This window comes from Dendropsophus ebraccatus, chromosome 4 (genome assembly GCF_027789765.1).
Source record: "Dendropsophus ebraccatus isolate aDenEbr1 chromosome 4, aDenEbr1.pat, whole genome shotgun sequence".
NCBI classification, from domain to species: Eukaryota; Metazoa; Chordata; class Amphibia; order Anura; family Hylidae; genus Dendropsophus; species Dendropsophus ebraccatus.
In genome coordinates, this window is record NC_091457.1 from 127933043 (window position 1) to 128221400 (window position 288358).

Here is a 288358-nt window from a genome sequence, read left to right on the forward strand (position 1 = left end):
CCTATTTTATGTTAATCTACAGAAGATATATATGTATACACACACACAGAAAGAGAGAGAGAGACACACACACACACATTTACCCTTTAAGGCACCAAGTATAAAATCGTATACTGTACATTAGGCTTTCACTACAAAGCAGAAAGGTGTACTGCTTCAAAGTTCAATGCCAAACCTTCTACTCCGATTCCTCTGCTCCAGCTGAACCTGTTTACCTATAGACTATAGACAACCCGTGCTGTGTTGCTGCTGCCTAGTAACTGTGCAGCAGATCAGACAGTTCCTAATGTGTTATTATAGGGAGAATACAATACACCAATCATTCAATGGATAAAGACACAATAAAATAAGCTCAGATGTAACATACAGTGTCATGTAACACTTGGCCATTTATTGTCTGAGTGCTCATTTCCAGCAGTAAAAAGATCAGGACGATAAAAAAAAAATCCAAGCCAGAAATAGGCCGGGTTCAGATGGCCACAAAATGGTCCCATTTCAATGTATTTTGACATGAGTCAAGTAAGTGTATTTATGGAGGATCCTGCTATTGTATTGGTACAAAATGGACCCATATTACGGCCACCTGAACGCGAATGTAGAATTAAAAGAACTTTTTGGTAGGAATGTCACAGCATCCGGTCACTGCTGGATGGTACAGAAAGGATTCCGTTCCTGCTGTAGAATGTGTCCTTCACAATCCGGGATCTTCCATGGATCGGACTTCTGAATTCTGTCACCACATCCCCTATAATGGAAATATTAGATGGTCAGCATTACGCTGAATTTCACTTATCAGCTGCTGCAAACTGGTGAATATAGTCCGTTCATTTATTATTAAGGGAACCTGTCACACTAACAAGGCACTCCAGTCTGCAGACAGCATGTTAGGCTGGGTTCACACTGCATTTTTGCAATCCGTTTTTTTCATCCGTTTTTTGTGGGCATCCGTTTTGATCCGTTTTTTTTTTTCATTGACTTTCATTGTAAAAAAACGGATCAAAACGGATCTTTTTTTTTTGACGGACACAAAAGTAGTGTCAGCTACGTTTTTCTGTCTGTCAAAAAAAAAAAAACAGATCTGTTTTGATCCGTTTTTTTTTTTACAATGGAAGTCAATATAAAAACGGATCAAAACAGATGCACACAAATGCATCCGTTTTTTTCATCTGTTTTGTTGCAAAAAATGGATGAAAAAAACCGATTGCAAAAACGCAGTGTGAACCTAGCCTTATAGAGCGGGAGGAGCTGAGCAGATTAATTGAATATAGTTTAATGGAAAACATTCCAAATAACAACTTAGCCAAGAATGAAAAGGAATTTTACATGAATAAGTAGTCACATGGGCGTTGCTTATCAATAACACACAACACAAACAGCTGTCAGTCACTGAAAGGACCACCCACTTGACTACTTGGCCCATCATTATCACAGGTTTACATAAATAAACAACAAATTATGCTAAAACTTTCACCCCAAAACTGAATATCAGTCTGCTCATCTCCTCCTGCTCTAAAATATGAGTTATGCATATTGGGCTGTTTTAAAATGGTGGCATGCAATAGAACAGTAGCTTTACACTATGTGGTCAATGCATGGAAAGTACTTAAATTGTAGAAAAAAAAGAAAGAAAACACTATACTTACCCTCGTTGCTTCCCCCACTGCAGTGGTCTTAGTGGTGCCCCACCTCAGACACTGATTAGTGGAGCAGGAAGGTACCAGCACCAGAGATACAATGGTGGCAGGGGAGCAAGGAGTGTAAGTATAACTAACACACACGGGATATAATATAAGTCTGGATGTAGCTATGGGGCTTCTGACAAGTCATGGGCCCTGGTGTTGGGTGCCAGAAATAATGCCAATAAGTCAGACATAGAGCCAGTTATGTGAACTATAGAAACATTTTGCACTTACGTGCATTTTAGAAACAGGTTTTACATGGAAGTGGACCTTGAATTGATATATGTAACATGTACAATTTTATACACGTCTTCTTACCAAGCCTCCAGCCATAATCCCAGGAGGACAATACGGGGTGTGGGTACTTCTCCTCTGGACCCCAGTGTTTCCTCACTTTTAGATACATGGACCTTCCTTTGCCTTCCTTGGAGAAACCATCATACAGCAGATGGGAGGTGTGAGATGTGACTGGCCTCATTTCAGACAAGTTCACTATATCGAGCTGGTTATGGTCATTTTCCTCAGTCCTGCTCACTAAGGGTGGAGGGGTCTTAATCAGAGGAGGAAGACTGGTCACAGCCTTAGGGACAAACATCTCTCTCTTCTTCCTGGTGGTCTTCACATGGTCAGGCTTTGGGTGGTCTTCATTATATTTTATCTTCCAGGCCATACGAGTTAATGTCTCCTTCTCAATAAGCTCCTTCCAACAGTTTTGGTTCCTGGTTGTCAGCAGGTCTCTCATGTTGAGAGTGGTATATTATGTAATCAGGTTCTTACTGGGGGCTGTGGAGCAGATCCAAAAAGAGGAGGATACCAGTAGCCAGGCTGGGGAAATGTGATCAGTAGCTGAGTCAGAGTATACTGACATCTCCAGGGAGACAGCCATGCGGAGGGACTGGGAGGGGTTGTGTGGACAAGCACTCGGCAACTCAAAAAACAAGACACGAATAAATAAAGCAGCACAAGAATACTCAAGAGGCACTCCAAATACTAATGAAAGGACAACTCCTCAAGTGTCTCAGCAAACATGGAGTAGATTAAAACTTAGATTTTCTGTAAATGTTTCTAATATTTTTGCTGTCTTTTTATCCAACTAGCAGCAGAAAATAGAAAACATGCAAGAATGCTTAGGTTCAAGCAAAATTAAAACAAATACTGTCAACCTGGACTAAGTGATATGGAGACCCATACATCCAAGTACATACAGCAGTGTGTGTGTGTATATTATTAACCAAGTGAGCAAGTTTTCTGTGGATCAGTTTCACTGGGAATCCGCTAAGGCCTCATTTACACATTCTGTAGTTTTCCAGGACCGTATATTATGTCCACAATCCACAGAAAATGTGTCCGTAGTGCAGTCGTTACATCTATATAAATTACGGATCAACAAAAATTACAGATGCTCCCATAGACTTCACTGGGTAAATCTGCAACGCAATTACAATCCAAACGAGGACATGTCGGCTCTATTCATAAGAGAGCCGGCCGGATACGGAGATCGCTGGGGGGGGGGGGGGGGGGGGTCTGGGATCTGACTCTCCACGATCTCCTACTTTTCAGGAAATTTTACCCGGAATACCCCTTTAAAAAAAATTGGAAATTGGAACAGCGCTCCATAGCACAGATCAGGGGGATATGTGGTAGGTGAGAGAAAAGATTAAAAAACTCTCACTTGGTGGTATTGTGCAAGGGGAGGCACAACACTCAACAACCGCATGTAAAGGATCGCTGCCGCTCCCAGGTAAACCATACAAAATGGATAGAAATAAAACAACCTCCCTCCAACGAGGGTATGTTCGGGCGCAGATCCCAAGGAGATGCAAAATTCATGTATTAAATTTATTGGTAATAAAAAGTGTTGCCATTAATGTTTTTATTACTAATAAATTTTAATACATGAATTTTGCATCTCCTTAGGATCTGCGCCCAATGGCGGATTATAATGTGGGCGGTTTGGGCGGAGGCCCGGGGCCCGAGGCTCCTGGGGGCCCATGCCACGCCACCCACATTATAATGCCGCTGCGGCCCAGCCCCCCCTCACCACTGCAGGCTCAAGAGTCCTGCTCTTACTGTCCCCCGGCTGTTGCGCAGCTGCCGGAGGTGTCCTGTCCTATCCCCCGGCAGCGCACACATCAGAGAGCTCCCCGTGCGCTTGTGGCTGTGACTTCCGGCGCACGGGAAGCTCTGTGATGTGCGCGCTGACGGGGGATAGGACAGGACACCTCCGGCAGCTGCACATCAGCCGGGGACAGACGGAGCCTGCAGGACAGGAGAGGATCGACGGGGGAACGGGTTGTAAGGTGAGGTTTTTTTTTTGTTTTTTTTTAAATCTGCCTGCACAGAGGGGGGGAAAAGAGGGGGACCATCTATAAGAGGGGGGGGGGGAAAGAGGGGGACCATCTATAAGGGGGGGAAAGAGGGGGACCATTTGTAAGAGGGGGAAGAAAGAGGGGGGACCATCTATAAGAGGGGGGGAAAGAGGGGGACCATCTATAAGGGGGGGGAAAGAGGGGGACCATCTGTAAGAGGGGGAAGAAAGAGGGGGGACCATCTATAAGAGGGGGGGAAAGAGGGGGAACATCTATAAGAGGGGGGGAAAGAGGGGGACCATCTATAAGAGGGGGGGAAAGAGGGGGACCACCTATAAGAGGGGGGGAAGAGGGGGGACCATCTATAAGAGGGGGGGAAGAGGGGGACTATCAATAAGGATATAAGGGGGGGGAGAGGGGTACCATCTATAAGGGGGGAAGAGGGGTACCATCTATAAGGGGGGAGAAGAGGGGTACCATCTATAAGGGGGGGAAGAGGGGTACCATCTTTAAGGGGGGAAGAGGGTGACCATCTATAAGGGGGGAAGAAGGGGACCATCTCCTATAGGATTAGCACCCTCCCCTCCTGACATCCTCTGTGCTGCTGGGACGCTGCAACCTAACCCTATAAGATCAGCCCCCTCCTCTCCTGACATCCTCTGTGCTGCTCGGACCTCTCCTATAGATCAGCCCCCTCCTCTCCTGACATCCTCTGTGCTGCTGTGACCCTCCCCTATTAGATCAGCGCCCTCCTCTCCTGACATCCTCTGTGCTGCTGGGACCTCTCCTATAGGATTAGCACCCTCCTTTCCTGACATCCTCTGTGCTGCTGGGACCTCCCCTATAAGATCAGCCCCCTCCTCTCCTGACCTCCTCTGTGCTGCTGTGACCTCCCCTATAAGATCAGCACCCTCCACTCCTGACATCCTCTGTGCTGCTGTGAGCCTGCGACCTCCCCTATAAGATCAGCTCCCTCCTCTCCTGAAACCAGGTGGCAGTATGTTTATTGGGGGCAGTAGAGGTGGGGTGGACAATGCTTACTGGGAGCAGCAAGGGACCAAACATTATGTTTATTGGGGCCAGCAGGGAGGGGAGGCAGGCAGTGTTTATCGGGGACAGCGTGGGGGGGCAGTAGCGGAGTATAATGTGGGTGGATTGACCCGGGGGGGGGGGGGGCCCAGGTTGGGTGGATAGCCCGGGGCCCAGGGTACATTTAATCCGCCACTGTCTGCGCCCGAACATACCCTGGTTGGAGGGACATCTGTGCTTGTCACAGCTGCTTCCTCGTTCCTGGGATGTCCTATAGGAACTGTGTTACTTAGCCAATCACTGGCCAAGATGGAGAACCAATGAGTCACTGGCTGAGCGGGGCAGTTCCTGTGGAAGTGAAATCAGAAGAACAAGGAAAAAAAAGACTCGGAACTCTTCAAAACGACAGCTTCAGAGCATTGGGAACGTGTTGATCAGTACTACTTTTATTTTTACACTGCCCTCAGTCATATATAATTTTTTTTAATTCTATTTCATTTGAAAACACAAAGTTTTTTTTGGCTTGAAGAAGAGTCAAAGTGATCAGGATTTTTGCAATTTTGCAGACAGAAGGTCTAAAAAACACATAGAACCACTTTGAAGCCTAAGTGGTTAATTTCAGAGTCACAATAATGTCACCCCTATCCACTCCATACCACTTTACAGGCAATGCCATTTGCAGACTGGGCATATCTTGGTTTAGTGACTCCTATAGCCCTTGGCCCATCCACCTTAAAGCTGCAAGACCATAAATGATGCTTGTATACAGATACATTTATATTAATTCAATGGTTAAACATGAACATGCAGCCAAGAATGCATTTTGCATTAGATACTAAACAATTTATTCCAGTTTATTGGTTTCTTTGTTTGGGGTTTACAAAGTAGTGAGATTCACAGTGAGGCACAACGCACAGTAAAAAGCATCAGATATGTAGTTCAGCTTGATAGTGTTTTAAAAACATACAGAATGTTTCTAGAAAAGTTTATTACAAGGAGATACTTTGCTATAAAGATATTTTACATAGAAAACAAAATACATTTGTTAAAAAATAACTTTTCTATTATTGAAAACCTCCCAGGAAAAGTTTACAATCTGATGCTCTGTTTTATGGCTACATTAATAAAGATGTTAGGGAACCGCAATGGGCACCAACAGAAGGCTTGCACCTGGGTTAACCTTATTTTTCTATTTATACAAGTTAATGTAGCCAATATATAAAATCATATACAGGATAGTGTTGGATCTTAGTTTAGTGATCAGGTTAACTCAGTTTTCTGTACTTTTTCACCCACCATAATAGTTTATAGTATAGCCTAAAACATTAATTATCATCCAGACAAAGGCAATTATCACCATATATGTCATTCCAAGTGACCATATCAGATATACAATTAATAAGGTTAATTTAGTTTCCCCAAATATCTTCATATACAGAAAGCCATGTAGAAGAAATTACTTTGCTTGATATAATTAGTCATAGGTATGATCAATAATATTAGAAAACTAAAATCAAGCACCGGGGGTAATGACACTCATCTAATACTTATATCTGTGGAAGGGTTTGAGGAGGCGAAAAATTTTCCATCAAAAAATTTTAATCCATTGAATAAGGTCTTTCATGGGGCTGTACATTTATTCTGTCAGGTCCGTATAATTCTTAAATATTATAGTTTTTTTTTCAAGGATTAAATGTGCATGCAAGTGTAGCTAAATGCATCTCACTCCAAATCTGACCCAATCAGATGACCTTTAGGCCTCATGCACAGGTGTGAGCATATGTTAACACATGGAATCCCTAGACCCAGAAAGTCCAAGGCACTCTGTGTGCCACCATACTGTGTCCCCCTACAGCACTTTTTTTTTCTCCCTTAGAAGCAATACAACATCCAATGGGGATAGCCACGTGTGAAACTAAAGGTTCAGTATGGCTTCCTCTACGGGTACAGTATTACGGTTCAGTATGAGCTTGACATTGTGTGGAGCCATATTATGGATACATGCATGTGCCTTAGTAATAGTTGGGTCAATTTTAACTATTAAAAAAAAATTGATTTTAGTCCAAGAAAAAAAACAACATATCTATACATTCCCCAAATATGTAAACAATATAATTTAGTGTTACTGAGAAATGTCATTCGATCCAGTAATAATGTGAGATTTGGTCTTTTTTTTTAATAACTTTTTACCGCCCAATGGCTGAACAATGAGAAAAAGGTGCTAATATAAAAAGTACCTGACCTCTCACTACTTAATTAAACTCTATGGACGTTAGACTGAGGACTACAGGTTGGGATGATCAGTAGTTCCATTACATATCTAATAGTGAGGAAATCATTCCAGTTTTATTGATCCTTAAGACAGTGTCATTGGTCCCCTTCTTAAATGATTTAATCATATCTACCAGGAAAAAAAGTTATTCTGCTTGCCATTCACAGAGTTAAACAATATCAACAAGTATAAATAAGCCCTTCCAGCAGTAGAGATTTGCTATTAAATTACCAAATGGACACCTAAAACACATACAAATTTTCAATTCCCTAGTATAAAAAAGTCACATAAAAAATTAAAAGTTTTTTTTTCCATTCACACTCTGTCAGCTCCATGTGATCAAATAATGAAGATCTCTTGTTTTTGCCGAATCCAGATTTGGAAGGTTCTATACATTTTATGGGACGGTGACGTGGAAGGGGCTGCCAGGGATGTGCTCCTCTCCCCATTTTACCACTAGGGTATAATCTCCTTTTTCTTTGACGTGGTAAGTGACATTATATTGCTTATTTCCAAGATGTTTTACAGAGACTTCTTCACATGGTATTGTGGGCCCGTGCACACCAACTAATAACATGTTAGAACCTGGGGAAAGAAACAGGTAGGGATAAGTGAAAATGACAATAAATGTGGGTGATTTATGTATAGAGCAGGGATCAGGAAGCTAAAGCTTTGGCTCTCCAGCCATGATGGGAATTGTAGTTTTACAACAGCTGGAGGGCTGCAAATTACCAACAAGGAAAATCAGGCATTAGGCCAATTTTACATGAGTGTAATACAGATGCAGGTCCGGCCTGACCTCATGTCTGGTATCCTGTACTGACAGCTATCAGTTCAGGCCATGACTTACATCCATAATACCGATGCAATAGTGCCCACTTTACATGTTCGGGTGAAACCGGCCTTACAGAGTCCTTTCAAATTAATGGGTTGTCATATAATGACGGACGAGACTGGAATCCGCTCTTAGGACCCTATTACACCAAACAATTATTAGCCATACATGGCAGATTACCGCTCTGTCTGATAATCATTTGATGTAATAGCGCCTGTTTAAAGACCTTCAACAGTGCTGCTTGTCACTCCGTGTAATAGGAGTGGTGGCAACAGACCACCGCTGACTTCAATGGACAGCCCGAACAATCAAATGATCATTCAGGCAGCCCCTCCCACAGCTCCCTGAGTATGTAATAGACATCAAGCGGAGAACATGGAGTAAGCGTGCGCGAACATGACAGGTCAGCCCTTGCTTCTTCCTCTTAATCATGCCGTGTAATACGACCCCTAGGTTCTCTGTTCAGGAGCCTCATCTCTTGGCCAGATTCAGAATGTGTAGCGGTTGTGCCAGGTTTCTACAGCTCAGCTCTCATTCACTTCCATAGTGGTTGAGCTGTAGTAACCTGGCACATCGATTTTTCAATGTACAGCTCCTTTCCTAATGATAGGCCATTATTATGTGGAATCGGACAACCCCTTTGCTATGTCTATAAGCTTACCTGCTTTACTGCAGTCTACGGTGAAGCTGCTCTTCTGCCCTAAGTATGCTTTTGATAGGCCGGCTCCTTTGGATGTGACTTTACTGGCGTCTGAAGCAAACCTGGGTAGCGCACTATACACTGTCTCCGTTGAGGCACGAGTCACCGACTGCACTATTATAGAAGATGTTTCGCTGATACCTCCAGCACTGACTAGTCGCTGACCTAGGGGATTCCAAATGCAACACACACATGTAATGATGAACAAACAACTGAAGATACCATACATAAAGCTTAAAGACACAAGTCAAACCGAAAAGCTATCAACGCTGTTGTTAAACCACATAGCACAATGTACAGTACAAGTCACAGCTCTGGTTAGACGGTTATATTGGAAACTTATATTCAAACGTCACTTTAACATATAACACACGTTAGCACTATAGAACAGAGATCCTTGTACTGATTACCTTCCTGAAGTGAAACACTTTGCACCTCCTTCTCCTCCTGCCATAAAGGAGGTAAAACACCTAAATAACAAAAGTATTCATAGCGCCATTACAGAATGTGACGTGTTTAATGAAACAACTTAATATTGCCCAAAAACGGTTTTATCCGCATTTGAGGGAAACTAGAAGTAGTGAGTCAGAGATCGGTGGGGTCTGGGTGCTCAGACCCCCACTAATTGCTAGATCCAGTGGGGAAAACATGTCCTCTCTCCACTCTTTCCTTGTGATAGGAGACTGACTTCTGTAGATGACTATGTGGCAGTCTCCTGAAGCTAGATATGAACATATTTTATTCATATGTTTTTATACTATTCCTAATGCATCATGTTTTTAAATGAATCATGAAAATAAAAAGAGATAAAATTTCGATTTGTGAACTATGCCCATTGCGCTTTCTTGTGTGTATATATATATATATATATATATATATATATATATATATATATATATATATATATTTATTTTTATTTATTTTTTTTTTTTTACTTACACACACACACACACACTCCTACATCACACATGTCAACACAGACCCAGGAGGACACAACAGTATACACACCTGTGACTTTAGCTTTGAATGGACTGCCAAGGATGTGATTGGGGCCTCCATACTTCACACCAATGTTGTAATTTCCTGGAGCCATTGGCGTATAGAGCACCCTGTAACCCTCTGGACACTCTTTACATTCCATTGTCACCTTTGAAGGACCCTCAATGGTGACTGACAGCGCCCCAGGTCCTGCTTTAGATGTGTTGATTGTGAATTCTGATTGTTTACCTAGCAAGAAAAGATACACAAGAAAAGTAACAATCTGTTTGGTAGGGAAAGACGGTGCCACCAAATATACAATGGCTGTGGCCTTCAGAGATATACAAAGATACTAGGCAATTACATAAGAAGCGATTGCTAACTGAGCAGTCGTTCTCACCAGTGGCTATTACAAGGGAGGTGTAGTGGCCACACTTTTTAACATGTTGGGACTGACAGGTTGTGAGCCATTTGGTATTAGCAGAGCTACGCTCATGGAGGGGGGTACTAAACAGGGGACCCCCTAATGTTCACATGCCCCATAATCCAATTCCAGTATTGAGACAAAAGATTATCGCTAATTAAAATTTGTACACAAAGCCAAAAATTTGAGACCAGCACACAGGCACAATGGTTCATTGTTAAATGGAATAAGGAATATCGGCTATGTAGTAATGAGCTTGCAGTGTAAAAGGACAGAAACACACACATATGAATGCATGGCAGGGCTTATCAGAGCGGCACAGGCTGACAGCATGGGGGGACGGCATCATTTCCGGACCATCAAACTGTCAACATATCTCTCCTTAGCCTAAAAGCTGTGCTGTCTGCTCAGAGCTGATATGCTTACATGATGAGCGCCGAGACAGGACAGTGACCAGAAAGAACAATTCAACGAGAAGTGCACTTACAGTGTATGAGCTGAAGATGTCACTAAACATTTATCAACACCCCAGCAGGTATAATAAAGTAGTAGGTGCCATGAATGAGTGCTTACCAAGTATGCTGTACTTAGGAGGTATACAGTGTAATTCAAAATTGTACCCATTTTACTACTCTCAGCCAATCAAGTTTGATCTTTAGATTTGTGAATAGGGACTAGGGCACTTAAACGGGTATTTTGGTATGCAAAAGTTGACTTGTGAAGTAAAAATTCTTAATAAAGAGTAATATAAGTTTTTCACAAAATCCCTCACCACTTAGAAGCCTACTGTTTGTTGTTTATAGCTGGTGGCCTTGGGTCATGATGACCCATCAATCTGCTGGCCACACATGCTCATTTGCAGCAATAGGAGATATAGGAGAATAAGCTGTTTGTCTATGAAACAGCAGAGGATGCAAACTAGCAACTCATGTGAGAGGCTTAATGGTAAAGGAACACAATATCAAGCGCAAAAGAGGCTGGAGACTCAATCTTTAGCCAGGTGAATACAAGTGTAGTGTCCCAGCACAGGTTCTAGCACTAAGAACTAAGTTCTAAGCACCTGGGCAAAGTAACCCCTAAAGTTCTCACTGTAGGATGAAGGAAAAATGTATTGTGTGTTTTTCCCCACTAGGTGTCACTACTGTATTTCTTGTATGTCTAATGATCTGCACAGCTGAAGGAAGCATTGGGATAACTTATGTCACATGTTTGTTCTCATCCTATCTTTCTCCTTTCGTAGCTCCTCTTCCTCTCATACACACAGCCCCACCAATTGCCAGTAGGTTTAGTTTGCCCCTACAAAAGGGAGGTTAGTTTCTGGTGGGACAGGAGTTCTTGAGTTCTCTAGACAGGAGTGTTGGAGAGAGAGCAAGACAGTGTGAGTACTGTATTCTATGCTGTTCACCAGCGCTAGCATGCAGTACTAGACCGCCTCAGGAGGAAGGACGTCCTCTGAGTATCACCTTGTCCACGCCAGAGATACTCTCTCCACGAAACAGGGCGGCATACCTGACTTCGGTACTGACCCCAGTAGGACAAAGTTGCAGTTCAAGCCTACGTATCCTTCTGTAAAGTATGCCTATTCCGGGAAGTCCTAGGAACTCTGCTCAACCCAGTGCAGGGACCTGGGACCTTGTACTACCCTAGCAGGACGGGTATTCCGATACTATAGGGCATAAGGCGGTCAGATCAAAGATATCTATATACGAGTATCTTTTTCTTCTGTTTTTCATTACGCTATCCCTGCAGAGTACACAGCTACATTGGACAGGGCCCTCAAGATGCTCCACTACTTCACTTTCCTCTTGTCTGCAAACTACTACTACTACCTCTTGTCTGCACCTACAGTTACCAAAGTATTATTGTAGTGCACTAAAGTTTTTAAGTAAACGGACGTTATTCTGGTTAAGTTATTGGACTCTGGTTTATACTACCTGCACACCAGTTATCTGATCATCAGTTGGGTAATGTGAAACCTCAGGAAAAATGCCTGTAACAAGTGCCGAAGTGACCCAACACCCACAGAGCTGCCACAGCACCGTACAAGCTACCCTGGCATATGGCAACCCACCTCCCGCACAAGGAGAGAACAGCTTGGAGTAAAATGTCCGCAATGCATGATGGGGGCCATAGTCCACTTATTTAGTGTAGAAATAGAGATTATTATACTGGATAAAGAGAAATAAGCTGCTTTTACACACCCTTTGAAATCCACCCCATCCTTTTTTTTCTCCAGCTAATGTTTGCCATAAGGGCACAGTTGGGAGGCTACCATACCTATGGCTGACTTTTATTTTCTCTTTGCTCTACGGATGTTATCACAATTAAGCTAGTTACATACCTGTAACACCTTTCTCCAATCCAGCACCATAAGCTGTCACAAGAGCAGAGTCACCCTCCTGTCCTGGTTCTCCCACTCGCACCTTGAAGGGGCTACCAGGCACATGGCTTCCATTAAACTTAACATCGATGGTGTGTATGCCATTTTCTCGGGGAATAAAACGAACTGCATACTTATCTGCAAAAAAAACATAAGTTCAGTTATAAGAATAATAAGAATTAGAGTAGAGCGAAAACAAATGCTTGAAGGCTCGACTTTGGTAACAAACTTCATTGATGTGTGTGTTGGGGGGGGGGGGGGGTGTGCTGGTTACCCTAGGCCATTATGTTTCGATAACAGACACCAAACCATTATCTGTCCATCAGTTATATCTCCTGCACAAACAATTCCATTTACATTTTTTGTTCTAATTTTTGTACAATTTGGCCCTTCAAGGGATGTAATGGAAAAATTAAATAGGTTTGTGCAAGACACCCTAGAACTTTGGAGTTCTAATGTGTCTTGCACAAACCTATTACTTTTTATTGTTATGATTTTCGTTCATTTCGTGTAAACATCCCTTCAAAGAATGAAACATACAAAGATTAAAACAAAAAATATTCTGTGGGAGCTATAACTGATGGCCGAATGATCGCCATTTATTGAGGTTACCCAAGCATGCTCCCTCAACACTCAGAGACCAAATAATTTCAGTTGGTTACTAAACAGGACCATACAGTATACAACAATGGAGGCTGCCTATGAAAATGTAAAATGTTTAAAGGGGTAGATTACCATTACTTCAAGGAAAAAGTGGAGGAGCAGTCAAGGTAAGTGATGCCCTAATTTCCCGTTTGCCATCAATGAGAACTGGAACATAACTGGTTAGTTGGGGTAATGCTCTGCCTGTTCCTTTGCACCAGTCGTAAAGCTATTCCCTGATGTATGTTCTTTTTTCAAAATGAACTGTAGGTAAGAGCTTGCAACGTGGGAAATTAGCATGGGTCAAGGTGAAGGTGGAGAGGAAGTTACTTGGTGCACTCGAACCGTATATTTATAAGATCAAAATTCATATATCATGTGAATTGTGTAAATGTTTTACCCATCTATCCTTACCTGGTTCCAGCTCGGAAACATGGCATTCCTCCACTGCTCCCGAAGGACTGTGCACTTTGGCATCAATCTTTCCCTTTGCACCATTCAGTCTGATGGCGAATGACACCGGCTGATTGACCTTCAGGCCAGACTCCTAAAAATCCCAATTTATATTAGAGATCTAAGAAAACAGATGAACTCCCTAGTGTGAGACATATATAATAGAGAGCCTGGTCAATGACTAGGCCAATGCATAGGAGGGTTGTTCAATGCCAGCAGTGCAAGAAAACAATGAAGGCTTCTATTGAGTGACTGCAAACAACGATTGTGGAAACTCAGAGGAATTCACAAAGAATAAAAAATAACCATAATGCACCTTTAAATAAAACAATGAAAAATTCTTATGTAAGCGGCTAAGCTTAGCGTGTATCCAAGATAGAAAACACGTTGCCAGGGAAATATCTTTCAGCTCAGTAATTTTATATATGTGGTTTGTGTTTTATGAGGCTTTGATTTTATGTCTTCAGTAATAGTTTTCAATATACAGTTAGATGTTATGTCTCAATGAGATTTACAGTGTTTAGAAATGTGGCTAAAGTGGCTTTAATCAGAGTCATGTTTCTCAGATTGATAACCTATCCATCTTAAAGGGATTGTCCACCTTTGGGGGGCTTGTCAGCAAACTAAATTTAGTCAGAGAAATGATTGATAGCAGATATCAGCTGTTGGTTCTGTACTCTGTGTAGCATGATTGGTTACGATCTGAACACTAGACCCCAATGACCATTCTATACAGCAAGAAAAAGGTTTAGCTACGCATTTCTCTCCCCAGCTTGCCGCAACGTCTATCTTACTACAGGTGACAGACTCCTGCTATAGTCAGCCATGGAGTGACGCGCTTAACCACATGCTTCTTTCGGCTCTATTGATTGTTAGTGGTCTTAACGCCCTGACCCTAAGGGTATGTTCACACTGAGCAATAGGCAAAGAATTTCCTACAAAATCTGTGCTTAATTTAACATGTCTTCCATTTGAAAATCTGTCTGTAAAATATGTACAGTGCAATATCCCATTGTGTTTAATGGGATATCAGCTCTCATATCATTACAGATTAAAACATTTGGCGTGTCTAGAATATGCCAAAAGTAGATTTTTTTTCTTTATTTAAGTGGCAGTGACCTTTTAAAGAGGATGTTCCATCAAGTACACTCTTTAAAATCACACATGAATCGAACGGGGCCGGCATGGGGAAAACGGTGTCGCGGTCCTTTTTTTTTGAGCCGTGGCCCGGTTCCTGCATACGGCCAGGGGCGGATTTACTTTACCATAGGCCCCGGGCTGTTCACCAAGCCTGGGCCCCCCCACCCCACTGTAACTTTGGAAGCACTAGCCTGGCGTTCATAGTACAGGACAGATAATGTCATGATGTCCTGATTTGTACAAAATTGCCATAAAAAAAACTGATTTTTGCAAATCATGGCGGAAGTGTAGCCAGGAGACAATACACCATTGAAAGTATAAGTCTTTTTGGGTGGTCATGGGCCCCCCAGGAGCTTAGGGCCCCGAGCTGCCGCCCGAAACGCCCCTATTATGATCCACTACTGCATACGGCGCCACTCTATTCATGGTTACCGGGACGGGGGTGAAGCACTGGAGGTGGGCTGCCCCCAATGGGATGAAACCCCCACCCCTCCATGACTCAGCTCCATTATACATCAATCAAAGCTGCACATAGGAAATAATTTTTTTTCCCCTAAGAAACACTGCCCTCACATGCAACATGCCCATTTCCACAGCTTATTCCTTTCTAGGGGCTTATTCACGCTGAGTAAAATCAGGCAGAAATTCGCTAATTTCTGCCTTATTTACTCAGCGTGAATATGGCGTATGGGTATAATCTGCAATACCTGAGATCCAGCGATCACAAGAGCAGAACCGTCTCAACAAACCGTCAATTTCCAGCTAAATGCTAAAGAGGGGCTGAGCTCTGCAGCACTGCACAGGTACGCCTCTGTACAGGTGTGACAACATGGCCACATCCGGCCGCCCTCTTTAGCAAGTAACCGCATTAAGGAGATAATTCCTGTCAAAGGTCTTTAAATGAAACACAAGAAACACACCATAATGCCACCGTGACCTATTAATGACCTTGTGAGGGGCCTAGGGGTACCATTTAATAAATAAAGATTCCCACTCATTATAATAGTAGCCACACACACAAAAAAAGAAGTGATTTTATTTCTGCACAGTCCTCTTCTGAAGCTCTCATTGAAATCAACGGGAGCTTTGCAATAGGAGTGCCACATGCTACCTAGAGCTAATCGCCCAACACTAAAAAAAAAAAAACTCCACAAATATATACTTTCAATAATTTTAGAATAGAAAATTTTGCCTAGTTATGTTTATTACTGAAGTAGAAAAAGCGCCAGTCTCCTTTAAGGGCCGAGTCTGGTATTGCAGCTCAGCTCCATTGACAAGAATAGGGGTGATTTAGTTGGCAATTTTCCAGTATTATGTTCAATTTATATAGTTGGAGACTTTATATTTTCTGCGACACAAAGCTAAAAGGACTCAAAAATGTTTTCATTAGATGGGGGCTGCTTCTAAGGGAATGCAGTAGAAGGAACTTATTAAAAAGTGGGAGGGGGATTTGTAGTGGAAAAAAATAGCGACCATAACAACCGATCAAGACCTTTTGAAATATTAGGGTCAAAATCAGGTTTATGGGAAGGAGACTGCATCCCTTCCCATAATATGAGATATATAAGAAATACATATGTTAGTCACACACATCCTATCTGCTTGACTTGAGAACAAGGACTTAATGGGTCACCAGGTGGCAGACAGTAGAGATGCTTCCTTGTGCCTCACCTGAAGACTAGAGACAGTGAGCCGGCGGGCGTCATCCGAAGGAGCGATGATCGGAACCATGAATGGACTCTGTGGGATATGTTCATCATTAAACTTGATGATTACTTCGTAGTCACCTGAAATAAGGGAAACCGGCATGGTTACTTTTCATATTGATTATATAGCACATGTAGTATATAATGCATTACCATTTAAAGTGTCCCTATCAATAGAAAAACTTTTTTTTTTTTTACATGTCACAGAGACATTTGAAAAGTTTTGATAAGTCAGGATCTGAGTGTTCAGACTACAACTGATCTGGAGAACGAGCCTGTGCTCAGCACATTCTCTCCGGACTCTGTGCCACATGACCAAGACGGACGCACAAACTTAGTCTATGGATCTGTCCGACTCACCCACACACAGGGCGGGAAAAGGAGTATACAACAGCGTGGTCTTCTCCCAGCTTCTTCTCCTTACTGGTCTCTGTATTAACACTCAGATCATGACTGATCAAAATTTTTGACAAGTCAAATATTTTTTCTAATGACAGGTTCTCTTGAAAAAATAAATTTGCAGGCTGTACAAAATTTATAAGAATGAGGATAAATTCCTATACATGAAAACTCTAGATTGTCCAATCTTTCCCTTCCTTGACCACGTCTGTTGCGGGAGGAGTTGGATGGCCATACACCCTAAATAACTGCCCATTCTTGCTGATTTTTCTCTAATGTGACGGCCTTAAAGAGGTATTCCAGCCTAAAAAAAAACAAAAAAAAAAACAAGATTCTCCTTCTGGTCCCTTGGTGCTTCTGTCTCCTTCAGAGATAAACACTCTGGAAGGACTGGAAGGAGAACAGGAACTGCAGAAAATGTTTTTTTTTTCTGTTTTTTTCCTGCCCCAACTAACATGGTCTATTGTAACAACAGATACAATGGTTTCTATAGGCTGTTTTCTCCACTGAAGGTAATTCTGCTAAGGCAAACTCTGGTCACTAGGGGGCAGTAGTTACATTAGGGTGTCAGAATAGTTCACAGTTACCTATCTAAATGCATGCCAATCCAAATTATATGTATTTATTTGGTTTGTGCACAACAGTATTTGCTCACGAGAAACATACCAGGCTCATGAACAACATAAGAAACCCCACAGGATCCATCCCTTCGGTCCTCAAAGGAGATCTCTGCTTTGCTTGGCCCTTCGACAGCAATGGAAAGTCCTCCAGCACCTGCTTCCCGTGTCCAGATGTTGAATTCAGCTGGAGAGAAGCAAGACAGAAGTGTTAATGTAAATTCTTCATACTCCTCTCTTTTTTTTTTTTTCTTAGAACCATTAGAACTTGCTCCTACTTTGTAGCTGTATAAGATCCTGTCTAATGTGTTCATCTTATGACCCGAATGGAAAGGCTAAGATAATACAAATGATATTACTGGATTGGTTTCCTACCTGGATTCCCAGCCTCCCCTCTCTCCAGGCCAGGACCTCCAGCCTTGACTTTCTCGGCTCCTCCTTCTCCCAGTGGCCCCACAGTAAACTGGAAGGGGCTTCCGGGCACATGCTCCCCTCTATACTTGACGCTCACTGTATGCACTCCCATCTCTTCGGGAACAAATCGGACACAACAGGTACTGCGGCCAAGATCAAGTATTTCAGCCTCATCCGTCCTTCCTGAGGGGCTGGTAACTTCAGCAGACAGTTCTCGCATATCGATTTCTGAGGAGACAAAGCCAAGGTGACTTACTATAATGTCTCTAAGAATACCAGTGAAACGTCTCAAGCACTGGCCAAGCACAGAAAATGGATGTCATCAGCGGACCATAGCGGACAGGACTGGGGAAAAAAGAAAATATTCCGCGCACAGCCAACATGCCTCATGCTTCAGTGGCTTGTCTTTGAAAGGTCGAACAAGGATGGTGCACATTTTTTTTGCACATCTGTATTCCTGCAAATTATGTGACAGTCTTAAAGGAGTTGTTTGGGATCTAAGAAAAATATTTTAGCCAGAAATAGTATGACATTTATAAATTGCATTCACTTGAATGGTGCTTAGCTGCAATTCCTAACATAGGCAGACCATAGAAAAAAAATAAAGTTATTTCTGGTTGAAAAAAAAATCAATATAACAGACTCCACCTTGAAATTCACTAAAGTAAGCAAGACTATCAAGGGTAATAACAGACCAAGGACTAAACCTGGGATTCTTCCATATTTATTTGTTATTTTGGAATAAGATAAATGAATGAGGGGTTATCCAGGATTAGAAATAGAACAGCTACTTTCGTGCAAGAACAGTGCCACCCCAGTCCTCAGGTTGTGTGTGGTATTGCTATTCAGCTCCATTCACTTCAATAGAACTGAGCTATAAAACCTACACCCAAACTGAGGAAAGAGTGATGCTGTTGTTTTTATAATTCTGGCTAATCCCTTTATTAAATGCCACGAAATTGAAGCATTTAGGACACAAGCAATACCAGTTTATTGGGATAAAGCAATGTTCTAAAAATATATATATGATATTAATGATATTCTCCAAAAATGTCTGCATGCAGTTTGTCCAACAAGCCTTGTTAACAGCCATGCTGAGTATTACACACACCCTCCTCCTGCCCTAACGCCTTAGCTGCCCTGGTCAGTGGGGCAGAGGGAGTAGATTGAAGATTCTGCTTCTGTCCATAAGGTGGCGCAAAAGGCAGAGTTTTTGAAAGAGCCTCTCGTGACAAAGCCAATAGGAACCAAGTAGCTATAAAAGCACAGGACAGATTAGAAGAAAAATAAGTATACATAGAGCAAACTTTATACAGGGGGTCACATCAGAAGGGTAGAAGAAATCAAATACAGGTTTTAAAAAATGTTGTTTCAATTTCCTTATTATATATAATCAATCTATAAAATGGTATGCCGACAGATGTGCACCTACTGGCACAGGCTCGATTGACTATAAACAGCCACGCTTAGAATGGGGTGACCCAAACATTGTCAGTAGTTGAATATGGCTGCACCATTAAAGTCAATGTTGAGAAGTCCTGTGCCTACACCTTATGATCCCATTTAAAAAAAACAGCCAGACTTGTATATTGTCTCACAAGCTTGCACTTGTGGTACGGCACATTATATCGCTGAAAATATTTGGTGTATGTAACATGGGAACCTACAGATTATCTAATAATCTCACCTGGTATTTTTAAATTAAGCTCACAAATGCCCCCTACTGTAGCGACAGAAGGAGCCTTTCTCCGCCGTGTAATTCTCTCCTTCATTCTTCCTTCTCCAGTTACTTTGGCTGTGTAGGGACTTCCTGAAATCATATAAAACAAGCAATAGTTAAAAACAACACACAAAACTATCCTGTCAAATACAGATCCGAACTTTGATGTCTCTAGATGGATCACAGAGTATAATTAACAGTGAAACTACTCCTTTAAAGGGGTACTCTGGGAGTAGAACATTGATGGCCTTTCCTTTAAGGGTTTATTTGACTGAACTCCGTACAGCCACTACACATTGCACATGGACTCCTGACAGTCAGTATAATAAAGATGATGTGACAAGAGGTTGTGCCTGTTACTCCATCTTGTTTAACTCATGTGAAGAGGACGGGCTCGATACCGAGGTCTGAACATGTCAAATGTTTTTGGAAGTGACAGGTACACTTTTACACATCAATGTCCCATTATAAAGAGAGACCATCTTTATTAATATCCTCACAAACCCCTTCAGCAGTAGTACAACAACATGATACTAGGAAAGACTACGCCATCTTGGTTTATTATCCTCACAGATGAGACAACCTAGACTCCATGGTAAAGTCAATGGGGCAGTACTGGGTAGAATAACTTTACCATAGGCCTCGGGCTATTCGCCAAGCTTAGCCCCCCCCCCCCCATCCCGTGGTAACTATGGTAGCACTAAAGTGGTGCTCACAGTACAGGACAACCTATGTCATATGTACCCTGCAGCTGTTAAGCTGTATGAAAAAAAGATCAGGCAGCACTGTGCCCAATCTTTTCTAAAGTACTTCTATTTTGAATTAGGCACCTAAGTACCTTAACAGAGGCGCCATTGTCTCCTAACATTACTGAATGCTCTCCTGGCTGCAGTTTTGCTGGGATTTATCTAATTTATGGAAGAATTGCAACAGGGAGACAGTACAGCATGAAAAGTTATACATCTGTTTTTGACGGCCAAGGACCCCATCTCCCCCCTCCCCAGAACCCCATCTCCCCCCCCCCCCCACCCAAAACAGACCTATTATAGTCTGCCACTGACTGCATTGCTGACCATACACTTTGGTGAAAACTGACGGATGGGTCTTACCTGGGACATGTTCATCGGCAAATTTGATGGATATGATGTAAATTCCTGGCTCTGTTGGACAATAAGACACCTGGCAAGTACCATCATCCAAGTCTTCAGTCTGAATGTCAACTTTGCTAGGTCCTTCAATTGCTAAGGAGAGTCCACCATAACCTAAAGAAATACACATAGAAAATGTTTTTTTGTTCATGGTTATATTATATATATATAATATGTGTGTGTGTGTGTGTGTGTGTATGTATATTTTATATTACCAAAGGTAGAGGAAAATCACTGACCAGCTTCCCTCGTGTCCACCACAAAATCCGACATCTCATATGTACGTCCATCTGTCAACCCTGGTCCAAAAACTTTCACCTTGCTGGCATCTCCGATCTCAGACTGGTATACCATAATGGATATAGGACTGTTGGGCACATGACGCCCATTCTTCTTGATGCTGACCAAATGTTCTCCTACTTCCCGTGGGATGAAAGAAATACCTGAAAACCATAAAACCACAGGAAAGTTACTAATTTTCTGACAAACCTGAAAAACAATAAAAACTTTTCATTAGCTTTCCACAGTATACCACTGGAACACCTCGCTCCCTCTCTCATCCCTGTCCTTGCTGGAAACCGAGCCAACAAAAATTGCAGGCAAAAGATTCCCTTTAAACAGTATAAAACCAGCACCAGGGGTAGTGGAAACCAGGTTACTGATACTGACCATCAATGGATGCAAGATTGAGAAACACATGGAGTTTATAATCTCCAGTTAATAGGTCTACATAATACACAGAATAAATCTCATGTTAAACAACAGCAGAAGACTAATTAAAACCAAAATGGACTACATCACAAAAGAACATATAATCTAATAAAGTAATCCTTATAATAATGTTGTTCAGGGAAGAAACAGAGTGCTGCACCTCACACCTATGGCTGATACTAGTGCCGCTAGGCTAAATAAAAAACACATCAGAATTTTGTGTATGAATTGATTAATAATAATATTGCATGCATTTCGTGCTCACCAATGTGGTTATTGGGAAGTCTCTTCAGTAGACAAGGCTCATCGTGTCCAGATGGGGCCTTAATGCTGGCAGTCAGTAGGCTGAGATCGGTCTCATTGATGTCCAACAAGAAGTCAGCCGTGGACCCCAGCTTGACTTGGGAACGTCTCCTGCTGTCATCTAAAAGCAGAACAGATGACATCACATCCGATCACATTAGGCACATTACACAGGGCACGCATGTCCATTAATTGCAATACATGTTCTCAGCTTCCACTGCCCAGTCTCTGGGATTAATGGACAACAAGATGCCTTCTGGGTTCTGGGAATAATTTGCATATTACTAACATATTTTTTTCTTTGAAGATTGCTATAATTATAGAATTAGCATAAAGCAAAGTATAATATATGTTTCTGATAAAATTGAATTCAGAGGTAAACCATAAAAAAATAAAAACAACAGCTCAAGGGGTTGTATGAGTTAATATAGGGGGTTCCCTGACACTTTTTAAATGGTCCCCCATTTACCCAACGTAGGTCTCTATTTCAGATCTATAGATAAGGGCTTGCTGGATGAAATAGCACAGACCTCTGCTGTACTCCATTCAGCTGCATTCCATTATAAAATGTATACTGAATTGTATATTTTTATTTAATATGGGACCTTCTGTATGACAGATGCCACTAAGTGTCATCCATCATAGGTATATGTCAGAGGCACAGGCTCTTCTTAATGCAGTCTGAACAGACACTGCCACCCACTATGGGACTGACAGTAATAAAAATCTTTACCAGTGATTTTAGCAATAAATGGGCTTCCGGCAATGTGTATATCGTTGTATTTAACCAGGATGCTGTAATCTCCAGGTAGGGTGGGCAGGTAGGTGACGCTGCAAGTACCATCCTTGTTATCAATGCAGCTTATTTCAGCTTTTGAGGGGCCCTCAATTGCCAGGTCGAGACCACCTAATCCAGATTAGAAACAAGTAAATCAATCTAATCATCAAAAACAAACACAAGAGCATAGAACAACTAGGACAATAAGGCATATGAAATATGAGTAGATGAAATATGGATAGATTGTGCCATGGAAAGCTGTACCTTCTCCTGCATCCTCAGTGACTATGGTGAATGTGGCTGGCTTGTTTGCGACCCCATAACTGAGCCCTGGTCCGTACGCCGAGACGCTTCCAGTGTTGGGATAATTGACATAGAATTGTAAGGGGCTCTCTAAAATACAGCAATGAACAATAGAATAAGTAACATGAAAAGAACAAAAGCAATAAAATATGTGATAAACTTAATTCTGCAGTCATACATGAGTGAAATTTGACATTGTTACCACTAGATGGCAGCAATACTATTTTTCTGCAGAGAGTGAGCAGCCCTGCAGTAAGATGGGGGGTAAGAAGCCCCCCCCCCCATAGAGGTCTACCATAAATTATTGTTTTAAGTATGGCTGATCCTACCTAAAGCACAATACAAATTCTGTGAATATTGTTCCAAAACCTTATTAATATGTCTGACCTAAGCGCTCTGGCATGCTCAGCATACTATATACACTACAGCTTTCCAGCCTTGCTATACCTGGAATATGGGTTCCATTACATTTGATATGTAACTCGTGAAGCCCAGTCTCTGTAGGGACATAACGCACGGACACAGTTCCATCCTTATTGTCGACAATATCTGCAGGTGCAGTCTTCCCCGAGGGCATGATGACATCACCTAGAGAGCAGAATATGTTTAGTGGATGCCCTGTTCAGGGTTATATTTTATGTATGGCTATTAAAACACAATTACATGTATTATACTCACCTGTTATCTCTCCGGTTCTTACAGCAAATGGGATGACTAAATCGAAAGGCTTAAATCCCATGCCATTCATAGAGCCAACTGGGGCATAGGCAGACTCTGACACCTGGAATGAGAAGATGGTGTGAAGTCTAGAAACCTGTGCCTGGAAAAAGAGCTGGTGATCCTGCAAATGGACTTGAGTGATAGAAGAACTAATCAATGTATAGGTCAAAGGAGGTGTCCTTAGTGGATAACCCTCCTCTACATATTATGTCTCCCTATACAATATGGGAGATGCAGCTTATCTTCATGTATGGAGAAGAGCCAATGCACACTACAATGGTGAGGCCATGAGTTATAGTTCTAGGATTCTATACTGTAAGTGAATAAGGAGTCTCAGGATGAACACCTGAACACCTTAACACCTTCCTCCCAGGTAGAGTGGAAGTGTGGGACATCACACAGCCTCTTAGAATAGCTTTAGCTCTAGCAATATCCACACCGATTGTCAATTTGCAAAATCACCACCAGGTAAGAAACTGAAGATATGGATTGCAAAATAAAGATCAAAACTCCTGAAACAGGTAAAATCTGTAAAAGAAAATGATTTAGACAAATCTGAGCAAGCAGCGTGGAGAATGACATAACAGCGGTCACGTGGTGGCGTCATCAACTCGGGGGTTTAGTGATCAGGATTTTCAGGAACATAAAACGCAAAATAAATAAAAAACAATAAAAAAGGTGAAATGAAAAAGGGAAATGCATCGTGCAAGAAGGAAAAAAATAGTCTTCAAATCTTGGGGGTCAATAGTAATATAAAAGTGATTGGTGGTGATTGTTCTTTAGCTTGAAAGGCAAAACATGTCATGATGCAATAATAAAGAAACAAGGAAATGATCAACGTGGCCGAGAGTGGCTCAAGCAGTCCCAAGAAGCGGCAATGTCAATTTCTGTCATGGAACAAACATGGAAGGAGAGTGGATTGGTTATATGGATATGAATATATATATATACCAAGGGTTCATAGCCTGGGGGTAAGGCACTAACAGTCTGCTGCTGAGCCACTACTGGGACTTCATCTGTAGCCTGAGGTGGTGGAACAAAAAGGTCAAAACACACTTTATTACCAAACAAGTAAAACAGTCGGTTTGGTCAAGAAGGGGAACACCAACAAGAACAGGGTACAAGTATTCAGTGTGTACAAACACGAAGGCATCACTTGGTACATGAGGGTGGTACCTATCACGTTACAAATAGTATACTTCACTCACTTACCATAACAGTGAAGGGGCTGTTAGGGATGTCCACTCCACCAAAGCGGACATGGATAACGTAGGGCCCGGTTTTAGCAGTGGTGTAAAAGATGTCATAGGTTCCATCTTCGTTCTCAATGACATCTGCTTCCGATTCTAGACCATCTGGGTCAAGTATGCTACAAGTCACCTTTCCTTTTCCAGCAGTCGTGGCATCAACCACAAAGCCAACCTCTTCACCGGTCTTCACAGCAGGTTGGATTCCCGGCCCTGGTAATACAGGAAGCCATAGGTCAATACATTTTACAAACTTACTTGAGGATTTGAATGGGGACAAATGGAGATCTGCATTCACCAGCATCTAATGTATCTACTTCTATGAAGAGCGAAGAGATACTGCAGCACTAGTTTTGTTTGTATCCACGAGCATGCTAGAAGAATTGACACTTTTTGCATGACTGGATGAGTGCCGCAGCATCTCTTTGCTCTTCATAGAAATTGTACCAGTTGTTATATATCCACAGCTATCCACACACTATCCATTTAGCGTCCAGGTGTTCGGAGTGAACCACCTTTTAAATACCTGCTCGTACACAGGGCAGTGCCGAGGGGATTTTCCTTGCAAGGCTCTAATATAGCGGGTATAGACACTTATTCCTATACAAGTAAAGCCCTGTAAGTAGGTGGCCTACACCTAAACTACTGTATAGAGTGATGATTTTATTCTAGTTTGCTGCTTCTGGAAAAGATTAAAGGGGTTATCCAGCATTAGAAAACATAGCCACTTCCAAAGACAGCACCAGTCTTGCCTCCAGTTCAGGTGTGGGTTGCAAATAAAGGAGAACTCCAGCAAAAATCATAATTTTCTAAGAGGCAAGGGGAAAATGTATTAAACAATCGCTACTTACCCCCCCCCCCCCCCCCCGTGCATCTGCAATGTTGTGTCATAGGCTTTGAGATCCCTGTCGGAATCCCTGTGCGTCTGCAATGCTGCGTCATAGGCTCTGAGATCCCTGTCGGAATCCCTGTGCGTCTGCAATGCTGCGTCATAGGCTCTGTGACCGCTGCCGGAATTCATCCCCTGTCCCCCCCTGCGTTGTGATATTGGGGGGGGGGGTTCTTGGTATTGAGCAAGCAATCCATCGGCCAAGTTGCACCATCCCATCAGAAGGAGATCCATGACTCCGCAAGAGTCCCAGAGGGCTGCAGAGGCACGGGAAGGGGTACCTACAGCTTGTTTATTATGTCCCTCCCTGAAAATTTTGACTTCTGCTTTAAGCTCCATTCACTTCAATGGAACAGAGTTGCAAAATCACACACAAACAAGAGTCTCTGGAAGAAAGTGGCCGTGTTTTTCTAACGCTGGATAATGAGGAAAGGAGGCACAGTGGCAACTTGAATTTACACTGGCTTTCCTCAGAAAGACTAAAATCTTAAGAAAAAAGGGTTAGAACTTCTTAGATCTTGTACATTGGGATAACACAGACTTGTTTTTCCCACTCAGTCGGTGTCTGTTGTTTAACTAATTTCTCAGGAAATCTCATGTAGTGATGGGAAATGAAAACTTCAGAGACGCAATCCATCAGGTTGTGTTTTCTCAGCCTATTGAGTGACTGTATGTGACCAAACCTTAGAGGAATGCAGAACAAGGAGACTGCAAGGAAGGGAACAGGTACGGCTCAAATAACCACATATTAACAGGGATACAAGGGATTTTATATTATAAAAAAAAAAAGCAGCGAGTGGTGAAAACAGAAGAGAACTACAAGATAGAATTGCACTCCATCGGATTCAACAAAAGAGAAGAATTTCAAAGTAAAGGAAACCTGATTCACGGCACCCACTTAACATCTCTATTTCCAGGCCGGGCAATGGTTTCAGTTACAGGAGGGATTAGAAGCTTTTCATCCCCCCCCCCCAAAAAAAAAAAAAAAAAAACACTGAATATTGTCTATTTGCTCCATGTTTTCCTGTTTTTTTTTTTCCCCAGATAAACTGAATGTTTTTTTCCTGCAAAAATGTTATGTCACTGATGGCTAATGGGAGCCCTGCTCGCACCCATGCGCATTTCCGCCAGTCTCATAGACTCCATTCTATGGTCGGGCAAATTTGTCCATCTGCCAAAAGAATTGACATGTCAATTCTTTCAGTTATTGGCATAATCCGCCTGTGCATAGAATGGAGTCTATGGCACAGGCGGAGATGCGCGCAGCTGCGAGCAGGGGTGAGCGTCGGAATCCGCGGGAACTTCTCTGCATGGATTCCTCAGTGTGAACCTACCCTTAGATGGAAGGTCAGAGAGGAGAATGTTGCAGTAGTCCAAGTAGGAGAAAATGAGAGCTAAACCAGCAGTTTTGTCAAGACAGAGTTCAGAAAGAAAATGGATTTGAGGTGAAGACGGCAGGAGGTGGTCAGGGTCTAAGGTGGATTCAAAGGTGACCCCAAAGCTGCGGGCATGGGGGACAGAGAGCAGCCATTGATTGTGATGATTAGTTCCAATTTGTCCATGTTGAGCTTTAGAAAGCGGTAGGAGAAGGAAGATATAGCCGATAGACACTCTGGAACCCTGGATAATTGCAGACCTTGTAGTAGCAGGGGCTTCAAATGAATATGTGACTGAAGCTTAAACTTTTGCTGTTCGGCCCAGGGCACAGTCTCTTTGACAACCTCCATATGATACACTGTTAGAGCTGCTCTCTTAAAGCTGACAATGCAGTGGTGCAGGTGATTTGCTAATAACCTCATGTTATTGTATTTTTATATATTCAGGTTATACCAGTTTTACAGGTCCTGTATTGATGCATTTTTGGCAGTACAGGTTACACTAGTAGGAGAGCAGATGCTGTATTCAAAGTCAGGCCTATCTGCCACACTGCGGCCTACTGCAATAAGAAATTAGAATAGAACTTTTATGTCACTATAGGGATCATGTATGGAACTTCCTCATGCCTGGGATGTTTCCACGGCCACCAGAAGCTGCTACTGCACACGGCCTGTCTGTAATAGGAACATTTAAAGCAAATCTCTACCCCTTCCCCCAAAACCACTGGTCCCATTCTGTAGGTTAAGAGAATCCATAGCTGGTGGCAGGATCTGTTTACCTCCTGATGCCAGTATTGCAGGAATAAATAGCTTTTATTTAGGTGCACAGGGTCAAGGAGGTGGGGTGTAGAGAATCTCTCTCACCAGTATTGCAGCTTTTTCCAGCAACACCAGCATCAAAAGGCAAATGAACCTCAGCACCAGGCATGCATTCACTCAAACTATATACCGATAAGAGTTGTTGTGTCCGGGGGGGGGGCGGGGGGGAATCACAGTTTCGCTGTAAAAAAAAATCCCCCCCAGCCCCCTTAGGAGAACGTTTGGAGGTTTTCAGGACCCGGTTTCTAATGTCTATAAAGTGTATAGAGGCTAGCACAGAGACTAGTCTACATTCACAAGCAGGCATAGACTTTGCGGAGAGATATCAGGCAAAAAATTTTATTTTTTTTTCCCCATCTATCTATCATTCACTTTCAATCTGAACAATCCCTTTAAGGTGAGGGTTCTTTGTTAGGATTATACCTGCGGCTGTGCACTTGCTGGCATCTCCTGAGGGCATTGCTCTAACTCGGTATGGAGAAAAAGGTATGTCATCGCCTCCGTATTTTACAGCAACCTGATAGCGTCCGGTTTTATCAGGAACGTAGGATACAGCATATGTTCCATCCTTGTTGTCTTGAATTTGAGCCTTCTTTGGTTTACCTTCCTGGTCCTGACATTAAAAAAAGGATAAAAACTAAATAAATTAAAAAACACAAACCTTCCAAAGTCAAATACCATCAGCATTGTGAGCAGCTAAAGAAACACAATCCAAATCACAATATTCTTACACTAAAATAAACATCAATGAAAATTACAGCTCCCTTGGAAGCCAAAGAGCCATCATCTTCAGTTACAAGAGCGTGTTTTGAGGATTTGCCCAGAGCGTAGTCTTTGTCCATCTACATGGATTTCTCAGAATATCCCCTAGGCTGTAAGTTTTCCTTTAATTCCTAAACAAACAGCAATGTTTCTCATTACTCGTGATTTACACATAGTAACTAACAAGAGGGAATAGCATTAAATCCCCAACATCCTGCGATGGCCGACGCTCAGGACTAGCGGAAACGTCCAGCTATCCCCGCCACTTCTTTTATACCGAAAATAGGCTTTAAAATGTGGTGACAAAAAGGTGCGTTCATATTTATAGAAGGAAATTTAGAAGGTATGATTTTCCACATGCAGTCAAAATAGATATTGAATTCCTTTAACCCCCCATCAGAGACACAAGTATGAGGCTGAAACACAATCCAATATCCTGGATCTTTTTGTTTTAAATGAAAATCTATAAAGAAATCTATAAAGTGGCTTAAACCTTGTCTGTGCATGACCTCCTAATGTCTGCATAGATATAGAGAGCAAACATTACATTCATTCTAGTCATGTGTTAAAAAAAAAAAACAAAAAAAAAGTTCTCTGGGCATTCCCTAAATGTGAAGTGCCCATCTTGGGCTCTCTGCAGCCTTCACTGCATTTGCTGCACCAAGTACAGGATGTTCATGCACCACCATGATTGTAAACATATGTAGATTTCAATTGGCTTCTGCATCATGTATTGAGCACTGTCAGCAGTTTGGAGAAGTCATAAGACTCTCTTTTAGGGTGCCTTCACACATACCGGATCTGCAGCGGATTTCACGCTGCGAGTTTGCAGCGAAATACGCTGCGGGTCCTGGTATAATGAAGGCCTATGGGGTTACATACCCGCAGCGGAATATTAATTCTGCTGCAGATATGTGACCTGGCCCCTTTAACCCCCAGCCGCCCGCAGCCCCGGCCTGGAGCATACATTGCCGTGCACTGATTGACTGATGAGGAGCAAGCGGAGCCGGGAGCTTCACACAGCCGCGGCGCCAAGCAGGTAATGTATGCCCCGGACCGGGGGCAGCCCTGGAGCATACCATCACCTGCTCCAGGCTCCTGCTTGCTTCGGAGCCTCCCAGCGGTCAGCGGCGGAGCAGCGCGCTGATTGGCTGACCGCCGGGAGGCTCCAAAGCAAGCAGGAGCCTCTAACAGGTGATATTTGCTCGTCAGGGTAAATATTTTTGCAAATACATTCATACAGCAAACTTGTCTTTCCCAATATGCTGCTCTCTCTTCTATTGTATATAACTACTGCGACCACCGCCCTGCTCTAAAAGCAGTGGTGTGGCTTGTGGTATATACAGTATACATATAGTATAGTATTTATAGTATATAGCCGAGAGGTCTGTATTTTAAATGTTCTTCCCTTTTCTTGTGGCTTGCACTCCTCCCTTGTAAGACCCATGTGACCCAAATCAGCAGGAACCACCTGTGCACATATGGTAAGTACCTCCTCTTTCCCCTATTCTACCTGCTGGTGCATTGGTTGGTAGTAACACCTTGTTCACACTGGTGTTGATTGTCGGCCACCTTCTCCGCCAGCGGCGCCTGCAGGGTGTGTGCGGGGAGTGGGAGCACCATGGGGTTTGGTCCTGTGACAGTGGGGTTGCAGGGCCATTCTGTGACCCCCCTTCCCTGTTGGCGTTTGTTTTGCGGGGTTGGTAGTCGCTGACCGGCACATTGTTTTAGTGTAGGGACTCGTGCGCCAGAAGACCTGCACGCGGTACATGAGGCAATATGGTTTGTTCAAATTATATACTAACATTCTGGCGTTGCTTTTTAGATGTAGGCGAGAGGCCTTATTGTAAACCATGGGTGTGAGGTGCAGCAGCTCCTCTTTCTCTAGGTCTGAATATAGCATACATATTTAGATATATTATACAGTATATTTACACACTCTATTAATCTACATTACATTTACATATTTTTCAGTCCGGCCACTGCTTTTAGAGCAGAACTGTGGTCATTAACCCTAACAATGGGCTGTCAACAAGGGGATTAAAAAGCTGTATATCTAGGAGAAGGAGGCAAGTTTGTTAAAAGAATATATTTAATTTTATGAGCCCTATGAGTTTAAAGTGAATGCACCATCAGGTACATCGCTTTAAGTTTTTTACATGAATAGATCAGTGCTGACGTGGGGTTGCCAGGGTCCTTTTTTTAAAAAAAAAATTGTCGCTGGGTTACCACGCAGGGCGCCGGTCGGTTTCTGGGCACCACCCCTGCATGAAGCACTGGGGGCAGGCCCACTGGCACTGGAATCAATGGAGCTGCGTCACAGAGGGGAGGGCCGGGCCCAGTGCTTCATGCCAGGTCAGTGCCCAGGAATAGACCATTGCAGGAACTGGTTAAAAAAAAAAGGACCACAGCACCAGCATCCCTGCGTCAGTGCTGATCCATTCATATAAAAAACTTAAAGCGATGTACCTGATGGTTGTTCACTTTAACTTTATTAGTTGAGATGGGAATACTCATATAAAACAATACACTCATGTGCGTGGATCCTGCAGGCCATTATCTATGACGAGATTCCAAATACAATTGGGAAGAAAAGAAAAATGACAAGAATTTAATTCTTTAAATCTCCTGAGCATATTTTATTATTGGCTTTTTATTATTATTACTTTTTGTCTATGGGAAAATAGATATATGGCTTAAATCATATTTCTAAATGGGAAAAATGAACATCCCATTGGAATAATACAAGACGTTTGAAGACAATGAATAGATCTCAGTTTCTTTGAAAAGTGTGGGAACACCACAAATATATTCTGAGAACTAAAAAGCTATAAAAAGACTTACGGTTATCTGAACGGAGAGATCTCCTAATCCGGCATCCTTCGCATTCACCGCAAAGTCTACGGGGAGACTGGCAGGGACCCCCTGAGAGCTGAGGCCCGGGCCGTTGGCTGTCACTTTGCTGGGATCATATGTAGGAAGAACTTTGACTTTGAAGGGACTAAAAAAAAAATAAACAACAATTTATCAAGTTAGCTATGTCGCCCCTGTAAATCAGCAAAGCTTATTTCACAACAGCTGGAGTGCAAGAGAAAGGAAAAGAAACTGATTTAGAGGTCCCTATAGACTTCTGGTATTAAATTTTAAATGTGAAAAAAAAACCTTATTACCAGAATGGCTTTTTCCAATCTAATAATTACAGTATGTAAAGGGGTTCTCCATTACGGACATTTCCCATTTATTAGCTTGGCACCATGACAGTAAGCAGATGAAAATGTAAACATTTCAGGTGCCATATATTAAATCTAGTGTCCTCTTATGCGGCAAAGAGGTTTTTGGGTTTCCTATTGCAACAGAGCCAGGTATACCTGCAATCCCCCTTTTGTCCCTATTAAAGGGGTATCTGGTTTGGGCAGGTCCCCTAAGGTCAAGACCTAGCATAACATACATTCAACCAAACTTACCTTCGGGGAATCTCCTCATCTCCATACTGGACGGACACAGTGTATGGACCTTCAACACTAGGTGTGTAGGCCACAGTATGTGTCCCATCTCCATTATCTGTTATATCCACCGGCTCCACAACCCCTAAGGAGTAAGAGAAGGTATGAATATCTAGACATAACTCCACAGTCAGCCAGAGGTTTGCAGTAAGTCACTCTTGAAGTATCATACATTATATGTCAATGTTTAAGTTGCTACCAACTATACTGGTGACGCCAACAGGGAAATAATTTTGCTTTGTCACTTGCTAAAGAGATGACAGATCCTAATTTGGTCTTTTTGGACATAGGTTCTGTAGTTTACATTAAATATTGCTAAATGAACGGAGCTCATGTAGTGCTATGAACTAGAATATACTCAAAGAGGTAAAATTTGGCCCTGAAAAAGTGTCCATGGTGGCAAAGAAAGGGGGCCCATTGTTTGCCAACACATGCTTATTGCACACATGCCATATAAGCTGCAAACATATGTAGATTCCTGATATAGGTTAGTTTTACATTGTTCCCTATAATGAACTTTGGTCATTAAACCCATGGATGGGTCAAGACTCATGGATGTATTATGGGTGGAAAAACACACCCATAATACACTCACATGGAACTGGTCATGAACTGATCACTTTAGGATTTATAGATTTACCATATTTCCTCTAACAGCATTGGTGTCTAAGATGCTTTGAAAGGGGGGCAACACAAAGTTCTGTCAGAATACATCATTTATTGGCCCTATTTTTTTTTTAGATTATTCTAGTAGGGGTTCCCTGAAAATGGATATTTTTTAGTGGTTCCCCATAATAAGGTAGGCAAAAACTAAGCTCAACTCTTTTACCCATATTTATAGTAAACTATATATTTACCCTTCATGAGATTATTGTAATGTTCCAGGAGATTATGAAAAATAATAAATTTTTAAACCTTTTTAAGAAAAAAAAGAGTTTGTTTGTTTTTATACTTCTGTAGATGACTGATTGCTATGGACTACTGAGTGTTTAAATTTTAATATAAAGACAAAAAAGAATGATATAATATATAGGAATAATATAAAATAGAACTGATTGAAATGTATCTTTTCTAAAAAAAAAAAAAAAGGTATGGAAATGGGAACCACTGGGAAAAGACAGATGTAGCAGAGTGGAATTGGCCATTTTGCGCCAGCCATTGTATCATCCTCTTGTTTGTGGGTTGTACTTGGAAAGTCATTATGACAGCTGTGCAGCGTGGTGCCGACACAGAGATACAATCAGCTCTGCTACATCTGGGAATACAGAGAAGTCAGAACACAGTTCATGCAGAACTGCAGAGTCAGGCTTTGTCTTTACAATAGTCTATAAAGACAATATATATATTTATTTATTAATAATACCAGGACAGACATGGGGTTACACATAGTCTTTGTCTCCCAGGGAGTGCAGTCCTTGGTATTATTAGAAAGCATTTTCAGTATGTACAGAACATTTACAATGTATTAAGATCACCAAAAGATCCGTCATTGGAGAGAGTCCATGAAGCCCAGAGCCATATCATACATGATTCTGAATGACACAGCGAGTTATCCGAGAAACATGCCCCAACCATATGAAGAAAGCCAACACCAAGATTGGAGAAGGTTGCAGCATGCACACACATACTTTAAGGCCAGACACCATCTTTACTGTTAAAATGACACATGTAATGATAGTACTCGAATATATGTGCAGGGAACTTTGTATGAACACTACATTTCCAGTAGAGAGGCCAAAGAAAATAGCCACTGTATTTGTCAATGACAAATCCCTTAAAGGGAATCCGTCAGCTCCCAGGCAGTACCTAAGGTGTTTACAGTGTGCTGTAGCTGGCAGCCCCCAGTGAGCATAGTGCCTTTTTGGTAATTTTCCGTGCAGCGGATTATGTACAATCCTATGTCTCCTATTGTCACAGAGCTATTGTTCGTGCCACACTTGTCATGCATCCTCCTCCCTCTTCATGAATAATCAATGCTGCCCGGCCTCCTGCTCGCTCAGCTGTCAGATTGCAGATCAGTCCTCTGTAGGCAGGTTATCTCTGAAAGAATCTCTCCTCCCTAATGTGTTGGAGCTGTGGTCTAGGGGTAACTCACTTGTCTAGAGACCTGCCAGCAGTTCATTCTCTGGTTTGAATGCCCTGATGGAAATTAAATAGATGTCTTTTTTTTTTCCTTCTCATTATTGTATGATTTTTAAGGCTATGTTCACACAAAGTATTTTTGCTCAGTATTTTGCAACCAAAACCGGAAGTGGATTGAGAACAAAGAAAGGCTATGTTCTCACACTGTTGAAATTGAGCAGATGGCCGTCATTTAATGGCAAATATCAGACGTTGTTTAAAAAAAACAGTAATTATTTGCCATTAAATGACAGCCATCCACTCAATTTCAACAGTGTGTGAACATAGCCTTTCAGTGTTTACAATCCACTTCTGGTTTTGGTTGCAAAATACTGACCAAAATACTGAGCAAAAATACTGTGTGTGTGTGTGTGTGTGTGTGTGTGTGTGTGTGTGTGTGTGTGAAAATAGCCTTAAAAATGATACAATAATGAGGGTTAAAAAAAGACATCTATTTAATTTCTATCAGGGGATTCGAACCAGAGAATGAACTGCTGGCAGGTCTCCAGACAGGTGAGTTACCCCTAGACCACAGCTCCAACACATTAGGGAGGAGAAATTCTTTCAAACATAAGCTGCCTACAGAGGACTGATCTGCAATCTAACAGCTGAGCGAGCAGGAGGCCGGGCAGCATTGATTATTCATGAAGAGGGAGGAGGATGCATGACAAGTGTGGCACGAACAACTGCTCTGTGACAGTAGGAGACATAAGATCATACATAACATGCTGCACGGAAAATTACCAAAAAGGCACCATCCTTACTGGGGGCTGCCAGCTACAGCACACTGTCGGGAGCTGACGGATTCCCTTTAAACAAATCAGATACTAGTTGTTACACACGAGAGAATATATATGTTAGTAAAACCTTTTTCTAACATCCACCTAGTCACAGGCTTAAGGATTGCTTTACTACAAGGAATCAAATAATAAAACAAGAAGAAGAAGAAGAAAAAAAAAGCCTAATGTCTTCCAGTACTTATCAGCTGCTGTATGTCCTGGAGGAAATCCTGTTGTTCTTTCGAATCTGGTGCTCTCTGCTGCCTCCTCAGTCTGTGTCAGGAATTGCCCAGTGCAGGAGTAAAGGCTCAGAGCAAGGTCTTTCTGATCTACACAGTTCCTAACAAAGACAGAGGTGGCAGCAGAGAGCACTGTGTTGGATTGGAAGAAACTACAGGACTTCCTCATTGGGTAGATCACATTGCCCAGTTTGCGAGGTCTTTTTGGTGCATATAAAATAATACAATTGGCAAATCAATTTTCCTTCTTTGCTAAGGTCATGTTCCCACATTTCAATGAACATACGTGGTAAACCCACACGCCTGTGCAACCATCAATGTGGAAATCAGAGAGATATGGGGCGTAGTATGGCTCTATAGATATATGGAGGCTGTATTACAGATCCGCCCTTAGCTTGTACAGAGCTATTTTACAGATTGTATTGAGTATGACGGCAAGTTCTATTTGGACTGCAGAACTACTATATTTTAAATCTGTAAGATAACAAGAATAGAAATGGTCAATACATAGTAGAGCTATCATCTACTTATCCAGCCAAATGTAGGTATAGCGAATCATTGCCTTGTGTTTGTCTAGCTACAGAAGTGGCTGTTGTGTAACAGTGGCGGTCACTCATGAAACATGGTTAGGCCAGGACTGGAGGGCCCGCGGAATTGTAGAAACCCCAATTATAAAGTGACCCATAAATTGTGACATGGTAATAACATAAAAGCACATGGAGTGCCGAGTGGATTCACAATAGTACCACAGCATCAGTCTATATCCCCCAGTGATAGCAGAAGTTTCTATTCACTTCCCAGTCTTGTATTCTTGTTAAATCTGGTGCACAAGGACCCGATTGTTCCATGTTCAGTCCAGCAATCATTGCTATAGTACGTGTTAGCTGACACCATTCAAGAGGAGAGCCTGCTCCATCTCAGGTGTGTTCCCACGGGGTCTGTAACACAAGCTCCTACACAGAGTAGAAACTATTGATGTTCATCAGGCAGAATAGCCGACAGTCCAAAGACTTGCATACATCTAATTATAAAGAGGGGGGGAACTATATACCATTGACTTACTCTGTGTCTAGCGTAGTCCGCGCACAATACACTATATGGTGCCAAAAAATACTAAAGGAAATTGCATCAAATGTAAAGAGTGTAAAAAGTTGTTTAAGGCTCCCTTCACACGTCCGGAAAATCCACCCGGATTTCTTATCAGGAAATCCGGACAGATTTCCGGACCCATAGGATTACATTAGACACAGACACCCTTCCATAGAGAAGTCTATGGGAGCGCCGGAGCTCTGGGCGCTTTCCTGATGCTCATCAGGAAAGCGTCCACACCTCCGGATGGCCTGGGAGAGCGCCCCCCGCCTTAACCGTAAACCGTCACACCCCCCTTCCCGGTCGCCGTCCTCGTGGACCGATCAGCCGCCTGGACTCCACCCCAGTACCACCCCACCCCTCCCTGGTAATGCCACTGCACGCTGGGAATCCGCAACACCCCCCCCCCCCCGGTAATGCAGGTGCCCGCCGGGACTCCGCACAAGGCCATGCCAGGCCATGATGGGAGTTTTAGCTTTGCAACCTGTTGCTTTCCCTGTTACAGAACTACAACCCCTATTATGCCCTATTGGCAGTTCATAATGGGAGATGTAGTTCTGCAACAGATTAGAGGATGACACAGTATAGGAGGGGGGAGGCTGAGGCACAGTAGAACTACATCTCCCATCATGGTTTGTGTGGTAATATGCAAGAATACATCACATAATGGGAGTTGTAGTTCTGCAACAGATAAGAGGATGACATGTGGCATGAGGGGGACGCAGTGGCAGGTTACACGAGGGGGACGCAGTGGCAGGTTACACGAGGGGGACGCAGTGGCAGGTTACACGAGGGGGACGCAGTGGCAGGTTACACGAGGGGGACGCAGTGGCAGGTTACACGAGGGGGACGCAGTGGCAGGTTACACGAGGGGGACGCAGTGACAGGTTACACGAGGGGGACGCAGTGGCAGGTTACACGAGGGGGACGCAGTGGCAGGGTACACGAGGGGGACGCAGTGGCAGGGTACACGAGGGGGACGCAGTGGCAGGGTACACGAGGGGGACGCAGTGGCAGGGTACACGAGGGGGACGCAGTGGCAGGGTACACGAGGGGGACGCAGTGGCAGGGTACACGAGGGGGACGCAGTGGCAGGGTACACGAGGGGGACGCAGTGGCAGGGTACACGAGGGGGACGCAGTGGCAGGGTACACGAGGGGGACGCAGTGGCAGGGTACACGAGGGGGACGCAGTGGCAGGGTACACGAGGGGGACGCAGTGGCAGGGTACACGAGGGGGACGCAGTGGCAGGGTACACGAGGGGGACGCAGTGGCAGGGTACACGAGGGGGACGCAGTGGCAGGGTACACGAGGGGGGCGCAGTGGCAGGGTACACGAGGGGGACGCAGTGGCAGGGTACACGAGGGGGACGCAGTGGCAGGGTACACGAGGGGGGACGCAGTGGCAGGGTACACGAGGGGGGACGCAGTGGCAGGGTACACGAGGGGGGACGCAGTGGCAGGGTACACGAGGGGCGATGTGGGTACTTGTGATGTATGTTGGCATACTAGATCATATTGAAATCACTTTTTTTTTCTTCTCCATCAGGAAATCCTGATGGCTTTTCCTGATGGTTTCCTGATGGTTTACTGAGGGCAAAAACGGATTACTGTCAGGAAATCCTGATACTTTCCTGATGCCTTTTGAGGCCTCCTGATCAGGATTTCCTGACAGTAAAAACTGACACGGACGTGTGAAGGGGGCCTAAATTAGAAATGTCTATATTCATGTTTACCCCACTAATATCAATGGAATCCAACCTAAGGGTAAATTCACATGGCGGATCCGCCGGGAGTCTCACGCACGAAATCCGCAGCTAATCCGCAATACATGTATTAATAGTAATAAGAATAATACGTGTATTGCGGATTAGCTGCGGATTCCGTGCGTGAGACTCCTGGCGGATCCGCCTGTGTGAATTTATCCTTACTGTATAAAGGGCACATTACATTATCTTGTGACAATGGCATCTGTCAGTCAGTTCTTGAGGTGTTGGGGCCTAATGGCATCTGTCAGTCAGTTCTTGAAGTGTTGGGGCCTTCTTACATGAGGTGAATATCGGCCAAACAGGCCCTGTTTAATAGGGTTAGCGATTGGCCAATGAAAGAGCAAACACTCCTTCGTCAGTAGATCAGACCATTTAGATGTGCTGAAAAATCAGCGGCTGTTGGTAACACATATTCCCATAATTATTAGCCAATGGCTGATTGCCAGAAAGGGCAGCACAAACAATGCAGCCATTGTTTGATCACTCCTTGTGAAGGCTCTGTAAGCAAGTGCCAATCGATGCATATTTAATCAGTGCATTAGGACCAGCAGTGACAAGGACCAGTTATGTTTTCAGTTGCATCATCTGGGTTGCCATCAGTTCCTTATGCGTTGCTTACTTGGATAAAAAAATGGAACCAGGATGCACTATGGGAAGACAACACACTGATGGGGCCAGGCTGATGCCCTGTGGCATGTTCTCCTAGAAAAAAACTTAGGTTTTGGCATTAGCAGGTTAGGCTGGGTTCACACTACGTTTTTGCAAACCGTTTTTTTGCTAAAACGGATGAACAACGGATGGAAAAAATGGATGCAACTGTTGACTTCCCTTTTTTTTTTTTTTTTTTTTAAAACATCCGTTTTTTTTTTACAGAAAAAACGTGGTCGACCACGTTTTTGTGTCAGTAAAAAAAACGGATCCGCTTTGATCCGTTTTTTTTTTTGTTTGTTTTTTACAATGTAAGTTAATAGAAGAACAGATGCACACACTTGCATCCGTTTTTTCCATCTGTTTTTCATCTGTGTTTTTGCAAAAAACGGACTGCAAAAACGTAGTGTGAACCCAGCCTTAGTTTGACATGTACCACCTACCTAAACTATTCCCAAATGGCAGCGGCCTCTTTCACACTGAAATAATACACCCTGCCACATAGCCAGAATTGTTCAGGAACAGTTGGTGAAAAAACTGTTCAATGTGTTGACTTTGTTGTTAAAGTTTCCCAGATCTCATTCTGACTAAGTAACAAAGGGAGGTTGGTAGAAAAGTCTAATCCACTGAAGGCCAGCCATGCAAAGATACTACAAGGTAAGGTAATGTGAAGTCTAGGTCCTTGGTGGGTCAAAGCTGTTAGGGCAACATGAGGACCTAGACTATATTAGGCAGGAAGGTTTATATGGCCAACTGGTCGATAGATCTAAGGCAAAATTGCACAAAAACTTGCGACACTTTAACTAATGCATCCAATTCATACAGCTTAGTAACCCCCCCAAAGTACCCACCCATCTGGCGATTCCCTGAATGATTTGAAAGACCGTAAAACCTTGATCTCTCAGGAGGATTTAAATAGCGTGTAAATACTTATAAAATCATGGCACCCCAAGCTATTACATCATGATATTAGAAACAATATTTTGGGGATAGCAACAGGTCCACAAAAACGTCTGCCTCCACAATAGAATATTTTTATAATATCTAACAATCTTATATAGGCTCAGTATTATTAAACAGAAACAAGTTAAAAGGGAAACTATCAGCAAGTTAGAAGTACCTGACCTGCTAATATGTCCCTATTGCACACAGAGCACTGAGGATTTACTTTCATCCTCGGTGCGGTTTCTGCAATACTAAAAGTTTAATCCATATGCAAATAAGTCATTTTTGGTGCCCTGGGAGTGGGACTACTGCCCCCAGTGCATCAGTCTCTGCTACTAAGTATCAGCAGAGCAGACCAGCCGCCGGGGCGGATCAGTGCACTGGGGGTGGCAGCCACCAAAACAAAATATTTGCATAGGGATAAAACTCTAGTAAGAAACCTACCTTCATCCTCAGCTCCCTGTGCGCTATAGGGAGATTTATCCTTCTGATAATTTCCCTTTAAATAACCGATACATAGAATTGTGACCTGCACAATCTTGAGTGTTAACAGCCGGTAACAGACTAGGGAACCAACAGCTTAATTTATGATAAATCATAATCTCCACCAGTGAATATTGGAAGATTTAAAGTGACATAAACCCCAATCATTGTTCATCTAATAAGGAGGAACCAGAGACAGACCACAAATCAATACCGATCAATATTCCACCTGTTCCTGGAGCAGATGACAAAAGTCCAAACCTTTCTCGTTTGGTTCTCCTTTGAAGTCACCTTTAAAGAAATTTGAAATGCGTCTCAAGGGGCTCCGCCTCAATGAGTCTGTCTCATTAACTAGAAATAAATAGTTATCGCCACCTATTAGCAAAATGTTAGAATTCATGATGGGCACGAACATACAATGAGCCAGAGCCAAAAACAACAAATAACAGAAGTCTACTTTGGCTGAAACTTTCTAGACTAGACTGTTAAATAATGTCAGTAGATTGCTCGATATCAAACTTCTTATTGGATTGTAGTAACACTTATGTCCTTTAGAGGTGGTGATGCTATAGAGCTTCTAATTGTTGATTAGAAACCAAACTCTCCAGTAAATGCAATAACCATTCATATGCATTGGATCAATCTGTAATTTACTTAGTTCCTACATTTTCCAGGTATCAGCATATACTACTGAGGGTAAGGGCAGAAGGAATGTTGGTGTTGGGGTATTTGCTGAAAATAAAGTATATGACTTCTGAAGACTATAGCAATGTCTCAACATAGATTATTATTATTTTGCAGGGTACTTAAAGCATTCAATCTACAAGGGAGGCAGGATATTACAGAGCTGGTGAGCAGCAGGAGTTAGCAGGTGCACAGTATAGAGATGTCTGTGTCTAACGCAAGTGGTTTTAACAAAGAATATTTTGTAAAAATTATAAGGACTTTCAGCCCATTGGATATTACATTTAATGTTCAAAGACTAGTCTTCTAAAAATAAGAACGGTACACCGAAAAGGGTAAAATAAAAATTAAGATGCTAATAGATATCAAAATCCGCATGTCAAGATCTGCATAATAAAAAAAAAAGTAAAAAATAAAATAAAATAAAAAAATCAACATATCTTGCACTGTAGTGAGTTGTGAATTTTACCTCTACAAATCTAAGAATATTTTAAGAAGTGAGTTTGGCATCCCTTACCTCTTGGTCCAGTTACTGCAACACCTAGAGGAGCAATTCCAGCTTTGCTTGTATCCACCGTAAACTGCTGTGGAATTTTAGCCCGTACAGCATTTCCAAGTCCGATGCCGGATACTTTAACCTTGCTGGGGTCTACTACGTCTTTTACAGGGACCTTGAATGGGCTGCCTGCAAAATAAGGGAGATAGAGACTCAGATGGGAAGAACCAGATGACTACCACATTCCCTCTCACTTAGAAGACAACATAAAATGTCTGGGGTAATAATGTAGTCTAACGTCTAGATGGCCCTTAATGGGGATTAAATAGAGATTAGTAAGCAAGTCATCTGCACTGAAAGGCACTCAACCTACTGAATGAGCATTTGTTAGTTTTAACAAGTTCTAAGTTATTTAACCTCTCGGTCAGTCAACCATACAAAAAAGGTTAAATAGGCAGCAGCATTGGCCCATGTAGGTTCAAGTGCACTATTATAATACCTTAATAGGGATCCCTGCTCAACGCTCCATGCTCAAGATAGGTCACCGTTTTTAGGTCCAAAGGTCTGAGTCCACCCACCCCGCGTCAGACACCCGAAAGCGGCTGTGAACTGGGCACCGGAGCGCCGCGATGCGGGACCCGCCGCTGGAACTGGGGAGGTGAGCGGACGTCTTTTCCCTCAGCCACCTCATCCCCGGTCCCAGCGCAAAAGTGCCCCCACGCTGGAGTACCCCTTTAAAAGTATACGGCAAAAATCCAATGATTTTACTGCATATCAGAGTACAATGTGCGATGTTTCGACTAGTGTTGGTCTTTATCAAGCACATATGCTTGATAAAGATTAACAGTGCTCAAAACATCGCACGTTGTACTTGGATTTGCAATAAAATAGGATTTTGGCTGTATACTTGGATGCTGTTGGACTTCCTTGTACTCATATGTCATAGACACATGTCTATGACCTAGGGATCCCTTGATTGGTTGTGATTTGGGTGCCGAGACCCCCACTGGTCTCTAAAATATAGCTAGTGCCCAGCTAAATGCTTCTGTACCAATTAGACCCATAGACTTTTCAAAGAATCTGTCTCATATAACCAGGGCCGTATTAACAACTGCTGCTGCCCCAGGCACTAAGCGTGAAGATGCCCCATCTTGGGGAGTGGTTTATGGATTTTAACTGCTTAAAACCAACAATTTTCCATTGAATCAATGATTAGAGCAGTCTGCATATTGTCTGAAGGAATTCTCACCACAGAATTGGTAGATTGGTAGGTAATAGCTCCAGGCATCACATTTACCACTGCAACACCAGACCTGACCGATACCGCCATACTGTGACTGGATAACACCACCATACCAGACCTAAACAATACTGACGTACTGTGACCGGATAACACTGCCATACCAGACCTGAATAATTCCACCAAAGTTTTTTCCTTCCCCCTGCTCCCTGGTACTGCCCCCCAGAAAGATGCTGCCCTGGGCACCACACTACAGGTGCCTAATGGTAAATACGACCCTGCCTGTAACGAGTAAGAGATGGGGAGAGACATATGCTTAGCTGAGCTTCTTCCTGCTCCTTCTAGCAATCAGTAAGGGATCTGAGCACCAAGACCCCGACAAACTAAAAAGTTTGGGATGTCTCTAACACGTCAAAAAGCTTTTTTTTTTTAAATAACAGTGATGCGTCAACTTTTAGCAGGGGATTTCAGCACTATAACCTAAAAACAGACGTCTGACCCCCATAAAGTTATAGCATAAGAGAAGTCCTGAATGTTCATCCAAAAAGCAGCATGGTGCTAAATAGTGGACATCGGCTTTGGGTACTCACATACCTGCACATGAAGCTGAAACTAAGGGATAGGATTTAATACTCGTGGGAGTATTTGCTATTGGGATACCATGTAACTTCACCCTCTCCACACCACTAATGTATCCTTTCTGAACTACTATAAAACTGGTAAAAGACATTTAATTACACAGTAAGAGGAAAACCGCAGACAGCACATAAAGGAGTTAGCTCATGCTGTCACTGGTCCATTTATAAATGGAACAGGCTGGATAAGAAATTACTGCAATAAATATATGTATACAATAAAATGTGAGTGCAGCATAGACCACAGACAGTGCTGTTTATTAGGTTAATACAGCAATAGTCGTAATTTAGACATGGAAATAATCCTTCTCCTATTCATAAAAGAAAAAGCAAGCCAAATAAAGCAAAGGGCAGAACCTCCAAGTCACAGTACCTGGAATATGTTCTCCATCATATGTGATATTAACGTCGTATTCTCCTGGAGAGTAAGGAATATATTCTACACTGCAGCTTCCATCCTTATTGTCCTTACAAGACATTTTGGATTCGGAGGGACCCTCGACGGTTATTCCCAGACCGCCGATTCCAGCGCCTCTGTAACAAGACATTGAGAATTGATCAGAACATTAGGTTACCCTGAATACTTATTACTAGGTCCAGTATACAACACAAAGTTCATGTACAGTTTAATGGCCTATTGTTCCAATAGAACAACATTATGGTGATGTCCAGTACACTAGATGATTGAATTATTGGATATTATTTAGACATTTATGTAGTTGGGTTCACATTTAAAAATAGGACAACCACAGAAATATATAAGTAACCACATAAACAAGGGTAGTTAAATTTAAATTAACTAAAAGAGGATATTAGTACACAAAATCCTGTCTATTTGGACCTTAAAGGGAATGTCCAGGCTAAAGCAAAATGTATCATAAAGCTGGGGGCTGTATTAAAATAGTAAACATGCTATACTCACCTCATTCCCACACAGCTGCCGCACTGATGCTTTGGTTCTCAGTTGGCTACTACTTCCTCGGGGATGTGTGCTGTCTCAACCCCACAGGACCTTCAGGCTCAGCCAATCAGTGAACACAAAAGATTCCCACCTTAAGTGAATGACCAAGCAAGTTCTGTGGTGACAGGATAGCATACAAACCAGAAATAGAAGAGACCAGTGGAGGACCTTGAATGTTAATGTGGCAGCTTCAGGAAACGGGAGGAGATTATAGCATGTTAATATTGTTATACAACCTCCCACAAATGTTGCTTTTTGCCTGGACAAGCCCTTTAAAAATTCTATCCAAATCAGTACCTACATTAGAGTTTTGATCTGTGACTACAGTTAACCTATTGATCTCTCTCATAATACTGATGGCATAGCAAAAGCCAGGGAGGTAAGTATGTGTTTGTGTATGTTGTAAACCTCCCTCATTTGTTTAATCAAAACACATTGCATCGCACATGTCTATGTATGGACATTATTTTTACCTATAGATGTTAAAGGAAGCCTGTCCCCCGGCTGCCGGAGTGAAGTCCCTTATACTTACTCCTTCCTCGATGTGCCGGTCCCTGTCCCGCTGTCAAGAAATCCCTGTCGGAGGCCGTGTGAGCGCTCACCAGAGATGAGTCCGACGCCCATACAGAATGACTGCTCTAGTCATTCTCTATGGGCGTAGGACTCATCTCTGGTGAGCATACGCACGGCTTCCGATGGGGATTTCTCGGCAGCAGGAAGGGGTCCGGGACAAGGACTTCGAGAGGTGGATAAGTATAAGGGGCTCCAGTTGGAGTTTATGCTTCAAGGTTGCTACAACAGCCTTTTGTTTTGGACCTTAGTGCCAAGCTATTAACTCCACAGTCAGCTCAGCTCAAAGTGGGGTTGTCTTCTGCTGGATCTTTGGGTCTATGTTTTGCCAAAGCTTGGGCCCACCAGAGGACCGTGGGATACTGATGGACAACGCTAACCCTGAGAAAGTGTTTGCATAATGTAGTCATAAGCAATAGCTATTTATTACTAACAGGTTTTTGGGTAACATTATCAATGATTCCTCACCGTGTTATAACAGAAAAGGCATTTGGTTTGTTTGTCAGCGCCTCCTGGAGTCCCGGACCTTCGGCCTTAACACGTGAAGGGAAACAACCTTCCTTCACTCCAACTTTAAATGGACTTCTAGGTACAGGCTCATCATCATAGGTGACATTCACTGTATGGGCACCTAGAGAACAGATTATTATTATAGGTTAGCAAATCGGTAGCCATATTTAGTATTATAGAGCCCCACTGGACTAGAGGTAACAGCCTGTCCTCCAATCTATGACTCCACATCCTGATCCTAATCATTTTTCTGTTTTGGTTTCAGATTTCACAGACTTTTTACTTCAGCAACCGCAAAATAGAAATGGGATTAAAACATATTGCGGTCTGGGGTTAGTGCACCGGCAGTAAAACAAACACAAACCACTTTTTCTATTTGCTCAGTCCTCAGGCAGCTGGAGAGTAATCAGATATGGTGTCTGTATACTTTACATTTTTTCTTCATGATGTTCGCTGTCATCTCTGACTCCAGAGACTGTTTAGCTGTAAATCCATATATGAACTTTACAGAAAGTGATACACCCCCAATCTTTTCCTATTGACTGGACTGGCATTCGATTTGTTAGTGCCCTGTACAGTACCTTCTATGGATGAGGTAATGTATTGTGTCCAAATAGTGAAAATATATTAGGCCCAGATTTATTAAAGGGTGTAAAATAGACAAGGGTGTAAACTGCCCACAGCAACCAATCACAGCTCAGCTTCTATTTTACCAGAGCAGAAATCTTAGCTGGGATTGTCGGATCCTAAATAGAACCTGGATTCATCACGAAGGACAACTACTGCTCCAGTCTGTAGAGCTCCAGGCATCTTGGGCACAACACTACTACAAACGAAGGTGTTGGTGGCTGGCTGTCAATGACTTTGTGCCTTGAAATGGTTTGGTCAGAGACAGTGTATGTAATTAAGGGGCGCATCTGTGTCTGAATGGTAGACATGAAAATGGTGGTAGCTGCTTGTGCTTGCAGACGGATCAAACAATCCTCTCTACTGGTGATCTGTTTGGACTGTGTTTGCCTGCCCTGACGTGACCACTGCTCCGCAAATGGACATGCACATGTACAGGAATGTCCAGCAGTGGACAATCTCTCACCTGGAGGTACAATACCCTAAAGAAGCCTCTAAGAACCCATTTATAAATGCAGCACAGAAATTTACTTCCTGTGGCAAAACCCAGTATCTGAGTATTTCAGCAATTGGACATTTTCTATCTGGGTACAATATCGTTTTTTTGTCCATAATGTATGATTCTGCCAATGCTTAAACATAGCTATATACCACTAACTCACAAAGTTTTAGAAGTAAAACCTTGGCCACATTTACCTTTTTCAAAAGGCGTGTACTCAACCTCATAAGTCCCATCATCATTATCTTTAACTTGGCATTCAGTGGATGCTCCAGATGGGTTGGAGATCTTGGTTTTTATATGATTCCCTCCAGTTTTAGTCAGGGATCTGGCATCCACCGTGAAATTGCTTGTAGCTTCCCTAAATACTCCTGTGCAATGAGTAATATTAATACAGTAGGGTTAAATCTTAAAATTGTTCCAAAATTAAATGTTCCACCATAACGTTTATTGCATTGTCTTACCATCCGCTTCAACTCCGGGTCCAAACACTTTGATTTTACTTGTATCCACTGAAGGGTCAACCTTAACCCTTGCTGGAAACTTTGGCACTTGCACTCCTCCATACTTCATAGCCAATGTATACATGCCAGCAAACATTGGAACATAGGTGACAGCATGAGTTCCATCACTGTTATCCTGAATGTAGACCTCAGCTTTGGAGCCAGAATCAGACACTGCCTCCATAGTGAGTACTCCAGGACCTGCTTGTGAGCAGTCTACATGAATCAAGCTAGCCTCCCCTACTTTACCATGTTCCATTCCAGGACCAGTGGCGATGACTTTCGTAGGATCATAGGGCATTTCAATGTCAGCTTGGAATGGAGACCCTGGAATATGAGTCTCTTCAAAGAGAATGTTAACAAAGTACTCTCCAGGTGTAGTTGGTAGATAGGACACTGAGCAGGTGCCGTCACCATTGTCAGAACATTCAATTTTGGCTTCACAAGGTCCTTCTACAGTTAAGCCCAGACCTCCAGTGCCTGCTCCTTTAGTGTCAATGGTGAACTCGGCAGGTGTTCCAACAAGCCCTCCTTTCAAGCCTGGTCCATAAGCTTTAACCTAGGGAATTAAAACATTGGTACATAAGTATTTTTTTCAAACTAGTATATAATCTAGGTTTACTACAGATAAAAGGAAACTTTAAACAATAAATAAATAAATATAGGAAAAAAGACAAGTTAAGATAAAGACTCAACTTCACCTTTGTGGGATCAGGAGGTAAGGTGGCTTCCACATTGTAAGGACTTCCAGGTATTGGGTTCCCATCATAGTTTACCTCCACATTGTACACTCCTTCTTCCTTGGGGATATACTTTACGGAGCTGCATTCTTTGCCGGTAACAGGCTCCACCAAACAAGGAACGGATTTCCTGCTGGGGCTAGTAATTTTCACATCCACTTTTCCTTGACCACCAGCACCCTTTGTGTCCACTGTGAACTCCTGGTCTTTACCAACTTCCACTCCTTCAGGAAGAAAGCCATAGCACCTTTAACAGGATGTTACCCCAATATCTCAACATAACACTATACAGGAAGCAAGTACATATACAAGTACATTATACATGTTATATAAGAAATACTATTCTGTGCTACTTACTACTATCTAGTCCATTGATCTTTATCTTGCTCAAGTCTAAAGGAGCAGCAACCCCCACAGTGAATGGGCTTTTAGGAATAGGATCACCTCCATAATTCACATCTACTTTCATTTTGCCCTAGAAAACAAAGTTTTTTAAAATAATTTTGATTATCACAATTTTTTCTTTTATTTTATTTACAGCAAAAAATACAATTAGCATTAATTTCACAGCTGAACATAAAGTTTTAGACTTTTTTGCCAAACAGTATGGAACTGTGTGTTCTTATTGGTTTCACAATAATATATTTATAGTACCTCCATCACAAATTGTATAAAACTTCCCAAAAAGACCCCTTTCCATCTGTGACTGTGACTAATTACCCTCCCATTATGATGTTGGGGACCAAGAATGAGAGAGAGCCATACTAGGGACTAGAAAAGAGACAAGAGATATATTGAGAAACAAGAATGTGATGGGGTCCAACCTAGGGACCAGAAATGAAATGATGAGCCATGTTGGCCACTAAGAATGAGAGGGGGGTTCAGGAGTGACATAGGGAGTAGTGATGGAAACTAGTAATGAGATTGGGAGCAATGCTGAAGAGCATAAAGAGAAGGAGTACCATGCTCAGGATCAGTAAGTTGTCATTTAATAAAAGACATAATTTTTGATCCCTTACATCATGGTTTGTGCCCATTGTATGCTGACTTCAATAATCATTAACCAGCATTCTGTATACTTCATAGTACTATTAGAATATATAGACATTGTAAAGATCATCCAATGACTGGTAGCCCACCCTATCAATCACACTCCATATGACCTGCCTTTTATTCAACTAGATTAAATGATAGGGCCACCCACTATTCCCCAAGTGATATCTGATGATCCATCAGTGGTTTCAGCAGATCGACCAGTAATGATCAATGGGCTTATTTCCTCTGGAGAGTGGGTTGACCAGTTGGAGTAACCTCAATAAACTTCTGCTGAACACATACAGATGATTTGTATTTGGCAAATCCAAGCCAAAAAAAAAAGAGCAGTATAATTTTCATGGGACGATGAGAAATATTTTCTGATTTTATTTTCACCAAGTAGGCTCAATAAAAGTAATTTTCTTTGAAAGAGAGTTCACTGTAAGCTCAGTACCTTTCAGAAACTTTTACTAGCACGGCTAAGAACCAGCAAAAAAACTAATAATAATTGAATAAAACTTCCTTAATACTTCTAGTAGACTCTTAAGAACTGAATCTTGTTTCTGGTCTGAACAAACAAACATTTTAAGAACAGACATAACGTTTATTTTCAGAATCCCATCAGCCAGGCTCGTAGACAACAGCATCCCACAAACTGGATTTCTTAGAGTCCTCTTACAAATTGTTGGCACATACACAACACAGCGAGCTTGTTTTGTACGCTTTGGCGCACGTGCTACATGTTCTATGAATGTCCCCATGGCTGCCAAGAAGTTGGAATATATACACAGCTCAAACAACTCACTTGTAGCTTGCCAGATACATTTTCCAGTCATCGCTGTCCAGCTAAATGTGTTATATATAAAAGAAGGGAAAAATAGAAGAAAAAAAGGGGGAAAAGAAGCAGACACCTTTCTAATTGAGCCATGATTAAGGAGAGCATTGATTGCTAAGATTCCATCATTCCCTTTCAAGGGTTAACAAAAATAATTTACCTTGAACCTCTATATTAATTTAGATTTAGGGTCTTTAGATTTAGATTTAGTGTTTTTACTCCATAAAAGATACAAAGAAAACAAAAATTATTATAGCAATTAAAGCGGACTTATTGACATTAAAAAAGGGGTGTAAATAAGTGTAAAATAACCAAATTGCTAGCTAGGACTTATGAATCTGGGCAAATTTTTTTATTGTTTGCTTTTTTTCATTGTTTTCCAGTGCCAGGATATAAACCTTTTTGTTGTAATATAAATAAGACTCTAAGGCCCAGGGGTTGTTCCCTATGGCAAAAGCCCAGAGTTAACTTGCTAATCTCTTCTCATTCACTGCCAGTGTCCACTCACAACCTAGGGGATGTCACCCAAAGGGAGGTTGGCATGGATGCAGTAAATCAGAGGAGATAGGCTGGTTAACTTTGGGCTCTTGCTATGCTGGAGAACAGCCCCTGAGCAGTTGAGCCTCATTTGCATAACAGCCCTATGTAGCCATGTGCTTATTTACACCCCTAGTTTCTAGCTGACAGGCTTGCTTTATGTTGCATAAAATAACAAGTATTCCATAATTTGGTTCACCAGACAAGACAACCAATGAAGCCTACAACCCTAAGTACCAAACTGTTGGTGATTTCTAACATCCTCTTCAATTAGCCATTGCTAAACTTAGACTGCAATATGCAGGAATCTATAGATTTATACTTCCTCAAAAAAGTAAAAGTACAAAAAAAACACAGAGGTTTGCTCAATTTAGGGTTAGAAAGGGTTCCTCATTGTTTCCCCTCAGAAAATTGATCAAGAGCAAGTTCTAAGAATTCATTCTCCATAGAGGTCAGTGACTCTCGTACCATGTACTGTCCCATAAGATTCTCATTTGGATGAGCCAAACTATAATTGATACAGCCCAACTATTCTAGTTTGTTTATCCCTGCAGATAGTCATTTAATTAAAGAAATAAATCCCAAACAATAAAAAGATTAAAACGAGATTTTTTTACATAAATATTCAAAGTTCAAATGAGGAAAAGCAAAAGCTTATATGAGCTGAACCCAGCATAGGCTGGAGGCAGTAGTGGATTATAATAGGGGCGTTCCGGGCGGCAGCCCAGGGCCCTGAGCTCCTGGGGGGCCCATGACCACCCAAAAAGACTTATACTTTCAGTGGTGTACTGTCTCCTGGCTACACTTCCGCCATGATTTGCAAAAAATCACAGGTTTTTTATGGCAATTTTGCACAAATCAGGACATCATGACATTATCTATACTGTACTATGAACGCCAGGCTAGTGCCGCCATAGTTACAGTAGGGTGGGGGGGGGGCCCAGGACTGGTGAACAGCCCGGGCCTATGGTAAAGTTAATCCGCCCCTGGCTGGAGGGACAAATATGTGTTCCTAACAAACAACATTGTTAAAGCGAATGTACCATCAGGTACATTCGCTTTAAGAATTGCCCATAGAACGATGCTGGCGCAGGGAAGCCAGTGATGTGGTCCTTTTTTGAACCACGGCTTGGTTCCTGTGTACGGCGCCCTTCCATTCACGGGCACAAGGCCGGGGGTGAAGCACTGGAGGTGGGCTCTCTATGACGTGGCTCCATAAGAATCAATGCAGTGCTCCAGTGCTTCACCCCCAGCCTGTGAACAGAAGGGCACTGTACATGGTAACCAGGCCAGGGTTTAAAAAAAGAACCGCCAGCATTGTTCTATCCATAGGCAGTACCTAAAAGCGAGTGTACCTGATGGTACATTCACTTTAAAGGGCCATATGGACTTGGGGTGGGGGGTGCTTGAGATGCCCTGGACGTGGCATTTACTGGTATATCATCATCTAATTGTCAAGGCTTACAACCCAGGTAGATCAGCTGATTGACATACTGGTCTCCATTTTTAAGGAGGTTGGAGCAAGTTTTAGCATCCTTTACCACTTATACTATAACTGTATGTGCAGGTACTGTAGAGGAAAGCACAGGCAACATAGTGAGGTGTGGTTCGGGATTTATAATTTACATTAAACATATAATAAAAACACACACACACACACACACCTAGACACTACTCATTTGCCTTGCACTGCTTATTGTGTGGATACCTGTTGGACGGGGGTGTATCGGACAGTGTGGGAGTAGTCATAGTTATCAATAATCTCGAAATCCTTCACCGCTTCTCCTGCGGAGGGTCCATTGAACTTAACGTCAACAGGTGCTTTTCCGGCTCCTTTGGTAAAGACCGTGAAGTGTGTGGGCTTTCCATTTTCAACACCTTAAGGAATAAAGATATCTATTATATAACAGTCAAAAGACCCCTGTTTTCTTATCTCATATTAACAGCTGAACAAATAGATTACACTGGTACTTCATGGCCAAAATATTTTGCACCCTATATACATTTGGTGGCTGGTTCTCCCACCCTTACCTGCACTGCACTATATATGAAACCATTGTAACAATAAAGCACTATGCCCCTCTGCCTTTTGTCTCCATCTTCTCCTCAGTCTGTAAGCTCTTGTGAGCAGGGCCCTCACTCCTCATGTATGGATAATTATATGTATATCTCTGTCATTTCTATTTTTGGCTATGTATGTACCCCCAGAATTGTAAAGTGCTGCGGAATCTGTTGGCGCTATATAAATAAGATATATTATTATTACTACTACATACCAGATTTATTAAGCCCGGGACCTTCAGCCTTCACTTTGCTGGCATCATGTGAGGGGTCAACCTTAATTCTGAATGGGCTAGATGGAATTTCCTATGGGAAAAAGCAATAAAGTCTTGTTAACACATTCTCGTCCACTGACCAACAAAGACTATCATTCATTTTGTCCTAGCCAAATCAAGGGCAGCATGAAAAAGTAACAAAGGTAACTATTACAATGGTGTATGATTCACTTCAATGCTGCAACATTTCAAAGGATTTAGAATCGTCAAAGTGGCCAGGAATGGGGCTCTAAAGGCCCTATTCCACCGGACGACTAGCATTTGCATAAACGTTAACTATTAACTATCTCAAACGACCGCTATTACAAAAGACCTGAAAACGTTCACTCATTTCCATGGAACTATAATTGTTACTTATGATCGTATTTGCGACCGTTTTTCTTTGCTATTTCTTCGCTATTGCGTTCGTATCTACTGCGAACGACCGAACAATGTCTTAATCAATGTTAAGTTATATAGTTTATAGTTATATAGATTTGTAATTTACTTCTATTTAAAACTTAGCAAGTTCATAGAGAAAAGATGGGAGCACTCACCACTTCATGTGATCTTCTTTTTTATTTCATCTCTCTGCGTGCACAAAAATTACTGGGCATTCCGGGCTTCAGCATGGACGCCAGACACCCACCAGATCGGGTAACAGCTGTTTCACGCGCATGCGCGCTTCTACAGACCTGTACAGACCTGACAGCTTTGTAGAAGCGCGCATGCGTGTGAAACAGCTGTTACCCGATCCGGTGGGTGTCTGGCGTCCACGCTGAAGCCTGGAATGCCCAGTAATTTTTATGCACGCAAAGAGATGAAATAAAAAAGAAGATCACATGAAGTGGTGAGTGCCCTCATTTTTTCTCTATGAACTTTCTAAGTTTTAGATACATCTATTATTGTAGTGAGCACCAACCAGTGATCATTATCTAAATCTCTATTCATCTGTGGGATCCTAATAAGTGGAGCCTAAGTTCAGCAGTGCCGGTGACTATCTGTCTTTTCTAGTGTTTTACTTCTATTTAAAAATCACAAGTCTTCCAGTACTTATCAGCTAGTGTATGTCCTGCAGGAAGTGGTGTATTCCTTCTAATCTTACATGTTACTCTCTGCTGAGACCTCTGTCCATGACAGCAACTAAGCAGAACAGTAGAAAATCCCCATAGAAAACCTCGCCTGCTTTGTAAAGTTCCTGTCACAGACAGAGGTGGCAGCAGAGAGCACATTTTTTCCTCCAGAGTACCTCTAAGTTGTTCTTGTTTTGTTACAAAAAAAATAAAGGATCAGGATGGCTCTTGGGGTGATCGCTCCTACAATTGCCAGCCACTGCATTACTATATGTAATAAATAAACCATCATATTAATTTTCTTTTTCATTAGAATGATAGAGTGCCTCACTTTCTGTGATACGCCAAGATAAATGTAGCATTTCCTTTTAAGAAATCTTCAAACACACAACAGTATTTGCCTTGGCTTTAGAGAAACCTAAAGTCAATTTTCGGATCTAGATTACATAACATTTTTTGAAACAAATTTGTGGAAGATGATTATTATGTTCCACAGTGCCATAAAGCACTCACCTCTCCAGCAAAGAGCACTTTAATGGTGTACCGCCCAGCGCCAGGGGGAATATATTTAACAGTGAATGTGTCGTTTGCATTGGGGATGATATCGAAATCAATGTCCTCTTCTTCTTCACTGATCACACGGGCATCACATTTAATTCCAACACTTACGTCACCTGTAAAAACATGGAAATCCTCAGCCACATTCCTAATGTCAGTATGAGGTTCAGGCACATGAATAGTAAATTGTTAATTTAATTTTGTTTCGTTCCATGTTTAGAAGGGAAATAAATCAATATATATTTAATTACATGGAAGCTGCCATGGTAAACGTTCTTTGGCAGTAAAATTAAAACATGATAAGGGAAACAACAGTGACACCCATTGGTTAAGGGGGGAACGACCAATAGCACAGACATTTTACATGTAGGAAAGAAAAAAAAAATTAAATTTCATAATATATATATATATATATATATATATATATATATATATATATATATATATATATATATAAATATACACACACACATATATATATATATATTATTTCCCTCTCTAAAAGCTTGTGCGTTCAGTGGGTCATAAGTAAATGCATTACCTTCTCCAGCCTCTGTACAGTCCACTGTGAAATGTGTTGGTTCATTTGCCTTCAGACCAGTCTTCTCCACACCAGGGCCAAAAACTTTCACATTTTGTGGGTGACTCCCTTGTCCAATATTCACCTAATGAAACAGAGACTTTCTTCGGTGAGCACTTAAACAGAGGATTAAAGAGAAAGCCACCCCTAGTGATGAGCGAACATCACTATCCACCACCTATAATTCTGCCAGGTACACCTTAATGTACAATAGCATCTCTACTAGGAGGTCCTTGTGTTTATTGTCTAGTGTGTGTGCCATACCATATGAAGGACTGCAACAGGACTCCCTTGAATAGAGAGAATAATTATCTGCATCTCACCTGTACTGTAATGTACTGTTCCCCCGATGAGGTAACCACCCTATGACACTAAAACTGTCGGAAGTCACATGGAATGCAGGCACCATCAAACATAGTTTACCATTCTTTATAGCTGTATATTTGATGACTGCAAATACCCTTGAAATGAATGAAAGACAAAATCTGCATAAACTGGTTCCTCAGCTGTATTTGAGCTGTTATGTTTGTGCTCATACCGCAGGCCCTGCAATCCGCTCATACTGTCCTGGGAAACAGCCAGCAAGCCTTGTGCCCTTTAGCAACCCCGCAGGGGGATTTAAGTATTACATAGCAAGCATTTATTTAAATGAATAGCTTGCCTCTGCAATGTATGGACCCGAGCAGACCAGTCATTATACTAGTCTGGGAGTGGATGGGAGTACAAGAGACATGTTCTCTCCACCAAATGACCCATTGAAAGGGGTTAATTATCCTAGTAGGGCATTAATACTGAGTCCTCTGCTAAGGTATCACTCTCTCTTGGCCAGAGTAAGGGCCCTATTCCACCGGACGATTATTGTTTGCATAATCGTTAATGATTAACGATTTCAAATGACCGCTATTGCGAAAGACCTAAAAACGTTCACTCATTTTCATGGAACGATAATCGATAGTTTTTCTTCGCTATTTATTCGCTATTGCGTTCGTATCTATTGCGAACGACCGAACGATGTCTTATTTAATGCGAACGATTTGCAAACGTTCTGCGAGCGAGCAACGATAAAAATAGGTCCAGGTCTTATAAAGCGATCAACGATTTCTCGTTCGGTCGTTAATCGTTAACTGCATTTCAACCGAACGATTATCGTTTAGATTCGAGCGATTTAACGATAATCTGAACGATAATCTTCCGGTGGAATAGGGCCCTAAGGAGCAGTAACAAAGAGTGTCTGTCTCTCTGGAGGACCTGACCTGTCCCAAACAGGTAACCCATTAATTTGAATACACATTGCGTAATGCCTAATTTCCCCTGAGGTGGCACTGTAGGTAAACTTAACACATCTTAGTTTATAGCCCTTTATATTTCCATACATTGCTATAATGGAAACAATGGCAATAGCCCAGTAAATTTTAAAATGTGCCTGCTACTTTATTACAAAAAAAGTCCTATAAGTAGAATGCATGGGGAGAGAAGTGCATGGCTGAGCGCTTCTTTCATTTAGCAGTCATTTTTGGTCACTTGGCATGTCTCCTCGCTTATACTAGCGTTCGTTTACAGTCTGAACACCCAGGCGCCAATGATGACAGCTTTTTGACTGGTCTTTACAACAGGTCCAGTTGTTTTTTAAGTGACAGTACACATTTAACGCAGTAAGACGGAGCTCTCTGGAGGGTGGTATTGTAGGTCACCATGTCACAAGAACCTCCTCAACCAAGAGTTGGTGTTTTTTTAATTATTCTTTTTTTTTTTTTTTTTTCAAATATAGTTATGTTTTTACATGTTCTTTAAATGCATCAGTATAGTAATCCAGGGGAACAACAGTATGGGTAAGACATGATACTTTTTGTTACACTTCATGATGTATGATTTTGAGAGTTTGGGCTGACGGCAATATTGAGTACTATGCTTACAAGTCTCGGTTGGGTTTTGTTGTGCGCTATTACTGCGGTTATATACTTATAATATAGACCTACGGAGACTTCTTTTTCTAACAATTTATTAGCCTGTGCTCACCTGGTGTCATTTTGTAATCATGACGGTATTATTCTCTTAAGTAGTCCCAAGTCCCATGTCTGTTTTGTCCCCTGGACCATTGTACTGTTATCATCCTTCCCTCATTTTTTAGGTATATTACTCTTTGTCTAATTATGGTTTTATTAATAAAGAATTTTTTTTGAGTAAAGAAAAGCATGCTCAAGTTTGTTTTCGGTAGATTACGTGCAGTATCATAGTAACACTTCAAATCCACAATTAACCCACAAAAATCTTCAAAAAAAAAAATAAAGGAACACTTACCCTGAATGGGCTGCTGGGTACACTAACACCGCCCCATGTGACAGCAAGTGTGTGTTTAATAGGCTTAAGAGGATTGTACGAGCAGACATACGTCCCATCTGGTTTCGCCTTTGTGTTGATATCCACAGGGCTGCCTTCAACGTCCTGTGAAAAATAAATAATAAACCCCCCGTATAAGTGGAAATGAGTCAGAACATGTGTTTTTATGTGCTGCAGTCGGGCCCATGTATGCCTCATCTATGTGTTAATGCTCGCTAGCTCTACAGTTTTATAGTTTCATCACTTTATTTTTCTTAGAAAAAGGACAGGGTCAGCATATATTGTGCCGGTGTGTAATGTGCAGTCATTCCAGGAGACAGCTGCCAAGTGGAGTCATTTAGTTTGATGGAAAGAAGTTCACCCTGTCTGGGACTGTGGTCGCCAAGAGAAGCTCAGCGAGACTTCAAGCCGAGACCCCACAGTCAGTGGAGCACAGTGAGCCATTATACCCAGGAGGTCTCCACCAGAGGTCAATTCATCTGCCTGGAATTCCTATAGCTCCAGTCTGTATATGCAGACATTGTATATGCATTGTGTCTATGCTATTTTAGATTTACCTGTGCAATGATTTTAAGGGGGGCAGTCCCGGCATCTTTTGGATCAACATAAAATTCTGCCAGATTGTTAACAATGCATCCAGTTTTCTCTAGTCCAGGACCATATGCTTTAACCTGCAAAATAAAACAAAATTTATACAATTCAAAAATGTTTTCTCTTATTCATCCTCTTGTAAAGACTGAGACCTAAAGCTTTATAATAGAGAGTTACTAAGTTATCACCTTCTATTGAAGGATTTGCCTGATCTAGAAAGCCCATAATGGAACACTGTATGGGGTAATAAATGACCTATATAGAATAGTTGGTGCAGAATGCGGCTAACAAGACTAACTCTCTCAGTGTAAGTAACTAAAGAGAATGGTGTAACACTTCAGCTCCCCTGTGGTGGTACTAGTGAGGAACTGACCATTTAAAGAAGTACGGTGATTTATAAAATCAGGCAGCCAGCAGGGGCAGGGGGGAAATTGATTACAAGTACAAAGTAACCTCTTCCTCATGCCCATGGTAAGTGGCGGGACTGGCCTTGGGACCCCTTCCACAAGGCATTTTCACAACTTCTAAGTTGTGAAAAGGCCTGTCCCAGCTGATGGACGGGCCGCTCAGGCCAATGATTGACTGGAGTGGCGTCCCGCCCCAGTCACTGACTGGCTGAGCAACCAGTCCGTCCATAAGCTGGGTTGTGACATGTCAGCACTGGAGATCCCAGGGCCCGGCGTCTGGACCCACTGTTCACTGCAGGCATGGGGAGAGATAAGTTAGAGCTTTGACCCTTCCAGCTTTTATAAATCGCCGGACTTCTCCTTTAATGCCATGCTCCTGAACGGATTACATTAGCAAACCCAGAGTTAACAGCTCATTTTTGGGTACCATTGGTGAGGATACCATTTCTTTGTACACACGTTCTCTGCTCTGGCAGAAAAGCATTTTTCCTTCTGGAGAACCTGTCTAATATTACAAAATCTTCCCAATTATTTAAATAGGTAAAGTGTCAGTTTCTACTGTGATAGTGGTGGGCAAAAACAAAAAAAGACTGCCACTATTTTACTACGGCCAATGGCACAAATTGTTTGGTTGAAAAAAACCTTGTTTAGAATCGTTAGCTCTCGGGCAGAGTGAAAAGCAGTTACAAAAAGAGCATCTCTCACTCTGGAGGACCTGTCCTGTCCTGGGTTAAACAGGCAATCCACTTATTTGAGTAGCCATTATATGTAATGCTCAACTTCTCCTGTGGGGGTGCTATAGGGAAACTGAATACTTACTGCCTTGTGTTTTACCTATGATTTACAGTTGATTGTGGGGTTCCCAGAAGAGGGACACTGTATCAGCAGGTTGGACGAATCTAACCTGGTAATATCAACCTTTTGTATGCAGGGTAGCCATGGTCCGAACAGAGTTCGGTTCGGGTTCGTACGAACCCGGACCCTCGGTAATGATTCCCGCTGTCTGCCCGCTCCGTGGAGCGGGCGGATCCAGCGGGAGGACCGCCTGGAAAACTGGGATACAGCCATAGCCATAGGCTGTATCCCAGTTTTCCAGGCGTTCCTCCCGCTGTATCCGCCCGCTCCACGGAGCAGGCAGACAGCGGGAATCTGCTGCCGGGGGTTCGGGTTCATACGAACCCGAACCTCTGCAGGTTCGGACCATCCATAATGCAGGGCAATGAGGAAGAAGGTGAATCTCTTGCCTTCATCCTCAGAGCCCTGTGAACAAGAAGGAGTTATTAGCTGGTTAGAATCGTCTAACTTGCTGATAGTTTTCCTTTAAGGCCACCTCCATAGAAAACCATGTTTTGTTTTTTTATATCAAGTCTCAGGTGGTCTTCTCAAAGTGGTTTAATTGCATATAATAGGTACCATCTAAAATTACACCAGATTTCTTTCTCAAGGAATTCCCACTTTTAATATCTGAATGAAATCATTCCTAGATTGCAAGGTAGCCGGCAATTTAATGCTTTACTGGAAACCTGCACTTGGCAGAAGTATCCAGTTACAGACTGAGCAGTGAGTTCTAGTCGGGACCTTTCCAAAACATTTCCTGTCTCGGAGGTGAGATTAGCAGCGTGTTGCTCAGTTAGCTATACGTAGAAGATCTGCAATAAACAATGCAACGATTTTATTCCTTTCCCCCAAAGCCGTAGGTGACATCACACATGGAAAACTTGAACCTGTCTGTAACTTCATTAGGAATGTATAGACGCTGGCTTACAAGTGAGACGACTCAACAGATGTTATGTGAAGAAGGGCTATGCTCAAGTAGAAAGTAATGTGTGTGCATCAATAACGTGTCATACAGTTGTAACCAGTGACTGGCTGCGCAACAGTTCCAGTAAAAAATTACACGTAATGGGAACCAGGAAGCAGAGGTGAGCGCTGGGGACCGGGGAGCTGTCAGAATGGCAGTTAGGATGATTTTTTATTTTTATATTACCCTAACGATTCTTTTTTATTTTTATTTTACCCTAACACACTCGTATCCTTTATGGCTCTGGACCCCCGCCCCCAGTTTACTTCCCTATAATGCATTTACATATTCCAACAAAGCAGCTAGGAAACTGGAAGAGAGGAGTATGTTCCTTTAAAAGACAGTACATGTATTATATTAGAGGTTTCGATCTACAGTATAACCAATGAATGTGAATTTTATGCACTAGATTATTATTTAACAAAAAAATTCAAGCTAATAACAGTACAATGAAACAGCTTACCTTATCCGGGTTAAAATCTCCAGATGCGGGCTGGATGTAGGCCATGTATGGACTGTTCTTGATGTCTTCGTCATCACACATGATGTGAACAGCATATTCGCCGGGTTCTTTTGGCCAGTACTTGACATCGCAAGATCCATCACTCTGATCATCGCATTCTATCTTTGCCTGAGAAGGACCTTCAATAGCGAAGCCTGCAGCATAGCAAACAGAACCATCAAGATCGAAGATTTGCTAGCAGCAATTTCCCAAGAACAAACTTTACATGTATATGAATAGGACGGTGAGCTTCAAAAGGAAAACTTTTCATACCTTAAAGGGAACCTGTCATATTGAAAATACATATATTATAGAGCAGATTAATATGTAGTTTTGTGGGAAAAGTTTCAGCAACTGAATCTTCGCTCTTCTCGACCAAGTGGTCAAGTGAGCGGTCCTCCTCAATGATTGACCACCCTCTATATGCACACATAGCTGCCTGACTTATTACCTACAACATTAGTTAACAAGGTTATGAGAAAATAAACCAATTTCCATGAAAATAGTGAGAAAATAAGCATCAAGCCCTACACCAGGTGGTGAGGGACTGTGGTGAAGTTGGCAAACAAAAGAAAGGCAGGCGCCATACCAAGCTTTGTCGCCTTTACTCCACTGCCACAATGTATGCCACCTTTAAGAGAAAGCCAATAATAATCTAAGAAAACTGAATTTAAACATTTTCAGCCATGGCAGAAAGAGCCATCACATAGATAAAGATAGACATAAATAAGATTTCAGCTCTTTTGCAGCCCGCAGCAGGTTCTGCCATCAGTGTGATGTGTATGGGGGCCTCCCAAGACTCCAACGACACATGATGTTGATGGAGATAGAGGTTGGTGTGATGACACTACACTGCCTGACACCTTGGTTCCTGGTGAGATAAACTGCTTTCAGAGCTTTGGTTGAGGCTTACATCTCCCCTTCCTATAGAGAACAATGGAACGATCAGCAGTGCCCAAGGCTCATGTGTATGGAGAGGACGGGAGAGACAGTTGGCAAAATGATCAGTTGATCCACTGATATTGGAGGCACATTTTCACCTTAATAGGATGTTCTAGAACCTTTCAACTTTAGACCATTTCTGGGTGGTCACCAATGGGACACTGTGGTTAATCTGTGACCAGACCCTTTAGATTAGGTCAATCCCAGTGACAGTATTCAGACACATGTGGCCATGACAAATTCCAATGGATACCCCAACACGGAAAATGATCTTCCTAAGTATAAGGAGGTCTAATAAAATTATACTTTCTAATTTGTTCCATAGCATTCGCTGACCTTCAAGGCGCAGACCGTAGAACAGAAAAATGCTGTTTGGCAAGGCTGTATATATTTTTACAAAAAGACACGGAGCACAATTAGATTAAAAGGAGGCCTTTGTGACTTGTTATGGAATCCTTGATGGATTACATTGTCGTTACATTAAGTATCCTGAAGTACTCTGTCTTAAGCATAAATCTCGCAGTTTGGCTTTCATCAATTTAGCATACATGAAAAGCTATGGAATTTGCTGGCAGAACATACTAATAGCCAAGAGTTTCAGTTTTGTTTAAACATAAAATATAATATATAACGGTGTCTGTACATTTTCTACTTTGAATGACCGGTCCTGGGCTTTGTAAACAGTATCCGATCACTGAATGTCGAAATGAATACATAAACTGAAGTCCTGTGAATTCATAAACACTGAATAAAAGGAGTAACTTTAGTGGACAAGGGATAGGCCAAGTAGGCAGCTGCCTAGGGTGCACGCTTTTTGGAAACTACCAGCTACCATCTACCTTGGCCTCAGAATAAGACAAGCTGTTTTGATGGACAAGGCCAGGGGACCAGGTCCTAAAGGGAACCTGCCGTCACTTTCACACACAGCCCAAACCACGTGCTGCAGTGGTGGTCACTGGCAACTTTTAGGTGTCCAAAGTGGAAAACACCTTTAAATAGGGGGTTCATAGTTTCCAAGATCTCCAAGTTATGTAAAGTCATACCTGGCTATACTGTACATTCCATTAAAATATAAGCCATTGACTTGAAAGGTTTATTATATAACATGTGGTCAGGATGGGTCCATCAGAGCAGAGGTCACTGTTACACTATTAATATTCAGTCAAAGATGGAGGTTCAGACAACATCCTCCAACCTGCGGCCTTTGGTTGTCCAGGCATCATGGAAATTGTAGTTTTGCAACAACTAGAGAGCTACAGGTTGGAGAACATTGCTCTATGAGATCCATATGCCCTATATAGCCATATGTCCTATATGTCCATATAGCTTGATGGGATTATCTAGAATAAAAGCACTTCCACAGTGAACATCTATGAGAGCTAAAGATGTTTCATTAGAGTTAAAATTCATTTAAATTTATTTTCCATGCCTGGCAGCCCCTTAGAGGTGGGTGTATAAGGTTTACCGAATTACCATGCGCCAAGGCGTACGGAAACATTAGACCAGTCTTGAGTAGATCGAAATAAAAAGCAGACATTGGTTTTACTGGACGTGAATAAATTCAATGCACTATTGTGCCATATACGGAGCATAGGTATCAAATTAAATATTACACCACAGCTCTGACACTGGCAAAGGTTGAGGGGTTCTCACTTTGATCATAGGTCTAGGGGGATGGGAACAGTCATGTATCTGTGTTATACGGAGCTGGAATGAGACAGTGTGTCAGACTTTATAAAAATCAGATTATTAGTATTTTTCAGCCTGCCCGGAGGCATCTCTGGTAACACAACGCTACAATTTGTTCTCCATTAAATTTTCTTCTTGTATATAAAAGTATATTGGTTTCTAGAACTCGTCTGAAGACTTTATAAGACTTAACGTTAACCAAATTAAAATCCACCATTAAATGTCCTAAACAATACTGCACAGAATAATTGTATATGTTAGGATTTTACATAGAGAGTGACTGTCGGCTTGTGATTTTTTTATGTGTATATTTGGAACGTGCTCAAAAAGGAATTTGCTTCTGACATTTGTCAGAAATATGCTTTATTGTTTTCTTACACCACACACATTGCCAGATCACAGTGCACTGGAAAGTGCTGATCCAATATAATTCACTAGGAACAAGTAACCATGCTGGGTCATTGTGAGAGATGTGTATAACTGTGGCATCTGGGTCTGCAGTGGTAATAGTGGAAATCTTGTATGTGTTCTGTAGTCTTAGGACACCTTTCATAAAGGGGTACTCTGGAGAACAAAATGTTGTATACAAACCAAATCGGGCCCAGAAATTACTTCTATTTAGAAAATTCAAGCCTTCCAATACTTATCAGCTGCTGTATACCCCAGAGGAAGTCATCCAGATCTTTCCAACCTGACACAGAGCTCTATTCTGCCACCTCTGTCTGTGTCAGGAACTGATCAGAGAGGAAGCAAACCTCCACATAAAACTTCTGCTGCTCTGGACAGTTCCCGACATGGACAGAGGTGGCAGCAGGGAGCACCATGTTATACTGTAATGAACAACAGTACATGATTTCTTCTGGGGTGTATAGAGTAGCAGCCGAGAACTAAAAGAAGAATCTCCTTTTAAGGGTATGTTCACACAATGTTTTTTGAGGCCATATTTTTTGGACAGGCGGTCATTTTATGGTGAAAATACAGCCATACTGTACAAAATAATAACCATTGGTTATTTTCCACCTGTTATTACATTTGATGCGCACGGACAGTCGATATCCCATTGACTTCAAGGGGGTGCATTATGTTTTTTAAATTAAAGCATGAAAGGACATCTCTCGCTATGTACCAGTCTGTCATATTACCTTATTCCTGTTGTTTCTGGATTTTATGTTCCATTCTGTATGTCAACCCTTTATCATATGAACAATGCTCTGGAATCAAGGTCGCTAAAATAGGCTGGGTTCACACAGCGTTTTTGCAATCCATTTAACCTATCCATTTTTAATTGGTTACTTTTAACGGAAAGAAAAACGTTGTCCACAGTACTTTTGTGTTCGTTAAAAAAAAAAACCGTGAGTGGGAAAACTACCATATGCTCACTAGATAAAGGCAGACTGAGTATTATAAAGGATCGATTAAAATGGATGGATGTCTATAGATTTTAACTGCCCTGGGTAGTTCCCTGAAGCAGAGTGTAGCAGGACATGACCATAGGTCGCCCCCTACCTTTCCTAAGAAATTCCATATAGGCAAAGTATTGGGCGATGCTTGAGGCAAACCCTGTAAAGCAGCTGACAACAACTCAGTGACAATACAGGTTTAACTACAGGAACCAGCAAAGACAGCGCTCCATGGTGTAAAAGTATCAAAAGAAGAATACAAACAGAGGTAAAGGTGGACTCCCTCACCTGGTGGAGATGTGCAGATCGAGGCACAACTCTCACAACAGCGTATGCAGGACTATGCACCTGAGGAAGAGGACCGCCAGGCTTGGAAACGCATTGTGCTTTTACCCTTTTGTGTATTTTATTGTTTCGCTTATTAAATTTTATAATATCTGTCCCTTGTGGTGGATGACCTGCGCCTACTCACCAGTGTTTTGGATGAAGTGGATTGGAGGTGTGGTTGCTAAAACAGGTTTAATGGAAACTATTAGCAGGTTAGACGCATTAACCCACTAATATGTTCCTATAGCAGGGGCAGGGTCGGACTGGGCCACCGGGGAGCCGGGGGATCCCCCGGTGGGCCCCACCCCCTCCTCCCTCTTGCAGGGCCCTTCCCCTAAGCCAGAGAGGGGCCTCCCGTTTGGAAGCTGCCTAGTATCGGGAGCTCAATGGGCCCCCTGCTGGCTCCCACACTGCTGGGGTGAGTTCAGCACCGCATCAGGGCCCGTTCTTTCTGTAATCATGGGCCCTCCCCTCCCCCTGCTCACCTGACTCCCTTACATCAGCTCTGGGCCTCAGCGCTGACCTCTTCCTGCCTGTCACAAGATGCCGGAGCAGCAGCAGGGCCTCCTCCATCCCCCCTCCCCTCTGCAATCATGTGACTGTCTCCTGTTGCTGTGTGTGCAGTCGGTGCACAGGAGATGGGGAGAGGCTGCAGGCTGCCCGGCCTGGCAGGGAGAAGAGAAGATGGAGACAAGAAGACTGAAGCTTCCTGCCCTGCTGAACATGTAAGTGTGTGTGTATATACTTGTCTATCTGTCAGTATGTCTATTTGTGTATATATGTATACAGTATGTATGTCTGCAGTATGTCTATTTGTGTATATATGTATACAGTGTGTGTGTCTGCAGTATGTCTATTTGTGTATATATGTATACAGTGTGTGTGTCTGCAGTATGTCTATTTGTGTATATATGTATACAGTGTGTATGTCTGCAGTATGTCTATTTGTGTATATATGTATACTGTATATATGTCTATTTGTGTATATATGTATACAGTGTGTGTGTCTGCAGTATGTCTATTTGTGTATATATGTATACAGTATGTATGTCTGCAGTATGTCTATTTGTGTATATATGTATACCGTGTGTATGTCTGCAGTATGTCTATTTGTGTATATATGTATACAGTGTGTATGGCTGCAGTATGTCTATTTGTGTATATATGTATACTGTATGTATGTCTGCAGTATGTCTATTTGTGTATATATGTATACAGTGTGTATGTCTGCAGTATGTCTATTTGTGTATATATGTATACCGTGTGTATGTCTGCAGTATGTCTATTTGTGTATATATGTATACAGTGTGTATGTCTGCAGTATGTCTATTTGTGTATATATGTATACAGTGTGTATGTCTGCAGTATGTCTATTTGTGTATATATGTATACAGTGTGTATGTCTGCAGTATGTCTATTTGTGTATATATGTATACAGTGTGTATGGCTGCAGTATGTCTATTTGTGTATATATATATACTGTATGTATGTGATGAGAAGTTCACACTCTGGAGGTCCAGTTGTGCTGGAGATCCGTGAGGCTTGGGCTCTGATCAGCTGAGGATTCTCACATCACAGATGATAGGTGTTGTAGTTGATATAACAGTAAGACTTTAATCAATGGATGACGTGTTTCATCAAATGAGATCATCAGATCTATTGAGGATTCCCTTAGAAACACATTATCCATTGATTTGTCTTACTCCTACGTCTAATACAACACCTATCATCTGTGATGTGAGAATCCTGAATCAGCTGATCATCGCCCAAGCCTCACGGATCTCCTGCACAACTGGGACCTCCAGAGTGTGAACTTCTTCTCAACTATTGTACCGACTCAAAAATAAAGATATAAGCAGCAGACACAGACACAAGTGGGATAATGCCCCCCTCACCAAACTGCACCCCCTCTGGAGCAGCAGCAGTAGTATCAGTGATAGGTAGGATTATGCCCCCCCTCACCAAACTGCACCCCCTCCGGAGCAGTAGTATCAGTGATAGGTAGGATTATGCCCCCCCTCACCAGACTGCACCCCCTCCGGAGCAGCAGTATCAGTGATAGGTAGGATTATGCCCCCCCTCACCAGACTGCACCCCCTCCGGAGCAGCAGCAGTATCAGTACTAAAGTAGTAAAAATTCTTGTGATTTTATTCACACCCTCTAGCGCGATGTTTCGTTTTAGCTCTGAGTAAGGCAAAACATTACACAAGAGGGAGTGAATAAAGTCACAAGATTTTTGACTACTTTGGTGCTGTCTTCGCTGCTGAATTATTGTACCAAGTCTCCTGGTTCTGTTGAAAGGGCTGCAAGCGGCATCAAGGTGTATAAACCACCTCTAAAGTGACTGGCGGTATTGGGCTTGTAGCATGACCGCCCAAGGTGAGCAGCAAGTTTAGCCACTTACACACATTTGTTCTGCAGTAATACGCTATGTGCGCCGCATGGTGTTCTCTCTCTTCTACTAGTAGATGTATAAAATGGCAGATTACATTTTAAAGCCAGGTTTACATGCTGACCACTGATATGCCTTTCATGATGGTCCTTTAAAGTCTTATTCTAGCCCAACACCTTATGGTGAGGCTAGAATAAACAGTCATGGGTCTCCTCTGCTGGAGATTGTAATAGAGGAGCAGACTAGATGGTCATTTTTTCCTTCATCTTCTGAGGCTGTGTTCACACATGACATTTTTTATGTGTTTTTACAGCAATATTGTTGGAATTTCATTAAAGTTTCTACATAAGTGGTGCAGTTTTACCACAACTGCATAAATCAGTAACAACTGTATAAGTGACTGGCAGTGCACTAGTATCACTGGTCACATACACAGCTCTATGCAAAGTCGCTGTACTAACGTGAAAGGTTTGGCGCTGATTATGTCTTTATATATTGGGTGGGCCCCAAGAATCAATTTCCCTGGTGGGCCAAGGTACCCCAGTCCGACACTGAGCAGGGGCGTAACTACCACTGTAGCAGCCATAGCACTGAGTGCACTGATCCATCCCAGCTGGCCCGCCCACCTGGCTAACCTGCTCTGATGATATTCATTAGGAGGAGCAGGCCGGCCGGGTACTACCATCTAAAAATGCCTTATTAGCATAGGAGATAAACTGTGAATATCACAGAAAAGGCACCGAGGATGAAGGTAAGAAACGCACTAATTCCTCAGCACCCTGCGCCCTATAGGGACATGTATGCAGGTTAGATGCTGGATGCTAGTTTCCCTTTAATACATAACTTCATTCCATCTAAAAAGAAAAATAAAATTCATTTATTTATCTATCTTTTCACTTGAACCAAAAAGTTTGTTTTCAGGAATAAAAACATTTATGCTGAGAAATTTCACTGCTGCTGTTTCTGAAAGGAATGTGAAAAATACGAAGCTTTCACCATCCAAGCCAACAGAATTCCCCAGCACAATGAGCCATTCACATCGCAACTATGCAGGACACGTGGCGCCTTTTGTGCATTTGGAGTCGTCCCCGCGGCTGTCATTGTGGCTGAATAATGCCCCCCCCCTGTTTTCAGAGGCGAATGGAATAGGATATTGGTGAGTTGTTTGTGTATCAATAACCCAGGAAAGGGATTCCTTGTGTACATGACATCACAAATGTCTGGCCAGTGCTAGATTTCTCAAACAAACTGACTACTAGTGGATATTAGGATTTTATAATAGGAATAACTCTTTAAAAATGAATTTGAAATTTTTAAACTATTTGCTTGGGGTCCAACAACTAGGACCCCACCACGCATCAGAATGGAAATGTATTTCCTGAGGCTTGGCTCAACTTTTGCCCAAAATCCAACAAGGAATGTTTTGGGAAGAAGTGTTTATTTTCTGGATAGCCCTCCGGTCAGCGCCAGGGATTTCGGCACCCAGCACTCCACCAGTCCGCTGTTCTGCACAGCCAGAGAACCCAAATATAAGCACTGCATGGAACCACAGCCCTCTACTTCATACACTGTGTAGTGGTCATGCCATATTACTTCAGCTCAGATCCCGTTGAAGTGAATGCATACTGTATATGTGCGTGTGTGAACCATAGGAAGAACACAAATGTAATTACACTCACGGTAGCTTACAGCATTCATCACACATAGGACACCAGTGAACTTTTAACACTTACCTAAAGTGCCTACTTCCGTGCCAATAGACTCTACTACAAAATCTGCAGACTTTCCAACCACACCTCCGGAGAGCCCAGGACCCCATGCTCGCACTTTCTGAGGGCCAGCTTCAGGTCCCACCTGGACCTCAAATGGGCTATAGAGGAGGAAAAGGGGATTTAGTTATTGTATCTAGTGGCTATATAAAGTTTACAGGTTTATTAAGGAATGATACAGTATAGGTAACATAAAGCGCCACAAAAACAAACTAAAAATCACATAATGGAAAGTGATAGAAAAGAAGAAAAAAGTTCTGAAAATAAGTTTTCTTTTTCAATATAGCTGTGGCATATCAGCTATGCTTCGAGCCTAGTGAGGGTATTGCATTTTAACATAGGGTTTACCAAAACATATACATATAATATATTATTTTTTTTTATTAAAAAAAAAAAACACCATGGACAGTGGGGAGAAAAATCACTGCCACGTACTGTACCCCTTCCTATTATGCAATTTCTGAAGTACAAAAAGAGAAGTTTTAACACCTTGCACTGTACACACCTAATTTATTCATGAGATGCCTTCATCTCTGGCACATTTCCAAATGGTTTGGAGAACTCATGAGAATGAAGAAGTTGCGTAAGGGAAAACCTTTGTTGTGACCTTTGCATAGTGATCACATAATGCCCAGCACCAGCGCTCAGTTAATGATTTCCCCCTTGATAATAGGGTTACATTCTTGGCTCTGTGTGTACATGGTGAATATTCTAAAAATGTATTAACAAGTATAAAAAAAAATCTACTAAACCATCAAAGCAATGTAGCAAAGAAATCAATATATACGGAGTATGTTACACCGCATATATTCAAAGGTGGTCCCTGTTTTCCTAGTGGAATGAGACTGTTTAGTTAGCTGTTTAGTTCTCCTTATGACTATATGGGGATATTCTGATTTATTCCCTATTTGGGTGTGAATGCTCAAAGACCTGTATTCCCATTGCCGGTCATAGGTTGCCCTGCCCTTATATGATAAGTAGAGATAGGCCTCCACCTCACATAAATGCAAAACACTATCTTGCTTCTATCAGTTCCAAGATCTGATTTTCTACAGTCTCTTATAGCTCCACCCGCATAGATAAACAAGAGATGAATAGTTATCAATAGAAAGTATAGGTGCACCATAAAGATAGTGTCAGGGGTAGATAACTGCTTCCAAAACTCCAACTTCAATATCCCTTACTAAGACTGGAGGTTCCCAACATTTGGCATCCCGATGGTGGGCACAAAGGTCATCCCTCAACATAGAGGTTAGGGCATATACATGTTAATACTTATTAAGGAGCAGAATTTAATACCTAAGATCAAAGTATCATTTAGAGACCCCTCCCAAGATACAGATGGAGCTTATAAGCAGGATAACTATGAGAAGGGGGGAAAGTAAACTCTAGCCCAAACAACTTAAGAATTGCAGGTCGCTGTTTGTTTTTTTTTAAAGGTTGTGCAAAGTTAGGGCACAGATACTCCCCTTTGGCACGGGCTTCAAGTTAAAAAGTATTTTTTTAGGACAGTAACTGCATCACCTGCCGAACAGACCGCAGGGCAGATCTTGGATTAAAAGCAGCTATCCGAAGGTACTGTACAAGCGGTTTGGGGGTGGGGGGGGTCAGATTGTGGGTAAAGTCGCTTTAATGTAGATGCTATTATACATGACGTAACCATCCCTCCCCATTCTCTGTAACACAGACCTGTTACAGATACTGCATGCTTTAGCATATTCAGATAATGTCACTGTCAGAAAGACTAATGTATATGCGAGAAAAATATTTCCAGTCTTCAAAGAGACCTGACGATACAATATGCACATATCTTATGGTCTTAGGATCCATGTGAATTCTTACAAATGCAACACTTGCAAAATAGTTACGCATTTTGCTGTATAGGTTAACCCCCTGGGGCCTGAGAACAAAGTTTTCGCTATAAGCAATACATTTTTTTCCCATTTACGTAATTGTAGAAGGGCTTGTTTTTTTTTTCAGGAACTGCAATTTTTTTTTTCTTTGGGGGGGGGGGGGGGGTATAAATAGGTTGATATATAAGTAGATTGTTTATCTTTTCCAATTTATATTCCCTACTAGAAGGCTTAGTTATCTGATCACACAGATCAGGCTTTGAAGTACTTGGCAAGGCCTATTGTGCCTAGGACAATGCACCATACTAATCCATCAATACCTCTCAATTACACCCGTTCTTCCTCAGGCTGGAAGCTAGGAATCTATGTAACCTGCATGACACCGGCAGGGTCTGGAAGGGCAGCCATATACAGGTGGTTGGCAGTCAGCCCTATGGCAATGCAGGAGTAGTAATACATAAAAGACAAGGGAGGGAGGATACAAGGGTAACCCCTCAAACAATTCTGGAGTTTCAAAAAGTTTCCTGCCATCTCCTTCATTTCCTTTTAGACGCCGTGCACACAGAGCAAGAGTGGCGGAATTCCATGGCAACATTGTCCGTCCCAGAATGCCGCCAGCCTCTGTGTAATAATGACACTCTATACGAGGTTCCATGCTTCATCTCTGTGTGCACGGGGCCTAAGGCATTGGAAACTTCTAAACATGAAAAGACAGCACTATATTAAATATTTACTAGATATAAGCTTCTTACCTTTTAGGGATATGATGTCCACCCCAAGTGATGGTGACCACATGTTTCCCGGGGTGCAGAGGGTAGTACTCAAAGAAATGCACTCCATCCACCGCCTCTAACTCTTTCACAAGCTCATCCAGACCCTCTGCCAAAACACATCAACGCAATGTTATCTTTATCTGAAAACAGCTTTTAGCAGCGGCAGAGAAGACAAATGAGTCTTCTAAATAGATTTGGTGGAATTTTCAAGGCTTGGACAGGATGCCCGCAGTCTCCCACATTGTACATGTTAGTTATTAGACATGCTAGGGATATGTCTGGAATGTTTAGTATTTTTTAGTGTTGCCAACATCTGTACAGATCTGTGGTTCACTAACCAGGACAACACATCAGATCTATTCGATATACATTTCTAAGAACTGCCAGAGGGATAGAGCATCAAGAGCATCTTCTGCATCATGGATCCCCGGAGGTCTCATCTTTTGTTCCCTTGTCATATTGATTATATAAATGATATAAATATTGTCCTTGTATGATCCGAATAACATATCTTGGGATGATGGAAGAGGAGTATAGTCCAAGGAGTGTCCATCAAGTTATGGGGGTAAACAAGTTCTTTTATAAAGATCTAATCTGCTTTCCATATTTAAATGGAATTTTGTAAAAAAAAACAAAACTGAACTTTTCTGATAAATCCCAGGAAAAAAATGACAATAGTCAAAAAGTTTGTGTCCAAGCTGGATCATACATGTCAACATATAATATGAATAAAGTATCAGAAATTGGTATTATCCTACCAAGCACAATGGTGAATTTGCACTTTTAAAAAATTGGTTGAACCAGTTTCCTATTGATAATTCTGGTGGTTGTACTTGTACCATTTTATCCCAGACATATGTCACAGTTTAATAGGGTCAGCTCCACCTTTGGGATGGGTGCTCTATAAGAGGCAGTATAGGAAATTAAACTTAGGGATAGTATTCTATTATTCCTTTGATAAACAGTAAAGGGTGAATTTACCATTGCTTAACATATGTCTTTTGACAAAGTTTTTACAAAGTTTACACCCCTCACATCTGTTCTCAGAATAGGTCTATTGGTACTTATGTTCAGTGACATGGCAAAAGAGGAAGGTAGGTCTCAACTTCCTACTTGGCACTATCACAATGCAGTAAGTCGTGTCATCCACAGTCCATTGAGCACTGCTCGCCCCTATAGCGACAATCCAGCCCGCCTTCGGCTGGCACATTCTATTGGCCCACTCTATTCATTATCATTAGAAAGAGGCAGTCTGGCCAGGGCTGGATCGGCACTATGGGGGCGGGCAGTGCTCTTAACAGTCTCACCAGACCATTGGGGACACGACTAACTGCACTGGAACAGCGCATAGGAGGAAGGTAAGAGACATACCTTCCTTCTCTGTCTCTCCTGTGCAATAGAGACATATCAGCAGGTTAGATTTGTCAACTTTTAAAAAATGAAGGAAAAAAGGCACAAAATGGCACAAAGCCTCTCCAGTCTGGACCACACTTACAAATGGCACAAATGCGAAGATGCACCATTTTAATAGTAAAAATGGCTCAGCCATTCCAAATATTGTCTGCTCCAAATTTATGTAGGTGCCTGGGCCATTTTGATAAATTTGGTATAGGGGAACAGAGTGCTCTAAAGGCAAAAAGGCATAATATAGAATTTTGAATAATTTTGATAAATTCCCCCCTATGTATTTACCACAGCTATTGGACGGAAACATCATCTGCAGTTTCGTTCCCAGCTTATACAGTATCTGTGACAACTAAAATTAGCGCAATTCGAGCATGCTCAGGTTCGTCCGAATCCAGAAGTCTTAGCATTTGTTTTCTGATGGCTGAAGTACAGTATTTGGATGCAGCCCTAGGGAATCCTGGAAACCATGGATACAGTCATGTAAATGTTTTCCAGGACTCCCTAGGGCTGCATCCAACTTCAGCAGCCATCACTAATCAAATGCCGCTCTGGTTCAATTGAATCCGAGCATGCTCACAGTTCACTCAAGTGCAGAGTGACATATTAATAGAAATGAGAGATCCCCTTTAAAACAGTTTGGTTCAACCTATCGTTAAACAGTTGAGAACAATGTAAAAAGCTACTAAAAATAAAAAGCTAATCCAGTACATTCTGTAAAGGATCAGACACTCCTTGGAGGACAATGAAAAACTCCAACACTATTGTAGCAGTCTTCCAGCAGATAATATGTCATTTCCCGTCCTTGCTCCTAGACTGCATAGAAAATGGATTTGCTGTCAATTACCAAGAAACGGTATTTTATTTGGCAAGTGTGGAGTGGAGATTTCTGCATTAAACTCTTATAATAAAGCCACTTTTAGATGAAGCAAGTGTTTGCATACAGCTCAACAATACCAGACACTTACTTGGCCCTTTCACGGAGACATGGAGGTCACCACTTCCTGCAGTTCTGGTGTCAACCTTAAAATCAGCAGTTTCTCTAATCCTGACGCCTTTAGGCTGTAAGCCACGTCCGCTGGCTCGACAAGCGTTTGGGTTACAGGCTGTTGAAAAGAAAAGAGATAGCGACGTGTTCTCAGATACTCGTATGAAGATAATGTCTGTGTTTAACACTGTGGTTCAGGACTGATGGCGGAAAGACAGCTAGACGGACGAGATGCTGGAGCATGCCAGGCTTTCCAATGGAGCAAACAAAGCAATTCTTGGGTGCAACTAAAACATGCAAATCAGTGGCAAGGCTGTAAGTGTACTAGATTATTTGGGGGTATGTCAATCTAATGACTTGGGTGTATTTAAAGTGCAGGAGTTTATTTTAAATCTATATGGATAGAATTACAAAGTTTGGATGAATCCTTTACAATTATTAACTATACTATGGAAGTATAATGGCATTAAATAGGTAAGGGATAGGGGATAAGTGTCTGACTGCAAGGGGTCCAGACTTTTGAGAAAAAAAATGGAGTGACTAGCAAGGAGAGTTGGGGTCCTGAATGTATAGTTCCATTTTATGAAATAGGTTGCCTCACTACTAGTGGGGGGTGGACCTGTCAAACTGTTAGGGTCCAGCAACATTTTCCGAACACGAATGCTCGGCATTTGCCTCCTGGCAGCTGGAGAAGCTGCATGCCACCATGGGGCTGCCAGGAAAACATGAATACAGTCTATAACTGTATCCAGGTTTTCAAGGACTCCCTAGGACAGCATCCAAGTTCTGCAGCCGCAGGGAATCATATGCAGAGAGAACATTGCTGGACCCTAACAGTTTGATAGGTCTGCTCAACACTAATCACTACCTTTTCATATGACCTATCAGCCCACCTTATGTTCCTCTGTAATTCCATAATAATTTAAAGGAAACTGTCACACTGAACATGCAGTATGATCTGTAGGCAGCATGTTATATAGTTTTGTGGGAAGAGATCCAGGATAACCTGTAATTTGTTCATGTAAATCTATGATCACTGTGGGCTAAGTAGTCAAGTGGGCGGTCCTACTCAGTGATTGACAGTTACCTTTACATATATAGAGCTGTCAATCACTGAACAGTACTGCCCCCGTGACTACTTAGCCCAGAATGAGCAGAGATTTACAAGTGACTTGAAGGGAAAGCTACCTTGCAAGGTTGGTGTGATAGAGTGACTTTGCATATCGTTGCTTCCCCAAGTTATCCTGGAAGTTTTCCCAAAAAACAATATATATCAATCTACTCAAAAGTGCCTGCAGATTAGATCAGATTTTCCACATGACAGGCTTTCTATAATGTAATAATCTGAAAGTCAGAAGACGAAAAACTACTCACAAGTAGTGGGCATTAAATTCTCTTACTCGCCACTAGGGGCGCTATTTATTTTCGAACAGTGATGGCTTTGTTTCTCTGATACCTATAATAAAACTAACACTGGAAAAGTTTGGAGCCGCAATAGAAATCTACACTACACAATGCCAGAAAGAGAATCATTACGATTTCTCAATATCTCAAACTGATAGCAGAAAAATAAGACTGAGGGAGGGTTCATCACCTTCCTTGGCTTCCTTGCTATCCTCCCAACCCTTGGAAGTATGCCTAAATAAACTAGTCAACACAATGGCAGACAGGTTACTGAGTAACATGTTAATGAAAACCAGGCTTCATAGTGAGTGAGAAAACTGTATCCTAATAAAGGGGATGGGTGGCAGGCCTTCTTGGAAGTGCCACATCTGTGGTCTGTAAGACTATTTATTCAAGTCCAGTAATGTCTAGATCCTTGGGAAACAGAAAGCGTGCAGTCTGGGTGGTGGGAAGAGCTGAGCCTATGGCAGAACGGAGCACTAAAACCAACAATTCTAGTAAATGTTCATTAGTAAGTCAGATCACTGTGTTTAAGCTACATTGTTTTCCATTCACGGCTATAAACGGAGGATTATAGAATAATAATAGCAATTAGAAGTTTTTACAATACTACAGAACTAGCTGTAAAATGCATCCAGTGCTAGACACATCTTGTTAGCTTAGTGCAGGGTTCTCTAACCTGTGACTCTCAAACTACTGCCAGGGCATGCTGGGAGTTGTAGTTTTGCCACCCTGACTTAGGTAAGAAATATCTACAGCACATGGGTAAAATAGCATCCACTAGCTGTGCCAAAGTATGCCTAGAGATATGTATATATACAGTATGGGCTGAACATGTGTCTCTGCATAGATCTGTAATAATTCCTAACATGTACATTGACTGGCAATAACCAATTTAAAATGAATTATTAAGGTCAAATACTAAAAGGAAAACTGTCAGGTTGAAAATACCATCCAATCAGAAGTCAGCATGTTATAGAGCAGGAGGAGCTGGGTAGATGATATATTTATATGAGTGGGTAAAATGTTTGTTCAATCATTGCTAAATCTTGGATAAGTAGTCAAGTGGGCGGTCCAGCTCAGCTGTTTATCTTTGCAGAGAAAGAAATTGTCATTCATTGAGTAGGACCACCCACTTGACTACCTAGCCCAGAAGGAGAAAAGATTTACACAAAAAATACACATAAATAAATTTTCCTGGACCTTTTCCCATAAAACTATATACCAGTCTTCTCAGCTCTCCCTGCTCTATAGCATATTGCCTATAGATTAGACTATAATTTTAATAAAAAAAAGGTTCCCTTCAAACTATCTGTATAAACAGAACATGCCACAGGTTCACAGATGGAATTTTCTATAGGTTAAATCACTCACACACAAAACAAACAGGTTCATTAACTCTTTATAAAAAACATAAAATACGTACGATTGTTGTTAGAAGGCGTGATGATATGTGCAAAACAGAGGTAAGTACACGTGGGGTTAATCTAGTAATATTATCAGGAAGGAGGAAAAGCTGAGCAGATTGATATGTAGCTTTGTCTGAAATGATTGACAATGAAATCCCTGCTTTTTGTATGGTTACTCAATGATTGAAAACCTCCAGATATGAGAGTATATAAAAAAGTAGCCAACAACTTCTAATAAGGCCCGCCCCCTAGACTCCTAAGCCCAGAATCAGCAAAGATTTCAATGACTCAAGCCCCTATTACATGGACCAAAGGTGAGGTACAAGCAAGCGCCGACCTGTCAGATCAGCACTCGCTTGCTCTCATTCCCCGCTCACTGCCGTCGCTATTACACACACAGAAAGCAAGCGGGTCAGAGCAGGAGGGGGGGGGGGGGGTGTCGCTGGACAATTTTTAAATCATCCAGGGAGTGTAGATAGGGGATGCTCATATTACATGGGGATGGCCAGCAGACTGTTGTTGCCTTTTAAAATATTGTAAGATTTTTTTGAATGATAATGATCAGCCGACATTGTGCATGTCGACATATCATTGACTTTTAACAGGAGCTATAAAACCAAGCGAATATCGCCCGTAACAGCCGATAATCGCCCCAATACGGCAGATAATGGTTTGGTGTAATAGGCACCAAGTTATACCTGTTTCCCATAAAATGATATATCAGTTTTCTCTATTCCTCCTGTTATATAAACTAATGCTGGGAAGTCAGATTGCATGTTTAATGTGACTGTTTCTCTTTAAAGGGGTTATCCAGTATAAGAAAAACATGGCCACTTTCTTCCAGAGACAACACGATTCAGTTTCATGTTCAGGTGTGGTTTGAAATTAAGCTCCATTCACTCCAATGAAAGTTGCAAAAACCCACCCAAACTGGAGACAAGAGTGGTGCTGTCTCTGGATAATCCCTTTAAGGGACATGGTTTTAGGGCAGCAGGTCTCTGGTAGGGAAGAACCTAGACAAGCGCTTATCCAAAAATGGTTTGTTCATGAGACCAGATGACCTCACATTTTATTACAGGATTTACAAAAGCAAGTCCGTTGCCATGTTCTCAGCTGACGGTCCACCTCCTATCCCCAACCCTTTAATAGGTTGGACCACTTGAACATTATGAAAAAACTTGTTAGGTTACTCATGGGGTGAAATTGTCATACAGTAATTGTTAGGAATGGGGTTGACAAACAATTTTCCACACGGCAGGCATTGAGATCCTGCAAACTCTTACCAACCCTGGCCTCAACCCAACTACGAAGCTTAAGCAGTCACGTCCTTTATCCAGCAAGAGTAGAGAAGATCAGAATTGGGAAGCAGAGATCTGGAAGCGCAGCGGGAGGTAGGAGAAAGATGACAGCATAGCAAGTGAAAGAGTAGAAAATGTCTTAACAGAGCGAGAAGCCATTAATCAAAGCATTATATACGTGCCAGAATATTGCAAAATCTAAACAACCACGGAGATAATGCGGAAAATAGCAGAGAAGAAAGCATTCTCATACACAGAATAGACGTCAGATGCTCACGCTATCCACACCTTAAAGGGGGTGTCTGGTGATGAATATATTATATATATATATATATATATATATATATATATATATATATATATATATATATATATATATTTATATTTATATTTATTTTTAAGTGGGCCAGACTAACTTGAGGAGAAAAAAATAAGGTTTATTCTTCTGCCCGAAATTCTGGCGAAATTTTTTATTTAAGTATCGTATTGCCCTCCAAAAGTTATACAAATCACCAATATACACTTATTTTGGGAAATACACATAAAGTGCCTTTTTTCTCTGCACTTACTACTACATCAAGTCTTCACTTCCTGGATAACATGGTGATGTCACTTCCTGGATAACATGATGTCACGACCCGACTCCCAGAGCTGTGCAGGCAGTGGCTGCTGGAGAGGATGATGGCAGGGGGACACTGAGGGACACAAGGCACTGGAGGGACACTGAGCATCCCTCTGCCATCATCCTCTCCAGCAGCCACAGCCCGCACAGCTCTAGGAGTCGGGTCGTGACATCACCATTTTCTTCAGGAAGTGAAGCTATGATGCAGTAGTAAGTGCAGGTAAAAAAGCACTTTATAAGCATTTCCTGTAATAAGTGTATATTGGTCACTTGTATAACTATTGGGGGCAATACAATACTTTAATAAAAAAATTTGACAGATTTCTCCTTTAAGACACTCAATCCTAGGCCCTGATGCTCACTGCTCGTTGGTTTGCTTTCTTGAGGCGCGGGAAATCTCCATTCGATCTCCATTGGCTGAGTAGGTATATCCTGCACGTTAAGATGGGGACCAGTGAGTGGTAAGCGGCAGTAACAGGGCAGTATAGTAACTGCTTTTTATGGGGGTGTCACAGCAGTGCTTTTTATGGGGGTGTCACAGCAGTGTTGTACAGTGAAGTCAATGATAATGCCATATGCTATATATTATAAACTTCTCAACTCCCACTAGTACTGGTTGCAGGCACACAGAAATATGTTGTTTAAAACTATAAAATATAGACTGGTGTAAACTGCCCACAGCAACCAATCACAGCTCCTCATTCATTTTACCAGAGGTGAAAGCTGAGCTGTGATTGGTTGCTGTAGGCAGTTTACACCAGTTTATATTTTACACCCTTTGATAAATCAACCCCAAAGTACATAGGGGTAACTGGCAGTCTTAGGGCCCTATGACACAGAGCGATAAACGGCCCAATTTGGCCGATTATTGATCCTTGTAATAAAGACAACGATCAGTTGATGAAACAATCATCGGCTAATTGTTTCTTTAGGCCTAGACTTAAAATCATTGGCCGCCGACCGTGCATCACTATGCGTTTTGATGCGTGGCCAACGGCTGACGATTGCCCACACTCCCGGTCTTCTTCTGCGCATTGCTGGGATGCATACAGAGTGCAGGAGAAGACCAGGATAGTGGACAGGTAAAGTATTAACTATTTGAGCAAGGGCTAACGATGTCCGTGTAATAGGCCCAGTAAACAAGCGCTTGTTTACAATATTGATTGGGCCTTCATAACCCTGTTTAATAGCACCCTTAAAGTGGACCTATAAGCAGGAATATAGTGGTATAAATACGCACATGACTAGATATAGCTAATCACCACGGTTTTAGGGATACGTGTTTTTCTTTTTTAATAGTCCTCTCTATCAACAAAATAAAAGCCTTATGTTAATATGCAAATGACGCTCAAGTATCCAGGGGGAGTTCCCCAGTACAGCAATTCCCCAAGAGTCGCAGTGAGTCCAGCCCAAGTCCTCTTTATCCAGTGGCTGTCAATCAAACAGGGTAGGCAGATGACTACAGAGGAAGTGATAACGAAGACGTGGGCAGGACTTACCTCGGCTTTTGCCATGTTTGGATATGCCCCCCTGGGCACATCAGCTCATTTGCATATTAACAAAGTCTTATACCTTGCCTATGGAGCGGAGTATTGAAATAAAATTAATTCCCAGAATCATAATGACTGCGCCTATTTGGCCATGGGATTATTTATTCCCGCTGACACATCCGAAAGAATGTAATGCTGCAAGATGAACCAATTTCATAAAGAGGCGCTGCCCACGTAAGTCACTGGTAACCATGTGTGCCAGTCCTCCGATATAATTCACCCCAACTGCCCACGTAGGGACTGCGGTATAAACTGCCAAAAAAGTCACCAAATTACACAATTTCTAACTCTTGGGGTGGGTTCACACTGAGGAATTCTCGCGGATAAATTCCGCAATAATTCCTCAGTGTAAACCCACCCTTACACTAGAAAACTTACTCTGCTGTACTATAGTACCCTCCATGTACTATATTAGACATGGTTATGGCAATACTATGAGACAGTACCGAGTAAGGTTACCTGCAAACAGGTATTCTAAACTTTTGTACCTACCTTCACCAACATTAACCAAATACGGACATTTCGGAGTAATTTCCCCACCAAAATTGACATTAACACCGTGAGGTCCGGCTTTCATGGGCTTGTAGGTACAGCGGTATACACAATTTCCTTTATCTTCAAGTACAATGTCTACGGTATTGTTCTTGCCCTGGGGATCAATCACTTCAACACCAATGTCTCCAATGCCAGCACCTACAGCAAAGACAAATATTAGAAAATGACCAGAGAGGACCCCTCCAGGCTTGGCATATCTACATATATAACGTAATCATATAAAAAATCCACAGTGAATTTAAGTTATTTTATGCATTTGACTCATGAACGGTATCCAGTCCGGCAATAAACCTATTAATGGATCACACAGATCCCTGTCTAACATTCCGTTTGTTTGTCTTTCGCATTATATACATAAACTATTAATCTAAAGGTGACATCAGTCTGCGGGAAAACGTTGGTGTAGACACCGGAGGAAGCCTCAGCTTTCATCCACACAAGGCACGAGCGGTGTTTTTCTTGGCTCAGCAATGTTAGTCGCTGTGTTCAATGGAATAAGAGCATCCTTTGTGTTTTCTGTTCTAAAATTAGCAATAGAGGAGGAACTGGCTAATATTTCAGGCCGGGCTGCATTACCAGAGACGCATGGAAAGAATAATATTAATGAGGGCAATTATTCATAAAAGAACATAGTGACATACAGTAAGTCGTATTCACTTAATAGAGACAAGAGAACGTAGTGATATACTTTAGGCAACAGGAAAAATCCCTAATCCAGGATTAATGAGATGCAATCGGTGCAATAAAATCAAATATTCTGGTTTATTAAAAGGGTAGTCCGGAGGGGGGGGGAAACACATTGTTAGTGTCAGAAAAGGTATAAACTTACTGTTTAAAAAAACTAAAGGTACTTATCAGCTGCTGTATGTCCTGCAGGAAGTGGTGAATTCTTTCCAGTCTGACATGGTGCTCTCTGCCGCCATCTCTGTCTGTGCCAGGAACTGTCCACAGCTCAACAGGATTTCTATGGGGATTTACTACTGCTCTGCCTAATTCCTGTCATGGAAACAGGTGGCAGCAGAGAGCACTGTGTGAGACTGAAAAGAATACACCACTTCATGCAGGACAAACAGTAGTTGATAAGTCCTGGAAGGCTTTAGTCTTTTTAAGTAATTTAAAAACCTGTGTAACTCAACAGCACCAGTTAATTCAGTTAGATTTTTTTTTACAATTTATATAAAAAAAAACAACCTTTTGGATACCTATTGCCATCAACTAGGAACAGTCAACGTGTGGCTCCATTTAGGTCAACAGGTACATACCTCTAGTGGTGGCAACCAGCAGCCAAGATTCCACAAAGTATAGGTTTTTAAAGAATAGAGGACTAGGAAGAACTCAAAGGCCTTTTGGAAGCATCCATATAGCCAATGCCTAAAACATTTTCCACCACAAAGGTTGGCATTGTATACAATGATTGAGTGCTGGACTTGGGAGGTTGTTTAAATACTGAATGCCCAGACTGGAGTCTTTAATAGATTGGAATTCCTCATTTGTTTGTCTTCTTATCCTGTCTGTCAAACTAAATATTTTAAGAGTACTGGCAGGCTAACACTTCATAATCTGAACTGGCACCAATGCTAGGGATCTAATAATCACTACCAGCTTGGAGATTCGTAAGTCATAAGATACATGAAAAAAAAAAAGGAAATATTTGATGCAGATGCAAGATTGCTTTACAAATCCAGGATGCAAGTGCATTCTCCAGATAGTGACGGCATTTCCTACTTTAGGGAAAGTTAATTTGTAGTTTAACTCACTAGACTATAAATGTGTTGAGCTGCTGTGTTTTAGAGAATTTTCAAATCCTAATGTGCGTACAAGAAGGAGAAAAAGTGCCAGACCTTCCTCATAGGAAGAAAGGGTCTACTGTGACAACTGCCCCACCAAAGGGCACCAAAAGGACAGGGCAGTCATGTAGTAATGTGGGGGGGCAGAAAGGGGGTATGGATATGGATTAAGGGTTTCGGAGCCTATATACCACTTCATATAATAAATTATATGCCAAGTAATAGCATAAAAAAATTGGAAAGGTGAATCTATTGAATGACAGGTGCATATTAGTAATTGGTGAATACGGTTTTATATATCAATACAAATTAATTGCCTAATCTGAGGATAGGTCATCAATGTTAAACGCCTGCAAGATTTCTTTATTAGTGGAGATGGTTATAGGTCTTAAAGGGTACCTGGCCATTCACGCAAATAACTAATAAACCTTGTGTGACCACAGTCTAACACCCCTTACGTCAACCTTGTTCCTCATGGGCTACACCAGTGTTCCCAAACCTGTGGCCCTCCAGCTTTTGAAAATCTTCCCATCACCTCCTGACAGCCGACGGCCTACACCATTTGACCTTGCAGAGAAAGGGCTCTTATGTTATAGCATGATAAAAGGCATTAGATCAGAATTTGGTTCCTAAATTGTAAATAATTGAGTAAAAATGAAATACTCCTTTAAAAGAGAAGATTTTTTTTCTGGATTTGTCGCAACAATAAGAATTAGAAATAAAAATTAGAATAAAACACTAGTCCTCTTTGCAATAAACATTCAAACAATACAAAAAAAATAAAGAGAACAATACACACCTGCTGTATAAATGTCGAAATAGGTGGGTTTATTGGCAATGTTACCAGTTGCCTCCAAGCCTGGCCCTTTAGCTGTCACTTTACTGGCGTCTCCTTGAGCTTTCTCAACGTTCACTTCAAATGGACTCTTTGAAATATGCTGACCAGCAAAGAGCACAGTCACCTATAAAACACAACATAAAAAAACACAAGGAGTTTGGGCAACACTCACGATTCACACAACTGGGTTTAACTAGCTACAGATTCAAGTGTGGAGTGTTAAAAGATTGACACCATCGTAAAAAACTGGGGTGGGCTGAAGGCCTGCCTTGGCTTGTTAAACTTCACATTTCCCAAACTGGAGATCAATCTAAAACCGGAGTCTTCAAGCAACAGATCACAGATTACGTTACTTAAAAGACGTGACAACAGTTTATAATGCTAAAGAAATTAATGAATCTGACATCATCCTTTTACGACCAAGCTTTGATTTAATACGGACCAAAGTTTTTTTGGAATCAAACCCTTAACTAACTGAACTGGAACTAAAAATGTAAATCAGAATTGGCTCTGGGGAGCGATGAGGTCATGGCTGGACTGATTATGTCAACAGCTTGTTAATGACATCATCCTATAACGTCTCCTAAGTTATATATACAAGAATGGATCAGAATGCCGATCCCTGTGATGGATGATTTAGGAAATTACTTTTGTTGTGAAAAGTATGGCAATGTCGGACCGCGTTATATGGACTAATACATTGTTTAATGTTGTTGTATCCTCCGTTCATGAAAAGGAGAACATAACTAAACCTAGCTGGACAGAAAGATAATTTTATAAATATCTAATGTCCTTGCTTTTATGTGTCTTTACCTCATAAGAATGTGCTTTCCAAAAGCACCTTCGTTTTATGGATGATAGAGATGAGCGTAACTCGAACAGGCCTGAGTTCCATTTTTCGACATTTGAATACCGGTGGCTAAAGAAGTTGGATGCAGACATCAGCTATACCCATGTTTTCCCAGACTCCCTAGGGCTGCATTCAATTTCTTCAGCCACCTATTTTTAAATGCTGGACGATCGGATTCCAGCATGCTCGAGTTGTGTTCATCTCTAATGGATCATCATGTACCATTTCTGCATTTATCAAAACTAGTACAAATAGAATAACTTATAATTAGTTAAAAAAATACATGAACTATTTGTAAATAGGGGAAAAGTAGGAGAATGTAAGGGATCCGACCTCTGTACCCCCGCCTATCTACATATCAGCCCCCCCCCCCCTCCGCTTCTGTATTATGGATAGAGCCACGGGTACGGCATGTGAGCCGACGGAAAAAAGCAGAGTACAGCGCTCTTCTGGCGTACTCTGCTCTTTTTATCGCGCCATAGGAATGAATAGAGCTGCAGGTCACGTGCCGTACCTGCTGCTCTATTCAATCCAGGGGCCCAATACAGAGATCAGCAGGGGGGTACAGAGTTCAGAGATCCCACAATCCCCTACTTTTCCCCTATCTTTTGCATAGGGGAAAAGTTGATTTTCTTGGAATACCCTAAAAATAATAGTAATATATGAATAGTCAGTATCTTCTAATTCAAATCTTCTAATGCAGTTCTAATATCCTGACATTCTTGGTTGTTTTGTAAGAATATACTATTAAAGGGTTTTTCTATATTGGACAATCCCTTTCAGTTAATAGGCTTTTGATGATAAGCTGATCACACAATGCTCCCTATTAAGCTGCTAAGTCCCCCAATGGTCAGCTGTAAATGGTGGGGAATCTGAAAGTAAGTGGTCAATTTCCTGCAGCACAACCACAGGGGAAATAAAGTATTACATTGTTTCAATTGAAATCAATGGACTGTCCATGTAATGCTGGGTCCTCCACAGCCAGAAACATATTCTCTATTTCCCGTAATACTTTCAGAGTTCTCAAAATAAAAAAATGATTAGCACAAAATCCAAAGTAAGCAGACACTAAAATCCTACAGCTTGAGACAAGATGGGCCGTTCAAGTGCTTGAAGCTTACATGTATATGTAATAGGGATTTAATTGCTGACATTAGTACAGTATCACGTACATGCAGTGTTCCTTGGTTTGTGCCAGGATTTGTTGAGTCTGTGGCCAAGAAATGAAGCATGTTTTTCTTTAGGCATTTTTAATCTATTCATTGATTGTATAAACACTATTGAGTAGCGGAGGATGTAAGCCATATGAGTGCGGTATTATGCTCCAAATACAAAAGTGCCACTTATGCACTACACATAGGTGAGCAAACATTGCCAACCTCACTACAATACACTGCGCTGGCACCCCTAACATTTCCCAAAGTCTCCCTCTTTATGAGCTATATCAACAACCCTTATCCCCAAATAGAAAATGAAGTGTCTACAGAAACCAACATCACTTGGAAACCAATATGCATTTAAGGTTATTTGGGAAAGACATTGGGCAGGCTGGATCACCACCAATTTACCTTATGGACGCCTGTGACTTTAGGCACATATTCCACAGAGAAGGTCTTGTTCTTGTCATTGTTGGCTGTGACCTTGGCCTACAATAAAAAAAAAAAAAAAAAAAAAAGAGGAAGCACTCAAAAAGGATAAGTATGTGTAATTTCACCATTGACTACAGCACATCACCACAAGGGTTTTCGAATTGACACTTCTCATTGCTATAAACCCTTCATCTTGTTAAAGCGAACGTACCATCAGGTACATCACTTATTTATTTTTTTACATTACCCGGTTGGCGCCGGAGCGGGGATCCCGGTGGCGCTGTCCTTTTTTTCAAGATGCCGCCCACGCCCAGCTCTATGCACTGGAGGCTGGCCCAGTGTCCCTGCAGTGTGACAATATCCCCTCCCCTCTGTGACGCACCTCCATTGATTCTAATGGCGGTTTGTCACAGGGGGGGGGGGGGGATATTGTGTAAAGAGCCAGGCTGGTGCACGGGAAGAGACTGCGCGTGGGAACCAGGCTTTTGAAAAAAGGACAAACACCACTGAGATCTCTGCTCCGGCACTGACCGGGTAATGTTAAAAGAATAAAAATAAGTGATAACCCTGATGACTTTGCTTTATGTAATCATTACAATACTATATATTTATAGTATTTATATTTTATAATTATACAATTAATGATATATAATTTTTAGATACCAGCAAAAAGCACCCCCCTCCGATCACGAGAATAGATGGAAGGAAATCATCCCTGTGAGTACATGGCATGTGCATGACCAGCACTCTATCTATTCTCTATGGAGTACAGCTGCAGATGGGAGATAACTCTCGGAGACTGTAAATATACCTTTAACTTATCTGAGCTCTTATACTATATATTAGGACAGTTATAATTTCCTATATCAGACGACTGTACAACATCTGGTGTAAAGATGACATTTGTCATTTGCTGCCAATGTTCAGCCATTGTTACTTCGTAACAATGCCCTGGTACATAGTCAACCAACTTGGTATCAGGCCATCTTTCCTGCTCTGTGAGACATGGTCATGGGTTAAAATTAAAGTGGTAGATATCAATACTAGGTATAGTGGTATAGATCACCTAGCACTCATACCTCTTCTCTGATTCCTTCAGGGTCTTCAACATAGACCAAAACCTCCCCTTGCCCGGCACTGATTGTCTCAACTGTGAAGGGTGCTGGCCTTTTTACCATATTCCCGGTGGGTTCCACACCTGCAAAAAAAATTGCAAACCATAGACATAAATAGCATTAAAATAAAAATATGACCCAAGAACTGAGATCACATCAAAGAAATATAAAAGATCATATGACAAAGTTATGACGCTCTCTTAAAAGGGTATTCCAAAGGGGGGGACCTATGTTCTATTACCAAACACAGTTGGCTGTTCTGTTGATTGATAGAGAAGTCTGTTCTTACGATTGGTTCCTGGAAGTTTTCAGTTCCCAGAACAAACTGTTTCCCGCAAAGTACAATTCTAGGCCCAAAATGGCTTCAAGACAAGTCCATGCCTCTTATCACACATGGCACCTGTGCCCAGGTACATAAAGGTCTTCTGAAGGAGAGGAAGGAAATGATGACCCCACTCTTTACACACACTTATCTAAAGCCAAACCAGTTCTTGTAACAGAGTTGGTCACCTCCCAATGACTCTCTCTCTCTCACAAGACCTAGCTATTCATTACTTTACTTTAGGACCCCAACCATTTCTAGTTAATGCAAATGCAATTTGGGGTATCCCTCTGACAAAAAATTATTAAGTTCTCTTAGGGGTATTCCGGAGGAAGGGGGTTAGTCTGTAAATCAACAAGTGACAAAACTTTACACAGATTTGGAAATTACTTTCACTTATCAGCTGCTGTACGTCCTGCAGGAAGTGGTGTATTCTTTCCAGTCTGACACAGTGCTCTCTGCTGCCACCTCCGTCTGTTATAGGAACTGTCCAGAGTAGGAGAAGTTTTATTTGGAGATTTGCTACTGCTCTGGACAATTGCTGACATGGACAGCGGTGGCAGCAAAGAGCACCGTGTCAGAATGGAAAGAATACACAACTTCCTGCAGGACGCACAGCAGATAATAAGACTTGATTTTTTTATAGATGCAATTTACAAATATGTCTAACTTTCTTAGAACCGTTAATTCAAAAACTTTTTTTTTTCCTGAGTACCCCTTTAAGTTATTCATATATTTTTCCTGATTCTAGGAATGCTGGGTAATAATCAAACTGACCACCATTGATGCTCCAATACATGTCTGGCTGTGATATTACTATATAACACAGTGACAGCCCTATACAGAGGGGTTTGTTTACCTTAAGGATGATGAAAGTTGTTTTTTTTTTAATACTAAGAATCTTTTCTTTTCTGTTTTTGGTTTGTTTTCACTTCTAACCAAGTGTATTTTTCACATACCGGAGAGTGTGGGAGCCTCAGTGACATAGCTATAATCGTGCTGCACACTCACAATCCAAGACAACAGGGACACCTAATCCTCCGGGATATTTACAAACAGGCAGATCTATGGCACTTGGAAAACATGAAATCTTCCAGAACCATCCTATGTTTTATAATAAAGGTTTTAATGGCGCTGGGTGTGATAATGACACATCGCACTTCGTCTCCCCACCACACCTTTCCCTCTGGAGGATAACACTTTCCCCTCGAGATTAGTAAAATTCTGAACATATCTCAAAAATAAGAGGACAATTTCTGTGTTTATCCAGCACCACCATATTATTATAAGTGACATGACGGCACATATGTCTAGTCTGCACGGCTTGGATTCACCACGGACGTCTTACATCTTTAAGTCATACTCATATAAAGTCTTAACATAATGTTTGAAATCTAGGAGAGATCAGTCAGAAAGAATCCATTAAAATAGTATATTTTAATATAACCTGCTGTCATGCTTGATGTGTAGCCTAATCTGACAGCAACACGATTGCAGGATTTACTTGGATATCTTGTTTGGGGAGAAAATATTCAGAAGAACTGTTTGTTTTAGATCTCTTGTTATTCTAGGCTTAGGAGTCCAGTGGGTGGTCTTTCTCAGTAATTGACAGCCATCTCTGTATGTATACTTCTACATTAAAGACTGTTGATCAATAAATAGACCATCTTGATTTTTTTCCCTACAAAGCAACTGGTGTCAGAAAGTTATATAGATTTGTAATTTACTTCTATTTAAAAAATGTCAAGTCTTCTAATACTTATCAGCTGCTGTATGTCCTGCAGGAATTTATGTGTTCTTTCCAGTCTGACAGTCCTCTCAGCTGCCACCTCGGTCAATGTCAGGGACTGCCCAAAGCAGAAGCAAAACCTCAAAGAAAACCGCTCCCTGCTCTGGACAGTTCCTGTCTCCAGTTTACTAACATATATGCAAAAGAACAAAGCTTTACCTCGACCATAAGCTCTTGCTTTTTTAGGGTTCAATTTCGGCTTCAATGGAGCGCCAGGTTTGAGCTTTGCTTTTGGGAACTGTGACAGGTAGGTCATAACGGAGTGTTCATCGACATTGGGATGGATAATCTCTTCTGGGGCTATCACCTAGAAACAAGAACATAGGAATAAATAAAATATCACCACTTACTACTTTTCACTCTTCCAAATGCTATATAATAGCGCATATGGATAGATAGATAGATCCATCAATGGATGATCACTGGTGAGTAACAAATAGAAGCTCCTTGACCCTCCCCAGTTCTATAGCTGGAAGGATGAAACTTGATGGCTGGTGTATGATAACCACAACATATGCCACTCCCTAATATCTTCTTGTTGGATCCACAAATCTATGTTCTATTGCCAAACACAGTTGTTTGCTTGACAATTCTGTTCTTACGAGGGGTTCCTGGAAGTACAATTTTCAGTTCCTGGAAGAAACTGTCTCACACAAAGCACAATTGTATGCCCAACATGTCTTCAAGACAAGTTCATGTCTCTTATTACACAAGGCATCTGTGCCCAGGTACATAAGAGGTCTTTCAAGGAACAGAAAGGGCTAAAAAAGTGGAAAGGGCGCCATAGGGTGATAAGGTAAACAACAGATTGTAGGTCGAACAAGCTGATAATAAAACTGCTCACCTGATGGTGTTGTGCTAAGAACACAACACCTGTATGCACTATCAGTGAAGAGAGAGGTAGTAGCCGTAGCAGCCAGGCTCCAAGGGTAGATGCCGAGAACCCAAGCCATCTACCATTCTCAAGGAACAGAATGGAATGAAAGGATCCCTCCTCTAACTCTCTTTACATGGATATACTTATCTAAAGCCAAAAGGAGCAATTTGGGGTATCCCTCTCACCTTAAATGGTTTTCCAGCGCTACAAAAACATGGCCACTTTCTTCCAGAGACAGCCCCACTCTTGTCTCCAGCTTGGGGGGGGGTTGCCTCTGAAGAGTCATGTTGTCTCAGAAAGAAAGTGGCCATGTTTTTGTAGCACTGGATAACCCCTTTAAGCAGTCAAACTTGAGTCAAACTGCAGTTGCTGGCGATTTCCCTTAGTTGCTGTCTAATGCTACGTTTACACGGAGCGATAATTCACCCGATCGTACGATTAACGATCTCGCACATAGGTAAAATCAATGAACGACAGTTTACACGGAACGATCTGCGAATATTTTGGGAACGATCAACGACGATTTATTAACATGTTCAAAGATCAAAATGAATGATTTTTAGCTAATCGCTTGATCGTTCGCTGCGTTTACACGGAACAATTATCGCTCAATGCGATCGTTATCTCGAAAATTCGCCCGATAATCGTTCCGTGTAAACGTACAGATTATCTGCCAAAGATTTGAAGCCAAAGCCAGAAACAGACTATAAACCGAGATCAGGTCATAAAGGAAAGCCTGAGATTTCTCCTCTTTTCAAATCCATTCCTGGCTTTGGCTTGAAATCTTTGGCAGGTAATCTGTCAGATAATCTTTCTGTGTAAATGGACCCTAATGCTAAGTTTACACAGAGCGATAATTGGCCCGGTCGCACGATTAACGATTTCGAAGTAACGATTTTTTTTTATAACGATCAGCATTTAGACGGTATGATATTTTGTACGGAAAAATAGTTTTGCGATCGTTTTGCGATCGCGCGCCCGCAGCCCGGCCCGCCCGCAGCCCGCCCCCCCTCAACCGCAGCCCCCTGCGCCGCCCCGATCGTCACCCCCGCCGCCGCTCCAATCGCCCCCCCCGCCACCGCTCCGATTGCCCCCACCAGCCGCCGCTCCAATCGCCCCCCCCCCCCGCCACCGCTCCGCTCGCCCCCATGCTCTGATCGCCGCCGCTCCGATCGCCGCGGCCACAAGCATACATTACCTGCTGCGCAAAGCAGGTCTTCAGACATCCCCGGCTCCCCTCTTCCGCGCATTGATTGGCTGAAAAGATGAGCCGGGAATTTCAAACGGCTCCTCTTCAGCCAATTAGTGCTCCTCTACAGCACTGATTAGCTGAAGGAGAGCCGTTTGAAATTCCCGACTCCCCTCATCAGCCAATCAATGCAAGGCAGCTCTGATTGGCTGAAGGGGAGCCGTTTGAAATTCCCGACTCCCCTCATCAGCCAATCAATGCAAGGCAGCACTGATTAGCTGAAGGGGAGCCGTTTGAAATTCCCGACTCCCCTCATCAGCCAATCAATGCAAGGCAGCTCTGATTGGCTGAAGAGGGGAGTCGGGAATTTCAAACGGCTCCCCTTCAGTCAATCAGTGCTGCCGTGCATTGATTGGCTGAAGAGGGGAGCCAGTAATTTCAAACGGCTTCCCTTCAGCCAATCAGTGCTATCTTGCATTGATTGGCTGAAGAGGGAAGCCGGGAATTTCAAACGGCTCCCCTTCAGCCAATCAGTGCTGCCTTGCATAGATTGGCTGAAGAGGGGAGCCGGGAATTTCAAACGGCTCCCCTTCAGCTAATCAGTGCTGAAGAGGAGCACTGATTGGCTGAAGAGGAGCGGTTTGAAATTCCCGGCTCATCTCATCAGCCAATCAATGCGCTGAAGAGGGGAGCCGGGGATGTCGGAAGACCCGCTGCGCGGAGCAGGTAACTTATTCTTGTGGCCGCGGCGGTGGGGGCGATCGGAGCGGCGGCCGGGGGGGGCGATCGGAGAGGCTGGGAGGGGGGGCGATCGGAGCGGTTAATCGTGCGATCGGGCGAATTATCGCTCTGTGTAAACTTAGCATTAGTCTACTTGCTCATCTTGTTACTCTGCTTCAGAGATTTACTTTCCTATCTATATCTGCAGTAATACTAAATATGTGAATCCAACTTCACAGCTTGTAAAGATAAATCAGCGTTAGTAAAAACTTGCTGAATTGTGATTTACCAAGTGATGTCTAAAATAACAATGCAGGCGGATTTATTGCCAGGAAAATGCAGAGTTTATTCTTGTTAATGAACCTAATCTTTGTAGGCAGGATATAGCCATTACAGCTCAGGGATATCTACAAGGAACCAAAAGGAGCTCTGAATGGGAAATGTCAATCTCAAAGACTCATTAAAAGACTCCAGCATCTTCTGGGTCCTTAAACGTAATTTACTTGGATTAATAATAATTGTAGAGAAAAACATTATGAAACACGTCTGACATGTGACTTAGGGCATGACATTATCTTTAGTCTTTTCTTTCATACTCCAGCATAAATCTTGTAGGAAGTCTAACTTTGTGGTAGAATCCTGATCATCAGGTTTTCACATCTCAACGGGAAAAGGAGAACAAACAAAACGTAAGGTTAAGAAGTTAATAATAGGAAAATAGATTTTACACCTAATTAAAAAAAAAAAGGCCAATATTGTCCACATGCTATCTATTGCCACATCATCTGCCATGCCAGACATAGGCAATGGATAAAAGTGGCGCTGTTTCAAGCCGACCCATTTTCCTAATTTCTAATTCAGCTACATTTGGTTACCTGAGGAACTCCGAGCCAATCGTCTGCCTGCTGCATGGCCTCACGGGCGTTATCAACCGGCTTATTTGGGTCCCATGTCTCCCAGTCAGGACACAAACCTGAGAAAATATATTATGAATGATGTTAATCAATATACACATTAATTTCATCCAGGCACACACACACAAAAAAAAAAAACTAACAATGATTTCTAAACTGTTAGTTTAGGTCTGATCATTCCTATATAGTTTTTGTGAATATATCACTAGGTACATTGCTTTGTGTTTTTCCCATGAACAGACTGGCACCGGCGCAGGGGTGCGCCACAGTCCTTTTTCTCCGAACCACCACCCGGTCCCCACGCACGGTCTATTCCAGAGCACTGGCCCAGAATAAAGTTTTACGATCTCCCCTCTGTGACACGACTTCATTAGAATTAAGCAGAATGTACTGTACCTGGTGCACAGCTGTCCACAAGGGCACCGAGGGCCTTGCCATCTTGCCAGTTTTGATTGAAGTTTGTAATAGGCAAATAAGGGATCTTGTTCTGAATCCAGCCCAGAAGCCTCTGTTTTGGGGTCTGATTTTTGGTCTCCTCGTCACCCTCGTCTTCCCATACTGGCATAGAGATGGAATAGTGTAGAATAAGGGTCCAGATAAGACCAAGTATCAGCTTCAGGTTTCCATCCACGATGGCTTTACTGTCTGGAAAGAAAAGAGAGATGGTTGTGAGATAAGGGTTCTGACCACACACACACACACACACACACACACACATATACATTATATATACAGCTTCAAGGCCTCTAATGCAGGGGCGTAACTACCACAATAGCTGCCATAGCGACTGCTACGGGGTCTGCTGTTTCAAGGGGCCCAGTGGGCAACTCCAGCAATACACTGGGCCCCCTGAATTGTTAACTTTTGCAGCACCACGTGGCCGAGTAGTCCTTCAGGGTGCTGCATATAACCTTACAAGCACTTGAAGTTAAATGTTAAAGGTTATGGCTACACTTGACAGGTTTGTGGTAGTTGGTGGGGGTCACAATCAAAAGTTTGCTATAGGGCCCAGGCATTTCTAGTTACACCCCTGTTCTAATGTATTTCAATAAAAAAAAAATCCTACTGTTTTTGGATATTACTTTAACCAACACAGGAACACTAAATACCACACAATAGAATCCATCCATTTTAGGCCAGGATGCTGATTTATTAGAGATGGCAGAGTCTTTACATTAGCTTTGAATTCCATTTGCCCAGACTTAAGATTCAGATCACCGCCTCAGCTCTCCATCTTAATGCCCCTGCCAAGGCAAAGTGGCTTTTTGGCAAAAGTTCCGAGCCCCAGGGCAACTGTCCCGATAACTACCCCCAGCTGTGCCTCTGCAGTAATGGTGGGCAAGGAAGTCTTTAATATTCTGGACTCAAACCAGTTATCCCCATTTCACCAGTTGTGGCACAGAGCTGGATTCTGGGATTAAGTGCAGTCACAACAGAATTTCCTGGCTCGGGAAGATTTAGCATGAAGTAAATCCCTAATATAAGACATGTATACAAATATGAAATGTAAACCCCTCTGCAATTGTAAGTAATATAGAGGATTATATTACAAGATGACGGCAGTCATGAGACTATATACTAAAGTTATAGGGATTGCAATAAGTCTTGCTTCAATAACACGCAGAACACAACTGGACTAAGTATCAGTAACCCACAGCATGCTGGATACACGTGTCAAGTACAACTACTCCTCTCTGTGAAATCGATTTGACAAGGAGCATAAAAATAAGATTACAGCTAATCCTTAGCGATAGCTAACATTATACGTACATGGAGCTACAGAAACAACATGGAGAACAGGTTATATTACAAGATTTTCTATATCCAGTAAAACTCTCCTAGTCCAACTCTTCCATTAGTCTCAGAGTCTTATCTTAAAGAAGCTGCCAATTACAAAATGACCTCCAGTGTCCAATGGACGCTCCACGGGGTCCAAACTGTAAATCTTAGGACTCCAATACAACCGGGCAACATTTATTTACACAATGTGAGGAGACAATGACCTTAGAGGGGTACTCCAGAGGGGGAAAAAAAAACAGTTTTCAAATAAACTGGTGTCAGAAAGTTATACAGGTTTGGAATTTCCTTCTGTTTGAAAACCTGAAGCCTTCCTGCAGGACATACAGCAGCTGATAAGTACTGGAAGTGGTGTATTCTTTCCAGTCTGACACAGTGCTCTCTGCTGCCATCTCTGTCCATGACAGGAACTGTCCATAGCAGGAGAGGTTTTCTATAGGAATTTGCTACTGCCCTGGACAGTTCCTGTCACTGACAGAGGTGGCAGCAGAGAGCACTGTGTCAGACTGGAAAGAATACACCACTTCGTGCAGGACATACAGCAGCTGATAAGAACTGGAAGGATGAAGTTTTTTTGTTTTTTTTATAAATAGAAATTATTTACAAATCTGTATAACTTTTCAACAACAGTTAAATTTAAAAGTTTTTTTTTTAATCTGGACTATCCCTTTAACTATCCAGCTGAAAATGTTTAAGCTGTTCCTTACGCGAGTACATAAAGCCCAGTTATTAGTCCATGATGAGATCAATAATGAGATCTCCACTGGGTGATATTAGTTACAGAACCAATGTCGAAACTTCAATATCCTAAGAACAAGCCCTAAACAATGAGGCCTTTCATACAGTCCCCCAAACACAAGATCAGGAATAGTTTCTTTGTTGAGTGTAATAACCAATAAACGTTCCGTAATCAACTGCGGCCACATAAGCTCTACGCTCCTATAAAGAAGGTGTCAAGTCATGGCCAAACCCTGCTGCCAGGGCCCAGCCTCCGCCTGCACCGTACAACATGAATGACGGGGGCATGAGAATGCCAAGAGGAAAATCAGCAGACTCCAAACAGAACTAGACAGAGTGTTTCATTAGGAGTATATAACACATATCGCATGCGGATGGCAAATTTATGAGCCTGACATCATAAGCACTTATTATATAAATTACTGAACATACAATGGTGACAACAATGAGAACATTGAGAATCAGATTGACAATCTGCTTTCCCAATCATTAATCTCCTACCCAGTTTCCCCCAAACTAAAACATCACCTGAAAATAGGGTCTAGTAGAGGTTTTGCTGAATTACTAAATATAAGGCCTCCCCAAAAGTTTTTGTTTGGAAGCTTGCCCGCCGAACAGAACACAAGGGCATGTTTTTTTAGCCTACCACCGTGGTCCCCTACTTTCACAGTCCATTGCAGAGCAGCTGCATGCAGGACATCCCCCTTGTCCCCTACCGCCAGATGTAAAGCTGCAAACAGTCTGCTGTTATCCCATCACTTGCCTCCATGCAGTTTGTGGTCCCTGCTGTGCTGTATGAGTGTGCTGTGGTGAGCTCCCTCTGGTGGAAGGAAGCCGCCATACCGTACACCCTGTCTCTGCTGTGACATGCGAATTCTTATTCATGAAAAATTAGACATCCCCGGAAAATAAGACCTAGCGCATCTTTGGGAGCAATCGTCATTGACTTATTATTGTCTTATTTTGGGAGAAAACACAGTAGTTATGTTACAGTATGTCACAGATAAATCCAGTGGAGAGCTCTGGCATTCTTATTCATCATCGCCAAGCTTCCCCTATAAGAAACTGCTGGAAAAACCTGACATAAAAAGGAAAACTGGTGGACACTTTAATTAAAGGGGAAATGCTATTTAATAATTTCCGCAGGGACTTTGTATTTCTTGAACTATAAACAGAGTAAATAAATAGCAGAAAGGAAGCGTGGCTCCGCTGTTTACATAGGAGGGATAAGTGGTTGAAACAACTTCCTTTACCCAGGGGAACGAAAAGAGAAATCAAAGCCCTGTACTAGATGCAGATCAAGATGCTGCACTTTAAAGGTGATCATTTAGTGCAAGTTAATAAGCAATAATAAACATCTAGAAACTCTGACTGTGAAATCATGTTCAAGAACCAACACCCACATCAAGTTATATTCACACATGGTGGATTCTATCCTGTGGACAAGCCCCATTTAGATGTATGGGACAGATTCCTGGCTCAGACATTTCCACATTACATTTGTTGTGTGTCAGCATATACAACATGTCTGCACTGATATAACTTGTGGAAAATGACAGAGCCGAAAAGATTAGGAAGGCAAATGAGGACAAGGATGATGAGGAGGAGGAGGATGAAGATGATGATGATGATTACTCCATTCTCCGGGGTTTGCAAAATGAATCATATCATGTCATAATCCAGTAAGAATAGATGGGATAAGGTTTAAATTAAATTAAATGTGAAACAGGAGATCATGTAGACTTAGAGGACCTGTCATTTATGTGTAGAAGGCTGGTATAGAAAATGTTACTATTCTCCTTTCTATTCTCACATCAAGATTCTATGAGACTTACTGGGCTAGAGTTACATTGAGGTTATGTTCGGCCCACACAGTAATCTGCTAACTGATTGAGAGCTTTGGGGACCAGAACATTGAATTAGGAAATGGAGCCGCCCAGTGAGAATGGAGGGGGAAGGGGGGGGGGGGGGGGAAGGGGGCAGGATGGCAATTTACCCTCACCATGCTAATGACAGAAGTGTCGCTTTAACAACTCGCTGCTACCATTCTTCGTGTGTGACTAAGGTGCCACAGGAACATTTGGTTGTGACAGCAATTTGGTCGTTTGCCAAAGAGCCGCTTGTTGGTTGTAAAGTCGCTTTGTACTGTGCACATCATGCAATAAATTTGCGGTTTGGACACAAGTGGAGACTGCTGGACTTTCTTTGGATGTTAAGTGAATATTGCCTGGACTAGGGACTAAGGATGGTCCGAACCTGCCGAGGTTTGGGTTCGTATGAATCCAAATGCTCGGCATCAGATTCCCGCTGTCTGACGGCTCCGTGCAGAGGGTGGATAGAGCGGGAGGTCCACCTGAAAACTGGAATACAGCCTATGGCTATGGCTGTATCCCAATTTTCCAGGCGGTCCTCCCGCTGTATCCACCCTCTTCCCGGAACGGTCAGACAGCGGGAATCATTGCGGAGAGTTCGGGTTCGTACGAACCCAAACCTCGACCGGTTCGGACCATCCCTACTAGGGACTGCAGACATCCCATACTGCTCAAGTGGAGGTTTTCATAAGTGCTGTTGGATTCTTTTATTTTATAGTAAATTGGTGAGTTACTACAAACCGTGCACGACAACAATTTTTCCATATCTGTAAATTTCCATTTCTGTAAATAATTATCATAAAAAATAACTTATCACTTCAGGATTGTTGGAACAAAACCGTTCCATAGTGATTTTCCAGCAACTGTTGCACAACCAATTGTTCTGAAACCCAGGAGTAAAGATGTAAAGATATTACTATCCATTAGAACAATAGACATCACTAAATAAAGGGAAAAAAACAAAAGAAAAAAATAGATGGAAATCTAAACCCCCTATTACACGATGCGATCAGCAGGAGGAAGTGAGTGCCGACCTCTCAGATCAGCACTCACTTGCTCCTCGTTTCTCGCTCGCTGTCAGCCCTATTACACGTGTCAATAGGGAGCGGGTAAGTGCGGGGGGGGGGGGGGGGCGCGAGAAGCTGCGGAAGGGGCTCCCTAGATGAGCTCATAGGAGATAGTAGACAGCAGCAGATTGTTGCTATCCTAGTCATTTGTCTTTCAACGTGTTGAAAGACGTTGAAAGGCAACGATCACCTGATCATTGTCTTTTATTACACATTGGCCATAATGGCAGAAAATCAGCCAAATACGGTCGATAATCATTTTGTGTAATAGGGCCTTAAGGGTACTTCCCAAACTGTATTTTTTGCTACTGATTATAAACATCAGTAACCAAAGTTTGCCATTAACAGATCTGTTTTGGGTCACACCCTGGTACAAAAGAAAAAGAAAAAAAAAGGGAAAGATTTTGTGCGGCTTCAGTGCTTGAGATGACGGGTACCGGTCCATCGATCAATGAGTTCCTTCAACTCCATAACAAAAGCGACGTGTGGTTTCCTAACACCGGATTGTTTTCAGGTCTGATGTTGTGTTGTGCTGAGAAGTTTTCAGGTCGACAGGATTTATACATAAACAATTCATTTCTCTCCAGCAATCTTCTCCTCTCACCCCTGAACACAAGGTTAACAGTACAGGCTTTGTATGAGAGTGTTCAGGAGGGGGGACGCTAGTAGCCTGTGCTCCTGGCACACAGAGGTTAGAATGTTACGGCTCCAGCCAGCATGTGTGTGGTCTGCAGGCGGCTCGATCCGCCGACCCCGCCAATTATGTATTCTCTGGCGTTTGTTTTTTTTTGTTTTGTTTGTTTGTTTTTAACTTTATATATCCCGACTGCAAATACTATCGATTTGGGAAAACTGTGTCTATACGTAGAGACAGCACAGGATTATATTATATTATATTATATATATACACATATACACACAAATTAAAATAACATCATTTTAAGAACCAGTGATGTCATCCGTTCCCCACAAATTGATATAACATCACAGGCATAACCACAGGGGGAGCTGTGGTTGCAGTCACACCCAAGCCTTAGGTCCTGTATGGGCCTCCGCACCTTATAATGAGACCAGTAAAATAAATGACATGCGATAGTTGGCGGTCAGGTTACAGATTTTGGATAAGAGCCAAGGACCTTCACCTTTGTATAACATCTATAGGAATCCGGGAAAACATCTGCCTATACTACATGCGATGACTATAGAGCCAGCTACACTAACAATACAATAGCGTCTAGTTCTGTATACTGTTATAATAACTGGGTTAGTGTTTTACATAATGTATTACATGAAGGTAAAAAGGACTGCCATGTTATGTAATATAAAATGTCCCATCACAACACCAATACCCTACAGGCCCTCTACCAGCACCTACAAGGTTGGCATACAAGTTAACATCTCAGCCAATTGACCCTATATATGCATAACACTTCTTCCATGTAGTTCTAGCAATTGATGGGGTGGTGGGGGTCTGAACAGACAGACCGTAACATGAAAAATAAAAATCTAAAATTTTGAATTACTTTTTTTTTCTTTTTAAAGGATAGTAACGCTTGAAAGGGCAGAAGTACTAATAAGCCAAATAAACTGACTGTGCTATGGTACCAAAATAAGAATTTTTCAAGCCATATGTGCAAGTCCTAGAAAGAAACAAGTCAGATTAATAGAGTCTGTGCAGCCATTGGTGCTGCTGTAGGGGAATCCTGGATCATTGCTGGATGTTACTAACTAATGCAGAATGGAGTTCGGTATGAATAATGGAACATATCCCAGGGCTCCAAGTGTACAATCGAATGTAAGAAAAACAAAATTATAATAAACCATTTCCACCAGTGGCAAACTTGAACACATGGCAATAATAGGGCCTTATCAGTCCCCGACACCTGCAGTGTTTATTGCAGGAAGGAAATTGTACAACACCACCATTGCATCATGACAATAGTTAACCTGTAAGAGCAGCTGCTTTCTCGCTGTTATCTCTATCGAAAACCAGAAATTTCCATATAATAGAAGGACGATAAATAAACTCATTATCTCAAAGTCAAACAGAGTGTGATTGGAGCAACAGAGCACACACACGACTGCTGCTTTATTCAAAGAGGTCATCTGGGGTCACCGTACTGGGATACAGCCATAGGCTGTATCCCAGTTTTCCAGGCGGTCCTCCCGCTGGATCCGCCCGCTGCACGGAGCGGGCAGACAGCGGGAATCATTAACGAGAGTTTGGGTTCGTACGAACCCGAACCAAACTCTGTTTGGACCATTCCTACTGGTGAGGATCCCAGTGGTTGGACCCAGACCAGACAGACACTATTCAGTGAGTAGGTGATAACTTGCCATTAAAGGAAAACACGTTTACAATATCTGACTAAGGCAGTGGACAGACTCCAATAAAACATAAGAAAAAGGAAAAAAAATATACAAAAACCTGGCATAGCAATAACATAGGACGTTAAAAACAAATACAAAAACATCACAAACAAATCTGTATACACCCAGTCATCACACACACAAGCAAATGCATAACAACAACAAGCTAACAATCATTCTGGAGGGACTACCATGGAAAGGCCGCTCCCTTGCTACACCCAAGATATTTATCACATCTGACTTTATAGACAGACCTCGGGAGAGGATCGAGAAGCCAAATATGCAGACATCTTGTTAATGATTCTCAGAATCTATGCTGGTCTGAACGGGAAGGTCTTTCCTGCATTAATGAATGCCAGGGAGGGCAGGAAAACCTCAACAGGTGCAACACCTAAGATCCCCAAGAGGAAAGGCTACTGAATGGGTCAGACTGCTAAGGGTGTGTTCACACATTCAGGTTTTTGTTGGTAGTATTGAATACAAATCCAGGAACACATCGTAAATGGAGGACATGTAGAAAGGAATTAAAGGGGTTATCCAGCGCTACAAAAACATGCTCATTTTCCCCTTGTCTCCAGTTCAGGTGTGGTTTGCAATTAAGCTCCATTTACTTCAATGGAACTGTTTGAAACCACACCCAACCTGAAGACAAGAGAGGGGGGGGGGGAGTGGCCATGTTTTTGTAGCGCTGGATAACCCCTTTAAGCCTTTTCAGCTCAAGCCTTTTCTGGCTTTGTAGTCAATAATTGCAATTAAAAAACTGAACATGTGACTACACCCTTACTAAAAAGGGTAATAAAGATCTGAGACAATTGTTCTTCTCCAATAAATATTTTGTTTACCCAAGAAAACTGTGATATTTCTGTACTCAGGCTATATTTGCTATTCATTCAAACTGTTAGCACTCTGCTATAATAGCATTCAGTGCTATTGCCACTTTCAGTCCTTAAAGTAGTTGCTATGTTTGGTATCCTAGTAGTCTTCCCCTTAAAGGCTATGTTCACACTACGTGAACGGCCGGTCTTAGCCCGGATCATCCTGGCCGGTACTTAAGTACCGGCCGGGTGATCTTTTCAGCCGCAGAGATCTGATCCGGGCGCATCAGCGTGCACCCGTATCAGAGCTTCCCATAGCACACAGTGAAGCAAGCGGCCGGAGCCTCTTGCTCCACTGTGTGAACTGACAGGTCTTTCTGCGGCCGGAATTCCAGCCGCGGAAAACGGACATGTCAGTTTTTTCCGGAGCCCCATGGGATCCCGGCCGGAGCATGTACTTTGTGTGTACTCTCCGGCCGGGATCCCATTGAAAATAAGGCCGTAGTTTTACGTAGTGTGAACATAGCCAAAAGCAATGTCCCATCTGGTCAACCCCTTTCTAATGGAGGGACTGCTGGTGATCAGTCAATTGATGCAGGTCTCACAACTGTTACAATAATTACAGTTGAAGGCGGCCACTACAGGTGAACTGTGGTAAAACATGCTGTTCATCCAAACAAACTGATGACCATGTAACACACGACACTGGTTCCTAAAAAGGTGGGATGATGGGCAGAGCTAGTCTAAACAGAACAACCCCTTTAAAATTAGATTTGGAAAATTTAAACAGGTGTGGACTTAGGAATCTATTCTAATAATGACGATTTATTAAAAGCAGGCTATATTGTTAACTATGTAGAACAACAGTCGTTTTTATTGGATGACCATTTAACGAAAGAAAGATCGTTATTTTATAATGGCCATTATATATACAACAACATCTGTTGTCTTATTAAATGGCAGATAAGGGCCGTTTTTGAGGACCATCCAATTAAAAAAGGTCCGTCATTTTGATGATTTTGATTTTGTGTCATAAAAAAAAAAATAAAACAAATGGAATGATGATATTTCTATGAAAATTTTCTTCAAGTCTTGTAATATATATTACAGTATGACACATGCCAGGCGAACAAATTGTTCTTTACATGTGCCCTCATATCCATCACTGCTGCACTAATGGATCCGAGCTACAGAAATGTATGTGTATGTAATGTTATCTTTCCTTTAGGCGAAACAGATTCCTTGATCAATCGCACGTCTTCAACCAGATAAATATGTTACTGTATGAAGTCACACTGAGACCTCATATACATCATATCTTTGAACGTTTAGGATCTGTTAAATTACTTTTTATAGGTCCTTCTGGACATCACAAAATTCCACCGACTTGGGAATACCTGAAGCTTATATCATGCACCTATTAGGGAAACAGCCTGGACGTAATTGGAGGAAATTGCTGCTGGGATCTCAGCAAATCTAAAGGATTTTTCTACCCCAATGACTAGGGACTTAAAAGGGTTTTCTGTAAGTAAAAAAAAAAGTTATGGTTCCTATACTCAATACATTTTCAAGCAAATACAGTTTATGCAGGTACTCAGTTACACTTTTGAGTTCTGTAAAAAAAAAAAAAAAAAAACACATTCACAAGTATTCAGAATGTAGTCACTATTAGACTACATTCAGTCCTTTCAAATCAATAGATCTGGCCGGGGGTATGCAGTATGGGGGAGATTTATCAAACATGGTATAAAGTGAAACTGGCTCAGTTGCCCCTAGCAACCAATCAGATCCCACTTTTCATTCCTCACCGAAAAGTGGAATCTGATTGGTTGCTAGGGGCGACTGAGCCAGTTTCACTTGACACCAGTTTGATAAAATCTCCCCAACACTGCATACCCCTGGCCAGATCCATTGATTTCAAAGGACTGAACGTAGTCTAATAGTGACTACATTCTGTATACTTGTGAACGTATGCTTTTTCTTTTTTTTTACAGAACTCAAAAGTGTAACTGAGTACCTGAATAAACTGTATATACAGTCAGTTTTCAGACAGACTATGTTCACAAATATGTTCTTGGGTCCAATTTGGGGCCAGTAATTGCTTTAAAAAAAAATTAAAACTAGGAAAAAGACCAAAAAAACTAAAAGAACATAGCCTTACATCACAAGCACCCCGTTTGTTATACCAGTTTCCATAGTTCATTACAAAGTCACTGCAAGTTGCAATACCAAGCACAGCCTGTCGATAAGAGAGGTGCATTTCCCAGAAAGCAGGGGGGCAAAAAAAGGAAACATTTTTATTTTTATTTTTTTCAAATCTCAGGAAAAACTTAGGAAAGTAGACTTGGTGCAAGCATTTCCAGAAGCCGCACTCACTGGTCGCCCATGTCCCTTGGCTTAGTGAACGCATTCCTAGCCGGAGCACAATAACAACTTCAGATGGAAAATGTACAGGTCTGAGGTCAGATGCAATTACAGTCTCATTCTATAGCTTTTCTAATAAATAGCAGATGACTACAATAATGCAAAGCAAAAGCACTGGCACAACAGAGGAAAATGTAACAGATTACACCAAAATAGGCTACAAGAGATTGCAGGCCCTGATTCAGGCTCACGTTACTTAACATCCAAGAGAAGTGAAGTTCAATTTCCAGAACTCGCACCGCCTCAATAGCTTCACTATGTAACGGAAGGAAACACTGTACAACTACATGATGCCAAACCAGTTTTTCTGTGTATGACAAGGTCAAAAGGTTCCTCAGAAAGCGCAAGCCAACAAAACTAATACAGAACAAGATGTTTTCATACGGAAAAGATTCTGAGCCGCACAAATAATATGATGTGTAAAGAAAATTTGTTGCATGAATAATCCCAGCTTAATTTCTTAAATGAATTTAATGAGGATATTCCCTCTATAAATCTCACCTGAAACAACATTATTCTATCCGCACTCCCTACTATGGTGCTACAGGGAATATGATTCATCCTATAGGGCACTACATGTAGGATTATTACCGGGCAGGTTTATAATGCACAGTGCAGTAATAATCACTTTGTGGTGATAGACCACACATTTTTGGAACACGACAGAGTTATCTTATATCCTGTCGCCTTTTTATGACATTCATACAAAATTGACTTCCAAGAAGAAAAAGGGAGTCATAAAAAATGCATATAAAAATGTAAGACACTGCCGCCCAATGAGCTTTTCAATTCATGTTTGGCCGCTGCAGTTCTGTCATTGACCACTAGCTGCAGCCATGTTGTGTCTCACAAGGTGGTCAGGTTGAGGATGATAGTAGCTGAACATGCAGCTAAACCACATGATTAAAGAGGTTATCCAGTGTTAGAAAAACATGGCCACTTTCTTCCAGAGACAGCCCCAGTCTTCTCTCCAGTTTGGGTGTAGGTTTTGCAATGCTTTCCTTTGAAGTGAATGGAGCTTAATTGTTAAACACACCTGAACAGTGTCGGACTGGAGTGCCTTGGGCCCACCAGGGGAAATCATTCTTAGGGCCCACCCTTCAGCCACCATACTTATCTATGGTAACATTAATAAGGGTCCAGTTACACGGCGTGATTTGGGGCAGTATGGGGCTGCAAACGATTGCTAATCAGCAGGGCAGGAAAATACACAGAGACGTGCAGCCGACAGCAATGATTTTTACAGCCGCACAAAAGATCAAATCAGCCGACTATGGGGCATTTGCTTGTCAGCTGATCTCTGACACTTTTACATGGGGCTTCCTAGGAGCGCTTGTTACCGATAATTGGCCGGTGTAATTGGGCTATAAGACAATTTCCTTTGTATGATAACGCTGTATACTAAGATACAAAAGTCATACAGCTACCAATAACACCAGTATATAAAGAGCAAATATCCCCACACATATTACCGCCATACTATTACTGACCAGATCCTGTATACTGAGACTGATTTTACCAATAATACCATTATATAGGCGGGAAATATTATCACCATACATATTACCGCCACAATTACCGCCATACTGTTACTGACCAGATCCTGTATATTGAGAGTGATATTACTAATAATACCAGTATATCAGAGGGAAATATTATCACCATACATATTACCGCCATACTGTTACTGAACAAATCCTGTATACCAATAATACCAGTATACAAGGGGAAAATATTACCGCCACACCACAACCAATACCATCACTATATTGTTACTGGCCAAATCTAGTATACTAAGAACAATAAAAAACAGTACCGGATTACAAGCAACAAATACCACCACATACTGACAAATACCACCACATACTGACTAATACCACCACATACTGACTAATACCACCACATACTGACTAATACCACCACATACTGACTAATACCACCACATACTGACTAATACCACCACATACTGACTAACACCACCACATACTGACTAACACCACCACTGCTACTGAATAAGATTCACTGTACACAGATCACCATCACCTCATCCAGTCATATAGAGGTAGACACAGCTCTACACAGGTTCTATACACGATATACATTACAGTGCAAATATATCAGGTGACTCACAGGGGACGTCTTTTCTGATCGGAGTTCTTCCCTTTTCATCTTCTCCATCCGTCCTGGGCCATAATGAGAACTTCTATGAGCCACGAATCCACAGAATCTGCCAGACAGACATATTAGGCTCCTCACTATGTCACCATCCTCATCTCTCTACAAACTGCACATCTGTATTGGCCCCTGTACGCCCTCACTCATATATATATATATATATATATATATATATATATATATATATATATATATTCCTTACAGTATATGGTCCCCCCTCTGTTGTCCCCCTTATAAATGGCACCCCATATTGTCCATCCCCCATATAGGTACCCCCCTTATGCTGTCCATCCCCATATAAATAGCGCCCTCAAGTTGTCCTTCTTCAATATAGATATCCTCATGTCCATTCACCCCATATGGCCCCCTCATGTTGTCGATTCCTCAGTAATAGCCCCCTCATGTTGTCCATTGCCCCCTACAGCCCCCTCATGTTGTCCACCCCCCCATAGCCCCCTTGTTTTCCATCTCCCCATAGCCCCCTCATGTTGTCCATCCCCCCATAGCCCCCTCATGTTTTCCATCCGCCCCATAGCCCCCTCATGTTGTCCATCCCCCCCATGTCCATCCCCCCCATAGCCCCCTCATGTTGTCCATCCCCCCTATAGCCCCCTCATGTTGTCCACCCCCCCTATAGCCCCCTCATGGTGTCCATCTCCCCCCATAGCCCCCTCATGGTGTCCATCCCCCCCATAGCCCCCTCATGTTGTCCATCTCCCCCCTATACCCCCCTCATGTTGTCCATTTCCCCCCTATAGCCCCCTCATGGTTTCCATCTCCCCCCATAGCCCCCTCATGTTGTCCATCCCCCCCATAGCCCCCTCATGTTGTCCATTTCCCCCCTATAGCCCCCTCATGTTGTCCATCCCCCCTATAGCCCCCTCATGTTGTCCATCCCCCCCCTCATGTTGTCCATCTCTCCCCCCCCCCTGTTGTCCATCTCTCTCCCCCCCCCATGTTGTCCATCTCCCCCCCCCATGTTGTCCATCTCCCCCCCCTGTTGTCCATCTCCCCCCCCCCTCATGTTGTCCATCTCCCCCCCCCCTTCATGTTGTCCATCTCCCCCCCCCTCATGTTGTCCATCTCCCCCCCCCTCATGTTGTCCATCTCCCCCCCCTTCATGTTGTCCATCTCTCCCCCATGTTGTCCATCTCTCCCCCATGTTGTCCATCTCTCCCCCATGTTGTCCATCTCTCCCCCATGTTGTCCATCTCTCCCCCATGTTGTCCATCTCCCCCCCCATGTTGTCCATCTCCCCCCATGTTGTCCATCTCCCCCCATGTTGTCCATCTCCCCCCCCCCTCATGTTGTCCATCTCTCCCCCATGTTGTCCATCTCCCCCCCCTTATGTTGTCCATCTCCCCCCCCTTCATGTTGTCCATCTCCCCCCCTCATGTTGTCCATCTCTCCCCCCTCATGTTGTCCATCTCCCCCCCCCCCTCATGTTGTCCATCTCTCTCCCCCCTCATGTTGTCCATCTCCCCCCCCCCCCCTCATGTTGTCCATCTCTCCCCCCCCTCATGTTGTCCATCTCCCCCCCCCCCCCTCATGTTGTCCATCTCTCCCCCACCCCCCTCATGTTGTCCATCTCTCCCCTATGATAAAAAAAACAAAACCGAAACTCAACTCACCTGTCAACACGCTCCCCCGTCGTTGGTCTCTTCTCCTCTGTTCCCCGACAGACGAGCAGCTCCTGGTCCTGGACAGCGCCATCAACACTGAGCTCCGTGCGCGCCGCAGCGGCTGGGACTTCCGGTATGCGCTACGTGAACCGGAAGTCCTAGCAGCCGCACAGAGCTCAGTGGTGATGACGCTGCCGGGACCAGCAGCTGCTCATCTGTTGGGGCGGCGGCGGCAGCACCCTTGTGATCGCAAGCAGATGCTTGCGATCACAAGGAAGGGAAGGTGCCGGCCAGCTATCGGCGGCTGAGTGGGCCCCCCAGGAGCACGGGGGCCCCCGATGCGGGGGGACCGTGCTCCCTGACTGGGGGGCGGGGCCTACTCCTGCTTGGGGCCCACCGGGGGTTTCCCCGGTCCCCCGGTGGCCCAGTCCGCCCCTGCACCTGAACTGGAGACAAGAGTGGTGCTGTCTCTGGAAGAAAGTGGCCATGTTTTTCTAAAGCTGGATAACCCCTTTAAGCATTCATTGGCTGCTTCAGTATGATATATATGTCCTATGTAAAAAGGATATAACTGCAATATGGATTTACAAAACCAGTATTCAAAGTCCATGTCCTTCCGGATTAAAATAAATAAAAAGATAAAGAAATAAAAAAATTAGCTCCAACATAATTCCTCCTACTAGGGCAATTTCTAAGCAGGAAAATCCTTGGTTACAGATAGACATCAATAATTTCCCTCAACAAAACCCACAATTGAGATTTGTGGTTTTTGCACAGCTGCTTCATACATAGTAACACACTCAAACTGAGAATGTGAAGTGTTGTTCCATAGACATACGTTAGTTATGTGGCATATACATTTACCAGACATTTGACACTTTTCCAGCTTCATTACAGAACCCGTTGGTGAAGCACAATGCCATCATTAAGGATCTGATATAATAAATGGTTATTTCCCTGGAGACCGATGTCGCTTTGTGACGACACTACGGTACATTAGTTTTGATTTAAAAAAAACACTTGAAAGTCTGAAAATCATGTGCACGAAATTGCAGAAAACTAAAAATCTCTTCTAGGCTATGCTTCCAGGGGTCATGCCATCTAACTACAAACACGCTCCATACTACTAGTAAAGGAAAAGTGGTGACCGATCACCTGCCCGACAGCGAGCCATTACAGAGATGATGGCCGTATACATGGAATGTACCTAAGAATTCAAAAGCATTCCTATCAGAATGTTTGAACAGATTTAAATGGGTCATAAATAGTGTTGAGCGAACTTGCTGAACTGCTCAGGTTTGGCAATGTTCTACGACCACTCAGCATTTGACTCCCAGCACTTGGAGAAGTTGAGGTCTATGAATACAATTGCTAAGCGAGTTAGGGAATTTCCCAATGCCTAGGAAAACATACAATATAGGTGTGGTGTTAATACAGCAAGGTTCAAATGCAAAGTCTGTAATAAGACCGTTCATCTATCGGGCAACATTCTTTACAGAAGCGTCTTCATAGGTGGTAAACATGCGCCTGGGCCTACAAAAAGGTCCAAGGGCCCAGGTGTGACTGCTACCAATGCTACACCACCCACAGCGACTTTGGATTTCAATCTGTTGGAAAGGCTTCTTGATTTCAATGTGTTCTAAATTGAGATGAGCAAACCGGGTTCGGGTTAGAGTCCATCCGAACCCGAACGTTCGGCATTTGATTAGCTGGGGCTGCTGAACTTGTATAAAGCTCTAAGGTTGTCTGGAAAACATGGATACAGCCAATGACTATATCCATGTTTTCCACATAGCCTTAGGGCTTTATCCAAGTTCAGCAGCCACCGCTAATCAAATACCGAAAGTTCGGGTTCGGATCGACTCGAGCATGCTCCAGGTTCGCTCATCTCTAGTTCTAAACCATTAATAATTTGAGAGAACACCACATTCTAATCCAGAAGTGTAATTTAAAACTCCTGGACCCAAGAGCGTTAGTACAATACTTGTCACCCATATAAGACAGCAAGGGCTTTTGGGCCACCTCAGGCTCCTGAGCCCTGATGGGACTACAACCTCTGCACCCCTTATAGCAGGGATGGGGAACCTCTGGCCCTCCAGCTGTTGCAAAACTACAATTTCCATCATGCCTGGATAGCCAGAGCTTTAGCTTTTGCTGTCCAGGCATGATAGGAATTGTATTTTTGCAACAGCTGGAGGGCAAGAGGTTCCCCATCCCTGCTCTATAGATACCCCTGATCTACATTAGATGTCACTCCTTATTCTCTACTGAATCCCTTTGGTTTCTGAGGTCTCATCATAGATAGAACCAGGTCCATAGTAAATTATTTTTGTTACTTCATCTGAACCTTCAGAGTTTTTAGATTTTGGGATACATTTATAAGGACGCAAACTTAAATTTCCGACCCCGGGTGAGAAGTTTAAACATCAGCGTTCTATACAAAATGAATTAATATGTCCTATGAGAACGGTGTGGCGGTTCTTAAAGTCATTCTGAAATATTTCATGAAGCGTTGCAGCTTGCTTCACTTTTTGGGCCAGAGTCCACCGGCTCAGGAGTGAATTCAGTTATTGTTCAGTCATTGCTGCCAATTTTTTTAAAAAACAGAAAAAAAAAACCCTCTGGGGAGACCTTTCAACTTGCACAAATTGAAGGAATGTCAGAGAATAGGGGGTCGAAGGTACAAAAAAGCCAAAAATAGATCCAGTTCAATATACGTACTCCTTGCTCAAGAACATTAACACTTACTGTGCCAAAGAGGTCAGCCAAGGTATTTTACATAACTTGTAAGGAATTGGACTATCTACGCATGATAAATAAAATTACATGCAATGCAAACATAAAAAGTACACAATATTTCATGATGTCAACCAAACAGTGCTTTTCTGTGAGGACATTGGGCCATGGGGGAAGACACGAAAATTTCCTCTCCATACAACATTATCTCCAATTTGTTCGAAATATTTCCCAGAATAAACTCGGTAAATTGAAATCAGATGGAGCAGGTCCTAAGAGAAAGATGAAAATTAAATCTGCATCTGGAGATCTATTCAGTGTACAAATGATCTGTGCAAGATAAATGTGCCTTAAAGTCATCACAAAAGATGTATATTATACCGGGCTCAAAACGCAATGGGTGTTTAGCAGAAAAAAATAAAATTGCTGAAAAGAGAACGGATCAGATTTACTCTATTAGACAAACTTGGTGAATTTTATAAAAAAGTGTCGATAAAAAAGTTATTGAAACCATAAAGATGGAGAATCCAGATGATAATCACATTAAGAAAAAAATAAAATTTACTGGCAGAGGATCAGTATGTCTCATGGGTTGATGGGGCCAACAGCAATGTTCATCCCAATCTCTCTCATTCCTGAATATAATACCAGAGCTGCCTTAGAGTTTTATGCAAATAAAGTTTTGCAACTTTCCAATATATAGTCTAGAACTGAAGCTTTCCTCCATGCCATGAGCTGTGCACCCATATTGCCATGTAAACGGTGCAGTTTTTCATAGCTAAAGGTTTTTGCATCTGTTTTTAGATATTGTGGTGCTGGTTATTTTACTTACATACTTAACACTTTAATTTCTCACCATTTTCAATGTATTTGTTATATTAGTGATCTCTGAACAAGGATGTTCTTGTTTAGGTTCAGAGAAGGCAAACCACCGATTCCTGCCCTCATACGACCGTATCCACTCTACTGCAGGCAATGCTCTGCGAGTTAAAGACAACAGCAGATGCTGCACAATCATCATTTGTTATAATGTATCAGGCTGGAGTGGGCGATTTAGTGCACAGACCACTTTCCTAGACTGGATACAATAGTATGAACATATTAAAAGACAGCAGGGCTAGATGTGGATGCCTAGCCTCCTCAAAACGTAAGCAAACTGAGTATTGTGTCTGCAATCATAAGTATCAATGAAAAAAAAAAAAAAAAGTAAGAATAGTAATAAATAAATCACGTAAGTTATGGGTTTGAGTAGATTTAAAAGGGAACCTGTAGGTTAAAACACATCTAACTTGCTGTTATGTACCTATAACACACACAGGGCGCTGAGGATGAAGGCTGTTTTCTTACTTTGATCCTCAGTGCCATTTTCAATAAATTTGTGGTTAATTCCCTATGCAAATGAGGCAGTTTGGTGCACTGGGGGCAGGGCTACCACTCCCCGTGCCAGCATCCGCCACAAATATCAGGGCGGCACTTATTGTACATTACATTACACATCACTGCAGAGCGCTGGATGAATATTCATTAGGAAGGTAGCTGAGGTGTATTGAGGACTATAGCCCATTAGCCTAACCATTTCAATTACATTTGCATTGAAAATTTTGCATTAAAAAATTATTATAAATGCAGCAGAAGGGCAGAGAATATCAGAAGATGGATTGTTTAAATGTTCTCAAACAGAGAAGTGAGTGGTGTAAAGATTCATAGAAACTCAGACTTTTTAGGAAACCAAACATTGGAAAAAAAAATAAACTCTCTCTCTATTTTTTTAGATCAGTATGACTAGTCTGTAAAAGCTATAGGTACGTTTGAAACTCCGGTCTTAATAAATGCCCCCCGTTTTATTTTTTATATGCCAAGCCCACCCATTGGTCAGGTCTATTTGTATATGAAAAATATAAGGCATGTTAACAGACAGGAAAGCTAAAAGCTACAAGTCACACTTCAAAGTGTATCTAGATTCTGTCAGTTGAGGGTTGAGGAATCTTCCAAATTCCGGCTGTTCAACTGTCCATCAAATCAAGAGAATTTTTGGGATTTTTCTTGGAAACTGAGAAAATGGACTGGATCTGTCTACACAAAGGATTCAATGGCTGCTCATCAATCGCTCTGTGGAAAAGATTAGGATATTAGTATGAATGTACTGCTGGAAGAGGACAAAAGGGAAGAGAAAAATCCCATTACAGAAAACATTATCTCATCATTGGAGGACAATCATTCAAGAAGAGGAAAGAATATTTATTATATCAACAGTCCCTGTAATCACTTATAATGTGACAACATCATCCAATCAATGGAGACAAGTGAGGACTGGAAATCCTATCAACCTGCCAGCTACATTACTACTTCAAGGCGAAATGCCCAGACATCTATATTAAAATGGAGATTATAAAAATAATCTCTATTCCTGCCTCAAAAGATGATGAAGGTCCCGGCTGTCTGTAAAGAGATTTTGTCCTTTGACCACAAGAAAAACTTTTTGAGCCTGCCAGAAGGTAGTGGCTGCTAGGGTCCAATAAGTGTAGGCAGGTCCTTGGGGAGCCCATAATTGTATGATGGGGCCATCTTTATAATAGTAGTCTCTGATGATAGAGAGCACTTAAGTGGGTTATTATATAACTTTATCTAGATAGATATAGCCAAATCTGATAATTGTTGTTTGTTAACAGAATAATTTTTAGCTTATAAATGCTAATTTACATGCACTTAGGAAAGGGATCTGGTAACATCAAAAGGTTACTAGATCCCATATAATCCTACCACCTTCAATGGTCTTAAGCACCACATTATAGAATTACTAGTAAGTCGACTACAAGCCAATATCATTAGTAATGTAGTAATGGCCAGTGAGGTAAGGTATACTGAAGGTACAACGTTATAGGATTTATGGACAAATCTACCAACATTTAAGATTTGGGTCACGTCAGCATTGTGTCCTATTCAGTCAGCATTCTAGAATTTTTGATGACAAGAACAGTATAGCTGGTAGTTACTAGCGACTGATCTTGTGGCCATAACCAGCAGAATTAGGCTGCATTCCCACATTCCGTAATCCTCACGGATCACGGACGTGGAATGCATGTACCGGAGTCACCCCGCGCCCGGACAGCATCTGTAATTAGATGCTGGGAGCGGGGGAGAATGTATTCATAAGCGCCGCGCTGTAATGATGCAGCCGCTCAGTGCTGCATCTACAATACAGTCTCCCCCGCTCCCAGCTTCTAATTACAGATGCTGTCTGGGCGCGGGGGGACTCCGGTACATGCATTCCACGTCAGTGATCCGTCAGGATCACGGAACATGGGAATGCAGCCTTACAACAAAAACCTAACTGACCCATAACAAGTCAAGGGACCCTTTGGGGTTTATTGGTAACTGTGCAAAACAAATCCTTCGTAGATGGGGACATGGGGCTATTAATAGTGACCATTGTATTAATAGAGACTAAAGCCCGTATTACATGGAGCGATTCAGAGGAGCAAACGAGCGACGACCTATCAGATCAGCGCTCACTTGCTCCTCGTTCCCCGCTCGCTGGCGGTGCTATTACATGTGCCGGCAGCAAGAGGGTAAGAAATGGGGGAGCCACCCCGGTGATCACTGGATTGTCTGGGCAGGCCAGAGAAGATAGCGGCGGTCTTCTGCCACCGCTCCTTTTACATAGAGCAATGGCAGCATATCGCTGCTATCTAGATCGTTATGCTTTCAATAACGATGAGCCGACATTGTACATGTCAGCTGATCATTATCTTCTATTACACAAGACGATTACCGTCTGTAATGGGCGATATCAGCTGAATAACTGTATTCAATTGACTTATAATGGATTAATCAGGTTTATGTTCTTTTCCAGGAAACAATAACACAGCAAACCCAAATACAACGTAGTGGAAACCCAACCAAATATAAACTAGTGGTAACTTCAGCAAGAAGATTAAGTGATCCATACCTAACAACATTATTATAGAAACACAAGTGTATGGGGAAAATCCAACATGCTACAACTCCAAGTGCGGCTTCAGCTGTGAGGAGAATGTGGTCTGCACTCCTTCTGCAGTTTTAGGTTTGTCTAATAAGTGAACCGTGCACTTTATTATCCAGAAATGAAACACAGATGCCACCTCATCCCATCATTGTGCAGTCAGGCTTTACAGGAAACCATTCTACATTCACATCACAGGATGGATTTATTTCCACTTTATTTTTCTATAAAAAGGATCTGTGAAATATGAAGAGGTTTACAGCAGCCAAAGAACCATATGGCACATGTATGAAGCCTTGTTATTCAGACTTCTGGGGGTCCTGGTTTTCTCTTCAATCAAACACTTAAACCTGATTAATTCTATAACATTTTTTTTCACCCTGGTAAGTATTATAAAAAAAATAAAAATACTGAAAAAAATCTACATAGTTGACTGTTATGTTACAGTATATTTTATGTTTCTAGCTGACCCAAGTTAGATTGTTACTGTCACTTAAAGTGTCATTATAAAAAAAACTTTTGACATGTCATAGAGATATGACAAAGATTTTGGTCGGTCCAGGTCTAAGTGGACCGTTCTAGAGAATGAGCTGGGAGAAGATGTGCTGAGTGTTCAGACCTCTACAAATCAGAACAAAAAAAAAAAAAAAACACAACTTTTGACAGGTCGCACGTACCTAGCAAAAGTTTGTCAGTTGGGCACCTCAGTGCCCCCACCTATATCTAGATATAGTCAGGAGAAGTGCGCAGCTGTGCTCTTCACTCTCCAGGTCATTGTTCGATTGGTGGTTCGGGAGAGAAGCTGCAGTCACAGCTTTCTGGCTGCAGCTTAGAGAACACAGGAACATTAGGCCGTGCCAAACGTTCTATGAATGGGGAGGACGGGCACCACACGGGAGGAGAGATAGCTGACAGACACCTTTACATTTTATTGACAAACATTAATAAAACCCAATAGGATTTTTTAGTAAATTAGTCTATAATAGACCATAAAGGTAAGACATGGATTTCTGACGAATATCAGTGATTTTTTCCTATGGAAATTTGCCATTTGAGCACATCCTTTAAGTAAAATGGTCGCAATAGTAGTTGATGCTTTTCCAAAAGTTAGAAATCAAAGGAAAATGAAATTTTTTATATTTTTATTTTTAAAGGTCAACCGAGAACAGTTCTTTGCAAACCAGTTTTGGTTCAAGGATGAAACCCGAGGCTTCTGAGAAAGGACCAAAGTCCCAACCAGCATTAGTTTTTATAGGGGCTCACTTCTTTAAAATTAGAGATTGCATTACTTATTCAGCAAGGGTAACATGCATAATGTACTATGTCATAGAGTAAATTGTGTAGTTTGAAAGCAAATTCCATATGGAGCAGTTCTTTAAACTATAGCTTTGCAGGTCCTTAGATTTAAACCTCTCGAAGTACACAATATATTTATAATGTTTGTAGTATATAATCGAATTAAAAAAAATCTGGCAAAATCCCAATAAGTCTCAACAATTGCCAAAATTCTCACAGGCTTGTACCGGAGGGAGAAAGCATTTAATGGAGAAAGCGTGGAGAAAGACATGTCATGATGTCATTGGTATTTGTGTGTAGTTTGCTAAATGGGAAATTTGGATCATTTTTAAAACATGGTATTAAAATTTATTGAAGTCTCCAAGGAGGATACTGTAGCAATAATTTAGGACACATCCATTAAATTTATGAGGGGAGAGACATTACATTCTTCATAGTCACCCAATGCGTTTCGGGTAAGTGGTGAACTAAGGCTGCGAAGACAGATTACTCTACGTAATAGCCATGTTATGAGCAGATTGAATGGCTGGTTCTGTCGTATAAGGTGTAGGAGTCTCAACCTCAAAACTGAAGTTATAGTACTATGTGAGGAACAAACCTAGGTGGAACTAACCATTATATTGGTTAAATTAAAAAGTGACTGGCAGTGAGATATTAGAAAGGCATTTGTGTTGTACTTTAGAGACCACATCAAGCAAGATTATGCCATTTGACCCTGGCACTAGCTAGATAGAATTGGCATTATTCAACCTAAGAAACCTCTACTGATCATCACCACTTGGCCATATATATATATATATATATATATATATATATATATATATATATATATATAGCGAATCATAAACGAGAAGATCAAGTTGGATATCCAGCAAAGGATCTTTATTATGAAGTGTTTGCACAAGTATAGTTCTGTATAAACTTCCATAGAATGACTGAAGACACCTGTCTGTTCTATTTATCAGTAATCAGGCCGGGATTTGGGTTTATAATACAGCCACATATACACATGTAATACACACTCAGCCAAAGACAGAACAAATGGCAGCTACAATGAGCCTCTCTTATCTGGAGAGCCAAAGTACTACATTGACTAGTCAATGATTTAATAGGAACGGATACTTGATTCATAAGCTGAAGGAAATGTGTTCAAAGTAAACTACTCCTTTAGCCAAAAATCGTTGCCAGACCTAGGAAAATTATTCCCCAATATTCCCACCAAAATTCTTTTGAGAAAGTTCTCCCATAAGTTTACATTGGTAATAGTTTCACAATCTAGTGGAGGAAGAGGGGTTCAGGAAGAGGGGTTCCATTGAAGAGAAAAGGTCATCAGTTCTAGACAAATTGCTGTCAACTTTAGTAGCCGATTTGCTGACTGCAGAGTCCGGTTCACATCTGTGTTGGAGGCTTCATTCGGGGTCTCCATCATAGATTCCATTCAGAGCAAAATGAGCCAGCTGGTCGGTTACACACACAATGACCCCCATAAGACTACTGGGGTCCATCAGGTTTCCTGCTGGTGTACGTCATTTCACTGAATTTTACATAGCCAAAAAAAAAAACTGATGCCAAATTTTGTTGTTCTGTTCTATAAATGGAACCTGTTATGGAACCTGTTAACCAAATGGATTCTTCGATGTAGATGTGAACATGGCCTTCCATTTCTTATTTCAGTAGCCAGGCCATAACTTTCATAGGCATCAATAAAAACCAAAACAGACAATAAGGCTCCAACAGCAAATATCATATTGGTTACACTGCATTCTTATTATAGGCAAGTGCCCTTTATATCCTCTACAATACTCCTGTAACTGGCACCACAGACATGGCAGCTGTAATAACTCCCGATAGGTCTCCAGTTAAGTGTTTAATTGTTCTGTCCCAATGAGCGAGAACACACTGACCTGTGTAACAGAACAAAACCTCTACAATAAAAAAAAAAAAAAAAAAGGTAAAAGTAATAAAGTTGTGTCCCCGGCACTTAGGAGGACAATACACTATTAACCGGAGTTAGAATATCAAATGACAAATACAAGTGGAATGATGTACGCCCTTCCCGCGAGTATTGTTATAGCTTTCTAATCTATACAGTCATCCATCTGAACCCGACACAGGCACTGCAGGGATAGGACCGCTGATTGACAAGTCGCCAGTTACATCTTCCATAAAGTGTAATGATTCATCATTGCCGTGAAAAAACAAAAAACAAAAAAACTTTAACTCCTTGATTTCATTTTTCATTCAGATTTTAGAAGTTTTACGATACAGATTTTAACTAGTGAAGAGTGAACTTGTACAGTAATATCGGGTTAGCGTGAACCTTAACACTTGGTATTTGACTCCCCGTTGCTGGATAAGATGGATGCAGCCCTAGGCCTGTCGGGAAAACATGGATACAGTCATGGGCTATGTTCAAACAATGAATTTTTGATGAAAAGAACGGCTGATGTTCTCAATTAAAACAACATCCTTTCTTTTCATATTTAGTTGTGCTACATAGAAGTCAATGCAAATAATGGTCGTTCTTCACACAATGTATTGAATTACGGCTGTTTGCTACAGTCGTGGAAATAATGGACATGATTATTGTTTTTAATGCAATAACGGTTGTTGTTTTTAAACAGCCATTGTCCGTACCGTATGTGAAAATAACCATAGGCTGTATATATAGAAGACAGGGGCATATTTATAGGGAGGGCAGAGTTGTACCCGCCCCCTAGGATCCTGAGAGGGCCCAGAAAGACTGTTCTCTATGTGAGGAGAATGTATAGAAAGTGAATGGAATCTTTGCAAGTGAAACAACTTATTTTCAAATGCACAATGACCGCCATGCTGGTAGCAGACTATCCAGGTAGTCCCTAGTGGACTAACAAAGGAAAACTCTGCCACTTGAGGGTACATGCTGGAGTACTTTCCATGGAGCTCAGTTTCATTATTACAAATGTTAACTCTTTAATGGTGATAACTAAAAAAAAACAAAAAACTCCCATAGTGAAAAGGAGAGCAATTGCTAACACGTGAAACAGCATATATAAGAGATATAAAGTGTCCTGGGAACACACGGAAACCCAAACAGAGCAGAGGATCATAAAAAAGACGAGGAATCCCAGCTATACCCGACGCATGTTCCACACGTGGTGGCTTTTCCCAGGGTTACTATTGTGCTTTATGTAGTCATAAGCTTATCATGCTGGATTGCTCTCCTTCAGTCCGTACAAGGATGAGGATGTTGAAAGAACAACCATGCAGATAGCAACAATCTGCTGCAGTGTCAACGCGTGTAATAGCGCCAGCAGCGAGTGAGCGAGGAGCAAGGGAGCGGTAATCTGACAGAGTCACCCGTTTGCTCTTCTGAATCAGCCCATGTAATAGGGGCTTAAGAGGCAAATTGTTCAAAACATCCCACATTTTAGAATTTTTTTTATTATATCTATTCTTATAAGCCAAATAAATAATTTATATTTAATATTATTCATAGTAAACCTAGGAAGACAGCCAGTCAGCTATTACAAGACGTCGGCTTTTCTTGCTAGCAATAGGCATTCTCATAGGAAAATCCCAACATTGTGTTGCAAATGTTCTTCTGCCAACAATCCAAGCAGGCCAATGTCATGATTTAAAGAGAATATGTCAGCTGCAATTCATGTTCCAAACTGCTGTTACAGTATATAGCCACTAGGTCAAGGAGACACATGGTATCTTTAACACACCTGTCTGTGCTTCCAAAACATAGAAAAATTCTTTTATTCTCAGGTGCAAAGTGTCAAAGAGGTGATCCCAAGCTCTGGAAGTGCTAAAGGCTGTGTCTCCTTGTGGATGGTGCACCCTATATTCAGTGTATGTAGATCCATCTTGCATCTACCAACAAACTGCCATATTCGCTACAGTTCGTCCGCAGCTTCATTTATTCGGGTATACTGGCTTATGAAAGCAAACAATGGAGTCCAACAAATAGAAGTAAATGAGAGAGCTGCCTGTATACAAATTTTACAGATTATTGGATCATGAAAAATGAGCGGACACTTAACAGCTCAATGTAAATTGCACAGAAATCCCTAATTTCTATGAACAGAGGTTCAATGAGGGTTTGGAATATATGAGTAAGGATGATATTATACATGATGGAAGGAAAAAAAATCTGTTCTGTGTCTATGGAGCACGTGCAGCTCTACACATCCTGTTCTCATAAATGTATCCTTTCCAGCATAATCCACCTGTAAGCTTCACATCCATTCCAAGCTAAAACAACACTCGTCTGCTCTTCAGCAACTATTTCCTGACTTGTTGCACACTGCAGGAGCGTGATATTCAGCCCAGGACATAAACACAACTATTATCCAGGACAATGGGCCCAGCAAGCTTCCCCGGCGTACCTTGTATAATACCGAATTCCTGCCTAGTGAGATCACCTCCTTGCAAGGGGATCCCAGAGACACTTGAGTGTGTTACTGGACTGAGCACATCCATGTCCAGCATAATCCCTTTACAACCTTTATAAATCCTGACATTTCTACAAGTCAGCAAGTTTATTCAATAATAGCATAGAAATCTGTGACTAATGAGCAAACAAAAACAGGATGTTCAATGACACATACCCTGTGTATAAGGAGAATGCCTTAATAGAAATGGTCACTCCATGGGATAGATTCATGTGTAGAAAACTTAATTTACCAAAAATGATTCCTTATCCCCAAAACACACACACACACACACACACACACACACTTCCCTGCAAGCTGCTGTCCATTGCTTAGCTTAGATTGTGTTACGTACATGAGAAAGTTGGGACTGAATGCAATGCACACTGAGATTGGTGGCCTTCAGGGGGCCCATGCTATGTCGCAGAGAGTCCACACTTTGCCTGAAAAGTAAAATACAGGCTTTCCACTTATGTCTAACTCTCATAAATTTATGGACATCTCTAATATATTTATTAGTATTCGTGTGTACACAGTGCTACCTCCTGAATGTAATCCTCCTCCTTTTAGTTAATAGCAGCAGCGGTTTACTGCTTAGACCAGGTGTGCTTTTATGATGTAAACTTTTCCTTGCTGTGATCCTGCTGCCATTTGTTTCCTTTTTGCTCACATAGCACCCTGCAGACCACAGTGCATCAGTAACTTCCTACAAACCCTATGCCATCTATAGTACTATGCTGTGTAAATCACTCCTGAGTATAGTGCCAACCTATTCAGTGTACACGGTGCACTCCTTCTAGCAAGGAAGGGAGATGGAGGGATTGTTGAGTAGATGCTCCCCTATGATTGGACAGAGAAGCAAGGGAAAGGAAGTCCAGCTATGAGTACTGCTGGAAAACAGCCAACTCTGGTTTCGCTCCTTGAAATGAGAATGAGGTATAGAGGCTCCATGAAGGGGACACTTAGAAGCTCAACAGCAGTAAAAGTGCTAAACCTACCTTGTCCTCACTCTGAAAGGCTAATTTAAAAGAAAAACTATGCAGGTTTTTAAAAATCTTTTGAAAGTACTGATATGCTGTTGTTGGTGAGAAAATCATGAAAATAATACAGATTATCTTCTTTAGCCGCACAAACCATATTTCCAATCCAGAACACAGGAACAGGGCCTTACCTGGAAACGAACCATAACTGCTCAAAAGTGAATAGGAAAACCCTCTGTCACGGTAATAAGCGTGTCAGCAGTTGATCAGTGTGTGCTATTTATGGGTGCACTTCTGTCTGGAGAGGCATAAAGGAGGCATAAAGCGGTCGTATAGTTAAGATCCCAGCTTAAAAGTGGAGTCTGCACATTGCATCCACCTACTCACAGGAACGTCCACAGTCAGTTCCATTATTGCTATAATCTTGACAGCCACAAAGAAAACTGTAATGTGAGCCATGTAGGCATGTGTAACTATTAATGGCTTTTCAGGTTTATTCAGAACATATGATAAAATAATCATTCCCTGGAGCCAAACGCATTAATTCTCAGCAATCCAGGAAGGAGAGAAGAGTGATAGACTGTGAATGCGAGTCACATAATATGGGGGAGACTTGTATCTATGGGGGAAAAGATCAGGAGGCACAAGCCCCAATAGGTTTTCTGATACCCACCCCCCCACCTTAAAAAAAAATGATTGCTATATATCACAAACTGCCACGACTGCTTTTGTCACATGCGTACAGTGCTTAGCAGTACATTTTTTGATAGACATCAGCATAACAGTATATGCGGTATGTGGCGGTTTAAACCAGTTGGGGACATAGAGAGGAAGAGAGACCCAGAAAGTGTTATATAAAAGTGCTGAAATGCTTGGGACTTGTCCAATATTCACCTCTTCACCAGTTTTTTTTTTATTATTCAAATCAGCTGGTGCCAGAAAAGGCCAAAGATTTGTAATTTACATCTAATAAAAAATCTTGTCTTCCAGTACTTATCAGCTGCTGTATTTCCTGCAGGAAGTGGTGTATTCTTTCCAGTCTGGAGAGCAGGAGAGGTTTTCTATGGGGGTTTACTACTGCTCTGGACAGTTCCTGACATGGACAGAGGTGGCAGCAAAGAGCACTGTCAGACTTGAAATAATACACCATTTCCTGCAGGACATCCAGTACTTATCTGCTGGAGAATGTCCTGCAGGAAGTGATTTATTCTTTCAAGTCTTACAGTGCTCTCTGCTGCCACCTCTGTCCATGTCAGGAACTGTCCAGAGCAGTAGCAAATCCCCATACAAAACCTCTGCTGATCTCCAGACTGGAAAGAAAACACCACTTCCTGCAGGACATACCACAGCTGATAAGTACTGAAAGACTTGAGTTTTCTTTATAGAAGTAAATTACAAATCTCTGGCACCAGTTGATTTGAAAGAAAAAACATTTTTGTTGCACTTCCCCTTTAATAATACAGCCAAACAGTTAATAAATACCACCGTACCGCAGTTATTATTATTACCACCATCTAGTAATGCCAAGACACATAGGCATATGAAGCTGGATTTTATAAACCGTACAGTTCTTATAGTAATTGCTTCGATTCCTAGGCCATAGCAGGGCTCATTTTTCCTCACATAGTGCTGTAATATTGTCATCTCTGGAGGTGCTTCATGTTTTGGCTCCGATACTAAGATATATAAATTATTCCCCAATGTTTAAGCCGCACTAATAAAAACGTCATTTTTTCCCCTTTAAATAAACAGATTTTGGTCATTAGGATTGGGCCTGGTTACAGCTAATGGTTTATTTGGACAGCAACAGTGGACAATGACAAAGTACGAGGGGCTGCGATCCCTCTGCCAATAATCACAGTAACAAATATCTTCAGTAGGACAGGAAATGGTAAAAATAAAACTGAATATGAGGAAGACAAGACTTCTAGTGCACGAACGGCAGCCAGCTTGACATTACCTCATTTCCCTCGCCTGTTGTGACAAGGCATTAAACAACAGTTTCCTCTCCTATAGTGACCCACGTAATAAACACTGTGTATTTGTCACAAAACCATCTAAGCCGAGCATGTACAGAGGCAGAGGGACACACATGAGCGCTAGTGAGAGTAGCAGGTCACGGCATGGAGGGTGATTCACTATTGTGATGCTGAACACCACCCACATTACAACAATAGGGGGTTAAAGTATAAGCAGTTATTACATGAAAACACATGTAAATGCTATAGGCGCTAACAAAAACCTGTGGCCTACAGTGACAAAATAGCGGGGGCGGAGGAAGGCCCTTTGTTTCTCCATTCTGTTGGAACGTGTTTGCTCAGACATGCGATATAATATGACAGACTTCATCTCTGTCTCTATTAAAAGGTGTTATCCAGGATTAGAAAAAGAACAGCTACTTCCTTGCAAAAACAGCACCACCCCTGTCCTCAGGTCGTGTGTGGTATTGCAATAGAGCTCCAGTCACTCCAGTGGAACTGGGTTGCAAATCCACAACCAAACTAGAGGCGAGCGGTGCTGTTTTCTAGGAGAAAGAGATTGTGTTTTTTTTTAAGCCTTGATAATCCCTTTAAGTAATTCCATATATTTTTTTTCTACTTGTTCTAGGAAAACATAGGCCATGAATTATTACAATTTACTTTTATTGATACATGAAGCCATTAAAGTGAATGTAGCACCAGGTACATCGCTATGGGCTTTTTTTTTTAACAGAACGGCAGTGCACAGGGATGCTGGTGGCATGGTCCTTTTTTTTGAACCACCACCCAATTTCCGCACACAGGACCAGTCAATTCCCAAGCACCAGCACTGGAGGACAGGCCCACTGGCCCCAAGTATAATGAAACTCCCTCCCCACTGTGACGCGGCTCCATTGAGTCTAATGGAGCTGCGTCACAGAGGGAAGATCGTCTCCCATGGGGCCAGCAGTCCTGCCCCCAGTGCTCGGGAATAGACTGGCGACGTGCATGGGAAGGATAGCACCTCCAGAATCTCCACTCCAGCGCCAATTAATTTATGTAAGAAACCTCAAAGTGATGTACCTGATGGCACATTCACTTTAAGTTTTATATCATATCTACGTTTTTGCTATAAAGTATATTGGAGTCATGACTACCCTGTAGGTGTGGTGAGGCTATATTTTTGCATGAGTTGTAGATGTAAATAGGTCCCATATACATTATAAAGTAATGCAAAGCTATAGAGTATCAGGAACAAGACGTGCAGCCATCGCACCATGTATAAGAGTTTTAATGTATTGTTTTATATCCAAAGCAGCTTTGTTTCAGTCTACCAATAAGCTTCTTATAGTAATAGCATAACGGGTGTTTTACATTTAAAAACTACTGGATGCTTCTAATCCAAGCACGTGAGCGGCTTAGATAACTTTCTGTGAACCCAGAACGCAACCTTGATGTTATTTACATGGAGGTGAAAACATATGTAAAATATATAACATATATCCATTGTACATATAAAATGCAGAGATAAGCGGAAAGGGATGTGCATGTTTATGGCTAAAAAACTAGGCAGACGTGCTCTTTAGGCCCCATGAATACGACTCTAAAGAGAAGAAAAAGAAGAAATCTGCCACGTACAGGAGTGAGTTGCACAGTTATTAAGTTATGTATGGTCAGACCTGGGGGCACTACCACCTACCTGGCCTAGGGGGCACAATTTCTGGTGTTAGCTATCACTGGGAAACCTGGGCCTGGACCCCTGATGCTAGTGACCGTTGCTTTAGAAAGTGGAGACGGTGAGGGACGGCTGGTTCTGGACCCTATCACTTACCCTGTATTAAGCCTGAGGCCTGCAGGAAGCCACGATCAACACTGATCTCTATGTTCGGCCCTCGGCTCAGACAAGATATAATGTCTAGTGACATCACTCACCATGTGTGCGTGCATCTGCTGTCAGGAAGCAGGCCCTCCTAGGGATGGAGCAGAGAGGAGGTAGGTATGGAGTGTAGGCAGAGGAGGTAGGTATGGAGCGTATCCGGCGTCAGCACGTGGCTTACCTGGGCAAGTGCCGGGCCCACAGCCCATCTAAGGGCCCAGAGAGGGAGAGGGGCCCGGTGTTCTAATGTTCAGCCTAAGCACTGTAGTGCCGGTCGAGCGCTAAACATCAGAAGACACAGGAGACAGAGTAGGACCTGCACAGAGAGAGAAAGGGTGAAGGACCTGATCACATGACCCAAAGGTCCTCAACCTCACAATGTGGAGAGCAGCTGGACAGAGAGGAAGAAGGAGAAGACTGAGCAGTAAGTGCTGTGTGTTAGTGTGTCAGTCAGTCTCTGTGTACGAGTATGATCACAGGTATATACTGCAGATATTTATAGGTATAATGCATGGATTACTTTTTGGGCCTTTTGAGGGCTGTCTTTTAGTATGGCCGATATTTTGAGGCCAGACAACTGCCATTAGTTTATAATGATGTCCTAAAAGACTATAAAGAGAAACTCTCCTACTGCACACCACAGATTCCGCAGCACAAGTTCCTATATTATATCCCAACTACATGGAACACAGGTAGTTATAATTATACACTGTAACTGAGAGACAGGGTATACTTGGGTCCAGCATAATCTACAAAGTAAAAACTAGTGACAAGGGAAGAAAGACTGCCTATGGTATGTATATCTATACCTGCAGCTGATGACATAGATAGATAGATAGATAGATAGATAGATAGATAGATAGATAGATAGATAGATAGATAGATAGATAGCTTATATTAGTAAAGTCTGGTGGCCCTGTCCCATATGACCTTAGCCCTTCTCCTTTCCGGATCTATGAAGACTATAATTTCAGATCGGATTTCCCTCAGGGTAACCACAGCAATCAGTGAAATATTTACATAGATACCAGCATGAAGCGTAAGGTAATCTACTGTAACCACAACATAGAAATACACAAAACTTACTCAGAAAATAAACTATTGCCCGTAACAGCCAATCCGATCACAACTTTCATTTTCAAGCCTAATGTAAAAATAAGCAAAATGTGACCTCACTGGTCACAATCAAACATTACTTTGAAAATGTAGTTTTTAAAGGTTTAGTAGGTATGAAATCCATTCTGTACACTGAATAGTAAATATTTAGGGGACCTGGTTTCAATATTTAGGGGACCTGGTTTCAATGTGGGGCAGCAGGGTAACAAATCCTCTCCAAGTGGTTCTAGGCCTCAAATTATAAAATTTGTAACTGATTTAAACAAATAAATAAATAGGAAAAACCCTAGCCTTCCAGAACTTATCAGCTGCTGTAAGTGCTGCAGAAAGTGGCACATTCCGCCAGACACAGTGCTCCCTGCTGCCACCTGTCTGTCTGTCTCAGGTACTGTGAGGTGACTTCACTTTCCTCCAAGGCTGTTGAAAGGCTAGAAGTTTGTTTGTTTGTTTTTTTCTCAAATAGAATAGAATCTGTATTACTTTCTGGCACTGTTGGGAAAAAAAAATTCCCCTTCAAAGTCCCACTTTAAGGAATCCAATTCAACAATGTGTGATTTTCATAGCTATTTGTTTTATTACAGCATGTAATCTGTATAGTATAATCCGTGCACTGTACTGATGACAAGGTGTAGAGTGAGCAAACCCTCCAGAAATGAACCTGTTATACACATCCCTGCCCAGCGCCAGACCTGAACAGAGGGCTCTTTATAAGGGTCTACATTCCATCGAGAGCTGTTATATAGCCAGTGAGGTCATCAGCCGCATCCACAGCGCTCCTGTTGCTTTCATCTGGTCTGGCTCACCCTATGTGCAAACTCCCCAGGTATTTGGTAAGGCATCACTTAATATGAATATGTCCTCCAAACTGAGGCATTGCTCTCCACACAACGCCCTATACTGAAAGCTTCATCTATACTATACAGTAGGAAATCTGAGGTCACAGGAAATGGGGGCCGTGAATGGTCCAAGGTAAAGGTATTCGTGTGAAGAATATTAGTCCATATTTTTTGGCTGTTACCTGTGACTGAGGTTATTTTCTCACTTACCTGATGTACATGATGGAGTTTCCGACCAAGATGATCCTGTCGCTCTGGGTAACAGGAGCAGCGGCAGCAGACCGCAGCTGTCTCCTATGGGCTGCCCGGATGATCTAGGGGCAGCCCCCCAGCTCTTGTCCACTCCTCCTCGCCGGCACTGGGCAGGGGAACGAGGAGCAAGCGAGCACAAACCTGACAGGTTGTCGCCCTCTGTAAAAGGGGCTTAACAGTCATTCATCTTAAGTGTTCTGCTTCACTGATCTCATCTGTAATGAGACAGCCCAGATTCTTATTTTGTACTTCAATGGCAAATTATGAATGTACCATCAGGCACATAAATGTTCCTCTTTTACATTACTCTGTCGGCACAGGGATCCCGTTGGCATGGCCCTTTTTTCAAAGTCACACCTGGTTCCCAGGCTTGGCGCCATTTTGTTCATGTGCACCGGTGCGGCTCTATGCACTGGAAGCAGGCCTGGCCCCAAGTGTGACAATATCGCCTCCCCTCTGTGACGCCCCTCCATTAGAAACAACATGACCATGTCACAGAGGAGATATCGGCACACAGGGGGGTGCTGGACCCTTCCCCAGTGCATAGCGATGGGCCAGCGCACAAGGTGATACCACCGAGCCTGGGAACCGGGTGCAGTTTTGATCACTATGCCAGCAACGACAGGGTAATGTAAAATAAAAATGATGTACCTAATAGTACATTCGCTTTAACAAGACTAAATGAATCGATGACAAGTCTATTAGATTAGGGTTTGGTGAATTTTTCTACACATTCGTTCAACCCTATATGTCATGAGACTGTTGGGAACAGGAATTATGGCTAAATACGGTCTGTTTCAGTCTGTTACCATGGAGAAAGAACATTTTAATAATCATCAATTACAAAGTTGCTTCCCTTTTTCTCTAAGGGTCTGTTCACATGTTTTTCTGCAAAAAAAGTTATACTCACCTATAGCACGGTATATATTCCCAGCGGGCCTATTCACATCAATGGGCAAAACTGTTTACTTTGTGCTTTAAGTCTTGTACAAAAAAAGTTTATCTTCAGGAAATAGACTGAGAGTCACTAGTAGACTGTGAAAAGTGAATGGACCATCTGGAAATACACAGTGATTTATGGCCATATACCTTTTTTGTCGATAGAAGCAAAATGTGATGTGAATGGTTCATAGTCTTTAAAGTATTCATACAGAACCATTACAATCCAAAATCATTATCAGAGATGAACAAATTTACAGTAAGTTTGGGTTTGCGAAACCCCAAACACAAGATTGATGTAGCCCTGGGGCAAACTATAGCTGTATCCATATTTTCCAGGCATTTATCTTCTCCAGAAAGTGGCAGAGATTTGTAATTCACTTCTATTAAAAATCTCAAGTCTTCCATTACTTATTAGTTGCGGTTTGTCCTGCAGGAAGTGATATATTCTTTCCAGTCTGACACAGTGCTCTCTGCTGCCACCTATGTCAATGTCAGGAACTGTCCAAAGCAGTAGCAAATCCCCATAGAAAACCTCTCCTGCTATGGATAGTTCCTGACATGGACAGAGGTGGCAGCAGAGAGCACTGTGTCGGACAGGAAAGAATACACCACGTTCTGCAGGGCATACAGCATCTGATAAGTACTGGGAATTTTCAGATTTTTTTTTTTATAGTAGTAAATTACAAATATGTATAACTTTCTGCCACCACTTGATTTGTAAGAAAAATTCTTTTGGTGAACAACCCCTTTAAGGTGTCAAAGATTGAAAGAACATGTCTACTTTCTCCCAAACACAGCCCAACTCCTGCCCACATGCTGTGTTCACTATTACAGCTCTGCTCCATTAGAGTGTACAGGACTGAGTTGCAATATTTAAAAAAAACCATGGAGAGGCGTGACGCCATTTCTGGAACAAAAAGGAAAGCAGCTATGTTTTTCTAACCCCGTTAATTCTGTATAAATATACAAATGATGCTTTTCTGGCTAAGATTAGATTCATCAGAGTATTGTCTGTAAGTATTTATCCCATTTTAGTGCAATGAATGATTTAGCAAATATGCCTAAAACAAATAGAGCCCTTATTATAAAGGAGAAAGAACCTGCCTTGGCATAGGCTACCAGGACCTAACCACATCTCCTCCCTATTATATTCATGACATAAATCCCTGGTGGCCACATGTTCACATTCCATCCATTCACTCCGGTGGATGCCAAACTCGGCCGGCTAATTAGCATGCAACCGGCATCAGCCATGATTACAGCCGCTCTAAATCACAGAACCGCAATGGATCCGTGAAGGGTTTGTCCTTTAACACAGTGAGAAATTCTGTTATGGATCGCAACGTTTAGCATGTGACTGAGGCCGGGTGGAGACAAAGCCCCTGTGTGCTGCCTCATTGCCACTCATGTGTAGAATGACTCAATGTTCCACTCAGCAGAGATTATACACAAACACAAGACCCAACTTTCCCATCCTGTCCTTTCTTACACCTTGTGTAACATTACATGCCCCATGGAGAACTTTCCAAATTGCTAAAACGTTACGTTTGCTTTTCGAGTGGAAATGAGGAGGGAAAAATAAACTCTCCAACACGTTTTAAGCTAAAGAACAACATGAGGCTGGTTGGTTTGTGACGACTTTCTTGTTGACTTTCAGAAAAAAATAAAAACCAAAAGCAGCAGTAACAATAGCCAGGAACCTGAGGACTGTCCAAAATCTGCTCCAGATTAAACACTCCTTCAATGATATATGTCTGAGCAGAGGGGTCAGCCGAGGAAAACGTATCGTCAGCCGAGGATTGTAAGGAACAGGATCACGGCAAATGTAAAACATCCTCCAGAACAGTGCAAGAAGCCGACTGAGTGACTGAAGTCACCTGGAGAATCTATTGGAAATGTGGCCTTTTCATTTTGACACTGATATACATGGCTTAAAGGGACTTCTCTACTTTTTATAAAAATTACATTCAAGTCAGCCATAAAGGGAATGAAACTTTAGTGCACCACTGGAACTCACATTTATTACAAAAGTTCATTGTCAAAGCCAATAATCATCCAAGATCCATCCATCCACTTCAGCTAAGAGCTATTTCCACTATCTCCACCCTTAAAAGAATACTCCGGAGAGTGTTTTTACTTTTTAATACATCGTTTTAATAAAAGTTACATTGCTCTGTAACATAACCATTAAAATAAATATATAATTCTTTAATTTATACATCATGTAACATCAAGTGGCAGCAGTAATGGTATGTCCACGCTAAGGAAACATACGGAGGACCCCCCGCGGAATCTGCCTGACCATAAAGTGGAGTCTATGGGACGGGCAAACAGTGAAGCAGAGAGGCGGAATCCGTGGGGAGTTCTCTGCGTGATTTCCTAAGTGTGGACATATCCAAAGGCGTGACACAGACCTTTCTACTGCCACCTAAGTTCATGTTGGAAACGGTAAGGCTGTCCAAGCCCAGATCCCCACTCTAAGCCATTGCTGTTGCAGTAGTCGCTCTGTGCACAGCAACACAGCAAGTGGTGATAGAAGGCATAGACCCTTTAAATGGACAACAGGAATAAGCAGTAGAGATGAGCATGACTTGAGCATGCTCCAGTCTGCTTCCTCGGCTTTTGAATACTGGTGGTTGACAAAGCTTTATGCAGCCCTAGGGAGTGCGGGAAAACATGGGCACAGCCTATGGCTGCATCAAACAGTCATCCCCCGGTATTCAAGCGCCGAGCATGCTTGAATCTCGCTCGTTTCTAATAAGCAGCCAACAAATACACCTGGAATCTTTTAAAATTTTGGGGAAAACTGGAGGATAGTTAGGGCTGAAACCAAACCTGTGTTATTCTGGTTGCTGGTCACCATAGACATAAGCCCATGGACATGGCCCGATCTGGAGGAGCCATGAACCTGTCAGGACAGCGCTTGCTTGCAGCGCTAGTAAACAAGCTGACAGCGAGCAGGTAAGAGCAGGGGAGGGGGGGGGGTCACAGGGAGCTGTGGGAGGGGCTGTCCGGACAATCTTTAGATCATCCGGGGAGCCCATAGGAGATGCAAACCAGCGATCTGGTGGCAGATTGTTATTTTACAACATGAGCTATTACACAAATCAATTATTGGCAAAGTACAGCCGATAATCGTTTAGTGTAATAGTACCCAAGTCTATGGTAGTGGATGTTTAGATGTTAAGTCTATAGAGGTAACTTGCAGCAATGCAAAAATCTATTGTGCTATTTGTAATATTGGTGTCCTCATGCAAGACACCATTAAGGCTGGGTTCACACTACTTATATTTCAGTCAGTATTGCAACCAAAACCAGGAGTGGATTAAAAACACAGAAAGGATCTGTTCACACAATGTTGAAATTGAGTGGATGGCCGCCATATAACGGTAAATAACTGCCATTATTTCAATATAACAGACGTTCTAAAATAACAGCAAATATTTGCCATTAAATGGCAGCTATCCACTCAATTTCAACATTGTGTGAACAGAGCCTTTCTGTGTTTTTAATCCACTCCTGGTTTTGGTTGCAATACTGACTGAAATATACGTAGTGTGAACATAGCCTTAAAGTGTATCCATCACTTAAAAAAAAAAAAACACACACACATTTGGTATGTTATAGACATGGGTGTTCAGATCTTCACCAATTGCTAACATGAGCAGGTCAAGTCAAGCACTCCTTCTCCCAGCTCTGTGCACATGAGAGCAGATAGTCCCCAAAGACTCTCTATAGAAGTCCATGTCAATCATACAGACAGAACTGGAAGAGAATGTTCTTCACGCACAACTGTTTCAACTATAGCACAAATAACCTTAAAATACTCAACAGTCCCAGTTCAGTATTTTAAGATTATTTTTGCATAAGCTTTCCTCCATTTACCCCAGAGCACATATTTGTCCTGATATGAATTAGGTATTAATGGGTAGCCCTAACATGCATCAGCCCATCTGGTTGTGATCACATTGGACAAGCTGGCCTGAGACCATGGCTGGGAGCCTTTGTACATATTTCTGTAACATACTTCAGACCTTGCGGCCTTGTAGCAGCTTGTGATGTGGGCCAACTAATCAGGGACTGGACTAAACTATAAACACATCTCACCTTTCCTAGGCCTGCTGTGTGCCAGGAAGGCTTACACCGGCTGGGGGCCCGCTTGGCTCCCTCTCTCTGGATTTGAATGACCTAGTTGGGAGCTAGTAAAGCTGTGATTAGTCTCCGGTAAAGCAGGTATTAACCATTCCACTATCCTTAGAAAGGTGTTTCTGTAATCTCCTGGTAACCCACAGATGCCTCTACATCGAGGTGTCATTTAATAACTGGATTATCAGACGTACTGTGTGCAGTACTTGGTTTTCTGCATTTCAGTAATGGGACCTTATTTCTCTTCTATACGCCATCACTTCTTTACAGACCTAATGTTTAGAGGACACTAGTGTGTCTGTATTAGCAGAGAAGTGTGATGTGTACAGGCCTGCCAATAGAAAAGTCTCATATCATAAACTCAGCTTGCTACATCGGGGTGGAATTTATCAACTGCATCTTTTTCACTCTTTACTAGTTGGTTCTTTGTCCCCTACAGCAATATAAATGCACCATATTACTAATAACGTGCATGGTGGAGAATAACTGGTGCACTTTCCAAAACACGTTTTTCCTTGTAGATTTGTAGATTGTAGAGTGGTAATGGGCTTTTACGCAGGTCAATTTTCATCTAAACATCAGTCATTTAAAAAGAAGGAAAATCATTGCTTGGGGTTCGCTAAGAATCCAATAGTAAGTCTGCATCACTGTTCAAAGTATTTGATTTAATATTACATTTTTTCTACTAGTTAAAAAGAAAAGAGCTATTCCACTTCTCACACTGGCCCTAGAGTAGTTACTATAGGTTGACAATTTTCTGTCGCTCTCCATCATCTTTAGGAATAGGCAGGTCAGTCACACTGCACGACTGGAGGCCTAGATAAGGTAAGATACATGGTATATACAAAGCCTTAGTTTACTGTCATTCTATGACGTCCTGGTCTCTGGGACTGTGTTAGGGGCCTATTACACTGAGCGATAATATGCTGAATCAGGCCGATTTGGCAGACTATTGCTCTGTATAATAAAGACAACAACCAGTCCAAGAAACGATCATCCGCTGATCATTATCATTTAAACCTGCTTAAAAAAAAAAAAAATCATCGGCCGTACATCGCTATGTGGAATAGGATTGCAAAACCAACAGGATGTGTAAAGAAAATAATAAACTTTAAAAATGACCTCTGAACACTCCCCAGTGTCTTTCTAGCTTCTCCTCAATAGCAGTTCTGAAGCAGTCTGTGCAGGGACAGGCCGCTCAGCCAATCGGAACGGTCCCCTCTCAGCCAATGATTGGCTGAGCGGCCTGTCACTCCAGAGACGGCTTTAGACAGCAGTGGCTTTGGTGAGTGAGGGGAAGTTTTAAGGACCCCAGGGAGCACTGAGAGAGAAGTATCACTAATGGTGTCTGCACAGCCCTCCCTTTTTGATTATTGTGCCGTGTAGTGGACTAAGTGAGCGCTCACATTACATGTCAAGTCATCTAATACGGCCCTTTGTCAATGCCATTTCTCTCTCTGTTGACCCCAATTAATTTCAGCTGAATTACAGCACACATACCCAGCTATGTTACATATACAAATGGAGGACAAAGTCTTGTGTTTGGGTGTTTTTTCCCCCATAAGTAGCTCCAACATAGAATAAAAATACAGTAAAATTGTATTCTATTTGTTGGGTGGTGTGTGACTCCAAAGGGTATAAAAAAATAGTTTAGGAAAAATTGAAGCAAAGTAAAACAATATTAGACCTTTGCTGCTTTTGGCATCAACATAAAAGAAAAAGGCACTCGAGAAAAAATAAGCCGAAAATACTTAAAATTATAGATCTCCCCCTCCCCTCATCCCCTTAAAATTACATACAACATATAGCAAGAAAACCTTCCTCATTAGTAACAAAGGCACTTGAAGTGGAGAGAGAGGTGAGGTTATTATGACTCACTTTGGTTACAGTCTACTTACACTCTCACTGTATTCTCAAGGGGCGAAGCCTCAGGTTATACAAGGGTTTCCGCCATATCCCTATAGATCACTGACTAACACCCTCAGGTTTATTCAAGGACTAAATCCATCATTCATAGCTACAGTGACAGAAAATTATTTTCACACCCGAGATACACAGGCGTCTGATAAGAAACCAATTCCCCAGTCTCCGGCCACATCATGTAGTTAATCATTAATGCCCGCTGGGTCTGTGTGCCCACAGGTTGGATACAGAACCACCAGATTTCCTTTAGATTACACGTATGCCAGGATGAGTTGAGCGGGATGGTATTTGGGCCCCACTATAGCAGCACATGAGTTAGGATCTGACACAATCTGGCAAGCTGCTAATCTGAGACTTTTTTTTCCTTTTTTTTTAAGCAATGGGTGTTGGCATTTCTTGTGTCAAAAGATAACAAAGGAATCTTACTTATTAATACACAGACGTCCATGTACTTCTTCCCTCCCAGACTGTCTAGTATCATGGCGGAGTTATTACTATTAGTCAGCATATACCAGCAGCTAGAATGAACTGTAAAAGGAAGAAAGTCATGTAGATGTCCGTGTCCCTTATAAATTTCCTCTCCACGCTCTGGGTCTTCTCCTGCCCTCAGCTTTCACTCCTGGCACCAGCTTCAGAGTGGCCAGTGATTAGTCAACCACTGGCCGGGACCACCGCAGCCAGTTACTGCCTGAGCGGCCAGTCAGCTCAAACAGGCTGCTCTGAAGCCGCAACCGCGGCACCAGGAGTGAAAGCTGAGGGCAAGAGAAGACCCGGAGCGTGGACAGGTAATGTATAACAGTTTATTCAATTGTTAGCAAACAGCCGTGGATCACTATTAGGCCCCGTTCCCACTGAGCAAAACTAGCGGAATTCCGCGGCGGACGAAAGCAGTTTGCCTCCCGCTCATAATGGGAGTATATGGGAGGCGCGCGCTCCTGCTCTCCCCGTACTGAAGAATGAACATGTTTTGCTTTTTTGCTCAGTGGGAACGGGGCCTTACACGAAGCGATGCGTGGTCGGCAGTTGATGATTTCAGGTACGGACCTAAAACCACAATCAGCTGATTTTCGTTATCATCAGCTGATCATTGTGATAATCGGCTAAAGCCGACAATTATCGCTTTGTGTTAAAGGGCCCTTACATTGAACGAGATCAAATCTGCATACCGTTCCGCCAGATGGACCTCATCCGCTTTGGGGGTTCGGCTATCAGTGATAGCTGGGCACCCGCCTCAACTGCCAAGATCCGTGTGATCGCAGCACCTATAGTACTGCAAGAAGGGAGAATCCTCCCTCCATCCCCCATCAGGGTTGTGCGGTGAGATCGCACAGCCCTGAAAAAGCTGTGACGTCAGGGAGCTTCCCCGAAGCCTCCTGGTGTCTCAGCTACGGAAGCTGATCAGGCTCAGCCTAAGGCTGAGTCTGATCCGCTTTGCCTATTATAGGCATATTGTATTGCAGTGCTGATCAGCACTGCAATGCTATTACACAGTGAAGTGTAAAAAAAAAAAAAAACACACACAAAAAAAATAATAATACATTTTAAAAAAATCACATATAATCCCCATAGCCCCCAATACAATAATAAATTCTTTCGGCATTTGATTAGCGGTGGCTGCTGAAGTTGGATAAAGCCCTAAGGCTATGTGGAAATCATGGATATAGTCATTGGCTGTATCCATGTTTTCCAGACAACCTTAGAGCTTTATCCAAGTTCAGCAGCCCCAGCTAATCAAATACCGAACGTTCGGGTTCGGGTCTTCTCGAACTCGAACCCGGTTCGCTCATCTCTAGTTATAGCATCACATAGCTACAACTGCATAAAGTCAGGTTGGATTTAAAAAAAAACGGGCTCTGGTCCTGAAGGCCAAAATCAGTCCAGTCCTGAAGGGGTTAAAGTCCAGGGGGCAGAGCTACTTAGTGATTATCTCTGTTTAGACACTTATACACAGGTAATTACTTATCGATAAGACCGCCTACTGGACTCCTAAGTCTAGAATTACAGAAATTACAATAAAATTAAAGTGAAAAACTTATACTGACCCCTTTTTCACAAAAACTATATATCTATCTGCTCAGGAAATCCTGCTCAGAAAAGGCAGGAGTGGTAATCGTTTTAAAAGAACTTTGCATTTATTTTTTTCCCTGATGACCGCACTGTGTGTTTCTTTGTTTATTGTACCGAAAACACATGAAGCAACTTTGCAAGGTAATAAAAAACATAAATAGGTTATGATTGTATGTCTACAGCTCCTGTGCAGACCTATGTTTTCCCATGGTAACAGACTACAAGAAAGCTCATCCTGCAGTCATTACTTATAACCAACTTAAATTTGGTAATTTAGAAGCAGTTAGGGGACAGCTAGATGGCAATAAAATATGTCAGAATCAGACTACACAGACTTGTGTATGTTGTTGGTTATGCAATGGTTGTAAAAGTAAGCTTTCCCTTTTAAGAGATGGTAGTCATATGAATACTACAAGAACCTAAATCATCAAACAGGAAAGTGAACCCAACTGATGACATCATATCTTTACTACTTTTCTATTGCTTAGGGCTTGTTGAAATGTTACCAATTGGGCTGTGAAGGCTTCATTTTGCGAGGGCACTGAAAGCCAGACTTCCACATTCCAGTCCTCAGACTTCTCAAACACACAAATGTGAATGATTAATGGTCTCCATTTACAAACCTCAAAATTTACCATTTTACCGTCTTATCTTTCTAAAAAGTCAAGCAGGAAGAAAAAAAAAAAAAAGGTCATTTTGTACAGAATACAGAGCTGAGAAATTAAATGGAAGATTACCCATAAATTCATCCTTTGGGGCTTGTTTCGGATGCAGAGCTTAAACTTGACCTTTCAGAGCACAAATTAGCGGCTGTAAAATCCAGACCGAGTTACATGGAGCACAATGGAATGTTTAAACAAAAGGAAATCCTTTATTTCCAATTTTAAGAAATGGACAAACAGCTGTGACCTCCGAGCTGAACAGTGGCTGATTTCTGCCCAGAAGGCACGACAAAGAAATGGAGTTCATAAGAAGTTCTTATAAAGTTAGGGGCCTGCATGTAACTGAGGCTAATCCAACAAAAACATACTAAGCACCAAAGAAGAAGAAGAGAATGAAGTTATTTTGTACGTACAACCTGAAAAATAAATAAAAGCCACAAATACATATTGCAACAGGTTAGCTCAGGTTGTAACTACGATGCAACATAAATGTTTTCTATTCCCATCAAAATACCATAGAGGTTTCCCTGGTAACTGATATGGGCCTGTGTAAGGGCCCCCTGGGTGGTGTAAAATTACACCGAGCTTAACATTAGCATACAAGGGAAGGCACAAAACAACCAAATAAGGGTTTTCTGGAGGCACAAATTTCCTGCTTTTATTTTTACTTTGGGGTCCCCCATGTAAAATCTTACTCCTCAGTTGTAGAAAAAAAAAGTTTTATTATTATTATTATTATTATTATTATTATTAAGGGGTTGTATGGATAAAAAAAAAAAAAATGTCTGCCCTCCTCAAAAAACAATGCCGCACCTGGCCACAGGTTGTGTGTATTACTGCAGTTCAGTTCCAATCACCATAGCAGTGGACCAGGCATGGTGTCTTTTTTGGAAAAGGGTGTTAATGTGATTAAAATCCCGTACAACCACTTTAAATAGGCTGAAGGTGTCAGCATAGAGCATTGGGTGCTACATGAGATTCTCCCCTAGAAGCAATGCATAAGGTGCCATCAGTGGCAAAAGGTTTGGGTGGGTGACAACATTGGTTACACAAGAGTAAGGAGTAAAGAAGGCAAGTTTCCTGATCCCTCCATTCAAATGAATGATTACTTGTTCTGAATGAAGAGGAGGGGTAAGCCACAACCAGGCTCCTCTGGAAGCAGCTTATCTCTCAGAGAAGAAAAGGACTGGGCAGTTGAAATCAAATATGCCCGATCCTTCTCCATCATATATTATAGAGTTGGTCAGTCCCACCAAAATCAGGGGTTTGGATGTTTCCTAATGTGTATGGGGGCTCAGGGCCATAACCTGGCTGCTGCATGGCCACAATCCAACACACGTTTCGGAACTGACGAACAGGTGTGTGTGGGGGTATCAATGGAATATTTATAATCACCACGATCAGAGCCGTACTTACCAGGGAGCAGGGGGAAAGGAACAATTTTTTTTTTTTTTTTTTTTAGTCTCCCACATCCCGCATTCAGATTTGCCAGTAAATCTGGAGTCTTTTCGAGGGGGGGGGGGGTATGGTGGTAAGACTGATCAGATATCAATAAGATGTACAGAAACTAAAAAATCCTGATGCTAATTGGTGAGTGAGGATGGGGCGTCTTCAGGTCTAGCGCCTAGGGCAGCAGCAGCTGGTAATACGGTCCTGACCACAATGACAGCCAGAACTGCACCCTCACTCACCCACAGTTTAGGTTATTGAAGTGGTAGACTGGAATTATTATTTTTTTTTTATATATATATATATATATATATATATATATATATATATATATATATATATATAAACAAAGTATAGGCAAAAATAGACACAAAAAAAGGTAAGGATAGAAATAATGGTTTTCTTAAGCAAATCACACCCAAGATTGCATTTTTTGTTGTTTGCTCTTGAAAGGCGTAACTGGAATGCAGTTTATCGAAGTCATTGAGAAAACTACAGTGCGTTCTGTGCCAGTGACACAGGGTGTGCCAAAAGCCTTTATCGAAGTTCACTCCCACCAGACAAACAAAGGAGGTCTTACTCAGAGGCAATGACAAACAGCCAAAGGTTCAAGGAAAGCTCATGTGAAAGCCACATTCCAGCCTGAAGCAAGGCTCATCCCCAAAGAGATAGAAAGGAGCCAGGATTTATGGTATGACTCTGCTACTACACATAGAGGAAATCTCATGGCTGGGCTGACTAGTCGTCATACTACTACAGCATTGTGTATTTAGGACTGATAGAGTTATAAACAAGTGCTCCTCAATATTAGTTATTTGCATTGCAAATTTTATTCATTTTCAGGTCTGGCACCTTTCTTTTACCAGAAACTGATGGCACAACCAATGAATCAGTTGTCATCAGGCGTCCAATCCTTTTATCATTAACCATCAGTTGTTTGACACAATGGACAGAACGCTGCAAGATGTGTTCTTCTGCGATACAGTGTCCATATTCGAGGGTCGGCTAGTTTGACTTGTCCCATTGAAATTAATGGGACCAGTTCAAACGTCAGTTTCCCTCCAACGCTTTGCTAACTGGATATATGTGAAGGGGGCCTAAGAAGTAACAAAAGATTTCCTTCCAAACATATGTATGGGGTGTAGGCTGTATTGCTGATGTATGTGCTAAGTTTTGCTGCAGGGTCAGCAGGGAAATGGAAAGTTGGGGATTCTAATATTGTTTAGAACATCCCCTTTAAGTTGTGGTTTGATCTGATCTTGGTCTCTAAATTGTTTGTACAATATATACAAGAGATGAGCGAACCCAAGCGGGTGGCATTTGATTATCAGTGACTGAAGAAGTTGTATGCTGCCTAGAAAACATGGATGCAGCCTATGGCCTATGGCTGTATCCATGTTTTCAAGCAACCCTAGGGCTGCATCCAACTTCTTCAGGCATCGGTAAGCAAATGCTGAGTTTGGACGGACCAAACTATGGTCAAGTTGCACTCATCTCTAAAAGCAATGTTTAGACCCTCATAGGAGTTGTTGTCATGCCTTGACAAACACACCTGTGAAGGTGGAAACATCATGCATCAGATTTTCCAATTTAAAATTATTTTTTTTTCATGTGGACGAATGCTGTCAAGTTATCACCTCTATGGTCAGTGCTTAACCACTTAGATTGTGACTACATCCAGTGCAGAGAGGAAGCGTAAGTGCCACGTTTGTTCTTTACGGGATTTCCAGCATTATTAATGAGATAGTACTATTATGTGCTTTTTTTGTGCTCTTGCATTCTTTGGCATTGGCAAGACCTTTGACCCGGGGTTAAAGTTATTGGCAGTTCTTGCAGATTATAAAATCAAAGTGGATCTTGAAGAAGCCCCATTGACGGTAATTTTTTCCCCTTTCTTATAGCCGTCAGTAAAAGCTTTGCCAAAACAACCACGTGAAACAAGTCAATAATCTGGTTTAACCTAAAACAAATACTCCAACTTCTAATGGGTTATATGAGTTGATAAATGTCCTGCTTGTTCCAGCCAGCAATGCCCTAATATCCCAGCAGTTTGGTTCCAAGTGAATCACAGTGTTAGGGGATTTGTGTAAGTTTGTTTGACATTTGTGTTAATAGGCTGAAATTGACAAAAAGTTAAGATGTGAAAGTCTCGGCTTATATGATTTCTTATGGGTAACTTGGTAACCAGGAAAATTCAAACGCATTTCTCATCTCTGGCCCGAAACCGGAAAATCACAAGGTCTGGGGCACCGCTCAGCTCCTACTTATTACCCTGCCAGTAAAAGATTAATGTGTACGGTTGTGTCATGGAACGTGGGAAATTCAGGACTATTACGATTTCTACATCACTATAGTAGGAGCAACATACACACAAGATGTTAGGTATCAAGAAGTAAATGGCAAACTAGAACGCACATTTGTGCAATTCATCCATGAAGATTTGCACATGCACTGGAACAATCTCAGATAGGTTTTACATTAACAGAATAGATTGTCTTATATTACAGGGGAGGCAATGTCCCAGCACTAACTAAAGTGAGGAGGGACTGTGGGGGTTATGCATTAGTGTTATCCTGGCACCTTTAGACGTTATCCATCATGACTATTTCTAACCTCATAGACTTCGCCATGCAGGATAAGCTTTTTGCACAGTGTAGTCTGCACTTTTGATTATAAAGAGAAAAGGCATAACTAATCTACAGAGGTGTAAGGCCCTGGATGGAGATTATCAAAATTCCTGAGATTTGTTTTGGTTCTGAACCTGATCAGATTTTTTATCAATACAGATCCTGATTGCCCACACAAAAGTATGTAGTGGAGCAGGGACGCCTGTCAAAGACAGGAGTCCCTGCTTCTGTACAGTAAACTGAGTAGCTGAGCCAGGGTAGAGCAAGCAGCATAGAGCAAATTTAGGAGGTTTTGATGTATACCAGCATCACCGCTTACCTCCACAACACAGTCTACAAATGGCAAATCACTAAAATTCTAACAAATCAGATTTTTTTATTAATTTTTTTTTTTTTTTTAATTCAGACTAAATCAGATTTGTGCCTCATCTATACTCCCAGGACAATATAACATCTGTAACGGATGTTCCCATCTGCTATGCTCCATATAGAATATTGGTGTCTTCTTATGTAAAAGACCCCCCTCTGTCAGCAGGTTCTGGTAGTACAGCTACCTCTATTACAAAAGGCATTCCCATAAGCATATAGTTCTTAGTTCCCTCCTGTGCTAAAGAGGCCCAGCTGTTCTGCCCCTGGCCCTTGGTCATAGGCTACACGTATGTCTTAAATCCATTAGTTTTCCCTGAAAATATGACAAATCTTTTATATACCTCAGGAGCAGCAATTATCCAGCTGGTGGGCTGAATGTAAGTTGACATCGAACATATAAATCACCAAAACAAAACATATGTATAAATCTAACTAAACATGATTTCCTCAAAATCCTAAGGGAGAGAATAAAAAAGGGAATTTCCAAGAATTCATGATTGACCATGATTGAGCAGCCCTTATGATGAGGAATTAGGGGCTGAGGATTCTGAATTTATTTATTTACATAAATATAAAAGAAAAAAAGAATATATAATAATAATAATAATAATAATAATAATAATAATAATAAAGATTTTTTTTAAATAAAAACAAAACATCTTCAGGATGTAAACATTATACATGGCTCCATTCATTCTGGATTATAGGATTATATCACAGTATTCTCACATGAACTTACCTAGTGTTAGACACAGGACTGCTTGTAATACTATACGAGATGCTATAAATAAAAGCTAATGAATGCCGCAAATAGCCAAGTATAACCCCTGGCAACCAATAACTATTACCATAGTAAACTGTCTGCGAGAAGTGTGGATAATGAGGCCGCATCATACGAGCTGCTGAATAAGCCAATAAACCTATCACAACTTGCATTGCAGACAGATTACTAAGAGCATGAAAGCCCCTAGGTTTCTGCTGTACCTTAACTTGGAGCATTACTAGTAAAAACCCTCATTTGCTGAAACACTCAGGACAGGAACCGGCTTGTAAAGTAAATCATCGGACCACGTTACTCCAGTGTAAATAACTTATAAAGATTATATACTGCATTACTGATTACAAAGCAAAGGGGATTTCTGTGAGCAGATGGGTGAGGCCATGATGTGCCATTAGAACATATCTCGAGTATATATGCAATATCATAATCTGAAAGGGGTATTCCGACCATAAACAATTATGATGCATTAATTACATTTGTAGACAGTGCTTGTTAGATATGGGTCCTTAGTGGATCCTAGTTTTCCAGGTGCTTTGTTAAATTATTCCCCATCTACAGGGTAGGGGATAACAAGCTTATAGGTGGGGGTCCAACTACTGGGACCCCCACTGATCACAAGAATAGAGGAAAATGGCCCTTAAGTAAATGGAGTGCAAAGCACCTCCATGCCCAGCACTCTAATCATTCTCAACAGTATCACCAAACACTGCTGAACCCCACTGATCAGTAAAGGATACTTTTTTAAAGTGACTGTACCACCAGGTCCAGGCTGAAGCACTGGAGGTGGACTGACCCACCCCTAGTGGGAAGAAACCCCAGCCCCTCCATGACTTGACTCTATTAGAATTAATGGAACCCTATCATAGAGGGGCTAGGGTTTCCTCCCACTAAGGGTGGGTCGGCCCCCCAGTGCTTCAGCCTGGACCTGGTGGTAGAGTCACTTTAAGTTATGAGTACTACTTAAAAGCCAATGTACCACCAGTAGATGGATTTTCTAATATTTACATGGATAGACTGGCGCCATTTGGAGCAGTGTCATAGAGGGGTGTAGATTTCTTCTCTCCTCCAGTGCTTTACCCCCGGCCAATGTCTGGGAATAGACTGGCGCTGTATGCCGGAACCGGGCCCTGGTTTAAAAAAAAAGACAACAGCACCGGCATCCTGCGCCAGTCTATCCAGGTACATATCAGAAAAGCGATGTATTGGTGGTACATTCACTTTAAGCAAAAAACAAGTAAGGGAGGGGGAGATGGTGTATACTTTATCTGTATAGGAGTTACAGGTAGAGTTTTTAGTGCCAAGTGAAACTATAGATTTTATAAACTTCTGACATGTCATAACCCAGACCCAGCCCTCATCTATCCAAACGCTTGACATGTCAGAAGTTAGTAAAAGTGATCACTACATTGTATAGATTACAAAGGAGGCAGCTGCACACATGAAGGTACCACCCAAGATACTGACATCACTTCAAAGGAAGAAGAGAATTAAACAATCACTTTAGCCAGAAGCAAAAACCTGACTGTAATCTTCAATGTATTTCTTCATAGACCGTTCCATGCCTGTATACAGCATTGTCAGCTCTCGCCAAAATGAGAAACACAATTTTTGTCATATAGTTTTCTCTTGGAGGAGATTTATCAAACATGGTGCAAAGTGAAACTGGCTCAGTTGCCCCTGGTAACCAATCAGATTCCACCTTTCATTCCTCACAGACTCTTTGGAAAATGAAAGGTGGAATCTGATTGCTAGTTTCCCTTTACACCATGGTTAATAAATCTCCCCCATAGAGTTTTAATCAGTTAGTGTCTGAGAGTGTTCAGACCCTGACCAACCACTAGATAGAGCCAGGGCCATATTAACAGCTGCTGCTGCCCTAGGCACTAGATGTGAAGACGCCCCCCCTCCCCCCCCCCCCCCCCACTCAATTTACTGGCAAGTCTGAACGAGGGGTGGGAGACTAAAAAATAAATAAAGTTGTTTCCTTCCCCCCTGCTCCGTGGTGCTGCCCCCCTGCAAGGTGCTGCCCTAGGCACCGGACCACGGGTGCCTAGTGGTAAATACGGCCCTGGATAGAGCCAGGGGAAGTATACACTAAGCAGGTTCTCTCCTGGTCCTGTATCATGTGACTAAGTTTTATAATGCAATTCTATGGGTAGGGGCATAACTACCATCGCAGCTGCTATAACGGCTGCTATGGAGCCCACTGCATCAGGGGGCCCATCCCTGCAATACAATGGACCTCCTGAGCTGTCAAACTACGAAGGGAGATGCCTACCATAGGGGATACTAAGTACTGGGGCTATTGGGGAGATGCCCATTTTGGAGGACTCTGTCTATGGAGGGTTAGCAGAGGAGAGGTCTACCATGGGGGCCACAATCTACTCGGGGGGGGGGGGGGGGGGGGGAGATACCATGGGAAATGCCTAACATATGCTATCTACTGGGCGGAAGGCTAACAATTAGGGAATTACCTACAGTGAGATGCGGGCACAATCAAAAGTGTGCTATGGGGCCCAGAAATAGTTACGCCACTGTTTATGAGGCAGTCACTGTCCCATAGACAGGATGCTGAGAGCAGCGCTTAGCCATGCACTTCTCCTAGTCTCCACACTCTTTCTAACAATGGTGTAAACACTCGGACCCAGTCTGATTACGGCTTCTGACAAGTATCTAAGACGCTTTACATACAATTTAAAGCTATAGGCTTGATTTTTTCCCATTGTTTACTTATTTGGGAGATTCTTTTTTTTTTCTACCCTAATCTTTATATAAAGAAAATGTATGACATATTGTGCACATTGTACTTCCTTTATGACTTATATTAATAAAAAATTAAATTACAATTAAAAAAGGAAACTCAGGCAGTTTGAGTTCCTGTTCATAAACACAATTTGGATAATAAGAGCTTAAAGGGAAATGCTGATCATGTAATAAACTAAAACTAAAAAAAAATGGTTTTAACTTTTTTTTTTTTTTTATTGAAAATGATTTTACTTTTATTACAAATACTTTATATCGCTCCTCCTAGTTCCCATTTACGCTACATATATAGGAGCTCATTACTCTATACAAGAAAAAAATCTTCTGGCAAGACAAAACAATAAAAGTGAACAAACGTCTACCTTTCCTCTACAGAGCGGCGCTTTGTGCACAGTTCTGTTTTGTACATTTGGGAAGGAGCTCACCGTCACGGAAATGGGATTTTTATGACAGATTGTTAGCACAGTATTATAGGGCCTGAGCTTCTCATACATGGGAAGTGAGTCAAACACGTTGAGTAAATAGATGGGAGCTGTATGGATTTAAGGATTGGCCCGAGACTACAGAAGGTGTACCCTGCAAAGTCGTCGCTGAGGACAAGTCATCGAAACAAACTGGATGGAGAAAAATCTGTGACTTCTGAATGGTTGTAACATAGAATAAAATTAGCTGCATCGTAATTCATGTCACAAACCAGACGGCATATTTGGGTAGGGCATTTGGGTATTTATTACCCCTGAACCAATGCCTTCAATCATAGTTTCACTGTTGTGCTGAATTGTTTATAGTTTTTCCCTATTTGCTGAACTTGAATAGTCACGAACCTCCATAGGCTGTATTCATGTTTTTCTGGTATCATCCAACTTCCGAGTTTGGGTTCGGGAAACGATACTGAACCTGACCAGCTTGGCAAGTCTAGGAATTGTAGTTTTGCATCATCTAGAGGGCAGGGAGATTGACACCTGTGTTCTATAAGATATAATGGATAGGGTCTCAAGAACCTGACAACATGGTGACGAACTTACTAACACTTCTGAGATAACATAACCTCTTATATCCTTATTAGGGATGGTCCGAACACAGTTTGGTTCGGGTTCGTACGAACCCGAACTCTCGGTAATGATTCCCGCTGTCTACCTGCTCCGTGGAGAGGGTGGATACAGCGGGAGGACCGCCTGGAAAACTGGGATACAGCCATAGGCTGTATCCCAGTTTTCCAGGCGGTCCTCCCGCTGTATCCACCCACTCCACGGAGCGGGCAGAAAGCGGGAATCTGATGCCGAGCGTTCGGGTTCATACGAACCCGAACCTCTGCAGTTTCGGACCATCCCTAATCCTAATACAGTCTCAAGAAGGAGATTAGCTTCCTTGTATTTAGGAATAATATCACCTATAATTGTCAGGAGGCCTTTTCTTATGATTCCCCCACTTTTTTTTTTATATATATATTTTTATTTTTCAGTCTTTTCAGCTGATAGAACATGGTGGATTTTGTTTTTTTTCTCTGCGTTGGAATATAAAATAAAAAATTGGCGAAAATTAAAAATACTAAATTAATCCTTAAAAATCCGCTGCTTCTTTAGACTGTCTAGTCTAAGTTTTCACCATTCATGTGTTGCCTTAGTTTTATGTCAAAATGTACACAAAAAATTGGCGCATTTTGTTGCTTCTAAGCACTACCCGTTTTAATTGAAGCCCCACCTACTTTGATTAGCTCCACCCATTTATTAAGTAAAGAGAACATTGTCCACAACCCATTGAAAATACTTTTAGATTTTCTAGAGCAAATTGCACCAGATTTTTGGCATCCCCAGTTTCATCTTACTTTTTAGAGACACTTGTGGTTCTGGTTTAAAAAGAAAATTACATTTAGCTGCTTTTAATGCAAGATCTGTCCTGGAGTCCGTTCAGCAGGGGATGCAGTTATTGTCATAAAAACAACTTTTAATCCTGCAGCGCTGTGTCTAACGGCCGGGGCTTACATTTGTATATGCATTAGGCTGGCACAACCTCTCTGTCCCTCCTCATCATTAGGAATGCTCCAGTCAGATTATCTCCTATTCCCCACCTGTGTGCATAATGAACATGGGCTGGATCGTTAAGACACCTGTGCAAAGCTCAAACAGCAGTAAATGTTCCTGGATTCTGAGGAGGGTGGGGAGGAAGGACGGAGAGGCGGTGCCAGCCTAATGCATATACAAATGTAAGCCCCGGCCATTAGACACAGCGCTGCAGGATTAAAAGTTGTTTTTAGGAGAAGAACTGCATTACCTGCCGAAAGGACCCCAGGACAGATCTTGGATTAAAAGCAGCTATGCAAAGGTACAAGTGGTTTGGGGGGGGGGGGGGTCAGATTGTGGGTACAGAATCGCTTTAAAGTGATGTGAACAGGGACTAAAGTCAACAAGGGAAGAATATAGAAAACAAACCTGATTGCTGGACCACACATGGGTAGATTAGGCAGAACCTGAGGGCTTGCAGCCTCAGACACACTATGGGGGAGATTTATCAAACATGGTGTAAAGTAAAACTGGCTTAGTTGCCCCTAGCAACCAGATTCCACCTTTTATTCCTCACAGACTCTTTGGAAAATGAAAGGTAGAATCTGGTTGTTATGGGCAACTGAGAGTTTCACTTTACACCTTGTTTGATAAATCTCCTCCTATATGTGTGTATAGGTGTTTCTACTTTGAACACCCCTCGCAAAAGCCTTGTACTTCAAAGTAAAGTGGTGATGAAGTTATGTATAAGTTTTAATACAGAAATATATTTCTGTATATATATTGTACAGCAGTAGTCATTCAAGGGTTACTGTATTTGTATGTTGGGATTCTGTAGACCAATAGGAGATGCTGTTCTTTCTCTACCTATCACTGCTCTCTTTACTTCTTACACTCTCATCACTACCACTCACAGAGGTCATTACCTACATCCTGTAGGAAGTAGTCACATGGTGAGAGGAAGTGTAGTTTAGTTCTTCTCTAAGGGGTAGTACACACAGATCAGGCATCCCTGCTGAAAATAGGCAGAAGCCTGGCTCTGCCAGGTTCCCTGTCCGGGACAGACCAGCTGTGGTGTACAGACATGTATGAAGAACTCAGACTTTCTTTCTTTCTTAAAGAAACACTTTTACCTACAATGCATTGCTAAACACTAAAAAGGAGGACAAGTCAGAGAACACCCCAACCCATGCCGTGAACATCTCTAAAAGTGCAGTACAGTATGCTAGACAGAGGAACTGATCCGGATAGAGCAAAGTTACTGCAAAGGTCTACAAACTCTATCTCGCAGCGCAGGTGACACCGCATAATTACGGACACTTAGCTCAACTCAGGTAAGCAGGACTGGGGCTTGTGTCACCCTTGTAGGACGGGTAACTCGACACTACGGAGCAGAAGGTGGTATAGCGACAAAGGTCGAAACACGGGCACAAGTATTCTCTCAAGTATTCACTTCTCAAGTATTCTTCTACTAAAAATCCGGCACAGTACTACACTGGGTTCGGACTCTCAAGACTAACTCCTCTCTACTCTTCTCAGCACGTAACCAAGTCAGCACAGCTATCTTATGTTCTACCTCAGCAACTCTCCGCACAGATCCAGTGAAAACAAGTCTGTATCAGTCACGTATTATCCACCTGCATTACCAGAGACTTGCCAGTAAAGAACAGTTTTATTTATTCTACTGGGACTCAATCATCATGGCACCAGCACCTACACACAAGCTACAAGCTTCATTTCCCCTTTCTGAGGGTGGGTCATCTCTCCACTCTGGACCACCGTGATAAGCGCCCAAGGGACCCATCACAACACGGCAGGTCACCGACCATTGGGGACCAATATAGCCAGCCACACACTAAAGCAGGTATACCATCCCACCTGTATACTGAGATAGCACTTGCATCACAACAGAATGATAGTTGGCTGAGCTATATTCCACCGACCATCCATCATAGAAGTGGCGTCACACATAACCCTCTATCAAGTGACTGGTCGCAGAGCAGCTACCACACACACACACACACACATATATATAGATATATACACATACATACAAACTAGGAGCCCCATGTCTACTTTCCCTCACCCCTTTTATTATGCTCTAACTTACATGGACAATGCAGCAACTACTTTAAGCCTTAGACATTTTCCAGGGCTTTTATAAACTTTATAAGTCGTCTCAGGTGTCCTTGGTCATGAGTTTGACTGAAAATGATTAATCTTTATCGAGAAGTCTGGGGGATGCAATTCCACAACAGCAGATAAGACACAGGCCTCACACCCGTCAGCCGTATCAGCGTCCAGATCAGCAACAAATTACACACAAGGCAATTGTGTCATCACAATCTCCAAAATCCACTCAATAAACCACCTAAACCATAAGCAGCTGATGAAAAGGACCCGACTGTTAGACTGTGGTTTACCATGACATCACAGGAGTCTCTGCTTTCAGTTTTGGGAGATTCATCGAGTCATCATATTCCCTTGATAAAACATGAAGTCTTGTAATTTCTGGCAATGTTTAGATACGCGAGAAAATAGAACATTTAGCTCTAGGAAAACACATGTTGACCACATCACTGGATGTCTGCAACAATAGAAACTTTGATCCCTCGATGACTAAGAGGATTTCAATGTAGCCAAATTTAAGTCTTAGTGGAGTCCTTCCAAATTATGAGGTGCTAGGGACCATTATTTAGAAAATAGGCTCTCAGGGTCTCATTGGGTTGCAATTTCCCGTGAATACTGATCATGACTTTTTCCCCTTTAAATAATGCTGAATAATTCACTGGTGTTTCTTTTCCAGAGAATAAAGATCTTAAATTGTGGACAAAGCCATGTTCACACACCGCTTTTCAAGCTGAATAGAGAAGAAATCAGGCGATACCTTTTGGAGGCTGAGTATATATGATTGTAAGCTTTTGACTTATATACACACTAGACAGATCTCATCAAAGGATTTTAGAATCTTTAAAAATAACAAAATGCAATCTACACAGGGTCTGCTATTTACAACCGGTCAATAAAGCTCGTGAGGCGTGACAAGAGGATGGTAAGCTCTTGTTGCTATCTGATTGTTGTCAGATTAATGGCCTGATAGCAATTAATGGTCTTCATAGCCAGAACAGGTCACACATAGGCCGACATGAAGCTGGCATGGATATTGAGACCATGTTGTAAAGTTTTAAATTTGAGCATTAGATTATATTCCCATTCCCTTCTTTCTCTTTGTGTCTTAAAATGTCCCATTCAGACCGTAACCCGCAGGTCTTCTACTGTGTGTCCCTCTCCGGAGAAATGTGCAGCCATGGGAAGAGCTGTACGGCCGTTGTTAATAGTTTCAAACTGTAATTTTTACATCTTAAAAAATAATAATAATTATATAAACAGTTGAAATTACAGTTGTATTTTCAGCATTTTTTTCCAAGTATTTTTAGCAGTTGTCGGAATGTGTTTAAAGGACAAGCCTGTTATAATATGGGCTTATTTAAGAGTCCCACAATGCCGTGAGAGGACCACATAGAGCACCTCTCTCACTCCGCATGCTCGTGCATAACGCTACCAAATATGATGCACAGTATTCGATTAACATCCACTCATGGAATGGAAATGATACGATTTGTCTCACGTTCGCATTTCCCGCCTCTGGTCGTGTTGGTAGAACCTGTTTGTAGACAATATTGACTCCTTTATTATTATTTAAAGACTTTGTTGACAAATTCCTTTCTACTTAAGAATTTTTATAATTTAGAAAGATTTTTACATGAAAACCATCTGGATACAGTAATTAAAGGGTACATAGCGTATCTCATCCGGCCTCTGCTTAGAACATATCATTTGCTTCAAGGTTAGTGAAATCTTTCATGTTTCCCATAAATCGGGATGAGATCATGAAGTTACTTCAGTTGTGATTAGACTTTCTGATGCTTAACACCCAACTACGTATGAAACACAGGGAAAACAATGGAAACAATAGGTGCCCATCTGCTAAATCAGACACACAGTACATTACATTTTCATTATTATTATTACTTGCTAAGATCAAATGTATTGAGGAGTAGTTCACACCTGTCTTTGGAACTCTTGGAATTATTACCATTCGGATGCTGGTTACATGTTAAAGGAGACATAAACAAGCAGATCCAGGGCGAGTTTATCACAATGCAGTATGGTTTATAAACAAGAATATAAAACTGTACCATTAAGAGCTTTGTGACATATATCCACCTGTTAAATTTGGAAATTGCTGTTTTTCTCTGTAATTTCAGATTATGCAATAAAGGTTTCTATTGCATTTGGAAGAGCGGTAACACTAGCTAATGCAATAGGTCTTGCATACTCTTATCCAAAAATACATTGTATGGGCTAATACAACCTCTACAATACAATGTGATCGTATTAGAAGGGACCATATAGTCAGTCGTTTTTTCCCTTATGTATGAATATTTACAAGTTCAATAAAAAGGAATTTTAAAAGAAAAGAAGTGACATATAAATAAAAGTCAGGTGTCAGGATTGTGCAGTAAGCTGGTGTGAACTGGGCCTGTTTTTACTTTTATGTGCCACACCCGCTCGCTTCTCAGCTTCCTGGCAATGCAAGAGTTAAACTGATCATTGGGAGACTTGATTATGCAGCTGAGTAGGTCTTTAGACTGACTGGTTCTGTGCCTATCTGGAACCTGGAAGTTCTGAGCGCCGGTCCAATGGGGATCCAGACTGAGCTTTTGGTCAGCATAAAAGCAAGCTAAGGCAGTCTCTCAGCACTGGCTATTAGGTTTCACACCCTGGTCCCAGTTCCCCCTGTCTATTACTGCAATCCCTGTCCTAACTCCCTCTGTTTGCTCGACTTCGTTACCTGACCTCTGGTTTGACTTTTACTATCTGTAACTTGATTTTGTACTGCGCTGCCCATTTGGTTCTGACCTGGCCTGTTTGACTATCCCATATTGTGTTTGTTTGTCTGTCTTGTTCTGTGTGCACGTATCTAGCACAGGGAACATCTTCACGGTTGTCCACGGCCGCCTAGGGCCGGTTGAGGCAAGTAGGTAGGGACAGTTGGTGGGTTCAGCATTAAGGCTCACTGTCGTGTCTTGTCCCTGCCTCCCAGCCCCTGACATCAGGTTGCCGGTTGAGTGCTGTTTAGAGTGAGCGAACCTAGAGCATGCTTGAGTCCATCCGAACCCGAACTTTCGGCATTTGATTAGCGGTGGCTGCTGAAGTTGGATAAAGCCCTAAGGCTATGTGGAAAACATGGATATAGTCATTGGCTGTATCCATGTTTTCCAGACAACCTTAGAGCTTTATCCAAGTTCAGCAGCCCCTGCTAATCAAATGCCAAACGATCGGGTTCGGATGGACTCTAGCATGCTCGAGGTTTGCTCATCTCTAGTGCTGTTATATACAGGTCTCAGAAGTCATAGGATACTTATAATGGTCGTTTTACTAGCAGGTAAGACATATATTACATCCCTTACCAAAGATCATGGAGGGTCCATACATTTTGGGGAGCAAAAGAGGCACTATACTTGGCCTATGCATAGGATGGCAATACACTTGGTTCATTACAATAGAGTAGGTGGAAAAAATCCACATGACAGGCATTTCCCATTACCAGTCTTGCTGGTTGCTGGGAATGGCCCATCAATCATCATTGCTGCACACTCCAAGAGATTCCCTTTTTTTTTTTAAAACGCCGCTACCTTAATATGGGTGTAAAAACAATTGGGTCTCCTCCAAAAGACTAGAAAGGAAGTTGGTTTTCAGAAGCAAAATGTTAAAAGGTTTCTGTCAGTGAAGCACTTCTCCTACCACACCCTGCAGCTCATGTTTATGAGGAGAACAGAGTTTGGGTGAGATCATTCCTGGCAAAGAACCTAGTCAATGATACATGTCAGGGGAAGGGAGACTTGGAACAACTCCTTAAACCATACGGGTGTCCATGAATGTTCCAAAACATGACATTTTAACTGAATTCCATCCACGGTGCCGTGCTGCCTAGGCTTTTGTATTGGATCTCCAGTTCCTTGCTTCATTGTGCTAGTTGGTATTTTTATGCTACTGTACAGATCATTGACCTTTCCTTTTAACCTTGATTGTGACCACTCAATCTACAGTTGTTAAAGGGGTTTTTCAGACCCTCTTTTTAACTCTTTGTATATCTTTAGAATAATCATCAATATCTGCTCAGTTGGTTCCAGTACAAGCATTCCACAGCCATGGCGTGCCCGCACACAGAACAGAGCAAGGAGAATACAGTGCCATACATTCTGTAGGGACCATTGTGGATTACTAAGTTTCAGCTCCAGTTATAGTGAATGGAAACCAAGCTGCAGTACCCCAGTAAAGCCATTACACAATATATAGAGCTACCCACCTCTGGCTGTATTCTCTGTGTGTACACCGTGGCTCTGAGAAAAAGCTTATTGGTGGGGCAACGGTTGTTGGACTTGGACCCCCCCAATGTTTAGATAATCCCTTAAGTATATTCTAGGGTTAATAAATGAATCTTCTTAAAAATGAAAACTCTGTTGCAAGCAGGGGGTGCGGCGGCATAATAAATAATCTATACTAGGGATGGTCCGAACCGAGTTTGGTTCGAGTTCGTACGAACCTGAACCCTCGGTAATGATTCCCGCTGTCTGCCCGCTCCTTGAAGCGGGCGGATCCAGCGGGAGGACCGCCTGGAAAACTGGGATACAGCCATAGCCATGGGCTGTATCCCAGTTTTCCAGGCGTTACTCCCGCTGGATCCGCCCGCTCCACGGAGCGGGCAGAAGGCGGGGAATCTGCTGCCGAGCATTCGGGTTCATATGAACCCGAACCTCGGCAGGTTTGGACCATCCCTAATCTATACTTACCTGTCCCCAAGCAGCGCCACGTCAAAGGCTCACTGACTGGTGTCAGGCTCCAACTTCCTCTGGGCTCTGGTGTCATCATGACCTTGCAGGAAGGGCCCACCCAGTCACTGACTGGCTGAGCTGGCATTTCTAAGCTGAGTCATGATGTTCCAGGACAAGGAAATCCAGGGGTTCAGGAGCAGTAAGACAGCACTGCAGGGGCATGGGGACTGGTAAGTATATATTTTTTATATTCCGTTCCCGCAGCCGCCTGCCAGCAGTGGAGCTTTCACTTTGGACCGACTTTAAATCATAGACAACTTCTCATTTCATACCCTGATTATATGTACGAAGATTTAATTTAGTTGAATGGAAATATCATATTTAGGAATATGGTTACAATATATATGAATTTTACACAGCAGTCATTGCTTCTGCACTACCTTGGAAGAAAATCACAATGACCTATAAAGTGCCTGACAATTTTTCCACTGTTTCCGATGGCAAGAAAAGTACTGTAGCCTGCACTATTCTTGCTGTCAACGGCCAATGGAACCGGGTGGGGATCGAACATAAACAGAGACTGCTTCAGTATTAGAAGGCATAGCAGTCAGTAAACCAGCAACGAGCATCATAGGCTTCAATACAGTAGTTATTTTAACTTTCTATAGGTCTTGAGATGAGTGTAAAGAGTTCACCAATATAATTATGATTTATTTTAAAGACAGGGGCTATCTTCACTTAGGGCAACAGAGACTGATTGATCGGGCCCCCAGGGCTGAAATGACCCCTGCTATTTAAAAATCCTATAGAGGGAAACAGGAACAATCCCTTTATTCCAATAAGCAGAAGTAGTCTTTACATTTCGCAGATTTACTATAGAGAGAGTAGCATATTATATGTTACCATTTCATGGTGTTCACGTAAGAGAGAAGGCAAAACTGCAATGAGCACACCAAGCCTCCACTAGGGATAGAAGAGCCTGGAGTTATCTCCTATGATCCTTAGGCCAATTACTATTACTATTAGGCTAATTACTATTATCCTAACCTTATCTCCAAGGCCCCTGAAGTAACATAGGCTTCCATTATGGTATAGATATCTTTGGTGGGTTATCTGCTTAGTAAGTGCCAGACAATCAGATACTCTTGTCACCTATCCGGTTTGGATACTTCTGAGTTTATGGAATGTAATGTATTGTATAAGGAATCCCATTTATAATAATATAACAATACCCATCCTGGGATCCTTAGAACATGTTCTAAACTATACATTTTAAGAAAATATCTGGAATTGCTGCAGACCGGTTAAGATCGACTGAAACTTAGTTCCTGGTGGTCCCCCCCACCCCTCAGGTGGTTCTCCATAGTAATCTTCGTTGATGTTTACCAAAAACATAACTATATATACAGATTTCGAAAGAAATGTTTAAATACCATATGATTCTTAGTCACATCGTTGTTTATTCCCAGAGAGAGGGGGGGGGGGGGGGTAAGACTATAAGAGGCAACCCAGCTACTATTCTAGGATACAGGAGGCTGGATGTGGGACATTCCACCAGCCACACCTCGCTCTCAATATGCATTGTGGTAAATGTCTTTTTCAAAGTAAAAAATGTAGCCACCATTTCTTACCCCAAAAAGTACAGAAGGAAAAAATAAAATAAAATATCACACAAAACCTGGGGACATGGGTGGCGCTGTTTTTGCAAGAAAGTATCTGTGTTTTTTTCTAATCCTGGATAACCCCCGATTTTGACGCCATTTTGCAGTGAACTGCACTATTGCGGTAAAATAGCGAGGCAAAATAGCATCAAGATCGTGGCAAAACGCATCATTATAAATGCCATGTGTGAACACAGCCTAATGCTGCTTTTACACGGAACAATTATCCTGCGAATTTGCACGATAACGATCGAATTCGAACGATAATCGTACGGGTAATCGCAGCGAACGATCAAGCGACGAGCGAGAAATCGTTCATTTTGATTTTTGAACATGTTCTCAAATCGTCGTTGGTCGTTCGCAAAACAATTTGCGTTCCGTGTAAACAGTCGTTCACCAATTTAACCTATGTGCAAGCTTAAGCGATCGCAAAACGATATATCGTTCCCCCTAAACGCTGATCGTTATTAAAAAAAATTGTTACTTTAAAATCGTTAATCGTACGATCGGGCGAATTATCGCTCCGTGTAAACGCAGCATTAGATCCTATGCCCTATGGGCGCAACACAGTATATGTGCACATTATATACTTGGGAAACAATCTGATGTTACTAAGGGAAAAGATCAGAGACATGGGAAAAAAAAGTTACTTTACTGAAAGTAGTAGATACATGAACAAACTTCCAGCAGATGTGGTAAATATACAACAACAGAGTAAAACTGCCTGGGATACACATATATCTATCCTAAGATAATGAGAAAGGATATAACATAAAGGGGGCAGACTAGATGGACCAAGTGGTAGTTTTCTGCCGACAGTCTTCTATGTGTCTACAGTATAGAAGGAGAATGGGCTCTCAGTAATTGCAGTCCAACACTGTTTAGGAAACAAAGTTCCTTGCAATATAAGCTAAAATTATCATCATCATAATATAAACAATGACTGGTGACATCTATGAACTATCATAGTACGCAGGTCAGCCATATCCACTCCCTGATGGCTTCTATTCATACAGTGTTTTTCTGTATCACTGCAGTATAGGTGACAGGTGATCATGTACTGTACATACACCGTGCCACAGGAGTTGTATAGGTTAGAAATACAGTACATGGCAATAAAAAAATATATATATCGTAAAAGTAAAAAAAAGGCATAAAAGTTACAAACAGCATAAGAGTTTCTGGAGTCTGGAAGCAGATGGATTATTACAGTTCTGGGAAAAGTGACTCTAGCACTTGTGCGGCATGAGACTTTGTCATTTGCTGTGTCACTGGTGGAGAGCTGGTATGTCAGGAATTTCCAGGCTGAAATATTTCACCAACATTAGTTAAATTATACCGAGATCACAGCAACATGGGAAAAACTTCAATCCTCAACGCGGCGTCATCCACCACCTTATACTTAGAAATCTGTGAGGACCCTGGGAAATTTTTAGAATTTTTGGAGTATTCATGATTAACTCAACAGCCTTGGGTGTGGGTCAGTGACATCATCGCCTGCAGAGCGCTGACATCATATCATGTGAGATGTTCAGTTACCCAGCTGAGTGCAAAGCTATAAGAGGAAAGTAATGTATTCTAATGATGGAATAAAGAGGACCTGTAGCCAATCCAAAATATAAATTAATTAGATTTTACCATTAAATAGTGCAGGGTACCCTGGTTACACACCGTTTTATAGTTCCTTGATATGTTATGGTTATATATGTGATTGACAACTAAGTTAATAGCCAGATGGGCCTGAACTTAATTTTAAAGCGACTCTGTACACACAATCTGCCCACCCCAAACCACTTATACCGTCAGATAGCTGCTTTTAATCCAAGATCTGTCCTGGGGTCTGTTCGGCAGGTGATGGTTATTGTCCTAAAAAACAACTTTTAAACTTGCAGCCCTGTGTCAAACAGCCGTGGCTTAGAGTATCTGTGCCCTGACTTTGCACCAACCCTTCGGTCCCTCCTCCTCACCCTCTTCATTAGGAATGCCTAATGAACCTGTCTGCACATTGCACAGGTGCCTTAACGATGCAGCCCATGTGCCGTGCTGACACAGCTGATGAATAGGAGACAATCTGCCTGGAGCATTCCCAATGATGAGGAGGGCAGGGAGGAGGGACAGAGAGGTTTGCCAGTTTAATGCACAGACACTCTAGGCCACGCCAGCTTGGCACAGGGCTGCAAGTTTAAAAGTTGGTTTTTTAGGACAATAACCGCATCACCTGCCGAATGGACCCCCGGACAGATCTTAGATTAAAAGCAGCTATCTGAAGGTACAAGTGGTTTGGGGGGGACAGATTGTGGATACAGAGTCGCTTTAATAATGGGAGTGACCCTTTTAGGAGTACAGTCAAGGTGGTCTATTAGGCAATTATTAGGGATCAGCGACTTTACAATACTAGTGAAGCGCTTTGCTAGGGTCCATGGTCAGCTTGTCAGCCTGCTGCTTTTAAATTACATGCTGCTTCATGCCACTTCACTCCCGGTGCCTGGAAAAGCTGGATCCAGTCCTGAGAAACTTCTCCCAGCTTTTCCACAGGAGCGGCAGAGTTTAAAGGCTCAGGCCGACAAGCCAACCGCAGAGCCTATCGCTTTATGTAATAGGGCCTTGAGCCAGGGGCCACTACTGGGAAACTGTAGTCAGTGCGCAGCCCTTATACTTTCTCACTCTTATCAGTTTAGTTACATCGAGTGTCTGGCTGCGGGTCTGTGAAGGTTATTGGTGCCTTACAGCTATGCTCAGGTGCTTTAAGGGACAGATGAGAAATATTCTCTGACATCAGCATGATAACTAGAGAGTAAATCTATCAATGCAAAATAGAAATTCAATACCCCAGATATGACCCATAGCAATGTCAGTGTACTCATTACGTCTGTTCTACTGGTGAAAACAAAAGAAAAACTTAGGAAGAATAAACAAGTGCACAAAAAATTTCAATGTGTGTAAGCTCCATTATTTCTCCTCATAACTAATTATAAAAACCATCAAAAAGTGGACAGTGATTGATAGAGATACGGTGAAACATTCAAGCAGCGGTGCAATGCATGAACTGCAATAACAGGTTACATAATAACCTGAAGGCCGAGTGAAGCCATGCTGTCCATCCAGCTCAGCCTGTTTCCCTGGAGAGTTGATCCAGAGGAAGGCAAAAACCCCATGAGGTAGAAGCCAATTTTAGGGAGAAACATTCTTTCCTTACCCCAAATCAGAATAAATCCCTGGATTAATAACCCTTGTCCACAACGTAGACTATAACCTGTATTATTACACTCTAGAAATGCATCCAGGTGCCTGTTAAAATCTTATTAAATCCACCATGACCACTTCTTCTGGAGAGAGTCGCATAGTGCCACTGTGCCAATAGAAGCCATTCCTCTATGCGTGGCGGATGCCCCCTTGTTATAGATACAGTCCTGGGCATTATGGCATCATTGCACTGCCTCCTGATATACATGGTTATTAGGTCACCCTTCAGCCATCTTTTCTCAAACCTAAATAATCCTGATTGTGATGATCTTTCTGGGGACTGTAGTCCTAACATGCCATCTATTACTCTGGCTGCCCTTCTAATAACCCTGTTATTACATTGCTGGAATGTTTTATTGTATTCTATGCATATTATACAATGTGACTACTGTTTATTACATGTATGTGGCAGCTTACTTCTAATATATAGACTTCCTTATTTCCTTATTGTCAGTAAGGTATCAGTCCTGTGGGTATACTACTGTCCACTTTTTGACGGATTTTATTATGAATTATAAGGAGAAAGAATAGCACTTACACAGATTATATTTTTTCGTGGTGCTGATTATTCTTCCTACATTTTCACCAGTAGAACAGACCTAAGAGGAGATTATTTCAGGCAGGGCATTTGCCATTGTGTCATGTCAGATAGTTCCTCCGGCCTGCTCCTTATCAGCAGACAACAGCCCTAATGTAACTTCAACGCCCACATTTCTCGTGAACAAAGTCCACGAGACTATAGCAGACTCTGACATGTACTCAATACACTGTACCTCATCCTCTGCAAAGCCAATCTAGCAGAAGAGAGAGAGAACTGCAAACCAGGGGATGGATTCTAATGGCAGGGATCAATGATAAAGCTGGAAACGCTGCATTGTGGAGCATCAGAGTTGTGTGGCCTCAGAGAATGCCACATACAGCCGTAATATGGCACCATATGACATACATCGGAAAAAGTCTAAAATTTCTACACAAAAAAAAAAAAATTTGCAACTTTTTGCTATGGCCATACTTATCAAACTTGCACCCATAGAAAAGGTGCAAATTCTTACCTTTTCCGTGGCATACACGGGAGGGGGGGGGGGGGGGGGAGACAAGAAAAGGAGGAGATTTGGTAGATTTTTGTGTAATCCCTGCCGGTCTTAATAAGTCTCTCCCTATGCTCATCTGATGGGCGGGCAGGGGGCCACAGCAATTTGTAACAGGGGCGTGATCTTCTCATGCATCCAATTTACCATAATTTACGGAGGTCTGCACCAGCCGAGAACGGATGTAGATGATTATTGAGAAGCGTGCCCCACTCAATAAATCACCCCCCCCCCCCAAATTACATTCTTTTCCATCTTAGGCCCAGTTTACACGTAATGAATTTAATGAGGGTTTCGCCACGGATTCCACTCTTAAATCCTCATTAAATCAGCTAACATTCCATAACCAATGCAAGTGAATGGGGTTTTTGTGAATTTATTAACATACAGCAGAAAAAAATAATAAAAATAATCAGCAGAAATAAATCTCCCTGTTGATTCCGCACAGATAATACAGTGGGGCTAGTTCTCATGCTGACCCCCTAAACTTCAATGGAACATTAAATAACACGTTTAGTCCTACATGTTCACAGTCATACATCATTCTCTTTATTTATCTTCACAGAATATTATTTGACATTCCCAAATATTCATGCACCAATTCTAACCGATCAGCTAAGGCCAATGATCTGAGCTGCTTTTGCCATATACAGTCCATTACAATGCGGTCTTGTTGGCCTGTGTTATAAGGTTTCATGGTAAGTAACCATCGCCGATCACTGAACCGTGCCGCATTGTATTGTACAGGGCTGGGCTTTATGCAGGATGCACGCTTTGTTTTATTCTACAGGTTTATGGCATTACAGGTGTGAACATTTACTTACATTGTTGGTCTTTGGAAGGAAAACAGTAATTTGCATGTCCTTTAAATAGGTAAACTGGGGACAGCCGCACTGAACAGCAGAGGCAATGGGGCCGGAATCCTTGCACACATACATGTGAATGGCCGTCATTAAGGGCAATGTATTAGAAAGTCAAGTTACCTTAAGGCATTCGCCAGTGCGTGCGAACCACAATTTATCACATTTATGTGAACAAGCCCTAGAACTTCTAAAAGTTTAGGAAACTGCTCCATGGTGCGGCCATCAGACATATGAAAGCATTTTTGCTGTTTGATCTCTCCTAGGAATTAGGAGCAGTAGCTCAGTCAGTATTTGTAAGGAGGGGGCAGCACAATTCTTTCCATTATACCTTTTCCCTCTGTAGGATCCTATTCTGGCTTTGGTTTACAAATACTAATGCAAAATACTGACTCAACTACCACCAAGTGACAGTGACCCTATTGTCCATGGATAATTGCTGAAGGTCCCATTTCCCTAACCTTTGGTGATGATGAGCTGTTATCACCGAGGGAAACCATGACCGCCTATAGGTTTCCTGAGAAGCAGCTGTTACAAGGGAAATGTTGCATAAAGCCACAGCTGCCCCGTGACTTTATGTAGCGCTACAGGATTGATTTTTAACTGCTGAGCTTCAGGGCAAAGCTTTACATTAAGCTGTATGCGATCTTATAGACGGAAGCAGTCACTCAGTGTTTAAGATCAATCAGGTGGCTCTATAGTGTAGCTCTAACCTTATAGGAAAACCACTCAAACCAATGGCCATCCATGGAATGTACAGATAGGACAGGTCTTATAGAGCGAATATGTCCAGGCTCATAGAGAGAACCCCTATCTCTGATGTCACTATGAGACAACAAGTAGATGTATGTTTTATACATTCTTCTGGAGATATAAAATCCTAAGAAAATCTGATAATTCCATTGTAAAAGTGTATATAATAATAATAATAATAATTATTATTAATACAACTGCATATAGCAAACACCAACAGTTTTCCATGCACCAGACCCAAATTGTCACTTTACCCTTGTGCCACAATTGGACTGCAACATGCGGCCACTATTTAAACTATACAGGTTGTAAGTACATGGGGGCTAAGGGGTTATTGCCCGGGGAGTGGGGCCTTGTTCCTGCACACAGGTCAGAGCCATAGGTTCAAGTGGTTTTAATAGTTTTCAATTGTGTTCACAATGTGCGTTTTGTTTTGTTTTTTATGACCATGCGGTTTTTGGTGACATACTGAATATTTCTGTAATAAAATTACTCTGTATCATCATTTATACCAGTTTGGAGGTGCGTTACTTATAGTATACAGCTTTTTCTTCTTTTGTTGAAGTATGGACATTCTCTTTCATATGATTAGGTGATTGAATCTGCACAAAAATCCACAGCAAACCCGCTGTGTGCACTTGAACCTTTAACCCGATGTAGCCCAAACATATTGACAAGTCAAAAAGTTATCCTCTATCTACAGGTTATTCATGAGAATGGAGAAAATGTGTCCCCTGAACAAATGGTCATATCCACATATTCTAGGGACAATCTTCTATTCTCATGGTTGGTGGGGGTCCCAGTGGTCGGACCCCTCCGATCAGCTTGTATCTAGTGCATAGAGAAAAACTTTTCATGTTAGGAATACCCTCTTCTGGTTTGGGGTTCAAATTCACCATATGTAAAGGGCTCTTATTCTGACTCTTATAAGTTTTCAAAAACTAATGGCGTGTTGGTTTGCCATGTTAGGTACAGTCATCTCATAGCTGGGTTGTACATGCATGTGCTCAGCCAGTCATTTCCTACCTGTAGTTTTCCAGGTGTTGCAAAACTACCACCCCCAGTATACCCTGACAACTACAAGCATGTGCTAAGCCAGTCATTCCCATTCTGAAGTTTTCCAAGTGTTGCAAAACTACAACTCCCAGCATTCTCTAACAGTCTGCCGCTGTCGTGGCATGCTGAGAGTGGTGGATTTGCAGCAGCTGGAGAGCCACAGGTTGGGGATCCCTATGGTAAGGAATACGCCGTATACTAAACATTCAGTCTCGTATGTGAAGTACATGAAATATCTCCATGAAGTCTTAAGTGCAGATCAGCGATATCAGTTCTCCGCAGAGTTAATGATCCTTTGCTATTCCCATAAGAAGATTATAATCTCTCTTTACTGATCCCATGGGGCTTATTATATTCATAGCACAAACACTAAAGTTTCTTCCCAATCATTAACATTTAACCCTTTCCGTCACGCAGCTCGATCCTGGCACCATCGGATATTACATTCTTCCAGGACTTGAGAGAGCCGCACCTGCCCTGGACCTCTCCATGGCTCCTTATCCGGTGTACCTGTATGTAGCACAGGCCACACCCTGCCTCACCTGCAGCCTGCACACCCATATGGACGCATATGCTTGAAGTACCATATAAAAACACAAAAGACAACAAAAAAAGATCCAGACAAAAGGGTCTGGAAGCATCCGTCACATCATTCGAGGCTGAGTGTGAAACAGGTGGCGGTCACACAGCAGCGGCACGCAATTCAGCAGGTGTACACAGTCAGGCCTGCAATACACTCCCCCTTCTCCAGGTCGCACTGCCTGAATGCAAAAGCCACATAACAAAAGCCTGTGATACGGCATGTGAGCAGAGCTATAAGATACATACATCCTGACAATGTAAAACTCATACATTACGTGATCCCTTATACATTGTTAGGAATCACCATAAAGTGACCCGACGACTTCAGTTTCATATACAGAACATAGTTAACCCTTGCCGGTAACATGACATTTGGTGAATGCACTGCAGAAATGAATGAACTTGTCTTACCCGCCACTACAGAGTGCAGCAATAACCGGATACAGAGTATAAGGTAGTTACCTTGGCAGGTAAAGGAAATGCACTATGGCCCATTCATTGATAAGGGGTATATAAGCGACTTATCATTCATACCTATGGACACCAGCTTGATGTTCTCTTTCTCTAGGAATTCCAAGGCTACCGACACGTTCTCCAGCTGCATCTGGCTGAAGGTGGGTCTCTGGTGGTACTTTCTATACATTCTCTTCTGGCTCAGCACCTCCAGCAGAGCGATAAGTCGTAGCCCATCGCTCAGGTCGGTCTGCAGGTTGCCTATCCTCTTGTTGACACATTTCAGGTGTTCGTTGCACCAGCGAGTGAAGGTGTTCTGCTGGATCTTCTTCCATGGGGCATCCTCTGCCAGGTCCTTCTCAGTCACCGGCATTGTACACGCTGCTTTGTGCAGTAAAATATAGGGAAAGCTGCTATGTGTGTGCTGGAGCTGTAAGTGAATGTGATGCCTCCTGGCTCAACTACTTCTGCACATGTGCAGAGAGACTCCTCCGCCTCCTCCTCAGGTTCTCCCACCTCTGTTCCTTATTGCTGGGCCATTGTTGCCATCTACTGGGTGCAGAGGAATTTGTAGCCATTCGTTCTATATTGTTTTCTCCTATATTGTTACAATGCTGCTTATTAGATAGTGGAAAATAAAACTTTGGTACTGTTTCCCAGCTCGTCTCATACAGTCAGTAATACACCATTATAAGTTTGTAATGGTTATGGTGGTGTATAGAGGATGACACATAAGTGAATGTCTCCTTGCAGAAACCTTATCTGAGTAAGGTGAAATAGGGTCTAGTCATTATTTTTGATGGTTCCAATGATAAGATGAAGGATGAAGCACCAACCAATCCGGGTGACAGCCTGTTTCACGTGATGGCGTTCACGCTTCCTCTCGGCCCGCAGGGAAGCGTGAACATCATCACGCGAAACAGGCTGTCACCCGTTCACTTACCTGACCGCGTCTTAATCACCTGATGTAGCAAGATATGAAATAAAACTACAACGTTTTTACGGATTGGTGAGTGCCTCATCCTTCATCTTATCATTGGAAGTATTGCATATGGATGGAGAGGACCGATGATTGAGCACCACATAGTCCAGAGGGTGTACTAGTAGCAGGTCACACCACATACACATTATCATCAGTAGTGCCGAGGCTATCTTTGTTTGGATGTATTATTTTTGATGATAAGAATAGTTCAGTTTGCAGTAATGTTTTTGCCTTTACAAATGGGAAACCCATTATAAGTCAGTGGGTCAGTCTGTATATCCCAGTATCCAGATCTAGTATACTCTTTGTAGAGTCAAAACTTATCATTAGGGTTAGGGATTTAAAAAAAAAACCACTGCTTTATTCCAAAAATTGGACTACCCCTGTTCTTAGGAGCTAGGAGGTATTAAAACTTGGCTCTATTCACTGACCTGCAATACCACACACAAACTGAGGGCAAGAGTGGCGCTGTTTATGAAAGAAAACTTGGATAATACCTATAAGCTTTTACTCTATAAATAACATTTCCATATGGATCAGTCACTGTGACATGTCCCTTGATGTCACCATCACAATTGACCTATTAATCTGAATGCAGTTTGCAGAAATCCATGTGTTTACCACCAAATCATACCCTGTAGAATATACACCCCCATGGGCAGGGTCCTCTCTCCCTATGGACCAGTCTTTCATTTACTTGATTCCTGTTGTTTTCTTTATTGTATGTTACTATCTGTGTTCTTCCCTTATCACATGTACAGTGTTCTGGAATCAAGGGAATAAATAATAATAATAATAATAATAATAATAATAATATACTCAATCCTATTCAGAAGCACCACTTCCCATATGTATATGTTTATTTAGTGGGATTCAATAGCATGGCTGCTGCACTATTGAGTCCTGCTATATACATGTACACAGTATATGTAGGTAGTGGTCTAAATATAGTCACTTTCTGAATGTTAGGGCCATTATAGTCATAGGGCCTGCTGTAGTGCACTATGGTACCTGTCCGCATCCCTTTTTTCACAAGATCCTAACATATACTGTACCTAAGACACACTGCATTTAAGGGGTAGTTCAGCAAAATAAAAAATAAAAATAAAATCAACTGGTTCCAGAAAGTGCCAGAGATTTGTAATTTACTTTTATAAAAAAAAATCTCAAGTCTTCCAGTACTTGCTGTATGTCCCACAGGAAGTGGTGTATTCTTTCCAGTCTGGAGAGGAGGGGAAGTTTTCTATGGGGATTTGCCACTGATCTGGACAGTTCCTGTCATTGACAGAGGTGGCAGCAGAGAGCTCTATGTCAGTTTGGAAAGAATATACCACTTCTTGCAGTACACCCAGCAGTTGATAAGTACTGGAAGACTGGAGATTTTTTTTTTTAAGACATATATTACAAATCTCTGGCACTTTCTAGCACCAGTTCATTTAAAAGAAACGTTAGAGGTTTTTTTGTTTGTTTTTTCTTAACTACCCCTTTAACACAGTGTGAACCCAGCCTGAGTGAGCTGCCTCATCTAACCACTCTGGAATGGCTTTATGACTCTAAAGTCATCCTCACCTCCTGATTTGGCAAGTCCTCAGTGTATTTCTCTGACACATGCTGGTGACACATCTGAAGAACTGGTCTGTCTGGTCCCTGATCAGTGACATTGATTGGTGAATAATGGACAGGTCCTTGGGGAAAGGTGCAAGGGAAGTCCTAAGGCTCTATATGAATATATGTAATCTGCCATCTCAGAATCCCTCTAAGGAGAGGACAAACAGGTGTTTCTCCAGTCCAGACATTGCTTTGTATGATCTGTGAACAGGAATGAACTGCACAAATGCGTCAACTCCTGTCCTGATCAAGGACTGAGGTGAAATCCCAGATATATACACCCCTGTATGGCTCAACCTGGGTGTGGTTCTGTGCTTGGGACACCATATATCACTGTGTGCTGCAGGGACAGACAACCTTAGTGACATTGGGATCTACTTAGGATAGAATTGTTGCCCCTAGCAACCAGATTCCACCTTTTATTCCTCACAGATTCTTTGAAAAATGAAAGGTGGAATCTGATTGGTTGCTAGGGGCAACTAAGACAATTCTACTTTACACCAGTTTGATAAATCTCCCCGTATATGAACATAACCCAGGGCTTCCCTGAGACACAGCTTTTGCAGTTTTTGCAGTTCACACGTACAGACTCGTTGCATATTTATCGCTGTGAATTTCTCGCACATAAATCCACAGCGATAATGATTGCTACGAAGTCAATGTATGTGTATTCTCGCTGCGTGTTTGATGCGATTTTTACATGCAAGTTTTGATTTTCACAGGCAAGTTCAACACCACAAAAAACGCAGCTTCCTTTATGCGAGTTTGATGCGAGTTCTGTGCGAGTTTTACGCAGCGAGTCTGTACGTGTGAACAGACACTTAAGCTGAAAAACGCTCGAAAAATTGGCAGTTTTTTTCTGCTTTTTTGCATTCTTTCACTAGTTTTTCTGGTGTTTTGTAATTTAAGTGTGAATTAGTATAAGCTTTTTTTTTTTTTTTTCTTTTTTTGTAAGGTCAAATAATTCTTTATCATGAGATTCCATGTTTTCTATAGTATTGCGGAAAAAAGGTAAAAAAAAAAAAATAATGCATATAGCCTTGCCATTTTTTTTGTCCTCCCTATAGAAGGCTATAGGAGAAAACGCCAATGTTTTTGTGGAAAATGGTTTCTGTACCCATTGTTCAATGCCCTAGGCTTGTATGTGGCGTCCGATTTCAAACTCAGTACAGGATATGTCGCTATGCACCATTCCTATCTGATTGTAATCACCTGTGTGCACCTCTAAGCTGTGTTCACACTACGTATATTTTAGTCAGTATTGTGGTCCTCATATTGCAACCAAAACCAGGAGTGGATTAAAAACACAGAAGGGATCTGTTCACACAATGTTGAAATTGAGTGGATGGCCGCCATATAACAGTAAAAAACTGCCATTATTTCAATATAACAGCCGTTGTTTTAAAATAACAGCAAATATTTGCCATTAAATGACGGCCATCCACTCAATTTCAACATTGTGTGAACAGAGCCTTTCTGTGTTTTCAATCCACTCCTGGTTTTGGTTGCAATATGAGGACCACAATACTGACTGAAATATACGTAGTGTGAACCCAGCCCTAACTATCATTCCAGTTCATTCTTGGTCTCCCAAGTACCCAACACAGACACGCAACGCTGAACAGTGCTAACACTTAAGAAAACATGTGTAACAATCTGCCGTAGTGATCAAGGCTTCTGTTCCTCTCAGTCTGTGACAAGTGGTGATACCTGGCACATAGACAATCAGGCATTGAGCAATCATACTGTACAGACTTATCTGATTGCTGAAGTTTCATATGGCTGAAAAACTTTCCTTTGATCTGGCTTTCTATTACATTTTAAAGTACCTGCCACATGCCACAGATGTAAAAGTAAGAATAGTTGCTTACAGGAGCATGATTATCAACAAGGCAGCCGATTATAATTTCTCAATCATATCGGTCACTGTCCCCATTAAGGCTCACAATCTATACCCTTTATGTATGTTTTGGTGTGTGGGAGGAAACCCTCAGAAACACAAGAAGAACATACAAACTCCTTGCAGATGTTGTCCTTGGTGGGATCAGCATTGTCTCTAAGCAGACGCCAACTAAGAGAGTGGTAGATGCCAGGGGGCCATTGCACAGAGGATTATCCAACCCTAGACTAATAGATGGTTGTTGAAACCTGGTGCTATCCTCCCAGCATTGACTAGTGATAGTGACTTGCTTGTTGTAGGGAAGTAAAGGCAGCAGTGCATACAAAAAAATAAGATACTCAAACACAGTATAAGTCTGCATTCACACATTCTGTGTTTTGTCTGTGAAACTTAGACGACACGAATGTTGAATGCCCGACCTGGACTTATGTAACAATATGATGCTGGGAGCGGAGAAACAGTTTGGATCTTCGCTGCACTGTAATGACAGAGCCCCTGGACTCCGGGCGGGGAAACATTCCAGGTCAGGCATTAAACGTCTGAGTTATCCGTCTTTCACGGACAGAGCACGGAACGTGTGAATGCAGCCTAAGATGCTAAACCACACAACAATTTTAGGCTGGTAACCAGGTACTAGGACACTTTGTCTTTCCTATTATTGGTTACTGCAACCACATAACAGAAACATAGATATTAAAGCGACTCTGTACCAACAATATGTCCCCCCCCAAACCACTTGTACCTTCGAATATCTGCTTTAAATCCAAGATCTGTCCTGGGGTCCGTTCGGCAGGTGATGCAGTTATTGTCCTAAAAAAACAACTTTTAAACTTGCAGCCCTGTGTCAAACTGCCGTGGCTTGGAGTATCTGTGCCCTTACTTTGCACCACCCCTCCGTCCCTCCTCCCCACCCTCTTTCCTATTCCTCTGCAGTGAAAACTGCACAGGTGCCTTAACAATCCAGCCCATGTGCCGTGCTCACACAGGTGATGAACAGTAGAAAATCTGCCTCGAGCATTCCTAATGATAAGGAGGGCGGGGAGGAGGGTGTGCCAGCCTAATGTATACACAATCTAGGCCACGGCTGTTTGGCACAGGGCTGCAACTTTAAAACTTGTTTTTTAGGACAATAACTGCATCACCTGTCAAACGGACCCCAGGACAGATCTTGGATTAAAAGCAGCTATCTAAAGGTACAAGCAGTTTGGGGGGGGGTCAGATTGTGGGTACAGAGTCACTTTAAGGTCTGTGTTGTTGGAGAAAGTAGAGGAAATCCACACAATCACAGGGTAAACATACAGTACAAAACCCATTAGGATGTCACCCTTGGTTGGAATAGTAACCAGGATTCCAGTGTATGTTTACTAAATGAATAGCTTTAGCTATAGCATTTATTATTCAGTGCACTTGTATTAAAGTAATGTACTTTTGTTGCTATGGGTTATGGCCAGTGTACCTGCTGAGCAATGAAGTTGTAGGATGTAAGGGCAGGGAACGAATATGTTCACATTATGGTAGTAAAGCATAGTAAGTGGTGCGTTACATACGAATTAGAATGATAGAAAAGTCTCAGATCAGAGGACAGATCAGCACCCAGTGGGATATCATCTCTAAAATTACCCTTGTGTTAAATTGTTTCTTATAATTCTAAAGCAGATTATAAGAAACCTCAATGGATTTTACATCTTGAGGGATATGCAAGACGACAATGTGAAAACAGGAAGCCGAGCAGGAGGGGGTAGTAATACAAAGAACACAAAGCGCTCACTGCCAGGTCATAGCGCAATGGCTGCCAAGTCCAGTTTTTATCGATGGCATATTCTGTATGAGAATGAAAATGAGAATTAAGTACAGAAAGCAATTTAGGAAAGGAAGGTGATCCCTTTCCTGTGGAACACGCAAAGAGGAAGCAGATATTAGACCTTTAAAAATACAGAGAGTCCAGTAATGGGCGGCCCAGCAATGTTCTGAAAGAATCTAGATTAGTGTTCCCCCACCTGTGTCTCTCCAGCCTTTGACTGTAAGGGCATGGGGGACACTGATCTAGATTATAGAGAGCAATGAAAGCCAGCCAGCAATGTGCGGTAGCCAGGTAGCCAGGTGGTGTTAGCTGGGGCAGGTTGCGGTACTGCTGCGGCACTTGTCATGGGGCCGTAGCGGTATAAGCCCTGCCTGGTTCCCAGACACTCACCTGTTAAAGGTAAAGATAGTCCCTGGGATGTGGTGCAATTAAGTGAAGACAGTCCCTGATAACTTAACCCCTTAAATGCTTTAGTTGAAATACTTCTTAAAGTGACAGTACAGTCTTTGGCATACACTTGCATACAATAATAGTTTTGCACATGAGAGTGATTGCCAGCGATAGGTGAATACTGGTGAAGACCTTAGTTAGGTGGCTTTTAGATAAAGTTGGCTTACGTAGAAGACTAGAGGGCTACCAAGGAGACCTGTCAGTGCATTCAGGGCACTGTGAAGATTTTTCTTAGAAGAAGATAATCATACTCCCGGCTTTTCAATACCACCTCTTACTGGAAGAGATCACAGAGTGCCAGATCCAAGAACAACCAGGTGGAGCTAATCTCTTGAGGTTAGGGTCCATTTACACAGAAAGATTCTGACAGATTATCTGCCAAAGATTTGAAGCCAAAGCCAGGAATGGATTTGAAAAGTGGAGAAATCTCAGGCTTTCCTTTATGACCTGACCTTTTTTACAGTCTGTTCCTGGCTTTGGCTTAAAATCTTTGGCAGATAATCTGTCAGATAACCTTTTGTGTAAATGGACCCTAATGCCCCTATTCCACAGGTCGTTTAGAGGAGCAAACGAGCGCTCTCAGCGCTCGTTTGCTCCTCGTTCCCCGCTCGCTGCCGCCGATATTCAACGCGGCTGCAGTGAGCGGGTGAGTGCGGGAGGGGGTGGCAGGGATCTGCGGGGGGGCTGCCCGGGGGATCGCTGATCGTCTGGGCAGCCCATAGGATATAGCAGCGTCTGCTGCCGATGCTCCTATTCAACGGAGCGACGGCAGCAGATCGCTGCTATATCAGCCGCTTGTTTTTCAACATGTTGAAAAACAAGCGACTGCAACGATCAGCCGACATGAACGATGTCGGCTGATCGTTGCACTCTATTCCACCGGACGATTATCGTCCGTAGCGGCCGATATCGGCTGAATACGAACGATAATCGTTCCGTGGAATAGGGCCTTTACACAAGGCGATCGGGCAATCATCAGTGGGGCGACTCGGCTACTTGATGCTTTTCTAACCTCTGGGGAAAATACTTTGAGACTTTAGGATTTCCTGAGAGGATAGTTGATCAGTTCCTCCAGACATGGATAGTTGTATTCCCCTGTGCTGGCAGTTGCCCCTGGTTTCATTCCATGTGGTAAGAATAAATGTCTTTACAAGTTGCCAATATGTCTGAACTTTAGAACATGACCATACGCATGTCTTACTTTCTTTACTGTATTACTAGAGATGAGTGCAACTTGAGCATGCTCGAGTCCAATCGTTTGGCATTTGAATACTGGTGGCTGAAGACTATACTAGACTATATCCATGTTTTCTTAAACTCCTTAGGGTGGCATCCAATTTCAGCAGCCACCGCTGCGGACTTGCATGCTGTGCTGGGAATATGGGAGATCTGGCAAGTTTGGTATTAAAGGGCTACAAAAACATGGCCACTTTCGCAGCACTCTTGTCTCCAGGTCAGGTGCGGTTTACAATTAAGCTTCATTTACTGAGTTTCAAACCCCACCCAAACTGAAGACAAAAGCGGTGCAAAAGTGGCCATGTTTGTGTAGCGCTGGATAACAGCTTTAATACTATGCGGCAGATGACTTCAGTGTTTTGGTGGATAACATAGGAATAGTAGTGGATTAGAACATGTAGTCCAGGTGCACATAAGCAGCTGCCATGTCACTGGTGACCTCTTTGTAGTTTGCCCCATACTATGACAGGTGATGGATGTAACAAAACACCTATGAGTGATATGGTGAAATCATTGGATTAAACATGAGTTTACTCCTATCAAGCTGGAACTAGAAATAATTACCTGGGAACCATTCAGAGCGATTACTATTACATGTCTGCAAACGTCCAGGCCCGTCAGAAGCAGCCAGCCTGAGATATACGAGTTTAATATTCCAGAAATGTGGAGGAAAACGACTGGCTGATGCACTGCATTTCCTTCCTTTGTGCACAATACACAATACCCTGGGCTAATAAGAGCGATTTGTACTTCTTATGCCCACAGCCAGAAGGATTACATAAAATAAGAGGTGTTCAGCCTGTATAAAGGTTTCTGAACTGATCTCACCTTGATGGAATTGCTTAAAATTTATAGACGGAATCTTACAAGTTGTATAGATAAAATCCCTTAGAGTGATTGTTTGACAAATCTTCATGTTTTCCACCTCTAGCAGAAACTGCAAATCTCATAGTAGCCACAGGTGCTGCCTCTTATAATCCTTGTAGTATGCACATATGTAAACTAATGTCACACTCAATTTCCAGTGTAAGGGTGCGTTCACACCTACAGGATCTGCAGCAGATCTGCAGCAGATTTGATGCTGTGTTCAGTTATTTAAATGAAATCTGCTGCAGAAAATCAGCTGTAGATCCTGTAGGTGTGAACGCACCATAAGGCTGGGTTCACACTACGTATATTTCAGTCAGTACTGTGGTCCTCATATTGCAACCAAAACCAGGAGTGGATTAAAAACACAGAAAGGATCTGTTCACACAATGGTGAAATTGAGTGGATGGCCGCCATATAACAGTAAATAACGGCCATTATTTTAATATAACAGCCGTTGTTTTAAAATAACAGCAAATATTTGCCATTAAATGGCGGCCATCCATTCAATTTCAACATTGTGTGAACAGATCCTTTCTGTGTTTTTAATCCACTCCTGGTTTTGGTTGCAATATGAGGACCACAATACTGCCTGAAATATACATAGTGTGAACCCAGCCTAATGCTGCGTTATCAGCTGATCATTGTCTCTATTCCACAGAGCGATAATCGGGCTGATTATCGCTCTGTGGAATAGAGACAATGATCAGCTGATAATCGTGTCATCGGCCGATCGTTTATTTAGGTGCAAACCTAAAATCATCGGGCACCGACTGCGCATTGCTACGTGGAATAGCGATGCGCGTTCGGAGACCGACGATTTCACAAACAGCATACTTTACCTAAGCATGTTGCAGGGCTTCTCCTGCGCTCCTTCTCTCCCGGTCCCGCGTGCAGCAGCAGCTTCGGAGCAGCCTATCTGAGCTGACAGACCGCTCAGCCAATCACTGGCCAGGACTGCCGCGGCCAGTGATTGGCTGAGCGGTCTGTAAGCTCAGACAGGCCGCTCCGAAGCTCCGGGACCGGGAGGAAAGAGGAGCGCAGGAGAAGCACTGCAACATGTGTAGGTAATGTATGCTGTTTAAACAAGGGCTGCAAGGACATCGGTAACGATGTCCCAGCAGCCCTCGCTAAATGATTATCGGGCTGTAGAATAGGCCCAGTAAACGAGCACCAATCTAGCAGATCGGCGCTCGTTTACATTATTGATCGGGCTCCCATCGGCCAGTGGAATAGGACCCTTAGTGTGCACATATAATAAGAGTATGCTACTATGTTTACTCAGTGGATCTTGAGAACGACTTTTCAAGTATATTTTCCCCCACTGTTTTAAGCAGTAGTGCTTTTATGCACATTATGTCTTATGAAATAATTCTATTTATTTTTGACTTTTTTTTTCAGCATAAGTTTCATTTTACAGACATTTTATGCAATCCAGGAATTTGACATTTTTAAGTCTTTTGAAGCATTTATATGCAAAAAGACTAAAAACGTGCAAAAAAGAATCCATGTTCTCTTTTAAGTAAAATATCCAATTACATCCAAAATAATTACTATGCACTTTTTTTTTTTTGCAGCCCTTATGGTGCCTTCACACAAACTGGCAGAGTTCAACAGTGAAATCCGCTGCAATTCCCGGTACTGTCATTTTTTAGGGCTTTACATACTCGCAGCAAATTTTTCATTCCGCTGTAAAGCCCCATACCACTAAACCCATTGTTGCCCAGCTAATACATTACCTGGCCGTGCTTTGCTCCGCCACAGCCACTGATTGGCTAAGCAGGATGTGAGGGAGCCGGGAGCCTAAGAAGCAAGCAGAAGCGCGGACAGGTAACATATTAGCCGGGCAACACTGGGTTAAGTAGGAAGGGGCTTTACATTCTTGCAGCAGAAAGAAAAATCTAGTATTCCAGAATTACTGCCATGTGTGATTCCAGCCTATCATTTATGGCCATAAAAACTACATGTAAACTGTCAAGTGTTTTCCCATTGGATTAATGTTTTAGATGTCTGAATTATACCTGTAGTTAAAGTGATACTGTCGCCCCCCTTACGCTTGCTTCACTTCAGTGTCACCTAGGCCGGACTTCACGTCAGTTGGGCCCAGCTGCCATGTAGCCCCGCCCAGGTGACACTGTACACTGATAAAAAGTGACGATTTTAGAGTAAAAAGAAGTCACTACAAGTTTTATCCTGGTATACATAACAAATGTGCAGCATCTAAGCTTTTAAATGTTGCGGTTACAATATCACTTTAACTCTATATTGCTGTGGATTTTGTTGCATTCAATAGGGCTAATCCAGGCAACCCAACAAGTGACCTGCAATAAATCTATTATATGGCTATATTCACACAATGTGAACATACAGTCAATGCTTCCCATGGAAGCAGGAAAAATGGGCAAGTGTAAAGATGTGACAAAGGCCAAATCTGGATGGGCAGGTGACATCTCCGAAACAGCAGGTGTATGCAGCATAGAAGAGGTGAACCAGCAACAGGATCATGAATTCAAGGTGCTGACTTGGCCTTCAAATTTCCCAGATCTCAATCTGATTGATCATCTGTGGGATGTGCTGAAAATACAGTATGCCAAAGGACATTTTGGCAAACTGTATGTATGGAGAAGTCCAGCGAAAATTTTTATTTAAGTATTATATTGCCCCCCAAAAGTTATACAAATCCTCAATATACACTTATTACGGGAAATGCTTATAAAGGGCTTTTTTTCCTGCACTTACTACTGCATCAAGGCTTCACTTCCTGGATAACATGGTGATGTCATATATTTTTGCAGGAATTCTCCTTTAAGCGCTGCAGAAGCTGTTGGCGCTATACAAATAAAAATTATTTTTATATATATATATATATATATATATATATATATATATATATATATATCTGCAGTTTTTTCCCCATTGCTTCCAGACTTCATGTAGCAGTATAACTTTCTTTTATTATTCTGGGCAGACCCACAGAATCTCAGGCACCACTATCCTGTAGACATAGTTTCGGCTCAGACAGCTTAGATAACAATGACCTATTAGGCACAGCGTGCTCCCCGCTTATTAAAAGCATCCCGAATACATCAACCCAGGAGCCGTTCTATAACAAGCTCTGACGAGATAAAAGAAATATTTAGCATTACTGGAATAGATGCCGCGTGATACAAGAGATGGCATTAACTAAAGCATGATGGGCAAGAAGTGAAGTCATTTTCTTCCTGCACTTTGTAAACCACAGTTACCTCATGGTCTATAGCACCTTCTAAAAGTAATAAATAATAGCAGTCAGGAGTCTGGTATGTATATAAGCCATAATGCAGGGTGACAGGATACATCCGATTACTCATTGTGCAAACCATTTACACCATCTGCAGCCGTTCCGAGTGTGCACCTCTTCTGGTGTCTCATACAGCAAGAAAAAGCGGGATAACCCATTGTGAGGAATATGGACAGCCCTGTCCCTATTCATGAATATGCATAGTGGTATTATGTGTGGTGTGCTTATATGTATTCGTGCAGTGGGTATTTTATAGATTGTAATTGATATTTTGTGTAATAGCATTTTTAGTTAATCATATAGACTTATTGATTAGCTTGGAGTCAGGCCGTCTGTTTACCCTTTGCAAAAGACCAAAAGGCTCTCTGCAAGGGGCAATAAGCACGGAGCTGCAAAGGAGATGGTGGAGTAGATTGTGGCTAGAGTGTTGAGATCACACCTCTGAGGCAGGCTCACTGACTCCATGCCAGCAGGGGGTGGATGCTCTTTAAGAAAAGGAATATGAAATCTCGCATAACTTTCTCCAAATAAAACATAGAGCCACCGAACCAATTTCCTAGCGTCGGTTATGATGAGGACATGGCGGGGAGTCCAAACATGGCCTGTCTACCTGTCTTCATCATGCCATAAGGGGTATCTCATCTTCTGAGTGTCCGAGGCATATGATGTTTGATATGCCAGGAATCAGAACGGCGAGGTATGAATTATGAAGAACAGCTGGGGCCTGTACCGTTGATACGGCGCCTGGGAAAGTATCTTTTTGATATTCCCACGTGTGTTCCCTTGATGGCTGAGGGGGGTGGCTGAAGCTCTGCCCAGAGGGGCTGAGTTAGAGATGTCAAGTGACACCCCTACGGCCAACCCTTTCAGGTCTGACATAAAAGTGAGACCTAGGGAACATGTAATTGTTCCAATCGAATTGGTTTGTGCACCACTTTCTAAGCCCATATCTCCTGGGAAGGAAGAACCTATACGACGCATCCCTGTGCTAAGTATTAGAACTTTCTTATTTTATCCTTTTTGTTTTCTTTGTTTGCAGTGTCTGTATGTCTTTTTGTAACCATCTTTTTGTAACCAAGTACTGTCCATTTTAATGCATTAAACCTAAAAGTTTGATGGTTTGTCTTGTAGCCTAAACAAACCTAGTTAGCTCCAGGAAGAGTGCATGTGCGGTGTGTGACCGTATAGTGTCTGCTTGCAAGTGGATCACTCTTGGGGTTCCCTGTCTCCCCAGTAATGTGACAGGGTGGTGGCAGCAAAGTTGTGTATGTATGTTGTGTTTGGGGGTCTGGCAGCGGCTGGAAGGTCATGTGTATAAGGACAGCCGGTGGGTCCCAACATAGCCAAGTTCTGTGTGCGTGCTTCGTGGATGTGTGTCTGGCAGCGGTCAGTGGGTGACGTTTATGACAGCGACTGGTGGGTCCAGATGCAGCGAAGTGTCGTGTTTGTGTTGGCCAGCGAGCAGGCAGTGTTCGTGGCCAAGTGGGTGTCTGGTGTCTAGGTGTGCGGAAGGCGGCAGGTGGCGATTTACGATCGAGTTACGGCCAGGTAGCAGGGCGTAAAGCGTGAGTGCGTAAGGTGAATGTAACGCCTGGAGTAGTCGATCCACTGGACCTTCACCAGCGATGGCACTAACCTCACCAGGGAGCGGAGTCTAAGGGGCCGCTGGTTTTCACCAGAGCTCGCCGCAAGGCGGGATGGACTTGCTGCGGCAGGCAATCCCCAGGTCGCTACCCCTGGCTTGGTTGCTAGTGACGGCAGGCGAGGCGTGGCAGGAGCAGTAGGCAGGAGATGGTGCTAGCAGAGGTCTGTAGGCGTAACCGCAGGTGACAGGCTGAACACAGGAACAATAGTGTAACAGAGGAGCAGGAACCAGGAACAAGGACTAGGGACCAGGTAGCGGACAGGAATCAGGAACAAGGGCTAGGGACCAGGTAGCGGACAGGAATCAGGAACAAGGACTAGGAACCAGGTAGCGGACAGGAATCAGGAACAACAGGGAGCTGGGCCAAACGCTATGGGAAGCATGTAGAGGCTCCAACACCTGGAAGGGGGCAGAGCTGGAACTTATAGGGGAGTGATTGACATGTGGACCAATTAGGAGCGCACTGCCCCTTTAAATCTGAGACAGCCGGCGCAGCGACGGACAGGAGCGCGGTGAGGTGAGGCGCCCCCCAGGGCCGACGCAACAGCAGCGCCGGGTCCCTGCCTATGAACACCGGCTGCTGCAGAAGTAGGAGAGAGGGTGCGGCGGCGGTCCGGAGCACGGGACGCCGCTGTGGCCCTAACAGTGAATCGACCTGTATGGCTAGAGCAACCCAGGGGAGTCCAGAGCCCCAAGTTCCTCCGATCTCCTTGTCTTGTCCTTCTCCCCCCTTTGGTCCTTGTTTAGATCCTTTCCGCCTCTTGTGGTCAGGTCTCCCCTCCCCCTTGTCACGGGCTGGCGCAGGTTGGTGCGCATGTTCGTGACACCCATTAACTTCTAGAACAAGTGCTGCACCTACCATAAAAGTGAATCGGTCACCCCGACTGACTATTGAGCTGGCGGCACTGATGGATAGATATCAATAAAAGTATTCAGGACATACCTTTGTTGTCTGTTTTTTAATTTAAAAACAAAAACTTAAAGGGGTTGTCCAGTGCTACAAAAACATGGCCACTTTCCCCCTCTCTCTTGTCCCCAGATTGGGTGGGGTTTGAAACTCAGTTCCATTGAAGTAAATGGAGCTTAATTGTAACCCACACCTGAACTGGAGACAAGAGAGGGGGAAAAGTGGCCATGTTTTTGTAGCGCTGGATAACCCCTTTAAGGGTATGTTCCCACTACGGAATTTCAAGCGGACTCTGCTTGAAGCTCCGCCTGTCCCATAGACAGGAAATCCGCTGTCCGCCCAAAGAATTGATATTTCAAGTGGCCTCTGCTTGAAATTCCACCACATATTCTGTAGTGGGAACATACCCTTATTAGGGATGTGAACAGTGTCAAGGAGGCGGGACCCTTTGTTCCCTTGGTGCTAGTACTGCTGTTCCTCACTGCTGTATGCCCACTCCTTTGCATAATCTGCAACTTCCACTGAGCATGCAGACAGGGATGTGTAGAGGTCCTGGGGTCCAGGAAATAATAGAATCCATCTCCTAGACACTATTCATGGCTCTAGTAGGTTTGTTTTAGGTTTTTAAGGTATGTTCACACTGAAGAGGCGGAAATTCAAAGCACAATCCCCGTCGCGGACTCTGCTCAGAATTCGGCCTGCCTCGGTGTCTCAATATTAAGTATAGGGCGTCTCCGTTCTCCGCTGAAAGAATTGACATATACTTAATGCCCTATACTTAACATTGAGACAATGATGCAGGCGGAGTCCACGGCGGGGATTCCGCTTGGAATTTCTGCAGCGCAAATGTACCCTCAATGAAAATATGAACAGACACAGGCAACAAAGTTACATTCTGAATGCTTTTCATTGATATCTATTCAGTGGTGCCATCCCCTTGGTAGGCAGTTGGGGGGGGGGGGGATTTTAAAACTATCCCTTACTCACAGAACCTTGGTTTGATACACAGAATATGGAACCTGAAAATGACCTGATCTTTGAAGGGCTTAAGAATATGGCTGGGGACAAGGTTGTTGCTGCCCAAAGCAATACATTCAGAATGTGCTCCAACCACCCCGATCCCCGACGTCAGCAGGTGTACATTCATTTTGTGTCCTCTGTTTCACATTACTCCAGGCAAAACTTTTCTTTTTAAAATCCATAAATAACACTCCTCCCCCTCAATGGTACCTTAGGCAACTGCCTACCCTGTCTAAAATCGATCAATATGTGACAGGCATTGGAGGTTACCCTCTGAACTTCTGCCCTGTATATCACAGGATACCAGAAAAATACACCGTGTGAACATACCCCAAGTGTTTGGTGTCAACCGAATAGAACAATCCCTACATCTCGGAGAAAACAAAAAGACCTTGGTATCAGGCACTAACAACAGATTATTTTATAGAAGTGATAGCTGTGCTCTGGTTGCTATAGGCAATAAATCTTGATCTATTTGTTTTGATAAGGGATCTATTCACATGGTTTATTAATAACGGAAGTCACAATGCTCTTCCAGCTCAGTTTCTAGAAACCAACAGACCGCTATGTGAAGTTCTTCAAATTTAAGAGGCTTTCTAGGTATTTCACATACAGGAAGGCATCATTAATATCAGATGGGTTCAACCTCCACTGATCTATCAGCTAACTGGCCATGGTGCAGATGCTGCAGCCTCCTGTTGTCTATCTGGTAATAGCTGTATATGGTAACACGATTGGTTGTAGTGATGGCAGCTGGACTCCCCCATCTCATATCGATTGTTATCCCTAGAATAAGTCGGCCATATTAAAGCGGTAATATTTGAAGAAGTTATCCAGCATTAGGAAAACATGACCACTTTCTTCCAGAGGCAACACCAATCCTATCTCCAGTTTGGGTGGGTGTTTGCAACTCTGTTACATTAAAGTGAATGGAGCTTAAAGGGGTTGGCCACTTTATAGTAAAATTGCTCAGTGTACAGTATTAGCAAGTGTGCCCACTGTATATACCGACTGCAGCTCCCTGTGTACCTCATAGAGCTAATATCAGACACCCCTCCTCCAGGCTGGGCTGCCCTGCTCTGTGGTGATTCTGTCCATAAGATGGCCGACATGGAGAAGCATGTGACCATGCCCTGTCCCCAGTGTCCACCATAGGCAAGTCCAATAAGAAGTATCCAAGACAGCACTCAAAAGTATCAAAACAAGGCGAGCCTTTATTCCACAGTGCAACATTTCGCTAACAACTTTTTCAAGCAGTTATTACCGAAACGATACACTGTGGAATAAAGGCTCACCTTGTTTTGATACTACAAGCGCTGTCTTGGATACTTCTTATTGAATTCAGCTGCGGTCCTTGGGTCTGGTCCGATGAGGTATATGCCTACAAGGTACACAGGGAGCTGCTGTCAGTATATACAGAGAGTATAGTTACTAATACTGTACACTGAACTATTTTACTATAAATTGGCCAACCCCTTTAATTGCAAACTACACCTGAACTGGAGAAGAGTCATGTTAGCTCTGGAAGAAAGTGGCCATGTTTTTTTAACGCAGGATAGCCCCTTTAAATCTGATGGACCTTCTAAAAGAAGCTTAATGGTGCGTTCACACCTACAGGATCTGCAGCTGATTTTCTGCAGCAGATTTCATTTAAATAACTGAACACAGCATCAAATCTGCTGCAGATCCTGTAGGTGTGAACGCACCCTAAATGAGACCCATTCCATTAGCCTTTTTTGTTGTATATAGCGTTTGGTATTTTTTGTAACTAAAGGAATGGAAAACCATCTGCCCTCCAGCTGTTGCAAAACTACAATTCCCATCATGCCTGAACCATGATGGGAGTAATAGTTTGGCCAAAACTAAAGGGTCTAAGGCTGCATTCACACGTTCAGTGTTTTTCCCAGTCCGTGATTGTGGTCCGGCAGCAACCTCCGTGATCCGTGCAAAACAGTCCGTTTTTCATCCGTTTTGTGTCAGTGTCCCTTTTTTCATGGATCTGTGTTAAAGCATTTTAAATTACATTGATTACATCACATCCGTGTTTTTCACGGATGAACACGGATGTCACATCCGTGTAATCAGTGAAAAACACAGATCTCATTGATTTCTAAGGGGAATCCTTTCCGTGCATACGTTCCGAGTAATGACATGTCCTATTTTTTAACGGAACGGATCACAGATCTGTGAAATCATGGAACATCTGAATAGCCCAATAGAAAGCAATGGGCTGTAAAATTGGCCGTGCGCACGGACAACTTCCCGAAACGTGTGAATGCAGCCTAGTTTCCCATCCCTAGTGTAAGTGAATGTTCATTAGATTAAAGAGCTGATGTCAACACACAACCCATCAGCTGACATACTGCTGAGGTCCTGTTATTATTAGGGGCGCCTCTCACACCTTCACACAAACCCACACGTATGCTACGACAGATCCGCACTGGCAGAATAAACTCCCCACATGGCAGGTCCAGAGTAAAGTTATTTATTAAATCATGCACATCACAATTGTTAGTGCAAATAGTTTAATCTGTAATCTGTGCTCCAGAGATTCTATGGAACCTTTATATCTTTACAAAATAGATTTAAAACAATTATTTACTTAAAAAAATGTAATTCTGAAGTTTAGCATTTCAGAACAATATTTGCAATAACCTATATACAAGAGGTACAGAGTACCACTGGCATATGAGGGTTGTGGTTGGGGTGGCTTGCGGTGGTGGACAGTTAATAAGAAGGCATGTTATGTGTGTGCCAGTCATCACCCACAAGGAGGAACAGAAACAATGCAACTCCCTGGATGCCGCTAGAAAAATTATCCTATATATGCCTATGCTTTTGCTTATGAACATCCAGTAATACAGTACACAATAGATCTGAAGGCAATAAACTATCATAGATCTAGCAAACACACATGAACATATAAAGGCTCATTGATACCACAATGCATACGGACACCAGGAGCTGTAACCTCCAGCAACAAATAAGCTTCCCGTGTAAAGAATCTGGCACTGGAAATCCTGAAAGCTGATTGGTTGCAGTGGTTACGGCGCTACTTGTTAGGTGGTAAAGACTGGCGATGCTTGTGTTAATGTGGCACCATGCAGGCAACAGTGAACAACCACCAATGAATGCAAACCTTCATATACTAGAATTTCCTCCAATGCCAAAAATAGGTTCTTGTTCTCTGTTTTCTTCATAAAAATATCCACCAAGGAAGCTCTCACACCATAGGAAACCCCACTTACCAGGGCACGGGAGACCAACCCATTAAAATAAAGGCCAGAAAACCTTTGATCCTCTCATATTCCACCAATACTATATACACAGTGCACACCGGATGTGCAACCATCCCAAGCATTTACAAGATACCATGTAGTGATGTGGTATGAAATATGTAAGAGCATGTCAGGGCTCTTGTGTCACTACAAAGGGTTGGGGGTAGGGGGCATGGAGACTGCAGAACAGTCCAACAATATCCATATTCACTTCAATAATCACTATGAGATCCTATGGGTAGAATCAGGATTCCTCGTGTCCTACATCCAGCGATGAGAAAGGAGCCCCATGTCGAAAGTTGTCCATACAAAAAAGAAAACATTTTTAACAAAGTATTTTTACATGATCGGGACACAAAGACATGATTGTGGAGAACACAGCCTACAAATATGGATATTATATGCAGAGGTTTCCATTGGTTTTGGCCCCTGATGAATCCAGAGCTTTGATCAGATGATAAAATTTAGTCTTCCAAAAATCACAGAAACAATCCAGAAGAATGAGGCGTTTAGGGGTCATCTGTTGTCCGGCGGGTCTGAAACGTCCAATTCTCAAGACATGGGACATGGCGTTCTTTGATTGCAGCCACAGGATAGGATTGTGGATCTTTTCCATTCTACCAGCAAGTGCTTTACTGGAGAGCAGCACAATGCAAGGATTTCACAGCAATATTCATACATAACAGAACAAATGAGCAAAACTTTGCAAATAAAACTGAGTAATAAGACTGTGTGTCTCCATGGTTACAGACTACAAACTGTGCAGTCTAATTCTGTAGTCAGACTTCCTTTCATCTACTATCATTTGGGATTACTAGAAGTGAGCGAACTTACAGTAAGTGAATCTGAACACATAGGGGGACATTTATGAAGTCCGGTGTTTTTTACGCCGGACTTATTAATGTCCCCGCATCTCCGGCCCTACGGAGATTTATGTAGAGGCCGACTGCCTCTACATAAGTCCCGTGCACGTCGGTGCACACAGCCGAAAACCTACGCCACCTGAAAGGTGGAGTAGGTTTTCGGCATATCTTTGCGCTGAAAAAATGATAAATTGCGCCCCTCCCCCCCCCCCCCCCCGGCGTGAAGTGCCGATATGCAAATATTTTATTCGCAAATCGGCCATTTGCGAATAAAAAAATACGCAAATCGGCACTTTCCGCCGAAAATCATCCGTACGCCGGATGATACATGTCACCCATAGTGCCTGGAGAAGATGGCTGCAGCCCAAAAGGATTCTAACACAGTGTAAGTTTGCTCATCTCTAATTATTACCTACCTTATGCATTTTAGCAGGAGGCTGAAGAAGGTATGAGTAGAAATCTGCACACATACCTAGGACAGGTTTAATAATCATGAATATGGGCAAAGGTGTTTTTTTTTTTTTATATATATATATATATAATTCATAGGGATAGTAACATAATTTAATGTCCTTTTGACAAGTAAGAACTCCTGTTTCAGGTGAAATGTATGTTGTGTTAATAAAGGGGAACAGTGCGAGGAGGGACTAAAAATAGAAGGACCACAAGTGATATGGACATTTCATAATAAAAAGAAAGCTATGTTGACTCCATTCCTTATGATAAGACCTGCTCCTGCCATTGGCATTATGCTTGTCAGACAGCGAGAGACCCTACGTGCTCTAGAAGTAAAGACTGACCAACCAGATTGTGAATGCTCAAAAGAAAGTAGTTGAGCAGAGAAGCAGCACTGATGGCAGGACTATAAATCAGAGATGCAACATGTCCCTGGCCAATACCTATAGTAAACAGACCCATGTGTCAGGAGGAAGACTCTTGTCCTTTATATATTTTAAGATATATCTGTATTTGAACATGATTGTGCCTGCTGTTGATCTCTCAAATGAGCTAAATGTATATATGTGTAATATATATACACACACACACATACATATACACACACACAATCAGAAAGTGTATATATGGCTGTGGTGGGTAATACCAAAACCCTATACTCACCTCTTTCAGTCCCCCACAACCACTGCTCCCAGTATCCACCTATACTTTGTTCCTGATGACGTGCTGTCAGGACACCCCTGCGGCCAGTGATTGGATTACAGGAGAGATATCTGCTAAGAGGAAACATCATCAGGAAGAAGCAAACAGCACTAAGGGCACCAGGAGTATCAGCATGGCAGCTGCAGGGAACTGGGAGAGGAAATCGTAGATTTTTTTTTTTCTCCCCCTCTTTAACCCCAGCCGTATAGACACTTTTTTTTTAATTCAACCCCATTAAAGCTATGAATTTAGAAAATGTATCTACTGTTCCTAATGTGTTTGACTAAATTTATAGACGCCTCCACTTCCTCTGGACCCCAGGACATATCTGCACAAAACTATTTAGAAAGAAAAAAAAAAAAAAGTTTAAGACACATGGTAACAACCTATTTTGTATGGTTTCTTTGAATACAATTAGTGCTAATAAAAAGTCATAATGTACAACAGCCACTAGGTATTAGAGAATATTTTCTGAAAGACGATGCGTATGTTCAATTTGAACAATCAAACAGTTTGGTTAAGCGGTACTGTCATTTATTTGAGCTTTTTATATGTCATCCAGATATATCAAAAGTTTGGATTGAAGTGGGTCTCATACCTGAAATCTGCTGCAATTGCCAGTATTAAAGGGGTTATCCAGCGCTACAAAAACATGGCCACTTTCCCCCCACTCTTGTCTCCAGTTTGGGTGGGGTTTGAAACTCAGTTCCATTGAAGTAAATGGAGCTTAATTGCAAACCACACCTGACCTGGAGACAAGAGTGGGGCAAAAGCAGCCATGTTTTTGTAGTGCTGGATAACCCCTTTAAAAGGCTTATCCAGGCTTACAGAAACATGTCTGCTCTCTTGTTTTGCAGATCACTGAAGTAAATGAAGATGGACAGGTGTGGTGCTCTTCTGCAAGAAAGTAGCTGTGTTTTAAGCAGGTAAAGCACTCAGCAGTGTGTTTCACTCAGCCACCAGACCTGATTCATTCATTTTAATATAAACTATGCAGTGAAGACGTAGAATTTTGCAGCTGGAGAGGGAGTGAAGCGTGCTGCTGTGCACTTCACATGCCTGTAACTAGCAATCACAGTAAATCTCAGTCTGGACGACACATCAAATGTTTAAAGTGTTACTGTCGGTTAAATTTTTTTTTTTGCCAAAATCAATAGTACAGGCGATTTTTTAGAAACTTTGTAATTGGGTTTATTAGCCGAAAAATGCTTTTTTATCATGAAAAAGCAGTGTGAAGCTCTCCCCCTGTCTTCATTGTTTTCTATGGAGAGGGGAGGGGAGGGGTAGCGGTAGATGAGGCACCAAAACAGGACAACAAAGAGTTAATTTACAGTTACATCACAGGGCTCTCTCCTCTTAAGTTAGCACAGACCTCTCTGAGCTCTGAATACTGGCTTTCATACAGCTCCCACTGTGTACTCCTTTGTTCTCTGCTGGCGACTAATCTCCCTCCGCCATAGAACAGACAGGACTCGACTGATGTAAAAGAGTCGAGATTTCCTGATAATGAGCAGTGAATGAGAGAGCGGAGGGAGGGGGGGGGGGGGACCTGGTTAAAGTCTTTTTGAATGCAAATAATGGCATATTTGCCTAATAAACCAAATTACAACGTTTCTTAATATCGCCTGCACTATTGATTATTTTTTTATTTATTTTTTTTTTGGGGGGGAAGGGGTTTGCGGTGACACTTTAAATAAATGGCAGTAATGCTTTATATATGTTCACGTCATTTCTCAACATATGCTTCTCCAATTATTGTAAATCTACAACTCCAACCATATACTCATACATGGAGGATGGGCACAGGTTGCGGAGAACGGATCTGGTCTCTAACATCAAAAACATGGCAGAAGATAGAAGTTTAGTTCTAGATCCTATGTTCTGGACTTTTCCCTATTGTTTGAAAAGTAGGGTTATAAAAGTAAATGAAATGAGCTCTGGTTCTGTTGATCACATAGATACATAGAAGTGTTAAGTGCCACAGTACCAGACGATGGATACGGATAAGGTTAGCGTGTGCCGGACAGGCTCTGTGACGTGGGGCAGAAAGCAGACAAATTGGATGAGCTCATCACTGCTATACCAGATGTGTGATTCTTATGGCAAAAAGAAAAAAAAATTATACAGTCTTTCATTCTTTACAAAGATTCTACAGTAAAACAGCCACAAACCCAAAACATCATAAATAATTTGGTACCAAGAAGCCTGCTCGAGGCCATAACAGTATTTCCAATACCACCAAACTAGACTTATAGATCACATGAACGTCGCGCAAGCAAAAAGTTTTGCCTACTGTAGGATAAAGTCATGTGTTTATTCCCCTGTTGGACAAATACATATATTACAGTTTAAAGCAATTGCCCTACTGCGGATCTCTTTCAGAGATTTTGTGAGTTTTTTAAGAGGTAAAAAGGAAGAGTAAGGATCAGTTTTGTGTTCTCCAAACATGAGCGGTGTCAGCTTCAATGGAGGATGGTACATGGCTTGAAAAGCGTTCTCATGGTGTGCCTCTGCTGAGGCCAGGGTACAGCATCACCGCGGTCACGGCCACCAACACCGCTATCCCGGTCATCCAAGGCCACTGTCTCTGCGGGGAGAAGACAGGGTTAATAACCTTTAATGGGGAAGGAGTCTTAGATAAATCCTGCCTTCTCTCTTCCTACAGAAGGCCCTTTAGTTTCCTGGTTGTTCCTATAACTATATATGTCACAAAATGAAGTAGTAGAATGAAAGCTGTAGTACAGCGCATAATATGTGCAGCTATAGGGAAGAATAAATCGGAAACCAAAGTTAACACAGTGGTGATCTTTGCAAGGACACTTACACATGAACAAGCCAAAGTGTCCCCCCCCCCCCACAGAGGGTCCCTGAGATGTAAGGGTCTATTGTGATACAGTGGGTGCAGTTCTTGGCAAGAAGTGCATACAGTCAACCAGTGACCTGCTAGGATGACAACTGCAACTATAATAGACTTCACGTGTAGATGCAGAACCGCAGCAATACACTGTAAGGGTACGTTCACACTTAACGGATCTGCAGCTGATTTTCTGCTGCGGATCCGCAGCAGATTTCATTTAAATAACTGAACACAGCATCAAATCTGCTGCGGATCCTGTAGGTGTGAACGCACCCTAAAGCTAGGTGCCATTTCTGCCATATGGTTCTTGGCTAAACAGAGAGAACTGCACTTCGATGTCTATGTCAATGTGGACATCACCACAGGAAAGACATCACTGCTGTCAGTACAAGAACTGGCTGCAGTGGTTATCCAATGGGTCTTCACTATGGAAGGTAGGTCAACATACAGTGAAGGAGTCAGGGCAAAGTAAAGGAACAGGTAAGACAAGAATATTGCAGATTGCAGAATGTTTAGGAACTCTGACTACATTAAGGCTGCTCTACACATTATGTATATCTATAAAAGGTTATACAGATGACTTGTCTTAAAGGGAAACTTTATTAAAGTTTATTAAAACACTTAAAGCTTTTATATTGTGCTATCCTTGTACAAAACATAACTTCTCATTTTTACCTTTCCATATTCCACTGGTGTCCTCCTGTGGTGTGCCCGGGGCCCCCACTGACCACAGCTGCCGACACTCATCTCAGGAGGGACAGAACACTGTCAAATCACTGTCAGCAGAGCTGTTCCGTATCAGTCTGTGATTGGCTGAATGGGCCGTCACTGCTGAGATGAGTTTGTCTTGAAGTGCCGGCAGCTGTGGTTAGTGGAGGCACCGGAGAGGCAGCAGGACAACACTGGGAGCGTGGAAAAGAATGAGATGTTTATTATGTTTTATATAAGGGCAGCATAATATGAAAGGTCTTTACGTGCTGGAGCACCCCTTCAAAATGTTGCAAACATTTAAAGAGTACCTGTAATCAAAAAACGTCTACAATCACAGGGAGTCTCAGCAATGAGACTCCCCTATAGATCAAAACCACAGGCGTGAAACTCACAGCCCTCCAGTTGTTGCAAAACTAAAATTCCCATCATGCCTGGATGGCCAAAGATTTGGCTTTAGATTTCCAGGCATGACGGGAATATTAACTTTGTAACAGCTGGAGGGACCCGAATTTGACGTCCCAAACTTAAAACTTTCATATGTTCCTGTGACATATGATAAGCTGTTTTTTTTCATGACAGATACCCAAAAAAACTTTTGACAATGCACAGATTGACATGTAAAATGTTTAAATTGGTGGGGACATCAGTGCGGAGACCCTCTCTGATTGGTAGATAGTTGGCTTCACTGTCTGGCCTAGTGCTCGATCTAAGTGCAGGAGACAGGATCCATTATATAAGTCAACGGAGTCGTCTCCTGCAATCAGTGAGTGACGAGACAGGGAGTGAAGCACACTGCCATATGCTTCTCCCGGCCATATCTAACAATCGGAGGACATAGCAACACTGAGACCCTCATCAATCTGAACTTTTGGCCTATCTGTGCATTACCAAAAATGTATTTAAATGACAGCACTATACTTTAAGGGAAACATTATTTTCCATATACCATACACAAAAAAGAAAAGGCTGAAGATGTTTAGTCTACCAATACTTTAGTGCTCATAAAAAAATAAAAATAAAAAAATCACAAAACTTTTACATTTACAATAAAAAAAAATTACAATCTAAACAGTATTATTAGGTTTCAGGACAAAGGATGCAAAGGTGGAAGATGCAACAGGTTCCATCCATATATTAATGGGGAATATCTACTCTTCTGCGATACACACATTGCTTGGCATTATAAGTGAGACAATATTGTGTTATGCTGAAGATTACATAAGGTGACCGTACACATTAGACGGAAAAAGGATGGTGACCGAACAACCACGGAACAGACAATTTTCTGGTGAGCGACACATTTTAGTCCGAGTTGGCCATTACAGTCATTTAGACAAGTTATAGACGTGCAATGACACTGGGTGAAGGATGAACAATGTATCCTGGAATGTTCCTTCAAGGAAAGGCTGTTACTAGAAGAAAAATGTTTTCTAAAAAAGAAGGATATTTTGTCTGATGACAAGACAAGATTTTCATATGGGGCTGAATTCCATGAGGTAAATATTCGGCCAGTTTATCAGCTTCAGTCTAATGTGTACGATCACTTCTCACAGAACATATGAAACGTAAAAACTGCAGTGATTTCAGGTTAAAGAAATGCTGGCAAGACAAAGCATTCAGAAAGGGGTAAAAATTGGGAGAGAATAAAAAATACATTTTTAGTATAGACATCAATGTGATACTATATAACAGTACCCCCTTCTTTGAAGACATAGTGTAAAAAGTGGGTATACTGGGGCTTCCCTTAAAGGGATTACAATGGATGTATTTTCCTGTAACTATGTTCTTGTTGGGGAGCGCTAAAAAGTGTGTAGTATGTGCTCCATATGCAAAGTGGCCATTTCACTGTACATGAAGGAAAATGTTCCACCTCGCCAGGACCTGGCACCTTTCTGAACGCTTCATTGCCAACATGAGAGACCATGACGAACAGTTACTGGAGGAGAAGTCTGAGTTTAGCACACACAGGAAGAGACAGACAGATGTTAGATGGTTAGTGGATCCTGGTTAGTCTGGCTGGGGGCAGCTTGTCCTGCAACCTGACCATGCACTAAGGCTAGACAGATGGGTCATGTAGGTGGATAGTGAAGGACAGACAAGAGCAGCGTGTACCTTTCTCTACCACAACAGGCCGTAACACCAATACAGGATAGCCACGAATACGCCGAAGAATACGGCTGGGACGGGAAGTAACGCGGAAGGCTGAAGAAGGGAAGGGATATTAATAATCACTTAGATGCTCGGAATCAATATAAAGCTAGAGAAAGTGATTTCACTGGTAATAGGAACAGATCAGTCAAATGCCACCTGCAAAAAGGGAATTTTAGGACATCTCATAGAATATATTAGTAATGCAAATCATATATATTAAATCCATTAATTCTGAAACTCACAGCCTTTTTGTATTTCCAAGGCTGACCAATAATCCAGAACATCGCCAGACCAAAGGGTAAAGACTGGAGATCCAAGTAGTATAATCATTGGGCACCATATGTACCTGGATGTCAGCTCTGATCTCAACCGCAGGCTTAGGTAATGGAAAGAACCTCACTCATAACAGAGGGCCATATTGGTGACATAACTTCCTTCTAATGTCTCCCCCCCCACCTCCTCAATTTTACCTGGTGCAGCAAGAACAGACATGGAGGACAGATTTAGTCACACATACAAACATCAGTTATTCAGTGAGAGAAGCAATGTGTCAATCACTACTCACATCCCAAACTGGTGGCATACATATGTGACATAAGTGAGTACATGACTGCTCCGAGCTGTGTCTGCAGTGGATGACACTATTAGGAGATTCTATAAGACCCTCACACAGGTTAAGAGGCATTTACACTATGATTTTGCTATGCTGACTGTACTTATTTAGGGTTAAAAAAAAAAAAACGTATGTATCCATAGACTTGCACTGATAAACTGGAGTGCAAAAGGACATATGTTACACTGCATTATGTCATCTATATGTTTTCATCATTTCTTTTTGTTTGGATACCAAAGCATAACGTATCTAACAAAAAAAAACCCACTGGAGTCAAAGGATCTGCATATATTTTTAAACACATTTTCCATATAGTCAACATATAGCAAAATCATGGTGTGAACACACATCTCCTGGGATTTTACATGGCAAGGTTCATGACTGGCACTGCCTCCCGTCACCTCCAACCTGTAGACATGTCATGATGCATTGTGGGCAGCTAATAGCTGGGAGCAGATATTGGATCAAACTGTGGAGAAAATGAGTTTTGTAACTCAAATAAAAATAAGGCCTAACTCTGTATGAGATGTCTTCATCAAAGGAAATGTAAAAAATTTTTTACATTTAGTGGCAGCAGTAAAGGGCAATATAGTCGCTCTTTTTTCTGCCACCAATGGTCATGCAGAACTGCTCAAACCTCGATTAGGGAAGAGCAAATTTACAGTCGAAACTAAGTGAAGCGCTTCCTTCCTACCTGAATTCTGCTCGTCAGGCTGTGGGCTTGGAAGTCTGCTCTGCGCCGCTTTACTTCGTTCCTACTGTAAATTCGCTCATCCCTAGTCCTGATCATGGCACGGTTACATATTGCTAGCACTGGCGCATGCAACACTAGTGATACTGAAGCTCCCCTTGATGTCTATCTTAATGCATGTTGGATTAGAATAGACATCACACTTGGTGGAGAGGTCTGTGTTACTAGCAGAGTGCGCTGGGATAACAGTGAATCACTGCTCGCTCTGCTACAGGCTTTTGTGTCTGCAGTGCTCCTAACATAGGCTGCTTCCCCAAGTCTAATCAACATTAGGGGAGACTCAGTACCTGCATGAAGCAGGGGCGCTAGCAATATGTAGTTGGACCAAGACCAAGGCTTGTGCAGCCCTGCTGATCCTGACACATTGGGTTGCAGTAGAGAAGCAGTAGTAAAGCATATCTGCCGGACATGTGGGAGCCTCATTGCTGATCAGAACAACAAGTGGGGAGCAGCATGCTGCACTTTCCCATCATCTCCATCCAGGCAGCCCCATAGATAATGGAGCAGAATGGATGGAAATCACTGCGACAAAGGGAGTAAAATGCTCTACCACACACATCTGGTATTTTTTTTTATGACGCTGCTCATTTAACAGATTAGTAATGTTTAATGTTTTTCTATTTTATGACACTTCCCGACTGCCAGACTTTGGAAGCTGTGTATTACTTCATTTCCCCGTGATGGCCCTGTAGGGAAATAGAAGACTTAATGTCATGTTTCTCTAAAGAAAACTGCTGATCCTTGGGGGTCCAGGCATGGGAACACTTTGATAACCCAAGAGGTGTAGCTTCTTCTAGGGATACAGGTCTATTGTGTACTGGTACCTTGTAATGGGGCAGCAGTGCCTTGGGCCCCTCAGACACCAGTGTGAGTATTGTCCATGAGCTATAAGGGCAGCCCATGAATATGAGTGGTGGTACTACTAGAGGGGGAAAAAGTGAAGGCTTGTTACTTATCGAAGGGCCCTATTACATGGAGCGAAAATTGGCAGAATCAGGCTTATCAGCTGATTAACACAATACAGTAATACAGATCAGCCCTAAAATCATCGGCAGCAGAACGTGTAATTGCTATGTGTGGCCGAAGGCTAACTATTAAATAAACTGTTCATACATTACCTCTCCTTGCTCCCGGTCTCCTCTTGCCTTCTGCTCTCTTCCCGGCACCAAGCGCTGCAGCTTCTCTGAGCTGACAAGGCTCCCGCCAAGGCCAGTGATTGGCTGAGTGGCCTGTCGGCTCAGAGAATCTGCAGCCTGTGGTGCCGGAAAGAGCAGAAGGCAAGAGGAGACCGGGAGCAAGTAAAGGTAATGTATGAACAGTTTAGGGCATTAATGATGTCCGTGCAGCCCTTGCTAAACGATAATCGAGCCATGTTATAGGCTCATTTTATATTATTGATTGGGCCGCCATCGGCCCGCCTAATAGGACCCCAACACATCCTCCAAGCCACATTTTGAGTCTTCTGTAAAAAGGCCCTAATTCTTCGGAAAAACTCAACCAAACGGCATGGCTCACAGGTCATGGTAAACTCACAGTACAACTACTACTATTACTGACATCAAAGATTCCCTATGGGGGGAAAAAGTGACCATTGCAAATAGTCAGTCACAATATTCTGGTCTCCTTGACTTCTGAGCGCTCCAGCATTACTGACAGCATTGTGCAGTGTACACCAGCACAAAGCACTCCGCAGTGTCTCCACATGCATTGCACATCAGTCAGGTGCATCTTATAAAACATGCACATCTCAAAGTAAACAGGTACCAATTAAGTGCTATCTGCAAAAATGGGACTCATACATGTGGGAAGGCATACGCCTTCATGTGAGAATGAAAAATTTAAAATGAATCCACTACAGGCCGTTGGAAGACACTGCAGTAAAGTGTCATCTATGTATAGCTGTACTTAGACAAACTCCAGCTAGAAAAATTGACTAAATAATTGCTTAATCTCTGAAATAGATACCACATGATACATGAGACAAAATTAAGTAAAGTGCAATGGGCGATACGTGAAGTCACTTTCTTCCTGTGCTTTGTAAACAACAGTTACCTCATGGTCTGTAGCAGGTGTAAATATTAGCAGTCAGGAGTCTGGCATACATACAAGCGACAGGAGACACCACTTACATTATTCCCCTTCTCCTGCAGCAGCTTAAGGTTCTCTTTACATTGCTTCAGATCTTCAGCAATCACTTGCTTTTCTTGCTCTGTTTTTTCGAATGTCACTTTCAGCTCTGATAGTTTAGTTTGAGTGTTTTCATACTGGAAAGAGATGAAAATCAGAATCAGGTTACAGACACGGTCATCTCAGGATAGTGATTACAACGCACTTAATATGAGGAGGTCTGCTGACACATTTTCACACCAGGGTTAACCAGAGCAGGAACAGCAATGGGTTAAAGGGTTGTCACATTTATGAACATAAGGGGAGGGGGACACAGCCACTTTCTGGCAAAAATAGCGCAACTCCTGGTATGTGGTATTACATTTCAGCTCCATTCACTTCAATGGAAATCAGCTGCAAAACCCACAGCCAAACTAAGGACAAGAGAGGTGCTGTTTCTGAAAGAAGGCATCATTTAGAGGTGACTATATGATCTACTATAAATACTATGTCCTACATAAGTAGCTCGTATATAAGTAGGGTGAAGGAATGCGCTCATAAGACTTACTTCTTGCTGAACCGTGAGTACACGCTTTTCTGCCTCTTTAAGCTGAATTTTCAAGTTTTCCGCCTCTCGCTGACTTTGTTCTTTTATGGATCCCACCTGACTTTCAAGTACCTTCCGAGTACTCTCCAAGACACTGAGATCACTTGAGAGGTCCTGAGACTGTTTCTGAGAGCTGGAAATGGGTAGCAAGAAATTATCAAAAGGGCTAAAATAGATTTTGAATAGTTTCATCAGTGGTATAAACTCATTCGCGCTTGGTAATGAAACTAGTGATGGTCCATAGCAGGTGAGAATATTCCTGCATTATGTGGTGCTCATACCTGCTGAGCATTGGCCGATGCAGCATAAAGACGCCCGTCCACAGCTTATGTGTTGTATTGCTTATCACTTACTAGAGGGTTGAGCTGCAATACCACACACAAACTACAAACAGGTGCGGCGCTGTTTCTGGAAGAAAGCAGGTCCTCCTCATCACTATATGCCGCCATACAGCCAATTAGTATTTAGAAGTACTAGGACATAACTGTTTGTCAGCAACAAACCAGTAAAAAGTTTACAATTCCTTCCACACCTGCGAAGCTCCCGCTCAATCCTCTGGCACGCTTCTGTCAAAGCAGCATTCTCTTTCTGTAGGGAGGAGCATTCTGCCTCCAGAGAAGTCACACTCTTTCTGAGTACCTCCATTTCAGCTGGGAAATGAGAACATGAATGAAAAAAAATGAAAATTAAAAAAAAAACAAAAAACAAAAAAAAAACAACAGACAAACAAAACAAACAAACAACTTTTGATACAGAGACCACTGATCTCTAGAGGTGCCATGGAGAAGTGTGTGCTTCTCTAAGGGACAGTAGGGGTCTGAACATAAAACTTTAAATGTGCTTTTAGCACCTATGAAAAGTTTTTTGGGCGTGACAGTACCCATTTAAAGTGGCATAACAAGTTAATAAAAACTGCTTTGAATATGAAAGAGGTTTTCGGTAAACTATTATGATTTCAGCAGGTAAAAGCTGTTCTCTGTAAGATCAGTCCTGTTACATGACAGCAAAAAGTTCTGGAAAACTGTGAGTAACAGCTAACGTTTACTGGACAATTAAATAATATAAGAGATGAGCAGAACTGGAGCATGCTTGAGTCTGATTGTTTGGCATTTGAATACTGATGGCTGTATCCATGTTGTCCCGGACTACCTAGGGCTGCATCCAACTTCCTCAGCCACCGGTATTCAAATGCTGAATGACTTAATACACAGTATGTTGCCAGCACAGTACTGACCTTGCAATCTTGCTGCCTCAGACAGCTGCTGGTCCTCCCGATCCTTGCACTGGGCCTGGAAACTGGCCTGTAGACTGACAATTTCTGTTTCATACTGACTGGCTGTCTTACGCCAATGCTCAAGCTCAAACCGCACCTCCTGTAACTCTCCCTGCAGTTCTGCTATATCGCCTTCTCTTTCAGTAGCAACCTGTTCAGAGACGTGTTTCAGGATGGCGATCTCTTCCTGTGCATTCATCAGCTCTTCCCGAGTACTGGCAATCTCATTTTCTTTCTCTTCACGAAGGATTTCAATCTCCTCTTGTAGCCTGTGTAATTGAGCTGGGGAGGAAGAAAGACTCTCACACTACAGTGTATATACAGGAGGAACATACTGCTCAATCCTCCTGTCTTACCCTCCCAGATAACCCCCTACGGTAACAGAACGCTGCCAGAAGCAAACAAAATTGCTTACAAATCATTTTTATCTTATATTCCTAGGAATTGTGTCTATATATGACCTGTTTTGGAGCTCTGGTTGTGGTAATGTGTGTTTGTAATATGCCCAAATTCATCTACATTAGCTGAGATGCAGCAAAGGCGGCACTGCAATCTGCAGCGCTGTGTTGTGGCCAAAGCTGGCATAGCGGTTTAGCCTAAGATAGGTGTTCAACCTGAAAACTTTGGAGTCAAATACCTTGGAGAAGCTGAATCTGCTTGGTGGACTCTTCGGCCTGTTTTCTACTGGATTTACGCTCCTCTTCTAGAAGTGCTGCAAACAGAAAGACCAATGTAAGGCTCCACCAGTGCACGCGGAGGGAGAAATGAAAGCTAGCGGTATTATTCAGACTGCTGACTACTAATATATGTGATTTCATGGTGAAGAGCGGCCACCTGCAGGCTAAAATGGTTCTGTCTACATTTTACACACAGTAAGACAGTCTACGTATGTTTCCTGTAACAAAAGTATATTTGACTATTAAAGATGTTTCTGAAGCGGCCATTTCTGACTATAGTGGTAGCACAGTGAGAGGAAATGGAGCCCGTGCTTTTCTGATCAATAGGTCCCAGTGGTGAAACTGACCTAAATGGAACTGGCCATAATAAACAAACCAGCTGGCCTATCTGCCTGTACACATGAGCCAACAGGATCTTCTGGAAGCCAAATGGGCAGGTCTTGCCACTGAGAGTTCATGGCTCTGGAGGAAAACAGGGTGTAGGTGTACCCACCCCCACATGCTGAACTTATGATTTGCACTTCTTAGCTCTGAGCTGGCGTACATTTCTGAGGCTGCATCATAAGAAAACTCAGGTTCACCTAGATTAAACAAGAGCCATGCACTTCACAGTAAATCCTGTGCGACTGTGCACTCATGGAACTTTACCTAAAGGGATACTCCGGTGAAAAAATATGGTTTCAAATCAACTGATGTCAGAAAGTTATACAGATTAAAATTACTTTACCAGATGAAATTTACTTCTATTTAAAAATCTCATAGTCCACCGGTACTTATCAGTTGCTGTATGTCCTGCAGGAAGTGGTGTATTCTTTCTACTCTGGCGCAGTGCTCTCCGCTGCCACCTCTGTCCGTGACAGGAACTGTCCAGAGCAGGAAAGGTTTTCTACAGGGATTTGCTACTGCTCTGGGTAGTTCCTGTCAGAGGCAGGGGTGGCAGCAGAGAGCACTGTATCAGACTGGAAAGAATCCACCACCTCCTGCAGGACATACAGCAGCTGATAAGTACTGAAAGACTTGAGCTTTTAAACACAGAAGTAATATTCACCTCTGTATAGCTGTCTGACATCAGTTGATTTGAAACCATTGCCTCTAAGTATTAACCTGCAACCTCTGGCTCCATTTATGCTGCTTTACGATTATTATTTTTTTTTGCCTATAAAAGATACATACACTGGTCTCCAAAATAAAAACGTACCTTGAAGTTCTAAGCATTTCTGTTTGCTAGACTTAGCAAGATCCTGTGCCTCTGACAACTCTTTACGCAGCTGCTGCAGGTCCTGCTTTGCATCATTGGAGCCAGACTGTACATTATGCAGCTCATCTAGAACAGAAGTCATAGGTTACAAGCTTATCTATCCACAAAACCAAATAATAGCAGACAATGTGCGACATGGTAAGGATTACTCTACACATCATATCAGGAATATTTCAAATCACAGAAATAATCTTACGGCTATTATTATTCCCCAGCACCTTACCATTCTAATGATATATATATACACACACACACCATTAGAGAGATAGATAGGGGGTGCACACAGAGATGAATGAGCCAGTCACCAGCTACTCTGTGTGCAGATACAAAGAGCATGAAGCATAGGGGAACACTACAGCTGATCAATAATCTGAATATACTTCCTTATGTAAGGGCAGCATGATATAGCAGACATCCATAAGACAGCACAAGTGGTGTTATGCTATTTAGGTAGTAGGTGAAAGGATATAATGGTAATGGGTCTGACCCTTTATAAATCATTAAAGCGGAGACAGAATGATCAATGGTGGATGACACAGGGTTGGTAAAGGTGGCTGAGGGCTGGCAACTAAAACTCAATACGCATTTTTGCTTACCTTTTAATATAACTTTATTAAGTGGTTCATTTAGCTCTTGCTCATCCATTTGGCCGTCTGAGGGGAAGAAAAAAGAAAAATCTTCCATGAAATTATCTTTCAAACTTCTTTTTTATTTCCTTCCCCTTTAACAGTGTTCATGTATGGTGGCAAGTGTTCATGTATAATGTCACTACCTTAAGGAATTCAACAGTATATGCTGAATCTCCGAGACATTACATTGTTCCCTAGTCTTCTAGGGTCGAATTACAGAGTTAATATGTAATGCTACTAGTCCTGGTATAAGAGTGGAAGCACATGGAAATACAGGGTGGGCCCATATCAGGTTTCTGACTCTGAGCATCATGTATTACAGATCCCAGTTATGACGGGCAGCTCAACATACACAGACCCCTTTATTACTAGTGTCCGATGCATATAAAATCGTCCCCATTGTAGTAGTGGTACATTTTACAGACGCACAAGGGCAGCTTCTATACGCAGCAGCCGCACACACACTCTTCTATACGCAGCAGCCGCACACACACTCCTATACGCAGCAGCCGCACACACACACACACACACACACTCTTCTATACGCAGCAGCACACACGGACACTTCTATATGCAGCCGCACACACACTCTTCTATACGCCGCCACACACACACACTCTTCTATACGCAGCCACACACACACTCTTCTATATGCAGCCACACACACACACTTTTCTATACACAGCCACACACACACTCTTCTATACGCAGCCACACACACTCACTCTTCTATACGCAGCCGCACACACACACTCTTCTATACGCAGCCGCCGCACACACACACTCTTCTATACGCAGCCGCCGCACACACACACTCTTCTATACGCAGCCGCCGCACACACACACTCTTCTATACGCAGCCGCCGCACACACACACTCTTCTATACGCAGCCGCCGCACACACACACTCTTCTATACGCAGCCGCCGCACACACTCTTCTATACGCAGCCGCGGCACACACTCTTCTATACGCAGCCGCCGCACACACACACACACACACACACACACACACACACACACACACACACACTGTTCTATACGCAGCCGCACACACACACACTCTCTTCTATACGCAGCAGCCACACACACACACTCTTCTATACGCAGCTGCACACACACAAACTCTTCTTTACGCACACACACACTTCTATACGCAGCCGCACACACACACACACTCTTCTTTACGCACACACACACTCTTCTATACGCATCAGCCGCACACACACACTCTTCTATACGCAGCCGCACACTCTTCTATACGCAGCAGCCGCACACACACACACTCTTCTATACGCAGCAGCACACACACACACACTCTTCTATACGCAGAAGCCACACACACACACACACACACACACACTCTTCTATACGCAGAAGCAGCACACACACACACACACTCTTCTATACGCAGCAGCGCACACACACACTCTTCTATACGCAGCAGCGCGCGCACACACACACTCTTCTATACGCAGCAGCGCGCGCACACACACACTCTTCTATACGCAGCAGCGCACACACACACTCCTATACGCAGCAGCGCACACACACACACACTCTTCTATACGCAGCAGCGCACACACACACACTCTTCTATACGCAGCAGCCGCGCACACACACACACACACTCTTCTATACGCAGCAGCCGCGCACACACACACACTCTTCTATATGCAGCAGCGCACACACACACACACACACACTCTTCTATACGCATGTTATAACAAAGACCTCTGTAAATGAGTATTCACTGGTTGAAATATTAAGGGGGCAAAGCAGAAAAAAGACAAAATGGGTTAGCTTTCTTCATGCCAGTATGTCAAGTCTGACCCCTTCACTGTATATCCACGGTTGTGTGCATGGTTAGTTTCCAAACTGTTTTATACAAATAGTGTCTGATTTGCACATAAGGTCCAATCACAGCTTTGGTTGCTACGGATAAAATCAGACAACGTTCCTGTATTTAGATGTCGAGATGGTGGGTGCATGGCTGAGGACATTAGCCATGAATAGTTTTCTCCAGCAAGGTGCAAAGACCTTGTTGCACATAGTTGGCCGTCCATGGCCACAGCGAGATTGGCACGATGAATCGAGCAGCCGGGCAGCACAATCAATCACTGTATCGTTCATTCGACCACTTAATGTACTGCTATTGGTCATACATCCCCTGTTCACACAGGAAGACGTGCGTCTGATGGTAATAGATTTTGCACTGATCAGCTGAGAATCGTGCGTTCTCTCGCTACTTGGCTGATCATCACTTTTCGATATTTGCCCAACAAAGCAATTCTAGCAACTCTCCTGAACTATAATCAGCCTGTTTAAAAGGGCCTTTATAGAATGAAGAGGATGAAGAGGTCAGGGCAAAGAGCAGCAGCACGAAATGTTAACAAGCGGCAAGTCAAATCACTTTGTTCTCCCGCTCTGGACATGAACTGGAGGAGGAGCAGTGAAAATGTCAAAGATCACTGATCCAAAAGTCCCGGATTACATGGATTTCCTTAGGAAAGGTATTTTACAAAACTGTAAACTTTAGGATAACTACAGTTTGGGGAAAAAGAATTTCCCTGAAAACCCCTTTTAAGAACATGCGAACTTGCTTCATGACAAGTGGGGTGTGGGAAGAATGGAAACAGTGCAAATGAGAACGTTTCACCTATTCTCAGATGCGGTCTATAGAGCAGTTTTTTATTCATGTACTGAACCCTTGTGGTACAGAATTAAAATGCATCACTACAAGTAAGTTCGGAAAGGCAAGTCACGTCAATATCTCAGCTATACGATTACGACAATGTCAGCCATTACCTGTAGTGTCGTCGCTGCTTTTCTCCTTGCTAGGACTGAGTGTGTCAGATAAATCCGAATCTTTCACGTCTGCAGGGCTGCCTAGAATAGCGGAAATGAAATATACGAGAAGAATTAGCCAGAGGTAACGGTCAACAGTTAAGTCAGAGGGAATAAGTCAGTTAATGTCATACATGAACAGTAGCGATGGATAAAATCAAGGTCAAGTGATTTGCCAAGTAAGTGATGGTAAGGACAGATGAGCACTTTTACCCATTAGGTACCATGTTACCACATAACCCCATCCCACACTCAGCAGATGATCACAATGCTCAGTGCGGTCAGGGCCTGTACATACCCCTTACATATTATGGAGCATAGCTCATCCCATGGCACATAACTATTGGATGACACTAACAAGTGAAGAGGTGCGGACTATAGCTGTGATGTAATGTACCTATGCAGAGTCATCGGAAGCTTTTTTTCCTCTTATATTACACTTTCCTTTAAGCAGCTGCAGCAATCTCTTGATGTAGCGGAAATCCGCAATACACATTAGTAAACGGTATGCGCTCCCAATGACGAGAATATTCGTGTTCTAGGGAATTGGTGTGAGTGCTATCTTTTAGGTGGACTACAACATATTGGACAGATCACAGCTCCCTAAATACTGCTGGGGGTTACCATATATTTTGGATCCACGACCAAAAGACCAAATTGTCAAAAAGGCAACGAAAGAAATCAGGGTTCAGAGATATGTGCGCTATTGCCAACCAGCTCCGAGCTTATAACAATAGCACTTATCAGCTCTGCACACAGGCACATCCTGCACAGCCATGTACGGCCATTTAGGAATGAGATCGGGAAGGAGGGAGATATAGCCAGGGGCCACACCAACACTTCCATCAACGCCAACAACTCACACTGCCGCTGAGCAGCTTTACCCTTTGAGTGCTGGCAAAAACCTAGCAAAGCAGAGGCACACCGGCAATTCACCTAACACATGGGGCGTCCTGAAAATAGAACACACATGTTGTAATTGTATATGGATGTGTAGCAGCTGTAGGGTCTAGTGCCAGCCTCTGCACTATTGCTGCCAACTGTCCATACTGACCCAGCTTTACACTATCACTCTACAAGACATTACAGTATTATACATAAGATATGCAAAAAAATAACTATATAGCTATTAAAGACGCACATAAGATAAAAGGTTAAGTTTTACAGTATCTCACAGTCAACACGTATTACCTATCCATAGGATAAGAGTAATAAGTGTTAAGAGTCTGATCACTGGTAAATGTCTAATCACTGGAAGTCCGACCCTTGGGATCTCCTCTGATCACAAGACTGGGGGTCTGATTGAAAGATCAGTTAAGCATGTATACTGCTGTCCTATTCTAACAACGGACTATCAAAGAAAGCCGAGGCGACCAAGGGGGTGGGACCCCCAAGAGAGAGACACTTATCCTGAGTGTTGATTCTGTGATCACCCCAGGTACCAAGGTGCCCACCCTCAAATTCCTACCACAGCAACATAAGATAATCTGATCTTGTCTTAAATAACAGCTGTAAATCTGCAACCAATAGCTGTAAGACAGTCAGACTACAACACACAACTACTGTAAAGCACCGAGTGGTCTGCAACCTGTGGCTTCCAGGCAATGATGAAACTACAACTCCTAGCATGCCCTTACAGCAGCCGAGAGATGTAGTTTAAATCACAGCTGGAGAACAGCAGGTTGCCATCTATTGCTAGAAAACACTTTAAATCCGTCTGTGCATACCAGACAGGACGACACAGGTCCCTCCTTATGCATAGTCTATACCCTCTTCCTTACTGTACCTTTCAGATGCTGAGACTCTTGATCGGCTTTAGTCAGATGCTCCACTTCTATGAGTTTGTCTGTCAAACAGAGGAGAAGCTGGTGAGTGGGGATGAGTGAAGCAATGCACATGAACGTGGAGAACATTCCATGCCCTTATTTAAAGCAGGGACAGAGCCCACCCATTCACATGGGCTGGGGAGAGACCTGGCCACCACTGCACAAGCTGTCCGAATGATGAACAATCAAAAATCCTACTTTACGGGGCAAATATCCAACTGCGGTGATTTGTAAAATACATGCATCTATACATAATATTCACCATAGGGAATGAGACTGCTAGGGATGTAGATTGTGTGTTATGCACATAAAATCTAACTTTTTTTTCTCTTTTTTTGATAGGACTTATACTGAGATTATTTTCCAGACATGTTTCCTAACATACGCCGGCAACTTCTTCCAACTTTATACTGGAAAAAAAAAAAATTGGCTTCTAGTTACAGTGGATTAAACACAGTTCCATGAATGGTCAAAAAATGAAAGGCTGCTGAAATGGTAACATCTATAAGGGTCCATTCACACATACAGGATCTGCTGCAGATTTTATGACGTGCTCAATCTTCTAGTTGCACTGATATCTGCAGAAGAACTTGTGTGTGAGAATGGCCCCTAAGGAAAAGTCCATATAGTCCATACAGTAATGGAGATACTGTATGTAGTGCTGACAGGTGGTCCGCAGTCGGTGCTATTATACAGCCTGATGGTGACTGCCTGTGATAAGAGACCAGGATAAAGAGAACCATAAACCTGTACCATATCCCCATGCCCCGGCAGCACAGCGTCACCAGCTAAATAACGGACGTCGGGTTCCTGCATTGCCAAATCCTGTCAGGAAGAACCTGCTCATCCATTTAGTCAGTGACTCCAGCGGTGTCCCACCACAGTCACTAACTGGCTGAGTGGGTATTTCTCAGCCGGACTTGAAGTCGCGGGAGCGTCAGCTAAAGGAGACCAGTGGGGGTCTGGGACAAATGATACTGCACTAAGGGGGCATGGGGACAGGTAAGGGTCCATTTACACAGAAAGATTATCAGACAGATTATCTGCCAAAGATTTAAAGCCAAAGCCAGGAAAAGATTTGAAAAGAGGAGAAATATCAGGCTTTCCTTTATGACCTGAACTCTGTTTATAGTCTGTTCCTGGCTTTGGCTTCAAATCTTTGGCAGATAATCTGTCAGATAATCTTTCTGTGTAAATGGACCCCAAGTATTATTTATTTTGTCGGCCTGGGATTTCTAGATTTCCCCAGAGTTCTCCTTTAAGTAGTAAGGGTCACAGGGAATAAGAATAGTATGATGGTGTCTACAATCACTAAAATAAATATGTATACATCTAATCTCTTACACTTTCCCCTTGCTCAAACAGTAGCGATAAAGTAATCAATACTCGTATATTACTGAAATGGGAGGAGGTGGCGGAGCTGGGGGGGTCACTAATCCCCTGCTCTCTCTAGGGATTCCCTGACATCCAATACTCTGACATTACTTTCTTCTCTTTCCCATTCCCATACAGCCTTGCTTCCAAGAGGGCGACCTTTCATACCTTTCCAAACTCACTTACACTGCTTGCAACCTCACACCTGCTTTACTATGGTGCCATGGAGTGACGGCTCATGATGGGTGTTTGCTGGTCACTGTGCACACAGGCCAAATCTTGATGAATCATAGTGCACACACACATAGGCCAAAGGGCTTAGCAGGGACAGGAATAGACATGAGCTGTCCCTGCTGGAAGCATGAAGGGAATGACCAGGCTCATACAAGATAGAACTGTATATGTATTTGCTGGCAGGCAGGGAAGGAGTCTCAGTAGCTGCTGGAGAAATACTAAACTTTACTGTAATTTATCATTGTAACCAAAACACACATCAGCTTCCATTTTACCAGAGCGTATTAGGATATAAAGGCTGAGCCATGATGGGCAGAACCTGGCAGACTGATAGATATAGGTATAGCCTGAAGGTAACAGGGAGGCACTTGGGTTAGCATTTTAACTCTGTTTGTATATATTTTCATTACATAACGTGTTCCCAGAGTCGTAATAAAAAGCGTATAGACAGGTCAACCATAGGAGACCCAGGTACAGACCTAAACAACTGACTGTAGCGACATCAGAGTATTCTAAGACCCAACAACTCCATCATGCTTTGAGGGTACCCATGAATAGAGGCATTGCTGCTGCATCTATTCAGTACATAACACTTGCTACATACTGAAAAAAAAAAAAAGTGGTAAGAAATTGCTTCTGTTTGCTCAAGGTCCCCTGCTATATTCCATCCCACTCCCATATACTGTATAGTGATGGGGGGATGCCCAGAAAAGAGGGTGGAGCGGCTCCTGCACTCTGTTATGGTGTCCGGCATGTGTCTACTTGGCAGTTTAGAACCCAATTTGCAGCTTTTATTTTAACTAGACAAAAGCTTTCCAAACCTCAATCCCTATAGTGGCCCATCCCTAGCTTCTGTCCAATACAGGTCACATGCATTTATTTAGAGGATTATCTCACTTCCATGCACTGACTTGGCTTTTTATTTATACCCGTGGGCCCTCATCATCCATAAGGGCTCCTCTCTTTCAGTGCTATGAAATACTTACTCAATACTGTACAGAAGTAGGATATGACATGTTGAGAAAGCCAGCTAAGGAACCAACAATCTAGTTACAACAGCCTGACTTAACCTCCAAGTCAAGCTGTCAGAATGAAATATGACCACTGCAAATAGCCTTGGCAAATCCACAAATGAAAAGAGAGGTGTTCAATTTTCTGTGGAAAAATGCTGAATGCCGATCCAGCTGTGATTCCACAAAACACACTTTAGGGTCAGTTCACACTGAGGAATCAGTGCCAAAATTCAGAGTGCAATCTCCACTGCAGACATGTCAATTCTTTGAGTAGAGGCGCCCTATGCCTTGTGCTGAGGCAGGCGGAATTCTGAGCAGAGTCCGCGACGGGGACTCCACTCGGAATTTTGGCGCTGATTCCTCAGTGTGAACTGACCCTTAAAATGCACTAGAAAAGCTCTATGGGAAAAAATGAAAACGCAGTATCCACATGACTTTTTGCCAACCAGCTAACATCTGGTTGAAATATGCTTTTTTTTTTCACCCACAAATCGCCATACGCCAATTTTAGCATTTTAGTAGTGTTTTTTTTTTTTTTCCTCAAAAAAAAAAAAAAAGCCTAGTCTGAGCCCTGCCTAAATCTTTACTTCAGGAGAACATAGCGGAGAATTTCTGTACACAGCCGATAGAGACAGGCAGTATGGCTGCTTTCACACATCAGTAAATTTGCAGACCTTACGGTCAGTGAATTACATGTAATGGATTCTTTCCCCACCCGGCATGATGTATTAATATACAGCGGGGAAGTCTTTAAAGCGTTGCGGCACTGTCAGGCAGCTCTGTCATTACAGTGCCGCGGCACTTCAAAGACTTTCCCCGCTGCCGGCATGATATTTATACATCATGCCAGATGGGGCAAGAATCCATTGCATGCAATTTACCGTCCATTAGGTCCACAAATCTACGGCCGTGTGAATGCAGCCTATGAGCTAGAGCGAGTTTTATCACTGTATGGAGTCTACTATATCACTACTCTCCTGGTCTCTCATTGGGAAGACATCTAATCTTAAGCAGAACTTAAATAGTCAGTGCATTAGAGGACAGAGTCTGGTGGTGGAGGGGATCCTTGCTTCGATCAGCGAGATAGATGCCCGTTTGCAGTGCCTTTACACAGCACAGTAATAGAGTGTCCAGGCCGCATGTGGCCATGGAAACTGACAGCACAGATGTGCATATATAGGTGCTGTCAGTTTCCATATCACAGTGCAGTAGGTATGTGTGCATTGCTGTGTGATCTTAAAGGTAGCTTCACATGTACCGTATCGTTGCGTATTTAACGCTGCGTTTTTATCGCTGCGTGTTTGGTGCGATTTTTACATGCATGTAAAAATCGCACCAAACACGCAGCGATAAAAACGCAGCGATACAGTACGTGTGAAGGCACCCTAAAACTGATATATATGCATATCTGTGCTGTCACTTTCCATGGCTGCATGAAAGATACAAGGATCGTTCGTGCAGCCCGGCCACTCGATTACTATGCCGTGTGAAGGCATTTGCTGATCAGCACTCGCGTGCGTCCTTGCACGGCTGCATGTCAAGCTGTGTAAAAGGACTCTTACGTAGGAAGATGTGCAACTGATAGCGATAAATTTTAAAGCAGTCCAAAAGACTCAACCAGCCGAGGATCGGGCGTTTTGAGCAGATTGTGGTCACTTTTGTAACAAATATTGTCCGAAGGTGTATAATGAGGTAATTTACTAATGTATGTTCATATGAACAGATGACAGATCACACGGCTACAGGTACATGGTCCTGGGAGCACAGAGGCTTCCCTATAAGCTGTGAGTTGTCTCGGCATCACATATGTTGGCAGCCTTGTATATAGCGCACAACATGTATGGAGGAAGCTGCATGTCTGGCTCAATTTTTCAGCTAAGCCAACCCCCTTATCTATAACTTCTAAACAGCAATACTTTACATTTTCATGTTTCTTTTGGTGTTGGACAACCCCTTTACATCATTAACATTACAGAATGTCTGGTTGTTAAAGATCTTGACAATTCTACTACGTTGTGTTAGTGAAACGTCTCCAATGCCTGCCCCTAGAGATCTGTACAGCTCCACCTGCGTGGTGCTCCGGCAGGAAATGCAGTCACCGGAGCCAAGTAATGGCAGCAGCTGCCCCATTATTGTTTCTATATTAAGCTGTGTGGTTACAGACCTGGTGCCAGAGAGGCCTGACCTTTCCAGAAGACACAATCTGCAGCATACAGCAAATGACACGTCATTATAATCCAGACCTCAATGCATGGAGGACAGGAAATCTTTACACTGAAGAATACGGAATACAATGTCAACTAGCAACAAGTAAAACAAAGGGGTTTAGCTGGATTTATTCTGCAGACTATTATCATTCTTCACTGGCTCAGATCAGAGCTTACAAATCTGGATGAAATCCAAAGCGAAATTACTTTCTTTATAGTGCATATCTTACCATGACATAAGCAGCATTAATATAATAGGCTTGTTGCTACTGTGCATGCTGGGAGATGACCAGGTGAGCTGGAGGGCAGGGCCTCTCAGGCTGTGTTCACACATTTGCAGTTTTGAAGTATTTCTTGTTTTTTGCAATCAGAACCCAATTGAGTATGTGCTCTCTGCAGTTTGGGCTAATTTAAGTGTAGACTTTGCCATGTGATCAGCATTACCAGGCTTCATCAGATCACTTATGGCAAGAAAAACAGCTGTGATAAAGCCTGGTAATGCTGATCACATAACTGCAGAGAGCACATAAATCGAATGGGTTCTGAAATACAATAAAACTCGAAATGAGGGAACACAGTCTTAACCTAACTTTGTTTTCACCATGCTTGTCTTTTTCAGAAGAGTTGTGTGTACATACATTTTCAGTGCCAAGTCTTATAAAACAAATGCAACATTTTTAAAACGGCACAAAGCCCCTCCAGTCAGGATCACTCTTACTCAGAGGGATCAAGTGAATGGAAATGGGGCAAATGCAAAAAAGTGCCATTTTAATGGATAAAATGGTGCAGGCACTCCTCTGTTCCAAATGCATGATGGTGCATGCCCCATTTTAACACATTTGGTGCAGGTAAAAAGTTCCCCAAAAAGACAGAAGGCACAATATAGACCACTTTCCATCTAGAACAATTTACTTAAATTCCCCCCTCTGTTTTTAAAGGGGTTATCTGGGATTACAAAAAAGTTACTTTATTGCAAAAAAGCACCACCCCTGTCCCCAGGTCGTGTGTGTTACATTTCAATTCCATTTACTTTAATGGAACGGAGCTCAAAAACCCACACCCAAGCTGAGGATAAGAGTGGTGCTGTATCTGGAAGTTTTACTAAGCCTGAATAACTTTTTGGCTGGGGCTACACATCAATTCCTGGTCATGCAGCAAGGAATCACCACACCGCACAGACTGTTGCACAATTTATTGGGGTGTGTACTGTGACCCTGCTATCACAGAAAATCCATCCTGGTCACATGACCAGGAATCACTGTGTCCTTAGCCTGAAACATTCTTCTGTGAAGTTTTCTGATGTGGTGGTGAACCAACAACTTCTGGAAACACCTAGGGGGAGATTTATCAAACATGGTGTAAAGTGAAACTGGCTTAGTTCCCCTAGCACCCAGATTCCACTTCATTCCTCACAGACTCTTTGGAAAATGAAAGGTGGAGTCTGATTGGTTGCTGGGGGCAACTGAGCCAGTTTCACTTTACACCATGTTTGATAAATCTCCCCCCTAGACTTTAAAATTGGCACTCCCCACATGGAAATACTGAACATATAACCCCAACAGCATCCTGGCTATGTATGTTAGGTCCAAACAGAATTTTTATTATAATTATATATATATATATATATTTTATATATATATATATATATATTATATATATATATATATATATATATATATATATATATATAGGTATATACTGATCAGCATGTGCAACCGCTCGATGGAGTCCAGTGGCTGATATGTATATACTTTTTTCATAGTAAGTCTTAAAATGCCTACTTTCCATGTGAGGAGCGCCAATTTAATGGTCCAAATTTACCCACAGCACCAATTAGGCAGGACCAGCGGCAGCAAAACAACAGTAAGTGCAAGCTATTAACCTGTCTTTCCTATTCTAACATTTAAGAGTTTAAGAGAGACACTGTAGCGAAAAATTAAGAAACTAAAATCAGCAGGGGTTGTGATCGCAAGCTGTTTTGCAATATTTCTTTTTAAAGTTTTCTATGTTTAAATCAATATTATACATATGGCCACTAGGTGTCTCCCTTTACCGCACATGTGCTACACATCCACATTCAGTAGCAGAGAATCCTGGTTGTGCTTGCATTGTATGGTCAGCTCTCCAGTCACAGCACAAAAACCACTGTAACCACACAGTTACATTATACTGACTGAATTATTGCATAACAAAGAGCATTGTTTCAGTTGATCTACAACCTGCATGCGAATGTGAATGTACTATCGGGTATATATATTTTTTTTAAATGATCCGAATGGTGCAGGGATTCTGGTGGCAAGGTCCTTTTTAATATTGGTAACAATATAACATTGATTAAAACAGAAAACTGCTAAACTGTTTGTGATCGCAACAGCTGTTGATTTGGAACAAGTGCACAGTGCACATTTTTTTTTCCTAATGTTTTTGGATTACCATGTGGGGCCACCAGTCTGGACCAGTCATGAAGCGGCAACTGGATTGTATCACTTAGGCTGCATTCAGTAGCATCAGATTTTTTTTTTGGACTGTACTACTGTACTAACCTGGAATTTTTGATATTATTATTTTTTAATATTATTATTTTTGAAGTCGCTATTGCACTTATGCAGATCAGCAAGTGGTGTGCGTCACCATGATTGACAAAGAGTGTGATGGGTATCAGTGGGTGTACTTCTCTTCTTTTCTCCTAGTGACACGTTCCTGATATTATAGCTCCTTTGGGAGCACCATGGGGGCACACTCCTCCAGCTACTGACTGCACGGAAAGGGAAATTATGGGGATACAGAACATTTCCACATCGCAGCATTAACATTCTCAGACAAGATATGTGACCATAGCTTAAAAGCCAATGCAACCAATAATCCAAGAATAATATTCTTTGCACAGTTGCCCTCTGCAATCTGTTCTCTAGTATTTGGATTAGAAATCTCCACCATGTATAGATTTACAGCAGCAGCTGAGGAGACGGTTCATGCCGGGACACAAGGATCTCACTGCAGATCTTTTCATCTGAGAAGAGGTAATTCAGTATTTAGTCCACGACCTAAAAGCTATCTTATCGCCCATCAGCGAACCATCATCTAAACTATCCTGCAGTATACGGAGAGCTGAAAGGAGGAACAACGACATAAGGAATACAAGACTTTCAATGTGTGCCGAAGCTACGACTCCTGTTATACAGCACTGACCGCAGATGTTCGTTCTGTAAAAACATGACTTCCTAATTCTGTATACATTCACTGGGCATGCTATGATCACTTATGCAAATGTATTATGAGTAGAGGCCAAGCTATAAACCGAAAGGATGGATGAGGAGCTATTACATTTCTCTCAGGTTAACACCATGCGCTTGGACTACGATCAGAGAAGCCCTGCCAAGAATCAATACACAACAGGAACAATCTGCTTCTACTGACAGATATCTGGGCACCCAAGCATACCCATTGTGCACAATACGGGGTATGCCTGGGCCCTGCTCAATTTCCATAAAGGAATTATTACCTGGGCTTCATAAATTGATGGACTATGTCTAATATAGGTTGGGTCCAAATCATAGACTCTAACGCTTTATACGCTACTAGATTTATGAGACGCATGTCTTTTGAGAAATCCTAAGTGTTTGAGGTGGACATGGATACCTTACACTAGGCTGAAGGCCTAAAATATAATAAATGTTACACACAGGGAGGACATGCCTTCCCTCGTGCAATGCTACATCCCCTCCCTGTTCACTTGGCAAGTGTGGGTGTTGCACAATTTTTGTAGAGAGAAAATGTGATGTGAACCCCCCTGCTACTACCAATCAGATGCTTCCCTGTTCCCTCGGCTCCAATAATGTCATGTCAGCAGAACTCGGGACCACTGCAGCAGGGGATAACTTCAGCGGTGTGGACATAAACTGAAACCGGAGAGGGACATTGGACACATCAGCATGAAAGTAGCAGACCGTTAATTTCCCCTTTAGGGTACGTTCACACTTACCGGATCCGCAACGGATTTTCTGCAGCAGATCCGCAGCAGATTTCATTTAATTAACTGAACACAACATCATATCTGCTGCGGATCCTGTAGGTGTGAACGCACCCTTAAAGTGATTCTGTCATATAAAAAGAAAACAAAACCTCCATAACGTCTAGATATACCTGGGTGATCAGTGCACTTTAATTCCTAGCTCTCCACTTAGAATGACTGACTGCAGAAGTTGGGCTCTATAGACTTGTACCAAGCTGGGTAGTGAAGTGCGCTGCCGTAAGCATCACCCGGCTATATCTAGATACTGGTAAGGGTCTTAGCACTGAGCTGCCGACTGGTCAAAATTTCTGACAAGTTAAATATTTCAAATGCCAGTAACTCTTTAATGATGTCCACTCTATATACATTTGCAGAACAGTCCAAATCCATCTATTATTCCTTATCACTATCCTGAGAAGGGCAGACCTTCAATAATATGGGAAAAACTGATAAGATGCAGCATATACAACATATACATTTCTTTATCATCACCATAGCACACTATGAAATGCCAATGGGAAGACACATGTAAACCACGTCCAAGAAAAGCAACACCAAATCATGTGGAGGTGAGCGAGTGGCAGATGGTGGCACTATGAATGAATACAGCATTCATGACATGTTAGAATGAAGCATTCATGAACGTGCGGCTAGGAGACTGGGACACATACCTTTATCTGCATTGCCGTTGATTTTAGGTTTGAAGTCATCGACTTGTATGCCTGTGATCACAAAAGATTGTTATTGCTGTAATCTACAAAATGTACAAACTGTTCTGCTAATCCCAGTTCAGATTAAATCATAAAGATCAAGTGCAACTCAAATCGTACACAACAGTCCCCTCTGCTGGAATAAATGGAGTACTGCATTGTATATACCACCAAAGTAGCGGTCACTCTCCAATGTAGTGCCAAGTGGCAGAAAAGAATACGTACATACGTATGTATGTGTTATAGCGCATAATACACACACACACACACATTTATATATATATATATATATATATATATATATATATATATATAAAAACAACATTATATAAACATGTATTACAGCAATAAATATGTGTTAGTCACTAAAGCCATCACAGGTGGTAAATAACTGATTTCATCTGCATTTAAAAAAAAAAAAAAATTCTAAGAAGCCGTATATAGACATAAAAGAGTATGGTTCAGTTGTATGGGCACCCACATAGTACTAGAGGACTGGTGAACGTAGTATCAATGGGGAGAGTAGAAGCTGAGCATGTCGGAAGTTATGTACAAGCACTTTAACCCCATTGTAATGTACATGCATTACGCATAGATAGAAATATCATTCACTTGGTAAACATTGTATTTTACAGTCCAGCTTAACAGCACAGAGCTGTACTCATAATTCTGCTGGTTGTTTTTAGAAACTCTCAGGAAACTTGTGAATAGAGTCCCCATATGCTGAAGCCCTACTATGGTTACTATTGGATCTTTATGGAACAAGTGCATTGAGAATCTAAGTAATGCTCCCCTCTCAGAGATGAAAGAGTACAATAAATTAGGGTCACTAAAGAGGTGTTCAATTTTTTTTTTTTTTACTTGCCCAAAATATAAACATACTTGCAACATCAGGCTATGTTCACACAACGTATCTTTTGCATAAATGACGGCTGTTGTTGTAATTTGCAACAACGGCAGTGATTAATGCAAAAAATATATTGTATTTAAATTAATGGATTCCTGGACAGAGTGTATACACATTGTATACGCTCCGGCCGGGATCCCTAGCCATTGCACGAAAAAATGACATATCAGTTTTGTGCAGCCGCTATTCATTGAATAGCGGCCGCACAAGCCTGACAAGATACACAGTGGAGTGTGCGGCTCCGGTCACACTCTCCATTGTGTTCAATGGTGAATCGGGATGCAGGCGCACACAGATGCGCCTGCATCCCAACTAATAGAATTGAAGTTTATCTTCACGACTCCAGCCATTCTGTGACACAGCTGGGTCACAGAACAGCCGGTGTCATACATAGTGTGAACCCGGCCTCAAAGGGGAACCAAGCAAGAGATATAGGTTTATATAGCTGAACATCTGTGCCAATACAGATTCCTGCTCTCAGTGCTAACATAGGGTGCGTTCACACTGTGTAAAACAAGCAGACGCCTGTCTGCCTCAGTGTGTCAAAGAGATGCCTCATGCACCTACGCTCTAATTGACATGTCAATTCTTTGAGCGGAGGCGCGCAAGGCATCCTATTGACACACTGAGGCAGGCGGGATTCCATGGCAGAGCCCTCCTGTTGTACTCAGTGTGAACATACCCATATACTGTTTTTGATCAGTTTGTCCAGGCCAGCTATAAGGGTAAAAATGTACTTTTATTAGGTCCTGTGCCATATGAAAATTATCTTGATCTGGGCATTGGGTGGGGTCTTGGTCTTGCAAGTAGTCCCGGCTGGTGTGTAGTAATCCACTGTAATCGCGCTTCTCTAGGCATTATTCACAGTGCTGTTGCTTCCTGCATCACAGAGAGGCTAGCCCATAGATTAGTCTCAGCGCCAACTACACTAAACTTCAGAATTTTTTTCCTAACTCCCCACCAGTAATACAAGGTTATGGAAGTATTGCATAGCCAATGTGCTAGCTAATGTGTAAGCGGTTGCTTACAAAGTGTATTAACCCCTTCACGTCATATATGCTCTTACTGCACATACACCGTGCAGTAGGAATGTATATATACGTTCCTGACGTAAGAGGGGTTTGATTGTGTGCGGGACTGCTGCAGTGAGAGTGGTCCAGCACACATCAGTGTCCCAGGAGCCCAGCATAATGACAAGCAGCTGCTTGTCATTAGCTCCTTAAACGCTGCAACCTATAGCGATCTACTAAACAAGTTTTACCAAATTTTTATGGGGGAAAAAAAAACTGATTTTCTCCAATGTGATCCTAACTACGTGCGGCACTTACCCATGGTGCTGTGCTCCTTAAGTGTTTTCTCCTGTAGATTCTCTAATCGTACTGCAAGCAGAATTCCAAAAATAAAAAAAAATGGCAAACAAAAAAAAAAAAGAAGAAAGCAGCAAGTGCGGAGGGAGGACTCACCTTGTAAGGCATTAAGACGCTCGTTGGTGAAGTCGTTGTCTGCTTGCAAGGCCTCAATTTTTGCTTGTAATTCCTGTTCCTTCTCCTCCATTTCCTCAATCTTGTGTTGTAATTCCTTCTTCTCGGCTAGGCCCTTCTGTTGTATTTCCTCTTGTCGGCCTTCAGCTGCCTTTAATGACAGAGTATATACTGTGAATAACTACATGTACCAGGCCTATGTTCACACGGACATTCATTGCATAATCTATATGCAGACATGGGATAACACAAGCAAGGCGTAAGAGTCCGTCTGGCATCATATTGCTGGCATCCTTTCTTGTATAACAAAGGGGGATATTAATGCATGGCCTACAAAATGGCATGTGTCACTGTTACAGCCTTCTGTCAACTGTATATAACAGAGAGAAAATAAATATTATATATATATATATATAGCCCCCAATAAGTATTCTATGCTAGTGATGGGACATATTTTAGTTCTGTCCATTTGAATTAGTAACTCCATTTTTCAGTATATCCAAATACAGGAAATTAATACTAGCCTACAGGTATCCAGAGAGGAGACCCTTCCCATACCAGACTAAATCATTCCCTGTGCCATATGCTACCCTCCTAATATCTTACAACATAGAAAGGAAGTCAGTGACTTGGAGGCAAATTGGGTGGTCTCCGGCCCATAGCTCAAATTTAGGTGACAGTTCAGAACTCAAGACATGACACATGGCATTGACAGTATAAGGTTACTCTCCCTAAATCTTTCCTCCCAGGTGTTCAGAGCTGTGACATCCAATTGGCCTTATGACATGTTAATAACTTATATAGAAGGCTACATGCTGCCTACAGCTAAGAGGCTACTAGAGGAAGCTTTTATCTATGGGTTAAAATGGATAAAAGAATACAGAGAACAGACTTTCTGTTTTCAGGCAGTGAAATGTGACCTTTCTACATCCCATATGGTGCATGAGTAATACTAAACCCCTACAACACCCCCTTGCTCTCGGTACACCTGCTCCCCCCATTTATAGATGGGATCACACTCATCGCTGCTTCTCTTATATAAGAAATTATCATTCATGTCACCAATTTACAAGTGCTTTATCCGTTTTGGATTTTAATCTCCCATAAATACAACGGAATGCAATAAATTGTCACATACACACATACAATACATTGTCATACACAAACACTACAATACACAAACATGCACACACACTACAATACACTGTCACACACACTACAATACATTGTCATACACTGTCTCACACACACACACACACAATACACTGACACATACACACACACACAAACACACACACTACATTGTCATGCACTGTAACACACAATACACTGACATTCTCGGTTCAAACCCTTAGTGCCCAATGATTCAGTAACGGTGTTGGAAATATAGAAATTAATAAGAAGTTAAGATTTTTTTTTTTCTCAATCTCACATTACTCTCCTGACACCTTTTAAGTAAACCACTTGGTACTTTTCTGTAGGCCTACAAGATACCCTGGATCTGCTATGGATCACTTAATCAGTATTGTAGGACCACCAATCCATACTTGTTCTCCCCCCCCCCCCCCCATTTATTTCATTCCTTGTGTATGACACTGCCTGTTCCTGGCTCGTTGGAAGCTATAGGACACGTTTTTACTTGCTCAGTTTTATTTTATTGGGTGCTGGACCACCCGCTTCTTCTCCTGCTTATGTCACGTTTCTATACTGATTCTCTTAAAAAATATTTTTCTTTTGTGTAAAAATCATATATTCTCTATAGATCTTTATTAAAAATTGCTTTGTAGTTCTCCTACTACTTGGTGTGAGCTCTGCTTTCCATCTACACAGCTTGAGTGATTCTTGGATCTGCGTTCTGCCCTATCTACACCTTGTGTACACAACGCCGTCCAAGGATTCCCTCACCTTGAGCTAGTGGTGTGTAACCCCTCACCACTCCCGCTATCTCTAAAATGGAGAAAGTGTAAAGTCGCCCTGACAGATTTATCTTATCTAAACAGTAGGAGATTTCGAATGAACCCTTTTTGAGAGAGTTGCTTCATTCTGCATTCAGGGGGAAAAAGAAACTACCTATAAAAAAGGTGTCTATAGTCTTTAAATGGGCACGGTCACTAAAAGTAACTTTTGATATGTCAGACATGTCAAAAGTTATTGATCACAGCGGATCTCCCTGCTGACACTCACTGTGTTCAAGAGATATAGCCAGAGAAAGATCACGACAGTGTGACCCACTTACCGGACGACAGCTCAGAAAGTTAAAGGTTCCTGCTGGCCGGGGATTGCCGCGATCTCTCCCGGCTATATCTTCTGATCAGAGCAGCTGTCAGCAACGAGACTTGCTCTGATCAATAATTTTTGACATGTCTGATGATATTTTTAGCGACAGGTTGGCTTGGAACTAAAGGTCAGCCACTGAATATCAATGATAGATTACCCTAGATGCGTCAAAAATGTATCATTTCCTAGTATACTTTTTCAAAGGCTGTAGCAGACTTTATCGAAAATTCCTGTATAGCCACATCTGTAACCAATATGAACAAAATATACTACTAGTTTTTATTAAAAATGCCAGCAGCACTCTGAACATTACACCACATAGGATTAATGGGTCCCCAAAATGTAACGGTCAGAGTCACACTGTATGATATATAGGCCCCTGCTCTCCCTGCCTTATTGGTGCAGACCCCTGACGTCTGTTATCCCAAGTCACCAGCACATGAGGGTAGGGCAGTGCTATTGCAGTGGCTGCAAGAGCCGCCCTGAGAACAGAGTTAAAGAGTCACTGTCGTGAATTTCTTTTTTGCAGAAACCAATAGTCCAGGCGATTTTAAGTAACATTGTAATTGGGTTTATTAGTCAAATATGCCATTATCTCCATTTAAAAAGCCTTTTCCCAGGTCGCCTTCTCCTCTCTGTCATCCACTGCTCAGAATCAGGAAATCTCATACGCGTCCTGTCTGTTCTATGAAGAGGGGAGGGGGGAAAAGAGACGGAGGAGAATTGTTGGCAGCAGAAGAGAGAGAACAAATGATTACTCAGCAGGGGAGCTATTCCGAGGTCAGAGAGGTCAGTGGTGACATCAGAGGAGAGAGGACAGGGGGTAATGTAGCTTTTAATTAACTCTTTGTTGTCCTGTTTTGGTGTCTCTTTTCCCTCTTTCCATAGTAGAACAATGAAGACAGGGGGAGAGCTTCAAACTGCTTTTTCATGATAAAAATTCATTTTTCGGCTTATAAACCCAATTACAAAGTTTCTTAAAATCAGCTGGACTATTGATTTCTGCAAAAAAAAAAAAAAAAAAAAATTTCACGACAGTGACTAAGTATATTAGACTGGCCCTCTAAAACCATGTGGCCCCAAAATTGCCCACCCCCTGCTCTATAGCATTTGACCCCTATTCTTGTTAAAATGGTAGTCCAGGCTGCTTTCTTCTAGAACCAGCACCACTCCCGTTCTCAGATTGGGCGTGGGGTTTGCAGCTCGCATTCATTGAAGTAAATAGAGCCGAGTTGCAATACAGGACAGGAGTGGCGCTGTTACTGCAAGAAAGAAGTGGTGTTTTTCTAAGCCTGGATAAGCCACTAAAGCTACAAACAGTACACACACAAAGTCTACTGCAAGGTCTTCTGCCACTCCACAAAGTTATGTAACTTTATTTAAATAAAGCTTTATTTTGAATATTGATTTTCTTCTCCATGTGTTTACAGAGCAAGTTTCTGAATTCTGCCACCTTTCCTTTGGGGGTGGGGTACTATGGGCGTCACACAATCATAGCTAAGCCATTATAAGTATGACAGACCTAAAGGGCTTGCCTGGGATTTGTCGACAATTGGGTAATGTCGGAATACAGTTATAAATGTATGAGCTGAGAAGTCTGGTAAACAATGTGTGACAGGCTGCACAGGCATAGCTGTAAGAATTAGCAGAAGGGGGGGGGGGGGGTGGACGTGAAGAATGTAAGTGATATTTCTGTGACCCATAAACCTCAATACATTTAATAAGCGATTAGTGAAAAGCTTTAATTAAGTTCAGATCCCAAACAGGCCGGACCCTGGAGAATTACCTTCAGCTTGTCAGTCAGATCTTTAATCTCATTCACTGCCCCATTGTACTTGTTGGCCAGCTCTCGTAACTCTTCCTGGGTTCGCTCATTCATCTCCTTCAGATGGGTACATTCATCTTCAGTGTTACTCAGACTTCTCTGCAAAAGTGGAGAGAAAGTAATGCATGAATGATACAGAGGGTGCAATTAGACTAAGCGATTTCTAACGATTAACCATCGCAAATGAGAGCTACTTGAAATCGTCCGCCATATTACATAGAATGAAAATCGTTAAGGTGCCTTTACACAGAGAGGTTTAACTGACAGACTTTTGAAGCCAAAGCCAGGAATGAATTTGAGAAGAGGAAAAATCTCAGTCTTTCCTTTATGACCTGTTCCCTGTTTATAGTCTGTTCCTGGCTTTGGCTTCAAAAATCTGTCAGATAAATCTCTGTGTAAAGCCACCCTTAGCTGCAATCGTTGCTGCAATCGTTGCTGCAATCGTAATCGTTGCTGCAATCGTAATCGTTGCTGCAATCGTAATCGTTACTGCAATCGTAATCGTTACTGCAATCGTAATCGTTACTGCAACCCTTACTGCAACCCTTACTGCAATCGTTTTATCAATCTGATCCCGTCAAAAGAGCGAACAACGTGGAATTACACTGAACAATTAGCGATGACTAACAACAATTTTTGTGTTCGCACAAAATCAACGATGAACGACACATGAACAATTTCTCGATGGTCGTTTGATCAAACGTTGCCTGCATTTACAAAAAACAATTATCGTTTAAATTCAAACAATATATTGGTAATTTGCATGATAACCGTCCCATGTAATAGGGCCCTTACAGTAGGACTATGCTCACAAAAATGTATAAACTGGAAGTCTGTTTCATGCGTCTAAAGGCCCTATTCCACCAACAGATCTGACAACAGATTATCTACCAAAGATTTGAAGCCAAACCCAGGAGTGGATTCAAAGAGGAGAAATCCAGTCTTTCCTTTAGGACCTGATCTATGATTATAGTCTGTTCCTGGGTTTGGCTTCAAATCTTTGGCAGATAATCTGTCATCAGATCTGTTGGTGTAATAGGGCCTTAAGTGGGATGGGTTCCAGCATGGAAGACACAAACCCCTGACATACAGTGAATATTAGGGTTGGGTGATAGAACAGCACTTGAGATTAGTGCAGATCCCCATACCTGATCTCTGGCTGCAGGGACTGGGTATGGAATATTTATCATAGTTGGATATTTTTCTTTTACATGGACTTTTCGGGATGACTGAGTGTGAGTAATGACAGTGATGAGCTGTGAATGCATTGCTACAAGGCATCTGTCCACATGGATAAGCTGCAATCTTACATGTAGCAATAGCTCTAAATATGCTTTATGAATGCACTCATTTACTCCTTGAGGTTTTGTTTTCATTTCAGGCCAAAACCACTGACACATTAACAGATATAGTCTGAAGATTAGGAAAACCTAATACAAACACCAAAATGTTATCTACTTCACTAAAAGATAGCAAGTAGGCACTACTACTAGAGGCCCTATTACACGAAACAATTATCGGCCGTAATCTGCCTTGTGTAATAGAAGTCTTGTGTAATACAAGGCAACGATCAGCCAAAACAATGAACAATGTCGACTGATCGTTGCAGTCGTTTGTCTTTCAACATGTTGAAAGACAAATGACTAATATAGCAACGGTCTGCTGCCGTTGCTCTCCTGGTGACAGGAGACCGCTGCTATCCGCTATGGGCTGTCCGGACGATCTAGCGATCACCCGGGCAGGATAATGGCAAGGGGACACTGAGGGACACAGGGCACTGGAGGACATTGAGCATGCCATCATCCTCTCCAGCCACAGCCCGCACAGCTCTGGGAGTCGGGTCGTGACATCACCATGTTATCCAGGAAGTGAAGCCTTGATGCAGTAGTAAGTGCAGGGAAAAAAGCACTTTATAAGCATTTCCCATAATTAGTGTATATTGTGATTTGTATAACTTTTGGGGGGCAATACAATACTTTAATAAAAAAAATTTCACCAGACTTCTCCTTTGAGGACCAGGCCCAAAATGACCCAGTGGACCGCTCAAATTTTGATCTTAGTGTTTTCGTTTTTCCCTCCTCCCCTTCTAAGAGCTCCAGCACTTTCAGTTTTCTATCTACAAGGCCATGTAAGGGCTTGTTTTTTACAGGAATAGTTGTACTTTGTAATGGCATCTTTCATTTTACCATAACATATGACGGAATCCCTAATATATTATTTATGAAGATATAAATTGGTGAAATCGTAAAAAAGAATGCAATATGGTAACGTTTGGGGGGTTCCTGTGTCTACGTAATGCACTATATGGTAACAGCGACATGATACTATTATTCTATAGGTCAGCCCGAACACAACCATATGCAGGCTTACGCAGATTCTCTAATGCTACATATATTTTTAAATGAAATCCTTTTTTTTGGCAATTAATTATAAATAAAATGGGACTATTGTGACGCTTATAGCAGTTTTAGTTTTTCACCTGGGGCTGTATGGGGTGTCATTTTTTCCGCCATGACCTGTAGTTTTTATTAATACCATATTTGTGAAGATCGGACGTTTTGATCACTTTTTATGAATTTTTTTTATATATAATGTAACATTAAATCGGTAATCCGCGCACTTTTTCCCCTATTTTCGTGTACGCCGTTCTCCGTTCGCAATGGTGCTTGTAATATTTTAATAGATTTATTTTTTATATGTTTTATTTATATAATGGGAAAGGGGGGTGATTTCAACTTTTATTGGGGGAGGGGTTTTGGTGTAGTGTGTTAGTGTTTTTAACTTTTTTTTTTTTTTACACATTTGAAGTCCCTTTGGGGGACTTTTACATACACTAGTGTGATTACACACACTGATCATTGCTATGCCATAGGCATAGCATTGATCAGTGTTATCGGCGATCTGCTCATTGAGCCTGCCTGTGCACGGAGGAAGGTGAGAGACCTCCGGCGGTCCGTTTTACCGATCGGGACCCCCGCAGTCACACTGCGGTGGTCCCGATCGGTAAGTGACAGGGGACTCCCCCTGTCACTTACACTTAAAGGGGTTTAAGGGGTCAATGACACGCGGCAGCGCGATCGCTGCAGCGTGTCATTACCGGTGAGGTCCCGGCTGCTGATTGTAGCCGGCCCCCACCTGCTATGAAGCGCACTCCGCTCCGGAGCACGCTTCATAGCAGGAGAACCACCCAGGACGTACAGTTACGCCCTAGGTCGTCTGGGGACAGACTTCCATGGCGTAACTATACGCCCTGGGTCGTCTAAGGGTTAAAAGGCAATCTAAATTTTAGACGCATAAAACCAGCAATGACAATGAAGGTAAGTGCTGTTCTAAAGTGGTCTTCAGCTACAGCAATTCCGATGGTAAAGACCATATGGTATTGTAACTAAGCTGCAAGTTACTACAGTACATAGCTATTAACAGCCAAACTCATAGAACCTTAACATAATCTAAAAACCATCTTTACATGTGAACACAGCCTAATAGTCCAGAATGCAGAAGACAACTCCATATGTATCCAAAGTCCTGGCAGGGTGGCATGTGGAAGCAGCATGTAATATGCAGTGTGTACAGAGTCTGTGCTCTCTGAACAGTCCGTTCTTACACACAGAATCATGTGAAGTCAGATGGGTGACTGAGCAAATAACAGTAAATGTGAGCAGTGTGGGCTCTGCTAGGACCCTCTAGCCGTGAGGTAATAAAACCCACAATGAACTACTGTATGGTAGTAATAAGCTCAATGCCAATTAATGCTTTGGAGTTCCTATGCTCTTCCAGCATTAACTCTTCCCTCAATTAACTGAGGCTACAACCGGAGCGCCCCCCCCCCCCCCCACACACACACACACCCACACCCCTACCCCTCCAACCTACCTACCTGGCCTTAGGGTATTCCTATTCCCAATAGACTTTATTACTAGTCTATATTTGATTATCCATTCCAGCATTTTTCCATGTACCATTACTATTCATATGGAATCTTACCCCCAACAGATAACATATACATAGGTTATAGCTAATGTCAATGGTGGCTCATACCTCCACTTCAGACAGCTTCCGCACTACCTCGATTTTCTCCTGAAGAACTCGCCGCAGAGACTCTTTGGCCGTTGTCTCATAGTTGTGTTTGTCCTCCTGTAACGCTATTAACTCTTTCCGAATCCCATCATCTGTCTGACTCTGAAAAAAAGGTTAAATCCAATTACTTCCCTAACATTTACAGTCAACAGCATGACTAATAACATTACAGCACAAGCAGATGAAGTTGCCTTTTAGATGTCCGCTGAATAAAATGACACGCACCTTATCAGTCAAGTTAAAGATAGTCTAATAATTTAGTGTAATGGTTCCCCGAGGGAAGGAAAGTCGCATGTGTCGGAAATCCTGCTATAATAGTACGGTAGCTTGTTAACTTCTTTCTGATACGGAACAAATAGGATTGCCTGCTGGGTAAGATTTTTCACTAAGTAACTAGTTTTAAGCTGGGTTCACACTATGTATATTTCAGGCAGTATTTGGTCCTCATGTCAGGTCCTCATAGCAACCAAAACCAGGAGTGGATTGAAAACACAGAAAGGATCTGTTCACACAATGTTGAAATTGAGTGGATGGCCGCCATATAACAGTAAATAACGGCCATTATTTCAATACCACAGCCGTTGTTTTAAAATAACAGCAAATATTTGCCATTAAATGACGGCCATCCACTCAATTACAACATTATGTGAACAGAGCCTTTCTGTGTTTTCAATCCACTCCTGGTTTTGGTTGCTATACAGCCTCACAAATACAGCCTCAAATATACATAGTGTGAACCCAGCCTTATGCTGTATACAGCCTGGAGCCCAGACTGTTATCAAAGAGGGATGTCTACACTGGATAGACTGCAGCAAACATTCAGCTGTAAAAGGCCCTATTACACCAGGCGATTAGCGTGCATATTTGGCCGATTATCCGCAGTTACGGCTCATAATCGTTTTGTGTAATAGGTAGTGTTAAAAGACAACAATCAAACATGCACAAACTATGCTGATAGCTATGGTCTGCTGGTCGTCATCCCGTGCAATAGGAACGGCGGCAGCAGAAAGCAGTTACCTCCTTTGGGCCATCCGGACAATCTAAAGATTGTGCAGGCGGACCACCACCCCTCCCCTCTCGCCGTCGGTACGTGTAATAGCACAGACAACGAGCAGGAAACAAGAAGCAAGCAAGCACTGATCTGACAGGTCACCACTCACTTGCTGCTTTAATATCGGCCTGTGTAATAGGGCCTTAAAGGGAACCTGTCACCCCCCCCCCGTGCCGGGGTGAAGGCCGCCAAACCCCCCACTAGAGCCCCGGACACTTAGCCCACCTCGCCAAGTCCCGCTCCTGGAGCCGGTCCCGGGTCGGAGATATCCTTGCCGGAAGCCCGGCGCGCACTGCATAGATGGGTCCGATGCCCATAGAGAATGAATGGAGCCGTCATTCTCTATGGGCGTCGGACTCCTCTCTGCAGCGTGCACGCGCAGAGCTTCCGACAAGGATATCTCCGTCCTGTGACCGGATCCAGGAGCGGGACTTGGCAAGATTGGGAAGTATCTGGGACTCTAGCGGGGGGTAGGGCGGCCTCCACCCCGGCACGGGGGGGTGACAGGTTCCCTTTCAGAAATATTTGACACCTATAGGGATTCTCTACCACTCACTGTCACTAAATGGGAACAAAAAATGTTCAAATTAACTTTGTGAAGGGTGATATAAAAATTGTGAAAAAAAAGTATATAAAATACAAAAATATATATATATTAAAGTGGTTGTCCAGCACTGACAAAAAAAAATAGCGTTTAGGCTGCCTTACCCCTTCTGGTGACTGGTGATCACCACTTCCTGGTGACTACTTAACACACAGGGAATGCTTGTCCAATCACTGGCTGAGGTGGTCACCATAGTGGACAGTGAACGGTTTGAAGGCTCTTTTCATGTGTCGAGATGATATATATTATATAACACACACATACACCTACCTATCTAGGCACGTGTGTGTCGCCCTGCTGGATAACACATTTCCTCATCTGACTTTATGGAGGCGAGATTGATCATATAGTCTAGTATTATAGACACGTAAACTCACTTTTGAATACGCTTGCAACTGGTTTCCCATGACTTCTAGCCGTGATAGGAGCCGATCTTCATCTATTAGGGCCTGAAAAACAAGATGCTAGTAATATAACCAATTTCACTCACAAAAGGTAATGTTTTAGTCAGTGCCTGCTCTAAAGGGGTTACCCCAAGAAAACCCCATAACCTATCCACAGTACAGGTAATAAATTATGATCTCTGGGACCCCTCCTACCACTAAGAATGGGGTTTCTTTACCCCCCCTCTCCACATTCCTCTCATGACATTAAAGTTTATGTTGGATGTGGAAAGAAAAACGTGAGCACACTTTACCGTAGGACTACTGCCCATGTGTGACCATTTTTATACTGGCAACAGGGACTAGGCTCCCCGATTCATGGGTCAGTGATGGTCCCAGAGAATGGACCTCCTATGGATATGCCATAATCGTTTAGCAGTGGAGATCCCCTATAATACAGGCTTGTGCTTTCAAGCAATGAAAACTGACTAAACTAGGAACAAGATAGGATTGAGCGCGTATAATCGGTAAACCCACCAAGATAAGATTTGGTCTCTTGTAACTGAGGAACAGAGAAAGACAAGACAACAGACACCAATAGGCCTGTGCCCTGTAACTGTCATGAGGTTCAGTATTAAGTGGTAGACATTATAGTCAAGTGTATAAGACAGTAGAAGTAATGGAGGAGCCAGTGTGCTGTCGTTCTGATACCTGCCAACTAGTATCTGAAGCTTCTTGTGTATTGGCTAGTAGCCTCTGAAGAGTGGCCAACTTTTGTTCCAACATCTGTTCCCGATGTAAGGCCTCCTGCAGAGAGAAGTGGTGAGATATGGGTCACAATGTCATTCACCAAGCTCCATGTCTGATCTGACATGTACTTCCGTGGGATAATTCTGAGGGGAGACTGATGAAACCGCACAAGGATTAGCCCCCTCGTCATCAATGTGGCAAGTCCTTGAGTCATTGGTGGCAAATATGTGACAGGTTATGTTACAAAGTGATTATTATGCAGAATAAGATAAAGAGGACCTGTGGCCTTCTCCAAAAAGGGTCAGTTGTCACCATACATATGGAACCAAGGCTTTTTATGTGGGTGCTGTCCTCATCCCATTGCAGTCTGTGGCAGTCTTACTATATAAATCTGAGACTGATAAATCTCCCTCACAGACTTTTAAAAGTGTTTTATAAGCCCCATAGACTTAATTTAAGTGGTTTCTAAAGATGGCCAAACTACTATGGTGGCCAGCTATTCCTCCCCATGTATATGTTTGGTTTGGCCAGCAAGCTTATGTTCTAAATGTGAAGAGGAGTGTTAGTCTCTGCTGGACATCCGTGGCAGCTAATCACCCGTAAAAGGATCATGCAGTGAGATTAACATGCCCAATACTTCTTTCAAGTGAGAGGAGAGTCATCCTCTACTCACAGGATAATGGACTGGTCCAGACAACCTTACTTCTATGTATATGGGCACCTTTAGCCCCTCCAATAACCATCAGGACTGTCAGGTTACAGCAGCTTATCAGTATAATGACATTTACTTCGCCTTGATTAATACAGAATATTGAAGGTGACCACCTACCTGTAGATACTGAGAGAGTTGGAACAGTTCCTGAGAGTACATACTGGGAGTGTGAGCAGCAACCTGTTTAGAGAAAACAAGAACAGTAAAAACATATAATAAGGTAACATCACGCTTATATCGGACATTTTGTCACAACCGGGTTTAATATAACTGAAAAAGCCCCAATAAGCCCTAACATGAAAACTGATATGTACAAACTACAGCTATCTATCTATATATATATACATACATACATACATACATACATTAACATACATACACACACATATACATAATGGTGTATTTTCTGTGCTTTTTCTGCCTATGCTTTGTGTTAAAGGGGTACTCGGGGGGGGGCACTTTTTCGCTGGGACGAGGTGGCTGAGGGAAAAGATGTCCATTCACCTCCCTGGTACCAGCGGCGGGTCCCGCATCGCGGCGCTCCGGTGCCCGGTTCCCGGCCGCTTCCTGGTGTCTGACGCGGGCCCGAGACGTGACGTCTCAGGTCAGCTCAGCCAGTAATACAATAGCAACAGTCCGCACACCCTTTAAATAATACTGTTGGGTGCCAGTGCAGAAGGATGCCTCAATCCCGTAGTATATGTAGACAGAAGCACTGCACTTCCAAAAGGTTGTATGCTCGTGAAAGAATTTTATTCAGAAGAGAAAAAGATGTCACAATCCAACCAGATCAAGATACAAGAAATTATGCAAAAACGTAATGCTACTGGTCACGTCTTGGGCCCGCGTCAGACACCAGGAAGCGGCCGGGAACCAGAGCACCGCGATGTGATGTGGGACCCGCCACTGGAATCGGGAAGGTAAGTGGACGTCTTTTCCCTCAGCCACCTCATCCCCGGTCCCAGCTAAAAAGTGCCCCCCCACTGGAGTACTCCTTTAAGCTGTTAATTAAAAGGGCCAAAAAAAAGAAAAAAGATGGCTTCCCGGAGGCTGCCGGAGTACAGCCGAGGACAGTGGAATCTCTAACAATTTGTGTAGCTCCCATTGACATTAAAGCGACTCTGTCCCCACGATCTGTCCCCCCCAAACCACTTGTACCTTCTTATAGCTGCTTTTAATCCAAGATCTGTCCTGGGGTCCCTTCGGCAGGGGATGCAGTTATTCTCACAAAAACAACTTTTAATCCTACAGCACTGTGTCTAACGGCCGGGGCTTACATTTGTATATGCATTAGGCTGGCACCACCTCTACATCCTTCCTCCCCACCCGCCTCTTCATTAGGAATGCTCCAGGAACATGTACTGCTGTTTGAGCTTTGCACAGGTGTATTAACTATCCAGCCCATGTTCATTATACACACAGTTGGGGAATAGGAAGCAATGTGCGTGGAGCATTCCTAATGATGAGGAGGATGGGGAGGAAGGACAGAGAGGGTGTGCCAGCCTATAATGCATATACAAATGTAAGCCGCGGCCTTTAGACACAGCGCTGTAGGATTAAAAGTTGTTTTTATGACAGTAACTGCATCCCCTGCCGAACGTACCCCAGGACAGATCTTGGAGTGAAAGCAGCTATAAGAGGGTACAAGTGGTTTGGGGGGGGGGGTCAGATTGTGGGTACAGTCGCATAGGCCAATTAGGTAACTCCTAGTGGGTCACATTGCCACTATCACAAATTCCGTAAGACAGACGAATTCTAAACCATTTTCAGCAGTTGATAACAGGGTGAAGACTGTCTGGACGCCATCTTTCTCATACACAGAAAACAACCACTTGTATCCCATAAGTGATCCTGAATTGTACATTTTTCCAAATTATTCCAAGGTGCTGATGACTTCCTATCAGGTAGGACTGTGTGACAGCCAGATTCTCTACTGAAGACTCCCCAATAAGACATTGTAGATACATATCCTCTGCAGCTTCCCTTCTTTGCATGGTGAACCCTAATGCCATTTCTTTCCCAGGATACACTTGACTATCCACATGATGCAAAAGAAAGTATGCTTCAATGCTCTACAGTAGTTCAGTGTTGAAGCTCTTGCGGCAAGGTGCCTTCAGAGACAGACAGGGGTCAGCATGGGCACCTAGACTCCTATATACAGCAAGCTGCATGCACATGATGTATTGTGTGTTCTGACACCTTTACTAAAAAAGATGTAATTTTATTGGGTTCAACTGGACAGACTAGCCCAGCAGTGAGTGGCTATGGCCCAATAACAGATTCACTGGTCTTCACTGGTACAGGGCACACCACACAAGACCTTCTGTTTTGCAGGTACTCTTCACCAATCACCGAGCCATCCCAAACTGGGTCTTCTTATAGTTACTGAGATCCTTCCGCTTGCCCATTTTTTTGCTTCCAACACATCAAGAATGGACTTGCTAGCGGATATAGATAATGCCTTGACAGGAGCCAATGTCACAGGGTAATCAACATTATTCACTCCACCTGTCAGTGGTTTTAGCGCCATTGTTGATCTCCGAGGCCTTGTACCTGGTGCCACCAGTCTCGACAGCAACCAAGCACGCCGCATTTTTGTGTTTAGCTATCAGACGGGACCATCAGTATTGTCTGTCTTGTGCAAAAGTCAAAACATTAAAAATATACATATAGCCAGATAGTTACAGCATATGTGAACATATACCCTTCCATACATGTTTGTATGACACTGTCCTGTCACCTGGAACATACGCCATACTGTATTATGTAGAGATGGAAATGTTTAGGAATCCGATTACACAAGGTCTCGCTCTGACAGTGACCCGGGCAGGCTGTAATAGTCGCTGTTGCCTAAGTGAGTCAACCCTTTCCACGGATTCCTGGAGCAGAAACACTGGGAGGAGCTCTGGGCACAGGGCATTGTTAGGGGGGCGCAGGTAGCATGACATTCAGAGCTGTCACCAGAAATACACTGAGAAACGCTTCAGGTTTTTTATGCAATTAAAAGTAAGGAAGTAAAATAACAGAAAGAGCAAAGTCCAAAGTATTGGATACATGTGTGAGCGTCATAAAGTGACAGTCAACTGTGACCTGTCATAAAGCGACATGTGCGGGTATAGACGCTACAGTACACAAGACGACAACAGCGAAGTAGAAAAGACAAAGACACAAGAGAAGAACAAGATCCCCCGAGGACAGACCCACTGTTTAATCTACCATCTACCAAGTAAAAGGAGAATGTCTTACCTTGTCGACAGGACTGGGTAATGGAGCTTGGATGACACTAGAAAGAAAGGAACAGTCAGAATATAAACATAAAAAAGCAAAGGAGCAATAGTTCACAAACCCTTCTTGCGAGCTCTGTAAATATTTAACTAGATTTGGTGGAAACTCACGTCGATTCCGAAAGGGAGCGGCAGCATGAGAAAGAAATTAACTCTGACTTGGACTTCTTTTCCCTCTAGTTTACATGGAGCAGCGTGCACACAGAGCCCTGCCTGCACACCGGGATCCCAGCCTCACTGCGCCGCCTGGAGATGGGACGCTTAACCACTTCACCTCCCAGAGGACACCTGGGTGTCGGCCATCCTACGCAGGCTTGAAACAGTTAAAGGTGTGGATCTTACTTTCAGGCACTCAATCTTTCAACAAGTCCTTTCATGCCGAGCTCGGAGATCACTACAGTTATATAACAGCATTTTAGGATATTCCGTGATTAAAGGAAAGCTTTACAACACACACAGTGACTGCCCGGCCGTGTACACCGGAATTACAGGAGAGAACAACAAGCCAGTGGAATAAAAGGAGCCGCGTCCGATATGTCAGCCACAGGGAGGCAATATAAACAATACCTAGCAGTTATTCCATTTACATGGCGCCAGCCTATCCTGCAGCCCTGTAAATCTGTTTGCTATAGCTTAAAGGGGTGACCCCAAGATTAAATGGTATTGTCTAACTGATCTCGAGAATGGAAATCTGTAGTCCCATTGGTGAATGCTTAACCATCTCCAATAACTCTTTATGGGACTTCTCAACATTGCCAAGCCCCGTACTATCATCAGGAGTCCCATAGAGAATAAATGAAGCAGCAATAGAGCACGCTCATGGCAGCTCCATTCACCCAAGGGAACTCCGTTCTTGTAATCAGTATTGGTTCCAGTTGTAGGACCCCTACCAACCAACGATACCCATACACAGTCTAAAGATAGCCATACATATTAGATGAACGCCGGTCAATCCTGTTGACCATTTACTGTTGACTCTCCCCTGATGGTCGACATAAAAGAATCAGGATGATGGATTTTACTGCCCAATCCTTTTGCTCTCAGGGAGACAATCCGCCACCAGAAGAGCCAGCGGGTGACTTTCTCACTTCTTTTCATTGAAACTAAATATACATGTATGGGGGATCCATTAAGACTGTTGTCCAGCCTGCAATCCCATGTGTATGGCCAGTTTAAGGCTGATCAAAAAATTTTGGCCCAAAGTACAGTTCCCCAGGTAAAACTTACCAACAATGAATTTATTTTAGCAGATCGAGGGCGGACGATCACCCTTTAAAAAGATGATGGTCATCTTTAAAGGTTCTTGTGCTTTACATGGACTGCAGAGGCATTTGTCATGTATGGCCAGTACAGACAACTGTAAGGACAAATACGTATATGACTACCAGCAATATATGACCGCTCCCCGCGCTGCTCTTTTTAGCCTTTGTAAATAGGTAAAGGCAATGGAAACACTTTCTGAAAAGTCCATTCAATAAGGGGAGAGGTAGAAATCAATTTACATATTACATAGCATATCATGGATTGTTCAACTATTGTAGAAAATGAAAGAATCTGTATGAGTTCTTACAGGGCAAGTAGTAAGATAAAAATACACCAATAACAATAGGAAGAACCAAAGCTCAGGTTCCCATTCCATACAGTACAATAAGGCAGCAAAACCCTAAGGGCAGGTGTGTAGCTATAAGAGGTGCCAAGGCAACAATCACAACCAAGCCTTGGTGTCTTAAAGGGATTATCTGATGGTCCCAGGTATAGGATAAAATAAAAAGTATCAGTGAACACTGTAATGTTCACATACTAGTCAAACAATGAGCCCGACTCCACCGCTGCAGCAGCCTGTGCGAGCCGGTCCCCAGATATGCCAAGTGGTTCACTTCCGCACACTGCCAGATGTCTATCTGCCATCTCCCCCCAGTATTGTTATGCCTCTAGAGAGGTAACCACTTTTATCAAAGATGGTTGGAGCCCTGCCCCCCTTTCCCTCACTATAACTACATAAATTACTCTATCCAAATGGTCAGATGTCTGTTCCCTAGGAAGTGGTGACATTTGTCTGACAGATGGTGAAGAACATTAAGAACATTAGTACATGAAGAACTGAGGGTGAAGCTCAAGACACAGGATGCGCCGGAAAAACAGAAATGAAAAAAAAAAAAAAAAAAAAAGACAAAAAAACAACTGCCACCTTAAAAGGGGTACTCCGGTGCTGATAAAAAAAAATAATAAAAAAAATCAATCACAAACATAATTTTCCCATTTACCAGCCCTCCTCAGTCTGTCTCCGTTTGAATTTCCTGCTGTTTGCAGGTCCCTGAAGCTCCAGTTGGTGTCTTTATTTTTTTTTTTTTCCCACTTCCTGGTTTGGGCTTTCCCATGATGCACTTTGTCTCCTGTGATGTCTAACTGATTCTGTAAAACTGTTAGATTGCTTACAGCTTGCTAAGCCAATCAGAGCAGAGCAACCCGATCTGACAAAGGGAGGCTGGCCTAATAGGGCTTAGACCCGCCTCCCTCTTGATGTCATTGTCACAAAATGGCTGCCACAGAGCAGCCTGGGGTCAACAGTCATTAGGTAAGAATGACTTTACTTCACTTCCTGGTGGGGAATTGAGGGGGGAAAAGATAGGGAAGGGGGGCAGATAGGTGATTGAAGCATAATACAAAGTTATATAACTTTGTAATATGTTTCAATTACTGGGTAAAAGCTTTTCACTAGAGTACCCCTTTGATTCCTTATTGGCCCTCCAAGGCTGTGTTCACACTGGGTTTTTGCAATCCGGTTCAGTGTGTCAGTTTTCAATTGGTTACTTTTAACTGACAGAAAAACGTAGTCAACACTACTTTTGTGTCAGTTACAAAAAAAGCATCTGTTTTGATCAGTGTTTTATTTTTATAATGGAAGTCAATGGAAAAACGGATCTAAAGCAATGACACACAATTGCATCAGTTTTTTTCCTAAAAACTGAGTGTAAAAACACAGTGTGACTCCTGTCTTAGCAGTAACAGGAAATATAGCACTCAAGAAGGTAATAATCAACAATTTACTAACTTGTACTGCCAAACAAGCAAATCTAAACCTTAAAGGGGTTGTACACCAAAAAAAAATTCTTTCAAATCAACTGCTGCCATAAAGTGCCAGAGATTTGTAATTTACTTCTATTAAAAAATCTCAAGCCTTCCAGTACTTATCAGTTGCTGTATGCCCAGCAGGAAGTTGTATTATTTCCAGTCTGGAGAGCAGGAGAGGTTTTCTTTATGGATTTGCTGCTGCTCTGGACAGTTCCTGAGATGGACAGAGGAGGCAACAGAGAGCACTGTGTCAGACAGGAAAGAAAACACCACTTCCTGCAGGACACACAGCAGCTGATAAGTACTGGAAGACTTAAGATTTTTTTAATAGAAGTGAATTACAAATCTCTGGCACTTTATGGCACCAGTTGATTTGAAAGAAAAAAAAATTTGGTGAACAACCCCTTTAATCTATACATGGTATCTCTATTAGACCACGATAAGCCTTCAGATCATCTAAAGTACTATCCTAGGCCACAGCTCGGGGAACTCCTAGCATTAGAGCAGACAATCTTTTGCCCCATTCACATATACTGGAAAGCATGAAATAGTCACAGGCTCCAAGGAATATTCAGCATCTAGAAAAACGACAGTGACACTTTAAAGCCTCAATTCATGTAGAAGATATACCAAAGTAACGAAACAATCCATACTCCCCTACTCACTGCAGAAGGGCCTGCTGTCCAGTCACTGATCTTTGTTAACAGGCGGCCAGTGACTATGTGGCTGCTGTAGGCAATCAACTTTGGGTACACAGTTTTTGGTCAGTTTTGACTTCTTGACATGGAATCCAATGTCCAATAGCCATACGCACTGAGTGAGCCTAATCTCCATAACAAAGTGAAGCGTTACTATGGATCGCCAAAAAACCCCTCGAAGACAAATCTGAACTGTAAGGTTCTGTACAAAACACGTCCACAGGACTTCCTAAAGAGTCCATTGACCTTCATGACCCAAATGCAACCTTGCTGTACAAGTCTTGGAGAAGGTACCTATACAGAAGCAATAGCTGTCCAGATACCCTATGTGAAGTGAAGATTTAATTTCACACCAGTTTCCGTAAATCTTCACTTCACCTTGGGTGTGCTGTCTCTTCATTTCTATTGGATTGTCTACCAACTCTGGACAGGTTTGGTGAGACGTGCTTCCACCTAATACCTGACACTTTTTTCTGTGCTGTTGTAATACAAGTGTGAACTGTCCCGATACCCTGACACATGAATGCTCGGCCATCAGGTCTTATGTGTCAGTCTGCACCGCAGTTCTGCCTTTCTATTCATAAATCATTTGTATAGGAGCTGCTCAGATAAGGCTGCACCGGCATCTATTGCAATTTATGGAATTGTAAAAGTAGAGATGGAACAAGAGTGGTGAAATGGGTACATACATAATACTTCTTAAAGGGATTATCCACCCTTTTAATAGTGACAGCCAGCACCCACAGTCATCACACTGCTCAGACAAGCAGCCTCTTCACCATTTACCAGCACTCGTACCTCCATTATTTTAGTAGTTGCATGACGCTACAGCTCTGCCCTGGTCACTTCCAGTACACAGCACTACAGATACTAAAAGGACAGTGATATAGGTATAAGCACCAATATACACTGAAGGCTCACACAAGATCCAGGGACCCTTCCAACAGCTTACTAGCAGTGGTACTGAGAATCAGACCCCTGCCAATTACTACTGATGGCCTATCCTGAGAATAGGTCTACACATACAGGAGGGTAACGCCTTTAAATATTTTCAGGTATAGCTAAAATAAACCTGTTTCTGCATTTGGATAAAGACATTTCAGCACCTGGGTCAATGATCCACTAACAGGAGTGCTATATTATGCTATAAGTGAGCACACCGCAGGGCAATGCACCGCTAATTATACAAATATGTATAGAAGATATAAGCCTTAAACTAAAACTACACCAATATATTTATTTTGGTTAAATGTATGTTGGCTAAAGGCATATCTCTAATGCTACAGGTCACTGCGGAAAACCAGCAATACCACTGCCATACTACACATGTCCCATCATGCCCGATAGCTGATGGCTTTATGCCCCGGCCCTATATTGTAGAAGTTTTTACTATAGGAAGTGGTTCCTGCTGAGATCTTATACATAAAACTAGATAAGCACGGCAAACTGCATGAAAACCAGGAGAGGAGGATATTACAGGCCACTAAGGGGCGCTGCTGAGGCAAGACAGAGGTTTATGAATGGAATCTGTTACACAAGTCATGGGACCGCACCTACAGAGCGCTGATCATACAAGGGTCACGGAGAGCACTGCAGGGAAGTCACATCCGAGAGGATATAATTGACTTGTGCACATTATACACTCATCAAGGTCTGACAGATGGAGTGAAGAATACAGATTATATAGGACAATGAAAGCCGTCACGGGGTGGCATATAATAGGCAGCAAGTAGAAAGTCATTTCTTGCATTAAATGTGCAGGACAAATGGGCAAGTCTAAGGATCACATGACATGGGCCAAACTGTGATGGTTCTTTGGCCTTCTCCACAACAGCAGATCACATGGTCACTGTCACTTCAAACAGCTTTCTTTTTTACTCTTAACATATCGGAAAATCACTGCATTTACCACAAGGGGAAAAAAAAAAAAGTCTTGGCCACTATGGGTCTCACTTCCCTGCAATGTGCTGTACACTGCCTGTTAGGATCAGTCCTGCAGTAGTAATAGAGGAGGGTGGGAGGGGCTTAGCTAGTGTCACGTGAATGGTAACCTAAAGGGTTAATTGAATGATTATTAAAAAAATCTTTTAAAATGGCAGCTGCAGCTTAATGACAAAAACAGAGAACTTACGGATATCCATTGATAGAGGGCTGCACCTACATAATGCTTCTGAAATCAAGTGTCACATGTAAGACTACTACAGATAGTACTGCAGGGGGACAGGCTGGAGAAGTGATGGAGAGAAAGTTCAAGACATTATTTTCTATTAAAAATAAATACATTGCAGGTTATATAGATGTCACTATATAATTTATCACCCTATCTACAGAGTTCTGCTGCACTGGTAGTTGTCATCCAGGAAGTGAAGTAAACTGGCCTCCCTGCTATCCACTCTGTCTCCTGCTCCCCCCTCAGGAGACAAGATCATGTGACCACTGTTTCACTTTCAGATTGCTTGCCGAGCACAGACTGAGGATCAAGGCGTGACACCAGCAGGGCATGAGGAGAAACAGGACGTTCTGAGCATGCACTACAAAGACTACTGGGAAATGTAGTCTGACGGGGGAGAGAGACATAGGTAAGAACCTTGCATTGTTTCAATGTTTTCCTGAAATAAAATCCATTTTCTGCAGGGCCCACTATAACATTACTAACTGAAAATGGTGGTATGAAAAAAGTACTCCACAGGATAGCACAGGGGATGATCTGTGGAGGTCTTTCCACTTGCTGGGACCACCCATTTATCAAACAAATGGGAACTTCGATCTTCCCTGGTTGAATGGAGCGGCAGTCAGACTTGAGCACTTCCACTTGTGCCAACTCTATGTACTGGGTAAAGATAGCCAAGTACAGCACTCTATTATCAACCAGCTTCACCTGGCCCAGGAGGTGAATGAAGTGGTCACAGCTCCACCAAACAGACAGCCATACTCCATCCCAAGGATGAGGAACCTGTGGCCTTCCAGCTGTAACAGCCGAAACAGCTAGGAGGGCCGCAGGTTCCCCATCCCTGCTCTATGCTGTAAGGGATGAACGTTTGTATTGGGCAAACCCCTTCAAGTCCAGGACGCCCAACAATTTCTGGAAAATTTCCAGTTACTCAACTCGTAAAGACATGCAGTATAAAAACACAGTTCTTACAGAAAATTACACGTCTTGAATCCAGATAAAGCAGACTATACATACAATTACAGGAGTCTTAGCATGTTTTATAGCATCTGAAAACCTGCACTGCTAGTGCCCAGAGTCTGTATGGGCTGCCATGCTGGCGTTCTGCCCTCAGTATAGGAGTGTCAGCACTATGGGTACTAATCCAGGTGGGCACCGGGGTGTAAACAGGGGGAACAGCATTTATACATATTCTCAGTGTAGGTGAACAAAGTAGCAAAAGAGTATAGCTTCTTCTGTTATCGTATCCCAATTCTATCATGATCGCACTTCCTTTAAAGGGACTGGTCTGTCATCAGAACAGGATCTATTGTATAAATAATATTTTTAAGTTAAAAATATTTTCTAAGAGTTTTTGGTGATTTTTTTTTCCCCCTTGTTTTCTATTTTCTATGTTAGAAAATAACTGTAAAATCTTGCAGTTTCCAATCTCCCCACTAGGCCCTAAACTAAGAGACTTCCTGTTCTGTCTCTGTTAAGTAGGCAGCTACTGGAAAGTGATCTGTATGGCATCACAGTAAAAAGTGGTATATGTACATAGAAAAGACAATATGAGCTCAGCCTCCCCTGCAGAAAGACCTCTTCAAAGGTCACACAGTATGCCCAGTAACATTTCCCACAGGCCGCATCCGGCCCCTAAGGCCTCCCGATGCGGCCTGCAGCTCTCCTATGATGTGCGCCGCTCTGGTGGGGAAGGAGCCGGCATACACAGCATACTCTGACAGCTGCCAGACACAGGAGGATGCTGTCTGTGCTGGCTCCTTCCCCACCAGAGCGGGGCACATCTTCCGTCTCCTGCAAGCCGTGCGTGATGACGTCATTTCATTGCGTGCAGCCTGCAGGAGAAGACAGGCACAGGCTAGAGGGGAGAGAAAAGGGCAGCGTGGGATCGGAGGAAAAGGTGAGTGGGATATTTTTTTTTTTATTTGGGACAGACACTGGGGGCTAAGTACACTATCAGGGACATGACTGGGGGGCTAGCTAGACTACCCCTACTGCCTTGCCTCGGGTGCTGCGCACGCACGCTACCCTGCTGCCGTGCACAGTATAACATTGAGTGGGGTCCTCAAATGATTTATTAAAGCCCAAATGGCCCTCGACACAGAAAAGGTTCCCCACTCCTGCTCTAGACAGTAAATTTATGTCCCTCATATATATGAATGCTCAGCATGCATTCAATGTACCACCCTTCTGGGAAGTGGCTTATCCATGGGGTGAAAAAAACTTAACACGCCTAATACCTTGATTTCCATAATCTGTCAGTAGAGGAGAGACTGGATATCCCAAAAATCTTCAGCTGTCTGTTACACCAACTATGGGTTTGTTTGAATGTCATTTAAAAGGTATACGCACCTTTATACCATACACCACCTGAACCAGACATCACAAGAACACAGCTTTACTGTTGTAGACTGAGTAATTACTATGGCTGCACCATCTGTGAAATTTACAGTCGACTTCCTACTAGGTTAAAGTGAAATCGTCACTTTCTATATACACCAAGTATCACACTAGTGGCTTCTGTAATGTAATAAATATGCTAAACAATACATAAGAACAGAAGCTTCCATTAACTACAAGAGGCGCAAGATATCAGGTGACTTAAGTGACCTAGGTGACTTAAGTGACCTGGGTGACATCCGCTCCTATTATGGGATCACGTGTTACCTTACACATGCAGCATTTAGGTATTTGCCCCCATCGTACATAGTGCTGATAGGGTGGAAGGTCACTTTCCCATAAAGATAACAAGGACTGAGCACAGAGATACGTATCAGCTGACATGGTTGCTCGACTACAGGTTTAGCCCGATTCCTTTTTACATTAGTCATAAATTGTATGAGCGGCAGAAATCTGCCAGGTTAAAGATCAGCAATGTCAGGGTAAGATGGGGATAAACCTGGTGGAAGTGACAGATGAGCTGAATGTGAAAATGAAAGGACTACAAGTAAAAGAACTCATCCCTACTGGGGAATCTACACTGGAATCTATGGCGGCAGCCGCAGTTCTCTGGGCAGCTGGGTAGTCGCTCAGCGCTTTCCCAGAAAGAATACGAAATGCCCACCAAGCTAAACAGGGGAGTTTTAAAACTAGTAATATACTGCTGGGGCCATAGACAAATAAAATAAACTATACTTACCTATCCCTGGTGCTCTGCCGGTCGCACTGCAGCTCCTGTGTGACTTTTTCAGTCCTTCACTTCTCCAGTCTCCTGCCGGCTACCAAGATAAGTGCTCAAAACAGGACCTGCCCACTCAGCCAAATACTGGCCCAGACAGGAGACCCCTGCGGCTATATGGCCAAGCTGACAGGTCTTTTTCCATAACCCGGATGCCTGCAGCTTACTCTGCCCTTCATATGGTTAACGCATATGGTGGACAATCTCAAAACCGGCAGCATTCCGGTTGTATGCGGTAACTGTAGATTCTCCTGTCCAGTTCCAAAGTTTTTCACCACCCACCTCATAAAATGACACGCGGCATTTAAGATTTTGAGAAGATTTTCCTGGTAGTCTTATAGGAAAATACAGTGCAATTTCTCATTCTTGTGAAAATTCTCTGTTTTGCATTGGAGATCACCCAATGTTAAATGATAAAAAACATGGCAGCTTTCTTCCACAAACAGCACCAACCCTGTCCTCAGTTTGGGTGAGGTTTGGCACTTCTATTGAAGTGAATGAAGCTTAATTGCAAACCCTCACACAACCAGAGGACAGGGGTAGTGCTGTTTCTTAAAGAAAACCATGTTTTTCTAAGCCTGCACAATCCCTTTAAATACGACTGTGCTTCACACCTGATATTGAAGGCAAGCAGAAAACTATGGAAATCTCACTTCAGCATAAACTTTGTCCCAGTAAATGCTGAGAACGTGAACTCACCCGAGTGTTGCTTCCTATAAGGGAGAGGAAGACTCAAAATAGATACAATAACTGGAGGAGATTCATTAGGGAATGAGTGACATGAAGAAAATGGTGATTTCCTGCTACATCCCAGCCTGTCATTGGTGCTTATGACCCTTCCAGAGTCCCTTTCCCCTCTAGACCCATAGGTGACACCGCCACAGAGGCAATTGTAGAAGTTCATATTGATAATGTAAACTGCAATGACAACATAAGATGAAGGAAACTAGAGGACTGAGATCCTGGGGAGTGTAGGTGTGGAGCGCCATGTGCTGTTGTCGCTCCTCCAAGCTGTCAAGGCTGTTGGATTTACACTGGGACGTTTGCTATTAAACACTGAGATCTGACTATTAAAATGCTATATGACAAACATTTCAAGACTCCATTCCTAGAGAGTTGTATTCCCACATATTATTCAACAACGACATAAAGCAAATTCACACACAAACGAAGCATCTGTACGTTTGTTTGATTTAAAGGTGAAACTACGAGACACAAAGGCTTTCACTCCTCCAGGGGGTAGATGTATGCCTCCAAAGCATACACAGAGGAACACATACAGTATTCACCACCTTGGCTTCTTACCTATTTTGTTACATTACAACCTGTGTTCAAACATTTTTATTTTTTTTTATCCGAAATGTGTGTGATGCATCTGCAAACACTAGTCTCAGTTGTGGAAGTGAAAACATTATATAGTGAAATAGCTTAGTGAAATGAAGTCCTGTGAGTAATCTAATGGTGCGTTTACACAGAGATTTATCTGACAGATTTTTGAAGCCAAAGTCAGGAACAGACTATAAACAGACTGAGATTTCCGGTCTTTTCAAGTCCATTCCTGACTTTGGCTTCCGAAATCTGTCAGATAAATCTGTCTGTGTAAATGCACCATAATGGTCCTATTACATTGCCCAATCAGAAATAGTTGACTTGTGTAATTGCTTAGTAAACGAGCACCGATCTGCTATCGGGCAGCAAGGGCTGCACAGACATTGTTAGCGATGTTCGTGCAGCCCTTGCTTTTGGTGTAAAATAATAAAGTATTAACTCACCTTACCACATTCCTTGGTGTCCTCTAAGGCCTTCCCCGGTGTCTGCAGCACTGCTTCCTGTTCAAATCTCTGCACTCACTAGCTATCACTGGCTATCAGTGCAGAGACCGGAACAGAATGGAGCTGCAGACAACGGGGAAGGCCTCTGAGGACACCAAGGGATGTGGTAAGGTGACATAATACTTTACTTTATTATGTCATCAGCCGTTGAGCGCACATTGCTAATACACGTAGCTATGCACGCAGAATGATTTTAGGTCTGGACCTGAAGCAATGATCAGCCGATGACAGTTTCATCGGCTGAACGTTCTCTCTATTACATGGAACAATAATTGGCCTGATTAGTGTCACATGGTCTGTCAGTATATATCACAGAAGCTGCAACACCACTGAACACCATGAAGAATTGTAAAGTGCTGCGGAATCTGTTGGCGCTATATAAATAAAAATTATTATTATAAATTATTATAAGACCTCCAAACAAGACAGCGACAAAGATGTTGAGAAGTACAAGTCAAAAAAAAAAAAAAAAAACATTAACATAAAATGGAAAGAACATAGTACCACAACAAATGGGCCTAGAGAGGTCACCTACCAAAATTCTCAGAGCGGAAGGAGGGCATCAATCAGAGACCACAGGTAACCCTAAAGGAGCTGCGGAGTTCCCAAGCAGAGACTGGAAGATCTGTCCATACCACCACAAAAAGCCGTACACTCCATAGTGCTGGGCTTTATGGAAGAGTGGCCAGAAAAAAAGCCTTTACATACAACCAATAATACGAAGGATTTTGAGTTTGCCCAGAGGCATGTGTGGCAATGTACGGAGGCAATGGAACTTTTCAGCCCTCAAGGAAAACGATATGCCTGGTGCAAAACTAACATCTCATCCCTCCAAGAACACCGTCAGCTGAGACTGGGAAACCTTTACAAGCCACTGCACATTACTTTTTTAAAAGACTCCCTTCAAGAGTTCAGCCAATGCCAACTAGCCATGGTGGCAGCTGTGTATAACAACCTTTTTGTGATTTATTGCATATATTACTGCCAGAACTTCATCATACTTACTCTGACCGTCGTCTTGCCTCTAATCCATCTGGCAAAAACAGCTTTACAGTGGACACTATACAACCATGGGTCACTATAACAGAGAAAATACCAAAAATAAGTATGTGTGGCATAGCTCAGATATTGTGTATTATACTAACATCGCTAACTTAAAAATAGAAGCAATACTAATGCTAGAAATGAGAATCCTGGGCTTGTCCCATCTCTGGTCCCTGAACCAAACACGTTGCATTATAATGCAATGCTGCCTCTAAACAATCCACTACATCAACACATAGGGAACGTTATACAGAGCAGGTGCCGGCCAGGTCTCAGATATGACGCCACATGCTGACTGGTGTCCATTACTAACACTGTAGTAAGATCTCAAGTTACCCTGGAGTGGACACATGACAAAGTGTCACCTCAGAGTGCAGGGATGGTAACCTAAAGATGGGATACAAGATGCTATATAGAGTCCTATTGGGAATCCACAAGGTCTGTGTAAAGGATTATAAAACATGAGGTTAAAGTTACACTGTCACCCCTTTTTGCATTCATGGGTAAATTTAGCAGTTTTCATTCCTTATTTTACATCATACGTCATGGTGCTTGTTCAAGTAAAACGTGATCTTTTATCAACTGCAGAGTGGGCGGGGCTTCACAGCAACAGTGCCACTTAGCCCCGCCCATAGTGAGGTGTGGGGCCTGTGTGCCAATGACGCACGGAGGGGTGGGGCCTTCGATGATACTGTGGGCGTGGCTAATTTGTGCAGTTGTGAAGCCCCGCCCACTTAGCACAATCTGCAGGTGATAAAAGATCACTTTTTATTTGAACAAGCACCATGACATATGATGTGAAATAAGGTGTGAAAACTGCTAAATTTACCCTTTACATCTATGAAGAGAAGTCAGAATGCAAAAAGAGGGTGACAGTGTCACTTTAAGACGTGCACCTCTTCAATCCAGACTTGGTAACTCACAATTCAGGAGCAGTAGGTGTATGCTCACACATGGGTAATTTTGCAGCAAAAATAGCTTAGCGTCCGTGAGATCATTGCTCATAGAGAGTGGACACAGCTAACCATCCCCACGAGCGGCTGTAATAGTCGCTTACCTTTCCTGGTGTTCTCTGTTACGTCAACCCCAAACTGGATGATGTCGCCCGAAAGGATCTCACAAGGCGGGCTCTCCTCGGACCCTCGACTTAACCTCTGGCTGTTTATAAAGGTACCATTACTACTCTTAGTGTCTTGAAGGTAGAACTGTAAGAAAAGAAAGAAAGGTATTAAACAAGGAAAGACAGACAGGGGGAGGGGGAGGGTGCTATTGTTTTAACATATGAATGAAGACTATTGTGTCCTCCGCTCACAGGAAATCACTATCAACCATCAAGTATTTTACATAGGGAAACAGTCAGAGCTCCTCATACATAGGAGCAAAAAGTATGAAAATAAGGGGTTGGTATGAAGAGAACATTACAAAACACATGTAAATAACAGTGATGGTGCTGGAGGATAGAAATGGATATGGAAAGCAGTATGAGGCCCTGCAAGAGTAAACTTATAATGGTTGAACGGCAGCGATGGGCAGAGCTGCACATACACCCAAGGTATAATACAGTACAAACTATGGCATTGATTTTCACCCTGCCGCTTATTGATCTGTATTGATCTCAATGCCGTTGTGTAAGGTTAGTCACCACCTAAATCCACTATGTGAATATGCCCTGTGTGAACCACAGCATAGTCACACCTACATAACATCCAGACTGCCAGCTGTCAGGTAGGGAGGCTGCTGGAAAGTGATCTGTACGGCATTACTGCAAAAGGTGACATCAGTAGAAAATAATAGCTGAAGCTCACGGCTCAGCCTCCTCTCCTCTGTGCAATGACCTTTAAAAAGGTTAAAAGTATGCCCTCTAACATTTCCTTTTCATGTCAATGGGACAGCACCTGGCCATTGTCGTCTATGTTCATGGTGCTTGCTGTAAATTAAGATGGCTGCCCCATAATAATGGACTAAGTATTAAATTTACAAATACAAAATCAGAAAATACAAAACAAAAAGAAAAAATATGTTCAGTATCTATCAGTAACCAGTTGTAGACTATACGTTCCTTTTCAAATGGATATTCAGGATTAGAAAAAAAAAACATAGCTACGTTCTTGCAGAAACAGCGCCACTCCTGGCCCTTAGGTTGTGTGTGGTATTACAATTCAGCTCCATTCACTTCAAAGGGAGTAAAGCTGTAAAACCCACAGAGACACATTCCCTTTAAGCATCTGCATGTGGTGGGTTATTTGTGACATCTTTCAGTCCTCGCTCTCTAAAGACCGCCGTCTTATGTCATTGTGATTCAATTAACTTTCTGGACTTTGTAAAACTTACAGTGACGTCCCTCATTTGGCATCCTGACTGCTGGTGTAAGGGCCCTATTCCACCGGACGATTATAGTTTGCATAATCGTTAACGATTAACGATCTCAAACGACTGCTATTGCGAAAGACCTGAAAACGTTCACTCATTTCCATGGAACGATAATGGTTTACTTATGATCGTAATTGCGATCGTTTTTCTTCGCTATTTATTCGCTATTGCGTTCATATCTATTGCGAACGATCGAACGATGTCTTACTCAATGCGAACGATATGCGAACGTTTTGAGAACGAGCAATGATAAAAATAGGTCCAGGTCTTATAAAGCGATCAACGATTTCTCGTTCGGTCGTTAATCGTTAACTGCATTTCATCCGAACGATTATCGTTTAGATTTAACGATAACCTGAACGATAATCGTCCGGTGGAATAGGGCCCTAACAACACTACAGCAACAAAGAGCCGGGGCCGCACCAGGCGGGGTGACTAAGTGCATGTAATGCCATGTATCTGCGCTCTCCTCCGACATCCTGAGGAGCCATTCTATAGGTTATAAAAGAAGAAGCTTAAATTTAGCCTAAAGAGCTGGGAGCTCGGCACAAGGAGGTGCACTGCTAAATATAGTCAGGACCCCCTAGGAGGAGGACAAGCCGCAGTATTCTGTACACAAGATGGAAATGGGTCTCCTCTTCTTAGAGATTCTAATGAAAAGAAAGTTTACTGGTTCTCTGGGAGTTTAGAATAAGTACAGAGAGTTCTAGATAGACTCCCACATCAATGCATAAAGCCTCAAGACTAAAACCATCCCCCTATTCAATGAGACCCAAGGAGTATACATGTAAGTATATGGTACGTACAGGATCCTAACCGCTCTCTAAGGCGCTTATGCAAAAAAGAGCTGCACCCCCCACTGTTTGTGGGGATGGGGGGGGGGGGAAACAAGTATTAGACATACAACTCTCTTCACGTTTTGTCCTTTGTTCCCCCCAGATGGTGTGGACGTTGCGGCGCTGCTAAGGTTACACAGGGGAGCGGGCACAGAAGGCTGCCTGGCACACATCACACAGTACACCAGGACGCCAATGTAGGTCAGATGTCACTTGAGGACTCTCCACAAGGATACAGTGACTGAACTGCTCACAATGGGGATCCTGGCACTAAGTTTACACAGATGTCAAACTTTCCTAGATCTGCTAAGGGTGCGTTCACATGTACAGGATCTGCAGCAGATTTGATGGTGCAGATCCGCAGCAGATTTCATGGCCCAGACGTCAATGTAACTAAATAACTGAACACAACATAAAATCTGCTGCAGATCCTGCACGTGTGAACGCAACACGTACATATTCTGCGCAAATTTGAATCTGCAGCAGATTTGATGGCCTAGAATTGATTTGCTTTGAATCTGCAGCTCCTGTACGTGTGAACGCACCCTTAGAGTGCGTTTACACATACAGGATCTGCAGTAGATTTGATGGTGCAGATTCAATGCAAAGTAACTCTGGGCCATCAAATCTGCTGCAGATCCTGTACGTGTGAACGCACCCTTATGCTGGGTTTACACGGAGCGATTATCGGGCGAATTTTCGCGATAACGATCGAATTCGAACGATAATCGTAAGTGTAAACGCGGCGAACGATCAAAAAATCGTTCATTTTGATCTTTTAACAGGTTCTTAAATCGTTGTCCGTCATTCGCAAAAAATTTGCCGATCGTTCCGTGTAAACAGTCGTTCACTGATTTTCCCTATGTGTGAGATAGGCTTAAGCGATCGCAAAACGATTGCAAAACTAATTTTCTGTACGATATATCGTACCGTCTAAACGCTGATCGTTATTAAAAAAAAAAAAATCGTTACTTCAAAATCGTTAATCGTACGATCGGGCGAATTATCGCTCCGTGTAAACCCAGCATTAGGGTGCCTTCACACACACCGCATCTGCAGCAGATCTGATGTTGCAGATTTGACGCTGTTGTTCAGTTATTTAGATCAAATCAGCTGCGTATCTGCAGCAGAAAATCCACTGCGATACGGTGTGTGTGAAGCTACTCTTAGGGTACAAACCCACTTGACGTATTTGCTGCGTGAATCAGTCTTAAAAATAAGCAGGCAAAACGCAGGTTGGCTTTATACGATTGTTCTGCGTTAAAATACGCAATTGCGTATTTTTTAAGCGTGAAGCTTGTTGTTAGCAAAGCATCAGTTGTTAACAACCTGTGCGAAAAAAGCATGTAGCTTCACGCTTCAAAAATACGCAATTGCGTATTTTAACTCAGAACAATTGTATAAAGCCAACCTGCGTTTTGCCTGCTTATTTTTAAGACTGATTCACGCAGCAAATACGTCAAGTGGGTTTGTTCCCTTAGGGTGCATTCACACGTACAGGATCTGCAGCAGATTTGATGGTGCAGATTTGAATCTGCAGCAGATCCGCAGCATATTTGATGGCCCAGAATTGATTTGCTTTGAATCTGCGCCATTAAATCTGCTGCAGATCCTGTATGTGTGAACGCACCCCTAAAGGGATAATCCAGAATTAGAAAGACATGGCCACTTCCTTCCAAACACAGCACCTCTCCTGTCCTCAGTTTGGGTGTAGTTTTACAGATTTGTTCCACTTAAGTAAAAGGAGCAGAGTTGTAATACAACACACACAACCTGAGGACAGAGGTGGCAAGAAAGTAGCTGGGGCTTTTCTAATCTTGGATAACCCCTTTAAGATTCATACACCACTACTCATGTTGAGGGTACTCTTGAGATCTGCAGAATGTGAGGACCAGTGTAAATGCTCATAGGTTCCAGCGAAAAATCATTTTATAGACCAAATAACACAAAGAAACTTTACTGTTATTCTGATGCTTTTCTAAGGGGTTTCTTCACATCCTGGTCATATTGTGACTGTATGTGAATTTCTGAAGTTGTATTCGAATAAGAGGCTGAGGAGAATACACCCAGATAGCCAGAGTATGACTATGAGCGGAGAACACCTGCAGCCTGTCCCAGGGTCTCAAGTGGTATTCTTTCCAGTCTGACACAGTGCTCTCTGCTGCCACCTCTGTCTGTGACAGGAACTGTCTAAAGCTGTAGCAAATCCCCATAGAAAACTTTTCCTGCTTGAGTGGCAGCACAGAGAACTGTGTCAGACTGGAAAAAACACACCACTTCCTGCAGAGCATCCAGCAGCTGATGTACAAGCTGAACACCATGTACTGTAAGAAGGGACTCGTTTTCCCTGTCTTGTTCCACAGTATGTACATAAGCAATGCCAATGTGGGGTAAGTGCCATCACCAGATATCAGGTCTCACAGAAATGACCTTACCATTTATTTCTTCACTTGGATGTTTGTAAAAGTGATGTCATGGAAATGTGGAGTTTATAGAAGGAGCCGCAGTTCACCTAAACAATAAGTCACACGGGAACATTTCCTCATGGAACCTGCCAACAATTAGGCTTAAAGGAAACCCAATAGGTAACAATCCTCAAAAAGAAAAGGACATCTACAACAAAGACCTTCTAGCGGCAAAGCCATGATAGTGATGTGGCCAACAGGTAGATCACTCAGGGGGCAAAGCTTCATGAATACCCAGCCGAAGATAAATGAATAAGAGCAAAACCCATCATGACTTCCCCCTCCTGCTCTATCCAATACCACAATTGGAGGAGGGGGGATATAAGGCGTGAAGCTTTGTGTGTAGAGGCAGAGGCGGCATCCATTGTCTTCTATCTTCCCCCTCCAGTAATGGATGCAAGCAATCTGTTCCCATTCTTAGCCTGGGACACAGAAGACCAGCAGGAGAGGTTTCAGGAATTTGCAGAAAGTCTTGAAGATTGACAAGTAGTTAGATATCCCTCCCCCCCGAACGTAGCAATGTTTGGGTGAATGGGGATCAGGCCACACACGTACAGTGCATATCACTCATAGTGGGGACCAGTGTGTCCCTATTCTCAGGATGGGTCCTAGCAGTCACCTTGTGGGAAAGAATTTTTTGACATGAAAACCCCCTTTAAATCTAGGAAGATTTGTAGAATCCTATCTCCTATGGGCTGCCCCGACGCCCAAGCAGCCCCCTCCCACACACACAAACTTACCCGCTCACTGTAAGCGCGTGTAATAGTGCCGTCAGTGATAGCGTCTGTACTAAGACCCATCCTTTTTTTTTTTCTGTCAGGGAACATGGCCCTTTAACACGCATGGACAAGTGAAAAAAGCCTTAAAGCCCTATTACACCAACAGATTATCTGACAGATTTTTTTGAGCCAAAGCCAGAGAACAGGTAATAAAGGAAAGACTGAGATTTCTCCTCTTTTCAAATCTATTCCTGGCTTTGGCTTAAAAAAATGTGTCAGATAATCTTTTGGTGTAATAGGGCCCCTAGATATGTATTGTGGGCCGCATTACAGATGTGTGAACGAGGTCTAAGAGACTGAAAGGTTGTGGTCTGATCGCTGGTACCCTCCAATGTGGGACCCTCCATTCAAGAGAATTAGGGTCCCTTGCTTTCTTATTCCATGCTTAGTTGCTGCTCCATTGGTTTGTTATGTAACCGTCAAAGATAGTCGAACATAACTCAACTCTATAAGACTTGCAAAGATTGTTAAGAAAGAAACGGTAAGGCATGAGCACAGCGGTTGAATCCCCATCATATACATACTGATCAACTATCCCGCGGAAAGAAAAGTGTTTATTATGGAACAACCCCTGTAAGACTAGCTCTGGAGTTGAAGAACTACACCACCCCCGGCCATCAGTCAGCCTGGTAAGAAACCTAATCCACTGTCACTACTAGTTCTATAGCCCAGATCCTGAAATACTAGCGGCTCACGTCACTAAGGCTTTGTTCACAAGACAAAAACCACTGGGATTAAAGACGTGTGCGCGTGAATCTGGTGTTAAAAAAAAAAAAAAGATGAAGTGTAACACCTGCTAAACGTTGGGTCTATTTATAAGTGTGTATGTAGAGGTCTAGAGGGTGGATGTGCTTCACGGCTCCAGTATTTAAGGAAGTTATCCAGGACTTCTAATATTGATGGTCTATACATAGGCAATCTATTTTCATCAGTTCAGCCCCCTGATCAGCAGTCTGACGGGGCTGTGATGCTATAGTGGTATACAGTATACTGTAAATTACCCTTTAAGTTTAATGGACTGAATTTAATCTGCCTGGAGTCTGTTTAGCCCATATACTTATTTTTTTCTTTGTGGAGACCTACAGACAATGGGGGAGATTTATCAAACATGGTGTAAAGTGAAACTGGCTCAGTTGCCCCTAGCAACCAATCAGATTCCACTTTTTATTCCTCACAGACTCTTTGGAAAATGAAAGGTGGAATCTGATCTGGTTGCTAGGGGCCACTGAGCCAGTTTCACTTTACACCATGTTTGATAAATCAATGAATGTTTTTGGAATTTTTTTAATGCTGATCTCTTATGAAGTGTGTGCCCAGGTTTAAACCTGCAAGAAGAAGCTGGACCCAGAGGAGTTGCCGACCTGTCAGCTACGAGGCCTTGCAGGAAGACATTATGCCGCTGCTACCACTACCTGCCTGGCTGTCACATACCATGCTCTGATGCCGCTGCTACCTGCCCGGCTGTTGCACACCCTGCTCTACCGCCGCCACCTGCCGCTCCCTGCCATGGGGGACATCTGTCACCCCGCCTGAGCTCTGCTGCCGATCAGCCTCCACCGCCGCGCCAAATTCAAAAACCCACCTCTCCTGCCTCTCTCCCTCTCACCAGGGACACCGCTGCCAAGATTCGGTGTACAACTCTGCACACTATCAGCAGCAGCTGCCGCACCTACCTGCAGGGTATTCGAAATATACAGTCGCAGGTCTATATACAATACCAGGTCCGGCACAGTGTACATGAAGGAGACTGTCCCAGTATATACAGAGTCAGTATATACTGTGGTAGTGCAGTGTCTGTATACACTGTGCCAGCACTGGTGCTGTTTAGCCTTGCTGCACTGCCACAGTGTATACAGAATCTTTATATACTGTGGCAGTCGCCTCCATGTACACTGACAGCCCAGGTGCTGTGTATACAAAAATTGCTCAGTATACAGACACTGACAGCTCTTCTCTCTTTGCCTCTAAGGGGTGGGAAGGGGTTAGATACAGGTAGATTTTAGCCACAAAAAAAGCAAGATTTTATTTTTTGGCCCTATCGCTCAGCCCTACACTGTTCCTTTAAGAATATATAATTCCTGTTCTAGCTATAATTTTTTCACACCTTCACGAGTGTCATGGTACAGGCAGAAGATCTGAACCCAGGATCAGGTTTCATGGAAGACATCTACTCGGTACACTTGTGTGTCCCAGTCCCCCATACACTGTTAGAGCGGCTGTGACTTCTTACACTATGCGGACATTGCAGCCCTGGCAGCCAGTATATACTGTACAGCATAGCTACATTAAGTCATCACCTGGATCCTCTGATCACTTCACAGCGTCCTGAAGAAACTGACAAGTCCCTCCGCTTCTTATCGAGTGACCTTCACCACCATGTAAACTAAGACGCCTGAATCACTCTCCCTGGAATAATAGCTATTCCTACAACAAAGACGGAAAATTAAGAGGAAAAACGAAGGACGGTTATGTAGCCCTGCAGTAGAGGTTTATGATCAGCATTCATTCCTATTCAGGGAGATGGGATATTGGGAATCCTCCATGTGATCGGGCAGTAACACTTATGCCCCTATTCCACGAGTCGTTTGGAGGAGCAAACGAGGGCTATTAGCGCTCGTTTGCTCCTCGTTCCCCGCTCGCTGCCGCCGCTATTCAACGCGGCTGCAGCGAGCGGGTGAGTGCGGGAGGGGCTGCTCGGAGGATCGCTGATCGTCCGGGCAGCCCATAGGATATAGCAGCATCTGCTGCCGACGCTCCTATTCAACGGAGCGACGGCAACAGATCGCTGCTATATCAGTCGCTTGTTTTTCAACATGTTGAAAAACAAGCGACTGCAACGATCAGCCGACATGAACGATGTTGGCTGATCGTTGCACTCTATTCCACGGGACGAATATCGTTCGTAGCGGCCGATATCGGCCAAATACAAACGATATTGCTCCTTTAAACGACCCGTGGAATAGGGGCTTTATGTGACCCCTGGATCCTGCACACTTACAGCAGCTGTACAGTATGACTTCTTGGAGGGTCTCATAGACTTGTGCACTTAACCAACACTTCATTGTCTGCTTTAGTTATCTAGCGGCTTCAATACCAGCTGCAGCCCAACCCAGAGATCCTGCTCGGTGATCACATTCTGTAGAAATACCCTACAAAACAACTAGTGACGTCAAAAATTGTTTTATTGTTACATGTGTCCTGTGGAGTCTGTGAGCGGATCAGGTTTCTGCAAGTATTCAGGAGATTACAGAGAGCCGCACAATGAGCTGTACTGTGACTGACGTGATACAAGAGCCAGAGGACGGGGCAAAGATGTCAGGACGTCTGGTGTGTTCTCACATATAGGAGGTAAGGATATGGATATGGCTCATTACTATACATAATCCATTGTGCGCTGTGACCGGCAAGGCAGGAAGAGAAGCACTTAGAAGGGTGCTACTACCATCTCTTTCTAGCAATCGGTGGGGCCCCAAATGAGTAACACTTAGAAGTCAAGGGGCCGTTCACATTCTTATTATGGAAACGCCATCCTCTGTTTCTGGTCATAAGTGCTGCTCATCAAGCCGAGGGTTTGTCACAATGTATCCATGCCAGAGCCGTGGATACAGCAGTCATGCAGGATAGGGGGATAGCTCACAAAGGACGGCCTACAGGGAAACAAAGGGCAGGTAGGTAAACTATTGGGTCAGGGGTGTCAAACTCAGGCCCTCCAGCTGTTGCAAAACTACAATGCCCATCATGCCTGGGTAGCCAACACTTTAGCTTTGGCTGTCCAGGCATGATGAGAAATGTAGTTTTGTAACAGCAGGAGGGCCTGAGTTTGACACGTCTGTATTAGGTGGTTTCCATGTAATAACATCTGGAGAACAGTGAGAAAGAAGCATTAGAATATACAAAGTACAGGACACCAGAATTCCCAGCACTCCTAGCATAGTGTCAGGGTTACGTTACCCAGTGCAGGATTTAGGAGGATACGTCAGGGTCACATGACCGGCAGACTGACACCGTGCCAATGACCCAAGACACAAGCAATGTATAGTTTCTAAAACAAACTCACATCGAGGAACGTGCCAGCGACACAACCAAGGTCATCCATGGCGATTTTATGGGAGAGCGCTAAGAGGCTCGTACTGGACCTAGTACAGACTACTCCCTGACTCCTGGGGGAAATACATATATACGCCCTGATATATACCAGAGACTGATCACATTACACACTTACTTCTAGAAAGTATAATACACTGCAGCGCTTTACAATTTGTATAGTACTACAACTCCCATCATGTCATTACAGCCACAGACTGTCAGATCATGCTGGGAGTTGTAGTTTTTGTAACAACTGGAGTCACAATGCTCTAAATCATTTGTTAAAGAAAGAATATTGGGAAAAGATTACCGGACGTCTGCGGCGGAGAATGGGGACTTAACGTCTGCAGCTCGGACGGTGGATCAGCAGGACTCCTTCTACCCGATGTGAGATCAGATACAAGAGCACATCTGGAGAAGAGTTCTCAGTAACTCATCTTACAGAGGAAATGGTGACATTTATTGTACATCAATGTAGCAACTACCGCCTGTGACACGAGGGAACTCACAGCAACGTACGTTACACAGGCTGGGGGGACACTGCATTTTTTTAAGGCTTGTTTCTTTTGAATCCATTTAAAGCAGACGGAGGAAAAAAACAGATGCATTTGTGTTTAAACTTCCATTTAAAAAATAAATAAATGTAAAAAAAAGGGGGGGGGGTTAAAAAAAAAAAACAGCTTCCTTTTTTTTTAGCGTACCCAAAAACGCGATCGACCATGCTTATGTGCGTGCTAGAAGAAAAACCTAATGCGTTTTGACCTTTTTTTTTTTTTATAACGAGAGAAAACGGATCAAAAGAGATGCACACAAATGCATGAAACAGATGAAAACAATGGATTGCAAAAACAGTGTGAACCCAGCCTTACTACCGCCAGGCCTGGAGCACACACCATGCATAGACAGAGCCCCATTCATTATCTATGGGACCGGTGAAGATCAGTGGGGTTCTCAGCCATCAGCTTGTCCTATCATGTGGATAGGGGTTAATACTGGAGATAGAAATAGCCCTTTATACCGTCACAAAGATCCCTGCCAGAATTGTAAGCTTGCATCACCAATAACAAACCTGTATTCATACTATACTGGGACAAGATAACAGGGCTGGCTAGAACAGGAGGGTCACGTGTCATCTGCATGCTGAGAAAAAACAGATTTAATAAAATATTTTAGACCGGATATAGATGGTCCACCATAGCTTTCCCTTTACTCACTCATTTAGGATGTACACTATTAGAAGCCACTACTCACTCATTTAGGATGTACACTATTAGAAGCCACTACATATTTGCCTAATAAACCTAATTAAAAAAAAGTTTCTTAAAATTGCCTGTACTATTGATTTCAGCAAAAAAAAAAAAATACGTAAGTGACACTTTAAAGCAAACAACAGGTTGTGTGAGCTCAAAGCAGTTTCGCGATATACTCTTTTTATGTTCAAATCAATGTTATACATATGGCCATTAGGGGGTCGCTCTTCATGTCAAACTGTGGTCGATGCTCCCACTGTGCGAGTATTTGGTCTTTTCTCTGTTCCAAAAAGAAAGGATAACAAAAGAGCAGGATGTCCCAGTCCTTGGCACGCTCACAGACATGGATTGATATTGATTGCCAGCCATTCCTTGAGTGGGACAAGGAATACACATTCAGTAGCAGAGAATCCTGGGGGTGCTCGCATTGTATGGTCAGCTCTCCTGTCACACAGCACCACAGTTTTGGCCACACTGTACGTGTAATGTTGACTTAAAGGGTCACTGTCATTTGTTTGTTTTTACAGAAATCAATAGTCCAGGTGATTTTAAGAAACTTTGTAATTGGGTTTATTAGCCAAATATGCCACTACCTGCATTCAAAAAGACTTTCCCCAGCCCCCCCCCCCCCCCCTCCCTTCTCTCTCTCATTCACTCCTCATTATCAGGAAATTTCGACTCTTTTACATCAGTCGTGCCCTGTGTAACCTATGGAGAGGGGAGGGGGGACGAGGGAGGAGGGAGATTAGTCGCCAGCAGAGAGCAGAGAACAAAGGATGACACAGTGGGAGCTGTGTAAAAGCCGGTATTCAGAGGTCAGAGAGGTCAGTGCTGACCTCAGGGGAGATAGCCTGGTGATGTAGCTGTAAATTAACTTTTTGTTGTCCTGTTTTGGTGTCTCATCTCCCTTCACCCCTCCCCTCTCCATAGAGAACCATCAAGACAGGGGGGAGAGCTTCAAACTGCTTTCTCATGATGAAAATGCATTTTTGACTAAAAAACCCAATTACAAATTTTCTTAAAATCGCTGTTAATTTCTTTTTCTTTCTTTTTTTAATCAAGACGATGCCTCTTTAAATACAACGTTAAACACACCATGCCTTTAAAATGACATACATCAGAGGTTTCTGTATAAGGTACAAAGCGTGGCATAAACCCAACATATACCCTTGAAGAAGGGCGACAGATGAAATGTGAACAAGCCCTAATACTACAGCAGAGTAATACAATAGCTGCCATTATGTGCATCATCACCTTCTGTCGACTTTGCCTTGGGGAAAGCAACAACATAAGGGAAGCCTTACTATACAGGCAGCATATACAGAGATTTCGGGATGTTGCATTGCAGACAAGGACTATGTGCATATGATCCGGCTCATAATGATCTGACCTACATAATAATGTAGAATCACTGATCTGCATGATGGGAGTTGTGTGCATGAATGGTGCGGACGCCATTCTCCTCAATATGGGGAATAATCATTTACAATATTTCCATAAAAAGGAACATTTTATTGATAAAACTCTTTTCTTATGCAATAAAACTAAAGCACAGAAGTCCAGGCACCAACCCCACAGTCTGAACTGTGCACACATGAGCCGGGAAATCTCCGGGGAAATTAGGAAACATAATACCGGAAACAAATCGGAGAAACCTCTGCACTTGGAAACAGACGTAAAATCCAGTCATGTAAATAAACAGAAGGATTTTTTTTCTCTGCATGTGAAGCAGAACAGGAAACAGTGGCTGCGCTGCCTGTGATCTCATCACTGGGCTGACGCCATGTGCTGCAGAACTCATGGCATGAAGCACAGTGTAGTGCTGGCTTACAGGGAATCTCTGCTGCTCACATCCACCCCGAAGGCTGGGACCCGAGGATGGAGCCGTGATCTCATGCCAAAGCTACAAACCCCAAAGCCAGCAGCACCTACAAGACCCATAGTACATCAGCCTCAGTATAAAGGGAGTAGCCTCCCCAATACAGAGGGTGCCAAAACCCTGACCTCTTATAGATGCAGACATATGGTGCCACCCCTCATGGGGCCACATCCATCCTCCTTTCCATTACCCTCCACCCTTCTCTCCATTACCCGTCTTAGCCATTAAGGAAAATGACAAAGGGAGTCACTTTCCTGCAATGGGGCCCATATCAGCTTTTACAGAAATAACCTATTCCTAAATTATGTAGATTCCGGTGTCACCCAGGTTTTTATAGGCCAGGGAAGGGTCGTCAAACACGCGGCCCTCAAGCTGTTGCAAAATGACAATTTCTACCACTACAGGTAAGATGGGCATTGTAGTTTTACAACAGCTAGAGGGCCACACCTGTGGGCTAGAGTTTTATGGATGACACAACCTCAAGGTTATCCCCCCCATGATCATAGTGATGGCATGTCCTAGCTAACACCATGGTTTTACAGGATGTGACTATTCTATAAAGGGAGCCAGATAATAACACATTACTTAAAGGGGTACTCCAGTGAGTTTTGTTTTTTTTTCTTTTGTAAATCAACTTGTACCATAAAGTTACATAAATCTGTAAATTACTTCTAATTAAAAATCTACCAGTACTTATCAGCTGCTGTATGTCCTACAGGAAGTGGTGTATTGTTTCCAGTCTGACACTGTGCTCTCTGCTGACACCTCTGTTGCCACCTCTGTCTATGTCAGAAGTTCCTGACTGTCCAGAGCAGAAGTGGTTTTCTATGAGGATTTGATACTGCTCTGGACAGTTCCTGACATGGACAAAGGTGGCAGAGAGCACTATGTCAGACTAGAGAATACACCATTTCCTGCAGGACATACAGCAGCTTATAAGTACTGAAAGAATTGAGATTTTTAAATAGAATCAATTTACAAATCTATAACACTTTCTGAAACCTGTTGGTTTGAAAGGAAATATTTTACCCACCAATATCTGGTTTCCTAGATACCCAAAGATGTGATGACGGCATCTTTCCTCCAGTAAAGAAAAAACATGAATGAAAGCAATAGAGACAATAAAATATAGGCACCAAAGCCCAACATGGGGGTCACACAGAAACAAAGCACAGAATTACTGTATACAGAATTAATGTATACATCTCTGTACAGTACTACAGCAAAGTCAATGTAAGTCAATAGACATTAATACTTCTGCTAACTGCTCTATATTTAGCATCAATGAATGGGGTCTAACTAGACATGGCTGGGGAGGGGGCAGACTTCTCCTTGTACATGGGGTGTAATGGTTCAGGGCTAACAGAGCAGACACACAGGCTTCATATACTGACAGATCACATTTGTCACATAGAAGACATTAGGACAAGCCTAAAAGCATAAGGAGCCTGTTCTAAAAACACCATGTAAGCGTGTTACTCCTCTTACAGATAACAACTCCACCATCAGATCCATGCAGTGTGTAAGTGACAAGTGACATAGGTAGTAGGCCAGCTGAAGAAACTCATCACTTCAGCAACATTATAGTTCTTTGCTTTGATATACTGAAATAATAAAATTACAGTGGTACCTTGCTTTAAGAGTAACTTGGTTTAAGAGTGTTTTGGTTTAAGAGCTCACAGTTTTTCAAAATTGTGACTTGGTTTAAGAGCATCGCCTTGGTTTAAGAGCTCCCTGTACTGGGTGGGAGGGGGAGTGGGGGAGGGGCATGGTCTGCATAGCAGGGTCTACAGCTCTGTACTCTGACCCAGGAAGTCTCCCTCACCTTCCAAATAATAGCAGATCCACTTCAGGCTGGGGCTTACATCAGGGGACAGGACTGTGGAAGTAATCTCTTCATAGCTGTAACCCCTCTCTCCCCAGACAGAGAGTGTTGCTATACAGTGCTCACATATGTCCTGCTCATTCCTTCATGCTCCCTGCAGTCTCTGTCAGCCCTTGTGTTTCCCATCCTCTCCATTACTGTGCAGTAACTTATAATATCACAGATTCTGCTGTTTCTGAATCTTTGTTTCATCTGTTCTACATGTTATTAGGAATAATAAATTATTATTTTTGGGGTGTGGAACCAATTGTCTGCATTTCTATGGTTTCTTATGGGAAAATTTGCTTTCGTTTAAGAGTGGATTTGGATTACAAGTGCGGCAACAGAGCAAATTATGATCATAATCCAAGGCACCACTGTATGTATAATATATATATATATATGAAAAAAAATCATCTCCTACCTTATAAGACTGGATTATAATATATATATATATATATATATATATATATATATATATATATATATACACACACACACACAGTAAATATATAGTATCAATCTATATATATATATATATATATATATATATATATATATATATATATATATATATACACACACACACAGTAAATATATAGTATCAATCTATCTCATGCCTTGTACCACCGGAATATATATATGTATAGTATGAATCTCTCTCATATCTTGTACCTTGATTTATTACTCTCCTAACAATGGCAGGAATAAGGGAACATTAGGTTCTACCACAGCGCTGATGGCATCTGCCATAAATACTACTGAAATCAATGAGGCCATCAAAAGAAAACTAAGCATAGCAAGAACATAAACATACGGCCACTGGGCGTGGAGCCCACAATGCTGCACACTTTGTGATATTGGTGACACGGCACATCGTACACCCAGGACCCTTTATCTTTCCTGTTGTCAGCTATGGAGAGAATCTGAGCTCAAGGATTAGAAAATCATGGCCGTTCTTTTCTTCTGCAAACAGCGCCACTATAGGCTGTGTGTGGTATTGCATTTTATATAAATACAGAGCTGTACTCTACATCAGTCAGAAGAAGCGATGAGCAGCGGAGATTGGGGGCATTATTTTTATTTATTATATTTTAAACCATTCATCTCTGATATATTACAGCTAACTGTGTGACCATCCCTTCCACAGTCAGAGGAGCTTACAGGTCTTTGGAGAATTATTTTCAGACCACTAATCTCTACATAAGTGAGGAAGATGCTCTTAATTCTAGATTTCTGGAGGATCACTATAAATCATGGAGGACACACACTTACATTTCTTGCACACAGCTCAGCTTAGAAAAAACATGGAACACTTTCTTCCAGAAACAGCATCGCTTCTGCCTCGGTTTGGGTGCATTTTTTTTGCAGCTCAGTTCTACTGAAAGGAAATTGAGCTGAATTGTAATACCACACACAACCTGAGGACAGGGGTAGTGCTGTTTTAGGGAAATTACAGAAGCTGTGATATTTCTAATCCAGGATAAGCCCTTAGCAGGCCTCCAGCTACAGCAGCGGGGGACTGAATCCATGGGTAACACACTTTTTTTTACTTTCACTATACTATACACCAGGGCTGTGGAGTCGGAAATAGTTTTGGCTGGAGTCGGAGTCAGAGCTAGCTTTGGCTGGAGTCGGAGTTGAAGTCGGAAAAAAATGTACCGACTCCAGCTTAAAAAAAAAAATCTTAAAAAAACGTAGAATTGAATTTTGATATGAAGTTTTGCTCATAATTATATATTATGAGCAACATTCTAATAGGACACTGGCCCTATTACATAAGGGTGGTCGGGAATATATCAGTAATAGGACACTGGCCCTATTACATAAGGGTGGTCGGGGAATATATCAGTAATAGGACACTAACCCTATTACATAAGGGTGGTCGGGGAATATATCAGTAATAGGACACTGGCCCTATTACATAAGGGTGGTCGGGGAATATATCAGTAATAGGACACTAACCCTATTACATAAGGGTGGTCGGGGAATATATCAGTAATAGGACACTGGCCCTATTACATAAAGGTGGTCATGGAAAAGTTGTTGGTCACTATTTGGCGTATATTTCTGAGCTGGAAGAGTCCATTGTGTGGGGGGAGATCTGTGCGGTTCTCTTCCTGGATGCTGGATGACTGTATATGAGCAGCAGTGTAATATGAAGATATCCTGTGTAATATAGAGGAGGAGGAGAAGACATAAGTAGTGTAGCTGTAACCTCCGTCCTCAGTGTGGTGTTTTCTCTCTGGGAGAAGATTGTGTGTTTTTCTTCAGTGTTCTATGGCTGCAGCTGTGTGTGTGTGTGTGTGCGTGCTATGGCTGCAGTAGGCTGTGTGTGTGTGTGTGTGTGTGTGTGTGTACACTATGGCTGCAGCTGGCTGTGTGTATGTGTTCTACGGCCACAGCAGGCTGTGTGTGTGTGTGTGTGCCCCCACAGTGACCTTCTATATCACTATGTGTGACCCCTTTCTATATCACTATGTGTGACCCCTTTCTATATCACTATCACTTTGTGTGACCCCTCTCTATATCACTATGGCTGACCTCTATATCACAGGGATTTGGCAGTGTTAGCAGTGTTTCTTTAAGTATGGTAAATATTTAGTTAGAAACAGACTGTCAGCATGAAAAGACCACCTGCTCCATCTAGTCTAGTTCTGAGTTGTTCAGGACATGGAGGCTGGAGACTGGCTGCATCCACTGCACACACAGGAGAATCTGCTTTATATGTTTCCTTATTCCCTCAGAAGTCGCCCCAGGATCATGTAGGACATTATGGAGAAGCTGCTGAGTCAGTGTGATAAATAACTCCCCTGGTATCTGACCGGCTATTTATGAAGAAGCAGGAGTCGGAGTCTGAGTCAGTCCTGATAAAATTCAGGAGTCTGAGTCGAAGTCGGAGCTGCAGCTTAGACTCCACAACCCTGCTATACACTCAGATCCTCTTATGTAATCATCAGAACGGGATTAGAGGGACTGTCTACTTTACAAACCTAGTTTATATATAGCACATAAAGAGAACTCTAGGCCAACAGAGGGAAGTCTGAGCATCACTTGCGCTGGAAGACTTTTCCTGCCCTCTATTGCCTGGACAGCTCAATCATCTAAATGGGCACTGTGTAATACACAATATGCCCTGTGGTGGCGCTGCAGAGAAATAAAAGGGAAACTATCAGCAGGTTAGACATATCTAAGCTGCTGATAACTCCTTACTGCACAGGGGTTACCAGAACTCTATGCTAATAAGGCATATGATATATGCTTTTATAGGAGGCTCTACTCATTCTGGGCTCAGGTGGGTGGTGCTAATCAGTGATTGACAGCTATATGTATGTGCACATATAGAGATACCTGTCAATTACTGAGTACAACCGCCCACTTGACTAGAGAATAGAGATGTGCGAAACGCACTTCATTTGATCATCGCTCCGCTCATCAAGCCGCCAGCCTTTCAGCACTGCTTCGCTCTCTGCCACTCCTCCCAGAATGCCAGGAAAAGGTGGATCCAATCCTGGGAAACTTCTCCCAGTTTCCCAGGATTGGATCCAGCTTCTCCATGGCACCCGGGGTGGAGCAGCAGGGAGCAGAGCAGTGCTGAAAGGCCAGCAGCATGATGAGCGGAGCGATGATCAAATATAGTGCTTCATTTAGATTGACTGGTTTACATAAATAAATTACAAGTTATCCTGTAAATTTTCCCCTAAAGCTATAGATCAATCTGCTCAGCTCCTCCTGCTTTATACCATGCAGCCTTGCAGATGAGACTGCACTTTTAACTTGACAGGTGCCTCTTAAAGGGGTTATCCAGGCTTAGAAAAACATGGATGCTTTTTAAAGCACCGCTCTTGTCTTCAAGTTTGGGTGTGGATCTGCAGCTACATGGAAGTGAATAGAGCTGAACTGTAATACCACACACAACCTGAGGATAGGGGTGGCGCTGTTGTTGCAAGACAGTTGCCATGCTTTTTCTAATCCTGGACAACCCCTTTAAACCAGTGAAAAGTGTTATTGTAATGACACACAGTAAGCACCCATTAACAAATAGGGTGCTCTGGCTACTCTTATTTATGCAATACCTCATCTAATACTATGTCTACTCCCAGATAGACATGTACGGTCCCAGCCGTCGCCCCTTTCAGGGCCATTAGACTCGTTAATTGTAAAACTGCATTTTTGATGGGAGCGAGCACAAAGCATAAAAACTGTAACTGGAGCGCTGAGCGAGCAGCCGGCAATGACCCCGAGTCAGGGAGGGGAACCCAAGACGTCAGGTCTCTGCGGCTTTACACTGTAATCCATAACAGCTCATCGCCGATATGTAAAAACATGGATGACAGAACAAGATCCTGTAATTTCCTGTGTAGAGAAATAATGCTTTACAGCTGGAAGAATTGTGCCTGTACCTTACAGACGCAGAAGAAGCGCCCACCTCCTTCCCACATCCATGAGAACACAGCCTCCCCCCACCCCACAGGATATCATCATATGCAGTTATCTCATCTCATAAACACTGAAAGGCACCGCGTGACACATGATGGGGAACGTACTACAAACCCTGGCATCAAAACACGTCGGCATGTTACAAAATGCAGAAATACAAGCCTTGTGCTGGCTGGAGGGGGCAGGATGGGCTGAAAGGCAACACAATGAACATATAAAGGGGAAAATACAGGACTAGCAGGATGTCTTTACAACTACAACTCCCATCATGCCCATGTCTTCGTCTTGATGGCAATTGTAGTTGTTTTCATGTTTCTTCATGTGCACTTCGTCCTGCTTTATGCAGTGCCCCCAGTGTAGCGATTTTCTCTCTGTGACTGGGCCCGTCTCCAGTGCATAGAGCGGGCTGAAGGGTACATGAAGAAACCAGCACGGGGAAACCAAGCAGCGTTTTGAAAAACAGACCGCGCCACTGAGATCTCCACACCGGTGCCGAGCAATTTGGGGGGCGGGGGGGGGGGGGATCACTAACCAAACTGGTACATTCACTTTAAACTAATGTGGAACCATTGTCATGGAAGATGGACACTGCCAATAAGCCACCTTCAGTGATGAGCTATTAGAACCTTTCTAAATGGATATACATTATAAGAAGCCTCATACATTAGAGGAGTGACCTAGCAGCAGGAAACCAAGACCACAGCCGCAGCCAGTCCACGTCTATGGCGGGGAACCCTCCATACCATACTCCAGCCATTGACCCTCCAGGCATGATGGGAATTGTAGTTTTTCAATTCTGGCAAACACAAATTTTCTGCTGAGGCAGCTGGATTGGGAATGGCTACGCTGAGAATACAAGGCCGCGAGGATCTATGCCGGTGGATCCAGAGCTTCCTAAAACAAACAGGAGATACACTGGATTCATAGATTAGCACCACTAGCGGTACTAGAGGTAGCTGCTCATACCTCTCCTCTACTGGATGTATATGTCCATCAAACCTAGCCTTGGGGCCTATAGTCGTGGAGCCAAGAGCTACCTAAACTTTATGAACGGCTTATGGACCTCTTCGGCCGATAGACAAGGTGGCTAGAAGAAAATCAAAGGAATTGGTATATAAATCCTGTCCTGTGTAGGGCAGTAATAACTTCAGAACATGGATTCTCGCCTTGGAGCACAAGCTTTCATTCTCCTGGGAACTAGGTCAAAAAACCATCATCACAACAACAACAAGTCTAGTGAATGTTATAAATGACCATGACAGCAAGTGAAGGTTCTGGTTAGCAGTATAAGGACTCAACAGTGGAAAACTACAGGAACAAGTTTACAAACATTTCCCATCTACAGGTTTTGTTTCTAATGTCGAGTGGGAGAGATGGTCTAGAGAGGACGGCAAGCTCAGAGGGAGAGTCCATTAATATCCAATCACTGGGGTCCCCATATACTAGGAGAATGGAGGTCACATACACAGGCCATTCTCTCCATGTAGTTTATGGTCTACTCTCCTGTGCTCCAGTTTCCTGGTGCTGGCGGCAGCAGCATCTGAGTGGCCTGTCAGCTGACAGGCCACAGCGGTCCCGGGCTGTGATTGGCTGAGTGGACGTCCAGATGCTGCTGCGGAGCACAGGAGAGAAGACCAGGAGCGGGGAGAGGAAAGGTATCAGGTGTTTGGGCAAGGGCTGCATGGACATCACTAACAATGTCCATGCAGCCCTTACTGCCGATTATCGGGCCATCTAATAGGTCCAGTAAACAAGTGCCGATCTAGCAGATCGGTGCTTGTTTACTAAAATGATAGGGACGTAGTCGGCCTGTATAATAGTACCCTAAGTGTTAGACCTCCCCCAAGCCTTGATTCACGACATAAGCTGTTCACTACTGATCTATAATGTCCTCCAAGTTCTTATGGTGTAATATACAGGAATCAAGATGCTCTTCAGCTCCCCTGCCTTGTTTTCCCTATACTAATCTTGCTGCTTTATGGGTCATCCTATGACCTCCATAGTAAGCCATGTAGTCTTTAAAGGGAACCTGACCTCTCCTCCTTACCCTGCCAGCGATTGTGGTTCCCTTTAAACCTGGCACCGTACAATAATCTCATGTTCAAAATAAACTCAAGTGTCAAGTGCATTAGAGGAGATCAGCTAAGACGCCAGGAGTGTTCCTGTCAGCACTGCGTGCCCTGATCCCCCGCAGCAGGGATAGAAGACGTGGGGTAAGTTCACACCGGTGCAGACTACTGAATATTCTATGTCGGACCTGTGATAATATACTGAGAGAAAACAAGCCAACGCTCTGGTAAAACGACAGCATCAGAAGCCATCAGATGCAATATGGAAAATCCATCAACCTCAACAAGAAAGAACAAATCAACATCACACTGTATCTGTGTCAGGCAGAGACATGACATCGGGGATTCGGTGCAGGTCATCGGGAAGCCTATGACTCCATGGATCTCAGCACCTACAATAACATGCTTATCACCCAAAGCCAAAAATACGGCTCCCATCCCAGCAAACACCCTGCATCACTCAGCAAAGTGACAAGTGCTGCCAAGCCAGATGTCTTCATGCAGCTAATGCCTGCAGCAGATTTAAAGGGGTTTTCCAAAACCTAAACACATTTATACACATAAGGATTTAATGAAGATGTTCTCTGTGACATTTATAACCAACTCCTGATCAGCTGATTAAAGGGGTTATCCAGGGCTACAAAAACATGGCCACTTTCTTCCAGAGACAGCCCTCCCTTGTCTTCAGCTTGGTTTTGCTGCTCAGTTCCATTGAAGTGAATGGAGCTTAATTGCAAACCGCACCTGAACTGGAGTCGTGTTGTCTCTGAAAGGAAGGGACCATGTTTTTGTAGCACTGTATAACTCCTTTAAGTGGCTGCAGCACTCCAGTGGGTGCTGTGGTCTCCTTTACCAGGTCTCTGTTTACCAGGGACAGCGCCATACATTTTATAGTGGCTATGCATGGTACTGAAGTTCAGTCAGTCACCTGATTAGGACTATGCCATGGTCCATTGAATCAGCTGATCCTTATGCTCTCAAATTAAACTGTAATTGAGAATATGAACTGATGGCCTATTCACTCGCTATGAGACAGCAAAAGATAGAGTGCTGTATTCAGCCATCATCACCAGCCCTACAGCACTGGAGTACATGCTGAACTACCTTGAGGCGCCATTATGAAAATGCAACAAGTTTACATGGACGATTGGGGCAGTGTGGAAATGCAGCAGAGGTATCCAAATGATCATGGGGGTATCGGGAGTGTCTAAGGGCCCTATTCCACCGGACGATTATCGTTCAGATTATCGTTAAATCGTTCGAATCTAAACGATAATCGTTTGGTTGAAATGCAGTTAACGATTAACGACCAAACGAGAAATCGTTGATCGCTTTATAAAACCTGGACCTATTTTTACCGTTGCTCGTTCGCAAAACGTTCGCAACGTTGTTCGGTCGTTGGCAGTAGATACGAATGCAATAGCGAAGAAAAAACGATCGCAAATACGATCACAAGTAACGATTATCGTTCCATGGAAATGAGTGAGCGTTTTCAGGTCTTTCGCAATAGCGCGGTGGTTGAGATCATTAGTCATTAACGATTATGCAAACGATAATCGTCCAGTGGAATAGGGCCCTAAGGGTGTGTTTACACAGAGATTTATCTGACGGATTTTGGAAGCCAAAACCAGGAACAGACTATAAACAGAGAACAGGTCATAAAGGAAAGACCTGAGATTTCTCCTGTTTTCAAATCCATTCCTGGCTTTGGCTTAAAAAATCCGTCAGATAAATCTGTCTGTGTAAAAGCACCATAAGGGTCCTATTAGACAAAGTAATTTTTACACAGACAGATCAGACAGATTTTTGAAGCCAAAGCCAGGAATGGATTAGACAAGAAGAAAAATCTCAGTGTTTCCTTTATGACCTGTTCTGTTTATAGTCTGTTCCTGGCTTTGGCTTCAAAAATCTGTCAGATAAATCTCTTTGTGTAAACGCACCATTACACTGAATAATTAGTGAACAAATACGGAACTACAGTGAACGATTAACAATGATTTTAGGGTCAGTTCTAAATCAACGATCAACACACAAACGATTTTTCGATCGTTGCCTGCAATTACTTAGGACAATTATAGTTTAAATTCAATATAACAACGATTTTTCACACGATAATCGTTTTGTGCAATAGGGCCCTAAGTGTTTAGACCCAGATCTATATGTAGAATGAGCAAGGAGAGAGGGGCGCTGCTGAGTGCCACCTATATTCCAGCACTTTGTCTAATGGTGCATTTACACACAACGATTATCGCTAGAATTTTTGCGATAACTATCGCATTTGAGCGCTTATCAGCTCGTGTAAACAGAACGAACAATCGACGAGCGAGAAATCGTTCATCGTGATCTTTTAACATGCTCTCAAATCGATGTTGGTCGTTCGCTGAAAAAGTCTTTCACAGATTCACCCTGTGTGAGAGATGGGCTTAAGCGGTCCTAAAATGATCGAAATGACGATTTTTCTTAACTATTTACCTCTTTGTTTAAATGCTGATCGTTATAATGCTGATCGGCTAAGCAGCAGATGACGCGTCACTCAGGCCAGCCCCCATCTCCGGCGTCATCAGCTGCTCAGCCGCGATTGGCTGAGCTTAGTTATGCTCAGCCAATCGCGGCTGAGCAGCTGATGACGCGGCAGAGTGGGGCAGGCATGAAGGAGGGCTGGTGCGGTCTGGCCGGCCGGGGGGTGGGGGGGGGGGTGTTGGAGACACGGGGAAGGGGGCCATTCACTAGCATAACATATATTAGAAAGTTGTATAACATTGTAATGTGTGTTATTTAGTGAAAAATTTTCTAACGCCGCACTACCCCTTTAAGCAGCTGTGCAATGTTAATACAGGAGAAAATGTTTCAGTGGCATTCCTAATGATGAAGAGGGTGGGGAGGAGTGGTGCAAAGTTAGGGCACAGATACTCCCGTTTGGCACGGGCTGCAAGTATAAAAGTTTTTTGTTAGGACAATAACTGCATCACCTGCCGAACAGACCCCAGGACAGATCTTGGATTAAAAGCAGCTATCTGAAGATACAAGCGGTTTGGGGTGGGTAGATTGTGGGTACAGAGTGGCTTTAAGCGTGTACTTCTCCCAGCCCATTCTCCTGATCAGTCATGGTCTGAACAGTAACAGACATTAAGCCTTTTCATATGTCTCAATGACCAAGAAAAGGTTTCTTTTAGTGATCATTTAAGAGAAAGTAAAGGGGAAAAAAAAACACTAAAATCTCAATGATTTCATCAGTATGTTCCATGTACTCATTGGCCTTTGAGGTTACATATTTCCATTATTTTGCATGAGTGTGCCTAAAATAGGAATCAGAATGCGACCCTACGGGAGGCCAATGTCCAAATGTGCTGGAATTCCCTTTAAGCTACTCTTAGTGTCTTCCTGCACAGGACCTTCAGTAAGGTGGAGACACCCTCTAAGCATTCTGAAGAGGACCCTCCTAGTTCTCAGTATGTCACAGAGAAGCAACAGGAGCCGGGCCATCACGAGTCCGGGCCCTGGCTTAGATCTATGTGTTACAGAACAATGCATGCAGAAAGAAAAGTCAGCAAAGTATGATGAAGAGGGGAGGACCATGAAATCTGTATGCAAGGGTGTGGAGGCCGGATATTAACTATGCAAGTGCAGAGACATTTTCCATCAGGTTATAAGCTTTACGTTATGGAGCAGACTGCTGGACAGGACAATGCTGTTGTAATGGTCTCTATATAAACAGGACAAGGTTTATCAGACCACAGTACAGGCTGTTTATATGACGTCCACCACTTCTATTATTCATATTCTACTTATCCAGAGAGATTTAACAAAGGGGGGCATTATGGCTCCTAAGAGAAGTCAGCATGTGGGCACGGCCATTGTGATCAGTGAAAACGGAAACAGTCACTGTTTTCTGTAAAAACATCAGAATAGAAAAAATGCTGGTGTGAACAGGACCAAAACCTGATTGTGTTAGGGCCCTATTCCACCGGACGATTATCGTTAGCATAATCGTTAACGATTAACGATCTCAAACGACTGCTATTGCGAAAGACCTGAAAACGTTCACTCATTTCCATGGAACGATAATCGTTACTTATGATCGTAATTGCGATCGTTTCTTCTTCCGTATTTCTTCGCTATTGCGTTCGTATCTATTGCGAACGACCGAACGATGTCTTATTCAATGCGAACGATTTGCGAACGTTTTGCGAACGAGCAACGATAAAAATAGGTCCAGGTCTTATAAAGCGATCAACGATTTCTCGTTCGGTCGTTAATCGTTACTGCATTTCAACCGAACGATTATCGTTTAGATTCGAACGATTTAACGATAATCTGAACGATAATCGTCCGGTGGAATAGGGCCCTTAGTCTCAATCTCAATCTGCTCATATTGCAGGGTGACGTTTAGCTAAATGGCCGCCGCACAGGACATTCCCGGTCAGTAGAGTTAGGAGCTCCTCAATGTAATGTACATTAGTGGTAGAGGTCAGTTTGGCTATAGTCTAGGGCTGCCTCCACCCAAGGCTCGAGGCAAAGATTCCATGTCTACATTCTCCGAATCAGGTGAGCGGGGTGTTCTGTACCCTATTCACACAGTGCACAAATAGTACAGTGGTACCTTGGTTTAAAAGCACTTTGCAAGAAGAGCTCACAGTTTTTCAAAATTGTGACTTGGTTTAAGAGCTCCCTGTACTGGGTGGGAGGGGGAGAGCGGGAGGGGCATGGCCTGCATAGCGGGGTATACAGCCCTGTACTCTGACCCAGGAAGTCTCCCTCACCTTTCAAATCATAGCAGATCCACTTCCTTCCTACTTCATGCTCCCTGCAGTCTGTCATCCCTTGTGTTTCCTATCCTCTCCATTCCTTCTATAATGTGCCTGCACTCACACTCAGCTATACACACCGCTGCTATAATGTGCCTGCACTCACACTCAGCTATACACACTGCTGCTATACACACTGCTGCTATACTGTTCAGTAACTAATATAACATATTCAGCTGGTTCTCATTGTTTGTTTTAACTGTTCTACATGTTATTTAGAATTTAAAAAAAAAATCCTTTTGGGGGTGTGGAACCAATTGTCTGCATATCAGTGATTTCTTATAGGAAAATTTGCTTTGGTTTAAGGCTGGGCTCACACTGCATTTTTGCAATCCGTTTTTTGCAAAAAAACGGATTGCAAAAACGCAGTGTAAACCCAGCCTAAGGGTATAAACCCACACACCGTATATGCAGCAGATATGCAACAAAAACGCAGCAGATTTGTTGGTACAGATTTGATGCTGTGTTCAGTTATTTAGATCTAATCTGCTGCGATTTTGCTGCGATTTTGCTGCGAGTTTGCTGCGAGTTTGCTGCGTATCGCAGCAGTAAATACGCTGCATATACGGTGTGTGGGTTTATACCCTAAGGCCCACCAGCAGATACAGCCAACATGGCATATGCCTTATGTTCTTTAGGGGAGCTACAGAGCGAAGTGACCCAACACACACAGGACATAGAGTCCCAGTGACAAATCCACTGAGTGTTACCATAACCCAATGGGATCCTCTCCCCCACGCAGCAATGTCATCAATCCTGACGGGTAACATTCAATACTCTACGTCGCCCGGGGCTCCTGTGTTGTGGAAGTGTGTGGGGGGGGGGGGCACAGCTTTGGCCAATAAAATAGACATTATAGTCAGCAGTTTTTTTTCTCCGGTAAATACCTTCATGTTCCTCAGATCCCATCACCTGCTGTACAGGCTCGTGTACAGGACAATGGGTGGAGGAACCTGTTACACATTCACATGAATCAGCTTGTCACAGGGACGTTGTACTGTGAATGTAGGGAGGAATGTACAAAAACATGAAACATGACAATGGTAAATGACACCATATAATGCTATTAGCTGCCTGTGAGTTATTGCTGGAGCCATAGATCTGTGAGACACGGAGACCTGCTGCATAACCCACAATTCACTGCAGATATTTTTATGGCAAGTACAGTCTAGTAAAAGCCCATTCACATGGATTGCACAGTCACATGTAGATTGTTCTCTGGGCGTTTCACTTGCTGATAATGTGTGGGACTCCTGTATATCTGCAGAGGCTGGAGAAGCAGAAAGAAATGGACCAGACCTTACAATTCCCATGTCCACAGAATAGGCAATAGCTGATCGTGGGAGCCTGACTGCTGCTGTATCACACAATGTGCACTAAGCACTACCACATAAGAGTAGCTTCACATGTAACAGAAATGCAGCAGATCACAAAGTGCAACTTTGCAGTGAAATCCATGGCTTGTTCTGTGGCTCCCAGCGTCCTGACATCCTGCTCAGCCAATCAGTGCGCTGCCCTGCCGCAACGCAATGATTGGCTGAGTGTGACGTCCAGACGCTGGAAGCCACAGAACAAGCCAGAGCGCAGCGAAAATCCACTGTCATTCCATTACGTGTGAACCCACCCTAAAGCGGTTTCCACATTACAGTGTACCCGTCATTACAACAGGTCTCCTGCAGCCTGAAGCTTTTTAGTCTTGTGTTTGTTGAAAAAGAGACTTAAAGGAGAAGTCCGGCCAAAATTAATTTTTGATATGTTGTTACTTATGAAAAGTTATACAAATTTCTAATGTACATTAATTATGGGAAATGCACATATAGAGCTATTTCCCTTAATTTAGTAGATCAGGAAGTGTTAGAAATATCTCTGAAGAAGTGACGTCACGACCCAGGGTGTAATTCCTATGGAGTGTCCAGCAGGGGGCGCTCTCTATATAGAAGTCTATGGGACTTTATTGTTTCTATGGGTTTCTATGTAATGTAATGTAATGTAATGTAGTGTACAGTGCTTTATTGAATGAATACATCTATGGAATACTTTGGGGAGCAAGTGTCCTTGCTCCCCAAAGTATTGCATAAATGTATTCATTCAATACACAGTAAGCCCGCCGATCCGCCGAATTTCCGCCGCATTCCCGCCGATCCGCCACACGCTGATCCGCCGCATTTCCGCCGATCCGGACCATATACATTGAACTACAGCTCCCATCATCTGCTTATAGTATGAACAGGTGATGGGAGCTGTAGTTGGGTAATGGATATGACATGCCGCCGGGCGCAGGGGGGAGCCGCTCAGTACACAGGAGCTCTCCCCCCTCCTCCTCCTCCTTCCGGGATAACTTCCGCCTATACCAATGCTGACTCCCCGCCTGGCCGCCGCTCTCCGCTCTCCCCCCCATACATACCGGCTCCCGATGCATCCTGGTGTCCGCGCTGATGCCGGGAGCCGGTATATGTGAGCGGAGAGCGGCGGCCAGGCAGGGAGTCAGCATTGGTATAGGCGGAAGTTATCACGGAAGGAGGAGGAGGGGGAGCGCTCCTGTGTACTGAGCGGCTCCCCCCTGCGCCCGGCGGCATGTCATATCCATTACCCAACTACAGCTCCCATCACCTGTTCATACTAGAAGCAGATGATGGGAGCTGTAGTTCAATGTATATGGTCCGGATCGGCGGGAATGCGGCGGATCAGCGTGTGGCTGATCGGCGGAAATGCGGCGGATCGGCGGGCTTACTGTGTATTGAATGTACTGATTGAATACATTTATGCAATACTTTGGGAAACAAGGACACTTGCTCCCCAAAGTATTCCATAGATGTATTCATTCAATAAAGCACTGTACACTACATTACATTACATTACATTACATAGAAACCCATAGAAACAATAAAGTCCCATAGACTTCTATATAGAGAGCGCCCCCTGCTGGACACTCCATAGGAATTACACCCTGGGTCGTGACGTCACTTCTTCAGAGATATTTCTAACACTTCCTGATCTACTAAATTAAGGGAAATAGCAGTATATGTGCATTTCCCATAATTAATGTACATTAGAAATTTGTATAACTTTTCATAAGTAACAACATATCAAAAATTAATTTTGGCCGGACTTCTCCTTTAACACATGAAGTCTGACCTGTACAGAGAGTCACAACTCAATGTGTCCATCAATCTCATGACAGCCTTTACTGTGAGCGCTCAGATGGCCTGGGAAACATGGGACTTCCTGTGTTTTGTCTCTTAAGACTTTTTTTTTTTTAACACAGGAAGTGCCGTGTTTTCCATGATAACTAAAAAAAGAATAATGAATGTAAATTGCAAATATGCTTTATAATCACATCCGCTGCTGATTTACATTTTTAAAGTTATAACGACAGGTACACTAAGTTAAAGGGGTTATCTGGTACTTGCATATTTTAACATGTTGCTGCCATATAAGAAAACATAGCAAACATGTTATTACCTCTCTGCACTTCCTTGGTGTCCTCTACTTTGTCCTCCAGCTCGCTTCAGGAGTGACAGCCCGCTCAGCCAATCACTGACAGAGATGGGGCATCGTCGCAGCCAGTGATTGGCTGAGCTAGCTATCACTCCCAAGACAAGCTCATCTCGAAACTAATGGCGACTATAAACAGCGGGGGACACCAGGGGAGCTGGTAGAGGTAAGTCTAACATGTTTGTTCTGTTTTCTTATATGGCAGCAACATGTTAATGTGTGAGCGCTGGATATTCCCTTTAAGCACTGTCTGGATGGCACTTAGTGGTAACCAAGTAATGATGAGCTAACCCATGAGGCATTTGATTACTGGTGGCTGAAGAAAATGGATGCAGCCCTAGGGTGTCCAGATAAAAAAAACATGGATACAGCCTATGACTTCATCAGCCACCGGTAATCAAATGCCACATATTTGGTTCGGATGAACCCAAGCGTGCTCCAGGTTCACTCAGCTCTAGTAACTATCATAAAGTAAGGTCCTGTGTTAAAAAGTGTATACTGTGCCGGGCACGTCTTAATATAGTAGAGGTCAAAATTACAAAGGTAGATGAGGGGCTTTGGATCTATTTAACACCTATATTGGGATCTAGCCCAGAGTTTTCTAAAACGGATTTGGCTGAATATAGTCTTACTCACTCTGTGGGGTGTTCCCATCTGGCCACAGGATAGGTGACAGGCGTAGGTGCCACTTCTGGTAACTCCCATTAACCTCCATAGCAGTTATGTGCTGTTGTTGTTTCCCAAGAACTTACAGATTCCACTGAAAGACTGGACTAAAGACCCCTTATTGTCAAGATAAGTGCAAGACCACCATTTATAGTATATCCTAGTGTCCAGATGGGAATACCCCTTTAATATAATATTCTATGCAAGAGCTCTATAACCAGTAATAGCAACATCACCCGGGTTACTTCCTGTAAGCAGATTCAAGACATAAGATCTACAACAAGAAAAACATTGTGAAACCTGTTTAAATAGTGTACATTCATATGCCAGACTAAACGTGACCACTTCTGGCAACATACGCCAAGTATTCCCCTCTGTATGTATGGAGAATGTATACACATGCCGAGCATTACTCTGTAATTCTATTATAAGGAGCAGTAAAGGTCCCAGAACAGCATCTACTAATATGATGATATAAGATCACAAGCTATCTGTGTGTGTACGGCCTGTCATGGCTGCTACAGAGGAGTGAATCAGGGAAAATTCTTACCTAACAGCACATTTTCTAATACAGAGCTTAATTTTACACATTTACAGTCAATGGAGGCCAAGACGCTGGAATACAAGTCTATATTGTTGTGGGTGAGAAACACAATGGCAAAAATGCTGACAAGGCAAGAGTTTGACCGATGCACTAGCGTCTAGTGGTGTATTCACATGAAGCAGATTGGTATTGGCAGGAATAGTTGTAATGTGTTATGGTTATATATAGCAATGCTCTATAATTATTTATATATCTATATCCTGGCACTACAACAGAGCCCTTTAGAATCGATGACACTATTGAGTATCCACACCCACAAATCTGCCAAACAAGAGGAAAGGGAAAGCACATCCTGGTTCAGTAGGGTCACATGACACATCACGTGCTTCTTCTTAGCCAATCGGCAGCTCTGAAAACATCAAGTTGTGCGATGTGGTCTGCGACTACAATATCTGAGGCGTGGAGTTGGTCATGTGATACATTTCAGATCTGCTGACTGGCTAAGACATATCATGTGATCCATCATGTGACTTTACAGCAGCCACTTGTTTGGCTCTGGGAAGGATTCTTTATAGTGTGGTATGGTACCCTCCGGTATAGATGGTACCCATATGGGATGGCGGTCAGTTGTAAATTCACTCACCAGCTCTCCACAAACACGTTCACCTGTTCTGAATGGAGCAAGGAGGGGTACACCGCTGCCAGACTAAAAGGATAAAGAAGCTGAGATCCAACATGCCTGATGCTTCTCTCTACTGAGATAGTCCATCAGGGAAAACTTAGGAAGCCTCTAATCTATAAGCCACCATTAATAAAAGTCCTAGAAAATCCCTTTAAATCAAGCTTTGATCTGACTGAAAATTGAAAGTGAGAAACAATGTCCACAAGAGACCAAAGAGCTCAGAGCCCACCCAAGTGTATGGCCCCTCAGCCACCCCCGTTGTCACTAAGCAATGACCACACTCACATCCCCAGAAGTGGGACTGGAAACCAGAGTAATAAACCCATGTCAGATTGAATCACCCAGACTCCCAGAGAGACGCCAGGTGATTCAGTAAAGTGCCGACTTACTACAAGGAACAAGTCAAGAGGTCAATGAGTCAGATCATCAATAATCTCCTATCTAGGTTTGATCCCAGTGACAGCTCCCCATTACCCGGTATCATCCTAGGAGGCTGTGTCTGTCCACCCTAATATTACCCTGCATAGGTAATACAGTAAGCACCGGTGCGCCTTTAAGTACAGGTGAGTCAGCTTCTAGTCTGGCTTGTTCCTCACCATTGTCCATTGCTGAACGGTCATTGTTAAGAGAGAACTGTATGTTCAGATACAACAAGTACCTGCAAGTCGCAGGTTGTGGATCCAAAGAAAACACTGGTCTACCTTCTCCACTGCAAGGAGAAGCAACCTGCGGTAAAACTACAACCCTCATCGTGGCCTCCTCCATGCTATAGCCCCCACTATTTATACTCTAGGCCAGTGTTCCCCAAACTAAAGCTACAGCTGATGAAATACTACAATCCCCAGCATGCATGAAGGTTGTCAGATGGGATACTTTTACAACTTCATCATATGAGAAAATTAAACTGGCCACAACCCTGATGCGTGTCCCCAATATTTATAGCGTTTTCAACCTGCGGCTCTTCTTATGTTGCAAAACTACAACTCCAATCATTCGTTGACAGGCTACAGTGTTGTAGATTCTCAAACTGTGCCTCCTACCAAACCACTTATACGCTAGGCCAGGGGTAGGGAACTCTGGCTCTCCAGCTGTTGCAAAACTACAGCTCCCATCATGCCTGGACATCCAAAGCTAAAGCTTTGGCTGTCCAGGCATGATGGGAGTTGTAGTTTTACAACAGCTGGAGAGCCAAGGTACCCTATCCCTGCTCTAGGCCAATGCTTTCCAACCTGTGGATTTCCGGCTATTGCAAAACAAAAACTCCCAGCATGCACAACGGGCATCATGCATGATGGGGGTTGTAGTTCTGCAACAGTTGAAAAGTCACAGGTTGGTCTTACGTATAAATCAGGAAGGGGAAACCTGTGGTCCTCCAGCTGTTGCAAAAGCTTTAGCTGCCCAGGTATGATGGGAAGTGTAGTTTTGCCACAGCTTGAGGGCCGCAGTTTCCCCATCCCTTGTATTAATGATAGGGTGGTGAATGAGTACTACTTTACACAGTGAGGTGCATGATGGGGGTTGTAGTTTTGCAACAGCTGCAGATTGAGTAACACTACTCTGGGCTGTGGATCAGAACTGATACAGGCCCTTGCAGGTTGGGCAACAACTCCGATACATGAGAAAGATTTAGGCTCCGAGCCAGAAAGTGATACTGACAAAATATACTCCATTTTTGCACAAACTACGTAACATAGGCTCTAGTATGGATATAAGCCCCACCATGTACACTCCAACCATAGGATCCAGTATGGACACAAGCCCCACCATGTACACTCCAACTATAGGATCCAGTATGGACACAAGCCCCACCATGTACACTCCAACTATAGGATCCAGTATGGACACAAGCCCCACCATGTACACTCCAACCATAGGATCCAGTATGGACACAAGCCCCACCATGTACACTCCAACCATAGGATCCAGTATGGACACAAGCCCCTCACCATGTACAATCTGACCATAGGATCCAGTATGGACACAAGCCCCACCATGTACAATCCAACCACAGGATCCAGTATGGCTACAAGTCCCACCATGTACACTCCGACCACAGGATCCAGTATGGACACAAGCCCCACCATGTACACTCCGACCATAGGCTCTAGTATGGATATAAGCCCCCCCCCCCATGTACACTCCGACCACACGATCCAGTATGGCTACAAGTCCCACCATGTACACTCCGACTATAGGATCCAGTATGGACACAAGCCCCACCATGTACACTCCGACCACACGATCCAGTATGGACACAAGCCCCACCATGTACACTCTGACCACAGACTCCAGTGGGGATACAATCCCCACCATGTACACTCCAACCATAGTATCCAGTATGGACACAAGCCCCACCATGTACACTCTGACCATAGACTCCAGTGGGGACACAAGCCCCACCATGTACACTCCGACCTGACATCATGGATCCCTGCCCCCCACTATTTATACTCCAGGCCTCCTATATGTGGGGTGGGAGCAGCTGGAGGCGTAAGTCTATACCATCACAGACAGACATTCCCATTTTAAGGAAACACAATCCCTTCTTTCCCAAGGCGAGTAAAGCGTCCCCACACCTCGGGAATAGCCGGACATGAATAGTATGGGGCACCATGCAAATCCTGTCCGCATCCAGAGAAATCCTTTACCTTGCCAGTCTTATGATCAAACCAGACCAGCGCATGGTTCCTGGAGAGCACCTTGCAGTCAAAGGTGGCGTTGTTCTGCGCCGGGCGGCAGCGGGCCACCGAGCGCCCAATCTTGACGGGCTCGTCCAGGTAGACATGGCGCTCCTGGAAAGGATGGGAGTTCGGACGGCAGGTGAAGATGGCAAAGGCTGAAGGCATCGGGGACAGCGTCGGCGGAGGAGCGGGGGTCACTCCAAATAAAGAACAAAAAAACAATAATAAATCCCGACTCCAGAGCGACCGGGGGTCACCGAACCTCTGCGGAGAGGACGATCACCAGGTCATAACACATTGGGGGTCAGTCTGTAAACTATCCTTCCAGGTCCACAGCCAATCCCCCATACTGGTCCCATAGGAAGCCCACCAGATGATGCTGCAGCTCCTACTCCATCATAAGGAATGGTTGAGAAGCCCACATGTGCCACCCTGTGCCAGCATCCAGGTCACACAGCTGCTGCTGCCCACTGGGGAGGCCACTATGGCAGCTCACAGCCCATACTGTGCCCAGGTGACAGGTGGGCTCAGGGCAGGGGCGGCATCCTCAGCACGGCAAGGAGCAGCCCCCCGGGGATAGGCCCCACTGATCACCCTCTGCACGGAAGCCGGGGCCCGGTGGGGAGTTACGTGAGCACCAAGGGAGCTGACGGAAAGCGAAGCTGTCGTGAAGGAAAGTTCTTCCAAGCCGGACGCGGGGCGGCCTCTATCCGCCGGTCTTCGTTCCGGTGACACAATCCGGCCAGGTTAATGGAGCACAGCCCCGCCGCGCTCCCCTTCCTCCCGCGCCGCCATGTTGAATACTAGCGACCTCCCCGCAGAGCCGCACAGCAGCCGGCCTACTGCGTCACCAAAGCAACGGGCGGAGACTGGAAGGGGCGGGGACTGGGGTGGGCGTGGCGAGGTAAATAACTAATCATAGTTTGAACGCGTCCCCGGCTTGTCTCCGCCCACTGCAAACTGTCAAAGAAACCGTGGGCGGGGTTGGAGTTTCCGCCGGTAGTGACCGGGGGGCAGTGACCCGGTGTGGCCCCGGTATATAAGGGTAATGAGGTGACTGAGCCGGCTGCATTGATGCGGCTCTGTTAACTACTTCATGACGGAAGTGGAATTATATTGGTATACAGCACTGTTTCCCAATCTGTAGGTCTCCCATCATGCCCGACACCTTTTGTGACCACGCAAAGTGAAAACATTGAGTTCTAGTGTAAGATTCTTTGTTGCTTACAGTGACCAATCACAGCTCAGCTCTCATCTCTCACATTGCTTTGGTTAAATAAAGGCTGAGCTCTGATTGGTTGCTATGGGCAACAAAGCGGCTCTTACTATAAGACAGCAAGATAATGCTCCATATTCCTATTCAGCAGTGTGTAAAACTACAACTCCCATCATGCTCTAATACCCCTCATAACTCAAGTGGCATCAGATTCCAATATAGTAGTGTTTCCCCATTATGCTCTGACTCCCAAGGTAACCTGGTAACCAGGCTCTCCAGCTGGTTCTAGACTACAACTCCCAGCATGCCCAGACACCCTTCATGACCAAAGTGGAATGATACTCCTATACAGCAGTGTTTCTCAAGCTGTGGCTCCCCAGCTGTTTAAGAACTACAACTCCCATCATGCTCCCACTATTTTCAGGGGCCCAGCTAGGATTCATGGGGCCCCATAGCTAAAAATGGGGCCCCTTGGATCCTGTGCCACCACTTACCCCACCCCCAACCCATAATCATCTGGCCCGGTGCAGTCCTCCAGTGTTCTTTATTTTTACTAGCTCCAAGATGCACAAGTGACACAACTCGTGTGCCAGGAAACTGGAAGATGGTTGGTGCTGTGAGGGGACCAAGCTTCACTGGGCCCCCTTACTTCACAGGCCCAATAGCAGTTGTGTGGTCTGCCTTCAGGGTAGCTACGCCACTGGGCCTAAAGCATTTACATGCATGTGAATAACAGGAGGTGCCTTACTTACCTTTGCACGGTCACTTACAGGTCACCATGTAAATCATACACAGAAGTGTTTTATTTCTAGAATCCATATTCTGTAGTACAGAGGTACTCTTCCCTATATATATGGGATTGGGTGAATCCCCGTAATATAGAGACATACTGCAGTATATTGCAGTGTACATACAGCTCCATACAGGTTATAGGCACAGTTCTGCCATGTATACGACACCTTACTATGTATATATTGTATAATCGGCCATAGGCCGGCACAGTTTTCAACAGCTGCACTAGAATTAGATCATGTAGTAGAGAACAAGCTCTTGCTATCACACACTGACATATGGCACGTATCTGTAAATCTCTGCTTCTCAGTCCATCCCTTTTCACATATAACTTCAAGAATGCTTAATCCATAAGATCCTTAAGCCAAGAATTTATACTACGGTGATTTATATACCCAGCTGTATAGCTATAGCTGTAGCCCTGTATATAGATCCCCTTGTACTGCCCTCTGCTGGTAAATGAAGTTGATGCGAAATGAAATGACATCATAAAAGTGACACCACAGGATTTCCTTTTGTAACCGAACGTTCTCCAGTGTTATTCAGTGCAGCAGCACATCATCATCATCATCACCACTGTGTATTCCATTTAAAGAAAGCAAAGTGTCATTAAGTAATCAAGCACATCATTTCTGTGAAAGCAAATCCACGATACTGAGGATGCATTAAGTGTGCCGTCCCATACACACAGCTCAGGCCGGAAAATGGACCTTGCACTGTGATTCGGAGCCACACAACGGGAGAGATTTGGCACAGTGGCTTGTGGTCCTAATGACAGGGCCAATTTTCACTTTTGCGTTTTCGCTTTTTCCTTCTCTCCTTCTAAGAGCCATAGCGCTTTGATTTCATCACGTACAGGGCTGGTTTCTTTATTATTTTTCTTTTTATTATTTTTTTTCTGATAAATTATGTGACAAAAATCTGCAATTCTGTTTTTCTTTTTCCTCTTTTTGTTTATGCCGTTCACCATACAGGAATAGTATTGTTATAGCTTTATACATTGAACAATTGCGCACGCTATGATATATAATATGTTTGTTTGTTTATTTATTTATTATGTGTTTTATATTTATTAAAGGGGGTGATTTAAACTTTTATTGGGGAGGAGCTATGTCTTATTTTTAAAACTTTTTTATTTATTTATTTTCTCACTTTTTAAAGGGGTAGTGTGGCGCTAAGAAATTATTCACAAAATAACACACATTACAAAGTTATACAACTTTGTAGTGTATGTTATGTATGTGAATGGCCCCCTTTCCGTGTTCCCCGACCCCCGCCCATGTACCCTGAAGTGTAGTGCAGTATACATACCTGATCCGTGTCGACCGACCCCGTCTGTAATCTTGTCAAAGACGTCATCTACGGGAGGCCGGCCGACCCGCTCCTGCCGTCCCTCATGCCGGCCCCTCTCTGCCGCGTCATAACCGTGCTCAGCTGCGATTGGCTGAGCACAGTTATGTTCAGCCAATCGCGGCTGAGCAGCTGATGGCGCGGCAGAGGAGGGACGGCAGGAGCAGGTCGGCCGGCCTCCTGAAGATGATGTCTTTGACAAGATTACAGACAGGGTCGTTTGACACGGATCAGGTATGTATACTGCACTACACTTCAGGGTACACGGGCGGGGGTTGGGGAACACGGAAAGGGGGCCATTCACATACATAACATACATTACAAAGTTGTATAACTTTGTAATGTGTGTTATTTTGTGAATAATTTCTTAGCGCCGCACTACCCCTTTAAGTCCCCCTACGGGATTATAACATGCATGCATTTACATTACTAACACTGGTCAATGCTATGCCATAACATAGCATTAATCAGTGTTATCTGCGACCATTACACAGAGGCTGCCGATGGCAATGATTGCCCAGCTGACTGCACAGGAAGGTAAGAGACCTCCGGCAGTCAGTTTTAGGGTGCAGTCTAACGTACAGGATCCGCAGTGGATTTCACATTGTGAGTTTGCGAAATCCACTGCGGATCCTGGTAGTGTGAAGGTCTATGGGACTCCGCTGCAGATATGTAACCCCACAGACCTTCACACTACCAGGAACTGCAGCGGATTTTGCTGCAAACTTGAAATGTAAAATCCACTGCGAATCCTGTACATGTGAACGCACCCTAAACAATCAGGACCCCTACAAACTTTCATGGCATACATTTTTTTTTCTTTCAAATCAACTCGTGTCAGAAAGTGCCACAGATCTGTAATTTACTTAAATTATGTCAAGTCTTCCAGTACTTGTCAGCGGCTGTATGTCATAGACATAGGCATAGATATGTAGGACATCCAGCAGCTGATAAGTACTGGAAGACTTCAAATTTTTAATAGAAGTAAATTATAAATCTCTGGCACTTTGTGACACCAGTTGATTTCAAAGATTTTTTTCCCCGCTGGAGTTGCATTTAAATATGTAGATTGTAAGCCCTCACGGGCAGGGTCCTCTCCCCCTATATAATATCTACAGCTAGCAAAAAATCAAAACATACCATGTTATTAAGCTATCCGACAGATAACTATATACTCTTTGGAATGATATTACTATACCTCCCAACATTCTAATCCTCAGGACTATAGGGGCTACAGTCCTTCAGTGATTTTCTCTGCACAGTGACGCTACCAGCTACACAATGCAGAAGAACTTTATCATTTGATATGGTGCAGTATTGTAGATGCATGTCATGATACTGGAAGGAAACCATCAACGACCTGCTCTTAACCAATTAAAAGGCCTCATGTAGGTGTTTAACATTGATGGCCTATCCACAGCATAGGCCAGCAATATCAGATTGGCGGTGTACTGACATCAGGCCCCCTCACTGATCAGCTGTTTCAGGGAGCTGCCGCACCAGGATCCATACACAGCATACAGTGCCACCTATTGTGTAGTGGTAGTATGGGTTACTGTGACTCTGCCTTAATTCAGACACTGATCGGCCATCAATGTTCTAAAACACTGGACAATCACTTTAAATCCTCTAATGAGATAATCTTATGCAGTGTCCCAGCGATCAACAGAGTGCGCTGCACAAAGTATAAAGGAATGGAGAATACAAAAAAAGATAGCAAAAACAGTGATGCATTCATTTGCCGATGATATGATCAATGTTGAAGACGGGGAGTCACTTTAAGGTTAACCTGACTGATTCGCTGAGAACATGCTAGATCCACTGGCACTGAGCGGTGAAATGTCATTTGTACCATGGGAGGCCCGATGATGCAGAGCTTCCTAAAACACAACCAGAGCACATTGCCAAGAGCTGGCTTCCTCTCAAAACATTTGCACTGAAACTTGGCAACCCCGGCTGAGTTCAGTCATCTAGATCTCTCCAGGGGCCTAGGAGGATTTTGATCATTGTAAGCCCTGAAGAAAAAACAAAGTCATACTTGAAGATTGTTGCACTAATAGTATATATTTGCTGACCACATACGTGTTCTAAGCGGGGGTCAGCGTATTAATCTTCTTACGAGTATGAGAGAAGCCATAACTGAGGTTATTGAAGGCAGGGCCCAGGCGTTATAATAATAAAGGGTTATTATACACAAGTACACACTGTACAATAAGGATCCTGTGTTATTAGACTATTATTCTCCAGTATGGCGATATCGGAACCTGTTATTGAGTCCACCCTTCAAGCCTGTAATTCATCTTAATATAATCCTGTTTAATTTTTACAGGTTTTATACTTGATGACCTTTGTGCGCTCATGCTGTTTCATAGGCCATTGTATTATGTCATCCTGCATGATGTTGAGCTATCTGTTGCAGAAGCATTGTTGATCTTAGAGGGATTTTCCTCCTGCAAAATGAAGCTGAGAGCCATCAGACACCTCCTGACAGTACTGTGTGATACTTGTTCAATAAAGATCCCATTAGTTCTTTTGTTCTGATCAGTATTTGCACAGTTATTATTTTTAAATAAAAGTTTGGACATTTAAAGGGGTACTCCAACATCAGGTAAAAAAATTAAATATGCTGCCGAAGTGTATAGCATTGCTTACCTGTCTTCCCCAGTTCTGAAACCACCAAATATCATCTATTAGTTCTGGAGGTCCTGGTTGTACTTCCTGGTTGAGCAGTTGTTTAGTACCTCAATTCCCAGAATGCATTGCTTTTCTTCAGCTGTTCATCATAGACCTCCCACCCTGCCTACTCTCCTCCCTCAGCTCTCCTACCAGTTCCCCACCATAGGCCTCTTTTATACATCTATGTATTCTGTCCACATTTGTGGGCCCCCAAATGCAGATAGAATGTGGACCCATTATATAACTATAATATCACAAGGTATGGGCATTAGATTTCTGGTGATACGTTGAATTTTCTCCCTGTGATGGGGCAATTGTCATCTGCCTCATAAGGGTTTTTGCCTACCCCTGGATTAACACAGTCGGGTTTCCATAGGTTGAACCTGATGGACTCTTGTCTTCTTTCAACCTTATTTACTAATTTCTATGGCCCCATACAGGGCCGGCCTTAGGGAAGATGGCGCCCCGTGCGAAACTTTCTTTTGGCGCCCCCCCCCCCCCGCCCCTGTTGATACCCCCTTATGGTGACATACACTAAATCTTACAGCCTCCCACCCCTCCAGACAACCCCCACAATAAAACCACAAACATGACGGGAGGCTGTAGTATTTAGATACGATATACTAAATCCTACTACAACGAGTGCCACCCCTAAACCCCAGCCCCCCAAAGCACCCGACCCCCGATAGTAGTACGATCTATGATTTATCAAACATGGTGTAAAGTGAAACTGGCTCAGTTGTCCCTAGCAACCAATCAGATTCCACCTTTCATTTTCCAAAGAGTCTGTGAGGAATGAGAGGTGGAATCTGATTGGTTGCTAGGGGCGACTGAGCCAGGTTCACTTTACACCATGTTTGATAAATCTCCCCCTATCTATCTATTATCTATCTATCATCTACCCCCCCCAACTGTTATATATGTGACCTTTTCATCACTTTTTGAAATTTTCTCTGAGATGTGACTTCACTAAAAAACAGCAAATTTGGACTTGGCCTGTTGGGATATGCTGGGTGCAGTAGTTATGCACTGTTTAGCTGTTGGGGTATGCTGGGGGCAGTAGTTATGCACTGTTTAGCTGTTGGGGTATGCTGGGGGCAGTAGTTATGCACTGTTTCAGCTGATAGGATATAGATAGGGAGATAGATAGATAGATAGATAGATAGGAGGGAGATAGATGGATGGATGGATAGATAGATAGGAGATAGATAGATAGATAGATAGATAGATAGATAGATAGATAGATAGGAGGTATGCACTGTTTAGCTGTTGGGGTATGCTGGGGGCAGTAGTTATGCACTGTTTAGCTGTTGGGTATGCTGGGGGCAGTAGTTATGCACTGTTTAGCTGTTGGGGTATGCTGGGGCAGTAGTTATGCACTGTTTAGCTGTTGGGGTATGCTGGGGGCAGTAGTTATGCACTGTTTAGCTGTTGGGGTATGCTGGGGGTAGTAGTTGTGTACTGTTTCAGCTGTTGGGGTATGATGGGGGCAGTAGTTATGTACTGTTTCATCTGTTGGGGTATGATGGGGGCAGTAGTTATGCACTGTTTAGCTGTTGGGGTATGCTAGGGGTAGTAGTTATGTACTGTTTCAGATGTTGGGGTATGATCGGGGCAGTAGTTATGCACTGTTTAGCTGTTGGGGTATGCTAGGGGTAGTAGTTATGTACTGTTTCAGCTGTTGGGATATGCTAGGGGCAGTAGTTATGCACTGTTTCAGCTGTTGGGGTATACTGGGGCAGTAGTTATGCACTGTTTCAGCTGTTGGGGTATGCTGGGGGCAGTAGTTATGCACTGTTTCAGCTGTTGGGGTATGCTGGGGGCAGTAGTTATGCACTGTTTCAGCTGTTGGGGTATGATGGGGGCAGTAGTTATGCACTGTTTCAGCTGTTGGGGTATACTGGGGCAGTAGTTATGCACTGTTTAGCTGTTGGGGTATGCTGGGGGTAGTAGTTATGCACTGTTTAGCTGTTGGGGTATGCTGGGGGCAGTGGTTATGTACTGTTTCAGCTGTTGGGGTATGATGGGGTAGTAGTTATGCACTGTTTCAGCTGTTGGGATATGCTGGGGGCAGTAGTTATGCACTGTTTAGCAGTTGGGGTACGCTGGGGGTAGTAGTTATGTACTGTTTCAGCTGTTGGGGTATGATGGGGCAGTAGTTATGCACTGTTTAGCTGTTGGGGTATGATGGGGCAGTAGTTATGCACTGTTTCAGCTGTTGGGATATGCTGGGGGTAGTAGTTATGTACTGTTTCAGCTGTTGGGGTATGATGGGGTAGTAGTTATGCACTGTTTTTTAAACAACATTATGGACAATTCTCTTTTTACATTTTTATTTATAAAAAAAAAAAACTCCTAGAAGGCAAGGTGAGGAGAGATGCCAGTCTCTGTATATACTGTGGCACTACATGTATACTAAGCACCAGGGTCAGAACTGTGTACATGAAGATTGCCACAGTGTATACAGACTCTGCACAGAGAGAGAGAAAGATAGATAGATAGATAGATAGATAGATAGATAGATAGGAGATAGATAGATAGATAGATAGATAGATAGATAGATAGATAGGAGATAGATGATAGATAGGAGATAGATAGATAGATAGATAGATAGATAGATAGATAGATAGATAGATAGATAGATAGGAGATAGATAGATAGATAGATAGATAGATAGATAGATAGATAGATAGGAGATAGGTAGATAGATAGGAGATAGATAGGAGGGAAAGAGGTAGATGGGAAGGAGGATAAAGAGGTAGATTGGAGGGAGAAGAATCACCAGACTTACAGCAGGGGGCAGGATCCTGGAGGCTGCAAAAATTGCTGAGGAGGAGGCACATGGCTGGGCAGAGGTCACAGGCCACCACACTGATGGGATCTTGGCACACAGCAGGCTGTATTGGGGCAAGTAAAGAGTCATCATCCCGCGGTGGGCGCCGGGGGCGGGGCTTGTCGGCAGGGGGCGGAGCTTACCGGGACCTACCCGGAAGATTAATTTGCCAGGTCCCTAGCCCGTCTAACTTCTGGAGCGCCCCAAACCAACCCCTATGCAAGGAGGGTAGGCGGCCAGCTAGGGGGGCGCTCTGGCAGATAGACAGAACGTCTGTCTGCCAGACCAGTTAGGTGTGCAGCTGACTGTCTGCCAGAGCGCCCCCTAGCTGGCCAGGAGTGATGCGCCCTGTGCAACCGCACAGCTCGCACACCCCAAAGGCCGGCCCTGGCCCCATACACACATGCGGGTCCGTATTTGTGGCTCAAATCACCTATTATTAATGAAGGGGTCGATGCAACTGCAGACTGGCTGCGGACAGCACCACGGATGTGTGAAGGTGGCCTTAAGCTGTTGCAGAACACCCCATTTTACTGCAGACTACTGCACAATCAGTGAGGTTACAGCACCTGCTGCATCCATTCCCTGTCTGCTCTTTTGCCTAGGAAATGCTCAGCACAGGGTAGTATGCTGTCAACACACCACACTCTTCCCAAATGTCCCAATAAAGATCTACATGTATCTGTATATATGACAAGGAGATGGTGATTTAGGCTGAAAGGGCAGGTCCGAGATGGAGATATCAATCGGGATGGTGCCAGGGCTCGTAAACAAGATCTATCCAAGTTCTTCTACTTCCTGTCAGGAGTGAAGCATGCAAAACTACACTGAAGCAAGTTCTATTAGTGATAACACTATTAGTAGGTATATATCTTGGCGTGATAGTTTTAGAATATCCCAAAACATTCGGGAACACCCTAAAAATAACCACTTTTGGAGAGGGTGGGACCGACTCATCAGAGGACCAGATGACAATGATACAATAGGGCCACAAGGGCAGAGCAGAACTCTATCCCATTTGTTGCTGACATGTGAATCACTTGGGTTTATATCATACAATAAAGATTATGAGGGGTGTACACAGTATTTTCTCAAGAAAGGTGTTTAAAAAAAATTCATTATGAAGCTTTGCGTGGCCTTGGAGTGTTGTGCATGCTGCATCTCTTCCTGATCTCACAGCTCCTATTACAGCTGAGTAAGCAGGGGGCATGGCTGCCACCTATAGAGAAGAATGGTTTCTTCTCTAGAAAGGAGAATATTAAGGTGCTCACAGACCTTATACTAAAGTCGGTTGAACCTGCACCAGACGGCAGACTTTGACGAAACTATAAGGTGTATGTTGGCCTGGGATTATTGCTGCCTGACCCTTTTGCTCTTGGGGGTATAGGTCTGGCTGCGCCTACCCATCCTTTTTCCATAAGAAGCACATAAAAACTCTGCTTTCTCTCCAGACACTATTAGACATGCTATCTGCTTACCAATGTCTTCAATGGCTAAAATTTACTAACAAAAACATTTCGACCATTATTATGCTTGATAAAGACCTCTAAGGGTCGAAAAGTCGCTGTTGTACCATGGACATGCAATAAAATCTTTAGATTTTTGCTTCAAACTGGTGCTGTTGGATGCTGCTGGATGATAGTAGTGTCCAACATGATGCCACTGTCCCCTTTTTGTACCCTACAAAAGTTTCCTTTTTGCCTCATACTATTATTGCTGTAATACCCCACACATAGTGACCCCAAAAAACGGCCTTAAGAAAAATAAAATGAACACTCACCTGACGAGCCTTTTACACAGGCCTATCTGCAAAAAGGGTTCCTAGAAACGCTCATTCAGCTAATAATCGCCCTGTGTAATAGGACTCAGCTGAGGAGTGGGAAAACGCCAGATCCTCGGCTAATCACATCTTTTAAGCAGGTTTCAAAATTTATTGTTATTGGACGCATGTCTTCCTGTGTAAATAGGAGTTGTATGGCCGATAGTAAAAGGGAAACTGACAGCACAGATATGTACATCTGCATGCTGCCAGTTTCCAGATGTCAATCACATCAGCAGTGTACAAACCATACCAGCCACATACCTGGGCTGTGACACTGTCAGCTCCTGCCCTGCTTTCCCATCCTGCTGTATCATCAAGTCGCCTCCCCCCTCCAGCTGATACAGTGATGGTTTGTGTAGTTCAGCCACTTGATTATTTGTGCCATGTAAAGGTACTGCAAACAAGCACCAATCAGTGAGAACGGCCGCGGGTGGCCGAGAAATCTTTAGATGTAAAAGGACCCTTATCCTGTTCCCATGATCAATGGAGCAGCTTAGGTTACAGGTCTCTCTCGGTCTGTGACCCGCACTGTCAGCAGCATAGTGTAGGCATGCAAGATGATGTTACTGTGTCGATAGCCTCCTGCTCAGCCATGGTGTCCGACTACTGTATATCTGTGTACAGGGAACATGGATACCGCTGAGTTTTGATCATGGGGGCAATGAGAATTTACTTCCTTGTGTGGACCTATGTGTGTACTAATCTATCTACCTATTTATCTATTATCTATCTATCTATCTATCTATCTATCTATCTATCTCCTATCTATCTATCTATCTATCTATCTATAGATCTATCTATACATCTCCAACTCTATCTATCTATCTATCTATCTATAGATCTATCTATACATCTCCAACTTCACAAATAATCCCGCAGAGTTATCAGACCACAACCTTCTCTCTTTCACAATTACAAACAATCGCCCCCCCCTCCTGACACTCCTACCCCACACATATATAGAAATCTGCGTGGTATAGACACTCACCAACTCATAGACTCTCTTCAATCCTCACTGTCCCCAATCTCATCCCTCACCTGCCCAAACACGGCCGCACAACACTACCACAACACCCTGAAAACTACCCTAGACTCTGTAGCCCCCCCCCTACTCTCCGCACACCCCGCCACAGATGCCGGCAGCCTTGGCACACCCCGGAAACTCGCTTTCTTCGGCGGTGCTCTAGGACTGCTGAACGTCTTTGGAGGAAATCGAGAACCTCTGCAGATTTCATTTATTA

The 288358-nt window shown here is 42.8% G+C and overlaps 3 protein-coding genes across 10 annotated transcripts; all 3 read right to left on the bottom strand.

Annotated features, from left to right (window-relative positions):
• Positions 1-376: 376 nt before the first annotated feature.
• Positions 377-2520, bottom strand: LOC138789934 (protein SPMIP1). Its single transcript, XM_069968805.1, has 2 exons — positions 1998-2520; positions 377-745 (listed from the first exon to the last, which is right to left on the bottom strand). Exons 1-2 carry the CDS (start codon positions 2419-2421, stop codon positions 627-629), a joined length of 543 nt encoding a protein of 180 aa, XP_069824906.1. The 5' UTR covers positions 2422-2520; the 3' UTR covers positions 377-626.
• Positions 2521-5850: 3330 nt separating this feature from the next.
• Positions 5851-163784, bottom strand: FLNB (filamin B). Of its 4 annotated transcripts, XM_069966987.1 has the most exons (47): positions 163405-163782; positions 93127-93375; positions 92692-92789; positions 89190-89337; positions 86884-87002; positions 85784-85861; positions 83327-83489; positions 80678-80878; positions 73883-74020; positions 71490-71616; positions 68849-68985; positions 60326-60519; positions 57621-57734; positions 57025-57168; positions 54688-54811; positions 54102-54262; positions 52477-52567; positions 51909-52078; positions 48151-48268; positions 47755-48017; positions 47015-47612; positions 46748-46921; positions 45383-45545; positions 43757-43917; positions 41530-41697; positions 40590-40679; positions 32218-32341; positions 31598-31754; positions 28415-28604; positions 24873-25120; positions 24612-24683; positions 23619-23721; positions 23388-23528; positions 22902-23030; positions 22593-22766; positions 21822-21980; positions 21085-21288; positions 20807-20959; positions 19665-19787; positions 17939-18205; positions 17613-17750; positions 16513-16628; positions 13663-13795; positions 12568-12744; positions 9833-10051; positions 8786-8989; positions 5851-7874 (listed from the first exon to the last, which is right to left on the bottom strand). In XM_069966987.1, the coding sequence occupies exons 1-47, from the start codon at positions 163694-163696 to the stop codon at positions 7687-7689; spliced, it is 7902 nt and encodes a 2633-aa protein (XP_069823088.1). In that variant the 5' UTR covers positions 163697-163782; the 3' UTR covers positions 5851-7686. The 4 variants fall into 4 exon arrangements, with proteins under 4 accessions (XP_069823088.1, XP_069823085.1, XP_069823086.1 ...); XM_069966984.1 differs by lacking the exon at positions 40590-40679 and having other exon boundaries at positions 163405-163784; XM_069966985.1 differs by lacking the exons at positions 24612-24683; positions 40590-40679 and having other exon boundaries at positions 163405-163784.
• A 22829-nt stretch (positions 163785-186613) lies between these two features.
• SLMAP (sarcolemma associated protein) lies at positions 186614-277289 on the bottom strand. Of its 5 annotated transcripts, XM_069966989.1 has the most exons (23): positions 276396-277289; positions 242575-242722; positions 241479-241551; positions 229486-229522; positions 226357-226419; positions 225489-225584; positions 224772-224843; positions 222701-222841; positions 218624-218761; positions 214543-214711; positions 214408-214458; positions 212134-212184; positions 202583-202642; positions 200758-200838; positions 197919-197975; positions 197263-197388; positions 196025-196099; positions 195349-195669; positions 194647-194764; positions 194076-194247; positions 193531-193665; positions 189999-190088; positions 186817-186905 (listed from the first exon to the last, which is right to left on the bottom strand). In XM_069966989.1, the coding sequence occupies exons 1-22, from the start codon at positions 276591-276593 to the stop codon at positions 190005-190007; spliced, it is 2466 nt and encodes an 821-aa protein (XP_069823090.1). In that variant the 5' UTR covers positions 276594-277289; the 3' UTR covers positions 186817-186905; positions 189999-190004. The 5 variants fall into 5 exon arrangements, with proteins under 5 accessions (XP_069823089.1, XP_069823091.1, XP_069823093.1 ...); XM_069966988.1 differs by lacking the exon at positions 189999-190088 and having other exon boundaries at positions 186614-186905; XM_069966993.1 differs by lacking the exon at positions 214408-214458.
• Positions 277290-288358: the final 11069 nt, after the last annotated feature.

Excerpts from the sequence above, each read along its gene's own strand:
- LOC138789934 (XM_069968805.1), bottom strand. The coding sequence starts at position 2,421 with ATGAGAGACCTGCTGACAACCAGGAACCAAAACTGTTGGAAGGAGCTT. Across the intron at positions 746-1,997 it reads GGATTATGGCTGGAGGCTTG|GGGATGTGGTGACAGAATTC; the intron begins GTAAGAAGACGT and ends TTTCCATTATAG.
- FLNB (XM_069966987.1), bottom strand. The coding sequence starts at position 163,696 with ATGCCGGTGACTGAGAAGGACCTGGCAGAGGATGCCCCATGGAAGAAG. Across the intron at positions 87,003-89,189 it reads AGCAAGAGCTTATGGTCGAG|GTGTGGAACCCACCGGGAAT; the intron begins GTAAAGCTTTGT and ends TTTTTTTTGCAG. Across the intron at positions 16,629-17,612 it reads TTATGTTGTTCATGAGCCTG|GTGACTACGAAGTAATCATC; the intron begins GTATGTTTCTCG and ends CCCTTATTTCAG.
- SLMAP (XM_069966988.1), bottom strand. The coding sequence starts at position 276,593 with ATGCCTTCAGCCTTTGCCATCTTCACCTGCCGTCCGAACTCCCATCCT. Across the intron at positions 197,976-200,757 it reads AAGCAGCGACGACACTACAG|ACGGCCAAATGGATGAGCAA; the intron begins GTAATGGCTGAC and ends TCTTCCCCTCAG. Across the intron at positions 193,666-194,075 it reads TACTCACGGTTCAGCAAGAA|TATGAAAACACTCAAACTAA; the intron begins GTAAGTCTTATG and ends ATCTCTTTCCAG.